The sequence below is a fragment of the Dama dama genome, chromosome 26 (genome assembly GCF_033118175.1).
Source record: "Dama dama isolate Ldn47 chromosome 26, ASM3311817v1, whole genome shotgun sequence".
NCBI classification, from domain to species: domain Eukaryota; kingdom Metazoa; phylum Chordata; class Mammalia; order Artiodactyla; family Cervidae; genus Dama; species Dama dama.
Window position 1 is genome coordinate 34,662,213 of NC_083706.1, and position 243,793 is coordinate 34,906,005.

At 40.7% G+C, this 243,793-nt stretch overlaps 1 protein-coding gene across 9 annotated transcripts; it reads right to left on the reverse strand.

Moving 5' to 3' along the window:
- Window positions 1–33,674: 33,674 nt before the first annotated feature.
- Window positions 33,675–241,145, reverse strand: HIVEP2 (HIVEP zinc finger 2). 9 transcript variants are annotated; one of them, XM_061130374.1, is made up of 12 exons: window positions 241,009–241,145; window positions 192,459–192,533; window positions 167,741–167,908; window positions 125,006–125,118; window positions 70,592–70,686; window positions 61,681–61,725; window positions 55,476–61,031; window positions 53,386–53,540; window positions 49,489–49,664; window positions 44,521–44,622; window positions 42,857–43,752; window positions 33,675–36,177 (listed from the first exon to the last, which is right to left on the reverse strand). In XM_061130374.1, exons 7-12 carry the CDS (start codon window positions 60,642–60,644, stop codon window positions 35,353–35,355), a joined length of 7,323 nt encoding a protein of 2,440 aa, XP_060986357.1. In that variant the 5' UTR covers window positions 60,645–61,031; window positions 61,681–61,725; window positions 70,592–70,686; window positions 125,006–125,118; window positions 167,741–167,908; window positions 192,459–192,533; window positions 241,009–241,145; the 3' UTR covers window positions 33,675–35,352. The 9 variants fall into 9 exon arrangements, with proteins under 9 accessions (XP_060986357.1, XP_060986358.1, XP_060986353.1 ...); XM_061130375.1 differs by lacking the exon at window positions 241,009–241,145 and adding an exon at window positions 239,581–239,862; XM_061130370.1 differs by lacking the exon at window positions 167,741–167,908.
- Between the last annotated feature and the right edge of the window lie 2,648 nt (window positions 241,146–243,793).

Sequence of the window (243,793 nt, forward strand, 5' to 3'; positions counted from 1 at the left end):
CACTCTGTAGAGTTTGGACTAATACAGACCATGAGAGACATGTGGGCACAGGAAAAATGCTTAATATATAGCTTGATGAAATGTAGGAGACAAGGAGAGAGTGATAATGAGAAAGAAACAATACTTGAAAGTGTACTGGCTTAGTGGGCTTCCCCGGTGGCTCAGTGGTAAAGAATCCACCGGTGATGCAGAAGACGTGGGTTCTATCCCTGCGTCAGGAAGATCCCCTGGAGAAGGAAATGTCAACCCAATCCAGTATTCTTGCCTAGGAATTCCCATGGACAGAGGAGCCTGGATGGCTACAGTCCATGTGGTCACGAAAGAGTCAGACATGACTTAGCAAGTAAACAACAACAACAACAAGTGGTGTCTTCAAAACTTGATGAAAAGAATTGAGAACAGATTCAAGAAACATTATAAGTACCAAAGAGAATTGAAACTTCCCTGTTGGTCCAGTGGCTAAGACTACACGCTACCAATGCAGAGGGCCAGGGTTCAATCCCTGTTCAGGGATCTAGATCCCACACGTTGTAACTAAGAGGTTGCCTGTTGCAGCTAAAGATCCCACATGCTGCAACCAAGATCAAAGATGCCACATACTGCAATGAATACCTGGTGTAGCCAAATAAGTAAATAATTTTTTTTAATACCAAAGAGAATAAATACATACAAAGTCATACCAAGACACATTATAGCAACATTGTAAAAAACAAAAGTATTACTTGGGAGTGATGTCAGCCAAAGAGTGGATTAGGTAGCTCCAAGGTCCCATATTCCTGAAAAAACCATCAAAATAAGCAGAAACGCCAGAACCAACTGTTTCAAAACTGAAAAATACTTGAAGTAATACAGCAATGCAACAAATGCTTAATTAAGAAAAAGGCAATGTTAAAAAAAAAAATACTCCTGGCAAACAAGGAAACCCCATCAAAACACTTTCTGAAGACAAGCTAAGGAACAGAAACACCAATGACCTCATAATTCAGGCCAGCAGCCCTTGTGTATTACTAGCTGAGGGTATAAAATAGTGCACCCATTTTGGAAAATAGTTGGGCAGTTTCTCAAGAAGTTAAACATAGAATACCGTATGACTTAACAATTTCCCTGTTAGGTATGTACACAAAATAATGAAAAACAGGGCCTCAAACATGTACACCGATATTTATTACAACATTATTCACAATAGCTAAAGGATGAAAACAACCCATGTTCATCAGCAGATAATTAGACCAATAAAACATGGTCTACCCATCCAACGGAATATTATTATTCAGTCATAAAAAGAAATCAAGTTCTAACACATGCTACAACATGTATAAACTTTGAAAGCATTATGCTATGTGAAAGGATAGATATTATATGACTAAAGTACTTATAAGGATAAATAATATATGACTCTACCTATATGAATTATCTAGAATGGGCAAAATCATAGAGACAGAAAGTAGCATAGAGGTTACCAGAGACTGAGGGGGAGGGTGTAATGGAAAGTTATTGTTTGATGGGTACAGAGTTTTGTTTGTGGTTATCTTGGTCAGTTCAGGCTGCTAAAATGAAAATATCATAGACTTGCTGGCTTATAGAACGCAGAATGTCACCAAAACATTGTAAATCAATTATACTCCAAAATGGGCTTTCCTGGTGGCTTTGCTGGTAAAGAATCCACCTGTCACTGCAGGAGACACAAGAGGTGAGCGGTGACACAACTGGGCATACACGCACAGGTCAGGACATATTCCAATATAAAGTAATTTTTTGAATAGAAATTTACTTCTCACAGTTCTGGAGGCAAGTACTTTAAGATTGGTGCCATGCTGAGATGAGTTGCTCAGTCGTGTCCGACTCTTTGCGACCACATGGATTGTAGCCCACCAGGCTCCTCTGCCCATGGGGTTTTCCAGGCAAGAATACTGGAGCGGGCTGCCATGCTTTCCTCCGGGGGATCTTCCCAACACAGGGATTGAACCCAGGTCTCCCACATTGCAGGAGGACCCTTTACTGTCTGAGCCATCAGCATACTCTGGTGGGAGGCCTCTTCCAGGTTGCATCCTGTCAGCTTCGCATTGTCTCCTCACGTGGGAGCGAGCCGAAGGAGGAAGCAAGCTCTCTCATGACGGTTACACAGGCATTAGCCCCACCCCTGAGAATTCTACCCCTATGACTTCATCTGATTAAAATTACCTTCTGAAGACCTCACATTCTAATCCCATCACATTGTGTGGAAGGGTTTCAGCTTACAAATTTTCAATAAATACTCAGTCTATAACAATGGTAATGGAGACGTTTCCAAACTAGATAGTGGGGATAGCTGTACAACATCATGAATGCATTAATATCACTGAACTGTATAAACTGTACACTTAAAAATGGTTAAAATGGGGAATTCTCTGGTAGTTTGGTGGTTAGGATTCTGCATTTTCACTGCTGAGGGCGTGGGTTCAATCCCTGGTCAGGGAATTAAGATCCCGCAGTGGCAAGGCCAAAAATATGGTTTAAACAGCAAATATATCTCCATGGGACTTCCCAGGCAAGAATACTGACTGAGCTGGGTTGCTATTTCTTTCTCCAGAGGATCTTCCTGACCCAAGGATACAACCCAGGTCACCTGCACTGCAGGTGGACTCTTTACCTCTGAGCCACCTGGAAAGCCTATGTCACCATGACAAAAGAAAAAGAAAAAATAGCATATCTTAAAAGTAGCTAGATAAAACATATTATTTTTAAAGGAGTATCAATGAGACTGACAGCTGACTTTTCAACAGAAGCATGAAATCAGAATATAATGTACTGATAACTTCAAAGTGCTAGTATAAAATAGTGATTTATTTTAAATTCTATAACCAGTGGAGGTACACTTCTGAAGTAAATGCAAAATAAATAAAAGTAAGTTTCTAGAAAAAAACAAAAACCAAGAAAGTTTGTCACAATAGTTCTGTATAAAGGAAATATTAAAGAATTGCTCACACAGAAGGAAAACATTGCAACTTTGATGTGAGGAAATGCAAAAAGGATAATGAGCAAAGGAAAGGACAAATATTTGGCCAAATATAAATAAATGTTAGCTGAACAAACAATAATATTGTAAAGTTTTAAATATGTGTAAAATTAAAGCGCATGAGGACACTAATCAAAAAGTGAGAGGAAATAAGGACTTCCTTAGTGGCTCAGTGGTAAAGAATCTGCCTGCAGTGTAGGAGACTCAGAGATTCAGAGATGCAGGTTTGATCCCAGGGTTGGGAAAATCCCCTGGAGGAGGAAATGGCAACCTACTCCAGTTTTCTTGCCTGGAAAATCCCAAGAACAGAGAGAAGCCTGGCAGGCTACAGACCATGGGTTCTCAAAAGAGTCAGACATGACCGAGAGACTAAACAACAGCAAGAACAACCGGAGGAAGCAACTGGAGTTTAAATGTCATAAAACTTTCTATATAGGAGAAGTGATAAATATATTAATTTTTGTTAGACATTGATATGTCAAGGATAAAATTGTAATCTCTAGTGTAAAGACTAAATGAAGAGTCAAAGACTATGCAACTAAAAAGTTTTTGTGAAGAGGAAAAATGGACTGCATAGCATAGTTGATTCATCCAAAAATTAAGAATTACAAGGGGATAAAAAGGAATCTAGGTAGATATAACAGAAAATCTGTAATAGTAAGGTAGCAGTTAATATAAACACAAATATATCAGTTATTACATTAACTTCAAAAGGATTAAATATTCCCATTAAAAGACAAAAGGATGAAATATTCCCGTTATGAGACAAATATTCCCGTTAAGTGCAATTAGATTTTTTATATTTATTTATTTTTAATTGACTGATGATTGCTTTACAATATTGGTTTGATTAAAAATTATATAGCAGGAACTGATCAACAAAGAGGCAGCTGTATTCTTGGCCAGCTGTCTCTGTTTTAGAACAGTTTCCTCTGCCTTCATCTTATAGAAGAAGCTTTTGAAGATTTTCTTAGAATACAGATTCCTGGGCAACATCCTTCGATACAGGACGGTTGGGAAGATGATTTGCATTTCTATGAGCTCCCAGCTCCCAGTTCCAAGGTCATTCTGATGCTGAGGGACTTTAAAACTCCATTTTATGCAGCTATTATCTGCATGATGATATCTGTAGATTCCCAGAGGCTGTGACAGAGAACTGACCTTTCTCTTTTTCAGGAGTTCCTGTGAAAGGTGGGGTGAAGGGAGCACGCTGGTATGTGTTTCGCCATCGGGTAAGGCATCACTGCACATTATTGTTCTCAAAAGGAATAGCACATGGATACAACATTCTTTATCTTTTCCATGCAGAAAATAAGACTTTCCTCTTTACGTTTACCCATCTACCCATCTCTCTATTAAAAGAAAATCCTCACAGTGTGAAATAAAATTATGACCCTCTATCACCAAAAATTCTGCTGGTACCACGGTCAAACCAAAATTGACACCAGGCAAGAGATGAACCACAGCAGGCTGCAAGCTTAGAGATACACCAGCTGTCTCCTGTGTGTTCTGTCTCCTCACCTAAATTAGACCCCATTTGAGGCTAGGTGTCACCTCTGCCCTTTCTTCTTATCTTCCCCCACTGAGACACACACACACACACACACACACACACACACACACACACACACACTTCAAGCACAGCCAGCTCCTTCCATGCAGTATGAAGACGGCCAGGAATTAGCAAGGAGAATTTCAAGTTTGCCCTCTGCCTTATCCAGCACTTGCCCATGTATCTTATTCATCACCCCTCAACAACTCAACCCACTTGACTCATACCAACCCACTCAGTCCTTCTACAGTGACTGATGGAAGCCTAGTGCTACAGTAGCCCAGTAGGAAGTCATTCATTAACCTCCTACCTTCACAAGGATTCAGAGAGAGCATACCAAAGTAATGGTATACTCCGTTACCCCTATGCCAGGGCAGACACTCCAAAACCCTGGCTACAGCGGGCACATCGGGCAGCATCGCTGTTGGGAGGTCAGAGCCATTCAAATCACACTGGTAACTCACCACCTAGTTGATCCCTGGCAGGCAATCGACTTTGACTCACTCACCTGGGGCCTAAATGAAGCAAATCTCCAAGACCGTCATTGGCTTGAAGCCAGCTGGTTTGTTTAGTTGTTGTTTTTATGGGTGCCAGGCACTGTGTTAGACACTCATGACTAATATCTCACTTACTTGAGTGATACCAACGATCAATGTTTCATCAGAGGAATGCCATGGTCCATCTGCAGACTACAAAGCGTGATTAATCTCAAAGTTCTGAAAGAAATAATCCTGAGGCGACTTTGGATTTTAGTTAAGAAATAGGATGAAAGTCGAATCCTCTCCTTTCCTTGACAAGAGAAGGGAGATTATGGACCTTTCCACGGAGAGGTAGGAAATCCCCGGAAATACTAATGTCTAAGAGTCAGCAAGCTTTCCTTCTTAGAGTTAAGTATGTTTGCCTTCAGAAAATAGATGTCTAACCCCAAATACTGTCTTTGTTTTTTTAGAAACCACCTCTGAATTAAGACTATGCATTCTTTAGGGCAAAGAAAATCCTATGAAATCTTGAGAAAAATATATCAGTTGAGAGCTAAGTGGCTGTCTGTCAGGTAAGCATTCAGTTATGGAGATATCCAGGAGAACCAAAGGAAATGAAGAGATGTGCTGCTTTTACAATTTCTAATTGTAAAAAACGGTATAACTTATTTGGAAATTACACATGTATCTGGGATATAGGAGACCTAGGGTAGTTTCAGTGGACACTGAATACATCTAATGACCATGGACCTCCTAAATAACCCCAGCTGTGTTCAACCTGTTTCCTCATCAATTTCTCCAAGACCTTTGTTCCTAGACTCCCACTCATGAGGTCTCCACCACAGGGATGCCACCTGCTACAACCTGATGGGACTCCAGACCAATGAGCACCTGACTGTCACCAAATTCTACAGACAGTTCACTGCCTGGCTGTCTCTAGAAGCACGCAAAGTGAACTCCCAAGACCTGGGAGTTCAAGACCAGTTCAAGACCCCCATGAATGTGTCTCATGTCCAAGTCCTAATCACTCCTAGACTGACTGTAAACCTCTATCTACTGCCTCTTATGTCTGACCCATCAAACTCTGTGTGCATGTTATATACAAGCACGTGTATGTACATGTTCATATGTATGTGCATTTTACTCAGAGAATGATACAGTAGAAAAGTCCTTAGCTAATTAGTACATATGGGCTTCCCTGGTGGCTCAGATGGTAAAGAATCCACCTGCAATGCAGGAGACCCTGGTTTGATCCCTGGGTCAGGAAGATCCTCTGGAGAAGGAAATTGCTACCCACTCCAGTATTTTTGCCTTGAGTATCCCATGGACAGAGGAGTCTGGCTGGCTACAGTCCATGGGGTCACAAAGAATCAGAAACCACTGAGTGACCACACCTTTTGGCTGTGAGTCATGTGTGATCTTAGCTCCCCAACCGGGGGTTGAACCTGCACCCCTTGCATTGAAAGGCAAAGGCTTAACCACTGGACCACTAGGGAAGTCGCAGTACATACATTTTAGACTTTCTTCTTTATGTCCCAGGGATTTTGTAAAATCCTTTCAAGGTTGGTGGAGGAGATGAGGAAATGCCTCAGGATCCCCCAAAGCCCCATAACAGTGCCGCTTCCTCAGAGCCAGATGTATATATTGACATTTGTAGTAAGCATGCTTCTGAAGAAAAGTTGCTCTCACTTTACAAAAAATATCTGCTCTGAAAACCAAATATTTAGTTCAACCCCCTTTGTTTTTACAAATGAATAAATCAAGAAGAAGGGACTGATTCATATTTGGCAGAAACCAGCATAATACTGTAAATAATACCAACATAATACTGTAAATAATAATACTGTAATACTATAAAGAAATTATCCTTCAATTAAAAATAAACAATGAAATAAAAGAAGAAAAGTTTCTCCCATAGTCACAGGGCTATTTAGCTGGAGTTGGAACTAGAACTACTGAAGTTGCTTGATTACCCAACTATGCATTTTCCATTCATCTCACCTCAAGGAGAAAGGGGAAATAAACGATACTTGTGCGCTTGACACATGTGTTAATGGTTAGGATGTGTCTTGATGATCATCTAGAGTTTAAATAGCAAACAAAAAATGTGGGAGTGGAATGGCCCATTCTATAATGTGTCCTGATTGCTTGATCAGTTCAGGCTGGGACCGCTCAGCCTTCTGGTAAACCTCTCCGGTCCTACTCCCCCAGGAAGTGCCTGACAGCCTGAAGTTCTGTCTCAGGGAGGGAGACTAGAGTTCTGAGGTAGGAGGACTAGAAATTTGTCCAACCTCCTGGATACTTCCGTTTTCATTTAGCTGGCAGGAGCTTCCTGAAAGCCTCCTTTGTACTGTGTATGTGAGAAGTGGGAGAATTAAAGCTCTTCCGAGGCAGAAGGGGCAGTGTGAGAATAATTCCAATAGTCAAGAATTAGGAAGTCTGGTCCCAACTTCATCACTAACATGCTTAGGACTAAGGGCAAAGGTCTGTTTCCACAATGATCTCTAAGGAAAGCACAATGTGAATGGAGGGCTTGGTGTTTCTGTAGTTAGAAATCTGAATAGGAAAACAATTGGTGCACAAAGGAAATTATTTGAGAGAAATTCCAGGACAACATATTCAAAATTTCAAAGTACTGTCTTCAGTGCCTTAAGATATAAATGTTATATTAAAGGAGAGGTATGTGAAACAAGAATTGAGGATATGGCATTTCATGAAGAAACACAATTATTAATATCTTGATCACTCTCTGCACATGTAAGAATTGAATGTTCCCATTTCCTGATCACACAGAGCCTTTGTTCTCCATATGCTGTATTTGTACTCCATGCACTTGTTCTCATCAGAAGTACTCAAAATGCTCGGATCTTGGAGAACTGGGATGATTTTGCATCTAACAACTTGGCTTGCAATTTGCATCCCCTGGGAAATGAAATTCTAAAGGGAAATTTAGTCCAAACGAAGCCCCCCACAGGAAAAGCTTCCAGGATGCCAGCTCCAGCTTTTCAGAGCTCCCTCAGTAATGCTGAGAACGACAGGCAAACATCAAGAAGAGAGAGAGAGCCAAGTGCGTTTCACAGATACATCCACTCTGTGACGGTGCCAGTGAGGGTCTAAAGATGTCCCTGACAGCACAAGCTGTTCCATCATGGACCCAAGGAAGCCCCATCACTTGAGAGACCCAAAACTGGCCAGAGAGTAAGCTGCCACACATCCTTAAGTGCCCTGCACTGATCTTACAGGGAAACCCACAGTGTGTCCTCATTCGGAAGGTCTCTTCCTCTGCGGGTATCTGGGGATTTGCAGGCTGGGAGCTTCCTAGGATGAACAGAAGGACGGGTCTGTGCATGTTCACACATCTCATTTCATTCATTCACACTTCAAAAGGCTCCAGATTCTGTTAAAATTTTAGCTCTTTCTTATTCTCAAATCCATTTTTGAAGCTGGCACCAGTATGCCTGAGTTCCAGGTATAATATATAGCTCCTCACTGCCTCCCACTTCCAAGCCTTGCTACCAAGTATGCCACTCACATTTTCCTCCTTTCAACACAAACATGATGCTTTTCATGCTTTCCTTGGCAAATGATGGATGGTAGCTGAGCTAAATGTGGAGACAGGGGTTACAGACACATTTTGTTCCTGTTAAATGTTCTACTTCTTATGCTATTATCTTCTCTGCTTCACTTTAACTCACTTCCTTCCTAGCCTCTAAAAGGTAGGGGCCTAGGATTGGAGCCCTGGAGGTCAAGAGCGAGACTCCATATTGCAGATCTATCTTTAGGTATAAAGAGTGCCTCTATTGATCTGTAATTTCCCATTAGGATGGAGTAAATCAGCTGTCACTTTTGTGGTCTAAGACAAACATGCTTTTTGAAATTTGAGACACCTGTTGTTTTGTGACCAGTTGATGAGATGGAAGGATGAATTGTGAAAATAGAGCTTCTGAAAAAGTGGTGTTTATTTCTTCCCCAGCTTTGAACAAGTTAAATGTTGGGGTCTTGTGAAAACCCATAAATATTGACAAGAAGTTGAGTGTCCAGGCTTTGGAGGTGAACACAATCAGTTTGGTCTCCTCTTTCTGCCTCTTAGTATATTGTGACTTTGACCGAGTTTTTTACACTTTCGTAGCCTCAGTTTTCCAATCAAGTTTCCCACATTGCCTTTGACTGTCATATTTCTTTGGTCTCTTAATATAGAACAATTCCCCTGTATTTTTAAAAAGTTGTTTATTCTTGTCTTTCTTTAAAAAAAAAAAAAAACTTTACCGTTCCTTTTGGGATATAACCAATTAACAACATCGTGATAGTTTCAAGTGGACAGCAAAGGGACTCAACCACACAGACACATGTATCCACTGTTCCCCAAATTCCCCTCACATCCAGGCTACCACGTGACACTGAGCAAATTTCCCTGTGCTATACAGTAGGACCTTGTTGGTTATCCATTTTAAATATAGCAGTGTGTACATGTCCATCCCAAACTCCCTAGTTATCCCTTACCCCATTCTCCCCTGATACAGACATTTTTTAAATCAAGACAATTATTTTGGAGAATGTCCCTCATTCTGCATTTGTCTCATGATTTCCTCATGATTAGGTTCATATTAACAATTTTTGGCAAGAGTACTACAAAGTTGGTACATACTTCTCATTGCAAAGCATCAAGTGGATTCGATACTAAATTTGATTACTTGTTTAAGGTAGTTTCTGCCAGAATCCTCTATTCAAAAGGAACTTCTTTTCTTTGTAATTAATGGATAATAATATTCGGATCTGTATAACTTTAAAAATTATTACTTCATACTGATACCATGAATTCAAATCCAACAGCATTCTCTGCACTGATCATTCTCATGTATATATCTGTCTTTTATCACAGTGAGACTCCCAGTTCATAAAACATTAAACATAAAACATTACTCAGTAGCTCGGCACACACAAAGAAAACTTTATAATTATTCCATCAAAACCATTGCCACAATAAAACTAATTAATAAAGCTTGAGATTCTTTTCCAATTATTTTTTTCTTTAAATCATTAGCAGTAAGATGTACAGCCAGAGCATGGTGTTCAGAATTATTTGGATTAATCTTTCCTATGTGATTTCATTACAAATTTGATATATAGGTAAGATTTTAAAATGTAATATTAAATGTTTACTCTTATTTCACTATGCTTAATTCAGTTTTATTTTGATAATATATAATATTTATATGGTGCAAAAATCAAAATTATCAGAGAAATTTCACTCCTATCCCAGGCCCTTCTACTTCATTGTCATGAACTTCTAGAGTTAACCATTTAAATTGCTGATTTATTTTTTCCTTTGTTTATTTTTTAAAAAATGAGCAAGTATGCATCTATAAAAGAACATATATATTCTTATTTCGTTTCCTCTTATTTCATATACAAAAGAAAAGACACTGTGTATGCTCTTTTGGGGGGTGTTTTTTTGCATATAACAATGAGCTTGCTTCCCTTGTGGGGAATACAGGGCTTGCTTTGTGGCTCAGTTGGTAAAGAAGCAGCCTGCGATGCAGGAGACCTGGGTTCAATCCCTGGGTTGGGAAGATCCCCTGGAAAAGGGAAGGGCTACCCACTCCAGTATCCTGGCCTAGAGAATTCCATGGATTGTATAGTCCATGGGGTCACAAAGAGTCAGATACATCTGAGTGACTTTCACTTTCACATGCTACATATAAGATGTCTCTCAGGCATTCACTTGTAGGTATCTAGTAGGTAAATTGGACATATAATCGTAAGGTTCAGAGGAGAGACTAGAGGCTAAAGATGTCTTCCTGATAAGTTTCTCTACCAAGTATAAAGTAATACCTTGCCAATTATCAAGTAATACTTCACTTGGTTTTGTTAAAGTCAACACCACTTAAAATTTCATCTACACAACTTTATAACAATAACCTATGCTATCTAATGCGCAGTTTTAAAGACAGATTTCTCTTTATCCTGACTAATTGGAGTTACATTATCCTATTATCATTGACCCCAGTTTCCAAATCTTGATTCTAAGTTTGACCTTTGAGAACTTTCCAAGTTAACCACAGCTTGCTTAATTTGAGGACGTTCATGAATGAAATTGTCCACAATTCAGATTCAGCTTCCTTGTTTCTTTCTAAACATCTCTTTCAAGTTCAGGGACCTTTTGAATTCTATATTTACTTTACAAGCAGATTTCCATAGGAGCCAATGTGAAATGACGGGCAAGAAAGTGTTTCTGTCACTTGATCTGTTAAAGTTATCTTAGTGCAAAACAAACAAAAAAACTGTTTGCTGAGAACCAGCATTGAAAAAATGTTCTGGGCATTATACAATAAGAGTAACTGATGTTAATAAATTTCATAGACTGTCTTAAAGCTCTTTAGTGCCATCCTCTTTTCATTCTTTCAAGAGTGAAGTACTACCAAAAGGAAGGTCTAGGCTAGGGGGTGAGCACTACACACCTGAATAAATCAGAACTTTGCCCTGAAAGAGCTTGCCAACAGTTAAGTAGACAACGAAGTTGTGCTTTAAATTATTAGGAGAAGAGCCTTAAGTAAAGGACAATGAGAGTTAGTAACAGAGACATTGATTCTGATGGTGGAATTTGATAGACCTCTAAGAGGAAATAAGATTGAAGGCTGAGCAGGATTTTGAGAGCCATGAGTGACAATTGGTTTTGATCTGAGCTAAAAAGACCTATTGGAGACTGTTGGAAGACAGCTTTAATTAAGGCAAATTCAGTGGGAATGGGAAAGACAAAAAGATTCAAAGGTCAAATGTCCTAAAGCAGAAAGATTTAGCAAAATGTCATTGATGGTCCCACATGGCACATTATTGAAAAGAGCTGAAAATGAAGATTTAATACTTGAAGATGCTGAGAAAACAAAGTGAGTTTTCTGATGGATTTGTTTTACTTTCTTCACAGAATTGTCATGAATATCAAAGAAGGTGAATGTGAAAAATATTTTGCTTGTTGCATGATGTTCTTGTTATTCCTATTAACAAAAAGAGCGACAATAATATGGCTATTTAAAGGTAGTTTTTTGTTTTTTTTTTTTTTTTTGTTTTCTCTTCGTGAAAGCCTAGAAGTGAAGAGAAACCAAAGGCTGGAGTGAGTTTTGCTGCAGAGTATAATCCTACAACAGATTTCAAAATAAACTGTTTGTAGCTGCAGGGACTGAACATATTGGGTTCTATAATGGTAGAAAAAGGACCTCCAAACTCATTTTTAGCAGGAAAACTAGTTTTTTTTCTTCCCCCAGAGGAGAAGGAATCTGTTGGAAATATGAACAGTTTGGCTTCCCAGGAGTGCCAGATGAGTTGGGGTAATTCGAGGCTCTCAGAAATCTTTATCAGGCTCTTCCATAAGAGGAACAGATGATGACTTTGCCATGGCAGGAAGAAACTTATTCTATGACCACCTCTGACCTTTTCTGCACTGCATAGGGCCCGTGGCCCCAGAAGGACAAATTCAGGCCATAAATTCCCCAAATAAGTATATTCATCACCATTAGCATCACTATAGAATGAATGCTTGTGTCCCCGCCACCTTCCCAAGTTCATATACTGAAACTGAAACCGTTGCCTTGGGCTGGGACTTGGACTCAGACAAAACCCACCGTTCCTGGTTTCAGGACATGATGGAGCTCAGGTTCTTGATGTCTCATCACAGAAAGAATTCAGAGACAAAGTGATAAGCAAGAGGTGGATTTATTCTGATTCTGAGAGAGGCACACTCCACAGACAGTGTGGTCCATTGCAGAGGGCAAGTCTGGTGACCTTGAAAATGTGGCATGGTTAGCTTTTATGGGCTCTGTGATTGGTGATGGACAGGGAAGCGACAGTCCATAGGGTCACAAAGAGTCAGACATGACTGAGCAACTGAACTGAACTGAAATTTCATAGGCTGATGGGTGGGAGGACTATTCCAATTATTTGGGAGAAGGGGTGGAGATTTCCAGGAGCTGGGCCACTGCTCACTTTCTGGTCTTTTGATGGTGCCTTGGAACTGTCATGGTGCCTCTGAGTGTTTCATTTAGTTTGCTGATTGAGGATCAGGGTCTAGTCGAAGTCAACTTGTCTGCCATCTTGGACCCATTTGATCCTAATCAGTTTATGTTGGGTCTTTGGGCTATGTCGTTCTCTCAAAAGTTGTGCCCTGCCCCTTTCCCTCCTGTTTCTAAACCAGCACTAATGTGTTGGAATTTGGAGGAGAGAGATTCAGAGGTGAATCTCTCTCTGGTGGTCTACTGGTTAGGATTCAGTACTCTCACTGCTATGGCCCAGGTTCGTTACTGGTCAGGAAAGCCTTTCTTCTTTCTCTGCCCCTGCCATCTACTGATCTTCCCAGCATAACCATACCACCCTTTTGCTTCCCTGGGGTGCAACCATACAATCCTCTAACTTCCCTGGTGGCTCAGACATTAAAGAATCTACCTGCAATTCAGGAGACTTGAGTTCAATCCCTGGGTTGGGAAGATCCCCTGGAGAAGGAGATGGCAACCCACTCTAGTATTCTTGGCTGGAGAAGTCCATGGACAGGAGCCTGAAGGGCTATAGTCTATGGGGTCACAAAGAGTTGGACATGACTGAGTGACTAACATTTTTGCTTTCACTTAAATCAGGAAGGCAGAAATTTCATGAATGGATTTTTTTTTCTGCTGTTCTTAATCTCCACTTATAGTCTGGGTAATGACCATGAAATTAGTCGGAGCTTAAAGGGGCATCCTCTGAGGAGCAAGGAGGCCGGAGGGAAAGGCACCATTACAGCCAGAAGACTGAGTTCATCCCCAAAGGGTGAGGCAAATGGAGACTATAGGAATCTGATGAGATGGTTGGATGGTATCAATGAACATGAGTTTGAGCAAACTGTAGGAGATGATGAAGGACAGGGAAGCCTGACCTGCTGCAGTCCATGGGGTTGCAAAGAGTTGGACACAACTGAGCAACTGAACAACAACTCATGTCAGTGGACTGGTCCATTGAACAGAAGAGAGAGCCAGAAGCCCCAGATGACTAGGACAAGGATCCTGTTCTGGCCCTCCACTTCTGAAACATGGGCAGACACAACTCTAAAAGTTGCCTCATGGGCCAAGCTTCCCCAGGGCATTAAATCACAAGAACAGCTTCCACAGTAGAAGCCTTACTTTGTCACTGGGCCTTGGAATATCCTGGATGTCGGGGAAACTCCCAACACCTTCTTAGCCAGGAGCAACAAAATATTCCACTGCTCTTGAACTTCTTGAAACCCTAAGTGCGTAGGGTGGTTACCTTCCCAGATGACAGGTCCTCTTTGGTCAAGTTATTTTATCCAGCTTTCAACCAGGCTCCTTCCAGGATTTATTTTCTTCTACTCATACAATGTTATGGACTGAATGTTTGTGTTTTCCTCAAAGTTCATGTGGCAAAACACGAGCCCCAATGTGATGATATGTGCAGATGGATCCTTTAGAAGATATTTAGGTTTAGATAAAGTCATGAGGGTAGGGCTCTCACTATGGGATTTGCGACTTCTGTAAGAAGAGGAGGAGATGTCAGAGCTCTTGGTCTACTGGATACTGTAAACACACAATGAGAAGACAGCCTCTGCAAGCCTGGAAGAGGGTTTTTACCAGGAACAGAATCAGTTGGAACCTTGATCTTGGATGTCCTAGCCTCCAGAAGTATGAGAAATAAGTATCTGTGGTTTGAGCCACTCAGTCTATGATACACAATTATAGCACCCCAAGCAGACTAATGGCTTCCCCGGTGGCCCAGCAGTAAAACTTCCACCTGCAGTGCAGGAGCAGCAGGACACGCAGGTTCGATCCCTGGGTCGGAAAGATCGCCTGGAGCAGGAGATGGAAACCCACTCCAGTATTCTTGCCTGGAGAATCCCAGGGACAGAGAAGCCTGGCGGGCTGCAGTCCATGGGGCCGCAAAGAGCTGGACACCACCAAAGCGACTGAGCACACAGCACAAATGGACTAATGTATGCAGTTACAGAAGCAGGTCAGCTAAGGCTTGACAGTATGTTGGTATCTGTTACATTCCTTTTATTTTCACAGATCCATTGAAAATTCTTTTGAGACTAGAAAGAGATATGTGAGGAGCTCTCGAAAGATTCCTTCAGCTCTTGGAAATCAATGCTCTCAGCACTGTGAGGGCTGGTTTGGGTGAGCTCATGCTCACTAACTTTTCTGGTTCAGAGAGTGTATAAGAGGATCTTTGAGAACTAAGCAGAAAAGAATTGTACCAAACTGGATTAACTGGGGCTCCTCAAGTGAGGGCAAGCCCAGAACAGCTGCCAACAGTTAAAGATTGTGACCTACAGTCATTGTAACAAATTGCATAAGACTGATTTGGCAGAATTCCAGGTAACACCTCGCTGAGAACTGCTACCAGGAAATTGCTAACAAAATGCCGAGAAAAAGTGGCTGTGAGTTGCAAGTTGCAGTCTTTCCTCCAGTGTGAAAAATTTATTCTTTATTCCCATGCATGTGTGATATCTTGAATTTAGAGGTTCAATTTTTGATCTGTTTGGTAGAATTCTTTCAGAATAAATATTAAAATCCTTTGCCTCGTGAAGTATATATAAACATATCACCTCCTGAGGAAGGGCATTGAGGGGAGCATGCAAGGAACAGGCTATAATGGGAAAACAAGTATGAACTCCCATTCCCACAGACTTTGCAGTTTTAAAACAATTGGCTTTAAGTTTTGTGTTGTTGCCTTTGCCTCAACTTCCTCCTCCCATCAGTAAACCCCGATCAGGGTTCTCAAGTGATGGAAGGTCAATATGTCAGCATCTATTTTACACCCAAAGAATCTCTCTTGATGTTTTCTTGCTGAGTCCATCCTGGACCTTAATGCTTCCGGAAGCAGAGGAGATCGACAGCCACGTAGAACATCAGGGGGCATAGTGATGCACAGGCTGTGCATGAAACATCTTTAATAAATCATCTGAACTGAGTTTCCTATTCCTGTAGCGCAGGAAGTACCGGTTCCACAGGCCCCAGCGCGCTCAGAGATAAGAAGGTTCTGCACTGTTCAGGGTTTTAGAAAGACCAGTGGAATTTTGCACGAGAGGAGGAGTAGGCGGTCCTAAACCTACCAGACAAGAAGCCGTTCTTCAGATGTCATCACCCACTGGAACTCCCTATCAGGACCTGGGAAACACGGATAGCTGGGATTCTTCCCTGGGCTTGTGGTGTGTTTGTAGAGATAACGGACATCGACGTGCCTATCTGGCCATTGCTGTGGAATTTCATTCATGGGAGCAGTGCCCACAGCAAATGAAGCAGATCAAACTGTGTTTGGTTTCTTCTGCAGATAAGAAAGCAGGCTTAGATTTGACAGCTCAGCGTCTGGTTAGAGGATCAAATGAATCAGTAGATAAATTATTAATCATTTTTCTTTCTGTGACTTGAAACACATTCCCACCCTGAAGTGAGGATGGGTATAAGCAATAAGGAGAGCATGATGATAAGAGCTGGAATGATTGCATTCTGGGAACCTTTTCTTTTGGAGAGTTATTGTTGGGGCAGGGCTGGGAGGATGGGTGGGGACAGGAGTGAGTATCTACATTATGAAAAGATGACACAAAATGTCTCAAACGGGATATTCAGAAAATTAAAGTGCCTCTATAACAGTGTTCAATAAATATAAAAGCAGAAAATGAGGGTTAAACATATGATAAAGCATGCAATGATGACTTCACTGTAGAACCTGTGTGTTTGTCAATGTGGCTTGAAGGGAAACACAAGAAATGAAAATAGCTGTGTTCTTGGAGGATATGTTCTTGGGTCCCCCAGGACTGTCATACTCAGGAGATACAACTGTTGAAACAGTGGACAATGCAACATCTGCTTTCTTTGCAATCTCTTTGGATTGTACACTGAGTGTGTTCTGATGTTATGGAATTATTTAGCAATCTGCTGTATAACATTGTACCAAGACACAATACTGTATTGTTGTTCACTAGAATTTGTGAAGATGGTAAATCTCATGTTAAGTGCTTAAGTGCTTTAGTATGTGTGTGCTATGTCGCTTTCCTCTTGTGTAATTCTTTACAACGCTATGGACTGTAGCCTGCCAGGCTCCTCTGTCCATGGGGTTCTCCAAGCAAAAATATTGGAGTGGGTTGCCATGCCCTCCTTCAGGGGATCTTCCCGGTGCTGGAATTGAACCCTCGTCTCTTACATCTCCTGCATTGGCAGGTGGGTTCTTTACCACTACCACAATAAAATAAATTAAAAAAAAAATAAAATAAACTGAAGGAATATCTGGGCAGCAGGCTGGTTTTCTTGCTTTGCTTCTGGAACTTCTTCATATTGGGAATATCAGCATATTTCCCTGTCACACAGTGCCCCGCTCCAGGATTCCTGTATCCCAAACATTTTCCTGAAGTGGGTAAAGGAGATATTTGAATGTTAGCTTTTTAAAATATCTTCCCACTGATGATAGACTCAAGGTTTGAGGGGACTTCTTTGGCCATAGAGATGTGTTCTCACTTCCGCATCCTGTATGGATCTACTAATGAAGGCCATTTTTCTACTCTTTAAGTGTCAGATCAATGCTGCTGAGCCTATTAAATCATATCCACAGCTGAGATTAAATCTCTCAGAGTAATGCATGGTTCCTTTCCATTTCTCTGCTGGCACAGTGCGTCCTTACAGCGCAACCTCCACCTTTAGAAGAACTCTGGGGCTTCTCTGGTGGCTCAGCGGTAAAGAATCCTCCTGCCAATGCAGGAGACACAGGTTTGATCCTTGATCCGGGAGGATCCCACATGCCATGGAACAACTAAGCCCATGTGTCCCAACTACTGATCCTGTGATCTGAAGCCCGGGAGCCACAACTACTGAAGTCTGTGTGCCCATGCTCTGCAACAAGAGAAACCACCGCATTGAGAAGCCTGTGTACTGCAACAAAAGCCTGTGTACCGCTTGCCACAACTAGAGAAAACCTGCACAGCAATGAAGACCCAGCACAGCCAAACGTAAATAAATAATTAAAAAATATTTATATATAGAAGTCTGACTATTCCTCCCTAAACCTAGTCCAAGTCACCATCATTTGTTCCCTGATCTGCTGCGATGGCTCCTAATCGATCTCCCTGCTTCCACGCTTGCCCTGGAGGACACTGTCTCTGGAGTTGTCTGCAGAAACATAGAAAGATATTTTGACCTCTTATTATTACCCTGATAAAGGCAGGAGAGATCTTGAGAAACTGGATATCTGGAGATTTTGATGCAGACTTGTGGTTTCTAAAACGTGTTCGTGTTTGAATATATGTATGTATTATATGCATGCATGGATTTGGACAAATACACACATTTCCTGGTTCTATCTGCTAAAAGAACCTTGGGAGCAATGACACTCCCAGTAGCAAAATGATCACATTTCCCAGCTAGAACTTGACTTCTGACACCACCCCCAGGCAAAGGAATCAGGGATCTCAGAGAAATGATTGTTTACTGGACTGGGTAAGGGAAATAGATACAAATTTTCTCTTTACATGAAAGATTAAGGAAATGTTGCCTCAAAATGACAAAGACTTGTCACAAGAGCAAAGTGAAAAATTGGAAGAAACTCCCCCGGGACAATTTGAGAAATAATAAAATAATTCAGTGCAGTAATTAACCATAAACCACTAAACAATAGGAATCCACAAGTCCATACTGATGATAAACCATGAATCAAGGAATAAAGGAGAAGGGGAGGCTTTTACTAACAGTAGAATGCTATAAATGTAAGATGAGTTCTGGATATGGAAAACCGTCATTTTGAAAACATTGCAGTAAAAAGAGATTCAGGCGAGGATCATCAAGAAAGGATAAATCTAGGGAACAAATTTTGATAAGGATACACCCATGGGTGATTCATGTCAATGTATGGCAAAAACCACTAATTGTAATTAGCCTCCAGTTAAAATAAATTAATTAATTTTTAAAAAGAGGATCAGTATATCTGCATGATTGCTTGTTAATAGCAAGCAGAAAACATAACTATACAAGGGAAAACTGGATAACACCTTGACTGAGTGATTAAAATTAATATCATGAACAAGGCAGATGGACATTGAGTGTCTTTAGATAGGATATTCTGAGAAAAGCCAGCGTCAGTTCTGTGACATTTCTGCTAAGAATGTTTAACCTGAATCTAATAATGAGGAAATGTTAGACAAACCTCAAAATGGGGATTGATCTATTAAAAAAGGGGTGGTTGGGGTAGGGATGAGGACAGAGGTTGGGAGAATGCCTGCTTCAAACTTGTCAGTAGTTATAAAAGTAGAACAAAGGCTGAAGAAGTGTTACAAATCAAAGGAATTAAGATGCAAAAACTGAGTACATATGTGATCCTAGATTGGATCCTGTATTGGAAGAGAAAATATGCAATAATATGTTATCACTGACTTTACTAATGCAGTTGGAATACAGATGGTAGTTAGGATAAATGTACTATATTAATGCTAAACTTTACTTAAGTTGATAACTATTTTGTTGTTCAGTTCAGTTCAGTCACTCAGTCATGTCCGATTCTTTGCAACCCCATGGACTGCAGCACGCCAGGCCTCCCTGTCCATCACCAACTCCTGGAGTTTACTCAGACTCATATCCATTGAGTCAGTGATGCCATCCAACCATCTCATTCTCTGTCGTCCCCTTCTCCTCCTGCCCTCAATCTTTCCCAGCATCAGAGTCTTTTCTATATGGAGAATTAGTCAAGATTCTTCAGAGAAAAAAAACTAATAGGAGATACATAGCTGATAAATAAATAAATAGATAGGGAATTTATTCGCACAATTATGAAAGCTGGCAATTCCCAAGATCTGTAGAGCAAGTCAGCAAGCTGAAAACCCAGAAGAGCTGATGAGGTTCCAATCCAAAGGCTTAAGACCCAGGAAGAACCAATGGTTCAGTGTGAGTCTGAAAGCAGGAGAATGTTCCAATTTAAAGTCCATCAGGCAGGAAAACTTCTCTCTTACTCTGGGGAGAGTCAGTCATTTTCTTTTCTACAGAGGCCTTAACTGATTGGATGAGGACCACCAACACTAGACAGGGCCATTTGCTTTATGCCATCTGTTTACTTAAATATTAATCTCATGCAAAACACTTTCCCAGAAACACCCAGAATCATGTTTGATCAAATATCTGAGCACCCCATGACTGAGTCACGTTGACACCTAAAATTAGTCCTCACAACAGGGAATAGCCGTTTTGTTGGGAAATACACATTGCTGCATTTTAGAGCCATGATGTATGAAATTTTCTCTCAAATACTTCAAATAAAAAATGCTTTTGAGAAGGAGAGAGATAATCAATAATAAAGGAAGGAAATTGAGCAAAATGCCGATAATAAATGAGTGAAATGCATATTCCTTGAACTTCTTAACCTGAATTTCCTGTAAAATTGAAATTGTGTCCAAAATAGTTTCCCATGCACTCAGGATGAATCTGACTTTCCTCACTTGGCCTTCTGGGCAGGAAGCAGCTCCTAGAAGCTTCTAGAGGAGTCCAAGTCAGAAAGAGAAAAATATTGTCTATTAACTCATATATATGGAATCCAGAAAATGGCACAGATGAACCTCTTTGCAGGGCAAGAATAGAGATGCAGACATAGAGAACTGGCTTGCGGACACAGCAGGGGAAAGAGAAGGTGGGGCGAATTGAGAGAGTAGCGCTGAAGCATATATACATTACCACGTGTAAAACCAACAGCTAGTAGGAAGCTGCTGCAGGGAGCTCAGCTCGGTACTGTGATGAACTAGAGGGGTGGGACGGGGTGGGGGGTGGAAGGAGGTTCAGGTGGGAGGGGATATATGGAGACATACAGCTGATTCACATTGTTGTCCAGCAGAAGCTATTGTAAACACAACACAAAGCAATCATCCTCCAATTTAAAAAAATTTTTAATTAAAAATTTTAATTAAAAAAAAAGAGTTCCAGTGCATGCTCTCCATAGAACTTCACACTTGCATACTCTTCTCCTGAAAGCTCCTCCCCGCTCTTCACATGACCACACCCTCTCATGGCTCAGGGGTTTTTATCAGATGTCACTTCCTCAGCCTACCTCTTCCTGAGGGAGCCCATCTTCAGTCATGTCGCTCTGCTTCACTTTTCTCTCTGAACCGAACCATGGTTACTCACTCCTTTACTTGTTTATTGCACCTCACTGGGACATACATTTGAGAAGGGCAGTCACCTCGTCCATCCTGTTTACTCCTCTAACTCTGATATCTAAAACACGGCCTATTATGGGAAATTATATGTAAGTTATATGCCTTGCATATGGTAACTGTTCCTAAAAAAAAATAGTTTTGAGTAAATGGATAAATGTTTAAGTCCCTATAGCACCCAAAGCTTTAAAAGTAAAATTCTTAACTTATTAGTGATTTGTTTTTCATTCATATTACATAGGCTTTTCTAGTTTGTGACAAGAATTTCAATGATAAATATTACAATGTTACAGATGAGTATCAAATATGTATTGTTATAAGAGGAGTTAAGAGAAATTCTAGTGGATAAAGATTTTTAAAGTTATTCTTTCCATCCAAAAATTAAATTAGGCTGACCTAGTTAATGTAAAAAATCCAGTAGATGCAGTAGTAAGAAAATCTCTTGGTAACAGGTCCTTTAATTCCAAATATCTAGTATAATACCTGGAAACTAGTAAAGAGCCCATAAATTTTTAACAAATGCAAGAAATAACCTGTCAATAGTTCATAAGCAGATCACTCAAGGGAAACTGGAGAGAGGGGGCTGATGTTGCACCTTCAAACATTAAAAAGATCTTTTATTTTTAACCAGAAAAAGAGCTCATGATTGTCAGAGGTAAGGTCTCCTCGATGGAGTAGAAACAACCTTAGAAATAACAATGACAGCATTTGCTTCAGGATAGGTACCAACTTTTAACATTTTGATTTAGTTTGGGAGGGTTTTGGTTTTTTTTCCCCATACCTATGGTTCAACTGATGATTCATACTTCTCAAGAAGCCATGTGTTTCTGTAGAAGGCATTCACTCCATACATTCCCTAGGGCTAAGGGCCAAACTATTATAACAAAACCCTCTTCTACCCACCAAAAATAAAACCAAAATTCCAATTTCAGCATGCTTTAATTAGCAGGCTGTAAATCGTTTCAGTATTGAAAGCATGCACTCTGTGTGTAGTGATCACCTAGTGATGAGTCAATTTGCACCTTCTTACGAGTCTTCACATCGCAGTAGTTGTACCAATGTAAAGGGGTTCTCACCGTTTTTACAAAAAAGTCTAGACTTTTCCAGTTCCATGCAGTTAAGTAAAAGTGCAGCCTCTGGGAGGTCTTCTTTAGGTGCTATGTCCTGCGTATTTCACCCCCCTGCTACTCACTAGGCAGCATCCCATACTGTCTCCATGGCAAGGACAACACTTACCTACCTATAACTGAGCTATTTTGTATTTGTAGTCAGTTTTAAAATTTGAAATTATCATTGGATCATGATTTTGTGAGGAAACAAATATACTACTCTTGGTCTCCTCCATAATGGGATGTTTAACATTTCCTAAGCTTAAGAAAACACTGAAATGTCAAGCCAGTCCTTCTTTTTTAAAAAAATTATGATATAATTTGTATGGAGTAAAATTTGCCTTTTTAATGTATAAAACCACGAATTTTAACAAATGCATGTCTTAATAGTTGTATAACCATTACCATAAACAATGGGCTTCCCGGGTGGCACAGTGGTAAAGAATCTACCTGCCCGTGCAGGAGGTTCAAGAGACAAAGTTTCGATCCCTGGGTCCAGAAGATTCTCTGCAATCGGAAATGGCAATCATTTCCAAGATTCTTGCTGGGAAAATTCCGTAGTCAGAGGAGCCTGGCAGGCTACAGTTCATAGGGTCCCAAAAGAGTCGGACACAAATGAGAAACAGCACCAGCAGCAGGGCAATAAAGGTATAGAACCACTCAGTGTCCTCCAAAAACGCCTTCGTGACCCTTTGAAGTTAGGCCTTCCCTTCACTCCTAGCTCTGGGCAACCGTTGATCAAATCTAATCTTTGTACTGATATATGAATACATTCAGGCTTCCCTGGTGGCTGTAAAGAATCCGCCTGCAATCCAGGGGCCGCATGAGACATGGGTTTGATCCCTGGGTCAGAAAGATTCCCTGGAGGAGGGCATGGCAACCCACTCCAGTATTCTTGCCTACAGAATCCCATGGACAGACCCCCGGCTCCAGTCCATGGGGTCGCAAAGAGTTGGACATGACTGAAGCGACTTAGCACAAACTCAAGCATGAACACATACATCACACCTCACTCTTTCACCCTAACAGAAGTAAGACTTTATTAGAAGGAATTCAAGGGTCAAAATGAAATTTCATCTGCAGAAAGTGAGAAAAGGCAAGTTAATAATGATGCCCTTATATTTGTTCTCATCATATGTTATGTTTATTTTCTCTGTATTCTCAATATGCAAAACTCAGTTAATAAAAAAAAGAAGGATAATTTATATGTCATGATAGATAAGCAAAAAAAAAAAAAAAACCATTTTGGTGCCCATGGTGAGCAAATGCCATTTCCATAACAGTATCTAAATTATTAATTAGCTTATATTAACCTTCTGAAGTGATTGATACTAATTAACAAACCATTCTCTTAATCAGGGATATGAAAATGGTCTCAATTTGAGTCCTGACTAATTGGTAGTGGCTGCCAAGAACTGTAGGTTACAAAGAATTCTGAGGCTTAATAGGAAATTTTAATATGAAACGTCTAAGTCTTAGAGATGATTAAACATTATAGATGTATTATCTTAATCCTACCAAGAAGCCCAGGAGATTGTTCCTATTGTTATCACTATGCCATGAGAGGGGAAACTGAGTTTAGAGCAATTAAATAACGTATTTAAGGTCCAACAGGGGAGAGGTGATGAAGGTGGGATTTGAATACATTTAGTCAAATTCCAAAGGTTAATATTTATCAACTTTGCCACTTTGCACCCAAGAAATTAATCACACAATGTATGTATATGTCTGGAAGATCATGCATTTTTCTAAGGAAGTGAATCTGGAATGAAATTTGAAGTACGTATTGAATAGAGACAGAGGGGAAGCCACAGAGCAAGGAATAGCTTTAGGGGCAGAAAGTAGAGCAGGTGCAAAGGCCCAGTAGGTGGAGGAACAGGAACACCGGGGAAACGGATGTGCCGGTCTGCCCGAGCAGAGCCCAGGGGAAGAGACCAGAAGAGGGTTCTGCACACTAGGGCACTACGGCAGTGACAATGACCTTGACCTTCCTTCCAAGGGCATTGGGAAACTCCTGCATCATTTTAAGCTGTCCGGTGGTACAATGTAGGCTTTCAGAAGGTCACTCAGCCTGCGGGAGAGAGGCTTATTCACACGGGTAAGAGAGATGGAAGAGCATTGCAAGCCATCCAGTTTGAGACAGAGGCTGGGTTAACCAGGTCTTTTCACTTTCTATATTCTGATACTTGGGCATCTGGTGCTGGTTGATCCTGGGGGGGCTGCTCTTCCCAGGACTAGCTAATTCCTAGAGATTGTCAACAACTGGCCTTCAAGCATAGCTTTATATGAAAACCAAACTGTTCAGAGCCAATGTCCCCAATTGTCTTTTTTTTTTTTTGAAATCAAGCTCTTACAGTCTGGGCCAGTATCCACCTACCCTAGTCACCCCAAGGCCAGGTACCATACAACCAGATAGCCCCAGGGCCCACTGAGATTCTGCAACTAGCTAATCCTAAACCTGCTTACGCTGCCTTGCCCATTCCTTCCAGTGGAAACCACAATAAAGGCTTCCACCATGTTCAATCCTCTCTCCTCTGCCTCCTGACAAACCCTGGAGCTTCCCTGTGTGGCCTCCACATGCAGTGGGATGCCCCTCTTCTGTGAGTATAGCAAGCTAATCTTTTCAATGGCAATTGTCTCCCGATCCTCTGGCCTTGCTGAACCTTAATAACAGTAAACTACATTTTAAAACAGTGGCATATGAGAGAAGAGGACACATCTGAGAGTATTATGGATCAATAGGACGTTGATGTGATTGATTGTATATTCCAGACAGTAGATGTCTAGAAGGAAATCAAGATTTCTCACCTGCAGGCAGAGAGAAATAATAGCAAACGCTTACACAGCATTTGTGTTATTCCAGGGCCTGTTCATTCAATTCTCTTTAAAATTTTATTATTCCCATTTCACACAAGCTGAATCAGAGACATAGAGAAGTTAAGTAATATGCTGTGGCAGAGACTAGCCAACTAATATCCATCTCCTCTCTTTTGCTTCCTGGTTAGGCAGCTGGGTTACATTTTTCAGCCTCTTTTGAGGCTAGGTGTGGCCAAGTGTCTGAGTTCTGGCTGCGAGAACATGGCTGGGGAATGGCGCACAGCACTTCTCGGCCTGGCTCATTAAATTCTCCCAAGTACCATCCATCCTTCTTGTGTAATGAATGGGCTCTGGAAGCTTCCTGTTGAAGATGGTGAAGCCATGAGTTAGATGGAGCTTTGGGCCCTAAATCGAGGAATAACAGACTTTTTCTGTAAAATACCAAAAAGTGAATACCTTTGAGGACCAAGAAGCACAGAACTGCAGATATTATGTAGCTATTTACATTTATAAACACTTAAAATGTGGTAATTTAAAAACATGACTGACTCATGCTGATATATGGCAGAGGCCAAAACAATATTGTGAAGCAATTTTCCTTCAGTCTAAAATAAATAAGATTGGAAAAAAATAAAAGAAAATGTAAGAACTGTTCTTAGCTAATTGGTTGTACAAAAGATGTGCAGCAGGCCAAATTCAGTCACAGACCTTAGTTTACCAAGCTTACCCTAAATCGTTGCTTAAAGGAAAGCCACTTGCTAATCTGGAAAACTTTCTGTGAGTTTAAAATAGACTACTTGTGCATGCAGCCCCTGAAACTTGGGGGCTCTTTGTTCCAGCAGTTAGCCTCCCGTAACTTATCCAAGGCCACAGAACTAGGAAGTAGCAAAGCACAGATTTGAACTTGCTGACATTGCAAGAGGCTGCCTCTTGAGAAAAAGGACAAGCCTGACTGCTGACATCCATCAAGATCTGGAAAGGAGCTGAGGAGACTCACGTGCTTCATACTGTCAACCCTGTTCTACATCTTGAGTCAGACAGAAATGCACAGAGGCAAGCAGTATGAGTTCTACGTTACACAACTGTGCCTTGAAACCCCACCACAGGCTTCCCTGGTGCCTTAGATGGTAAAGGATCTGCCTGCAATGCAAGAGACCCGAGTTGGATCCCTGGGTCAGGAAGATGCCCTGGAGAAGGCGATGGCAACCCACTCCAATATTCTTGCCTAGAGAATTCCATGGACAGAGGAGCCTGGTGGGCTATAGTCCATGGGATCACAGAGTCAGACACGATTGAGTAACTAACGCTTTCACTTTTCACCCAATTTAACAGAGATCTTGCTTGATGGTGGCAAGGATGACAGCTTGTTTCTATTCCTTCTAAGAGTAGGACTAACATTTTGAATCTTACAAATACCCCACAAGTGCCGTTTCTTCAAACTCTGACTCTCTCCTTTCCACCTTCTCAGGAGGGTCCCGCAGTGCAGAGTCCACCAAATCTGGAAGCAATGCTGTACTTTTCTTGGGAGGAGGGGAAATGGCGAGACATTTAGGGTTGGCTCTGGGGCCTTCCATACTTTCCAAGGTTTACATTCCTTAGAGAGTTTTGACACCTTATTTAATATGACTAAAAAAAAAAAAAAAGAAAGAAATTTTTTTCCTGGAACTTTACAGAAAATAAAAATGAAAAGGGATCATTCTGGTATAACTTATCCTAAACATGTCCATGTCCAAAATGTTGAATGGTACATAGTGTACCTAAACAATTGGCAAGTCTTCCTGGTATAAGTTTGGAAAGAAAGAAACAGGCATTCCAAAATACCACTCCTGCTCATTCTTGCCATCTTTCCCCACCAAGCAGGATTTGTTTACACTGGAGTTTATAGTTACCGGTTGGCCTCAAAATAGATATTTTAATTCTGAGATCTCACTCATGGATAAAGAATGCAAAAAGGAGGTTTCTGTGGTGATGTTTGCATTTTAAAATTAAGGGTGCAGTTAATTTATCTCTCCTGTCCATCTTGGGGAAAAGAGAATGATTAATATGAAAACAGAGGTTGTTAGAAAACAGTTAATAAGTGTTTATTATGGAATCTCCCTTAGACTCTGCTTTTTCCTTAGACACTGCTTTTTTTTCCTTACACTTTTACTTTCAAAGATGAAAGATGTTATTTTTTTTTTATCCTGGACCCCCCGTGTTATAAAGAGAAACAAATGATGATCTATATCTATATAATTTGCTCTATTTGTGAAAACTCCATTATTGGTTCTTGTGATTTGGTCCTCTTACACCAAACTCTAGAAATGCAATACACAGTAAGTTGTCTTATATAATGCAACCAGAACTAGTAGTTGATTGGTTAATTTTAAAAAGTCAAAGCATTATAAAAGTTAATAATTTTACCTTTAAATATTTCCTTTTAACTTAGTTAAAAATGCTCATACATTTATCTTTTAGCATATGAAAATGTACCATCTTTCTTTTGAGTATGAGTCTGTTGTTGGAAATCTAATCAGGCAGTTTAAGTACAACCCAACCATAATAAACTAAAATTCCAACTTCATTTAAAGGGGAATGAGAATTCAAAGACATTCAAGAATCAGTTGGAGGGCAGAATCATTTTTTAGTTTTTATTTTCTTTTTTGACTCTTTTATAGTTGTATCGACCACACATAATTTAATGACAAATTTTAGTGACTCATCTTTATTAAGTCTTTCTAAAGCATTTAACTTTGTCATCATTGATGTAAGTACTCTCCCTTTTTGTACTCATACTTCATAGTTTTATGGGACATTTAAATTATGCAACTTCAATAATCCACAAAACTTGCATAAACTGGTTTGGGATTAAATTCAACTGCATGTAATTCAACTGGTAACAGCAGAAATGCTCAGATGTATTGGGAACAGCTTTGAGCATTCAGCTTGGTTTGTGAAGAGAGTAAAGAAATGTTGTTACTTTTATGAGTTTATAGGTAGAGGTCAATTTGAAGACCTTAGGATATGTATGTACAGTAATGTTTGCATGTTGGTAAATTTTACAAATCTATGTTATCACACTGAATAAGCATAGAAACAGGGAGACTGCATGGATGTCAATAATGTGTCTAACTTGGATTTGAACTTCATCATTTTAGTAACAGCAAACACAAAGTAGTAAAAAAGTAGTTATTGGCAACTTTTTTTCTTTTTTCAGGACTATAATTTTTTTTTTTTTTGTCTTCACCAGGTAGCTTGTGGAATCTTAGTTCCTTGACTAGGGCTCTAACCCGGGCCCTTGGCCGTGAAACCGCAGAGTCCAACCCACTGAATCACCAGGGAAATTCTTGGCATCATACTTAAATAGTAGTAATCTTCTTAACACACTATGGGTGAATTTACGTGTCTGCAACTATAATCGGAATAGACTTCTAGAAACTGTCAAATGCTTTGAAAAATCATTTCAGATATAAAACTCAAAATGTTTGATTCTGTGAAATTGAGGATGAGAATTTTAGAATAAATAAGTACATTTCTGATGAATTTCTATTTATTTCCCCCAGCCTCAAACAGACCAAAGGTTCTTAATTGGGGCAGTATCACACACATAAACACCCAGTGCCTTTCAGAAATATATGAAGACTTGTCCATTGCTGCTACAATTGCAGGGTATCTTGACTGCAGTGTAACACTGACATTTAGTAGACCAGCTTCTGGGATGCTGGGGTCCCAGCAGCGTGTAGGACAACTTGCTAATGTCCCTCCAGAGGAGATACTCATTTTTTTCTTTTTCCCAGAGGAGTCATTCATGAAAGTGAAAGATCTATTTAGATTTATGATTTATATGAATCTAGAATCTGTTTTATTTTAAAGACAAATTGGGGATGGAATAGATCTTTAATAAGTCGTTTCTGCTATAAGATGTGTTTCTAAAAATCATCATGCTATGCAAAATCATGCAATAAAAAAAAAAACACAGGGCTCATGAGGAAAATGCAGTTAGGGACACTATATTCAACACATAAATAAAAAGATGGGATCCCGGTAAAAGTAGTAGCATAGTTTTATACATGGTAAATGGTTAAGAAATATACAAGAACTACAATAAGTACCGGGGGGGAAAAAAAAACCCTAAAGTTCACTAGTGGAAGCGAGCAACAGAGGAGTCGACATTTGTGAGTAACTGTGAAGTGGTGGAGGGTTATCTGAAGCTGGATAGAAAGTCGCAGCCCCATTCACTACGTGTCCAGGTGTGGTGAAATGAAGTAACTGGTCTGTGTCTGGTGTGTTAATTTGTATGTGTGTGTGTACTCCTGAGCACGAATCATTCAGAAGAAGTGCACTTCTTTGGGTCTGCCAAGTGTTTCTCGCTGAAAATGTCCTGCATAATCAGCAAATGTACTATGTTGAGATTGTTCCTTAATATGTCAATTGCTTTGGAACAAAGTTTAAAGCAAATGTTAGAGGAGAACTATGACTTGTTCTAGGAAGGCAGCTACCATCAAGAAAAATGTGGGTTTTGTTTGGTTTGGAATTTTCCAAGATTTGTTCACCATTTCAGAACATCATATCCTTTGGGCAGTTAAGACTTGTGGTCCATGAACTCCCCAACGTGATGCACTGGTCTGAGCCTGCATTGGCCGCTGTCATCTTCCTGGTGATCTGTGTAGAGGTGCAGGTACCAAACAATGTCACTAGATCTTCTACTGTAACCTTTAACCAGAATAGTTAAACAGCATTTATCTAATGAATAAATAAAATTACCTTAGAGATTATATTCCTGTCATTTCTCCCTTCACATACAGCTAGAATATTATATTGAAAAATTTGAAATGTTATATAAAGGCCAATTATGTTATATAAAAGGGGCATGATAAAACATGTATCAGGAAAGGAGAGGGGCACTGGGTTTAATAGGACTGTGAACCCCTGATATAGAGAAACTTCAAAAAAAAAAAGAAAGGGAAGGTGGCATATTTAGCATATCCTTGAATAAACGTGAGGATTAAAGGAGATATTCCTGAACATATGATAGGTTTAAATAAATGATTGGTGGTATTATTACTATTTTTGATACCGTATTAGAAGACCCACATATCCAGTCACTCCTTGAATCTTTCCTTATGGATGCCCCACAGAGACCCCAAACTCAGACCAGGGTCACCAAACTCAGTAACTGCCCATTACTCCCCCAAACTTGCTCCTATCTGGATTTAACCTTGTAGTGAAAAGGCTTCATGTTTAACCCAGTAGCAGCCAGCTAGCCATGGAGCATTATATGTGACTCTTCTCTTTTCTGAGAGACCTATATCCAATAAAGCCCCCTTCCTGTAAATTCTAGTCCCTCTGCATATTTCAAATCTATCTGCTTTTCTCTATCCTGACTACTACCATAGTATCTCAAGCTACCATCATCTCCTATGGAAATAGCCTCCAAGCTAAGCTCAGTCTCCTCTCTTTATCTCCTCAGATCTCTCCTCTCTTCACCATCATCCAACAGAAACACAATAAGACTTATATGCAATTTTCAATTTTCTGGACCAACATTTAGAAAAGGAAATGTGGGCCATCAATTTTAATAGCAATTTATTTAACTTACTATATCCAAATGCTAATCATGTCAACATGCTATTCATATGAAAAACTGTAAAAGACATTTGGCCTCCTCCTTCTGCCATGTCTTCAAAGTCTGGCATGTACTTTATATTCACAGCACTTATCCCTTTGGACCAGCCACATCTCAAGTACAATTTGAGAAGATGTTATGCTGTGCTATGAGACTCAGTATACACTCTCTGGTAACCAGGCCTGACAGTGTGACTGGGCTTGAGTTGAATTGGGAAATACACTACAGTCCATCCCTTTACACCTTGGAGAAGGAAATGGGAACACACTCCAGTGTTCTTGCCTGGAAAATCCCATGGACAGAGGAGCCTGGTGGGGTACAGTTCATGGGGTCACAAAGAGTCAGACATGACTGAGCAACTGATCACATCTCTTTACAAATAAGGTCCCACAAGAAGAGTAAGCCCTGATGCCCGAATTTAACTTCTCTCCTATGAGAGTCCTCAAACTTCCTCTTTCTAGCTCTCCAAACACATAAACCTTGAGGGATTTCATCCAGTTCAGGGCTCAGCTACCATTAAGTGACAAGAAGGGACAAATCAGCCTCCAGTGTGGGCCTTTCTTGAGACCACATTCCTTATGAACTGTAGTGGGAAGCTCAATTCCTTACCTGCATCTCCAAATATCTTATAAATCCAGGCTTTTTCCTGGTTAACAAGACCACCTCTTTCCACTGCCCTGGTTAGAATTCTGGTCATCTTTTTGTCCTCCATCTCTCTCTCCCCCTGACATCAAATCAGTCACTAGTTATGATCAATTCCTCTTCATTAAGCAAAACTGTCCCTTCTACTTCCATTGTCTGTTTGGATTGTTGCTGCCCAATTTCCATGGAAACAACATGACTTCATAATTGTCCCAATTGGTCTCCCTGCCCCCACTCCCTCTCAACTTGATTATTTTCCTTGCTGCCACATTGATATTTTTCTAAATAATAACAAAGACACTAACAATGGCAATGCCACTTTCTTGTTTCAATCTTCCCTTGGCTCCACTCCTCATTGCTTACAGGGCTAGATCTGAGCTCCTTGGGCTAGATTAGGATCTTGGGTTTTGACCTACTTTTCCAGCTTAACTACATCCACCCTGTCATAGACCCAGACAGCCAGCTACACCTGGCTTTTTCTCCATTCAGTCTTACACAGCATGATCACGATTATCTAACATGCTACTTTCCACTTTATTTTTATGTCCCACCTCTACTGCAATGTAAACTCCATGAAGGCAAGGACCTGCTGTGTTTTGCGTAGTACCGTGCACCTAGCACACAGAACAGTGTCCCAGTGTCCATGATGAAGTTTATCTATTGAATAAGTCAATAAATTTTTCTGAGATAGGATGAGACCTGGGACCTGGGACGGTTCGCTCCAGTGCTTGCACTTGAACAAACACCTCAAGCAACGAAATACAAAGACGTTATAAAGGACTAAAAATAACTGCACGGACAGTTGGGACAAATTATGGAGAACAAGGTGCAAAAAGACCAAGAAGCCCAACGGCCACTTCTGAAGAGCTGGGACAAAAGCAGGGAGTTGGGAGCCAAAGCAGAGTACTGGGCACACCCTCTGCACATGACCACGGAAGGGGTGGGCAAACCAACTTAGCCACCACTCCAGCCCGACCCCTGGACCCACACCTACCCTCACATCGTACGAGGAACCCGCTTGCTCCCCCTCAGCAAGTGGGCAAGCAAAGGCACCTGTTGGTTCACCTCACTTCCCTGTGCTGCAGCAGGCGCCCCCAACGAAGCCTTGCCAGGATTTCTTGTCTGAACTCAGCAATTTCTATCCATTAAGAAGGCCAAGAGCCCTGGGAGGTGGGAGGGGGGATTGGGATGGGGAATACATGTAAATCCATGGCTAATTCAAGTCAATGTATGACAAAAACCACTACAATATTGTAAAGTAATTAGCCTCCAACTAATAAAAATAAATGAAAAAAAAAAAAAAAGAAGGCCAAGAGCCCTGGTTGGTAATGCTCCAGAACCACCTCTGCAAAGAACCTGCTCCACCCCACCTTCCATTCTCAGCAGGGTTTTTGATCCTTTGCCATTGCAAAATACATCAAATGTACCATTATTTTAGCACTAATAGCATACTGCACACATTTACTCCCATATCATCTCTTTTCTTTATTTGGTCTCCTTGATGGCAGGAATACTCTTATCCACCCTAAATGTGCATTATAGCACCCAGTTCATGGTAGGCATTCAAAAACTGTTTTATGAGCAAGTGAATACATGCAATGAATCAGAGGAAGAAGCAGAGCATTTGATTTGACCTGGGATCACACACACACCAGTGAGGAGTAAAACACACAGATCACCCTATGCAAGTAAATATTTCAAGGATTCTTCTCTGTGAGAGATGGATACTAGGCTGGTCGTGGTGGCCATTAAATCACCTTTGTAAAACACAGTTTTAAAGAGACAGCCTGGCCATAAAACATCATAGGTAAGTTGTAAATCTGCCAATTTGAGATTTCTGGAACGGAAATACCGATAGATTTTGACCTTTAATGAGCTACTTCCATTATTTAAAAGATTGTACTCTTTTGTAATAAAGGAACTGCGATTTGTGGATATTTTATGTCATTTCAGCAAAAATCAGGAGGTTTCCCGGATAGTGGAATTTCAGACATGCATGCATGCTGAGAGGGAAGCAGAGGGGAAATAATGATTTGATTTCTTCATGACTCTTTTCAGACACCCATTCCCATGTCCAGGTTCTAAGGACTCCATTTCTAGAACACGCACTGTGCTGACCACTCTCTGTTCTAATCAGGTGACACGCTGAAGCCGATGACTGCCTTCTCACTTGTTCAAGGCATTCATACTCTGCGCAGCCTGGAACGGGCAGAGCCTAGGAATGAAAAGCACAGATGGCAAGTTGGTAGCATCAACATTTCTCCAGCAACGAAATTGGGAAATCAAAATGTCAAACAAGACATAAAAACTAGACACCTCAAGCATGTAATCGTATATTTATTTCTCTTTTTAAAGAACACTCCTTAATGTAATTCAATATACAAACTTGGTTTCACAGAATTATAATCCACTATAGAGCACAAAGATAACCCAGATTGTGTGTGTGTGTGTGTGTGTGTGTGTGTGTCTGTGCGTGCACACACGTGTGTGTGTGTGCCCATGTGTTGTACCCCTTCCCTTCCTTCCACTCTTCGGAACCTACAAACAAAGGCTCTGCCCATCGTCAACGCTAACCAAAGCCCATTCTGAATGTTATATACAAAAGACAGCATCCTCCCACAAGTTCTCTTCCCTGGTAAGCCTCTTTTCCGTTCCCCCTGAGATAGCCAGGGGTCTGACACTCTTCCCTTCTGCAGTAGGGTCAAGTGGCTTCCCCCAGAGCTGATGTCAACCCTGTTACCGTGCAGACTGGCTGACAGAAAAGGCTGGGGAGCAGGTCTCCCTGCCCTTCCCCGCTTCCACACCCACCTCAGTCCAAGCGCGACCCCTCTGGAGTAGCCTCAGTTCCAGTCACCATCTCGTGCAGCAAAGAACCAAGGAGATTGCTAAGCCCAGGTCTTCTCCACGGGCAGCGCACAGCACCGCCTGCCAAGCCACCGGGCCGGCCGATAACCAAGCTCAACACAGTCCTGTGTGCTTTGTCACTTTAATGTTTAAAGACACCCTAGCATAGGCCTGTGGCAACCTAGTGTCCAACTGAGTTACATAAAATTGTACCAGTGATGCACTTGTACATATTTACATGGGGCGGAATGTTTTCCCATATTTTTAGTTGAGTATATAGATCAACATGTTCACATAAGACCAAATACTTTTAATATTATTTATAACTGATTTATAAAGCTTTGAAAAAACTCACAATAGCACATTGTTTACTTTAATGCTGTACGGTACTATCAGTTTAAAATCACAATCAGCACTTAAGTTATAGTCAATCCAGCAAACAAGAGACAAAAAAATTTACAAGAGTTAAGAACTGACTGATACATCCTTTATCTTTTTTTTTTTTAACTAATGCATAAGTGCAGAATAAGATACTCTAGTTTAAATATCTTGTTTACAATATACATTTTTTTTGTTCTAGTTACGCAACAGTAAACCCCATGCTTCACATAGAAAAGCAATCCACAACATTAAGAAAAAATGTACAATTTATGAAACAAAGTAAATAAATATTAGTATTACAGAATCAGAGCTGTACATAAAAGCTGTTCAGTTTTAATCATATAAAAATATGTTTTAGTGCAACCTCACATATATATTGATGCTGTTTTGCTTTACATCATTTAGATCCAAGTGTCCAAAAAAGGAAAGAAATTACATTTATTACAAAGCAGATACACAAATTCTAAAATATGTACAAATTACTGCTAAAAAATGCTTATAAGAATATAAGCAAAGTAAAGAAAAGGCACAAACATCTGTACAATTTTAAAAGTACCAGACCCAATAGGTTAATTTCAAATTTTGTTTTGGTCAGGCTCGTGATGACTTGTTAATTTACCTAATTCTTCTGATATAACAAAAGTATATATAATAGCAAACTACCAGTAACTTAGGACAGGCATGCTATAAACTTGATTACCTCTATTTCTAGAAAAACGAAAACAAAAACAAATGGGAAAATGTGGAAATGAAAGTCTCCATGCATCTTAGATCAATGTAGTTGACTCTTTTCTGAAGCCGCTTCCTTGTCTTCCTCTGTGCTTGAAGGTAATTCCTTGCTGTCTTGAAAGCCCGACTGTTGGTCATCCAGACAACTCTTGCTGTAAAACGTGGAGTGAGCGAACGCAGTCTGGGATGTACCAAAATTGTCCTTTTCACCATCATGCAAGTCAAGGTGGGTGGCTGAGGTACAGGGCTGGCCTGGCTCAGGCCCACTAAAGTGTCTAATGCTAGCCTGTGCACTTTCCAAGGGTTTCTGATGAGGCGCCTGCCCCCGAGCTGACTGATCTGCCCCCAGCAGAGCGGCCTCTTCTGTGGCAATCCGGAGGGAGGCAATGGCTTTTGTGCAAGTCTGGATGTTTTCCTCCTGTTCCCGCTCGGTGGCATTCAGGCTGTCTTCTGAAGTGCTCTGTTTCATCAGCAGCCGCGGAGAGGAGGGCGTGCTAGGTGGACCAGATGACTGGGGAGCGTGAGGCGACCGCTTCCCCAGCGGCTTCGAACCTGCGTGGGGATCCTTGGCGAAGGAGTCCCCCGAGGCGCCCCGCTTCTCCTCGGAGCCCTCCATTGGCAGAGGCAATGTGGGTGGGGGGTGGACACCGGCAAGGGCCGGCGGGATGGAGTGAACCATTTGGATCCCACCGACTGGCACCATGGGGATAGGAGCTCGCACTTGCTGCTGAGAGTGGAGGGGAAGGTGGCTGAAGACATAGTCAGTGGGACCCTCAGGGAAAAGGCTGGGGCCTGGATGTTCATAAGCACCTTCTTGGTCTCCATAGAGACTGAAGTAAGGAACCTGAGGTAATCCTCTTCTTAAATTCTGCATCGGGGACACAGAGAGACAACACTTAGGACCCACCGTGCTTCATGTTTAGGTCAAGCTGATTCATTCATTCATTCATTCACTCACTCATTCCTTCAAAACACGTGAAGACTCCCTAATCTCTCTATCACTCTTTCATTTCTCAAGACAAAAGAGGTTTGCTCTGCAGTCTTTTAGGATTCTTGAATGAAGCAGGTAGGTCTGTGAAAAGTTGCTTTTGTTGTTAAACAGGAATGTGATAAAACCTGCAGTGTGTTTTCCACTAGGTACAGAGACTGTCCAGCTCTTTTTTTTTGTAAGACAGAATGGAAAGAAAATAATGGATAATTACCAGAAAAACTATACTGAGCCAAAAAACACTAATAACAAGTTTTTAAATCCAAAAGAAAGTTAAACCATTACCATCTGTTTATATACTGGGCAGATTTTTAATATTTTTCTTAAGTGTTGATGAATATAAATGGAGTGACAAGCTTGAAAATTAGCTCTCTTTTTTTTTTTTCTTTTTTAGTCTTCTACAGAACAGATGACAAAATGGTGGTGATACACAAACTGGTCCCTCCAATGTGTAAGACATTGCTCTAAAAAAATAGATTTCTGCTCAGGAGGCATCGAGGCAGAAGATTAGCACCAGCATTTCCATCAAACTGTAATTCAAGGTCAGATTTTGTATGGAAACTGTGCATCAAAGTAGTTAATGCTAAGTATTTAAAATAGTTATAATTCGTATTCGACTTTGTGGCTGGGAACCAGAAATGACTATATTTTAATTTTTCTGTCTATGTTATTATTTCCACTTAAATAGCTTCCTGGCAATTAATAAATTAGGACATTTAAAGTTTGGGGCCAGAATTCCAGATTTCATGGTCCCAGTCCTGAAAACGGAGAACCCATTTTGTATAATTGTTTCTATAGCAAAACCTAACCTAGGTGTGAGATTATCGGGTTTAAATGAGATAGCGAAGCTTCAATTAACCGAGATTCATCCTTTTAATGCATGCATGGTCAGTCACTCAGTCATGTCTGACTCTTTGCGACCCCATGGACTGTAGCCCGCTAGGCTCCTCTGTCCATGGGATTCTCCAGGCAAGAACACTAGAGTGGGTTGCCATTTCCTTCTCCAGAGGATCTTCCCAACCCAGGGATTGAACCTGTGTCTCCTGCATTGCAGGCAGATTCTTTACCACTGTGCCATCGTTTCAAGAATGTTTCAGGTCTAAAATGCAAGTTATGCTCTATACCATAAGTGATTCATCCAGTTCTAATTAGATTGTGAGACCAGGTTAGGAATGATAAATTATCCACTGTTTCTGCTACTCTGTACCATTCTTGCCCTTACCCTGTTCTAGGCTTCACCTTATTCAAGCCAAAAACAAATGACTTGTGCTAAAAGTGCAGGAGAAATCATGAAAACATCAATCTTCATAAGCTAAGGACCTCATAAGCTACGTAAGGGGAGAATTCTATGGTATGAGAAAGAAATCATTAAATGCGACCCAAAAATCCCACTTGTATTTATTTGCTCTGGTATAAAAAAGGCATGTTTACTTCATCCAACACTAGGTAAGGTGGAAGATCATAATGCCTACAATAACCACCTGTGAATGTAACCTAATGAATCTTCTTTGGATCACAATGATCACAGATGTAAAGTCTGAAATAAAACATAGCTTGGCTCTTTTTCCATCTTGCCTTTGGTTGCTATTCTGTGATGTCCACGGTATATACCTAATCAGAATGGGGGTTTGTGAGGCAGCCAAAGACAGAGCTGTCCTATTTCATAAGATCTCTGACTCAAGTCCAACAAAGCGAGTGATGAAGTGTCCTCTAAAAATAGGATGTATTCAATCTGTTCAAAAGCCAATAGCATTTTGTGTTAAGAATACAAGTGTTATATTCAGACTTTTACTGACCAGACATTAAATGATTACAACCACAGAAGCGAGTGTACAATTCCTATCACGTAACCACTTCCATAGCTTCAAATACTGCCAAGCCTTTCACATATTCTTTGTCCTCAGACTCACCCCTTCTTCACCCTCCAAATAACTCTCCAAAAGATTTTTCTACTCTAATTTTTACTCCATTTGCAACCTTAACTTGTTTTACAATTTGAGCCTTACCATTTTAATATGAATAAACTCCCACCTTACTTAAAAATCTTGACACAGAAATATGAATAATGAATGCCTGTGCGGGTTGTGTGAAGTGTATGCATATGTGTGTGTATATCTATCTGTATCCTATGTACCAGATATTTACCCCAACTCATCTTTTCAACAGTGTCAGTAGGTCCTCTGGAAGCAAAGGATGAGAAGGAGGTAGAGATACAGGAGTTCTGGCTGGGGTTGGTGACGGGGGAGCGGGATGTAAGGTATGTGACGGTGACAGGGAGAGGAAGCAGGGGGTCAGCTGGAACTGATCCAGGCTCAGCCACCGATAGAGGGCACAGGGGAGAATGTGGCCTTGGCTTGAAAACAGAGGTCTATCCTGAAGGTTCGAACATCAGGAGGCTGTTAGCTCACTGCATTCCTTACAGCTGAATGGTAAGTTCTTTCAAGGACAGAAGTCTACTTGGCCCACCTCCCTGGCTGCCACAAACAGATGAAAAAACTGACCAAGAGGTTAAGTGACTTGCTCAAGACCACACAGAGAGCAAGGGATGGAACCGAGTCATGACCCTTGTGCTAGACAGTGTTCACGGACGCTCTGCACTGCGGACCAGGACGCACTTTCTTTGTCTCCTTGCTATTTATCTACCAAAACCTTAAAAACGGAAAAGGAACAATTCTTGTTTTAAAAGGATGAGGCCAGAAACCATACAATTTTTCCATCATCATCATTGAGCCACATATGATTAAACCCTCAAAAAAAATTTACTGAATGAGTGAATAAAAGACTCTTTTCTCTCTTCCTCTTCCTTCCTTCTGTCCTTCCTCCCTCCCTCCTTTCTTCCCTCTCTTTATTTCCTTCCTTCTTTCCTTTTCTCTTTATCTATCCATCCATCTACCTACCTACCTACCTACCTATCATCTATCTTAAAATTAAAACTAACCAGAGGACATTAGAGCAGAAATAGCAGGGTTCTAGAATCTCAGTGACTGCATATCATCTCCTCCAAACTTGCTCCCTGGAACCTACCACTACAGGCTGAACCAGATAATGAGTGTGCCATGCTTGGCTATGAGGTCCTTTCAATGCCAGCTACTACCCTGTGAGCGCTTGGTCAATGTGAAACCACAGGTATTGCTAACAGAATTTCCACCAAAAATAATTAATCTTTAGGGTTATTCCAATTTAATATGTTCATACATGAGATGGCCGAATAGCATCATCTGCTCAATGAACATGCGAGTTTGAGCAAGCTCTGGGAGATGGTGAAGGACAGGGAAACCTGGCATGCTGCAATCCATGGGGTCGCAGAGAGCTGGACACAACTTAGTGATTGAAGAACAACAGTATAGATTCTTCAGAGAGGGAAGCACTCATCTCCTACAACAGTCAGCAGAAGTTCTCCTTAAAGGATCATTGATTCTTTTTCACAATGAGAATCTTGTCCATACATCATGGAAAGATGAAAATTCTCTGCTGCCCCTCAAAAACAGAGTGCTAAAGCATCAAGTGGGAAGTGTCTGAGACCAAGCGTCCGGGCTTTAGGAAGGATTCCAAGGGCTATTCTTTCCTATCACATCAGCAAAGTAGCATGTTAAGAACTGTCTACAGAGAATTAAACTGGGTAATAGAGCAAAAGCTCAACACTTGGGCTTCATAAATGGTAAAGTTCAACAATTTCATTAAATATCCAGGTGAACTGGTATGAAAAAAAAATACAAATTTAATCACTAATAAAATCAATCTCTTTTCCCCAACAACTTTCTGGGCAGAGATCCAAAAATTAGATGAAGTCTTTAAGTCCACTTCTTTGCTTCCTTTGCCCAAAGTGACTGTGAGTTGCTATTATTTTTAAATAACAGTACTGTGTTGGCACCAAAGCATTATTTTTTATGCCTAGAGATGACTGGGTATACTCCAATATCTCCCATATATCACAGTCTTGACCCACTAGGCAAATTAGAATGGGGGAGCCTCAGCTCACACACTCCACAGCACCATTGGGTCTAACCAGAGATCAAATTGCCAACATCCGTTGGATCATAGAAAAAACAAGGGAATTCCAGAAAAACATCTACTTCTGCTTCACTGACTATGCTAAAGCCTTGACTGTGTGGATGACAACAAACTGTGGAAAATTCTTCAAGAGATGGGAGTACCAGACCACTTTACCTGCCTTCTGAGAAATCTGTATGCAGATTAAGAAGCAACAGTTAAAACCGGACATGGAACAATGGACTTGTTTAAACTGGGAAAGGAGTATGTCAAGGCTACAATTATCACCCTGCTTATTTAATATACAGAGTAAATCATGTGAAATGCCAGGCTAGATGAATCACAGGCTGGAATCAAGACTGCCAGGAGAAATAACACCAGCCTCAGATATGCACATGACACCAACTTAATGACAAAAAGTGAAGAGGAACTAAAGAGCCTCTTAATGAAGGTGAAAGAGGAGAGTGAAAAAGCTGGCTTAATACTCAACATTCATAAAAGTAAGGTCATGGCATCCAGTCCCATCACCTCATGGCAAATAGATGGGGAAAAAATGGAAACAGTGACAGACTTTATTTTCATGGGCTCCAAAATCACTGCAGACGGTGACTGCAGTCATGAAATTAGAAGACGCTTGCTCCTTGGAAGAAAAGCTATGATAAACCTAGACAGGTTATTAAAAAGCAGAGACATCACTTTGCCAACAAAGGTTCATCTAGTCAAATCTATGGTTCCTCAAATAGTCATGTACAGATGTGAGAGGTGAACTATAAAGAAGGCTGAGCACCAAAAGAACAGATGCTTTTGAACTGTGATGCCTGAGAAGACTCTTGGGAGTCCCTTGGACTGCAAGGAGATAAAGCAGTCAATGAAATCAACCCTGAATATTCACTGGAAGAACTGATGCTGAAGCCGAAGCTCCAATCCTTTGGCTACCTGATGCAAAGAGCTGACTCATTGCAAAAGACCCTGATGCTGGGAATGGCTGAGGGCAGGAGGAGAAGGGGATGACAGAAGATGAGATGGCATCATCAACTCAATAGACGTGAGTCTGAGCAAACTCTGGAGATCGTGAAGGACAGGGAAGCCTGGGGTGCTGCAATCCATGGGATCACAAAGAGTCAGACACAACTTAGTGACTGAACAACAAATACCAGAAAAGGCATTTTCCACCCCAGATGTGGTATGAAAGGGATTTCTCACTCTATTTATCTTGCAATAGCATGAACTTAAGAAGAGCCCTCCTTGCTACTTGGTACCACTAAGACACAAAAACCTGTGGAAATGCCCTTCTTTTTCTTAGCTGGCTAATTTATTAGCTCAACAGCTAAGTTATGTCTTGATTGCTATACATGTTTCTACAGTCATTGCACCCTGAAGACTATGCTGGTGGCAGGCTTGTAAACAGAGGGTCCTAGGGGCTGGAGAGTAGAATGCAGCAGGGAGTTTTCCTAAAGCTCAAAAATGTGAATCTAAGCATCTAATTCAGGATGGTGAAAAGATGATGAGAGAGGGGAAGATGACCACTAGGGCCGTGAGAAGACGGCAGAGCTGATAGCTGGTAGTGCTTCCTTGGCTGTGAAGGACAGTGACGGAAATCCAGAGCAAAGAGAGAATGGCCACGAATGGAGCCCAGGAAACAAAAAACACATGGAAAGCAGTCAAACTCCAGAGGTATCCTTCCTCTGTGTGTTAGGTATGCTAGGTGCCTGCTTCTTTCTCTTTTTTTTTTTTTTAATTTTACACAAGTTGAAAAATATATCAAGATCTATTATGTTGGTGAAGAGAGGCAGGGCCGATCCTCTTCTATGGATGTGCATTAAGCCCCACTGCCCGTATTTCATCCGTGATTGCTACTGTTGTTATCTTAATCTATAATGAGGGCATCCACAGAAATCTCCTCTGATGCTTTCTCCCTTACCCCTTCCAACTGCCCACTCTGTGAGCTCATGATATCACTGAACAAGGGCTCTCAGTAATAGGAGGTGGTGGGACCAGCAAGAAAAGCATACGTGTTCATGCCTTTCATTTATACCACGGGGTTCATTCTCCCCTCTCCTGGTCCCTGACTGGTTTCACACATCCACTCACTATCAGCAAAGTAATTAGTTTATTTAAAAAACTTTTTTTTGGATTGAGAGTCAATGCTAATGCCTGAATCAGAATTTTCACCTGGTAGAGAGTTAGATAAATGACACCTAAATATCCCTAAGAGTGTCTGTCTAGGGAGTCATGTCATTCCAAAGACTTTTTACCTTTTCCACTCATGCCAAGGTTTCAACTCCTGCCTATAACGAGTTAAACTTAGAAAGCATTCAGAGAGGTCTCACCTGCCATGACCAGATTGAAATGCTCTTCTCTGATGCAATACTACACTTGGGGTAACGCCACAGCCGTGAGATTGACAATAGCATGTGATAAAAATGCCTTCCCGCTATTTTCAGTAACCAAGTTCACTCCTCCCCACGAGAGATGCCCATGTCATCATAAATTTCACACCAGTATGTCATCAAGAGGCTCCAATGAGCTTGGGCTTATATATTAGAAAGAGAAAACTAAGGATACTTACAGGAGGCCCCAATACAATTGGCTCTGCTTGCAAATACTGCCCCATGGACAACGGCGGGTTGTGGTATAAAGCCCTTCTGGGAGATGCTGCCCTTATGGTGGTCATGTATCTTCTCTCTCTTCTGGGAGAGAGGTCCCTCCTGGCCATGATTTCTTTCCCAGGTGACACTGGCCTCCTTGGGGACAGATGCCTTCTTGGCGAAACATCTCTCTGCGACATCTCTCTTCTCAAGGCAGCTTCCTTTCTTGGTGAAAGATGTCGCATGGGTGACAGATCTCTTCTAGGTGACAAATGTCTTCTGGGTGACAAATCCCCTTTGGGTATCAGACACCTCTTTGGTGAATTATCTCGACAGGGTGAAGAATCATATCCTGGTGAGGAATGGCGGCTGGAGGGTGAGAAGTCCCGTGGGGAGGAGCCCGGCTCTGAAGACAGCATGCACTCTTCATCCATACAACTGGGGATGTCTAACCTGTCTTTGTCTGGTTCTGAGTCTGTACTTTTGCTCTGGAATAACCTCTGGTATTCTGTCATCTGAGTATCTTCACATGAGTCACTTGGTGTCATCAGCTGAGTAACCTGAATACTTGGCAACGTAACCAAATAGCTGATCAATGAAGAATGCCCCAGGGAGCTATCGGAAGGAACCCCGTGGGGCACAGCGCCAACATTCACAGGCAAGGAGGAGAATCTTGGAGGCTGGGGACTGGTGCTTCTTGATCTTGTTTTTGGTGTCAAATCTCCTTGGTCATCAAAGTCATCATCGTCTTCATCATCATCGTCATTATCATCTCCATCTTCACCGTCCGATTCTTCGGCATCTGAGAACTGATGATCAGTTGAAATGCTGGACATGCTATGCTTTTCACTTGCTTTGTGCAAATCTTCCATCGTTTCTGAAGCAATTGAACAAAGAGAGTGAACATCAAGATTCAGACAAGAAGGTTAGAAGCTAATTCAGATGCCATCTCTTTCCAAAAGCTTTCCTCGATCCTCCAGCCCCTAAAGATGGTCATCTCTTAATGCCTATAACATAAGCACTTACCTCTGTGACACTGATTGGTTCTTATCTTTTTATGTAGCTATCTGGTTTCATTCCCACCTACAATATGGCCTCCAGAGTAGGAACTTATAGCTCAGGCATCATACCACTCATCGAAAACCCTCAATAAGTGGGTACATAATGTTAATGATGATATTAGAGGAAAAAGAAAAGCAAGAACCTGTCTCTACAAGTCAGGAGAAAATCTGATCCCCAGATTTTCTACTGAGGTTATTGATGGACTTTTTTTCCTACTAGATTTTATCTTGGTCAAGAAAATAAGACATTAAAATGCTTTTCAAATTTCCCAAAAAGTATCATAAAATTTAAATCACCATTACAACTTAAGTGTAATTAGATTTCCTTTATGGTTCTATTCTAATAATAGAATTATTTTCACATTAAGGCATTTCTACCTCTTCAGCCAGAACTGAAATGGATTTCTTCTTGCTAGGTCTCAAGCAATTCAATGCATCAGACTTCTCTTCTATGTTTAGTATTTAGTAAAATGAAATGTGATCAGTTTTTTTTTTTTTTTTTTATACCTATATTTATTTTACCACCTTGGCTGCAGAGCTCCAGCATGCAGAGTAAAGAGGTCAGTCAACCAAAGTGTGAATACCTGCTTCCTCGGTTTCGGTGTCATCGACTGATGTCATTGAGACTCCCAACTCCAGGCATTTCTTCATGTGTGCTTTAGATTTCATATGCTTAGTTAAGTTTCCTAGAAAATACAGCCAAAAAAAAAAAAAGAGCAATTAATTGGTTACCAAAATGTGATGACTGCTCCAAAATTCAGTGTGAAACGAACCAACTTGAGATAACACAAGTTTGTTTCTACCCCCTGCTCCTTGCCTCAAACTTAAGAGGAACAATATGGCTTCTGAAGATATGAACCCCCAACAGCTTCAGCCCAGTCTCAGGCTGTCTTTGTTCTAGACCTGGGGAAGTCTAGGCTCATATTATTTCAGGTGTAGACTCAAGTATGACTGAGAATCCCAGACTTTTCTGGCTGAGAGAGGATCTAAGATCTTTGGCCCCGTTGGGTCTGCCTTCTTGGGATCCACATAAACAGGGTGACACAAGCTGGGTCACACATCTCTGAGCGATTTTAGAATAAACTATTGTAATCAACATAGTCCCTGGACCCCAGACCTCCTGTCATCAATCAGATATAGATTAAACTGGCAGGATGCTCACTTGTCAGAAGAAAAAAACAAACACAAAACGATGTTGGGGCCAATCCTGTAAATGAATTCAAAGATCCAAACAAATACTTGGCTAACTACTTATTGGGAACATTAATCTTAGTATTTAGCTTCTATCCATCTGATATATATCAGCAGAGTTTATGACAGCAACTTCTACAGTTCCAGAGCAGCAAAATTCCTTATTTATCTTGAAACTTCCACTGTTCTAAGAACAAAGAATGTACTATGATGGTGATATAGGCTTCCCAGGTTGCTAGTGATAAAAAACATGCCTGCCAATGCAGGGGCCATAACAGACTGGGGTTTGATCCCTGAGTTGGGAAGATCCCCTGGAGTAGGAAATGGCAACCCACACCAATATTTTTGCCTGGAAGATCCCATGAACAGAGGCGCCTGGTGGGCTACAGTCCATAGGGTCACAAAGAGTCAAACACAACTGAAGTGACATAGCATAAGCCCAAACTCTTGCATCTTCCATACATAAATAGTTATAGACAACTGTCCCTTATGTGTAGTATAAATGCTATAGTATGATGCCCTCTGTATCTGTAGGTTCAGAGTTCATGGATAAAGAGGGATGATTGTATAACTACACATGTACCTAATTACATATATATGTGTGTTTCTACGTGTGCATGCTCAGTCGCTAAGTTGTGTTCGACTCTTTGTGACCTCATGGATTGCAGTCCTCCAAGCTCCTCTGTCCATGGCATTTCCCAGGCAAAAATACTGGAGTGGGTTTCCATTTCCTTTTCTGGGGGATCTTCCTGACCTAGGGCTCAAACCTGCATCTCCTTCCTGCATTGGCAGGTGGGTTCTTTACCATTACGTCACCTGGGAAGACCATGTGCTTCTACAGATTTATATAATTTCTAAACAGAATGTGAGAAATTATGAAAACACTGATCAATCACCTCTGACTTAGGATCTATGAAATTATATATATATATATATAAAATTCCATATCATGTGGAATTCCACAGCTGTGCTGTGTTTAGTCGCTCAGACGTGTTCAACTCTTTGTGACCCTATGGCCTGTAGCTCACCAGGCTCTTCTCTCCGTGGGGATTCTCCAGGCAAAAATCCTGGAGTGGGTTGCCATGCTCTCCTCCAGGGGATCTTCCCAAACCAGGGATTGAACCCAGGTCTCCCACATTGCAGGTGAATTCTTTACAATCTGAGCCACCAGGGAAGCCCCAATATATTGGAGTGTGTAGCCTATCCCCTCTCCAGGGGAACTTCCTGACCCAGGAATCAAACTGGGGTCTCCTGCATTACAGGCAGATTCTTACCAGCTGAGCTACCCAGGAAGCCCATTCCACATCATACGTATAACTAATAAAAGAAATTCAGGAACTAATTCAGCTATAAGGGCCAGATTATCTTTGTTCTTTGACAATGCTTTGGTCACATAGCAGCAAATGCTTTAAGAGTAGGCTCACTGAATGAATCCAGGCGGAAACTCCAGCTTGCTGAAATAGTTTGTTGCTCTTGCAAGAGTTTTTGGCTTACTATTAATGTAATATATGAGCCACAACTCTAAACTGGGGCACTGTTGTTTATTATTTTATTTATATTACTTTATTTTTTAATTAGGGAAAATGAAGTCGCTCAGTTGTGTCTGACTCTTTGCGACCCTGTGGACTGTAGCCCCCCAGGTTCCTCCGTCCATGGGGTTTTCTAGGCAAGGATACTGGAGTGGGTTGCCATTTCCTTCTCCAGGGAATTTTCCTGACCCCAGGGATTGAACTCGGGTCTCCCACATTTCAGGCAAACTCCTTACCATCTGAGCCACCAGGGAATCCTTAACATTTGGCTTATTGCTTATATTCCTACAAATTTAATGTGCTATTTTTGTAACTCCAAACATGGAAATATTTCCTGGCCCATATTGCTCTTATGTACCAAAAAATCATACCTCTAATTTTTCTAAAGGTCTCAAAAATTCTTATAGACAAATTATCATGAGCTTCCCTGGTAGTTCAGCTGGTAAAGAATCCACTTGCAATGGAGGAGAACCTGGTTCGATTCCTGGGTTGGGAAGATCCCCTGGAGAAGGGATAGGTCACCCACTCCAGTATTGTTGGGCTTCACTGGTGGCTCAGATGGTAAAGAATCAGCCTGTAATGCAGAAGACCTGGGTTGGGAAGATCCCCCGGAGGAGGGCATGGCACCCCACTCCAGTATTCTTGTCTGGAGAATCCCCATGGACAAAGGAGCCTGGCGGGCTACAGTCCATGGGGTCACAAAGAGTCAGACGAAGCACAGCGCATGATTATCAAGAATTTCAAAACCTGTAAATTAATGGAAATCATCTGCTTCTGTAAGGGTGCAAATAATCTGTGTACGTGGATAGATGTGGAAGTTAGTTAAGTCAAGATAGATCTTCATATGTGCTTCTTCTATTTTTCTTTCTTCCTGTTTCAAGTACGCACTCAGGCTTTGGGCTCTCATCCTCAGGGTAGGTTTATAGTTAGAAATCTGGCTCAGAAATGACCCTGCCCTGACTTTGGCTTACTGAAGTCTTGAATGTCCGAAGAATTATAGCAAAGAGAAAGCAGCAGGATGGCAGGAAAGGGTGCCTGGAGAAGTGATACAGGCAAAGAGGAGGTACCATTCCTACAAGAGCACTTTGATTCTGTACTCAGATGGTGTGACGACAAGCAGCTGGCTGGAAGTGAACACTGGTGAGGGGTTTCCCAGGATGATTTGCTCTTTTCAAGATCCTAAGACATTTGTACTTTTCCAAAGGGTTACAAGGAAACTCTGATAATGATCAAGCATAAGTTATTTTCTGCTAAAACTCCAAGACAATGGTTCAGAGCCAAATTTAACATGATAAAAAAGAACTATCTAGCCATGTGACATTTCTTCAGGTACAGTTTCAGGAGGCTATGCCTACAGTCAACTCACACGCCCAGGAAATATCAGTTGTAATGACCAGTGGATCCGCTTTATTTCCTAAAACCAAAGTTTATATATTTTTTATGTCCTAGGGAGTCTCTTACTGAAGTTCTACATAAAAGGCTTGATTGTGGAAAAGTGGATGGTATTTAAAGGACCTCATGTTTATCTCCTTTGAAATGCAAATGAACATTCCCTCCCCCTTTTTGTGACTTCAAAGAGGCATAATTGTAATATAAATATCTTTTTAATAAAGAAAAAACAGATATGCTCAGAGGCAACACATTTACATTTCTGACAAACCAATAAAGACAATTTTGGGTTTGGGGTATAAAAGAAAGTAGGTACATATTTCCCTACCAAAGATAGTTTTATTTGATATTTGTTTTTCTTGATGGGTAGTGGAGCAGATGAATTAGTATGCAAATTAAAGTTAAAACATCGGAAAATGTTTGTGTAAGGTTAGTGGTGGGGTGTCTATAGGGTTTCATTAGTATTTCTACGTGTGCACATGCGTCTATGTATGCTCAGTCACGTCTGACTCTGCGACCCCATGGACTGTAGCCCACCAGGCTTCTCTGTCCATGGGATTTTCCTGGCAAGAATACTGAAGTGGGCTACCATTTCCTCCTCCAGGGGATCTTCCTGATCTAGGGATTGAACCCACGTCTCCTGCATATTTTAACAGTATGTAGTAAAATAAACTTCTATAGAAGTCAAATCACCTCTATTCCACAACTACTTGTATTCTGAAAACACTGGGTTTATGAACATTTTCATAATTCTACAATCTGATAGAAAAAAGACTGAAGCAACATTTTTGTATAAAATATTTTCAGGTAAGACTACCTGTTAAAAACAGACTTATTTTTTAAAAGACAGAATATCATTTCAAGGCAAGTCTTAGTTTTATGAGATTAATAGCTGTGGCCTGAGAGTAAGAAATTGTCTCTGAGCTCATAAATACACAGAACACAAGCGATCAAATTTCTATACATAATTAATGCAAGTGTGGATGGAGGGGCCCACCCGGGACTCTGTGGGTCTCTGCATTATTAATAATCTTGAAACTGACCATGGGCACATGTTTTCTTCCCAGCTGCTGCCTTGCTTTTCTAATGCCCCAGAATGGGTTGTCTCCCTGCAGAATTTCAATACCGGTGCAAAGATTCTCTAGACCACATAACATTTCCAACAAGAAGTAATAGCTATGCAGGCAATTCTTAGCCACTTCCTTTGAGACTACTAGCCTGGACCTAAGTCTATAGCTCTTACTTCAGTCATAAAAGGAGCCTCACTGTCTCATACATCCTCAGACCACTTACAGAAAGAAAACACATTTCATGAGTGTCACATTTTCAAAAAGAAACCATCGAATTGTCAATGACAGTTACAAAATGGTATTCAGAATCTGGAATAGCCATTAAGAAAAAAAAGAGTTTTCCCTCTTAAAAAAAAAAAAATCAGACCTGTACCTTTTGTTTTGAAGGCAAAGTTACATAACTTGCATACATAAGGCCGGACATCAGTATGCGTGCGGATATGCTTCTTGAGCATGCTTGGTTTCTTACACCGAATCCCACATTCTTCACAAATGTACTTTCCACGTCCACGTCCTCTGACATATACATAGTCTTCATTTGATTTATATCTGTTAAAAAGTGGAAAATTCAGTGTGTTTCCAAATACTTCACATGATTCCAAATACTAACATGTTTCCACATACATGTTATATATAAAACCAAAAGCTAATCACTTGCGAGACAAAATTTTAGATGGGTCTTTTACAATTATTCAACTTTATTTCTACAGAGCCACTGAAATCTATGCAGTACCTGAAAGAACTTGGAAACAGATTTGGCATTGTAAATAAAAGAAATTTTTTTTCTATGTGGAGTTCAAAATGGAGTTGGCTCTTCTATGAAATGTGACTATATGGACTCTGTATAGAAGTTCAAATGGGCTTATATAAGCTGCAAAGATTGCAACACTGTGGGCCTTACTACTTCCAGATTTGGATACCAAGAAACATCCAAAAAGTTATACTAGCATACTTAAATCATCACATATCACTTGTTAACATTACATCATCTAAGATGTGCATGCACAACACATATACCCCTCTAAATTGCTAGAATAAATATAACTGATTATAGAATTCTTCACTGCAAGTTTCTACTCTATTTTTACAATCCTGGCACGAGAGTCAGAAATTTCTAGCTTACACAGGCTGAGCTGAGCTCACCAACTGTTGCCTACAGATTTGATCTGTTCTTCCCAAGGACCGTAATTCTGTACTGAAGTGAAGTCTAAATTTCAAGTGGCTTCTGGAAGGTACCGTTACATAATGAAAACTAGAGATTCTATTTTTCAATCAAATTTGCCTTTGTTTCTGGGAGGATTTATAGAGAAGTTTGAAAGGATGTCTGAGGTCATCCAGTTTAATTAAATCAGTAAGATGAACAAAGTCTTAGGTATTCACTGTAATAATCCATGGAAAAAACATATCCAGTGATCACCATCAGTCACATTTTGTTCAGAATTTAAAGCAACATGCCCCATCACAGCGTATAGCGGCATTCTACTGAATAACTCAGTGAATATCATTATCTCTTAAATCTCAGGCTAGAATTATGGGTCTACTACCGAAGATATTTCTTGTGAGGGTTCTTTTTATAACTTCCAAAGGTAAAGTGACCTACAAATGCCCTAACTCAGTGTGGGCTGACTTAAAGGCCTTAGATTTAGTCTTTTTTTTTTTCTTTTGTTTATTTTCAAATATTCTAAGAGCATTGCAAACTTCTCTATTTTGTTCCAGCTAATCCATCATCAGGAATAAAAGCAAATTCAGTTTCATTCGTCCAAACCACTGCAGGATATTTAAGATAGAAAATCCATCCTATCAACTCTGCTATGGATACTATTTGATCTTAACATTATCTATTTTTCAGTCAGTACCAATCCAGGTGAGAATCAAGTAGTATCAAAAATATCAATAGTCAATTTTACATACTTTTTAGTCCTTTAAATCTTTCCCCCTTTACAAGGAACTTCCAAAGTCAACTTTTTCTTCAAAGCTATTTTGAACTTCATCTTTCATCTCATCGTCTTTTGTAATAAAGCAGAAAGGAACCTAAAGTTGCACAATATGTCACCTTTTAATACCACTATTCTCTGCCCCAAACTGGATGAAACTACCTAAGGACTACAGAATAAAACAAATAATTTAATAGACAGCAATTCCTCTTCAGGGAAGGGTACTTCAAGCTTCCTGTGGTGCATCATTATACTTGATGGAAAATCCATTTTATTTTCAAATAATACTATTTTTAATTCCTTAGCTGATTAACTTGCTTCCAGAATGAAAATTAAGTTCTGTATAAAATATAAATGCATTAGAAAAATCTGTACAAATAAAACATTTACCCTTCAAAAGTTTTGCAGACCCATGAATCTACTTGATATAAGAATTAATGGATTTTTGAAAAAAATATGTCAACCCACTCTAGTATCCTTGCCTAAGAAATCCCATGGACAGAGGAGCCTGGTGGGCTACAGTCCATGGGGTCACTAAGAGCCAGACATGACTTAGCAACTAAACAACAACAACAATGAAATTACTAGGTCTATGAATTAGACAATATAGGAAACATACACACTTAAAAATTTGGTCAGTGATTTTTTTTTTTTTTGGAAGTTATCACTTTGCAATGGCAAAATAAAGAGGTTTTAACACATTTCTTGGAATAAACAACTGGTCACCACCAGGCAGAAGTTGGATCACAGATTAAGGAATGAATGAGATATAGCCCATAAAGAGACAATGAAAGGAAGAGGAAATGAAATATCGGCACAATCCTTTTGGATCATCAAAACACAGTCATAAAATGTTCACATATGCTTTTCATTTGCATCTTTTGTTAGTGGAGATGAGCTCCCCAAAGCACGCAGACCTGTGAAGGTCTCGCTTGTCTAGCACAAGTGCACTGCTCTGAAGAAGACTGCTGGACACAAGGGTCGACTCAGTCACAGGAACTTCTTGGTCTCTGAGGAAAGATATTATCTCTGTTTCTCTCGTTTGTGTGTCAAAAAATACTGAGACAAGCTTCATGACGACAAACAACTGTGGTTTCAGTGGTGACAATACTCAGGCATCCACCCAAAGGGGGCCAACCCTATGAGGGAGCCAGCTTCCAAATTCTATCTCCAAATGGTAAGTCTATGTGAGGAACTGGTATCTTGTATTACCAACCATTTAACAATTTAGAGTCAAAGAGAAAACATTACTTTGTCCTCCAAATATAATTAGAATAAATTCATGCTCATGGAAAGTTGTAAGTTATAGATCTGCTGTAGAGATAAGGTAATTACATGACAATCCCCAAATGTGGTTAATGTCCTTTAAATTTTTTACATTTTAAAGCAAATATCTTGGCTTTTTCTCCAATGTGACTGGATTGAAGATACTTTTCTATCAAAATCTAAAACTCGACATTACACACACATGTAATTTTTCTTAACTAGATAGATAACAAAGTCGCTGAACCTTTTCATTTGAGTTTCTGCAACTCAGAATTCTTAAAAAGAAATTTCTAAAGACAGAGAAACTATCACAGATCAGAGGAGGCTGGGGAAACATGACAACTAAATGCAAGATGGTGCTCTGGCTTGGGTCCTGGAACAAAAAGAGGGTAGGGCAGGAACTGGTGAAATCCCACACATCTGGAGTTCAGGTAATAATAAAAGCAATAAAACCAACTAGTTTCCAGGTACATACATGAGTGTGCAAGATTGCATTTTTGTAAGCACAAAATAAAAACATGTCCATTAGTAACACAAGTGGTTGTAAAAATAATACGAAAGAATGAACAAACTTAGATGACGTCAAAAGTCCAGCAATTTAAATTAGAGGTATGAAAATTTAAGGCAGAAGTTCAAAGCATATACATTAAGACATTTTTATTAAAAGCAAGTCATGAAAGCATGGGCATGAACTCATTATCTATTACCAAGCAGACTTCAGAAATGTGTATAGAAAAAGAATTTGCTTTAGGCTTCGGACCAGAGGAGATATGACATTTTTCCACACAGATAAGTGAGTAAGTGAAGTCGCTCAGTCATGTCCGACTCTCTGCGACTCCATGGACTGTAACCTGCCATGCTTCTCAGTCCATGGGATTTTCCAGGCAAGAGTACTGGAGTGGGTTGCCATTTCCTTCTCCAGAGGATCTTCCTGACCCAGGGATCGAACCCGGGTCTCCCGCATTGTAGGCATAGACGCTTTAGCGTCTGAGCCACCAGGGAAAGACACTCAGGACCATTTATTCTGATGTCTAACAGAATAGTTGACATTTGCACTTATGTTTCCTTACCCTCCTTCAAAGATTTTAATTCGAATAGGCTCAGTTTGCTTGGATCCAATATCCTTATCTCCATGAATATCTCCTTTCCCTCTTTCCTTTAAGATACTTCCCACTAGTTTCCTTTCTAGTTTGCTGCCAAATAAAAAGGACGCATCAGGTTTCATCTGCAGGAAAAAAGAGAGGATCATTTTGTATGCATTCCCTAAAACACAGAGGAAGCCCACATATTCCACTCTTTCATGGTCTCTGAAAATTAGCCTAAATTCCACACTAAAAGGCCATAGGGTGGCTACATAAAAGAAGGGACAACGGGGATAAAATCAGAAAAGAATGAGAGTTTCTACAGAATAAATTCAACATTCTTTTAAAAACAAGACCCCACTAGCACATATACCATGCAACACTAATAAAAACATTAAAAACAAGTGCTCTTTTGGAAATAGCAATTCAAGCAATCTCTATGCATTTCCAAAATATTCTCAAAAGTCATTAAAGAGAAATGGTAACTGAAATATACTGTAAATTTTATATATTTTATATTCATAAATTCTCCATTTACTTTTTTATTAGCATGAATTCCAAAATGGCCCTTATTAATAGTTTTATAATTTTACATGTAAGGCAATAATTGTTCATGCAGAAGCAAACCCACTAATCCTTGGAAAAATGAGTTAGAGAAATAATATGTATTATAAATATAAAATAAATTTTAGTAAAAAGTATAGTCAATGGGAAAAACCCCTCCCCCAGAAGTTTGCAGAGTTCAGTTCTGACATCCTGCAGTCTCCTTCGTCGACTGAAAAAAGATGCATAATGTGAGAGTTGTGAGTTGAGTTTTATTTGGGGCAAAATGAGGACTGCAACCCAGGAGATAGCACTTTAGATAGCCCTGAGAAACTGCTCCAAAGAGTTAGTGTATGTGTGTGTGAGTTGCTCAGTCGTGTCCGTCTCTTTGCGACCCCATGGACTATGACTATAGCCTGCCAGGCTCCTTTGTCCATGGGATTCTCCAGGCAAGAACACAGGAGTGGGTTGCCATTCCCTTCTCCAGGGGATCTTCCTAGCCCAGGGATCAAACCCAGGTCTCCTGCATTGCAGGAGGATTCTTTACCCTCTGAGACACCAGGGAAGCCCAAATGGTAGTGGGGGAAGGTCAATATATAAGATTTTGGTGAAGGGGGAGTTCAATGCCATCAAGCACTCTTCTTACAAAAGGTTTTCTGCCAGTCACGAGGAGCTGACATCACCATGAAGGGATTTAGTACTTTTCTAGATAAGAGGAGATGCAAGGATTGGAAACTACTCTTTGGGAAAGACCTGATGCCAGGAAAGATTGAGGGTCGGAGGAGAACGGGGTGACAGAGGATAAGACGTTGGATAGCATCATTGACTCAATGAACAAGAGTTTGAGCAAACTCCAGGGGGTAGTGAAGGTCAGGGAAGCCTGGTGTGCTGCAGTCCACGGGGTTGCAGAGAGTTGGACACGACTGAGTGACTGAACAACAACAAGGATTGGAATCATGGAATCAGTTCCTGAAAATATCTATCTAAAGACCTGTTCCACCAGTTTCCCTAGAGTACAGAGTGCCTCACTCTCTACCCTGAATACCCTTCAGGGCATGTCAAAGGTCAACAGCTACAGAAGCACAGGATTCAGATGCAATCTCTGCAGAGGCAGATGATAAATGCCCTTGGCAAGAACCAATTTGTAATTGATACCTTCCCGATCTTTCCTCTCTAGTGCTCACTCCATGTTCTATGTCCTCATTTCACAATTTCCTGAATTCCTCACATCAACAAAAAGTCGATTTCCTAGGTCACTAATCCAGGTCATTCGGAAAGTGGGAGGAACTCTAAGGAATTAGTCCTTGTGGTGCGATTTCTCAGCACCTGGCCAGGGAGATAGTTTGTGCTTGGGACAGTCCTAAGACCCTCATAACCAAGTTCACGGTCAGTGGCTAAGGCCTGTCTACAGAGGATTCCGCCCACCTTGGCCTTCACTTTACTTGTGTCTTTTCGTTCCTACATTCTTTACTACCTTATTCTGCTCAGCAATCAAATCCACAACACAGAAGGCTTTCAGAAACAAAGTTTGTTACCTGAGCAAACTGCTTCCAAGCACTTGACGATGTCAGTTTGCCGGTTCCAGGCCGGTGCATAGCAGCCAGAGTATAAATTTCTGCAGTGATTTTTTGCTTGGACCTCAGAAGAGCCAGCGTGGTCTTGGTGTTCAATCCGGATGGGTTCGGGTTACAGGAACTAATGCACCATGAAGCATAAACGGAGGATTTGAAGGTGGCCTGCTGCACATAACTGGGTTTTGTATAATTTAGGAAGCACCAACTCACAGTCGTTGTTGTCCGCAGACTGGGGAACTGAAGAATCTGCTGGAAATCTACCACGTCCGTGAAAAGAAGAGTTGAATTCGCCACTTTTGCACTGGGGCCCGAGGCCCTGGGGCCCAACACACCAGCAGGCAGCTTCTGGCTCTTGCCTTGCTCTTCGAGCTGACTGTCCCCAGGTGGCAAGGAGGAGGCCTGAGGGCTCATGCTAATATCAGAGGCTGTCTCGTCAATGTCCAACTCATCTGAGGACTCTTTACTTTCCGAGGGCCCACTGGACGACTTCTGCCCCAGGGGGGATGCTCGGGAGCCAGGCTCCCTTGAGGGCACGCTGGAAGAGGGAAGGTCTTGAGATGAGGAGGGGGACAGTGAGGAGAAGGAAGAAGACCCTGACGCCAAGCCATCCTTTGGCTCAGAAGCACAGCCCTGTCGAACCAGCTGGGGTTTCTGGGGGCGGGAGAGATCCTTCTTGATGTCTGAGTTGGTCAGCTCCACGGCACTGAGCTCCTCCACGATCTGTCCATACATCTTTTCTTCCTTGACCCTTTTCTGCTGCTTCGTTTCCATGAAGAGTTCTAAGCTGCTGGCCGGAGAAAGCATACGTTTGCTGCCTCCCAGGGTGGCCACGCTGTCAGAGGTGGAAGGTAAACATAAGGGGATTGAGGACTCCAAGCCAAGGGGTAAGGTCTGAGGTACTTTCCAGATGGGGTATTTTTCCAAGCCTGCATGCTGCCCCAACATCTGGGCAATGTTAAATCCTATTCCTTGCATGGCCGCGTTGGTTACCAGGGTTCTTTGGGTCACATTCTCGTCGACTTTGCATATGACAATGGCAGGACTGTTCTGCCCAAGCATCTGAGAAATGCTTGTGTACATGACACTCCCATAGGATGGGACGTGCGTCTGGATCCTAACAGGAACCACTGTTCCCGGTAAGGACTGCAAGGGCCCAGCGCTCGCTGAGGCGAAATCTTCCTGAAGAACCTGCTCAGAGGGAGTATCCGTTGACTTGGTGCTCTCCCCGGAAGGAAACTTTGGAAGGAGGTTCTTTGAGGGTAGCCCTGATGTTCCTGAATAGCCCGGGTAGGTTTGATCTTTCGTGTGCGTGTAATCAGCGGATTTCTTTCCAGTGTGTTCGGCCAAGGGCTCCAAGGGGTAGCTGGGGTGAACTTCTGCCTGGAAAGAAGGCTTGCCATAGCTCTTCGGAGCGTGCTGAGCAAGGGGATGGGGGAAGTGCGCCTGCCACCAGGGGGGCTGCTGGGCTGGTAAGTGAACCATACAGACGGTAGGATACTGGAACTGAAACAAAGCGCTCTGGATTGGAGAAAACGGGAGAGCCTCCTGATGGGGAAACAAATGTGGCTGTTCGGACAAGTGCTTGCTTGCAATATAGGATGTCGGTTGTATCAAGGGATTTCTCAGAGATTCCTGACTGTCCAGGTGCAGGATCTGCTGCTGGGCCAGGTGGAGGGGGCCTGAGCTCAGCTGGGGGCAGGGACCCACCACCTGCTTCCCTGGGTCCTCGGCAGGGAGGGGAGGGAGCACGGAGCACGCGGCGTGGGGCCACGTGGACCTGAGGCTGGCGTGCAGATGCTCCAGCTGCTCCTGCTTGACACCCAGATCCGCGCCGGCCTCCCCCTGGGCGATCTCGGGAGAGCCGCTGAAGGACGCCTGGCGCACCAGAAAGCACTTCTTCCTCTCCCGGGATGGGGACAGCGCAGAGGCGGCTGACGCCCCGGCTGCGGGCGCGTGGGACAGGTTCCCATAATCAAATGACTTGCTCCGAATTTCTGGGACCTCCGTGGGGTGAGGACAAGGCATCTGCTCAGATGAGCAGCGTCGCATCTCCTTTTGGTGGTGGTGGTGGCCGGGGACAGACAGTGAGTAGGAACCGGCGGGGACGGTCAAGAACTCCGAATGCTTCCCGAACTCATCCGGCTTGGGAGGCGCCGCAAGCTTCATGGTCTCCTCTCGGTCGAAAGACATGGAGAAGCTGGAGCTGTGGGACAGGTTACTCTCTTGACTGGGGCTGCGGGAGAGGCCGGTGCCCGTGGACTCGAAGCTGGATTCCCCGGAGGAGTGCTCCATGTCCGCGAGTCGCAGACGCTTCTTTTTGGGCGGCAGCTTCTCGGCCGGGAGCTGGGAGAGGGTCTCGCTTCTCTGGGGCCACTGGAACTCCTCCACTGGCTTTTCCGGCTCTTTGCTCTGCGTTTCCTTCTCCTTCTCCGGCTTGTCCGGCTCCTCGGTCACGCGGATCTCCGGCACCTGGATGTTGTGCTGGCGCACGAGCCGGGGAGGCGCGTGGTAGGGCGGTGGCGGCGGCGGCGGGACTTGCGGCGCTGGGGACGGCTTCCCCCCGCCGTCTGCGCCCTCCCCGGGCGGGGCCCACTCCGGGCTCACCGGGGCTTCGGAGATCTCACTGTCACACGTCTCGGAGGGTGACGAGGCTTTCTCCTGGGCGCTGGCCGCGAGTTCAGCGGACTCGGACCGCTCGAAGGAATTGGGGCGGCTCAGCGAGTTGGTGTGCTGAATCACAGAGATCACATTTCCGGGAGGCTTCCTGCCCGCTCCGTCCGATTGCTTGTCCTGATCAGCCGCCAAGGGTGACTCCTCCGACCCGAGAGAGGGACTCCCAGATTGCAGCGGGGGTCGACACAGGTCAAAGCGCTCAGAGTGCCCATGAGAAGGGTTTTCCTGTCCAGCCAGGCCGAACCCACTCCTCGCGCCTTCCTGCATCTGCAGCTTGGACTCGTAATCTGCAGTCGCGATGCCCAAGGGCGTGCTGCTGCAGATCATGGGGGTGTCCTCCTCGTCCCCCACGCTCTTTTCTTTCCGGCGTTTTCGAGTTTCACACGTGGTTCCAAACATGGTTGGCACGCCCTGGGATGGCGCCGAGGGATCCATGAAATACTCCCCGCCATGTTTCAAGGGGCTGATGCAGGAAACATCCCTGTAGCTTGGCTTCGTCATCTCAGAGTCCTCCCACTTCTTATAGGGTTTGCGGCAGACGTCATAGTCATAGCCGACCCTGTCCCCAGGAATCAATTTCTTTTCCTTCAAGGATGGACCTGTGATGCTTTTGGACACCCTGCCATGGTGGTCTCCCTCCAGGTGCCCCTCCTGGACTGAAGGCAGCTCAAAAGCCGCTTGTCTCCTTAACATGCGCTGAGGTGGTATGCCTACCGTTCCTGGGTAGAACACATCATCGGAGCCAGTCATCCGCTCGTCAAATGAGTGACTTCCTCTCAAAGAAGGAGGAAGACTTAAGTTAGTTGCTGAAGAAGTTGGCATTGAGTTGCTTCGAATAAGGGGTGAAGAGTCAACTGGCGCTTCGAGGAGAACTGGGCTGCCGCCTTGGAAACTGGCTGGATAAAGTTTTCCTTCATTCCTGATAGATGATGGAATCATTTGGGATTGTCTTGACTCACTGTTGAATTTGGTGGATTTTAGCATGCCTGTCTGGCTGGGATCAATTTCCGCCTTGCTTGGGATCAGCTGGGAAACAGGATCTTCAAACATCTTGACATCTAACCTGGTGTTGACGTGAGGTAATGAGTCCATGGTGCCCTTCCTACCCATCGTGGCGCGCTCCTGACTTGTGGTTGTAACACTGAGTGTATTTCTTGGACTAAGCCGACAGTATTTTCCAAAGATGATTTCTTCGTAAGACTTCGCGTTTGTGTTTGGAGGGCTGATCTGCTGCTCTGCACTTTCTGAGCGGGAAAAGTAACCAGAGTCGGTGCTTCCTTTACTGTGCGGGCTCAGAAGGTTCAGAGATGGCTCAGAATCTTGTCCTTTTTTCTCTGACAGTCTTAGTGCAAGTTTCTGTTTAACTGTGTGAGAGTCATCAGCCTTAGTACTTAAAGACGGATTTGGTAACATATCAGAGCCAATATACTGAGAGCTTTCATTAGTTAAAGGAATTCCGCTTTTGGGGATAATCAAAATCGGCACCTTCATTGGGCCTCCCAGCGATTCTTCCAATGACCCGTGATAGCCACCTCTGCTGGCCATTTCCAGTGGAATGGGTGGGCCAGGACTCATTTTATCAGAAGCCTCAACAAACAAAGAACTCTCCTCATCTGTGTCTGTACTCTGTTCACCGTCCGAATGTATTTCTGCTTCTACATCAATAAAACCGGCCTCTAGATCCAATTTTGATACCGCTGACTCTGTGAAAGGGACCAATCCTGCCTTAATTGCATGGGCATGTGACTTCCTGTGCTTGTACAAATTGCTCTTCGTCTTGAAAGAGAAACCACAAGGTATACATGGATATGGCCGCTCACCGGTATGGGACCTGATGTGTTTTTTCAGTACGCTGGGTTTGGCACACGCCCTGCTGCAGTAAGGGCAAATGTACTTGCCGGGCTTTTTGGGTTTGTGCTCTTTTTTGTGAGCATCTTCGGACTGTTCGATACTTTTCTGGGAGTATTGGCTATAAGCAGGGTTCAGACTTGAAATCTTTTTTCTAGGATAACCACCACTGTGGCCGTGTATAGGAAAGGAAAATAGGTCCTCAGAGGCAACAGATGGCAAAGGGCCAGGAAAAAGCCACGGAGGGCCTTCAAGGCTCTGGTGTGGCTTGTTGCTGTGCATGACCCCCTGTGGCAACGAGTGCTGAGGGAAAGAGAGTGAATGTTGGCATGAATAAGGACTTGGACGGTGTGGTGGGTATTGCTTCTCTGTGACTTGCTGGACCACTTCGCTAGGTGAGGCCAGTTTCCCAGAACCAAACAGTTGTGCTGATGCTGTGTTTCCGATATGCTCAGGATCAATTTGTGGTTGCCGCTGTCCTTCTTGACTGCCAAAAGTGCTCATCTTAATAACAGCTGATTGTTCCTGTCTCCATCTACCTGATGCTTTATCAGTTTCTCCAGACCTTGAGGTAGCTTTTTGTCCTAGAGCTGTGTCCCCAGTGTCCATTTTGTCACACAAGGTCTCAAGTGCTAGTTTGCTTGAAAGCCGTGCAGACTCATGGAGTGCCTTCAAAGCTGTGCCTTTCAAAGCTTGCTTGCTTCCATGTTCCAGGGTGTCTGCAAACTTGCTGAGTTTTCCTTCTCTTTGGAACCTTCCACACCTACCCCGTAGTCTGTGGGCATTTGATGGTAATGTCCTTGGACCGGGGCTATAACACAGTTCTCTCCATTGTAGAAATGTCCATCCAAAAGCTAAGTGCAAATCTATAAAGATTTCTTATGGCATTTGAATATTTTCAACTAGGATGAAATTGGGATGATGAATAGTCTAGGAGAAATTTTGCCCATCAACTAGAGCAAAGTTCAACTGTCAGTTTCACTAAGACAAAATGATCTGAAATAAAACAGAACAAAACACAAAGAGATTGTCAATAACAGTTATCAAGTAAGAAACTAAAACCAACCCTAAATATACAGCCTGAAATTGGATAAAGTGAAAATATGTTTATTCCAAGAAATCCTTTTTATATCTGTTACACTAATTCCACAATTAAAGGTTATTAATTGCAAATTTCATATTGTCATAAGCATAAATCTCTTAACTTTTGGTCACCCTTTTAAACCCCCCTTAATCTTGATAAAATAAGAGCATTTAAGGGAAAACTTTTGATATATATTATTTATAAAATCATAAAATTTTTAAAAGTCTTCATGAAAATAAATTTAGAGCTATTTCTAACCAAGTTTTATGACTTACATGCTAAGTGTACTACATATTTCTCTATTTAGATATGTTAAATTATAATATGATATAATTTACAAGTATATAATACAATGATGACATAAAATGTTATATGTATTATATATAATGTTAACATAAAATATAAGTATATTTTATAGCTTAAAAACATTGATTAGACTAAGGCTGGCTGCAGGAGCTTTGGAAAAGGCAGAAAAGTGCATCTAAATAAAATAGTTATAAAATCTTCATAATATGGATGACAAAACATATTTTGGGGAAAGTTAAAAAATATAATGTTTACCTGAATGGTTTAGAGTTCTCATGGGCATGATTGTCTTGACGCTTCCTGGGTAGAAAATAAATACAGTTAGGAAATGTTGTTCCATTAAACTACAACATTGCTGATTACAAATGTCAGTTTAAAATTCATTATATGTAGATCTCACAATGTTATGAGGTGTAATATAAGGAGATGGCAAGAGTGAACACTGACATTTTAGGAATCAGTGAACTAAAATGGACAGGAATGGGCGAATTTAATTCAGATGACCATTATATCTACTACTGTGGGCAAGAATTCCATAGAAGAGATGGAGTAGCCCTCATAGTCAACAAGAGAGTCCAAAATGCAGTTTAGTCGCTCAGTCGTGTATGACTCTCCGTGACCCCATGGACTGCAGCATGCCAGGCCTCCCTGTCCATCACCAGCTCCTGGAGTTGACTCAAACTCATGTCCATTGAGTCGGTGATGCCATCCAGCCATCTTTCCCAGCATCAGGATCTTTTCAAATGAGTCAGCTCTTCGCATCAGGTGGCCAAAGTATTAGAGTTTCAGCTTCAGCATCAGTCTTTCCAATGAATATTCAGGACTGATTTCCTTTAGGATGGACTGGTTGGATCTCCTTGCAGTCCAAGGGACTCCCAAGAGTTTTCTCCAACACCACAGTTCAAGAGTATCAATTCTTCAGTGCTCAGCTTTCTTTAGAGTCCAACTCGCATATCCATACTACTACTGGAAAAACCATAGCTTTGACTAGATGGACCTTTGTTGGCAAACTAATGTCTCTGCAATCTCAAAATGAAAGAATGATCTTGGTTCATTCCCAAGGCAAACCATTTGATATAGTAATCAAAGTCTGTGCCCAACCACTAATGCCAAAGAAGCTGAAGTTGAACTGTTCTATGAAGACCACTCAACCTTCTTGAATGTTCTATAAGAACTTCTAGAACTAACACCAAAAAAAAAAAAAAAAAAAGTCTTTTTCATCATAGTGGACTGGAATGCAAAAGTAGGAAGTCAAGAGATACCTGGAGGAAGGCAAGTTTGGCTTTGGAGTACAAAATGAAGCAGGGCAAAGGCTAACAGGGTTTTGCCAAGAGAACACATTGGTCATAGCAAACATCTTCTTGCAACAACACAGGAGACAACTCTACACATGGACATCACCAGATGGTCAATACCGATATCAGACTGATTATAATCTTTACAGTTGAAGATGAAGAAGCTCTATATAGTCAGCAAAAACAAGACTGGGAGCTTACTGTGGCTCAGATCATGAACTCCTTATTGCAAAGTGCAGACTTAATTGAAGTAAGTAGGGAAAACCACTAAGCCATTCAAGTGTGACCTAAATCAAATCCTTTATGATTATACAGTGAAAGTGCCAAATAGATTCAAGGGATTAGATCTGATCGACAGAATGCCTGAAGAACTATGGACGGAGGTTCAAAACATTGTACAGGAGGTGGTGATCAAAACCATCCCCAGGAAAAAGAAATGTTAAAAAGGCAAAATGTTTGTCTGAGGAGACCTTACAAATAGCTGAAAAAGGAAGAGAAGCGAAAGGCAAAGGAGAAAAGGAAAGATATACCCATCTGAATACAGAATTCCAAAGAATAGTAAGGAGAGATAAGAAAGCCTTCCTAAGTGATCAATGCAAAGAAATAGAGGAAAACAATAAAATGGGAAAGACTAGAGATCTCTTCAAGAAAATCAGAGATACCAAGGGAATATTTCATGTGAAGATGGACACAATTGCGGACAGAAATGGTATGGACCTAACAGAAGCAGAAGATATTAAGAAGTAGTGGTAAGAACACACAGAAGAACTATACAAAAAATATCTTAATGACCCAAATAACCATGATGGTGTGATCACTCACCTAGAGCCAGACATCCTGGAGTGCAAAGTCAAGTGGGCCTTAAGAAGCATCACTATGAACAAAGCTAGTGATGGATTTCCAGCTGAGCTATTTCAAGTCCTAAATGATGATGCTGTGAAAATGCTGCACTCAATATGCCAGCAAATTTGGAAAACTCAGCAGTGGCCACAGGACTGGAAAAGCTGTTTTCATTCCAATCCCAAAGAAACGCAATGCCAAAAAATGTTCAAACTACCACACAGTTGCACTCCTTTCACATGCTAGCGAGGTCATGCTCAAAATCCTCCAAGCTAGGCCTCAACAGTATGTGAACTGAGAGTTTCCAGATGTACAAGTTGGATTTAGAAAGGCAGAGGAACCAGAGATTAAATTGCCAACATCTGTTGGGTCATAAAAAAAAGCAAGAGAGTTCCAGAAAAACATCTACTTCTGCTCCGTTGACTACGCTTAATCCTTTGACTGTGTGGATCACAACAAACTGTGGAAAATTCTTAAAGAGATGGGAATACCAGACCACCTTACCCGCCTCCTGAGAAACCTGTATGCAGCTCAAGAAGCAACAGTAGGAACCTGACATGGAACAACAGACTGGTTCCAAATTGGGAACGGAGTATATCAAGACTGTATATTGTCACCCTGTTTATTTAACTCATATGCAGAGTACATCATATGAAATGCCAGGCTGTCTGAAGCACAAGCTGGAATCAAGATTGTGGGGAGAAGTATCAATGACCTCAGATATGCAGATGACACCGCCCTTATGGCAGAAAGTGAAGAGGAACTAAAGAGCCTCTTGATGAAAGTGAAAGAGGAGAGTGAAAAAGTTGGCTTAAAACTCAACATTCAAAAAACTAAGATCATGGCATCTGGTCTTATCACTTCATGGCAGATAGATGGGGAAACAATGGAAACACTGACAGACTATTTTCTTGGGCTCCAGAATCAATGTGGATGGTGACTGCAGCCATGAAATTAAAAGATGCTTGCTCCTTGGAAGAAAGGCTATGACAAACCTAGTCAGCATATTAAAAAGCAGAGACAGTACTTTGCTGACAAAGGTCTGTATAGTCAAAGCTATGGTTTTCCCAGTAGTCATGTACTGATATGAGAGTTGGACCATAAAGAAGGCTGAGCGTGGAAGAATTGATGCCTTTGAACTGTGGTGTTGGGGAAGACTCTTGAGAACGCCTTGGACAGGAAGGAGATCAAACCAGTCCATCCTAAAGGAAATCAACTCTGAATTAAAAATCACTGGAAGGACTGATGCTGAAGCTCCAAGACTCTTGCCACCTGATGTGATGGGCCAACTCATTGGAAAAGACCCTGATGCTGGGAAAGACTTAAGGCAGGAGGAAAAGGGGATGACAGAGGATGAGATGGTTGAATGGCATCACCAACTCAATGGACACGAGTGTGAGCAAACTCTGGGCGGTGGTGAAGGACAGAGAAACCTGGTGTGGTGCAGTCCATGGGGTCACAAAGAGTTGGACACAACTGAGCGACTGAACAGCAAACAACACCGTATTATGTGCTCTAAAAAATACAGCAAGTAACTGCTTTAGAAAACACTATACTCAAGTAGTAAACATAATATTGATTGTCACTATGCCTAAAAATAACTCAAGGAGAAAAAAATTTTTTAAACTTCAGAGTCATATTTTCTAAAATATAAGATTAACATATTAAAACATCTTAGACTTTTATCAGAAAGGCTTGGTTTTAATTCCTTAGATATTAAAAAGTTGAGAAGAGTGGGTTTTTAAAATGTAACCTGTAGATTTTAAAAATTTTTTAATAAATATCCTTTTTAGGAAATTTGAATGACAGCAGAGTGAAAGAGTCTTCCACATGACTATGAATGGCTCAGGAAAACTTGACAACTTAGAAACTATTAGATATTAAGTGAATACTCAGTTTCCATAAGGGAATGGCCAATATAGTACACATAGAATTCTGAGAACTTCAATGTTCAATTGTATCAATTATGATGATATCTGACGTGTTTCCTTAATAGGCAATATAGCAGTGTTCATCCTAGTAAGAATGCTCATGTTCTTTGGTCCAGAAATTCCATTTCTTGAAATGTGTCTTTACAGATGTACACAAGAGCACAAAGATGTATGTACAAGGATTACATAGGTCAATTAAGGCTCAGTCATAGGACTTAGCCACTTAAAGAAAATTAAGTGTATCTATAAGTACTAATATAAAAGCTCATCCAGAAGGTAGTAACATTGGATGTAAAATAGTTTATTGCGACCTAGAATGTATTTTATAATCCCATTTGTGTAAAAGAGAAACAGGCAATAAACAGAAAATTTCTGTAAGGATGCCAAACAGCTTTTACATGAGTTAAATCACAGAAATGGAGCCAGGCGGTCAAAAGAAAGGACAAAGGAAGGGATTTCTACCTTTAACCTTATGACTTCTGGTAATCTTTCTTTCTTTTCTTTTCTTTTTTTTTTTTTTTTACCATGAGTATGTCCAATGCAGGAGACATAAGAGACTCGGGTTCGATTCCTGATTTGGGAAGATGCCCTGGAGGAGGGCTTGGCTTGGCAACCCACTCTGGTGTTCTTGCCCAGAAAATGTCCATGGACAGAGGGGCCTGGCGGCTACAGTCCATGGGGTCACAGAGTCGGACACGACTGAAGTGACTTAGCAGCAGCAGCAGCAAGCATAAGGGAGTCTCACCTCCCCAACCGGCATCCCCTACTCCCAGCTCAACTGTTCAGTTTTATCACAATGCAAAATAAAACATGGGCTTCCCTGGTGGCTCAGAGCTAAGGAATCTGTCTGCCAATGCAGGAGATGTGGGTTTGACCCCTGGGAGAGGAAGATCCCCTGGAGAAGGAAATGGTAACCCACTCCAGTATTCTTGCCTGGGAAATCCCATGGACAGAGAAGCCACCAGGCTCAGTCCATGGGGTCAAAAAAAGAGTCGGACACAACTTAGCAACTGAACATAACAGAAAAAATACATCTGCAATAATGCTTTCTCCTAAGTATTTTCACTTGACTCCAATACTTCCAATGCTTGAATTTTTCACAGTCCTAAGAGAATATATGAGTTCTGTATGGATTTCAAACAAACCCACAATTTAAACAATGTTAAAATCTGTATATTGACGTATTAATGAAGACAGCCCCTTGTGAGACCATGATTGGGTCTCATGACATACAACTGTTTTACTTTGTTCCTTGAAAAGCATTACTTTTAAGAAAGTATTAATAAGAACCTCACAAGTGAAAATTAGGCATATGGTCACTTGCCATTTCTCAGTTTTCATAGAATATATAATTTTGCTTAACACATGGACTTCAAGTTAAACACATACATAAAATTTTATGAAAAACGGGACTGGGATACTATATTCAATAATTAAATACAGTATAGTGTTTTCGTGTAGCAATGAGGCAATAATCTTTAAAATCAGATTTAATTTTTATGGTTTACAGTAAAGAATTACATTTATTAAACCCTAAACCAGACATATACAATTCTTATCCACTAAGGATATATAAAAATAAAGGCACCAAATAAAATTCAAGGAAAGTTAATAATATTTTGCTATTAAAGAACAGACCAGAAGATGAAGAAAAGTGATTTACACAAAATTCAAAAGTAGATTCAGAAATAATACATTAATGGTCAGAAAAAAATTATCTGGAATAGTTATTTAATTGTTGATGGGTTTAAATTTTAAAGGGCAAATCAGGAAAAGTCACACCTACTTTTTATTTTTAAAAAACAATCTTGCTGATACCAATAGAAGAACATCCTATATTCCAATAGCATTTATTATCCAGAAAATGTTTTAAAAATCACAACTTGGATCCTGGTAAAAAAACACATTGACTCAATTATGCAAATAGCTTCAGTCAGGAAAGTGTTGTTAGTTGCTCCTTCATGTCTGACTCTTTGTGACCCATGGGCTATAGCCCAGAAGGCTCCTCTGTCCACAGAATTCTCCAGGCACAAATACTGGAGTGGGTTGCCACGTCCTACTCCAGGGGATCTTACCCCAGGGATCGAAGCTGGGTCTCCGGCACCACAGGCAGATTCTTTACCACTGAGCCACCAGACTTCCCTGAATCAGTCAGGAAAACTTCCTCCTTTTAAATTTCTAAGATAAACCCACCTAAGATGTCTTACCATTTTATCATAAATTAGATAAACTGAGTATCATTCTCCCTACTTCTGTCCAAGAAGCGGTTCTGTCCTTCTGCCTGAACTGAAGATCCCAGTAGGACTTGGGACCTCTTCTGGTCTACATTCCTTTGAACTATAATGTCTAACTTTTTACTTCAGTGACAGGCTTCTTAGGGACTATTACACAATTTTGTGTAATTAGACTATTATTAGGGAATTGGAAATCACTCCTATTTCACATGAACTGTTTACATGAGATTTTAAACATATCTGAGGATATAACTGTCTAACCCATCCTTGGACAGCCTTCAACTAACTGCTATCCATAAGACCACTTTCCTTCTTGGAGTTTCTGAGGCACATATAAAGGTAGATGGGAGAATACAGGAGTGATGGATCCTTTGGGAATTTACTGATCCTATTCATGAACCATTTGGACTCTTTTCGTTAATCTCTCTCTTGTCTTTGGGTGCTTTATCTTGGAGACTGAAAAAAATTCTGCAATGCAAATGGTTTGCACCATAGATCTATTCCTGGTCAGCATGAAATGTCTTTCTGGTGTTCAGTCTCTTTGCTGCTCTCCTTAACTTACACTTAGGAAAATAAATTCACTTGAAAATCCATAAGGCTTTCAAAGTTTAATAATGACATTTGTCTTTTTTTGGTGATACTTTTTAAGGATACTTTTACTTAGCCATCTAAATCTACCAATAATGGTAGAAATTCTTGAGCTTGTGTTGTATTAATTAAATGTATGAAAATTCTTATAAGATAGAGAAATATCTTCTTTGTATCTCAGAATATTATAAACCGTAAAATGTATCACTGTATATATCTGCAATTTTAGTATAATTTTCTCAATAGAGATCTACTTGGAGCCATGAAGATCAGTAGTAATATAGTTAATTATAGTGACATTACTTCTCAATGATTGTATAGATTGATTTCATTTTTCAAATTCTCTAATTATGTGTTAAAAATATATCTCCAATTTCCCCAATCAATTGGTGTGTTAAAAATGCAGTATTAGAGCAATCCTCACATGGAAGGAAAATAGCCGGTTATCATTTCGTTCTCTGAGGTTTCTTTTTATGGTAACCAAACCCACGCAAATTCACTTTTGGCACCCATTGCCAACAAAGGAACAGTATTCCAAACACAGCTTCACATTCACATTGAAATTTTTCCCTCATGCCTTTGAGTGCTCCGAAAGGAGCAGGATAATTTGCAGGAGGATATGACTTTGGGGTTTCCTGTGGATGGTGCTCTAGCCCCTAGGAGTCCTTCGGTTGGTAAAGAAAGACAGGCATTGTCTTGCAGGCTCCGTGCATTTTTCTGAGTGGGGTAATATTGAAAAAGACACTACCTTCTGCATGCTGTTTCAGTGGTAACAGAACTAAAGGAACTGAGCAAAAGAAAAGAAAATGATATTACTTGGAAGAGTTGCCATTTTTCTAAAAGTGTGCCCACTCCTTTGGCCATGCTTCAGTCCCACTCAAATAAATCTGGCACCCAGTTAAATAATTTCCTTAGACAGGCCCTGAAAGGAAAGGCACAGAAACAGCCTCCCGTATAGACCTCCACAGAGGTCTCTTCAGGATAACAGCTGGGTGGGATTGGCAGCCGGGCAGCCCAGCTCTGTAGACGAATAAAGGCCTACAGTACCCAGGGTTGTCAATCTGGGATCTTTTGCTTAGAAAAACACTATCTTAGAAAAAAAACTTTACCTCAGGAAATTAATCATTACTTGAGTGGTGGCAAAAGTCAAGTGAGCATTAAATAATAACATCCTAAATAATAATGGTATAAAATGACAGGTAATAAACACTACTTCTCTACTTCCAATGATTTAATAATAGACCATTTTTTAAAAACTAAAATGGTGATTTGGTCTTTTTTGAGACATTGGTGGAATTACACTTGTAAATAAAACAGATGTCTTCTGATAATAATTACTGGACAAAAATTTAGAGGCCATTTCCATGTATTTGCTTTCAAAATGTCACAGATCAACTGCAAAATATTTCAAGAAATACACGACCATCTCAGAGCACTGATGCTTTAACACAGACGGACCCACAGGTCACTACCACCTATGAGTACCGGATGAAGGAAAAAAGTATCTACCGAAAAACCATGAGCAGCGCCAGAGTCCAGCTGAATACAGACTTATTTCCACAGGATGATTAAAAAAAGGCACCTTTCTGAGAGCCAAATTCATTATAAATGCTTCTTTTATTAGTCAAAATTCCCATCTTAGTTCTCCCTAAAAGGAGCAAGCAGCCAATATGAGGAGGGTACTTTATACTATATAAAACCTTGCCAAGCAATTAAGAGAACTTCTGGAGAAGAAAGTAAAGAGACTGTGATGATCACCGTCTAGTTTGACATACATTAAAATTTAACTTGACATTTCAAACCTAATGGAAAACTCAACTATACTTTTTGCATGTTGGTTACAATGACCGCAGATAGTTGTACAGTTTGCCTATCTGGCCCAAAGTATTTATGACTTATGACTACAGCTTACTAATTTTAATATTTTGTCATAAGCTTTTTGCAAACTTTTTACAATTGTGATTTTGCTCTCCTGGTGGAATGTTTTCACATTCTATAACAACAGTTATTAGGTTTTACTACACAGAATTTTGTATGAAAATAAACTCTGCCAGAAAGAAATTCTCTTAAATGAAGCTGCTTCAATTAAGCAAATTATAATTAAAACTGGGCTATTATGAAAAACAAAACAAAACCTTCACTCACTAAATAGCATATACATTGTTTCTTCCCAGACTGAATGACAGTCAATTCACATATGGGTGCACAGTAAATTAAAACTTCTCTTCAAGTTAAATGTAAAAATAATAGAATAAAATAATAAATTTCAGCTATTAACCTGTTATCCTCATATCAAAAAAGTGCATCACAGCCGTCTTTGCTTTCCACGATGCCAACTCCCTCCACAGGAACACATGCACAACTTCTGGGAATCTAAAAAATAAACAAGATTTTTTTAAAATGATGAACTTTGTAGTGAATTTAACCAACATACTACTCATAGAAATGCTCTCCTCGAAAAAAGAAAATTTGGAACTGGATCCTTCAAGACCTTTTTTCTTTCAAGAAAAAATTTCCTGTCTCTTTACATACTTTACATCTTTTGAATAAGTTCTTACATTAAAAGAGAATTATCTGTTACAGGAAATGCGGAAGCAAGCAACGTGGAAAATAATGCTAGAGTTAAAACAATGTATTGGAACTAGAAATTATGCCACTGCAATCCATGATACAAATCTGACTTAAAGCTGATTCCCACAAAACTTCTTTTGGTGCATCAGCGACTAAACTCCCCAGGACGAAGACTCAGATAACCTCATAGAAAATTCTTTTCTATAGTTTATTTCAGCAATGTTATGTTCCATGCTAAAATTAATTTCTGAAGTAGGAAGCCAAAACCAACCAAAGTTAAATCCTGAGACATAACAAACTCTGGAAAGTAACGAAGAAAGGAACTTTCTCATACTTAGAATTAATTTATTCAAGCCTGATCCAAAAAAAATGCATAGAAGATCAGTCAAAGCACATAATCCAACTAGATTAATCAGTCACCATCTTTAGATGGTTTATCTCCCAGTAAAAAAGGCCCATATAAAATAGCACTACATATCTATAGATAACCATTGTATATTTGTTTATTTTTAAAAACATTGCTCTTTCTTCCAGACAAGTTATGTCTCATAGAAAGGACCAAAGCATCAAGACATGAGAGTTAAAATGTGCCTTAATCCAGTACAATTTCATGTGAGTGTTCAAAATGCTTAAAGGAAGCAGTTAGCTTTAATTTTCTCCTCCTCTTTGCATATCACTTCAGGACACCCTGTGCACTTTGCAACATGAATCATTATAAGCACGTAGGCCCACTCGGTTCCTCAAAAGACACAAAAGGTGCAAAAATAGCTTCTGCAATTGAAGCAAGAACCACGTCAGCAGCCAGATGAATGTGGGTGGTCAGATAAGATTCTGTTGCTGCAAAGGGCAAATTATTAAGCAAATGCTAGATTTATTTTCTTTCTAAACTTTGTTCTTGCCTGAAATCAACCATTTTCTGGCACTTAAATGACTCTTGACAAGCTCTACCATTCTCAAAATTGAAAGCTTCATCAAAGTCAAAGAGCATGACTGATTAAACACTGAGGGAATAGTGATGGGGTCCTTAAAGATATATATATATACACACATACATATATGTATGTATGTATGTATATGCATATATACATATAAAATAAGGCTTCCCTACTGGTTTAGAAGGTAAAGAATCTGCTTGCAATATGGGAGATCTGGTTAAACCCTGGGTTGGGAAGATCCCTTGAAGAAGGGGATGGCTACCGACTCCAGTATTCTTGCTTGGAGAATTCCATGGACAGAGGAGCCTGGTGGGCTACAGTCCATGGGATCACAAGGAGTCAGACACTGTTGAAGGACTAACACTTTCATTTCTTCATATTAAATTATAGTATATATATTATGTATCATATATATATAAGGTATAATTTTATATGTATATATATCCTTAAGTATATATATTGATGCTTCTGAACTGTGGTGTTGAAGAAGGCTCTTGAGAGTCCCTTGGACAGCAAGGAGATCAAACCAGTCAATCCTAAAGGAAATCAACCTTGAATATTCATTGAAGGACTGATGCTGAAGCTGAAGCTCCAGTACTTTGACCAGCTGATGCGAAGAGCCAACTCACTGGAAAAGACCCTGAAGCTGGAAAATATTGAAGACAGGAGGAGAAGGGGACAACAGAGAATGAGATGGTTGGTTGGCATCATCGACTCAATGGACAAGAGTTTGAGCAAACTCCAGGAGATAGTGAAGGACAGGGCAGCCTGCCATGCTGCAGTTCATCAAGTTGCAAAAATTTGGACACAACTTAGCAACTGAACAACAACAACAACATTATAATAGCTCCTATAGTTATACATATATATTTATATATATAAACCATATCCATATTAACAAACCAAAGAGCACCTCTTTTGAAAAGAAAATCAAGTCCAAGTGCTAAAAAAACCAAAACTGTACACTGGCAATATGACCTAAGCTAACGCACGGCATCTCTCAGATAAAAAAGAATAAATCACTGAGCTGTTCACACTCTGAGACGAACTCATCCAAGATAGAAATAGGCCAGGATTCTATAGATACAGCTATTTACAGGGAACAGCAACTTGTGGTATCCAGGGACCACCTGTGATTGGCGACGCCATGGCCACTGAACTAAGAGTTAAAAGACAAAAGGAGAACTTCAGCCTCAGAACGCTGGCCCTGACACCCACTCCTTCCAGCTCTCTGGCAGCTGCGCACAAGCACCCAGCCATCCCCTGACCCAGAAAGCGTCATTCCCACCAAGAGCTTCCACCAGCAAAAGGGAGCATGTGAGTCCTCCAGACAAGATGTGTCAGGGGCAGTGTTCCCAGTTCTGACCCTACTTTTCCAGTCTGACTCTCCAGGACCATGGCCACGGGAAATAGGAAACAGTCGTCTCATGATATGCACATATAACTGGAATGTTAGATGATAGAAGATTGCTCTTTTCACTCATTAAGAGGATTTGAAAATTGTTTCTATCATATTGAACTGCTACGCATGACCTCTTCAATGATTGGTTTGCCCTTGAAGAACAAAAAAGCAGTGATCATAATATTGTACTGCTATTTTACCTCACAGAAACTTCCAAGTAATTAGTGTGATTTTAAAGCAAAGATCTAAATGATAATAACATGAAAGATAGGACACCAAGTTTGGAGATTTTGCACAAATCATTTTGTTGCAATTGGAATCAGTAGTGGCCTCTACAAGGGAGGCAATTGTTGTTACTATTAAAATAGAAACAACCATCTCAAAAATTTGTTTTTGCCTTAATTTTAATTGAGTTTTTGTGCCTCAGTATCTTCTTTGAAATGAAAGAAAAATACTTCCTCAAACAGTTCCTGAGAATGTAGTATTACAACTTATGCTTGTATTTCCTAGAAATTAGCAGTTCAAACAGTATATTTTTTAAACAATGGAATACAGTAAAGAGAGATTTTTCATTTTTTAAGCTTTACTTCTAGGTTATTGGATTCATATGAAACCACTCTGCAATGAAACATTAATATCCAATAAAACTAACAAGTTTTCAGAAAATTGTGTTCACAGATCTTGTTAAATATCCCCAAGTTATTTAAAATTCCTTCCTAAATATGAGGCAAAATTATCTTTCACTTTACTAACAAAGTAAAGACTGATTTTTCGTCATTTACAGGCTTACAGAAGAGTTTCTTAAAAATATTTTCCAAACTTCCGTCGCCTACTTGTAACAAACACTTGGAAAATTTGAACATTATTGTTTCTAATCCAGTGGTTTCTCAGCCTATTTTTAGAAAAAATCATCCTTGACATATTTATTCTTGGAAGCTTACAGGTTATTATTACTAAGCTAAGTGAGGGTCATGTTGAGCTATGATTAGATAGGTAGGTAGGTATTAATGGATAGATAGACAGACATGGAGACATATCTAAAATGTCCATTGCTGGTAAGATTCCTTAGTATTTCATTTCTCTATTCTTCCAAATTATTTTAAGACAAGTTATGGTTTAATAGTTTACTATGGTTAGCACTTCATTGGCAAACTTCTCATGCAAACACAAATGCTATCAACCTTTTTTCTGAGGTTAAACACATACACACTAGGTGATAATTTTAGTAGAAGAGCCAATAAGATATACCAGTTACACTTTAGATGAGAGCTGTTACAATTAAAAACAATTATTATGTGCTTCAACTCTATGGAAGAAGTGGCAAATAGGACCTGGAAACAAGATATGATCCTTATATTGCTTGGTTAAAAGAAATGTTTAAAAGAAGGAATACCACTCTTCATATATTCAGTAGTAGAAAAGAGATACACACCTCTTTTATTTTATAGAAGGGAGTAGAAGAGATTCAAAAGTAGTAGGTAAAGACGAGAGGAGAGTACTGAAAGATAAATGTATGCTTAAATACTTTATCAGAGTGTACCAAAAGTGTACCAGAAGAAGCAGCTTCTCCTTGCTACAAAAAAGAACTTTGAATGGAGCCACTGTTCCACTTGGAGTGTCTAGAGGGGCAAAATAAGAGGCACCTGGGAGGTGGTAGAGACGATAGATATAGGCTGGGAAGACAGATACACACACAAACTGATGATAAGCTCATATTTTTAGAAACAGTTATGATATGAAGCTAAAGGTTGGAACTGAGTTCAGAATGCAAAGACGAAAAAGGGATAAAGAGTATAAACGGGAAAGAGTGCTAATTTGGGAGCAAGGGACAATTCACTGCTGGGACAACTACATAGGAGGCTCTGCAAAGTGAAAAGTGTGTCTGGAAAAGAAGTTTTCACAAAAGGAGGATGGGACAGTTAAAATTCGATTACTCTGCCACTGTGTTTAGGGGGCTGGTTCTGGAAACTGCTGGCAAAAATGATCTGAGAGCACCACTTCTTGGCAGGTTGTCAGTGCTGGAGCACAGGAAAGATACAAAATAAAAGGGTTGTGTGAAGTGGAACTACTAAAAACACCTACAAAAGAGTAGGTACCTGTGAATTAATGATTATAACTTAAGCCTCCTTAATTAGGGTTTCTGAACTATTTCTTGACACTTTTAGACATTTATAGAGTGTCATGTTCATCAGAAAATGAGCTAAGTTTACAAAATACATAAATGAAGAAGCAAACTCTACAGAGCCTAGAAGGGAAACTTTTGTGAACAAATAAGTGATGCAAAGTGTTCTAGGTGCTTTGACAAAAATATAAGCACAGTACTGGGCACAGCACAAAAGAGGAAATGGCCAATCCTATCAAGACAAGCAGAAAAGGCTTGAGAGGCACAATGATACAGTCTTTAAAGAAAACTATACATTCTAATAGGCTTTGCTGGTGGCTCAGTCATTAAGAATCTGCCTGCAATGCAGGAGACCCAGGTTCAATCCCTGGGTCAGGAAGATCCCCCAGAGAAAGGAATGGCAACCCACTCCAGTATTCTTGCCTGGGAAATCCCATGGACAGAGGAGCCTGGCAGGCTACAGTTCATGGGGTGGCAAAGTCCGACATGACTAAGCAACTAAACACACACACATAGAGTAATATGGGGCTTCCCAGAGGTCTCTGGGGAAGAATCTGCCTGCCAACGCAGGAGACTCAACAGATGTGGATTCAGTCCCTGGGTCGGGAAGATCCCCTGGAGAAGCAAATGACAACCCAGTCCAGTATTCTTGCCTGGAGAATCCCATGGACAGAGGAGCGTGGTAGGCTACAGTCCCTGGGGTCACAAAGAGTTGGACACAACTGAGCATGCATGTATGCTAACATACAAAAACTTGCAGTTTCCAGTGTTAGATTTAGAGATAAATAATCAGATGAAATAAAAACATAGGCTCTACCATTCCTGTTTCTCTCTAGTTTCATCTATTTTATTTTACTGTGGTGAAAGTCTGGTTCATGGGGAAGCTTAGGGGATAAGGTAAATGTTCTAGTTAATACAATCTTATGGTTAGGTAAAGACCACAGAGAAATAATTTTTGTTTTAACATCTGCTAGTGGTTATTTTCCAAAGTACATTAGCCTTCTCCTTGAGTTAATTACAGTCTCCTGAACATAATTTAATCTTTCTTTCATGATTCAGGATAGTATAGTGTTCTCTGGTCCTTACTCTGCATCTGGGCTATGATTGTCTGGTGTTGGCAATGCAAACTTCTCCCCAACATGTATTCTTAAACACATGTCAAGTTTTCCAAAATCAGGGTTGTAACTGAGATTTTTCTTTTTTCTTGACCACATATTTGACATCAGACTAACTTATTTTAGGAGCAAATACATAACCATTCACTTCTATCACCATTATTTGTTGAGCTTATTCTAAATCATATAGCGAGTATTAAGTAATGTGAAAGATTTTGGAAATCATCGAATCCCTCAGCCAAATAACAGGGGAAAAAAAGCTGAGAACCAGAGAAGTTAAAATACTTGCTTAAGGACTCAGAGGTCATTATGATGATCTATACTATATATAGCTTAGGTCTTCAACCTTTCTAGTCAACTATTTTTCACTATCCATATTACTATCTTATTACAAGTTTATTAACCTGATCCCACTGCAGAAACTGATTAAATGAAAAAAGGAATAAAAATGAGGAATAAGTAATATTAAACTTAGAATGAGCAATGACATTTACTACCCATACCTTAAAGTTAATAAGTTAAATGAACAGAAAATTACAGTAGCTAAAAACCAATGCTCCGTTAAACTGTTTATCAATTTTTATCCCAAAGCAAGAACAGCTCTTTAATTGACAGTTAATGGAGGTAAGCCCTTTGGTTCATAAAACCGAAATTTCACTAACAGAGCCTATAGAAATATGGGACCCCACCTTCACACGTACTACTTTGCTGGCAGAATGCTCTTTGCTGCTTTGTTTTTGAAAAGGGGCATGGCCAATTAGATGTTCTGTATTAATTAATTTTTTTTTTGTTTTCTCATATGTGATACATTTTTATATTTATATTCTCACTTTAAATTTTCTTTTTCTTCTTTTCCATTCCCTCTATTCTATCCCTTAATAATATTATGTCAGGGAAATAACTGCTGCTTAACAAGTTATCTTAAATATTTATTCTTTAACTAAATACCTGAAAGATAAAGCCAAAGAAGGACTATTTGACTAGTGTAGTCTAATGAGAAGTATGACATAACGAAGTCACACCTCAAGGTATTGTTTTCTCCAGTTTCATCTTTTACAGAACTTACATTTACTGTTTGGTTACAATTTTGGTATATCTAAATAAGGTCATAACTCTTTCTCTAAATCTCCTTTTACTCCCGGATGTGCCAAGATTAGCATAAAGAAATGCCAACGTTAACTTTTGGATTCTGTAAACAAAGAGAACAGAGAAATAGAGTGGTAAAATATGCATTATATTCATAAGTATGTATAAACAAGCTGACCTTGCCTGAAGGAAAATCTCTCTCTTAGGGAAGAGCCTCCCACATCAATGGAAATAATACCCAAAGTAATGAAAGCACAGCTGAAAACCTGAAAGGCGTTCCAAAATTCACGCTACAACTGATTCTCAGATGCAATGAAAAACATTGTTTTCAGCCTCCATATCCTAGGTCCACACACAATAAAGGTCCTTCCAGAAGAAATCAAGGCAAAGCCTACGGCATATCTTACAACCTAATCAGATGAGCCCTGTGCAGTTAGTTACTGAGTTGCTGAAATAATTCTGTTTCTCTTGAAAATGTTTACAGTCAATGGGGACATGAGGACTCATGCGCCAGCGTGAAGGTACACGACCTCACATCTTGATTCCACACTGTCCAAGGACTGATGAGGCAGACGGAACAAAATAAACAACAGGGTACCACCCTCAAGAGTTTGGAATTAGACATAAAGTCAGGAAATGACAAGTAATCTGAATATCAGCTATTATCAGAGCTTAACAAAGTATATGATCAAGAAGAGTTTGAACAACACAGGTAGGACAACAGTGGTAAGTGGCTCAAACGAAAGTCACGCTTTATCCAAGTGAAGCGTGCACAGTTGCTCAGTCGTGTCTGACTCTTTGCAATCCTATGGACTGTAGCCAGCCAGGCTCCTCTGTCCATGGAATTTTCCAGGCAAGAATACTGGAGTGGGGTTGCCATTTCTTTCTCCAGGCGATATTCTGGACCCAAGGATCGAACTCGGGCCTCCAGCATTGCGGGCAGACTCTTTACCATCTGAGCCACCAGGGAATCCTTTATCCAAGTTAGGTAACCAGAAAAGCTTTATAATCCTTTGCTATGAGTTATTCAGGTACTACCCTGGCAGTTTGATAATCTCTGGGTGGCATTCATATTTTCAGCCTCATCCTGGAATAGGTCATCACCTGCAAAGGTTAAGGCTAGAAAAATGTTCAAGTTTCAAGCAGGTGCCTATAATATCCTAATAGACAAACTCCGTCAGACAATTCCAGAATTTCATCTATTGGCTCATTCACTCAATCATATGACACACTTTCCAAAGCATATATATCCCAATGTGATGACATAAAATAATATTGGAAATCAAACTTCATATGAAGTTTGAATCTAGATATTATTGTCTCATTTATCTATTAACTTTTATCAATTTCAATGACATCGAGTATGAATTCAAAATAATGTACATATGTGGAATTCAAAGATAAACAAGACAAGAATCCTTCTTTCAAAGAGCTTGCTGTCTAGTGTGTGAGAAAACCATATAAACAAGTTGTAAAAGCTACAGAGGCATAAAATGGCCTTATGGGAGTACAGAAACAAGACACTGGTCATGCAGCAATTAGGAAACACTCTCTTAGGTCTTAAAAGAATGCTAGGATTTGGTTAAGTACAGATGCAGAGAAAAGGAATTTAATGTGTACACATCATTATGCATTAGAGAAGACCAGGGGATGTTGAAGAAATAGCCGGTCTGACTAGAACATTTGGCACACCAAGGTAATGGAAGAGAGGGCTGGGAAGGAAAGGACGTGAGGGATGGTAAGGGGACTCTAGTAGACAGGGACTGACATCAGAAGTTCCAAGCAGACTACCCCAATCACAGAGACACTGCAGAACATTCACACATATTTCATCTCTTTCCATCTCTTCCTGGACAAACTATAAATGTGTAACCTGAAAAAGAATCAATTTTGAGAAGTTTGTAAGATAAAGAAGACTTGAAACTAAAGGGAAAAAGAAGTGATAAGAGAATTAGGGAATAAACTCTTGGAAAAGTGGGAAAGAAAAGGGAACTCAAAGGCATCAATTAAAAGATCAGTTTTATTTATTTATTCTATATTTATTTGATCGCACCAAGCAGCATGCAGGATCTTTCCCAATCAGAGATGGAACCCATGTCCCCTACATTGGGAACACGGAACCTTAACCACCTCCAGGGAAGTCCAACTTTTCTGAATTAGACTGGAGGAAAAAGAAGAAATAATGAAGCAAAATAACATTTTAGATAGAAAAGAAACTGAGAATTTTCCTTAAGATGTTCTTAACTCGCTCAGAAAAGTAGAACGCTGGTCATCTGATGGGCATGAAGGAGCTAGAAATTGTTGAGGGGCTTAACAACTTTAAACAGCTATTTTCCCTGAGTAATTAATCATTTGACAGTCTTAAAAACACTGTTTCTTATTAGGCTATTTAAAAAGAGTACTTTGCACCAAAATATACACAAAACTTATCTAAGTTGATCAGTTCAGATCAGTCACTCAGTTGTGTCCAACTCTTTGAGACTCTATGGACTGCAGCACGCCAGGCCTCCCTGTCATCACCAACTCCCAGAGCTTGCTCAAACTCAAGTCCATTGAGTTTGTGATGCCATCCAACCATCTCATCCTCTGCCGTCCCCTTCTCCTCCCACCTTCAATCTTTCCCAGCATCAGGATATTTTCCAATGAGTCAGTTCTTCACATGAGGTGGCCAAAGTATTGGATAAATATATCTAAATACTATAGTTGTATCAAATAAAATATAAAAATTTCTTTTATTTTTCAGTAAAACTCTAAAGATGATGAATTATTTAAGCCATTATCTATAAATAGTAGATGTAAAACAATTTTTTAAAATTTATATATTTCTTATCTTTTCTTTAAAAGAATAGCTGTGGAGATCTTTTACTATAAACATGAAAACTCATCTATTTTGATTTTAGAAATGCTGAGTTTAAAAGACTGAACTATTAGTTAATATCTAGGATATAGATTCCTTACTTTATTGAATTAACTATATATATTCAACCACAATGAAATATATTGAAAGTTAAAAAGTCATTTGAATGTCCCACAGGACATAGGACAGACAGTAGCTGGCAGAGTAGGAAGTCAACAGATATTTGTCAGTTGAGTGAATGGAGGAATAAATAAATGTGAATAAGTGAATGAAATAAGGAATGACTGTGAATATGCCACATGTGTGTGCTCAGCACCTGAGAAAACACTCTTCTTGCTTACTGAATGAAAAAGAGCTTCATGAACTCTCAGACATGGAGCACAGATGGGAAATTGGTTAGTCTACCACCCTATCCAATAATTGAGGACACAGAAACCCCTCAGGACTAAGTGACAGATCTAAGTGGACTTCGGGAAAGGTGAGCATCCCCAAACCTCAAAAAGGGTTAGCTTCTGAATTTCTGGCACTTTTTCATCTACTAACCACAAAGAGAAATGTTTTGCAAATGTTGCAAGGTGCAGAGAAGTTAGATGTTATTTAAAAGTTTAGATAGAAAAAAGTTAACAGAAATGTGTATTTTTTTAACCAAATAATAATTTTAAACATCCGATCACCTTATCTTTTGTTAAGAATCTCATCTCAATACAGTAACTAAAGTAAGAGTTAGGCTTAAATCTCTTTAACTGAAATGTAAACAATAAAATATTAATTTAACATGGTCTCTCCAATTTCTCACTCTCTTTCCTGCCTCAGGACTGACTGGAGTGGTCATTTTAATTGCTAAAGACCTGTGAAGTCTGATGCTGATTCTATCATGCATGCATGCTCAGTCTCGTCAGACTCTTTGTGAGTCAATGGACTGTAGCCTGCTAGACTCCTCAGTCCAAGTAATTTTTCAGGCAAGAATACTGGAGTGGGTTGCCATTTCCTTCTCCAGGGGATCTTCCTGACCCAGGGATCAAATCCTGCATTGGCAGGAGGATTCTTTACCACTGGGACACCTGGGAAGCTCTAATTCAATGTACACTTATGCCAAACATGTAGATGTGAGAAGCACTGAAAGCCAGGGGAAAAGAAAGATCATGCCTGGATTAGAACCTGAACCATGTTAGGATGAGAGAGAAAATGTGCAAATGAAAAGAACACCGCATTTTAATTCAGGAAATTCACACCTCTGCCTTAGTTCTAGGGCTTCCCAGGTGCTGCAGTGGCAAAGAATCTGTCTGCCAAGCTGGAGAGGCAAGAGATGGAGGTCAGGGATCTAAATCCTGTAACTGCACAATATCGGACAAGTTATTCAACCTTTTTGATACTTCTTTCTTCTCTCAGAAAATGAAAACAATAATTCCTCCCAATCAAGGTTGTTGTATCCAGGTGTCTGTCACAGTCGGTACTCAATAAATTGATTTTTGAAAGATAATAAGATTAAGGGGGGATCCTGTGAGGAAGAGGATATAATAGCTAATGATATCAAATCTCGTAATTCTGTAAATCACTACCTAAAGCAGAATATTGCAATAGTCATGATGTGCTTCAGCCCATTAACACTAAGGATATATTTATTGATGGCCTGAATATTCATTTCTTATGATATTGTTAGTGATTGAGATGATTTTTCCCAGTGTTTTAATCAATTTATCAAAGAAAAGTGATGATGATCCTTTGCCACGTTTTGGTTTCCAATTCAGTGGTAACAAAAATATGTATTGCGTGCTACTGTGGACAAAGCAAGGTGTCTATTTCAGTTAATTTAGCAATTAAAAGGGAGCTGTGCAGTCTACAATATTTAATTGTCTTTTTAAAGGGAGGATCCATCAGAGATATGTATGTGGTATCAATATCAAGGAGAATTTTATTTTTCCTAAAAGCTGACTTTATAGATTACATTGTAATTTAGTGTCCCTTTTTAGGTTGACTGCTAGAAAGCTAACATCTAAATTTGGGGCCTTTCTCTAGGAAGTATCTAGGCTTTGTTTACATGTATTTTGATCATTAACGTCATTTCTAGCTTCAAGTACTAGTCCTACCTTTGTTTCCTATTGGCTCATGCTCACACTCACTCACACACCTCAATAATGAGGACTGTTACAAAAGACATAATAAATGTAGCTGGGAACTGTTTCCAAAATTGAATCTATTTGTATATTTCAATAGTGTTTGGGCAGTACAACTCTGAAAGCTAACTGGTTCCAGGAACATAAAAAGTAATGTGGAAACTCCCCAAATATTTTTCTTTCCTCCAGCCTCCAACTGTATTGATTCCAAGAAAAGAAAGGATTTCATAAATACAACTGAAAAGGTACATATAACACAACTCAAGAAAAACATTAATTGTTTTTCCTTCTCTAAGAAATTGCATATGAATAATATGGAAATAATATGGTCAAATTATATTATCTTTGAGACATGGTCAAATTTCCAGCTACTGTCAAGGCTCAGCAGCAGACGTGGTAAATGCATCTGACATATTCTTGGACACAGATAACTTACACTGGCAGATCCTACACGCAGATCCTGTGCAGAGTATTAAAGGGTTGGATGAATGTTTTTTATTTGCTGAACATCCATAGGGTACAAAATCAGATTTGAACACATGTACTTTAACAAGTTTAGAATCCATTTGATCAGAAAGCATTTCAAGTCTCAAATCAACTTCTACTTTAAAGGTAAAAGCATCATCTATCATAAATGTTACTAAAATTTTAAACAATGAGTTAGAATCCCAAAGCCATTTTCAGTGAGGATTTGATTAGCCCATCATATGTGATTTAATTTTCTCCTTGTTTTCAGATAAATCCAAATGCTGGAGAGAATGTGTATTTGTATCCATAATTTTGGGTTTCAGTCAACATTGACCAGTATCCAATATGGGCATATTAGCTTGATTTCTATATTGTTCACACCTATATAAATAATTTGAGGAACACAATTGAAACAATGCAGCCAGCATTTTTTAAATATTTTTTAAAATATGCTTTGGTTTCAGCCTTAAAGTAGTTTGCCAAAATCTGCAGACCCACGAATGGTCTTCATCACATACTATTCATTGACTCCACATATACTAAAGTTATTTGGAATCTCACTTTCCTTCTCTCTGATATTTCACTGAAGGGAAAATAATTTGTTTAGAAATCTTATTAAGAATTCTTCCCTAGCACAGATTCTCACTAAAACAAACGAAAGTAGAGAAAAATAAGCAAAAACAATTAAGCAAATAGATATACAAAGATTATAAAATTAAATATTTTATCATATTGTCTCATTTATCAGGCTTTCTCTGATTTCATTAAGGGCCTTTAGACTAGGTGCCAGAACTGATTTTATTGCAGCATCTGTTCTTTGGTTTTAACATGGGTATACAAGTAGATTATAATATTTCTTTTAATTGATAACTAGCAATATAGAGAAGAAATGTTTTAATAATGCCTTGAGTACGTTTATTATTTTCTTTTTCACAGCTTATCATTTCATCTTCATAATATCCTTATAATGTGAGAAAAGCATGTGGAAATAGAGGCTCAGAAAGGTTAAGTAGTTGTCAAAGTAATCTCTCCAAAATTACACAATCAAATCAGTGAGGAGTGACCTTACTTCCTTTCTCCTAGAATAAGGCTATTTCTGTGGACCACAGAGGATGCTATAAGCCAGCTTAAAGAAAGGTTTTCAGAAAGCATGTATGGGATTCATGGGCAGGAGACACAGGGATCCCCTCTGCCATGGACTGACATTGGGTGTGGTTCCCTTACCTTCTCTGAGCTTGAATTTCCTCGTATATAAAATGGGAATATAAGTCAACTTGTACTGCAAAAAAATAATAAGATAAAATGGGAATCATAAAGGTGCTGGCCCTATTTATATACCACTCAGTTGGGGACCCAAAAAGTGAGATGACGTGACATGTCAATTGACATGCCAATTTTAAGTCACCAAATAGTGTGTGTGTGTGTGTGTGTGTGTGGTTAGTCGCTCAGTCGTGTCCGACTCTCTACGACTCCATGGGAAATGGCCGCCATGGGATTTCCCTCCTCCAGGGGATCTTCCCAACCCAGGGATTGATCCCAGGTCTCCCACATTGGAGGCAGATTCCTTACCATTGGAGCAACCAGATACTCACAGAGCAAACCAGATTTGTTGGTAAAGAAACAAAAAGAGAAGGAATTAAAAGGCTTGAGCCTTAACTAATACTTCCTATTTCCCTGAGGGCCCCGAGCAAATTCTGTCAACCCACAGTAACGCATCAGAAATACAATATTTCTCCACAATAATATGACTACTCTGTGGTTAAGAAAGACCAGCCAAAGCCTTCTGTACACATCCACCAGCAACAAATTTACACTCATTGTATGCATTGATGGGAAGTCACTTCAGCATCCACCCAATGTGAGACTCCATGACAAGGACTTGCAAAGGCCAGGAAGGCTTCAGACCTGTGAGCCCTGCTGGGCTGCAGTGGGAAGATGTGTCCTGGAGGGAGGGCTACTGTTTGTCTCCTGCAGGCCCTGCAGCATCTTCACCCCAGAAGCTAAAATTGGCATCATTTCATCTGTGCCTGGCACAGTATACAGTAAGCATCAACCTTTAGTTTAGTAAATGGGAAGGGACACGTGAAAAAATAAGATATCAGCATCATAGTGTTCTTAATTGTAGGGACCACTGATACCCTTAAAAGCCCTTCAGTAGGTACATCTGCTTAGTGATGCTCGTCCATAAAAATGACAGGGCTCTGCCCTTGAAGACACATGGCCTATTCACCCTTGATGCTTTTCTATATTTGGACCATGACCCTTTTGACTATTACGGTCCTTTCTCTTCAAATTTTTTAATAATAAAATCCATTTCTCAGAACCTAGAAATGAGTGAACAGGAGGGCAAGAACAGTGTAATAAATAAGCCTGTGGAAAACCTTATTTTATTACCTGCTCCCATGACCCATTTCATAAAATAGATCTTCCTTTCTTTTCTCCTCATGGAGAAAGGGGCACAGAGAATGGAACTCTTTACTCATAAGAAAAAAAGTAAGAGAAAAGAAACAATATAGGCATAGTACTCAGAACCAAAAAATAGAAGTACATCACATGGAAAATATTTATAAATAGTGCTTCCTCACCAAGGGTTTGCTATAAATCGAGGGTTTCTGTATTCTTGTCAGCTTATTTTCTCTGACAAAAACATCTCAAAGAAAAGTTCAAATGACTGTATTGCAATGTGGTCTAATTTCCATGAGATATAAAATAAGGTTAGGGTGTAAAATAGCCATACTTAACAGTTTTGGATGGGAACTATGTATTTTTATTTTTATTAGGCATTAGTTAAACTTGACCTACGCAAGTGAACCCAAATCAAAATAAAATATTTAGTTCTAAATTGTTTCACAGCCCTTTCCTTCATGGGACAAAGAAAATAGTTGTAACTCATCAAAAGTGATAAATTTGAAATACTTTCTTCAAGGAGACAGCAATTGGGAAATTTAAGCGAAAATTGGCACATATCATTTAGACAGTAAATGGAGGCAATGTCATCCAAAATTGCAAACAAAGAGCTATTCTTCCGGAATAACAGTTTTCCTGCTGTGTACATATGTGGTTGGTATGCAAATGTCATGTACACACATCTCTAAAATCCTTCCTTTTGTTTCTAATGTGGTGATATTATGTCAAGAAAAGTATTATAAGTAATTATGAATTGAGCTTCTAGGTAATAGCAGGTAGTGCCTGTCAAACATAAAAGAAGATTTTCATCCTTAAAAGCCACAAGAAATTATCTCCTCCTTTGATTTGTGTGGTGAGGAGAGGAAGTCAGGAATCTCTTCTGTCATTGACACTACCATGAAGGGAGTGAGCCCAGTGACAAATCTGATATACAGAAGAGGCGCATTCCAAAAACCCCAACAGAAGAAACCATATCCTGGAGGCGTCACAAGTCTCTGGATCAAGCCTAGCCTGAAAGCACATGGCCCCTGAACGACTGGGGATTGTGAGTCAGTAATGTTTCCATTTTTGCTGTAGAGAATTTGAGTCAGGTTGCCCCTTGCTATCAAAGGAATCACCACACAAATAGTAAGGTTAAAACACATAGGCTCCTGTTTCTTACTTCCTAGATCTACCTGCCTGCCCGTGAAGAAGGCATGATGCCAAGGAAGGCTGTAGTCTTTCACCTGGGTTGCAATTTTCTGCCCAATTCATTCTCTCAAAGTAAGAAGTACTGAGCTGACTGAGCTGCTTGTCTGTTTTGGAAATTAATTCTTTGTCAGTTGTTTTGCTATTATTTGCTGTCATTCTGAGGGTTGTCTTTTCACCTTGTTTATAGTTCCCTTTGCTGTGTAAAAGCTTTTAAGTTTAATTAGGTCTCACTTGGTTATTTTTGCTTTAATTTCCATTACTCTTGGAGGTGGGTCATAGAGGATTGAGCTGTGATTTATATCATAGCGAGTTCAGCCTGTGTTTTCCTCTAAGAATTTTACAGTTTCTGGTCTTACATTTAGGTCTTGAATCCATTTTGAGTTTATCAAAATGGGTCAGAATGGACACCATCAAAAAAATCTACCAACAATAAATGCTGGAGAGGATGTGCAGAAAAGGGAACCATCTTGCACCATTAGTGGGAATGTAAATTGATACAGCCACTATGGAAGATGGTATGGAGATTCCTTAAAAAACTAGGAATAAAACTACCATATGACCCAACAATCCCAATACTGGGCATATACCCTGAGAAAACCATAACTGAAGACACATATGCCCTAATGTACACTGCACAACTATTTAGAATAACTAGGACATGGAAGCAAACTAGATATCCATCAGCAGATGAATAGATAAAGAAGTTGTGGTGTATATATATATACACACATATATATACACACACATATATATACACACATGCAATATTACTCAGCCATAAAAAAGAATGCATCTGAGTCAGTGCTAATGAAGTGGATGAACTTAGAGCCTATTATACACAGTGAAGTTAAGTCAGAAAGAGAAAAACAAATATCGTATGTTAACACATACATATGGAATCTAGAAAGATGGTACTGATGAAGCTATGTGCAGGGCAGCCATGGAGATGCAGACATAGAGACCAGACTTATGGACATGGGGAGCGGGGGAAGGAGAGGGTGGGATGAATGGAGAGAGTAGCATGGAAACATAAATATTGCCATATGTAAAATAGATAGCCAGTGGGAATTTGCTGTCTGACTCAGGGAATTTAAACCGGGCCTCTGTGACAACCTAGAAGGGTGAGATGGAGTAGGAGGTGGGAAGGAAGTTCAGAACAAAAAAAAAAAATTAAGTAATTCTGCTCCTGAGGCTCAATGTCAGAGGTGACTCCATGAAGACAGCACTGGAATGATGAAGTCCAAGGATTCTGGAGAACTGGGTCTCAATTGTAACACACCCACCAGCTACAAGACCTTGATTCAATTACTAATGCTCCTAACATCTGTTTCTTCACGTAAAATGGGGCCAACAGTAGTCCTTACACGAGAAGATTGTTGTGAGTATTAAATGAGATACCATATATAAAACTCCCAGACAATATCTGAAACTTATGAACATTCATAAAGCACTGGCATTCTTATTGATATACTGGCAGAGTTAAATTTCCTGCAGCTATAAATATAGGCTGACATTCTATTTATAAAAGTAGATACTTGATTTTTTATTATTTGAGCTATATGAATAACAAGTGTATCAAATTTGTTGAAAATAGTTATTTAATTTTGCCTGTACCCAGCCTCTTGAGAATATATTGTCTCAGTGCAAGTAAATATTCAAAAGGCAAACTTTTAAAAATTGTATTTCATAAAGTAAAGCTTGTTAAGTAGAAAACCAATGCTGTAATAATTTCTATTTCTCTCTCTCTCTCTCTCTCTCTCTCTCTCTCTCTCTCTCTCTCTCTCACACACACACACACACACGGAAGAAGGGCTAGCCATCAAATGTTCATTTCTTGGCTTGTCACAGGAAAGCCATTCAGGCCCTCAATGCTGCCCACGAGGGACAGCTAAGTATTCCTGAAAAACAAATGTGGATATGCATCTTGTCAATTTCAAAGAGAGCCATTCCTTCACAAGAAGCTAAAACAGTAAGGAAAAGGGGACAGAGAGAATCATCTTTTCATAGAAAAACTGGATGTTCATATTGCTATTCACTGTTCCCTCTAGCCCTATAGAATTGATACGCTATGCAGCTAACTTCTATGCATGCAACCTGAAACTGTAATGAAAGTTCCAGGTGGTGGAGGAACAAACAAGTTATGTCAGAAAGCAGAGAGGGGCTTCCCGAGTGGCGCAGTGGTAGAGAATCCACCTGCCGATGCAGTGGACGTGGATTAGATCCCTGATCCGAGAGGATCCCGCATGCCACGGAGCAACTAAGCCTGTGCCCCACAGCTACCAAGCCTGTGCTCCAGAACCTGGGAACTGCGACTACCGAGCTCCCCGTCACAACGAGGGAAGCCCGCGCGCCCCAGGGCCCGCGCTCTGCAACAAGAGCAACCACGGCAATGGGAAGCCCAGGCACCATGACGAAAGCAGACCCCGCTCGCTGCAACTCGAGCAAAGCCCACACGGCAACGAAGACCCAGAACAGCCAAAAATAAAATAAACAAATGAAATTAGTTTGAAAGAAAAAGAGCAGGGAGACCTTTGTGAACTGAGATCCAGTTAGGGGGAGCAAAGAGTCCCTGCGCAGGCCGGCCCCTGACAGTGACCCAGCACCACTCAGTAGCTTGGAATCCGCCCAATTCAGCTTGTACCTCCAAATCCACGTATCACTGAACACCAGTGAATAATGAATTCACTTCAAATGCAGGTCAAACGGCTAAAGTCTCTTCCACCCACCCCACCCCCACCCCTGTATGTTTCAAACCTTACTGTTGCCCAAGAACCTCCATCAGAAATTAGATTCAGCAGCACAGATTTTCCCTTAACTTCAGACTCAGGGCTTGGGTTGCAGCACAGCTGGGTGGCAGCAAAAACCCCCGAAAACGTCTGCCTTTGACTGGTGAGAAAAAACCGTCTTAAAGCTCACAAACAGCTGAGGCATGAAGCTGAGGCATCACTACGCTCAGCTGCTGAAGTGTGGCTCTATTCCTGCAATTTTGAGATACTTATCAACATTCAATTAACATCCATGATATGATATTAGTCACTGTTAACACTTATTAAGCACCTCTGTGCAAAGTGCAGAATTCAAGTTTAATAAGGTAGGACTCCGACTGCCAGATGGCATCTTCATTTGATTTATGCTTCTCGGTGAGAATCTGCTTCTATTCCAAGTGAATCGCCTCAAGTTTCAAAGTATTTGCCCTTCACTTTTATATATGACCAATATGCTGAGGAACATGAAATGCAAGGCTGATTAGCATGAGTAAATGTATATATGAAAATTTACAAAAGAACACATTTTCCACTTAGGATATCTAGTTGATGAGAAAGATTTCAATTTATTGAAGGAGATTAACATTTGAAACTGGAAGATAAAGCTCTTAGGAATGGCGTCCTTTTACTATCTTGAGGGATGATAAGCAGAAGAAAAGGTGGGGGTGGGAACTGGGAAGATCTAGGAGGAAGAATCCCTGAAAACATATGGAACATATTAACGTCTATGGAAATAAAGAACTGGTTCTCTTTGCTGAAACTGGAAATATCCCTGTTTAGAATCGAGTGTTTCTCCCTGCGAATGACAGGCCATGTAAATAGTACCAGAAAGCAGCGCTAGAGGCATCTTCACTCTATTCTTTGCTGCTTCTTGGTGTTAATGGGTGAACGCTGGCTTTGCTTGACAAAGACTGGTTAGATAATGGTGATCATGTAGCAACCCCTACATTTTGAACAGATCAAGGAAGGCAGGAGCCTCCTCCATGCACAGCATGGAGAACACTGTGAATTTAAGAGTCTGCATGGGGAAGGGGGGCCAGGATGGCTCACCCAGCTACTCAGCCTGTCCCACCACACATTGCAGATCTGAATGGAGAGCGTCTTCCCTGAGGCCTCCCTGCATATGGATGAGGTCAAGTAGTGGCCAGTATCAAAAACAACAGGAACAAGGGGTACAGAGAGGCACAGGCTAGAGGTCTCACGATAACATGAAAACAATGCTGGGTTAAAGCAAGCACCTGTACACTTTATAATATCCAAATTCACTGAATTTTCGTGATAACACTGAAACACATTTTTACAGTTGAGAATGTTAGGTAAGACCAAAGATCACACAGATGGTAAAGACCAGGCACAGGATCTTAAGCTAATTCTCTTTTTCTCTAGAACCCTAAACATTTCCACTCATTCATGGCACCTCTCAGCCCATGAATTCAGCTCTCCTGTTTACGTGTCCTCAGATAAATCACTTAAAATCAGTGGGCCTTGGTTTTCCCACCTATAAAATGGACACCATAATTCCCACCCTGCTGCGTTCCTTAGCTATTTTAAAAACCACATGAATCTATACATTTGAAAGCAATAATAAAAATTGTCAAAAGACATGAGAGTTAAATTCATGGCACTTCTCAGTCATAGTTTGGCAGATGACCCTATCACAGGCCTTCTGTGTCATGACTCAAGTCATGATCTTTCATGGATCTAGGGACACATCTGGCTTATTCCTATTCATCTTTAAATCTAAGGATGTCCTGTGTTTCTGAAAGTATCCCCAACCCTCCTTTGTGGTCCCCACAGGACAGACATCTACTAATGGATCATCACACCGTGCCATGGTTTTGACATGTGTATCTCTCAGACTACAGTAGGAGGCCCTTGGAGGCAGGAATTCTATCTGTATTTGTTAATGTACTAAAGGATGCTGTAACAAACAAAATCCTAAACGCATCCTGGCTCACTCACAGCAGCCATCTAAAATAGGTATCCTAAGAGATGGTGTGTGAGTCAGCCGCACGGTCATGTCCAACTCTTAGTGACCTCATGGACTGTAGCCCGCCAGGCTCTTCTGTCCGTGGAATTCTCCAGGCAAGAATATTGGTATAGGTTGCCATTCCCTTCTCCAGGGGATCTTCCCAACCCAGGGATTGAACCCACGTCTCCTGCACTGCAGGCAGATTCTTTACCGTCTGGGCCACTAGGGAAGCCCCTCACAGATGCTGGCTCCCTTCAACTCAAGAACCTAAGCTCCTTCAACCTTACAATTCGCCATCTGAAGCATCTGAAGACTCTAGGATCACCATGATTATCTGCCTCAAGCTGGCAAAAGAAGGAAAACAGAGGGTCACCTATGGGAGGGTTTATGAGTCAGACGTGGATGTAGCACCCAGCACGTCCTCCCACATTCCACTCACCAGAACTCAGCCACGTGGCTCCTATAACTACACGAGAGGCTGGGAAATGAAGCCTAACTGTGCGCCCTGGAAGAACAGGACCCAGGTTTGGAGAAGGGCCAGTGACTCTCTGCTACACTCATACTAGAAACTTCAGAGATGCCTCCTCATGCATGAACGACACACTCAAGCAAAGCCCAAAGTTCCCCAAAACAGAACCACCTCACAAGAAGGAGATATTACAAAGAGGAGAGACTCATAAACAGAGACAAAATTCACTAGCGATACATTAAGAAAAGATAGAACGTGACAAAGTTTACTTGCTGCAGAATTTTACATTTTTATAATACTTTGAGGTAAGGGCCCATCATGTTTCCATAGCTAAGCTAGACTTTACATCATAAAACTCTCACGTATTGCTTTTAAGTGGTCTTAAAATCAACTGAGTTTAAAAGTTGACCAAAAGCATAGATGAAAAAGACACTGAAAAATTTTTTTTGTTTTCATTTAAGTAAAGTTACTAAGAACAGCAAGAATGAATGTGTGGTCTTTTAAAGGCATCATAGAAAACTCTGTAGTATTTAAAGTACTTTTTAAAAGTCTATATTTGACCAAGTCAGAATCGCTAGTGCATTTAACTTTCGCTAAAAGAAATCTATCAAGTATAAGTTTAAGCTCCAATAGGAAACTAGGTGTATATTCCAGCACTGCATCACCCCTGGGAACTTTCAGGTGATGAAAGGCTATGGGCGATGCCAGTCCAGAGGATCCTTTTACTTTAGTGGAATCTGCCTGACCATACAAGCTCACAAAATAGGTTTATTTCTGCTATTTTTATGACTATATTTTAACAGAAAAATAACATAGGTTTTGTAGATGGTGTAGAAATAATTACAATTGCATAGGCAAGGCATATAATTAGTTGAAGAAGAGGGTAAAAAAAGACTTCACCTACACTACATGGGCACAAAGAGGGAGGATTAGCTGGGGAACAACTGCTGTCTGTACCTTGCACAACTGTAAGCAATCCTGAGGCAAAAACAACAACTACACACACACATATATACACACACACACGGTAACAAACTAACTCAGAACACGAAGAGAAGATAGCCTTCTGCACTGAAAGTAAACTCAGTAGTCACCTTTAACCCATGGGTGTGAAGCAAATATCAGGACATGGAGCAGAAGGAGGAGGGAAAACTATGGAGTAATTCTTCCTTTTCCATAATCAAGGCCAAGTACACTTGCCTAATTCACAGAGTAGAAACCTCTCTCCTGGGTGCCCTGGGTGTGGGAATGTTGCCTCTTCATGCACCCACAGTCCTCAGGGAAGAGAGGCTAGAAGAACTGGGAAAGGGGCCAAATTCTCTCATTTCCATATAAACCTTTGTTGAACTCCAAAGCATTTCAACTTCTAAGCTGAAGGAGCTCTTAAGCATGAACATCAAAAGCTATTTTTACCTGTTTTAACAATCTCCTTTAATTATTTTATGAAGCTTGCAAGCATGTACAATGATACAATACAGCAAACTCCAGTTCAATCATTATAGAAGCACGATACCAGTTTACTTTTACCCAGATGTATAAATTCTACTGGGAAGAATTTGCTCACAGCTTCAATAACCACATCTTATTGGGAAAGAACTCAAACAAATTGGGAATAATTACAAATGAATACTACACATGGCTAGCCTCATTCACTATTAGAAAAAATTGCATCAGTATTGAACCAGATCTACTGTCCCACAAAGATTGGGGTTTGGGGGCACTTCTCTGGAGGTCTAGTGGTTAATATTCCACAGGTCCACTTCAGGGGGTTTGACCCCTGGTCTGGCTGTGGAACTAAGATCCCTCATGCTAAACGTGTCTTGACCAAAAGAGTAAAAAAGAAAAAAAGAAAAAGATTGGGGTTTTGGAGGGTATGTACAACATGTTCTCACTCTCCTGTTCTAGCCTGACATCCCAGGATACATTTTAGAATATCAGGGTTCACAATTCTAGTCTCTTTAGGGCCAGGCAGATACTGAAAATGAGCAGGGTGTCCTGGTGAAGACCAGAGGAAGTGTAGTGTTCAATAATCAGCTGAAGAATGAAGGTGAATTTCAGGTGAATTTCACTTGCGTGGACTGAGCATGTGTCTCCCCCACACCCCTAGAATCCATATGTTGAAATCCTAACTGCCAGTGGGATAGCATTAGGAGGTGGAGGCTTTGAAAGGTACTAGGTCATGAGGATGTAGTTCTCCTGCTGGGATTAATGCCCTTAGAAGATGAGACACAAGGATGCTTGCATCCCCTCTCTCCCCATCATGTGAGGATACTGAGGAGATGGCCATCTGTAAGCCAGGAAGATGGTCTTCACTGAGAATTTGACAATGCTGGCACCCTAATCCTGAACTTTCCATCACCTCCATAACTATGAGAAATGAACGTCTGGTGTGTATACCAGCCTATAGTATTTCTGTTATAGCAGTCCAAGATGATTAAGACAGATGGCCAATGGAAGAAGAGCAAAGTTGATGTTCTTTTAAGAAAACAGGGCAATCTAATAAGGATGTGTCTGTGGATAAGGCCATTTCACCTCAGCTTGGAAAAAGGTTGAAAGAATCAGTACAGGAAAAGTGTTAGATTAATATGTTAAACAGATTTAAAAAAAGATGAATGGGAGGATATCAGTCCTTTACATTTGACTCCATAGGGTACGACCACTAAAATTTCAGCCCATGTCCAAAAAGCAAAAACACATACTCAACAAATTGCTTAACACTGAACTAACAGAATGTTGTTTTGTGTAATGCTATGTTGTGAAGTAACTTACCCTTTGAATATGTGACCAGGTAACTGTAAGCAGAAGGGCAATTATATGGATTCCCATGGGATAGCAGGCATCTCCAGGGAAACAAAGAACCAGAGGAGTGAGACGAACATGGCCCGTGACCCTGGGCCACTTCTCCTGGCTGCCTGAGCACAGAGGACACAACCCTGTGCTCCCCAAGAGGGAAAGGGAAGCAACTACTGCCAACATTCCTTTGAAAGGAGCCCTCCACCTCCCCCACATTCTCTGAGATTCCAGCAAGCCTCAGAGAGAATAATGGGAAAAAGTCAGATCTCTCTACACCTAATCAAGAACCTTGTGTACCACGGAACTCACTCTTCTGCAGTGTTGGAAGAGAGGAGCAGAGAGGCAGAGGGACCTGCTCTCTTATCAAGTAGGCAGACTCTTACAAAAATAAACCTTCCACTTTTCTTCTAGAAAAGGAGCTTATTCAGAAAACAAACAAACTCTACATGGAAACAGTTTCCAGAGAAGGTCTGAGAAGGCGAGCTGTCTCCTGACCTAAGTTTACCCTCTCATAAACTTTCTGAGCTCATATGTAGGCATACCAGAGCACTTCAGACTCTATATATACTATATTCTGCCATCTGCAAGGGACCCGAAAGGAATCTGGTAGAGACTCATGAAACTCTAACATGTGGGGTGCCAAGATCCTCACCATTCATTCATTTATTCAACAAATATTTATTGAGAACATAACCATGTTTTGGGTGCTGGGCCTGGTGCTAAGTCTATAGTCAGGAAACAAATAGACATGATCTCAGCCCTGGAGAAATTCTGTTTAGTGAACAGCCCTCCCACCACGGATTAGAACGACTATTCTCCACTTATATATAGCCTAATACATCTACACGTTAGCTTACATCTTCATTTAAAAAGCAGCATTTAGATCACAGTCAATACCTATATGACCACAGCATGAACTGGATCACAGTAGATTCGCCCTGGTTCCACTGCACTGTCAGAACTCCCAAAGCACTCAGCATATTTGGAGAAATAAGATATGAAATGGTGTGCATCCTCAATCTCCTTTAAGAGACACAACTACGTGAAAAATAACACAGTTGGAAAAGTACCATGGACAATTCAAAAATGCAAATATTCCATAAATAGGGTGTCCATAAAATTTATAATCCAAACCATCACCACAAAAGGGGATACTTTCAATACTTGAGACCAGATTTTCTTTGGCAAACCAGAACCTAAGGTCACTTTTTCACAAATCCCTTCTTGGCCAGTGAATTCTGCAATTTAAAAATCACATTTAGTTCCTTATCAAAAATATATTTATGGAATATTTGCTGTATTCAAAACACTATGACATTCTGTTGTAAAGGCAGGCTTTGGAGAAGAATTCACAAAGATAAATAAGACACAAGACGACCTCAGAACTTACTCTGAGAGGAGAGATGCAAAAACTGCTAACACATTCTGAAAAACATACCACATGACAGATAACCCTATGCTAAGCTTTGCACATATATTATCACATTTAATCATCAAAACAATTCTCAGAGGTAGGTGGTGTTAATCCCATTTTATAGATGATGTTTATACTGGTTAAGTAACTTGTCTAGCGTCACACAGGTTGTAAATAAGGAGCTGGCACTGGAAATAGGTACATCCCAGTGCAATGTCCCAGCTCTTAGACTATGCCAAGTGCATGCTAAGTCACTTGTGTTGTGTCTGACTCTGTGTGATGCCATGGACTGTAGCCCACCAGGCTCCTTTGTCCATGGGATTCTCCAGTCAAGAATACTGGAGTGGGTCCTCCAGGGGATCTCCCCGATCCAGGTATCAAACTCACCTCTCTCATGTCTCCCACATTGGCAGGTGGGTTCTCTACCAACAGCGCCACCTGGGAAGCCCTATGAACAAGCAGTACGTGAAAAATCCACGGGAAGTAAAAATATACTCATGGCTGGAATAACTATGAATGGCTAAATGAAGGAGGGTGATACTAGACATGGAACTTGAAGAGTTAGAAGGATTTTTAAAGGCAGAGATTAGAGAGGAGGGTAGCCCAGGGACGTGAGACGATGAACCAACAGCCTAGAGGTGGGCAAAGTATTTGGCTAGTACTTCGTAGTTTTGTGTAGAGGAACTGAGAGTGGGAAGGCTAGAAAGGTCAACTGAGGCTGATGTTGCCTTCATGTTTAATTTAAGCAAATATGAAACTCAGTTTGCATGCCCTGAGTACACTCCATATTTAATTTGCATCGAGGGCAACCTGTGTGTCCAGATATAGATATCTTGTAGGCAGAGTGCCTCATGAGGCTGAACTGAGGGGACAGCTAGAAGGAAAACAAGCAAGACACACATTTCATCCAAAGACAAGTATGGGGCTAACTCTGGGCTGAATGCAGTCCTGGGAAGTCCTTGTAAGTTGAAATGATATAAATCAAATCTCATTTTTTTCCATAAAAACAATGTTATAACAAGAGTGGCATTTCCCCTCAATGTTAAAACAGAAAGCATCCCAATTCTAATATATTCTCCCCTCACAAATTGAATTGTTTCCCCAGCAACAATTTGAAGTTTCAAAAATTATTAATTTAAAATCAACATTAATATGGTTCTACTTATTACATTGGGGCTTCCCTGGTGGCTCAGAGGGTAAAGCGTCTGCCTACAATGCGGGAGACCTGGGTTTGATCCCTGGGTCGGGAAGATCCCCTGGAGAAAGAAATGGCAACCCACTCCAGTATTCTTGCCTGGAAAGTCCCATGGACTGAGGTTCCTGGTAGGCTACAGTCCATGGGGTCGCAAAGAGTCGGACACGACTGAGCGACTTCACTCACTTATTACATTAATTTTTTTCTTCTGGACAGCTATCATTATCTTAAATTTAAGATTTGATAAAAACTTAAGAATTCTGAAAACATATTATGCCTAGTAAATAAAACTTACTGATTCCAAAAAGAAAAAAAAAAGAAATCAGAAAAAGCATCCTAAATACTCCAAGTAATACTACAGAAGATAGAGGTTAGATCTATAGTTGGAAATTAATTTCCATTAGAGGTAATCAAGGTCGTGGCCTTCTACTTCTCCTTCAGGACACCACTCTGGCACCATGGCTTCCGTGAAGCCTTTCTGAAAACACTCTCTCCACCGCCCTCCCCACCTGTGCTCCCTGCCTCTCTGTGCTCCCCAGGCACACGCACACACACCATCAGAAGCAAGACTGCACCCCACTGTGTAACGGCGGCTCCCTGTGTCTCTCTGCTGGCCAGAGGCAGAGGCTTTGCTCATCTCCATAACCCATTGTCCCCAGAGCAGGATCTGACACACACACTGGGCACTCAATAAAAGTTTCTGAATAATATTTTATTTTAAATATTTAGTTAACATTCTGATTTTTTATCTACCAAGTATACTCACTACCTGACCTGCCTCTTGAGAAATCTATATGCAGGTCAGGAAGCAACAGTTAGAACTGGACATGGAACAACAGACTGGTTTCAAATAGGAAACACCAAGGCTGTATATTGTCACCGTGCTTATTTAACTTATATGCAGAGTACATCATGAGAAACACTGGGCTGGAGGAAGCACAAGCTGGAATTAAGATTGCTGGGAGAAATATCAACAACCTCAGATATGCAGATGACACCACCCTTATGGCAGAAAGGGAAGAAGAATTAAAGAGCCTCTTGATGAAAGTGAAAGAGGAGAGTGAAAAAGTTGGCTTAAAGCTCAACATTCAGAAAACTAAGATCATGGCATCCGGTCCCATCACTTCATGGGAAATAGATGGGGAAACAGTGGAAATAGTGGCTGACTTTATTTTTCTGGGCTCTAAAATCACTGCAGATAGTGATTGCAGCCATGAAATTAAAACACACTTACTCCTTGAAAGGAAAGTTATGACTAACCTAGATAGCATATTAAAAAGCAGAGACATTACTTTGCCAACAAAGGTCCATCTAGTCAAGGCTATGGTTTTTTCAGTAGTCATGAATGGATGTGAGAGTTGGACTATAAATAAAGGTGAGCACAGAAGAAGTGATGCTTTTGAATTGCGGTGTTGGAGAAGACTCTTGAGAGTCCCTTGGACTGCAAGGAGATCCAAGGAGTCCATCCTAAAGGAGATCAGTCCTGGGTGTTCATTGGAAGGACTGATGCTGAAGCTGAAACTCCAATACTTTGGCCACCTGATGAGAAGAGATGACTCATTGGAAAAGACCCTGATGCTGGGAAAGACTGAGGGCAGGAGAAGAAGGGGACAACAGAGGATGAGATGGTTAGATGGCATCATTGACTCAAAGGACATGGGTTTGGGTGGACTCCGGGAGCTGGTGATGGACAGGGAGGCCTGGAGTGCTGTGCTTCATGGGGTTGCAAAGTCGGACACAACTGAGCGACTGAACTGAACTGAACTGAGCTGATACTCACTACTGTTAACAAGCCTGGGATGTTGCTTAATCTCTTAAGAGTACTAAAACTTAGCCTAACATCAGCTCTGCTTCTTACCAGGGAGGTGGTCTTGCACAAATCAGTTACACTTCTGAGTTGATGCCTGCATGTCTCCCAAGGGGATAATAGTACCCACTTGGGAGGCTGTAGTGAGGACTAGACTTTATGTATATAAGTCACCTAACAGAGTTCCCAGCAATTGGATAGTATTCAAGAATGACAGCAATTTTAAGTACTACATCAAAAGGACAGGTGAAAATAAATGTTGATATAAATTTTTTCAATGAATATATAAAAATTGCTTTCTATAAATCCCATGCAGACACAGTCCATATCTTCAGGGCTATGAATTATTTGCCATGTTTCTAATAAGAATCTTGATTCAACTGACAAAGGAAATAGAATCTATAGAGGCCACATGGAGTTGACAGGGAAACATGAAAGACATGTCATAAGAAGTAAGGTTTTAAGGCCTGTCTCTAATCTGATTGCTGTCACAGTTTGCCAAGGAGAATTAAAAAAAAAAATCAGTGGGGAGGAAAGAGGATGTTTTCTCAACATTAAATATTTAAAGTAGATCAATAAAGGCACTTCATATCAGGAATTCTTCATCAGTCTTCCAAACATTAAATATGTAAGTAGTTCACATGTAGGCCATATTGAGAAAAAACAATGTGGAAATGTGTTTCTGAAACAGTTTCCAAAGAAAAGAATCCAGTGTCTAGCTTCCTGTGTAAACAAATGTCATCACATTCAAAGAACAGTACATCAGGAAGTTCTCTGGAAGATGTCTCTATTTTCGTGTGTGTGAGTGTGTGTGTGTATGAGAGAGAGAGAGAGATCTGACAATCTGACAGCATTCCACCGCAAAATGACCTCAGAAGCACTATAAGACGAATCATGAAAAATGCAACACATCTGAACTCTCTTCCACTGTAGATGTGGAGAGTTTACTGAAAGCAAAATGATCACTTAAGATCAATTTAAGAAACCTGGCTTCTTACAAATAGGAGTAAGTAGGTGGATTGGTCCAAACCACGCTATTTACATCTTCTAAACCCTATCATTTTGTGCAGTGGCTAAAATTTCATTCCTGTCACAAGTCTTTCCCCTCCTCCCCCGTCACACAATGTGGCTACTTTTAAAGACGTCAGGTTGGGAATAAGGAGAAGAAAGAGACATTATTTTGAAATCTCACAAATTCACAACTGGATTTAAATCACACAACTTTTAGTTTATTTTAAAATGGATCAAAGGTTTCAAAAGGAATAGCCAACAGTACTTTTGCATCGTGCTGTGAAAACACCTCCTAACACATTTTCCAACACAGATTTCACAGTCTTAACTCCCTATGTTAGGTGCGGACATTGGGTTAAATATTGAGCAATTATCTAACAGCACCTTGAATTCTTCAGGCTAATGAATATTATATAAATAAGTAAATAATAACTAAAATAGGCCTTGACTCAACCTCAGATCAACATGAAGTAGCAGGAACTGGATTTATTTATTCTCCTGCTTGTAAAGCACTATAAAGATAAATAATAAATATATGATGATAGGGTTTTCCAGGGGGTGGTAGTGGTAAAGAACCCACCTGCCAATGCAGGTAGATGTAAGAGACATGGGTTCGACCCCTGGGTTGGGAGGATCCCCTAGAGGAGGGCATGGCAACCCACTCCAGTGTTCTTGCCTGGAGAATCCCATGGAGAGAGGAGCCTGGTGGGCTACAGTCCATAGGGTCACAAAGAGTCAGACACGACTGAGCAACTTACCATGCACACACATATGCTGATAGCTTCTAAGAAACTGAACAACTGGCTACAAAGGACAGTGATCCTTGAGAGAAAGCGGACAAGTGAGATGAGCCCTAACCTTACCCCAGATGACCCCTTGGAGAACATTTTCACCATGTTGGGAAGGAAAACTCAGAAAGAGACCAGTGGTCTCCCTGAAGTGCAAGGAACCTAAGTGTTCAGGGATCACAGGGCATGATAAGGACAGCACTGGACAGATAGAACTTGGAAGATCTGTAGATAAAGTGCTCAGGTGAATACTGAATAGCATAGGCATATGAGGAATCTACCCACAGTCAGGAGAAAAACCACTGAAAATACTAGAGACAACAGTGCCCGGTAGTCACAAAGGGCCAAGAAGAGTGACCGTTTCCAACAGCCAGAGTGGGCAGCCTCATAATTTACAAGGCATCAGTTAGAGTATTAAGAAGGGTCTTGCTTTGATAGGAGGGAAAAAATTAAACCTAAGGTACACTCTGCCTTGGTTACCTTACAAAGCTTAAAAGCAAGACCTGAAAAAATAAAACTATTGTCAGGTATCTTAACTACATCTAATAATAATTTAAAAAAAAAAACTCAAGGATATTTTTAGGAATACAAAAGTCTTTGGTACCCAACAAGGTAAAATTTTAGCATCCAATCAAAAATTACCAAGTCTGCAAAGAAACAGAAAAATCTGACCCATAAAAAGGCAAAAAATTAATGAATCAAAACTGACTCAGAAATGACACAGATGGCAGAATTAGTAGAAAGGCCATTAGAAGTTATTTTAACTATATTCCCTATGTTTAAGAAACTAGAGTAAAGAATGAATATGTGAAGTGGAAGCAATATGGAAGATATATTTTAAAAGGCCCAATTTGAACCTCTAGAGAGGACCATCTCAATACCGGAGAGAGAAAATACACTGGGTAGCAGATTAGACATTCCAGAAGAAGGGAGAGTGAACTTGAAGACATGGTAATAGAAACTATCCAAAATGAAACAGAGAGACAAAATACTCAGCCCTACTCAAAGTCCACAATTCCAAAAGTGTGTCTGAGAGTTAAATGAGGACAGTTGTCTTGAGGCTGAGACAAAGTTCACTATATAGTTGAAGATCTATTTAACACTGTGAAAAGAAAGGTGTTTTGCCTATTAATAAAAGTATTTGACATTATGACTTGTCTCACTTTATAAGCTTTCTGTTGATGGTTATACCCACTGTTAATAAGACTTGTCACTGTTACCAAACCTGAAATGAGGACTATCAAAATTTATAAATAACTTCATAGTTTTAAATAACTAGTTTTGAGTTTACCAGCTACACATATATTAGCATATATGGTGATAATAAAAATTCATGGGAAGGCCACTATTTTTTCAAATTGTAGACAATTATATTAATGCAATCAAAATTGTTAGAAGAGTTTATTTCACTTGAAAGATTAATGTTGTTTTTCTGGTCTAGTTTCTAACGGACCATCTTTTGGTTCATCTACCTCTCCTAGTTTTTGTTGTTGACTCTTCTGGATTCCGAAAATATTCACATTCACAGTTTCATTATGCTCTACACATGGGTAATATACATATTTAATTAATTTTTCTTAAATTTGTCCCTCTAGTGTAATAATAAATATTATATTGTTAAACCATTTAAATGCAATAAAATTTATAAACTACAAGACATTTAAATCTGGATGCCTCATCATCAGTTCAGATATTCTGTAACAGAAAACTTTTTCAGCTTCTCTTCACAACCTTTCCTTTTTTACTTTATAGACTGCCTAGCAGGCCATGGTGGTTACTAGAAATATAACGATAAATAAGACACAACCTTTGGAGAGTTTATGGTCTAGGGTCAGGCAGGTGAAAAATAATCTTATACCATATGTGTCAAGGATGGAGAAAGCACAGTGGAAGCTGAAGTGAGAAGGCCACTAACTGTGCTGGGGGTGACAAAAGAGGGAAAGGGGGAGTGAGAAAGAACTCTACAGCCCAGGCAACCTTTATATCTCGAAGTATCTATGGAAATGGAGAGGAAATAACAACTGTAAATGCACAGAAGCAAGAAGAAATGAGGTATATTCTGGAAATGAATACATTTGGGTATTACTGAAGTATTATCAGTTTCATGAGGTTTTATAGTGAGATGAGAGAAACGATATAGGAATTACAGAGTTGGCTGAGATAATCAAGCACCTTTATGATATGGTAAGATTTTGAACTTTATCTTAAAGCAGAAGGGAGATTTCTCTTTTACAAACATAGCATTGGAAGCAGGGCAGAGGGTGTAAGGGAGGTGGGTGGGGCTTAAGGCCAGGACCCTAGTCAAGAGGCTACTGTCAGAGCTCAAGGACATACCATGCGGAATTGAATGGAGGCACTGATCAAAGAGATGTTTAGGAAGAAGAATCAACAGAATCTGCGCATTGGTTATGTGTACAAAAGCTCAGTATCTCTTAAAATTCTTAAAAGTATATTGACTTCTTGCTAGAGGCATGACTTCATATTAGATCACCGAAGAGATTTTTTTTACACGATCAAATTTTATACAAGTTTAGAAGCTCACTCAAGAGACAGGACATGGAGGTGAAAAGTTAAATTCAAGCTTTAAATGTCAATGAAGTGCCACTGCATTTACAGTGGGCTTCCCCAGATGGTTCCAGTGGTAAAGAATCCAACTGCTGATGCAGGAAACCCAGGAGACGTGGGTTCAGTCCCTGGGTTGGGAAGAGCCCCCGGAGGAGGAAATGGCAACCTACTCCAGTATTCTTGCCTAAAAAAATCCCATGGACAGAGGAGCCTGGCAGGCTACAGTCTATGGGATTTATAATAGTTCTATATAAGCTTAGCAGAAGAGCGACTGCTATGAGCCAGTGTTGTGAAAGAAATATTTATGCAGCTGGTAGAAGTTAAGTAAGGGCTTGAAAATTCTGACAGGCAGAGACAAGGCTTTCCAGGAGGTGAAAATGCTTCAGTGAAGGAATGGTGTGCATCTCACAAGTGCCAAGAATTCATGGCCAATGATTTATTAGCAAAGTCTTCAACTGCATTTGCTCCCAATTCAGTCCATATCCAACAAACATTCTGTCCTCCCCTATAGTCTAAATTGAACTCTTTGTCTATATCTCATGGGCTTCCCTGGTGGCTCAGATGGTAAGGAACCTGCCTGCAATGTGGGGGACCTGGGTTTGATCCCTGGGTTGGGAAGATCCCCTGGAGGAGGGTATAGCAACCCACTCCAGTATTTTTGCCTGGAGAATCCCCATGCACAGAGGAGCCTGGTGGGCTACAGTCCATGGGCTGCAGAGTCGGACATGACTGAGCGACTTAGCAGAGCACATCTATATCTCACAGGCACAAGCCTCTGTTCATATTGTGTGTCAACTACAACAACCTTTCATTCCTCAGCTCAGCACCGCCGGCACCTCAATGGATCCTCAGTTCCATTTCTGAAGCTCCTTCCATTGGGTCTGATTCATCCACTGCCCCAGCCAGTGTTCTACCCACAGTTTTTTAGTACTCTAAAGGTTAGGACTAAGGGTTCTTTCTTTGTATCAAAACCCTTCCCCAGACCACCAGATACCACCCCCTACTTCCCGCATCTTTCCTTCTCCCCTCTCCACTCTCTTCTCCTTCTCCATCCTAAGTCATTGCTGTCTTTCCACACTGGTTTGCTCCAAAACTTCCAGCAGCCAACTAGGCATTGCTCTCTTCCAAGCCTCCCAGGGCTCATGAAGTCATTCTTTATGCCCAAGGCTCTAAATCACAGTTTACTGCTTGGAAACCATTCATCATATATAGAAAGAATGAAGCTGACTGCTACTGAGTTATTCAAGTATTAAGACAATGTGGTCTGATATAAATTTTTTTATTTTAAGTTGTCTTTAATATATTTGTAACAGTTGCAGGACATACGTGTGTGTGTGTGTGTGTGTGTGTACACAGAGAGAGAGAAATGGGAGCGATGGGAGTTGACAAATGACAGCTTCTCAAAGAGCAGGACGTTTTTGTTCAATTTGAATTGAAAAGCATTAGCAAGGGCATGTGAGGACTTAATCCAAAGAAAGTCAGATCGGGATGTCCTTCAAGCTATTGTTCAACCCCAAATCCTAAATAATAAAGTTTGAATAAACAAACAAAATTCTAAAACTAAGGCTTTGGGAGCCCACATTTTCTTCTGAGAGTCAGATGATGTATAAGAAAAACATTTGAGTAATGGCATAACGTCTCTTTTTTCCCAATCACCTGGTGACTGACTTGATTGAAAACTCTGGCTCCGGTTTAGAATACACTCTGGAGGTAGCCAAAACTGGAAAAGACATACTTCCCATTCAAGGCTCTGTTCTCTCCCTAAATTTCACTTAAGCTGTACATGGATCATTTGACCTCTCTTCTGTGATGACTAGCAGTCACATAAACATGATATAATTATAAGCCCAAGTCCAAATTATTTTATTTCTAATAAGCATTATACTATTACTACTGATGTAATAAACAGGGAATGCTTTTACGTCTTAAGCACTATGCTGGACACAGCATGCACAGACATAAAACAACACTAATAAGACAGAAGAGTCTCAAAACACACATCTTTAGCTGTAACCAGTGAATGATGACACAATTTTAAGAGTAACGAGATTTACAAAGCACTAGAGAAACACTGAGGGGAAGGTGAAAATCTGCCTTCAGAAATTGCATTTAAGCTACCTCTCAAAGGAAGAAGGAAAGAAGAGGAGGGGAGGGATACATATTGCAAACGGACTATTTGTCATCCCTGTTTCCACCCTTTTAGAGATGATGCAACTGAGGCAGGATACCTCAGGTCACTTGCTAATATGTCACCCAGGTGTGCTAAGTCGCTTCAGTCATGTCTGACTCTTTGCAACCCCACGGACCACCAGGCTCCTCCGTCCATGGGATTCTTCAGGCAAGAATACTGGAGTGGGTTGCCATGCCCTCCTCCAGGGCATCTTCCTGACCCAGGGATTGAGCCGGCATCTCTTATGTCTCCCACATTGGCAGGCAGGCTCTTTACCACTAGCGCCACCTGGGAATATGTCACCCCGCAGGCTTCAAAGCCAGCTTTGTATGTTCTGTCCGATGTACGCACTCCTTTCCAAGGGCAAGGAAACACTTTTCAGGTGGAAACAGAAAAGAATTATTACTGCTACAGTTAAACTTTCTTAAAAAGTGCCTCTTATAGAATCTTTACTTGAAATGAATAAACATTTTCACTATATTTTTCTATCTGTCCATAAAAAGCTTTATAAAACTAGAACTAAAAAAAAAAAAAAATCCTGGCATCCAAGCTCACTTAAGATAGCTGTGAAACTTTAAAAATTGTACGTAAAATGTTGTGAATATATGCATTTTTCTGGGAGAAAGGGTCAGGAGGTTTTCTTCAGAGTCCAAAAGAGATCTGTGACCCTCACCCCACAAAAACTTAAGAACCTCAGATTCATAGAGCATTTTGCAAGGCTTTTTAATGTTTTCCAAAGAGGAAAATATATAGGTAAAATCTAGTTTCATATACTAAGAAATACATTTCACTTGTAGTAGAATATTAATATAGTTTATTAATAATGTAACAACTTGATAATGAGACATGAAGCCACCCTTTCCCATGTTTCTAATAGCTACTCAGGATGTTAACAGTGAAAGGATCATTTAGAAAGCTAATTTCCTTTTCATCATGCTTGTTAAGTGTTTACTCTAATTCACATCCTGTGTGACCCTATGGGAAAATTTTTAACTAATACTGGGGAAAATCCCATAGGGTTACACAGGATGTGAACTGGGCTTGTGCTGAACTACCTTTGGCTTGAAAAATAAAATTAGATAGGTGAGTTTCACTTTCTGTTTGTCATAAGTTCCACTTTCTGGTTCCCAAAGTTTAGATGCAGAGCCTATGTGGGTTTTTAAAATGGCAGCTCAAGAAAATGCCCTAATCCCGATTCTCAGTTTTCAGGAATGATGTCTCAGGGTGGCAGAACCAAAGCGCTTCTGCAGAAAATGCGAATGGATCGGTCATGCCCACGAAGGAGCGCCTGGTGGAGCAGCCGCAGAGAGCTCCTCCATACCTGTGCTCAGAGTTCAGCTGCCGTTTTCCATTTCCTGTGGAGAACACACATCATACCACTTCCCCTATAGAAAAAAGAAAGCAGCCCAGCTTAATTGCTGATGGAAACACTGTCATACTTTCCACTGGCCAAGCTTGAAACCATTACTGATCTAACCTTCATTAATTTTTCCACAACAATTTGCAGAAATGTCAGGAAGCAGCTGCATGAAAACTGATTAATTGTCCTTATCACTGCTATTTCAACAGGCTATATATACCCTTTTTTTTTTTCCACTTTAAAAATAAGATTTGGGATTTTTCTGTTTGGATTGGTACTGATGGTGGTATATCTTAGTCTGAAGAACCCAGATCTATTTTTGACACTTCCAATGGCCCAACATTTTCAAATCTGGAGGAGACCCCATAAAATCTGACAGCATCCAAGAAGGAAAACATTGCTTCCTGCCGATTACTCAGTTATATCTGTTTAAACAGACGTTAATGAATTCAAGTCTTTTAGAGCAACACTGCATTTATTAGTCAATCATAGAAACTAAAATTCACTTCCGAAATGTGAGTTAGAAAATCAAGTGCCCTTTTCCTATTTTTTTTCATTTTCTTCCCTCCCTCATCATTTTAGCTTAAGCTATACCATCTGTCTCAACCTATCAAATAATGTGCTGTGCATGGCTGGCAAAAACAAGTGGAACAGTACACCTCATAACCCCAAGTATGCAACCAGTGAGCATCTATAAAAGTGGTACACAACGGAATCTGGCCATCTGGGGATAACTGGTTACAGCAAGCTCAGCTTCTCAGCCAGCACTCAGATTTGCAGACGTTTAACTAGCTGGCAAAACATCAACTAGTGTTCAAGAAAAGAAATACTAACAAACTTTTTTTTTTTTTTTTTTTCAAAATAAAAGAATTCAGATACAAATTTTCAAAGGTGTGTTTGCCAATGTTGCTGATGAGAGGGCTTCAAAAGCAAAGATCAAAGCACATCCTTAAAAAGGAGACAGAGTCAACCCAAGTTAAGCATTTTGTAGCACTGCTAAACTTTCTGAGTATGAACGTGTTTCTCCTTCTCCATATTGCCCGAATACGCAGAAGCAAGGCATTAAAGCCGGATGGACTTGGGACCAAATGACAGTACCTTTCAGAGACAGCTCCGAGAAACTGCAAAGAGTCCCTCCTAGAACTGCATCAAAATAACCCCAAACCAAAGGACACAGAGATTGGGCAATGCTGGGGTGAGACACTGGGATAGTAACGGGACACGTGGCACCGTGGCCCAGACCAGCGACTCTGGACCCAGAAAACCTCTTACGAATTCCCTCTCCACTTAGGAGACAGAAAAATAACTTCTGGCCAATTACCTAACCTTCCCGTGCCTTCGTTTTCCCATCTGTCAAACAGGAACAATCATAGTAACATTAGAATAGGTAAGAGACTAATACAGTGCTTAGAAATGGCACTAGGAAGTGAAACATAAATATTAGTAGTTAAATCTCTATTTCTCTGTTGACATTTCAGCCTTATGTTAGTCTAAAAGAGGAAGAAGCTATGTGACAAGACCTTAATTAATTTAACAAAGCCCACTGGATTGGATGAAAGATTTCCCTTGCTGGGGGGCGGATATCAACATCGCCTGAAATGCCGCCACTAAAATGGGGTCAAGAAATCAGGATTGAATTTTCTCTTTCTGTTGACTTCCTCAGGTGTCTCGGGACAACATGCTTTGTGGTGATGTGGGCCACGGGGCCAAGCAGGGCCAAGCTAGGCTGGAGATGACCATACCTCCCCACCATCACCTGAAGGCATGGAAGTCAGAGGTGAGGGGAAGGCCACCACACAACAGGGAAGTACAGAGAAAGAAGGAAGCCAACTTGGCCCCCATCATAATAAAAGGGCTTGCTGAATAAGACTAAGGCATTCATTCCTCGGGCACCAAGATGGGGATGGAGCTGCCAGGGGGCCACACACAACAGGAAGGACACTACTTTTAATTCCTGTTCCGGGTAACCTTAAGTAACCCACTACCCTCTCCAAGGCAGTAAAACAGGAGATTTTATCTAGATCAGAACGTCTCAACCCCCTCATCACCATGAACCCCCTGGACAACCTGAGGAAGCCTGGGGATCCCTCCGTAACACGGTGTTTCCAACTACGTCAAATAAAATACACAGAGTTATAAAGGAAACCAACTGAAATGAAATTCAACTACCTCAAAAAACTTTAAACACATCTGTTGAGAGTAATATATGTGACTATTAAAAATCAGAAACAGGATACAGTGCAGGGTAATATTCACCCTCATTTTGAGTAGTCACAACTATAAAGATACTGTGAGATATTATCTATAAAGTGACATGAAAATATCTGTGACTTCTACTGGTGACAAACTCACAGAAACTGCTAAAATTACTGTCTGTTGCCCACATTAATAATGGAGGGACTGCCAACATTCCATTAGATGTTTGTGAAAATAAAGTTTTAATTCTTTTCTCAACCAAATTTCTCAGATCCTCTGAATTCTATCCATTTGTGGTTAAGGTTCCCAATCTAGGTAGATAATAAATCCCTTCATCATTCCAATGACCTAGGATCAATGAGTTAATTGCTTCCCTAGCTCCCTTCGGGAGCTTGGGGGTCACAAAAAGTCCAACACAACTGAGCAGGTACAACAGGAGCTAGCTCCCTCCACAGCGCATATTCACAAAATAAAAATGGAACTATCCTATCCAAATGTGTGGAGAAAAACGAATTTATGGGACAGAAGTGTCTCTCCCCATCCCTATGGAAGTGAAGGGAGCACTTAACTGACTTGGAAATGAGCTGCCCAAACACTTCCAGACCCTCTCAGCCTACAGGCATATACAGATGAAGTGGCATCAACACCAATTAGCCACAGCTCTTTTTCCAGCCCCACCTGCTCAGAGAGGACCTCCAGTCCCCTAGAAAAGTCCCAACCAAGTATTTCTAAGTTGCCAGCAAGGACTTAGAAAAGCCCACGGGTTGCTTGACAGCAAGTCACAGCGCCATCTGCTACGCCTTCCTGCGCTAGCTCCCCCTAGTGTCCTCAGGAGGGAAGTGCTCTGCTGTCTCCGCAGACGGTGCCCCTCAGGAGGATGCTCAAGCCCAGAAACAAAAGCAGAGGCCACATCTCAAGGCAGGAGGCGCTCCTGCCTTGGGTCCCACGCCTCAGAAAGCCCCCACACCACAAATACACAAAAGAAATGTGCCAACAACTACATGGGCGCCTCTGTCACTGGCATCCAGTTGTCTTGTAGTCTTAAACGTCCCAGCTCCGGACTACAGCTGTTTTAGGCCCAGGAGACGCTTTTCCTTATCTCGTGCCCAATCTCTGTGCTCCAATCTACAATCAAAGGAGTTCAAATGCCCCCAAGGTTTGTGGGCTGTGACACTGCAAAGTGTGGGGTTAGACAAAGTCAATCTGCTTAACTTTATAAAGCCCGAAACAATGAAAGTAAGCAACCTTTGACTAAGCATCACCCATATAAAATTCACTAACAGGACATTACAAATTCATTATTTGATGAGGATGTAATTAACTACTCAAAACAGCAAGAAGGAGCCAGAAAATTATTCTCACCAAATCCACAACTTAAACTGGTCAGATAAAATCCCGGCAAATTCACATTCTTTACAAATAAAGAACCACTGACTCAGTCAAGAAGAAAGCCCGTGGGCCTCCATTTGAACTCCGGCCCTGGAGGCCTCACAAATATTGGTGGCAATAGCCGAATCCCAGGTTGTGTGCACTTATGTCCAAACCAAGCTTGGCTTCTAATCAACCCTCCCTCAAGACTGTCATGAAAGCAAGCCACCGGGTTTTTGCCTTCCAACTCTTCTTTAGAATCTCACAGATTATTATTTTAAACAGAGGAAGACTTTTAGAGGTTTTGCAGATGTATATGAATATGCAATTATATTATATATATAAAAATTAAGAGGGTGGGTAGTGGAATAAGGGAAGGTTGAATTACTTGCACAAGATCCATAGTCTATGAGACCCAGGGCAAGAACCTGGACAGTTTCCTGACATTGCAACCGACGAATTTTCCAACCAATCACTGTTCCCTACCTACCGCAGTGAGGTGTATATGTGTGCTGAGTCACTCAGTCATGTCTGACTAGATGCGACCCCATGGACCATAGCTTGCCAAGTTCCTCTGTCCATGGGACTTTCCTGGTAAGAGTACTGGAATGGATTGCCATGTGCTCCTCCAAGGGATACTACCAACCTAGGGACTGAACCTGCATCTCCAGTGTCTCTTGCATTGGCAGGCGGATTCTTTACCACTAGGGCCACCTGGGAAGCCCCTACAACAGTTAACTATCCACATATTGTTTATGTGTTGCCATGTAACGTTAGTACTATTAAATTCAGAAATCACTCATTAAGGTTTCAATAATGTTACAAAATAAGACTTAGCTATCACAGAGTTACCAAGAGTCATCCTTCTCATCAGTTATGTATATTATTACTAAATATACAAACTCAAAGATACCTATTTATAATAGACATTACAGAATTTATACAGAACATTTCCAAACATAATTCTCTAAGATTTCTAAAAGAGGGTTTAAGTGATAATGATATTATGAGTAAAAAGATTTTAAAATGTGTGCTTCAGAAAAATGTTAACTAATTACATCTGTTCTGAAGAATAATTCACAGTGCCAACCTTAAAATGGAATTAATTTATTTCAATTTAAATTTTTATCAGATTTCCAAACTGCGTCAAACATATGTATGTAAAATGGGGCACATTAAAAATGTGATTATAATCCTAGCAATGTTTAAAATAAAGTAATATGTATATCTTCAATTAAAGATTAAGTTTTCTTTGTCCACTGGCTCACCTCTAAATTCTAAGTAAAATCACAAGTGAACAAATATTATTTCTCATATACTGTATAAGACAATCTTATTTGTGTCAAAAAATACAAATATAAAATGTCTGATATAGAAAATTTTTAATATCTGTAGCTAACTGTAAAACAAAATGTCTTATCATAAAATTCTTAAGGATAAATTTCCATTAGGTATATGTTTAAACAGCTTAAGAATAAAAGCTTAGATGAGGGCTCTGAACTCTTCTACTGTAACTAGCAGAAAATTTCTTTTTTTTCCATATAACATATATTTATTGAGTATTGACTCTGGACCAGGTACATATTTATCTTTCTAATTCTTTTAATATTCTTTTTTTTTTAATATAGCAGAAAATTTCTTGATAACTAAGTATTTCAAGTCTTGTTCCTGCCACTGGCAAAAGTTCACAGCACATAAATTTAAAAGCACGCATACAGTTCTAGATATTTTGAAAAGAATACATCCCTTTTACCTGTAGATGATCAAAGAGAATTTCATACTTAATTAATCAATAATTTATTAAAATGATGCTGTTATGTATTTCCTGACCAGATGGCAGTTTTCCATCCACTTACAACAACCTAGAGTGTGACATGTAATTCCTCACTCTCCATTAATGCTATATTTTCCAGTTAAAAACATTTACTTTACTTGCATTTATTGAAATGGAAAATATTAGTCACTGATCAACATCCATCCATCCCTATCCTGGATGAATGAATAAATGAGTGAATGAATGAGTGATCTAGGTACACACATCAGACCAGTTCCTGTCCTCTCCATGGCCATGGATTTAGAAAACAGTATAGGCAGGCATAAATGCATACTATTTAGAAAATAATACCAAAGTGAAATTGCTTTCTCTCTCTGTAGAATAAAAAAAATCCACATAAACATTTTATTTTTGTCAATAAATACTTCCAAATTTGGGTTAGTGCATTCTTAAAGTATGTATAATAAAACTTTCAAGTTAACATAGTTTAATTACAATATTTTAGTATCTCTGTAAAAATCTATGTTACTATGTTCATCAACTGCAAAAACTCAAAATTTTCTTTTGACATAATAAAAAATTGCTGCCGCTTATAATGAAAATTATTGCCATTTAAGGAAATATGACACACATATATTTTTTATTTTACTTGGAAACAAAAGAACCCAAGATTAAGAGTTCTGGAACAAAAGTGCCACAGGTTTCTTAGTTCACCTTAAATTTTTGACCATTTAAAATAGACTTAACACATGACACCATCCTATATCTGACCTCAAAACATGAATATATGCTGAAAATGAAGGTCTTGTTTTCTTACGCATCACCAAGCTGATATTAAAACAACTCCTGCCAGACACAAACCTATTAGCTACAGTTGCCAGTTGGAAAAAGAGCAGAAAATTATTAAAATGAGGCAAGAAGGGGTAATAAAAAAGAGTAAAAAGAGAAAGAATTAGCTGGCAAGGAACATATCAATAACATTCTCAAGTTTACTGAGCCCGAGGAGACCAGTCTAAGTCAGACTCAGTGACTGCTGGTTGCAAAGATCTTGTCTGAGTCTCAGAAGGCAAATAGTGACCCTACGTTTGGAGGAATTCCCTGAGGACATTTCTATGGCGACACAAAAAAGCTTATTGACCCTATCTAGCCCAAGGCTTCTGATAAGACAGAGGAAAAGCAGCCTGATTAATCATCCTGCTGATTGAATTCTTAAGGAAAAGAAATTCCCATTTTCCTGTAGTAGGTAAAGTCTGATGAGAACACGTAACAGTTTCTCTAGAAGTTCTGACAAGTCCCATAACCACTCATCTAGTAAAGCTGGATTACTGTATTGTAGCAAGTTGAACCCATTTTAGGATTTGCAATGGCAGAAAGTCGGCGTTGAGCAGTAAAATCAGGAGTATATAATACTCACCTCATAAATGTGCTTCTATCAAGCGGTGGGATTCCCTAGAGGTTCAGACGGTAAAGCATCCGCCTGCAGTGCAGGAGACCCAGGTTTGATCCCTGGGTTGGGAAGATCCCCTGAAGAAGGAAATGACAACCTGCTCCAGTATTCTTGCCTGGAGAATCCCATGGACAGAGGTGCCTGGTGGACTACAGTCCATGGGGTCGGTCACAAAGAGTTAGACACGACTGAGTGACTAATACACACTAATATTAATAAAACAGGGAAAACTTCTATTGCCTAGTTTCCCATAAGAAGGATGTACTGTATTTAAAATGTTACATTTTGCCCCCTCTACTCAGTTATATTTCCTAGCACTCAGCTCAAGACATGATAGGAAGTTGGCAAACGTTTATTGATTGAGTGATCAAGTGTGGGTGAATGGATAAATGAATGAATGGGTGATAATTAACACACACCATCTGAGGGGTAAAGAAGCAATTGCGTCTTGCTCTACTCTACTCTCCTTTTAAATTCTCTCCTTTCGTTCCTTTCAAATTACAGGGTGGCCTGATGCAATTTAAAATTCCCCTCTGTAGTAATATGAGCACCTCTGCGAAAATTCTTTTATTGTGTTCAATTTACTGTATTAATTGATGTTTTAAAAGTCCACTAAACATAACCTTGACACAATGCCATCCCTTCACATTTTATAGTAATGTGTTACTCCTTTAATTTTTTTCTCTAAGTTCTATCACTGTTCCTAAATGCTGTCCCCATTACCTCCTACTAGATGACTGCATCCCCGCCCTGTTTTCTCAGGGTGAATGTGAGACAACATGCCTGTAAGTGACGGTCTGTTTCGTCTGTTTACTGGCACATGAATATCTTGAAGGACAGGAAAAGAACTGGTGTGTGTGCATATGTGTCTATGTGTGCGTGCACTTCCCTGGATTGTTCTCTGTCGAAATCTCCTTCCACTTGGGAAAAGTGCCAAGGAAAGCCCGAGGACTTCCCTGACCTTGAGCCAAGGGTGTGGCAAATATGCGCACCCTAACCAGCTGGGTGCTTAAAGGGAAGGGGTGGGAAGGAGGAAGTGAGAAAGAGGGAGGCTGGGAGTCAGTGTTGAAATCTCCAACCTGTGAGAAAATCATCTAGGAATTCAAGACGCTTGCAATGTACAATGAGCAAAGACTTCTCAGGAGTAGGTGGCTCAGATGGTAAGGAATCTGCCTGCAGCGTGGGAGACCCAGGTTCCATCCCGGGGTCGGGAAGATCCCCTGGAGAAGGGGATGGCAACCCACTCCAGTATTCTTGCCTGGAGAATCCCATGGACAGAGGAGCCTGGCCAGCTATAGTCCGTGGGGTTGCAAAGGGTCGAAACGACTGAGCAACTAAACTGCTCAGAACAAACACATTCTCGAGGGGGTACCTCGAAGACCACCTGGCGCAATCAGATCTACTGTTCCTGTAAACTTGACGCATCAAGGATAAATCACTGAGGAAAGCTCAGTCTAGAGTTTACTTCTATCTTCAAGATTGCTGTTGATGTTCAGTCGCTCAGTCATGTCCAACTCTCTGAGACCCTATGGACAGCAGCACGCCAGGCTTTCCTGTCCTTTGCTTTCTCCTGGAGTTTGCTCAAACTCATGTCCATTGAGTCTGTGATACTATCTAACCATCTCTTCCTCTGCTGTTCCCATCTCCTCTCGCCCTCAATCTTTCCCAGCTTCAGGGTCTTTTCCAATGAGTCAGCTCTTCCCATCAGGTGGCCAAAGTACTGGGGCTTCAAAACTAGGAATAACCTTTAGAGTATTTCCTTCCCTACTCAACCGAGTTAGTCACTCAGTCATGTCCGACTCTTTAAGAGACCATGGACTGTATGTAGCGCATCAGACTCCTCTGTCCATGGGATTCTCCAGGCAAGAATACTGGAGTGGGGAGCCATTTCCTTCTCCAGGGCATCTTCCCAACCCACGGATTGAACCCAGGTCTCCTGCATTGCAAGCGGATTCTGTACCATCTGAGCCACCAGGCTAATCTCTATCCAACTGAAACCTCTTCAAAAAACCACTCCTAATCCTTAAATTGCTGAATGCAGGGGCCCTTCCTTAGATAACATTGTTACCGCTCCGCATCACTGAGCATTGTGGGATGCTCCTTCCTTAAACACAGAGCTCCCAGCTCAGAATCTGACATCCCAGGGGCAATAAGTAAGAGATCCTCTACCTGTAAGGATCTCCCCCCTCAGCTTCTTTGATACTTGGCTCTCTTAGTTTTTCCCACTATGTTTCTGAGACCGAAAATATCTTGGATTCCTCTTTCGGATCTTCCAGGCCCAAGTGTCCTCTCCCCTAGATGTTTCTCCACTTTTCCAGCATCAAAATTAACACAAGTACCACTCTCTCATATCTCCTGTGATCACACTAATCATGATCTGCTTTGGATTTTGGTTGAGCACATTTATGTCCCCAACCAAATTTTCAGCCATTCAGAGACAGGAGCTTTCTCATTTTCCTTACTACACAACTCTAGCACAGAGTACAATGTCTTGCATATGACTTTGGTTTTCCACAAATGTTGACTGGATTCAAAAACTGCCTAAAGTTGTTGAATGGAATTTTAAACTCCTTCCTCTTTTCTACCCGTCATGTAGGCAATCATGTGCCAAACCTGTAGACAAATAATTGTATCATCGCTCTCATCTGTGCCCTCCTTTGTATTCCTATTACCACCAACTTAGTTCAGAAATGTATTACCTCTCATGGAGACAATTTCAATGGCTCTTTAATTTGTTGACCTCCAGGTTTTCTACCTCTTACTTACGAGGTGAGGTATATTTCAAAAATATAATCCAATCACATCACTCCTTAGCTCAAAAGTGGTTCTTTAATGTCTACCAAACTGATGTGCTAATTACTCACTGAAAGCCTTCTATACTCTCTAAATCTCTAGGTACCTCTCTTTCCTCTTCTTTCATGTCTCCTCTTCACTTACCAATGCTATGTTCCAAACATACCAAGTTACTTTTCATTCCAGTGACATCCACATTATACATCCCAACTCTTTGCCTATGTGGTTATAATTCTCTCCATCTGTCAAAACCTTGCCCATCTTAAAAGCCTTCCTCAGGGAACACTTCCTGATCTCCAAACCCTTCCCTCCCCGTTCCCATGAGAAAATGCATGTGATTTCTTTCTCCCCTGAATTTGCAACAAATTTTATTTATACATTTCTGAGGTTGCTATTTAAGCCTTCTTATATCCAAGTCATGTATGTACCAATCTTGTCCCTCTTTTAGGTGTATAAGCAACTTAAAGACTAAAATGCAGACTTACTCATCATTGTAGTCCTCCAACCACCAGAACACTGAATTGCATATGGCAGAAATGCCATAAATATTCATTGAATTTAACCAAATTAAAGCTCTTATAAATAGCCAAAAAAGTTCAGGTTCCATGTAAGAAGGATGGAGGCTCAAGCCAACTTAGTGTTGGCGTCTGTGATGATTGGTGTTCTCAAAATTTCCACTTAAGGCTGATGACAGGCTCAAGCTCTGCTACAGTCAATGAATAATTTATTTGTGCAAAAAACATTCTGTTAATGGAAATCTTTTTATGGCTCAAGATCTAAAATATATTTACTGCCCTTTGGTTATTAAATGTTTGCTTTAATCATTAGTACACAAGGTAATGACAAATTATAATTACAGGATCATTATATGCTTTTAAACTGATTGAATCAAGAATATCTCTGCTGAAATTCAGAAACTCCTCAGTGGATGGGGATGGGAGTGGATTACACTGGGACCAGCTGGCTCTCTGCTACCGCCAAATTTAAGAGCCTAAGGATGTTATTGTTAGAAATACCACCAATTTAGAGAACGACTTTTGATTTGAAAGGCTAATACATACTGATTCGAATGGCTAATACAATTCTTTGAGTTTAGTGCTCAAGTAAAAATGCCCCTGCTTCCCTGAACTAGACTGTCTCCGTTGAATGCCTCATAGCAAAGGAAAGAGGAAGTGCCCGTGTTTTTGCATTCCCTTGATTTTCCAGCCTGCACAAAAGTGTTCCTTTGCTGAGCTATTTCAGCAAGTCGTAAGGTGACAATGTTCATGCTTGTCAAAAGGAGAGGACAGCTATATTTTTCCCAAATGTTTTTATTTTAGGAGGCTGAAAGACACACTTCTGGCTGCTGTGAGTACTCTGATAAGTACACATGTTCTTGGAGAGGTGAATTTGTGGGGGATTTTGGCAGGGGTAAGGTTGAGAAAACCTAAAACCATCCTGAGCTCTTGGGAAACATTTAAGGAGCTGGAAGAACAGCAAAAAGAGGAAGAAGACTCAAGGCTTCCAATGATTTCCTGTTTCCAGCTATAAATCCTCGTGGGAAAAAAGAAGTCAAGTAGTAGAAAATACATGCTTTTTATCTACTTTTATCTCAAACTCAACTGGTACACAAATTCATCATCCTACAGCCCAAGCCAGCTTCTGGATTCACTTCCCTTTTTCTATTAAAAATCCTATTCAAACTCTCAAAGCCCGGTGTCATCACTGACAGCTTCCTCCTGCTCCCCGCCCCCAGAAGCACATGTGCACACACATACACACACACCTCCTACATCCAATCAGGCAGCCCTATATGGGCCTCCTGCACATGCTCTCTTATCTTGTCTGTGTCCTGTCAACCCGGATTGCTGTCACTGCAATTCAGGCCCTCAACACCTATCTGACCCTCCACTGCACAAAGTCAGATCGAAGGTGCTTTGGGTAAAACTGTCAAATTTTCATAGGACAGGTCTAGGCACTGTGCCCTCAGGCATTGGGTGTATGGAATCCAGGGACAATTCTCAGAAGTAGTCACTTGTGGAGGCATCAGCAGAGTCTTAAGGGAAATACTTTGAGCTGAAAGTAGCCACAAAGGCATGAGGATGCAGAATCAAGAAGTGAGAAGCTAAGGAAAAGACTGGAGGAAGTTAAGTCAGAATTCCAGCGCAGGATAGTATAGCCATGATAGATGGAGTGTAAACTATAAAAATAAAAACAATGAATCACTATGGTGTACACCTAAAACGAAGGCAATATTGTAAATCAACTATACTTTGATACAATAAAAAAGAAAGAATTCCTTGAACTTGGGATTTAAGTGTTCACTAAGGTTTTCTTAACAGTGCTTTCATCTGTGATGTACGTGTGGGAGGCGAGGGAAAGGGCATAACAGGAGGTGACAGCTTCTTGTGTGAATTAATGTTAAGTGCCTCCTAAGAGGCTTTCAGGGACTCTTGCACCCACTCACCCCACCCTCACCTCTACCCCCACGCCATCCAACACAACCCAGCCCGATTCAGTTTCCTAAAGTGCAGCTCTGATGACATCACTCTTTGGCTCAAAAATTTTCAGGGGCTTCCCAGCAACACAGGCCAAGTTGAATGGGCATCCTTAGTGCTAAGCCTGTGACAGCCATGCTCCACACTCACAGCACAGCTACAGCCGTACCTTCTAGGAAGCCTCCAAACAGAGCCCACTGCTATTTTATCTCATTAAGTCTTCACAGAGATCAATTATTTTTGTTCTCATGGCCAAGACAGGGACAATAAAGCACCTTTGTAGAAGAATGTATGGAGTTTTGTTTTGTTTGCAGGGGGGTGGTGGGGGGTGTTGTTATTTTACTTCAAGACAAATTTTTTGCATTTGAAAAGATCACCTACAAAGCATATAAATCTGTTTATGGCTCTGTTGTTATTTTACTTCAAGACAAATTTTTTGCATTTGAAAAGATCACTTACAAAGCATATAAATCTGTTTATGGCTTTCCTGGTGGCTCATATGGTAAAGAATCTGCCTGAAATGAGGGAGACTCAGGTTCGATCCCTGGCTGGGGAAGATGCCCTGGAGAAGGGCATGGCAACCCACTCCAGTATTCTTGCCTAGAGAATCCTATGACAGAGGAGTCTGGCAAGCTACAGCCATGGTGTCGCAAAGAGTCAGACATGACTGAGCAACTCACACACACAAAGACTTGCTAATTCATCTCCCTACTATGATTAAAATTAAATCTGTGCCCAGGTACCAATTTGAAGCTCCCAAAATGAATCCGAGATGAAAGCTCATAATCAAACGTTTTCATTAAATTCAACACTTATTTATGGAATATCTACTAGTTTTTTTCCAACCACTATCTTCAAGGCTGAAGAGGACACCAATGAAATAAAGGTGCAGTCTTTCCCTTCAAGCAGCTTACAGAGTGGCAGGTGGGGTAAAAATTCCTACAGGAATCACTTTACGAAAAAGCGCGAACACAAAAATATACACAAAAACACGACAGGAGAAGAATACAAAGGATTAATGGGACTCCAGGGTTTCTCAGCTAGTTCAGCAGTAAAGAATCTGCCTGAAATGCAGGAGAATTAGGAGACGCAGTTTCAGTCCCTGGGTTGGGAAGATCCCCTGGAGAAGGGCATGGCAACCCACTCCAATATTCTTGCCTGGGAAACCCCATGGACAGAGGAGCCTGATGGGCTAGAGACCATGGAGTAGCAAAAGGGTAGGACACCACTGAATGACCAAACAAGAACAAGGAGTTTCAGAGAGAAGAGATAAAGCATGAAGATCTCTCTAGTGGGTGATGCTCTCCAATACCCAATCTAGTCATTCACAGTGAAAACTGTAACTGCCAAGAGAACCGAAATTCCAAAAGCCATTCTTGATCTGCAGGGATGCTGCCTGGAATCTGTGAGATTCTCAGAGCAAGGGAGTGATTGGTGAATTTCACCGTATCATCAAGGAAGCAAAGGTGCACTGCCTTCAAGATTCCTTAAAACTGTGAGATCTGGTTCTTCCCCCAAACTCCAATACGGCATCTACTCACATGTCTCATGCTAAACAGAATATACAGATGATATCAATGAATCTCTTGTATTTGAACACGCCCAGCACACAGCACAGCACAGCCAACCAGACCGGTGGCCTGGCGTCGAATGACATGCTGTCTGAAGTTGGGAGAACCAGGGCTGAGTCCTGCTCCTATGACTCTCTAATGCTGTGACTTGGAGCAAATCATTCCACTGCAACCCCCAGAGCCTCCGTTTCCTCACACACAAAATTAAATGTAAGGAGTAGCCACACAACAGTTCTTGATTTAAGTGAGAGCATCCAACGTGGAAGCCATTGGCAGACTGTAAAGCATTACGCAAATAATTATTCAGGTTACCCTAGATACAAGGCATATGATTAGTCAGTTCCATCGTGCAGGTTCTCCATGGCCAATAAAAGAGAAGGGGTCCTGCCACACACAGCCATCCTACACTGTAAGCTAAAGGAAGCGGCAGGAAGGAGAGGCAGGAGGGAGTACCATGAAATGATAGAAAATCAACCCTCAGTCAGTTCCCCAAATGGCTACAGAAGGTTCAAGGAACAAAATGTACTCTGCTCAGACTACTGGTTTAATTAATCTTGCTGATGATGAAAAAATGAAGGGTAAGGGAATGTATGAATGAATCTAGGCATAGTCCAGTGACGTGCTTGAAAAACAAAGCAGGAAGAGTGAAATTTTATACAAAAGGTTAAAAGATAATTTTGAAAAAGTGAAATCCTGTAGCCCGAGAAGCTAACAGTAATGGGCTCCATTCACACAGACTGTAATGACCAAACAAATCACAATCTGTGGAAGAGCTTATAAATCCATAGGTCTCATATTGGTTTAGTAAAACTCTCTTCAGCTGACTTAAAACATAAAGGATCCAACAGAAGAATTGTAGGCATATGAAAAACCTATAAAAATGGCCCTATTTAAAGTAAATATTTTGAAGGTCACAACACAAGGAAGTTTGCTCTGAATTATATGTAACAGCAGGAAAAGCTGTATCAAATCATAGAGAACAGAGAGCAAAACTTATTTGAAACTTCATCAAATCTTTATGCATATGCATGCATGCTCAGTCATGTACGACTCTCTGCGACCTCACTGACTGTAGCCAACCAGACTCCTCTGTCCATGCAATTTTCCAGGCAAGAATACTGGCGTGGGTAGCCATTTCCTACTCCAAAGGATCAATCCAATCCAGGGATCAAACCCAGGTCTCCTGCATTGCAAGCAGATTCTTTACCATCTGAGCCACCAGGAAAAATGTGTCTAAATAAAATGGATTAAAAATCTTCCGTTTTATTTTCCATATTGGTATAAGTAATGACAAAAATAACCATAAAAACATATAAAGGAGCAGATGGATGGATGAAAACCGAGTCTGGGGAAATCAGAAAATACAGCAATTTCTACAGGAAATAGAATTACATAGTTTGGATTTTCTAATTCAAAGTAAGATTTTGATAAACTTCTGACTCTTAAAATTACTATCATAACTATGGAATTCTCAACAAATTAATTACTTCTCTGAAATCCGATTTTCTCAAATGAATATAGAATCCTTTATTCTTACTTTTCAGAGATGTAGCAGCTATAGCAAAAACCTGACTCTGCGTAACACCTGGTGAATGCTAACAATTTGCACCCTCCGTCTTATCTTTCCTCAGCTTAAAGAAGACACACTACTTACATAATTCTGAAAAAACTGCATTCAATGCAATGAGAGCATATAACTCTGTGCACTTGATTTAAAGGTCTATATAGTTCAGCTACTAGTACCTGAAAATGAATAAGGTCAAGATCAGTCAAAAGCACTGGCTACTTGCAGGACAATGGCAGGACATGAAAAGTCATATTATTATAAAGTAATTTGTATTTCTTATCTTTTTACAAAAAATACCATAAAAGGATCCTAATGATGACAGTTTTTTTATCATGTAAAATTTTATCATGCAAACTTTCCCTTTTTATTTGCCCTGTTTTCTATTACTAGCAATTTGGAGTGGGGGAAAATGGACACATTTTAAAAATTTATTATTTGAAAAAAAAATCCTTGCTTGAGTCAATGGACAAGACCAGGCTCACAGATAAAGTGATTGACAACTTGCTGATGATGTCATATACGGCATGGAAAAAGCTGGCCAGTTTCATATGATGTGTTTCTTACCAAAACAAGTATTTGTTTTTATGGAGTATTTCAACAAGTATTTGGTTTAATGGAGAAGAAGTACTCATCTCTATGAGCTATGTCCACAATGACAGGCTAAAGAATCAGTCATGTGATTAACAAAATACAATTACTGTTACGTTTAAACCATGATTGTGACTTAACCACGGTGAATCACCATTGTTATTATTACTACAAGTTACTGAGTCTCTACCACCTGCCAAGAGTTTAATCCTCATGTAACCTTATGAATTGAGTTGTGTCCTTATGTAACTCAAAAGAAAAATTATTTTAAAACACAGTGACTGACTTAACCAAAGGTGCTCAGAATTCATAGTGAGATAAGCAGGAAGGCCAACGTCCATTCTCACGAGGCACTTACAGAACAGTTTCCTAAACATAATTTAAATTAGGTCCCACCAACCAAATTTAACCGTTGTACTCTGGGGTACTTGGGGAATAATTGTATAAGTCAATCCCTGTGAGCAGATGGAAAATGAAATGTGGCAGACAAAGACATTTAAGTGAGTAGTTCAGAGTATCAATTTTCATCTTCCATCATGGCTACTGAAGAAATTAAGGTTTTGCTTTTGAAACTTCTTTACCATTTCTCTTCCTGAGGGGTTTTTCATCTGCTTTGTTGTTGGTGTTCGGTCACTAAGTTGTGTCTGACTCTGTGACCCCATGAAAGGCTCCCCTGTCCTCCACCATCTCCCAGAGTTTGCTCAAATTCATGTCCACTGAGTTACCCTAAAAAATTTCCCAAAGTACCACGTGCCCATAACAGTAAATATTACTGGTCACAGATGAATCTTGGGTCCATGAACCCATTCAGGCCACATCAAAAGGTTCCCTGGGTTTCCATACTTAATATCTCTGCACTCACTGGATGCTCAAAAGCTATACAAACAAATAAAGTTCCAGGGACATTGCCAAAGGAAGATTATTCTAGACAAAGCTACAGCAATTGTTAGCAATGCCTATACCATACTCGACAGTATCTCTGAAAAACCATCTGACCCATCACATCTGAAGATGCCCACAGGTAAAGCAGACACTGTTAGTTTGGTTTTTAAGTCTGTTCCCTGAATGGTTAGACACTTTGTTCTCATTTACCATCATTCATCAGATTTTTAAATACCTTCAGTTTATCCAGAGGAAAATTAGTAACAAGCTGCACAATTTAGAATCATGAATAAAACATAGAATTTCAGAAACTCAAATCTTGTGACCTGGACTAGGAATACAAAAATTTTTCCACGTTTTCTGTTACTGTATAAGGAAGTAAGCATTTGCCTGGTTAAAACAAAAATTACCAAACCCTAAAACCAGTATTGTTTAGATTTCTGACTTTAAAAATCTGTTTGACAGAGCAGGCTTTACTATACTGACATCTTAACAGTAACCAAAGTCCTATTCCCACTAAATTTTGGCTTGGCAGCCCCAAAATTTGCTAAAAGCCTAAACTCTTCCTGGTTAAGAATTCTGTACCTTAAGAGCATTCGGAAGTAACACAGTGCAACAAAGAAGCTGTATTAAGCAAGCCCTTCAAATTGCTATTCTTATCACAGAAACCAAGCCTTCTGCAAAATGAGAATGAGGAGAGTTACTAATTTACTCAGGGGCTTCCCAGGTGGTGCAGTAGTAAAGAATCTGCCTGCCAATGCAGAAGACACAGTTTCAACCCCTGGGTCGGGAAAATGTTCCTGGTAGCAGGGGACCCCAACCACCCTCCCCCCATCCCCGGGCCACATGGCAGGAGGTGTGTGGAGGGCAGGCAAGTGAGCGAAGCTTCGTCTGTATTTATAGCTGCTCGCCATCACTAGCATTACCGCCTAAGCCCTGCATCCTGTCAGATGAGTACCAGCACTGAATTCTCACAGGAGCTCAAACCCTACTGCTCTTGAATCATCCTGAAACCACCATCCCCTGCCCTCAGTCTGTAAACACTGTCTTCCACCAAACCAGTCCCTGGAGCCCAAAGGGTTGGAGACTGCTGCCTGATACCTTAGATCTGAATCTGATACTATACAGTACATAATATCTCACTAAAAGTAAAATCTGATGTTCTCACATTACCGCAGACTACAACAAGCACACAATCATTAGAACAGTAAACGAAAGGATCTGGTTTCAAACTATAAATGACAATATTTTCTAATCTTCTCAACTTTCTCATCAGGATAGTTCTGCTGATGTGGTGAAGTTCAGTTAGATAGCATTCCAGACCTCTTTCACAGGTTTTGGGGGCCTCAAATTATGAGCATCAAAATTTCACATAAAGCTTAATATTTGTCTTGAGAGATCATTCCAATAATTTTGAAATCAAACCACATAGAAAATACTTGACTCAACTTACCCAGTGGCTAAATGTTAAAGAATCGGTCAAAGAGTGTTCCAAACAAATCAATTCACTTAATTTTTCAAGTAGATCCGATTACTGTTGTCTTTTAAAAACTTCAAAGACTCCACCTATTGAGGAAAGAGAAAAAAAAACACAACAAAGGATAGCATTTAAACCAGAGGAGCATTATATGATCTATATATTAGTAACATGGAAATCAAAGCAAGATGATTATTATTATATATTCTAAGTTACTGTGCTACTTGAAACTGTAAGGCAACAAAAGCATCTGGCAACTAGATTAAATTTTCCAGTTTCAAAATAAAAAGAACGTTCAGGCACAGAAAAAGCAATAAAATAACAATGTGTGAGAGCAAAAGAGTTTATTTTCAGTACTGATTGGCACACGGAAGTGATGACTATATAATGTCAGTTAGGGTATGTAAAATTAGAGATGAGGAAAAGATGTAACTGACTACTTCGGAATTTTATTCATTGATTCTTATTAATTTACTGATGCAATGAAAATGCGGAGGTTGCAGTTCTTTAGAGCAGGTAAGTCCTACTTATAGGCAATCTCTCTTGAGGAATATAAATGAATACCCAGATAGATCATTTGGGAGAATCCACTAGCATAAATTTAAAAATCATTCTTAGACTGTTATACCTTGTCTTCCACAGAAAGTGTTTACTAAAGACCCATAAATAGTTTAATTATGGTTCATAAGTAATACCAGTTAATTCTATTCATCTTATCCATAGATGTGTATTTTCTGAAGCTCAATATTAACTTGCTATTTTAGCGTCAAGAGAAATTTTGAGAGAAGGCAAAGCTATATCTCAACTGACGAGAACCTAAGATAAATGGGAATCTGGAGGTTGAGCAGAGCAGTGAGAAAATTGGACAGCTTCTAGCTACTTCTGAATCAGGTCCCCCCAGGGTAGATTAAGTAACTTTAAAGCTCTAGGACATAAGACACAACTATATTCTAGTGAAAGTTAAAACCTACTGCAAGGTCATAAATATATAATTATAATGCAATTTGGAATTAACCACGTACTGTCCCTCTCCGAGTCCCACTGCACATATTGTTAACAGAAAAATTGAGTTAACTCAGTTGTTAAAAAAAAAAAAAAGGTTTAAAAAGATTTGTTACCCACTATTTGAAGGTAGATGCTCCAACAAAACAAAACAAAATTGTTCCTGCTAATGGAGAAGACAAATAGTAATAATAATACTAAGTAGAAATTCCCAGTAGCCATGGGAAATATGTTTTCACTTCCAAGACAACCAATGTCTAGATGCTAGTCTTGCTGCTATTCAAGAAATAGTCATCTAGCAAACTCATTTGGATATGGTCCTCATCAATGGTGATAAATAGCCTTAATTATTATTCTAGGGTTCTTGCCATAACCATGACAAGATAAATGTCAAATAGTTTGGTTATTTTAATTACACTGGACCAACAAATAGAGTACCTAAACAATGAAATGCAAAATGGTACAATGCACATAATTTTCACATTGAGTATCTAAGAGCTGTGAAATATTTTGGTACTTTTCCAGGCCCTTTATGAAACAGTTAGTTACAAAGGTGCTTTTAAACAATGTTCAGCAGCTAGCTTCCTATCATCTCTGAGTCCTTACACAATGGTTTTGTGCTATCATACGGACTAAACAGTGTGATTTAGGTTAGTCACTTTCTAGGAAAAACCTAGGGCACTGCCCATCATGATACAGAATGACTTGAAGATCCTAAAAATCCTTTCCTCATTGGTGCTTCAATGCATAATGTGAAACTGACCTGTACAACTGTCTAGATTTACCATCGCTCTGTTCATTATTTAGATGAAATATTGTTTTCTTAAATTATGTATAGTTTTTGCTTCACTTCTTGCATCATTTCGTGGTTGGCCACCAAGCCAGTATCTTACTTAGGTTTTTTGCTCACAATATAGCAAGTATGCTCTAGTTTCAAACTAACTAGGACTATCTGAGTGGTCAGTGATTTCGAATGATTTAGGAATTTTTCAGCATGAATGCTCCCTATCAAGCTTCAAGAGCAGTAAGTACAAAATATATTAATTATATGTATGGATGATTTAGTTAAATGATTGCTGTAATTTACACAGAAGGTACAGATATGTTGCCTGTGTAACAAGTGAGCCCCATGTTTGCAAACCACGATACAATATTCCTTAGAAATGTTCATTTCCTTAGAAATGACTAACAAATGAGAGATGATGGTTGATTCCCTATAATCCTTATAGCACGCAATAGTACCTACCTAAAATAATTTTGTAACCTGATGGAAGCAGTTGAATCTACACCTCCTTACATTCATTTTGTTTTTATAGCCTGCCTTACCACACTAAGAAAAAAGGAAAACAAGACCAAAAATAAAAAAACAACCCCACCTCAGTCAGAGGTATTTGGGCTCCATCAGAAAATCTAAATACATTTGAACTTTGTATTTCTGTCAAGTATGTGGTCTAAACAATAGAGTAATTTATCATTAGCTAATATTTGATTGTGCCTGTCACCAACTGGCCTAGTTTAGTCATTTTTGTGTAATAAATCCATATACCTACAATGCTGGATTAGAGCGACTTTCTCTGGCTGAATGGTTCCCCATGTAATAGGCAGGAACCATGCTCCCTGAATTGACAAGGCTACTCCAAGGACAGTTCAGCTGTCCAAGCTGTTGCCACAGTGAACACAGTAAACTACTCTCTCAGGAGCACGGAAAACTACCCTTGAGGAGAATGAAGGGCACCTTGGAGTAAGTTTGTGAACTGTAATGTCTTCATAGCCCTGCACTATGGATTGGTGGTCCTGGAGCATCCTCCTTGCATTGAGGATGAGGCTGAGGCCCAGAAGGCTGCAGACACTTGCCCTGGGCCACAGCCGGTAGGGAGGTCTCCTGACTACTCTTCCACCATTTTCCCCTTTCCTTCACAGAGCTTCTTTGCCTTCCATAAGCAAAAGTTCAATAATCTTGACCAGGAGCTTACTGAGCACCAATGACATTAAAGACGCTTCTCAATTTAGGAAGGGAAGACAGTGGGTGCAAAGTGAGTGAGAATAGGCCCACAGGTGTCACACCACCCTCTTGAGCACAGTTATAGTCAAACTACTTCTTTGAAAACTTAATAAAAAACTGGCCAAGAAGAATAGAGACACTGGGAATACCTTGAGACTCCTGCATACCCAAGATATTTGGGCATATTCCGGCAGAGCTCCAAAATAACATTTAGAAAGCAGCGTCCTAACAGCCAGAGTTATTAACACAGCTGCCTTACTGGGTCGTAAATATTATTTTTCCTTATAAATACATAACAACATTGAAGATGTTTTTAACCAGAGAAATACCCTTAATCCTACCACACAAACACAACCATATTCATTAAAAAAAAAAAAATCTAATCTAGTATTTATTTGCCCCCAAGCAACCCGCTTCAGTATTCTCGCCTGGGAAATCCCATTGACAGAGGAGCCTGGCGGGCTACCGTCCATCGGGTCCCAAAAGAATTGAACAGGACTTAGCACCTAAACAATAACGACAAAGCATATTTTCACAAAGATGCTCTCATAACACTCTTGTGCACCTCATGCATAATTACGCATTCTATTTTTCATTTAACATTTCATAAACACATTCTATATTTCCACGTAAGTCACAAAGTTCACATTTTCATCAGCCATATAATATTCCATCAGTTCAGTTCAGTTCAGTCGCTCATTCATGACTGACTCTTTGTGACCCCATGGACTGCAGCACGCCAGGCTTTCCTGTCTCATCACCAACTCCCGGATCTTGCTCAAACTCATGTCTATCGAGTCGGACATGACATCATATTCCATAGGGTTTGCATACTTACTTAGCCATTTCCTTAATCATTCCTATATGTGGGAGTATTTCAAGTATTCTCATTTGCTTTTTTAAAAAATTTTTATTTATTTCTTAACCCCAAAAACATTTTGTATTGAGGTATAGCCAATTAATGATGCTGTGATAGTTTCAGGTGACAGAAGGGATTCGGCCATACATATATCTCATTTACTTTTAACACTAGAAACACAACGTTTTCCTTAAAATATTAGCAAAATATGATTATTAAATCAAAGGGTATGAATGGCACCCCACTCCAGTACTCTTGCCTGGAAAATCCCATGGACAGAGGAGCCTGGTCGGCTGCAGTCCATGGGGTCGCTAAGAGTCAGACACGACTGAGCGACTTCACTTTCACTTTTCACTTTCATGCATTGAAGAAGGAAATGGCAACCCACTCCAGTGTTCTTGCCTGGAGAATCCCAGGGACGGGGGAGCCTGGTGGGCTGCTGTCTATGGGGTCACATAGAGTCGGACATGACTGAAGTGACTTAGCATGAATATTTTATGGTCTTCAAAAAAAAGCCACATGGATGTGAAGAGATTGAAATGACCTATAAAGTCACGAGCAACATATGAGCATTCTACTTTCACCAAACTTCCTCACCATGGCATGTGATTAAATTTTTTTGATTTATTTAATATAAAATGGCATTTCAGAGTTACCTTTCTATTTTAATGGCAATCATAATTAATCTCATATTTTAAGATAATTTTATTGCTTCAACTTTAATATAAAATTTAATATAATTCTATTCATATAATTTGACTATTTTTAAGTTCTAATTTTTGCATGAATTTAAATGGTCTTCAGTATAATAAATACATTAATTTTCTACAAATCATCCTATAAGTTTATTTTTGGATATTCACCAGTTAATATGTCTGGCGTGTATTTGGATTCTCAGTGTGAGGTATATATTCAAAGATTTTTGACAAATCCTGGGCTCCCACAATCCTGCTTACTAAGGTTGGTATGTTATATTTTATGTATAGATTGTATTATTATGGCTTCATTTCTGGCTTCCTCTATCTGTTACCTTGATCTACATATTTAAAAGGGAATGTTTGTTCAGACCTAGCAAGTGTTATGTGATTGGCATTGAGTAATATAGTTTTCATGTGCATTATTACATGAACTTGTGTGTGTGTGTGTATTAGGTAATTTTAATTATTGTTACTGTTTCATAGTATGTTTGAATATACAGTAGGCCTAGATTCTATTCCCTAGTCTCCTTTTTTCAAATATGACTTGATATTTCCTTGTGTGAACACATATAGTTAAGAAATCCTCACCTATTTTCCCAGATTATATTCTTTGATTAAGTGCATTTTCCACCCTCCATATTCAGCCATACCCAAACAATTTTCATTAACAGTCTGAAAAGAACTGTGTTGAATCACAAATATAAACATCTGTTCAATATTTTGTTTTCTCATGTGAAAAAAACATAGTATATTATATGCACCTCTCTACCTACTACCTTTCAACCTTTATATTCAATAAGCATTTACATGTCTTTTCCTGTTGTGTCTTTCCTCATTTCCACTTCACTTGCTTGGAAATATTTCATTCTCAAGTCCAGCTACTAAGCGGCATTAATTCCTCACAAAGTCCCCTGAATAATACCCTGTACGTGCAGGTGAACACTGATGAAATACAAGACAAGTATTTTAAGTCCTATCTCAAATAAAACATCTTAACTGTCTCAACAAAAATGAAAATAGCCTGTCTGTAAACGAGACAAGCACCACAAAATAATAGCTCCAGCCACCACTTTATTTTCTTAGTATATTTACAGGACAAAGCCCTGAGTTCATTTAAAATGAAGCTGAATGACTGAGGTTACCAAATACCCTCCTCTTGTCCCTCCACCTTGACCAATATCTCTGATTTCTGTTCTCTGTGAAATAGGTTTGGTTTAAAACAGAGAGGGGGGAAAAAAAAAAAACAAAGGGAAATGTAAATGACTTAAATTAAATAAAATATTTTAAATGTAAACTTGACTGAGAATAGTCCACATATTGTTACATTAATACATCATAATTAAATCCACACACTATCTTCCTTGATTTAACAAACCTAGATCTTCTTGAAAAGTCTTATGTTTTATGAAATTTAGAACTGTAGATACTATGGTGAAAAAGGAGGAGAAGGACGGACAGAAGGAATGGGAGGGGAGAAGGCAGAAACATCTGTCTTGGGAAGGTAGGCAAATAAGGACAGAAGCCATTTTCCATCCACACTTAGAAAGTCACACTTTGTGTCAAATTGAGTGAAAGCATGAATGATGTGCTTCTCCACTTTCCTGAAGAAAAAACACGTAGAAAATGTGGCAAATATTTAATCTGAGCCTTGTTTCCTGAAAGACTGCAAGATGCCCACAAATTTTCTTTCCCAGAGTTCAAAATAGCAAGCTGAGTGGGTGTAAGCACTTCAAGTGCAAAGTAAAAAAAAAAAAAAAGGTAACTAAGGAAAAGGAAGTCATACTTCTTGCTCCTCAGTTTGAGAATTTTAAAAGAGGTCCTTTAAAGGAATTTTAATGATTTGGATCTAGCATCTGCCTGGAATCAGAACACAAATACTGTCCTGAACACGTAAACGGAGCCCTTCGGCCACTTTTAAATGCTACAGTTTCCATGTAAAGACCATATTTACAATCTCATTATTACAGTAAGAGTGTGCAGTTTCTATTCAGTTACAACCAGATACCTAAATACAACAGTGACAGAAAGGGAAAGTTAGTTAAAGGACCATGGAGGTCTCTGCCACACCCCGAAAGGGGGACCTTCTTCAACAGGGCTATGAACACTTGACGGTGCATATGAATCACCAGGGGAGCTTGTTAAAATGCAGACCCTGATTCTACAGGTCTCCAACTTTCTTAAAGTTCCCAGGAGATGCTGATACACTTGCCTGAGGTCCATACTTTAAGAAGTAAGACTCAATCACAATGGCTTACTGACTGCCAGACAACAGAAATAATAATCAACAACTACAAATGTTTGCAGGGCACCTAACAATGGGTTACGTGTTAGAGGAGATAACCAACTGCATACGATGAGCCCTGAGCTAACCCATAAGAAAGAAAGTGAAGTTGCTCAGTCGTGTCCGACTCTTTGCGACCCCATGGACTCCTCTGTCCATGGGATTTTCCAGGCAAGAGTACTGGAGTGGGTTGCCATTTCCTTCTCCAGGGGATCTTCCCAACCCAAGGATCAATCCCAGGTTTCCCACATTGTAGGCAGACGCTTTACTGTCTGAACCACCAGGGAAGTTCTATACGAAACCCGTAAGAAACGATTTTTTAAAAAATTAAGTGATAAATGCTAAAGAGTGTGGTAATGATTCTAGAATAACAGGAACTGAAAATAGGAAGAGATCAGACAGGGCTGGAATAGTGGCAAGGGGTTTCAAAGAGCCAGGTAGACTTGGTCAAGCCTGCGGTTGGGAGGATGTGGATAGAGAAAAAGCCGGGGACCAGAAAAGGAAATTCTAGAAGGGAGCTATGTGCCTGGAGTTCCAATAAGAGAAAACTACATCACTTGCTTTCCAGCTGTAAATATCATCATTAGAAATTTTAACCAGAATTCATTTTCAACCAAGTTTAGGGAACTTCTAACTTTGTTTAAAATGTGTACACTTGGGGCTTACAATGCTATTTTGGGACAGTAAAGCAACAGGAAATCTTGTTGTAGTCTTAAATTTTCTTCATTGGCAATATCATGCGTCATTAATGACATTTGATAGGTGTAAGCCTGGTAGCACAAAGGTACCATTTTGCATATATATTTGGGCTTCCCTGGTAGCTCACATGGTAAGAATCTGACCATAACGCAGAAGACCCAGGTGTGATCACTGGGTTGGAAGGATCCCCGGGAGAAGGGAATGGCAACTCACTCCAGTGTTCTTGCCTGGAGAATTCCATGGACAGAGGCACCTGGTGGGCTACAGTCCATGGGGTCACAAAGAGTCAGACACAACTGAGTGACTAAACACATATTTATGTAATGCATGCCTTTCATTAATCTATGTCTTTAATAATGAAAGATTTTAACAGCATTAGGATAGAAGTTTTCACTGTAATAGAATTAATAATTTTCTGTTATTCAGAGTGTTTCCTGTTATTCAGAGTCTACTTTTATTATAAAAATAAACACTTTTTTCTCCTAGAAGATACTTTTGGATGGCACATACCCACACAACACCCCCACTTCCAGCAATATTCTTCCTTTTTCTCCCACACTGGCTGACAATGGGAAGAAAACATACCCAGAAACAGAATGAAATTATTAATGAATTATATCTGAGGGCTTTGGGTTTTTCCAAAAAAAAATCTCCTTAAAGAGATTTTCTCACCAACCCCCAGTAGGTCGAATATATTGATCCAACAGAAAAGGAACAGAGGATTACAAAGGTCAGTATAAACATGGAAATTCGAACTCTACACTTTTTTTACTGAAGAAAATTATAGGGAGACAAGGGTACCTGTAAGCTGCAGGAGGGAAGAAAGCATTTGAAAGAGAAGCAGTGTGTTTTAGTCCCAAGGCAGGCCAACACTCTCATCAAGTTCCAGTTCTGTCTTTGACACTATCAACCTTATTGTGCGTACATGCTAAGTCGATTCAGTTGAGTCCGACTCTTTGCAACGCTATATAGACTGTAACCTGCCAGGCTCTTCTGTCCATGGGGATTCTCCAGGCAAGAATACTGGAGTGAGTTGCCATGCACTCCTCCAGGGGATATTCCCAACCCAAGGATCGAACCTGCATCTCTTACATCTCTTGCATTGGCAGGCAGGTTGTTTACCACTAGCGGGATGGGAAGCCCTTCAACCTTATCACCTTATCATAAAGAGTAAGAAAAGATATGTGCGCTACTTGCAAATACTACACTTCATGTGAACATTAAAAGCTGTGACTGTGGTTTAATTACAACTACTGTGCCTATATGTTTCTGTCCTATAAGACTTCCCTGTGCTTGCTGGAAGATGAAATTTAGGTAATGGATTATGGCAAAACTCTCCAAGTTCAAAGTCTGTAAACTTGAACATGATAAGATACATTTATCACTACTGCTGTGCTAAATAAGGCCCTGGATTTGATGCCTGAATCAGGAAGATGCCCTGGAGGAGGGCCTGGCAACTGAATCCAGTATTCTTGCTGGAGAATCCCATGGACCTGGTGGGCTACAGTTCACAGGGTCGCAAAGAGTCAGACATGACTGAGCATCTGAGCGTGCATACACACACACACACACACATTCAAGATGCACCAGTGGTTACCTACTCCCCCACCCTAACCCACATATGCATACACTCATAAGGACAAAAAAACAGAGATTACTATGAGACTGTTAACCATGAATGGCTGCAAAACATTAAGTACAAGGCAAACGGACATGCCCTAATAAGATCACGAGGTTTATCTTCTACAAATCTCTTCCTCTTTCTATTCTGAACCCTTTCAGGTGTCCTCCCCTAACTAGGTCAGGGATCGTGAAAGCAGCACTCCCCATCTACTGCAAAAAAAAAAAAAAAGAGCTAATAATCTTTTTCATACTTGGCTGCTGAAAATGTAATACATTCTCATTAGAAAAAGAATTTACTTTATGAAAACAAACAAAAGTACTTGGAACAGGACAAAACTTATTACAAACAAATAAATAATGGCTGGCGATGAGGTTTATTTCGGGAATGCATTTTACTAGAATAAAAGTAAGAAACCCCCCCGTTCTTTGGGAGATGCTGTTACTAATACCGTGAAGACCCTGTACGAGGTACCATGTCCTCTAAACCACCACAAGACATGGTCTGCTTTGTTTTGTTCAATTCTCTTTGAATCAAACTGGCCCTTCTGAAGACAGTTCCTCAGTGAGACATCTCCTCTCCCTCTCCTTTGCTCTCTTCCCTACCCCCCGCTTTCTGGTGTGGATCTGGCCTTTTGCTTAGTCATAAGACAGCCCCACGTTTTCTTCTCTCATATCTCTCCCTATAATGCTCTGTGTTGATGCGTCCACCCACTTTTAGAAACACCCACCCATATTTATCAGCGGTTTTAAGAGTTCACTTTACAGCAGCACAGACTTCTAACTGCAAGCCTGCGACCACTGTGGAAAAGATTCGGGGAACAAGAGATTTCCCAAGCCGGAACTGATGTCGTCCCTAAGCAGACTGCCAGGCCTAGATCAAATGAAGGTCGACGCACAGTCCCCAGAGGAGGCTGTTCAACTCGTCGGGTCGGTTCCCCTGAGCCTTGCCAAGGAGGCCCTGCAGACTGACAGCCGATCTGGCAGAGCTGGTGTCTTCCCCTGGGCGGGCAGAGAAGCCCCCCCCAAGGACGGGCAGAGGCAGAGCCCAGCTGAGCACTTGGGGGCAGCCACTTGGGGCAACACCAAGGCAGTCCCCTCTGCCTCCGGAGGCTTAGAAACCCCTGGTGATGACTTGGGCTGTCAACATGTGTGCTGTGAGACAGGTCGTCCCTCCTGGCACTGTGGGTGCATGAAGCCCAAGCCGGGGCAGCAACAACAGCCTGGCCTGAGGACAGCCTGCTCCTTACATCAAAGCTGGACGCCCTGGGAGGCTGGCGAGCAGCCAAAGACGCAAAGAGCAGCAGGGGAGTGTGTTGCCTTAGGATAATAGCAAACTGGGACAGGGTAGAGTCTGTGAATTCTAAGCACCAGGGAGGTCTGCTCAGAGATTTTACCCTCTACTGTCAGGGATGTGATTTAATTTCCTTTGAAGAGAAAAAAAAGGAAAGGGAGAAAAGAAAAGAATATACATTCCCAAACCTTCTGTCTGCAAAAGCAGACACCACAATGCAAGTTAATGCACTCTGGTCCTTTTCAGCTTGCAGCCACTGTCTAAAACAATAGGGCTAAGTGAGATGTGACATTCTCCCGTCCATCATAACAGGGCATTAAGTCTAAGGGGTAATTAAGATCATTGAAATGCAAACATCACTGTTCCATTGCTAATATCCTCCCAGATATTTCCCATCAATTCTGTTTAATTAGAGGAGCACCGCATGTTAATTATAACCTGACGGTTTTATTTATTTGACAGGACACAGCATAGAGTCTCATTTTGAGTAAGTAGAAGGAGAACTTACAGTGAGGCTTCAAACTCTGTCACAAAGATGACTCAGCTCTCAGTCCTAGAATGTTCTACCCAGAAAAGCTGACCCAGCTTGCTCCATGGTGGCTCAATGGTAAAGAATCTGCCTGCTAATGCAGGAGACATAAGAGACATGGGTTCAATTCCTGGGTCGGGAAGATTCCCCTGGTGGAGGGCCTGGCAACCCACTCCAGAATTATTGCCTGGAGAATCCCATGGACAGAGGAGCCTGGCAGGCTACAGTCCATGGGATCACAAAGAGTTGGACACGACTGAAATGACTTAGCACCCATGCACGCACACTCAACAAAAATGGGAGTTCATTCAGGAATTAATTATCTTCTCTCCTCCTCACTTTATTGCATAGATTTTTGCATAAAAACTACAGAAAACAAAGTAAGAAAGAAAACTCTGGAAGGGAGTAAAGAAAAATCAATCCATTACTCTCCCTTTTGTAATCTTAAAATGTGATTCCTCAGAACCAGGATAGATGCTGTGAATGAACCGAAGCCCTTTCAAGGAAACATGGCACCTGTGGGCCAAAGAGTGACTGGGTGTCTCCGTGAGAACCCGCACTGCATAAATGCTCCTTAGAACACACAGGGCCTTGTGAGTGTTCCTCCAGAGGAAATGAATACGAGTTGAGGTCACTCAACCCTAATCCACCCTGTACATCAGGGTGATCCTTCCAGCCACACACGCTCCACTAAGGCGGTAGTTCGTCAGGGCCTAGCGAGTCACCCCTAGTGGCATGCTGGGGGTGGAATAATTTCCAACTCCTTGCTCATCCGGTGTGGGGAAGGCCAAGGTACAGAGTTTTACTTGATTGCATAAAATGCAGAGCTATTTTCAGCTTCTGAATCATCGCTCTGGCTCTTTTACCAGTCCTAAAGCCATAGTACAACCCTATTCAATTTTAACTTATTTGAACATAAGCAAACCCTTCAACTTAATCCTGAGGAATTTCAAAAAAAGATGAAACTGTGAAATGGAAGGGGGAAAAAAACAACCAAAAAGAGTTTTACAAATATTTGCAATTTAAAATGGTAACCATTGGGATGCAGTGGTTCCTGTCTATTATCTTGGAACTCAATATACAAACTCTGGACAATTAACACTTAGCAGGACTTGGGTGCCTGAGGACACAAAGCAATTTTGTTTTAGTTACACTTCTAAGATTTCGAAGAGAAACATTAAATAATGGAGATTTTTTAAAAACTGCTAACTGATATAGGAAGAACCTTAGCTATTTCTGTAATAATTCCACTGGGATTTGTGCTGGATATTATAAAAACAGGATGTTTTGTTTGTTGTTCCTCATAAAAGACTACCAAACCAGTTATAAAGCTACAAAAGACAACAAAAAGACAAATCTATGTGAAGTATTTATGAAGCCAGATGGAATTTTTATTCGTGTATTTTCAATTTTTGCTGAATGTGGGATGACCTCTGGAGACATATTTCTTGTTTTTATGAATGCCAAAAGGGAAATAGTTACATAACATAATTCTGCAGTGGTCCAGTATCAGAGTGCAGAGAACTTAATCTTAAATACAGGACAGTTAGAGATGAGTCTTCAATGCTAGGACCTCTTGGTTTTAAAATGAACATGGATTAACCCATTAATACCTGTCCCATTTAGATAGAAGTTGATCCCAGTAATATAAAGATTCCAATAGCAAACTTTGTTTTTCTAATACTCCTTCAAGGCAATGTGATAAAGCTACTGGTATCAAAGGATAATATTAGTGTATTTAGAGATGATTTTAAATGGGTATGACTAGCACACCCAGATACACAATCTTATCTGTGTGTATGAGGGGAAAGAAGGAGGATGGAGCAGGGGTAGCTGTTGTTGTTCAGTCGCTAAGTCGCGTCCAACTCTTTTGCAACCACATGGATGTAGCTGCCAGGCTCCTCTGTCCATGGGATTCCCCAGGCAAGAACACTGGAGGGGGTTGCCATTTATTTCTCCAAGGGATCTTCCCAACCCAGGGGTGGAACGGGAGTTTCCTGCATTGCAGGCAGATTCTTTACCGCTGAGCCACCAGGGAAGCCGGAGCAGGGGTCATCACTCTAAACTAAATCATGATTCTTCACTACTTCTGCCTAAGTAAACAGAAGCCTACATATCATCCCCTCATCCTGACCCACATAGCTCCACTTAGGAATGAAGAGTGAGTGGAGAGGAAGTGCATCTAGGAAACAGTTACACCTAAATGTTCTCCAGGCAGACAGCTGAGCTCTGCACTGTTCATTCAGAAGCCTTTTGAAATAGCTGGAAAACCCACTCAAAAAACTATGCCTGCTTCCAGGACTCTATGGATGAGTCTCCATTCAAGCCAAGTCCAAATACCTGGTTGACCATGAGTCTAGGAAGGAAATAAAGGCTTCTGTTCTCCTCTTTTAGTTCTAGGAGCTACAGCTGATCAACAAGGTTTTATTTTCCATAAAACTATAAGGAAATATCTTTTTAATATCCAACCACTTACAAACCATTCTGCCTGGTGAAGTAAAAACTGTTTCCTATTTCAGTATCTAGAATTTGCAGTTTGTCACCTGCTAACATACTCAGCAACCATTTTCTCCGTCGCTGTCACACACCAGGGACTGTGCTGCATCCAAAAGTCCACACACGTGTTTTCTGACCTCAACAAATACCTGATGTGCAGGTAGGAGGGAAAGTGCCATAGTCCAGGTTACAGCAGCACCCACGGGAGAGTGAGGCACCGGAGTCAAAGAAGGGCTTAGATAGAAGACACTTGAAATGGCCTGCAGTAATAGCAGAAGCTTGTCAGGCGGACAAATAGAAAACCAAGTTTGGGAGGAAACAGTATATTTGGTTTTAGAACAAACTAGGTTTGAGGTTTTGAGGTGCCTTAGGAATAATCAGATAGGGACTTTCTTGGTAGCCCAGTGGTTAAAATCCCACGCTTCCAATGCAAGGGGCGCAGGTGTGATCTCTGATCAGGGAACTAAGATCCCACATGCCACACGGAGTGGCCAGAAAGAAGAAAAAGAATTTTCAGATAGACATGTCCAAGCAGACAGCAGGACATATAGATATAAAACCCACAAGAATACAGGAGCTGAAACCCAGCTTGGAAGACCATTAGCATCATCGGTATCTAGGGTAACATGAAGCCATGGGCCTTGTCAAAGATTTGGGAAGCTATAGAGACAAGAGGCCTTGGGGCTGTACTTTGGGGAGAGCCACAAAGACTGGGGAGTAGGGAAGGGGATGAGGACAGAGGTGGGCATCAGGTCAGCAGCATCACAGAGCCAAGTGGAGAAACAATTAAATGACAAACAGTGCCAAATACAAATCAAAAATAGAACAAATAAGTGAAAGAGTTCACAGAATTTCAAAATTAAGAGGTTATTGAGATTCCTTTCTAAAGTAGGTAGTCAAAACTGTGATGCAGGTGAGAGACAGGTAACTTGGGAGGTAGAAAATCCTTTAGGATTATTGGTTTCAGTTTGCTTGTTTGTTTACTTCCAAAATGTAACATATTTGAACATGCTTAATTTTTCAAGTTGGGAGATCTATTTAAAAGCCATAGCCCTGAAAAGAAAAAGTGTTCTAACAAGATTTTACTGAATTACACTTCAGCCACAGTGGAGAGACAGTTAAAACTTGACAGTGGGAAAGTAAAATTTCAAATTCTCAACAATTAACTAATGACTTATAATATTCTGGGGAACCAAAAGGAATCAGTAAGAAATTACACAAAACTGGAGACATTTTAAAAGTAAAACCACTAAAAGACAAAGGTAAACTTTGGTCATAGGATTTTTAAAGCTGAACAAAACTTTACAGATAGGCTATCCACTTAAATCCCTTATTTTAAAACAGATTTTAACTCCATGCAATAATACCAACTTCCACTGGGAAATATCAAAACCATATTTAAAGTACGCAAGATGAAAGAAATTGGTCATGACAAAAAGGAGGCAATTCCTAAACCTGGCAGTTTTAGGATTTAAAGTTGCCAGTGAGTGTACCAGAAGGATTTCTGAAAGGATCCTCTCAAGGGTCCACTGACATCCCATACTCCTAGCACCTAATGACTAACTCATCCTGCTCAGACTGAGGTCATGCCCCTCAGGGGTCAGTCCTCACCCTGAAAGTTACTACATGACCAAGAAATCCTGAAAAGAGTAAACAAGAACTTATACCAAGGTAAAAAACAGGAGTGTCCATGTGATGATTTGTATTGTGGCATGACCGTAACTGAAAACCCAGTTTCATTCATGTGATGAAAAAAGTCAGGAAAAAAAATTTCTTTAGAACTTTGGAAATGACTTATAAAGTCAATTTCTGGGAAACATAAAAAAAATAATAGAAGTGCTTTTGTACTTCTTGTATAAGTTTATATAGCTTTCCAACTCCCTTGGTTTAAAATGTTTTAAATAAGAGATGAGAAAAAAAAAAATCACCCAGAGGATGCATCTTTATCAGGCCTGAAATAAATAAGGCCTGATAATAGGATTTAGGCTCCCAGCAAAGACTGGGATCCACCTGCCTTCAGTTTGGCAAGATTTAGGATTGTGGTTCTTTCACATGGAAGCACACACATACACTGAGCATTATCTTATTTTTTTTCTTTTTTTTTTACCTTTTTTCTTTATAAGATGTAGCAGACAGTTTTGGCAGCCTAGACTCTGTTTAGACTCAGACTTTCATAAAAAGAAACTTAAGAATTTGGGCTCACTACTGAAAACATTAAGAAAATAAAAGATCTAGAAATAGTAATGGAGTTTGAAACAATCATCACATAGAATAATATAAACATTTTATATCAACATTTACTGAGTCCTTGCATCCCATCAATGTACTAAGTGATTCATGTGTATTTTCTCATTAAATTTTTTATGAGGCAGGTACCATTATTACCTCCCTCACAGAGGGCTTAAGGATTCAAGAGTTTAAGAAATTTGTCCGTGGCCTCAGAGTAAATGCTGAAAATGACTTTTTAATCTAGGGAATCTTGACTCGAAACCAAGGCTCTTGAAAAGATATATATAGTAGCAATATAAAACGTTTCTCAAGTTGAAGAAACCCAAGTACCTTGTAATTGTGTGTGTGCTCAGCTGCATCTGACTCTTTGCAACCCCATGGATTATATCCCACCAGGCTCCTCTGTCCACGGGGATTCTCTAGGCAAGAATACTGGAGTGGGTTGCCATTCCCGTCTCCAGGGGATCTTCCCTAACCGGGGATCGAACCCAGGTCTCCTACGCTGCAGGTGGATTCTTAACCATCTGAGCCACCAGGCAAGCCCACCTTGTAGTTACTTGCACTTCATTCTCAGCTCCACTTATGATTTTGATCTGGCAAGTGGATCATAAGTTCTAAATCAAAGAAAGTTTAATATACTGAACCATTCCTGATTATTCACTATCTATGTTGGGACTACTGAATTACATGGTCACAACAGTTTCAGGTGGGTCAACCAGGTCTACATATGACAATGATGGAAATGCTTTCAGGTACAGAATGAAGGTCATTACTCTAAATTTGGAAACAAAATCCAAATCTTTCTTACACAGCTCAAGAGTATTTTTTTACCCAGATCATTGTCCTAATTTACTTTGGCACTAAAAAGTGTTTATTACTATAAAGTATGACTAAAATTGATGGGTCTAGAGGACTTTATATGCCCATGTTCCAGTAGATTAATTTTGGAGGGCATGCCATGCTCTCCTTCTCTAGAAAATACAATATTTCTTTGTTCTTAAAGAAAAGCCAAAATTTCCAAAAAGGAAACAAAATGTCACAGCATGACATTCTTTTCAATTTTGTTTTAACTTCATTATTGGAAAATGTCTATATTTTATTTTTCTATCAGAAAAAGCACTATGCTTTTCTTATAAAATGTTCATGATGAATTTTTCCCCCTCATTTATTCAATTACTCATTCAACAAAAAACTGTGTCCTCCCAAAGCCATGATTCTTATCCTCAAGGAACTCAGGGGCTAGTGATGGAAAGACACCAAAAACAGACTGTTGCTGGTAAATCCCTAACAAAAGGCATGCTATGTAATCAAGACACTATGTAATAGTATTGGAGTAAGGCAGTGAGTGAGTAAGAGTCGCTCAGTCGTGTCCAACTCTTTGCAACCCCATGGACTATACCCTGCCAGGCTCCTCTGTCATGGAATTCTACAGGCAAGAATACTGGAGTGGGTTGCCATTTCCTTCTCCAGGAGTAAGGCGACTCTTTCCTAAATATACAGTATTTAAAATTTGGGATCTAAGCATCCCTCCTGTCACCATCTGAAGCCTCAAATTTAGGGGTGATTAAAACTGACACATGTCAAATCCACCACAACTATATCTATATCTATCTATCTATATCAATATCTATATATATCTATATATATATATTTTAAACTTCCATATGTTCCCGGATACCCTGAATCCAACTTGAAAATCACCAGTATAGATGTTTAGAAACTTCCCCAGATACTTCATTGGCCACCATTCTCATACTCTAGTTGCATAGATTTATCACTCAGTATAACATATTAATATGTGCAACTTGGCAAATTTAGAGGGAAAGTGAAAAAAGCCCATATGATTATCAGAATTGGAAAACCCTTTCAAGTCTTGGAATTGCCATCTTTTCCACTGGATGTTTCTTGTCCAAAATGAATAGCATTCCTATCTTTAACAAATTTAGTGTAAACACTTATGTTTACCCATACATACCCACTTATGTATACCCTTTGATATAGAAACAAAGAGTAAGGTCATTATTGTACTTATATTGTAATTATCCAAATTCTTCTTAGTGTAATTGCATTCCTGTACAACATATATCTTTTTTAATTAAACTGTTTATTTTGCATTGCCATTTCCTTCTCCAGGAGTAAGGTGACTCTTTCCTACATGTACAGTACTGTGACAAAATTGACAATATCGTGATAGTTTCAGGTGAACACTAAAGGGATTCAGTCGCACATATACATGTATCCATTCTCCCCCAAACTGCCGTCCCATCCAGGCGGCCACATAACATTGAACAGAATTCCATGTGCTATACAGGAGGTCCTTGTTGATTATCCATTTCAAACATAGCACTGTGTACACGTCCATCCTAAACTCCCTAACTGTCCTTTCCTCTCATCCTCCCCGCCAGGAACCATAAGTACGTTCTCTGAGTTTCTTTCTGTTTTGTAAGTAAGTTCATTTGTACCATTTTTCTTTAGATGCCACTCATAAGGGATGTTATCCAATATTTCTCCTTCTCTGTCTGACTTACATCACTTGGTACAACATATATCTTTCTTTTCCATTTCTAGGCTTGCTAAGATTCTAGTTGCTTTCTTATTGATTTCCTTCAGTTAGCATCTCAACCCATAGATGAAGGTGCTCTTCTTTTCCTCTTTTGGCAAACTTTGGCAGCCTAAGTACACTTGGCAGAGGTTAGACACAAGAGCACGTCCAAATGGAATCCAAGGAGATTGCCAGATGCCTATTTTTTCCACATCAGAGAAGCAAACCCTAGCTGGCGCAGTTCGTCTGCCTGCCAAGTCTGGGACTTAGGGTGGGAAGGTTCCGTCCCGCTGGAAGGGAGAGTCTGAGCCACCTCCCCAAGGGTCTCTTTGTGGTTTAGGGGGAAGAACGTATTCAAAACAGGTGCAAGTTGGATGACTGCATCTCATCTTCCGGCCTGTCAAAGCAGTTCCACTTAAAGTAAACTGTGTTCTGAACATTTGCTTTGAAACCTACTATTTGAAATTTGGAACGCGTCCCTTTGTAACCAGTGTCACAAACAGTGGTTGGCATTCCAGGCTAGCCTTCAAAAGTTTATATAACCTGATTGAGAAGTAGCCTAAGGCAATGTAATAAGTGGACTCTAGGGCCTGCTCACCATATACGGCATAGCTTCTATCAGAAAAAAATAGTCACACTGGGGACTGGCGTCCTTAGATACAAAACTGCTCCTCACTGTTCCCTACACAGGCTGTGAAAATCTAAGTAGAATGCAAAGAGGTAAATAATGAAGACAGAATAGCCAGATGTGTTCCCTGGGATCAGAGGGATGGCTCAAGGTCATTGGAAGATCTCAGTGGCTCTAGGCTTTTATAAAGGCTCCAGGGGCGGACCAGTTGCTGATGGCAACAGACGTGGCAGAAAATTGGAAGAGAAAGGAGGACGCAAAAAATAATCGGAAGCAAGGGCAGTCCTGAAAAGGGAGCTCCCTACAATTGAGGGTGAGAGGAAGAGAAAGGGAATTCCTGCCACAGCCAGCAGGGGAAATCCCCGGTTTAGGTTGCTAGTCACTGTGTCACTGACATGGAATGTTCATTATTTAGCAATTTAACCCTCCCAGCCCTTACTTTCTTACACTGTCTTCTTAGAGTCAAGCTGTATGTTGTTCATGACAATGTGCTTCAGGCTGGTAGATAAGCCGTCCTCCTCAGACTGACTGTTAGCCTAGAGAGGTTCTCAACCCTCGTACACAGAGGGGCCTTGTCTTGGGTTCTTTCTGGTTATCATGACCAGGGAGCAGTGGCTATTATCATCTAGTGGATAGAAGCCAGGATGCTGGAAATAGCCTACAACGCACAGGAGAGTCTGCTCACAGCAAGTATTATCCACACTCTGATGTCAACAGCGCCAAAGTTGAAAAACCCTCTAAACTTTGTGCTGCGGTAACTTCTGTTACCTGTGAATTGCATCCCTGATGTGTTTAAGCAAGTGATGATGACACAAATCCAGCCGACTATGCTATCACTCAGACTGCAGTGTGAAGACTAAGTTTCCACTAAGAGAAATTCTGCAAACACTCAACAGCGCTATTCAGCATTATGAAGCATGACATTTGTTTTTTCACTGAAGCAATTAGAGAGAAAAGAGTAAGAGAGCCAAATGTAGAGAGGATGGCAGAAAGAGTCTGGCACAAACTTGGGATAGATATCACCTGATCACACTGCAATTTTCTAGAGGAGTGTATGGTACAAGCTCCTATGTCAATGTAAACCCTGCCACCAATGCCACATCCGGCTTCTTAGGCATTTCCAGGAACAGCAGCCGTATTCCTCCCCAGCATGCGATGACGGCCCAGGAGCATCAGCTACTTCCTGAAACGCTCACAGCTCCCCAGTATTAAAGCACTCATCTCCCCCAGGAAAAGCCTCACTGGGCTGTCTATGTGAAACATGATGAAAACAGAGCCAAAAATCAGGGCACAAAGAGTTCCATGACCCGGGCAAGCAACGTAGCCTCTTTCTGGCTCTCTCTTCAACTAAGCGAGTTTGACTTAGTCATCTCCAACCTTCCTTTCGATTCTCACCACTATGATTGTTTTCTCTCCAGATGGTAATGAGAAGAGGGGGCTGCTCCAAAGAAAGTAGGTAAAGCCACTTTGTGAAACCCTCCACTGTGAGGGCTCCAGAGGCGGGGTGCCTGTGAACAAGAAGCACACGAACCACCCAAGCAGTAAGCAGTCCCCACAAGAGAAATCTTTTGGCCCCAAGCTTGACAGAGAGAGTCTCTGTTTATTTCAGAGCTATATTAGGAAGGGGCCTTCCCAGGTGGTGCTGGTGGTAAAGAATCTACCTCCCAATGCAGGAGACACAAGATCGATCCCTGGGTCGGGAAGATCCCCTGGAGGTAGGCATGGCAACCTACTCCAGTATTCTTGGCTGGAGAATCCTATGGGCAGGCGAGCCTGGCAGGCTATAGTCCGCAGGGTGGTAAAGAGTCGGACACGACTGAAGTGACTTAGTGTGCACGCGTGTTAGGGATGATGTTGCTAAGACATCAAGGGACAGCCTCCACGTGTGGACAGTGAAAAAGAACTAATCATTACCCACTGAGCTCGTCAGCCTCTGCCCCCCGCACAGATAACGCGTCACCTCCGAGCACCACTTTCTCATTAGGAAGAAGAGTACAGTGCGTTTTTAACCATGTCTTTGTCAGAACCACCGCCAATGAAAACAAAATGGGAGGGACACGGCAATAGGAGTTTGAGGGCCCTTTAGTAGTTAGCAAACACATGCTTTACTTCTTAATAACCTTTTGGTAGGCGCCCAAGTTAGTTCCAGGGAACTGCTCAGCGTTGCTGCCTGATCTACTGAACTTGTTTTCATTCACTGTTCTACTGCAAGAATGAATATGGTTTCCCCTAGTCTCTCCCCTGAGATTTCTAGTCTGTGTTTTTTTCTGTTCATATGCTTAGTGAGGCTATTTAAAGTAATAACGTCAAGGAGAGATTGAGGCTCCACCAAGTATGAAAAGCAAAAGATTATATTTCTAGTTCTCAAGATTTTCTTAAAAAATCTGAATATGAATACATAATTAAAAGTGCACCATGCTAGAGAGAGAGATGAGAAGACGAAAGAAATAAAAAGCCATTTTCCTCCCGTTTCAACATGATCACAACTTCCCAGGGCTTTGTTTTCCCAACTTAAAACAAGTATTTTAATATATGTTTGAAATAGGAGGCCTTTCTGATAAAGCGTGTTTGTTTGCTGGGCTCGTTTGTCATCTTGTTTTTCTCAGTAAGAGCTGGTACTTTTAAAAAAAACATCTGTCGTGTGCATTTGAGAGTACTTGACAACGGTTGTCTCACTACTTTTGGCCACATGCTGGCGAGAGGGGAGATGGCAGGGACTCCCCTCCGTTACATTAGGAAACAGCTAGCAAGGGGTTAAAAATAGGGTGACTTTCACTCTCCCCCATAGTCTACCTACTGCTCCCAGGCACCCCCCACCCCGGAGAAAGGCGTGACAAGAATCCCCCTGGAGTCCTGTTACTGCGACCGCCACCAAGACTGAAGCCTTGGTAGACAGTACCTTTGTGGTGAAGCAAAAAGGCAGATGCAAGGAGCTGACTTCCCTTTCGGTGCAAATAACTCTGACAGGACCAGCATGCTACAAAAATCAATAGCAGTAACGATCGCCTTTTCCGGAGCAGCCTGGGCAGTCAGCTGGACAGGGGGCATTGCTAAGCCCAGGCACACCGCCTGGATCAAGCTCTGCAAACAAGCTTCACCGGAGAGAAGCGTGAGTAATTTACTTATTAAAGAGATAACTGTAAAGTCTGATACAAACAGACAAGCGTAAATCCTTCAACGCACAGACCAAATGCTTGACTTGGCGACCATAAAATGCAATGAGTGATCGAATCTAGGTTCCATTACTCCGCTTCCAGAAGTTTAACACCCTCCCTTTCTCCTTAAAAAGATGACATCTCCACGTGCACAAAGAAATGGCCTGCAAGGGGGTGCTCTGGTTTAGAGGGGCTCCCCGATTACACTGAACCCACACAGGAAGTGAAGGGAAACCTCAGTGACTAGTCTGTACTAACCCAGTCTTCCGTGTACAGTACAGGTCAAGGGAACTGCTCTCTTTCAATCTGCTTCTAAAATAATAAGTATGTCACCTTATTCCAAAGAACACAAATCTAATCAATAAGTGCTCAAACAATCCCTTCTGTAATCATTTTCCCTGTTTCACAAATGCAGCAGTAAGCATACATTTGTGACATTCTGAGAACAAGAGACATCTCTATGACCTCAATGATTTTACTTTTTAAATTATATCTAACTGCCACCAACCAGTAAATACAAGCAAAAAATAAAGAGGTCTAAAACACTGTTAGAAAATGGGAGCTTGAGTTAACAAGCACATTAGAAAAAAATATTATGTCCCTTGCCATCCAATGTCATCTGTCAAGGTTTTAAAAAATCCAAGTATAGACAGAATTCAAACAGTCTTTCTACAATAAGCTATTGTATGGTTCACAGGTCTGGGTCATTCACAACTCCCGGAAATAACTGCATGGTGGCCAAGTGCTCTTAGTTTCTATGTTCTCACAGGCTTTCAGGACCTGTGCAAATTGTTTCCCAAGCACCATCCGGCCATAATGACCAGGTTACTACTGATAATTATGCTTGCCTGTCTATAGGTTTGTCAGCTAAAGAAATCCACAGACGGCTGTCATAATGAGCAGAAATCAACTTCTGGCACAGCTGCGCTGACCACAATGCATTAGAAAAACAACCCTCTCTGCAATAACCAGTTCTGGGCATCACTGGTTAGAAAAGACTAGTTTCCTGTTTTTCTCAAAAACTTCAGAGTGTGGGTATTGCTATTTTTTAACCCCACCCACACCTTTTCTCTTTAATTGTTGAAGATTCCGCGCTGTAAACACCTAATCATGGCACTTATATATATTATAGCTCCAGGTTTAATTTTAGGTCACATTCATGGTTTCCAAGCCAGGGCCTCCCCTGTACCAAGGCCCAGGGGTGGGAGGAGGCGCTGAGACAAAGGGTCAGGACCTAGAGAGGAAGGGAGGCAGCCCTCTGGAAAGGGGATCACAGCCTAGGCTTGGGCAACACCCCACGTTTACAGCCTTGCCCAGCACCTGGCACCTCCAGGTTGGCTGAAGACTACAGATGGAAGCTGCTGGCCTGCACACGGCATAAAGCATCACGTGTCCTGCCTGACACATTATCTCATTTATCCCAAGCTGCCCTTCTTCCTCATTTTGAAATGTTCACCCCTCTCTTTCAAGGACAGGTCCAAGTGTATGTATGCAGCCCACACTATCACAAGAGCAGCTGATCCTTCTGCCTTATGTGTCAGATTCCTGCTCAATGTCACCTCCTCCCAGACCTTCTCCTCTCCCCGCCTAAGTCCATCACTCACCTCTCTCTCTCACACACACACATCATATATGCTAGGAAGCTTGGTATATCACTCCATCTGTCCCCACAGTAGGACAGAAGCTTCTCAAGAGAGGTAATATTGTTTTGTCTCCCTGTAGCCCGGACACCTTGAATAGTGCTCAGAAAACAGCAAGCGATAGATTAACATTGGCTCAGCATGAATGCCCCTTTCCCTCTTTGTGACCTCCCCCTTCTGTGCTGGCCTCTGTGGAAACCCTCACTTATTACACTGCAGTTCATTTACATCTGCCTTTCTTCTAAACCCAGAGCTTCTGGAGGTGGAAACTCTGCTGAACACTCAGCACGTATCAGGTGCTCAGAAAAACATCGGCTGAGAGTTGTTAAATGAATCACTTGTGACCGCCTACTTTGGGGCCAGGGACCACGTAGACCCTGTAGAAATACTCAAAGGAGTAAAAGACAGGTTTCTGTCTATAATTTTTTCTTTTACTGATTCTGTAATTTTTGGTCATGACCAGAAAAGTCTGCGGCATTTTCACAGCCAACAGCATCCTCTCAACTGCAAGGCAGTGAGACTTAATCCACACAAATTTGTCAAAACAAAGAGCAGAGAAAGAATTTTTTTTTTTTTAAGGAAATTGAAAATAAAATGTTTATTGCTGTCCTGCTAGGCAAGAGGTTGAGGTAATATCCTTTGAAAGTCACTGAAAAGGAAGGATCCTAACCAAAATAAAAATCTTCATTTGGGTTAAACTTCACAATAGGGAAAGTGTAAACATACCCCCACTCCCAACCACCCTGCTCCTCCAAACTCTCCTTTTAAAAAGAAAGGCAGACATTCAACAAAGAGAATAAAGATCCTCTCAGACCTTCTAATTGTTCTGAACTGTAAAAGGGATAAGACAAATTCTGAGCCACAATTATGCTTAAATATACCTATTTTACATTTGGGATTCATTCACATGAATCCCACTAAGAAGAACCAAGAGGATAAAAACTTAAATGAGCTCCTGATGTGAGGGAAACAAACATACAGCACTTATCACTCGTTTCAAGATTTTAAAAAACCACATATGTGTTCACTCCTATTATATAATGTTCCGCAAGCTATCCGTTACTGTCACTACTGGCCCTGGTGGAAGGCCTTATTCCTAAGAAAATTTGCAACTTGTCTAAGTAATAAATAGACTTTTTAAAATGAAGTAAATCCTCTTTAATTCCTAGAAGCTTTGTTAAACTGTGGAAAAAATAAAAGAGAAATAGAAGTCAATTAACATTTCATAGAAAACTGGATCGATTTTCAAAGAAGTTAAAAATCTACTTAGAGAGTGCTCGCATCAGATAACTGGAAAACACCCCAACAGAGTCAATAGCAACAAGAGGCAAACGAAGGCAGCGTAAGCAGCATGTGCAAATGCTAAAGTGCATTCATTAAGGCAAATGTTGGCCAGAATAACAAAGCCTCTCTGCTTCTGTATGTTTGGAGAGAAATACCATCACTGTTGTATTATATTATGAAGCAGCAAAATCCTTCCCTATTCACTGACAGACCATGTACAATGGCCTTCCCCAGTGGTAACACTCACAGGATTGATCTATAAGAAGCTATTCGCTAATAATGGTGAGCTCTAACAAATGTACTTTAGGCTTGAGATGAGTAAACTGTAGTTTCTACATAGGAAAAAAAAAAAAAAAAAGAAAGGCCATGTCCCATGTAAACTAAATATCTAATACAGTAACAGTGATGAACTGTGAGCAACAGTCAGCCCAACAAAATTGTTGTTTCTTGGATAAAGTAGAATAGCACCACACAAATAGCAGGAATTTATAAAAAAGATACAGTGACACACAAGACATACACATTTTGCAGTCAGGCTGATGTCAAAATTTTAATATTACAAAAAACATAAGATCTGTTTTGGCTTTCTTTACAAGTTGTCCATAAATACGCTCGAAAATAGTCTTTTTTTTCCGAACAATTTCATGTCTTCTTAGGTTCTAAGTTGTCAGGCCCACCCTTTCAAAGTATAAATAGATAAAATTCAGTGTGTGGAGCTTCTACTTAGAAAAGGATTCCACTTCAAAGTGGACTCCTAAGAAAGAAATGGTAAGTAAGCAAGACAGATAGTGTGAGAAGCCTTCTTGGAGACTAGAATTTAGTCCACCTTCAAGAGCAGATGGCTATTATGGACAGCTGCAGGAAGACGGGGAGAATAGTTTGAGAGCTATTGATTTCTGTAATGATTAAAACCACCACCACCGACAATGAAACAGTATTTAAATTTTTATAGTGTTACTTAAAATTTTTTTCAGAAAATTTTAGGATTATAAAGTTAAGGAAGCATATCAGTCCAGCAACCACTGTTAAGACTCCGTTATCAATATTTTATATCTGAACCTTTTTCTAGCCCTAGGTTCTCTTTTCCCACTAAATAAATCTTCATAACAATGAAACACTAATAATTGAAATGTGTCTGTCTAACATAATTACAAGAAAAGTGTGAAACAAATTTATGGTACTAGATTTTACATGTGAAGGACAAATGTCACTTCTTCCTCAAATAATTTCTAATCCTTTCAACAGTTAACTATATTGAACAAAGGATTTGCTACTGTAGTAAATGAAATATATAAACATGACAAAAACAGATTTGGTTATATTTTTCTTATAAATTCTCTGTCCACAGCTCCATATATAAAATAGTTCCACAAAATTTAACATGAAACCTCAGAGAGCAGAATTATAAAAGGATAAATAAACTCTGAATTCTACTATAGATTGTTTACAGGAGAATTGTTTTTTTTCCTCAGCCTTGTCACTGTTCCTGATATTAACACAGACATTATTTTTATTTTAAAACCTAAGGTCTTTTTGGAAATTATGAATTAACTTCTTTACACTATTAATGTCTATTAATGGTTATTATGTATAAAATTCTTCCTAAAATACGGCTTTCTGAAGAATCAAAAAGCATATAAGGGGCTTCCCTGGTGGCTCAGTGGTAAACAATTTGTTTGCTGGTGCAGGAAACACAGGTTCGATCCCTGGTCCGGGATGATTCCATGTGCTGCAGAGCAACTGGCCCTGGAAGTCACACCTATGCGTCTGTGCTCTAGAGCCTGGAAACCACAACGGAGCCCATGCGCCCGAGAGCCCATGCTCACCAGAAGAGAAGCCTCTACGACGGGAAGCCCGCTCAACGCAACTTGAGAAAGGCCCACGCGGCACCGAAAACCCAGCAGAGCCAAAAAAATAAGTAAATTAAAAGCATATAAGATATATTATAAAATACTTCTAAAGATAGCACATGGCAAATATCAAGTTATGAATCCTTCTAAAGATTTAATTGAGTTCTTAGAAGGAAAGAGGAAATAAGTTTAGAAAGTCTCTCCCCAAAGAGGTCAAGTTCAACAGTAAATGTCATACCGGATTTAACGCAAATGAAAAATATCAAATCAAAGTTTTCACAATAACTCACATTTACCTTCATCTAACCGTGCTTTTACATGTCACACATTTTGAGGGCCTGCAATTTATCAAACTCTGGGACAAGAGCTAGGATCTTATCGGATGCCTATCTTTCTATGCAAAAGCTCACATTCCACTGAGCATTGGTTCAAGGAATATTTATAGTCCACAGATCCCTAAAACACATGTTTACACAAAATCTTTATTTAAATCTCATTCTTATTATTTTATGCAGTTTTTGTTCCAGTATGGAGAGATGTTTATATCGCTATAAACAAAGACTGTTTTAAAAGGATATATATGTGTTAGCAATTTTCAAATTTAAAGTACATGATTCACCTTTGGCTCTTGCCCTGGAAAGACCACCCAGGAAGCAGCTAAACCAGCAAAAGGACTGCAAGGGGGGTTCCTTTCCCCTCCGCTACACACACTGGGGATATCACTCTTGCCTTCCTCTCCCCCTAATTATCTGCTGCCTGAAACCAAAACCGAACTTTACTGGTTCTCTCCCCCATTTTCCAGTCTACAAGAGTGTCAGCAAAGGAGCCTCCTCAATCTCTTCAACCAAGAACGCTAGGAGAGACACTGTTCCCACAAGAGCAGATCGACAATATGTGATCCCCAATATCACTCAGAATGCATTTTTGCAGAGAAACCAATACCCAGTTTGTAACTTCTTGTTACTAATACTTCAAGTACATTACCGGTCAACTCAGCTTTTGTGACTCAGCAAAGGAATATAAATGTTATCCAAGAAAACTGTTTAGAAGTTGAGGATCTCTTATATGCACATAGAGGGGCAAAGAAACTGTAATCTTTACATGTGAATCTTTACACGTGAATCTTTACACATGACTAATTTCTGTTTAGCCGAGAGTTGTTGGAAAACCAAGTAACTTCTAGGCAGATATATTTGCTAACACGTAGCTCAATTAAATGCCTTTACTGTGCTCTTGATCACCTTTTCTTAAGGATTGGCTCTTTTGGAATTATAGCCTTCAGTTCAATCTCAGCCCCCCAAAATTTAAAATGAAAAGGGCAAAATTCACCACATTTACAATGTCACTCACATGAATGACACCTGATCATGTCTTTCAGTGTTCTTTTCCTGAACACCCAAATCCCAAAAGAACAGATTCAGCCAATTCCATTACAAACTGCAATTAACTTCCCAAGGGCCTGAGATACCTACGCTAGTTATCAATTCTCACCTCACGGAATAAATATACATACATATATATAAGCTAGAGCTTAGAATTGAAAAATAGACTCTTCAAAAATAGTTCCCTCCAGCAAGAGTTTAATTATACCCTATTTGGTTTTGTTTTTGTTGCTGTGGTTTTTTTTTTTTTTTTTTATTCCTTAGTAAGAAAATAAGCATCTTAATAGTCACTATTGCTCTGGTAAAACCAAATCTCCTCTAAATGATCCCAGGTATCTAAAATGCTACCAATTTTTATACTCCAAAACAGAACTCTGACCACTATATATAACCCATGAATTTAAGTTTTGTTTTCTATTATATTTCTAATTGCTTCTTCAGTTAGGATGTGGGGTGGCATGTATGAATGCTGCATGGAGAATTATAAGAGAAGGCTGAGAGAAAGACATAAAAATCCTAATTCATTAATAATTACCTCCCCAAAGGCATTAGGGTTATGCTAACTAGTGAAGAAAGCTGAGCGCCAAAGAACTGGTGCTTTTGAACTGTGGTGTTGGAGAAGACTCTTGAGAGTCCCTTGGACTGCAAGGAGATCCAACCAGTCCATCCTAGAGGAGATTAGTCCTGGGTGTTCATTGGAAGGAGTGATGCTGAAGCTGAAACGCCAATGCTTTGGCCGCCTCACGCGAACAGTTGACTCATTGGAAAAGACCCTAATGCTGGGAAGGATTAGGGGCAGGAGGAGAAGGGGACGACAGAGGATGAGATGGCTGGATGGCATCACCGACCCGATGGACATGAGTCTGAGTAAACTCCAGGAGTTGGTGATGGACAGGGAGGCCTGGCGTGCTGCGATTCATGGGGTCGCAAAGAGTCGGACATGACTGAGCGACTGAACTGAACTGAACTAACTAGTGAGAATCTCAAATTATTGAACTGAGAAGAGCAGAAATAGGAAAACTTTTAAAGACTGGTATTATCATTCGTTTTCTCTTTCACTTGGTTCTAAATCCTTGAATAATTAATACAGCAATACTTAATACATGCATATGAGGCTACCACCTCTCTTCTCTTGCAGTTTAATTAGATGATTGACTTCAGGCATACTATAAATTACAATGACAATTTAATTACTTCTGTAATGTTCACACGTAAAAGATTTATAAACAGCAACAGAACAGCCCAGCATACTGAAAAGAGGCACCCCAAACAAAACGAAGCACACCCCAGGCAGATGACAGAGGCAGTCCATTTCTGGAAGAGCTGGGCCAGAGGGGTGTCTCCTGCTTCAGCGCACATCTACTCTATGGCCATACGAGGAGTTACCAATAACCTACACAGGCTTCTCTATAACCTCACCTGTCTTTACCGGAAGGAGTAAGGCCTCCCGTATTTGTGTGTGTGTGTGTGGCAGGGCACCCCACTCCAGTCCTCTTGCCTGGAAAATCCCATGGACGGAGGACCCTGGTAGGCTGCAGTCCATCGGGTCGCTAAGAGTCGGACACGACTGAGAGACTTCACTTTCATTTTTCACTTTCATGCATTGGAGGAGGAAATGGCAACCCACTCCAGCATTCTTGCCTGGAGAATCCCAGGGACGGGGGAGACTGGTGGGCTGCCATCTATGGGGTGGCACAGAGTCAGACATGACTGAAGTGATTTAGCAGCAGCAGCAGGGTGTCAGCTAGGCCACTGAGCCTTCCCAAGAAGGCCTCCTCTTGCAGTGAAAAGGCACAGACCTTTGAGAGCGTCAGTTCTTGTTCTTGTTCAGTCGCTAAGTTGTGTCCGACTCTTTGCAACCCCGTGGACTGCAGCACACCTTCACTACCTCCCAGAGCTTGCTCAAACTCATGTCCACTGAGTCGGTGATGCCATCCAACCATCTCATCCTCTGTCGCCCCCTTCTCCTCCTGCCCTCAATGCTGCCCAGCAATCCTTTTGTCATTAGCCACCAGCAACTTTGACAAAGGTAACCTCTCTGGGCTTCAATTTCTTCAATGTGGAAAGTAAGGAAAATCTCTCATTTGCAGGGCTATGGTGGAAATTAAACTACATGGACAGTTGGGTGCATTGGTTAAGAGGCATGTTCTACCTCTTATTACCGCTAGAACCTTAAGCACATTATCTAGTCCCCTTGTACCTCAGTTTCCTCATCTAGAAAGTGGAGATAAGACTAACTGTTTCAAAATCTTGTTGGAGAACTAAATAAGTTAGTACAGTTAGCCATTCATATCTGTAGGTTCTACACCCAGGCAGTCAACCAATGGAGGATTAAAAATCAGAAAAAAAAAAAAAAAAAAACCTCCAGAAAGTTGCCAAAAGTAAAACATAAATTTGATATGCAATGGCAACAATGTACATGGCATTTACATTGTATTTACGATTTACCTAGCATTTATAATGTACTAGGTATTATATGTAATCTAGAGCTGATTGAAAGTAGAAAGGAGACTCTGTGTAGGTTATGTGCAAATTCTACATCATTTTATATAAGGGACGTGAGCATCCACAAATGTTGGTATCTGCAGGGGTCCTGGAACCAAATCCCCAGGGATACCCGAGGGGTGAGTGAACACATAAAGCACGCCCTCCTGGCACAGAGTAAGTACTCAGTAACTGTTAGCTATTAATAATCACTGAGCATAACCCTCGGCACTCACTTCCTTTTCCCCAACCCCCAGCCACACAGAGATTTCCAGCAATAAAGAGTTCCTGAAATTCCATCTCCACTGTGAAGCTTTCTTTCAGAATTAGGTAAGAGCTAAGTCCTTTATTATCTTTGTGCAACATACAAGTATCCATATCTTGAATATGTATGTGATTACATACACATGTGTATTCAAATCTTTGATATGAAGTATTAATATTATATAATATTAAGTATTATTAATAAAGTATTATATAATTACATATTAAATATATTAGATATTATATAATATCTAGGAGGCTGTCTTCATAAGGCACCCGTAGCCTTAGGAATTTGTCTATGCTATCAAGTACTTAGAAAACATGGAGACAATCTCAAAAGCAATGTGTGTTCTGATGTTAATGAGAGTGAGAGCTATATGTTAAGCTGTACCAAGGGCTTTCTTTCCATCTTTAAGGTAAATCTCTCCCTTAATTGATTTGATCATATTAGGATTTCATTTTAGCCCAACAGGGTTAAATAACAAGGAGAGACAGCCTCATATGGCTATCCCTTCCTAACAGCTAAAAAGGTCGTTTCTCTTTCCCTTGAACTGTCCTTATAAAAAAGTGGAAAAAAAAATAAAAATCTGACTACAATGTTTTGATGAGGATTTACAGTTCTCTTCTCTGACCTCATACTAAACTGGAAAATGGGAATGATGGAAGATGGGGACAGGTGAGATCCAGCGGGTTAAGAGAAATCTTGGACAGGGCTATACTAAGTCCAGTATCCTAACCAGCTCTAGTAAAGTGTGGTATCAACATTCTTCTAATTAGCAATTGGTGTAAATATTTACTTGAATCAAAATACATTTAATTAGAAAGCATCATTGCCCACTTATAGCAAAAAACAAACATTTTACTTATTTGCTATTATAGATTTTCATTTGTCCTCTTTTTAGATTTTGCACGTTATTAAATATCAAGCTTTATGTTAATAATCTTACAGAAAGGCTGCAGCCAGAACTAATGAATACTTCACATTCATGAGTATTTCCTATTGTACAAGTCAGAAAATCGTATATACCCAGTTTTTTTTTTTTTTCTTAAGCCATCAGTGGTATTTATCGCTATGGCATCCAAGTTACTGTACATTTGGTCAAAGATAAAACAAATATCTGGCTTTATCTGCCTTCTACAAGCCAGCTGTTATCATCACAGATTGACTGCAACAGATATGCTTTTGAAAGACAGAACCTGAACACCGCATCTCTGATTCTTCCCCCACCCACTTCTGTGACAGCTTTGGTCAGCAACAGCTGCAGCTGATACATTACTCGACTTGTTTAAGAATGTGGCATAAATATAGAGATGAGATGACATAAAGCTGTGAATACTGGATATAGCTCTTATAAAGTTTTCCTGAGCTAGTAAGAAAAAAAAAAAAGGTATGCGATGAAAGGATTTGTATGTGCCATCAATTACTTTATGCCTTCAGTAACCAACACATAAATAGTGGACCCTAAGGGATTTAAGGATCCCATGTGAAATTCTTGAAATCTTGTGCTAGGCCCTTTCTGTCTGTTTATGTTCTTTAGTTTTGTTTTTCTTTTTTTTTTTTAAAGAAACTCAATAGCCTCAGGGTCATCCATGTGAGTAACCCTACTTGAAGTCTCATATATTATCATCTTATACCTCTAACTGGCACAATTAGCAAGAGAAAGGAAACATGTGTCTATAATCTTAAAACTAGAAAGACAGCTCCTTGCAAGACTGCTGTGTCAGTAATTTCCGTTTTCAAGAGTTACGCAATGCTGAAACAATAGTTATCCTCCCGAGCCACAGTTCACTAACCTCACGGTGCGGCCGGTGACTGATGAAGGGTCAAGAGGGTAGCAGACTTTGGGTGCACAACACTTCAATCCTTTATCAAAGATGGCGAGAGGCCATGGAGTACAATAATGGGACAAATACTTCCTTTACCCTGCAGTCCGCTCCTTCCTCTGACTGGCTAAAGCTTCAGTCCATGGTTCACAAGAACAAAACTATGCTCTGTCCTTAACAAAACACATTTTAAAAAGCAGTCATGTAATTCACAGGCCAAGCAAAATGTCTGTATCCCTACGGTAGTTAATACAGTAGTTATAGGTGTATCTGCCTCCTTATGCTAAAATAGCTACTAAAAAGTCCATAAAGGGATTCCTGAAACTTGACTTCAGCACCATTTGCACAAGTGCTTCATTAAGACACATGCCCATCTCTAAAGGTAATTAAGCCTTTCAGTATGTACATGAGGAACATACAGAATGTTCTTATCAGAGAAAGTATTTAATATATAGCAAACTACACTATTATTTCCATTTATGTGAAGCTAAATCATCAAGTCACTGTTACAAATTAATTCAGAATATAAGAGATACATCTATTTTGAAAGAAAACAAAGAGACAGAATATTAATCCAAACGTCTGGAATTCTGGTAAACTGTATGTGTTGTGGTAACTGAGAGTTAATAAAAAACATTTCAATGCATATTGAAGAAAAATCTTATTATAGAAGTCTGTTGCTTCTATAAATATATTATTTTCTCCTTTTTTGGTGTGATTGTGAACATCTACTCAAAATGACAGAATGATGTAGATATAGGTAAGATAGAAGATTTGAGCATATACTGAAAACCCCCGATAGGTGGTCCTTAGTTGGGGTGAGGCTGCTCTTTTAGGAACCTTTGGCAATGGCTGGAGACATTTTTGATTGTCAAGACTGTAAACAGTGGACAGGATACACTCAGTGCTACACCCCCTATAACACACAGAACAGCCTGCCCACAAAAAAGCACAGTCCAGACTCAAGTGTCAACAGTGCCAAGGATGAGAAAACCTTGGTTTAGTTGTTTAGAAAAGCCAAGTTTAGTGGTTTAGAAAAGCCAAGGTCTAGTTGTTGCTAGACAAAAAAAAACAGAAAAAAAAAATGCACTGTTACCTACTTCTCTAAAAAGTAAAGTGCATATAGACAAAAGACAATTGTATTATGGTTAATTAAAATGTTAATGCATTAAAAATTATTTCTTTGACAAACATATTATACTAACTATATGCAAATTTCTTATTCAGAGTAGAAAATGACTTCATAGAAATAATGCATTCAAACATAATCCTAAAATCAATTCAATCTCTACTCATTCCATGCATAAATAATTCTTCCAATTTTAATTTGTTCTCAATGCTTTTAAAATTTCAAAGCACTATACTGAATTTTCTCTGATCACTTGATTTTTAATATGACAAATAGGACAACCAAGATAAGGAGAAAATCAAACTCTTAAAGCTGTGTTTAATCTCAGAATATCCCCCTCCCTCAAAGCAAAATATATATTATGTAACAAGCAACATTTTAAAATGTACAGTTGAATCAACTCATAATGAGAAGACTTACATAAATCAGACTAAGATTTGGATTATATATGTTAGACGTTTTACTTACTAACTTCAAGTTTATCAACACAGTGACCCCAAAAAGGCCTGGCTTAAACAGTATTCATACTACTAAACTCGCATCGCATGTGTCTGACCACTGCGTAGGAGGACTGTAGGTGTAATTTCTTCCCAGCAAAAGAGACAGACTGACAAATTCTCCCACAGAACACTGATCCAAAATGGCCCTTCAGAGGAACGAGACACAGTCTTCACTCGAGGCCAGGAAGAGCCTGGGGTTGCTTCCCGCCCTCCAGCAGCAGGGGCCAGGCCAGCCCTGAAGAGCAGCAGGTTAGTGCCCTGAGGGTCACGGGAGGAGCACCCCCACAGCCCCGCCGGATCTCCACCAACACCCTTCCCTTCCAATCGGCATGTGACCCACAGCTCCTCTGGGCTTCAGTACCAAGGTTACCATCAACATAAACCCTTGTGTACAGCAGAGAAGGACCATGTCCTGGAAGGAAGGACATCACCACCCAAGGCCAGGAGTTCTGCTGTGCCCCTCTCTTGACTTCTTGTCTGGGAGCCAGTCAAGGAGTATCTCCGAGGCATGGTTCCCATTTCTGTAAAACGGGTTGTCGTGAGGATTGAAGGAAAGCAAGGTGTATAAGAGGACTCTGCAAGGTGCCAAGCACCGTGAAGCCTGTGGGCCTGTGTCCAGAAAGGGCTACCCCAGCCCCACACCTTCCTTCCTGTTCCTCCACGTGCATACTCGGCTCTAACCACCCCTCCCTGGCCCTTTCTCTTCCTCTCAAGAGACAGAGCATCAGACTCAACCCAAACTCCATCAAATAGAGCCTGAAAGAGCATAAGAGACAGTACATATCATCACTTCAACATAGAATGTTTATTTCTTTAATCTATGATTGAGTGCAAACTTTAACCCAGGCCTTTTTGGGGTCGCTGTGTTGATAAACTAGCAGTTAGTAAGTAAAATTACTAACATACATAATCTAATCCAGGTGCATTATTCCAGTTAAGCTTCCCAACAGCCCTACCACGTAATGAAATTAGCCCTATTTTACAGTTTAGAAAACCCAGGCACAAAGAGATTTAAAAGCCTGCCCAGTTTTCACCCAGCTGGAAATGAAGGAACCAGTACAAGAAGCATGACAATTTAACTCCAGAGTCCGCACTCTTGACCACTACCAAGAACAGTCTCTCATTTTAAGAATAAACTGATTTATAAAATCAATGAGAGTTTTTGTAAAGTAAACCTCACAGGGTGCAGATAGCCAAATAATGCACAATCGACATAAATAGACTGAATCTTTTCTTTTCATCAACCTCCCCATCACCTCTTTTCCCTGACAATCTCACACTCTCAGTCAGGACACCAAGAGAACAAAGGTCCCACCAGCAAACCAAATTTTAAGCTCAAGCAGCAAGTAGCTTCTCCATTGAGAATAGACACAATCATCTCTGATACAGCAGAAGTAAATTGCTGGTGTGTTTGGGGGACAATGCAGTGAATACATGAAAACAGTAACAAGGATAACAACAACAATAATAATAATACATGCTTACTCACAATACCTCCCAGCTTACAGAATGCTTCCGTATGTATTATCTCAACAGATCTAGATCATCCAGACATGAGGGTAGAAGATTTGCAAGAATAGAAAAGAAAAAGGCAATTCAAAGGTCAACATAACTAACAAGAGGGAACTACTATCTTATTTTTCCAAGGCCCCTGGTAATTCCAAGGTCAAAAGTACAATTCTGGAGCTTCTGAAGGGCTGGAAAAGAATACATATCTTTTGATTTCAAGATAATTTTGAAAATTCTTATTTTTCATTTAAGGAAGACAAAACAACGGTTTTATGGTAGTAATTTCCATGCAACTTTACATTGCAAAATTAAATTCTAAAAATACAAACTTTACCTTATGGAACACAATTTATGATAGATTCACAAACTAAAATCACAGAAACATGTATTTATAAAAGTAAAATTGAATATGCTCACATTCACACCCTTTGTAGCCTCTTCATTTTGATCTATCTCCGTAATTACTGTGAGGGCTTCCCAGGTGGCACAGTGGGAACCAATCCACGTACCAATGCAGGAGATGCAAGAAGGGTGGGTTTGATCCCTGGGACAGGAAGATTCCCTGAAGAAGGAAATGGCAACCCACTCCAGTATTCTTGCCTGAGAAACCCCATGGACAGAGGAGCCTGGCAGGCTACAGTCCACGGGGTTGCGAAGAGTTGGACAAAACTGAGCTCATACACACAGCCCCCTCCCCACTGCCAATTATCACATCCTCTTGAATGCGTACAAATGACTACCTTGCCAGAAATGACTTACATTTGCCTGTCTCCCCAAAGCCTCCAATAGGACTTGGTATATGCTGCTGCTGCTGCTGCTGCTAAGTCACTTCAGTCGTGTCCGACTCTGTGCGACCCCATAGACGGCAGCCCACCAGGTTCCTCCATCCCTGGGATTCTCCAGGCAAGAACACTGGAGTGGGTGACTTGGTACATAATGGAACTCAACTAAGGCACAAACTGGTTAACTGATAGAAATTAGGCATTCACTCACTACTATAAAATAAGTAGTCTTTAAAAATAAATGTATGTATGGAGACAGTAATATGGAAACTTACACTGCCATATATAAAATAGATAGCCAATGAGAATTTGCTCTGTGATTCAGGGAACTCAAACAGAGGCTCTGTAACAATCAAGAGAGGGGGGATGGGGAGGGAGACGGGACGAAGGTTCACAAGGGAGAGGACATAGGTATATCTATGGTGGATTCATGTTGTTGTTTGGCAGAAACCAACAAAATTCTATAAAGCAATAATCCTTCAATTAAAAAAATAAATTTTTAAAAAAGAAAAATATCTTGTTGAAGGCACACAGAGAAGTAACCCTAAACTCAGCTGAAATGCAACTTTGAGCAAAAGCAAGAAAGTGTCAGTCATTCAGTCGTGTCCAACTCTTTGCAACCCCATGGACTGTACCCCCCAGGTTCCTTCATCCATGGAGTTCTCCAGACAAAGGGCAGATTTAATGCGGGTGCAACAAAAATGCTCCTTTTGGATTTGACAGCTCCTAGTCATTCAGCCCAGTGTTACACACAGGGAGCAGTCCTCTAAAACTACTGTGGTATCTTCTGAATCACTGCCATTACCCGAGAAAACCCCAGGAAGTGGTTTGATTGAGTAGCTGGACCAGTGTGAGGGATCAGCTGATGGGTCTCACACATACACATAAGCCAGTAACAATGGGGACATTGTGAAACCAGGAATAGCCTTCTCTTATCTTTAGTAGTTTGGGAAATCATTTCTAACCCAGTGAGTATATAACCAGGGAACAAGTCAGATGGTCAATTATTCACTGAGAGTTTAGTAATTAACCTGCTTTAGACCAAGCATGGTGGAACCTGAAAAACATAAAGATGTCCGAGGTCTGGAACTATGAGTCTTTGAAATCATGTTCAAAAAGCAGCAAACTTCTCTCAACAGTTATGACCCAACCAAGAACAAAGCCCAAGTTGCAGGCAGTTGCTGGTAAAAATTAATCAAAATGGATTATGATTTCATAAAGTCTTTCCAACTATATTTTACAATACAAAACGATGCCTTCTTATTTTGTGCAAGCAAACGGGTGGTGAAAATCACACTACTACTTGGTGAAACACCAGCTGCTGAAGAATCAGGATGACAAGCCAGTGACCTCCCCAGGGTCACCACAGAACATCACAGGATATCAATTAAAGAGAATTTACATCTCTACCTGAAAACACATGGAAAAAGTCCAAGTCATCTGACCAAAACATAACTAAAGAGATGTTAACAAATAAAGTGAAAGTCGCCCACCTGTGTCCAACTCTTTGCAACCCAGAATACTGTTCTCCAGTATTTTCCTGGAGAACAACATTCTCCAGGCCAGAATACTGGAGTGGGTAGCCTTTCCCTTCTCCAGGGGATCTTCCCAACTCAGGGAACAAACCCAGGTCTCCCACATCACAGGCGGATTCTTTACCAGCTGAGGCACCAGGGAAGCCCAAAAATACTGGAATGGGTAGCCTATCCCTTCTCCAGCGGATCTTCCTGACCCATGAACTGAACCAGGGTCTCCTGCATTGCAGGTGGATTGTTTACCAACTGAGCTATCAGGGAAGCCCTACCTAAACACATAGGTCTGAATTAAATATTTACCCTATCCCTAAAATTGAAGTCAGCCCCTTTATGGTCAATTTTGAAGGGTTGCAGTAATATTTCATACAGTATTGTGTTTCTTTGCGCATGCTCAGTCGCTTAGTCGTGTCTGACTCTTTGTGACCTCATGGACTGTGACCCATCAGGCTCCTCTGTCCACGCGATTTTCATACTGATGCATAAATTTCCCATGCTACATTTTCAGTGCATTACCCTGACGGTTCCTACCCTTTTTGACTGAGGTACCCTGAATCTACTGTTTCTCTATAATTCTCAGTCTCCCCAGTCCCAGCTTCTGTAGGTATTAATTCCTGAGGGATCTAACTGGGTCACACCAGCAGCCACAGGACACAACCTTGCCAATATTCACATCAGCAAGGCTCCCCTAAAAGGAACAATCTGCAATGCCAATCCTAAAGCCTTACATAGCAAACCTTTTTCCAGACACCACACAGCTTGGACCCCGCATGAGGCTGCTGTCTAAGAACAACAGAATAAGATTCACCTGCCTTCAACACTCAGCCGTACATCCAACAAGTATTCTCTCAGTTCTCCCATGCAAAGCTACAGCAACCTTTTGGGAAATCCTTTGCATTATTCACTAGGAAAAAAAAAAAAAAAAAAGCTATTTATCCCAAACAAGATATTTATAGAAGCAGACTTTTTTTTCTCATCTCTACTTTTCCAAAAGAAATGGATGCCTTGAAAACAAGCCGTTTATGCAAAACAGCAAATTCTGGGATAGACTGAGAATTAATCCAATCACAGGCATTATCTAGAATAATGCTCTTCACCATTAGTTGATGTACACACTGATTACCATGGGCTACCAAGTGCTATTTATATCATTAAAAATAAATTTAAAATACTGTCGGTGTATTTGACTGAATTGTTTGAAAACAGTTAATCCCTGAATGGAATAGATGATTACTCTTAAATTTGAGCATACATTTTCCAGCCACTCTGGGTTAACAGCTATTTATCATTTGTGTATACACACCAATGTATAGCATTAGGTTCACACATGAAATGAAGAAAGGAGCCTGTGATTCTCCCCAGCACTAGCTCTTCCTGTCCTGGCCTGTGGAAATTTGAAGAACAGCCTCTAAAAAAAACATAACAAATCAACATGTTTATAAAAAGAATAGATGAGGTGTTTCCTAGCTTCAGAATTTAAAAAAAAAAAAAATCTGACCAGTAATTCTTCTTCTTGCATAACAATGGATAATATCCTTCTACAATACTGAGTTTTCAAGGATCTGGACAACAGCAAAAAGCAAACACATTTGCACCAAACCCCTGAGCAGTCAGCATGACTTCTTCTTGGGATGGGAGCACACACTGTACTTAAATTTACCCACTACAAATGGCTCCCCTCCACTCAGCCGTCTGCTATTAAAAGAACCAAGCTGTTCCGAAGATAAGCAGGAAATGGATATTCAAAATGTGTAGGCGGGATATTTTCATAGAGCGCCTCTAAATTCCTAATACCTGAACAAACCAAACCAAATTAAAAACCCAGCTCAAGCTTTAACCTCAGTTAATAATTAAAAAAAAAAAAAATACCCATTTATTTTTCTTTTCAAATATCTACGATTATATATTTTTTCAAAACTTTTTTAGTAAGATTGCTTACAAATGTTTGCAAAATTCCACCTCATCATAAGCCTAAATTTCCCATTTTCAGATTTTTTTCCTCCAGTTCAGACTTAAGAAAGATACACCTATTTGGTTGCTTTTTTAAAATCTCTTTTGTTTCAGGTAAATTAGTAGAACAGTTCAAACATTCTTATTGTTATGAAATCAACGTTTTGGGACACCATGCCCTCATTACTGAGTTATAAGGCATGTACTGAGTATGCACTATAGGCTAGCACTGTAATGGCTGCCATGGGGTCCAAAAGTTAAGGTTATAAAGTAGCAAAAGGCAAGCTATGCAGACACGAAACGATTACATTCCTCTCTGAAGGGTACAGACAAAAGGAGAAGAAGCGAAATCCTTAAGGAATTTGGCAGGCCCAGAAGAGGGGAAGGACCCGGAGGAGAGAAGCGAGGGAGCAATGGCCTGAAGACCTGAATAAACACAGCCCATTCACAGGACGTTAAGGAGGTAAGCGGACTCCATCAGAGAACTAGAGACACGATGAGAATTAAAACTCTCTGGGTAGGACAGGTTTGGCGGTCACCTGTCCTGACGCCTTCATTTAATAAATAAGAAACTGGACTTAAGGTGGTGAATGAGCCCACAAAAACTTTTAAGCAGCCACTAGGAGCTATTGACTGGGCTCTGAGATGCAAAGTGGCTTTGGGGAAATGTCACTGACTTCATGGAGTCCAGAGTGGGGAGAGTCAGACCAAAAAAAAAACACACGAAAACAATTAAATTGATCATTTCAGGTTCTGATAAGTTCTATCACAATGGTGTGCTATAAGATGCATTGGAGATGGAGAGAAGAAACTGCTCAAACTTGGGTCACAGATGGCCTGTCCAAAGAAGGAATGCTGGAATTGAGATTTGAGCAGGGAAAAGGAGCCATAATTCAGAGGATGTGGGTTAACAGCATTCCAAGCAGGAGAAAACAGCTAAGTGCAAGAGGAGAACAGCTTAGCAAGTTCAAGGAACAGAATGAAGGCTGAAAGGTTGAGCCTGATAGGGAATGGGCAGTGTAGAGAGAGATGTGCTCAGGACTGCAGTTTTGCTGAACACAATGAGAAGCTTGCATTTTAATCTAAGGGTGTTGAAAATATACTGGAGAATCTGTGGCAAGGGAATGTGTTATATGATTTATACATAAGAGGCTACTCTAGGGAGTGTGGGGTCAGGGAAGTGAGCTAAGAGCTTTTGCAGCAGACTAGGCCAGATGCTGGGGTCTTGAACTGAGACTATGGCAGAGGAAATAGCAAGATTTCTCCCTCAGCATTACTTTGGAGAGAGAGAGAACCAAGGGACTTGCTGCAATGAATGGGAGGCCAGAGGAAGGAGATGAATTCTGGAATCTGGATCTGAGCAATGGTGGGCACGGCAGCTCTACTTAATGAAATCGCCCAAGTACGTGGGGGAGCAGAGCTTTGCAGGCAGACATCAACAGCTCCTTTCTGACTTTTCTAACTAGGATGTGTCCGTCAGACAGCCTAGGGCACATACTAAGGAAATATTTAAGTTGGGAACTTAGGAGAAGACCCATTCACAGATATAAAACTTTGAAAATTACCAATGTACAGATGATATCTGAAACCATGCAACTATTGATATCTGCTAGAGACCTTAGATAAAAAAGATAAATGGATTGAAGGTAGAGCTACAGGGAACCACAACACATAGGTGAGGGCTAGCAAAGTTGACCAGATCATGTACGAGATCAGTTTGAGGTGGAAGATGCCCTGGTCTCCAGCAGCTGTGTGATGAGAGCCTGCGCTGCGGGGCAAGAACAGAGGTGAAAGGACCACAGCTCTAAAGAATAAACAGCACCAGGGCAGGTGAGAATGACTTTCAGCTGAGTGCCACTAATCAAAAGTCATTTAACGAGGGAGGAGAAAAATACTGTGTGAAATACAGAAAGGCTAAGTAGGCACTTTTGAAAAATCCTACTACAGGATATGACACATGACATCTCTACTTGAAAAGACAGGCATAAAGACATCTACAAAATATCAATTTTCCATATTGTGTTCTTCTTATTAAATATTATAATCAGCCTTCTTTCAGTTTTGCAAATACTTAGAAGCCTTCCTAACCATCTTTTACCTTATTGTACATTCCAATAGGTATGCTAACAATCTCTAACAGTACATACATGTCTAATTATTTTAAACCAAGAATGTCCTCTTTAAGCATTCAATTTTTATTACCTGGCCAGTTAACTATAATGAAGAACCAATGACTTAAGATTATAAGGTCACAATGTAAATCAATATTTCCAATGAGTACCTTAATAAATAAAACTTTAAAAAATTACCCAGATGGTAATAACACAACATTGAGTTCAGAATTCAAATTCCATTTCAGAAATATTTCCATTTGACACCACTTAGAATTTACATATCTTGTTGGTCTCCCTAAAACGTTTTACTACCCAAGTCCAAATTGTACTTCAATCCAATATCTGCATATCATAATACCTTTGGTAAAATTAAAGAAGGTAAAGGAAAAAAATACAGTTTGGCAGTTGAATCCTTCATACTCCTACCCTGTACCTTTGAAAAGTGTTAGTCACTCAGTTGCGTCCGACTCTTTGCGGCCTCATGGATTGTATCCCACCAGGCTCCTCTGTCCATGGAATTCTCCAGGCAAGAATACTGCGGTGGGTAGCCATTCTCTTCTCCAGGGGGATCTCCTTGACCCAAGGATTGAAACCGGGCCTCCTGCATGGCAGGCAGATTCTTTACCATCTGAGTCACCAGGGAAACCACCCCATACATTTACTGGCCCCTTAACGCCAACATATGGAAAGCACTAGAAAAAGTTGAATACATATCTCAGCCTTCTGAGAAGTATACTATCATCTCAGGAGGCATGTACTATTATAAAGGGGTCAAAAACAATGAAGATTATAAAAATACTTTATTTAACAAAAGAGTATTGCAACTATTCTTCCAAAGCTTTTGTCATTGGAAAGATGCACCCTTCATCACGGAAACCCAAGTTAAAGGATTCAGGGTCACAATTTTCAAACAGATGCCAGATTTGTGTGTGTGTGTGTGTGTGTGTGTGTGTGTGTGTGTGTGTGTGTATATGTGTGTGTGTGTGTGTGGCCTAAAGTGAAGCCCCAAGGCAATGCAACACTCTTGTAATACATTATTTAAGTAATCCTTGTGCACCTATTTCCTACATCAATTTTTATAGGAGTGGAGGCAATTCTTGATATTCTAGACAATTGTCAGGCCTATTTTTTTATGTCATTTAAACTTCTGCTACAGTAAACTGCCTCCCCAAACTTTGAAAAGCCAAATCACACTGGCTTCAGTACAATGAGAAAATGATGGAAACTGAGTGTACTCTAAAATCACGGTAACACAGGCTCATTCATCATTGCATTGCTCACAAACGGTCTTGATTTTAACAAATAGTTAAAAGCACAGCTTTACCTCCTTCTGTATACAGCATTTCCCGGGAACTATTTATGTCTAAATGGTAACAAATCTACACACATTCATTAATATAACAAATAAGGAGACATTTTTAAACAAGTTTTTAGACCATTAGTTCCTCTGGGTGAAAAAGGAAAGTGTGTTTCAGCCACACCTTCTTGGAGAGAGTGTGGGTCCTGCCAGTGGTCTAAAGCCCTCCAGAAACCATTGCAAAACAAGCCTCTCCAAGTCCCAAGAGACGAGCAGGCACAGAGAGTGACATCAGGGGAGTACAGAGTGTTTTCTGGGCCTCCCCAGATGTCCTGGCAGGAGACAGACTTGTCCCAATCTAGGGGAAAATCAGGCATGAAACATGTCTCCGTCGACAGCTCTAGATCACAACTTCTCAGCAGTTCTCAGCAGATAGAAGAGTGACTGCAAGAAGGCCGAGAGGCCTTGGTAAAAGCACACCAATCACGTCACCACCCGAAGTACAGAAATCACAGGATTAGGAGGGAGATGGGGCTCCACAGACCAGGTAAGGCCATAGTATACTACAGAACACCTTGCACTTGAACTCAGAAGCCCCTGGTTTCTATTCCTGGCTCTGCCATTCATGAACTGTGTGACTCTGGGCATGTCTTTAACCTGTCTGACCCTCTGTTATGTCATTTATAAATTTAGAAAGAGAGCAATATCTATCCTGTCCACCATATGGGTTTTGTAAAAACTCAGTAAGGTTATGTATATGAAGTCAATTATGTATATGGGTCAATTATGAAGTCTTGTGAAAATGGACATTTCTCATTTTATGGAGGGGTGCATCCTTTAAACTGCAGGCAATGGGCAGCTAGTGAAGGTTCTAGATCTTCACAGTAACCCATTAAAAATGGTATTTTAAGGAGATGAGCCTTGCAGTGGACCATGGAATGAACCACAGATAGAATCATTTGAGTCGGAGTTCCACCTACAACTGGAGAAGGAAATGGCAACCCACCCCAGTATTCTGGCCTGGAAAATCCCATGGACAGAAGAGTCTGGAAGACTCCATGGGGTCACAAAGAGTTGGACACAACTGATCACACAGGCACGCACTGCCTGAAAGGCCATATAGTAGACTAGGTGTGATGTGGCAAGGCCATTCTAGAGTAGTGGTAGCTGAAATATACAGTAGGAGATTTTTTTTTTTTGGAAGAACATGAAGGTTGAACATCAAGAATAATAATATAGATGGGTAGTCCGTGAGTTGCCATTAAAATCAACTCAGTCACTCAACCTTTTCAGCCCTCCACTAACATCTCAGATTTAACACTTTCAGACCTTCTTCTTTCTCCTTTATCTCAAACTCAGATCTCCACTTGCTCATGCACTTGCTCATGCCAGACTCGTTTCTCTAAATGTCTTGCACTTCCTTCCAAATGCTGAGGAGCCTCTTTGCCCTCATGTTGACTTTTGGCCTCTTAATCTCACCCTTGCCAGGCCATTGGACTTCAGCTATTTGGGCAATCATGGACTACAGAGGCAGACATTTCAGTAACACTCTTCTTCCCCTCACATCCCTCCGTCTCCCCTCTCCTACCCTTCTCCCAACCTGACTCACCCCAGAGGCTGCTTTCTCTGTCTCCCCCTGGGTTATACTGAAACACCAGCAAAAGTCATTCAACAGTGCCACTCAGGCAGAGGTCTCTGGCTTCTGATGACTTCTTTGAAGATAAGGACGATGTCTGGTTCACTTCTATAGCCACAGGGCCTGGCACATAGAACACCCTCCAGGATTCTTGCCTGAAGAATCCCATGGACAGAGGAGTCCATGGGGTTGCAAAGAGTCAGACACAACTGAAGAAACTTAGCCCACAGCTCAGCCACAATATACCATGAGGAAGTTTTGACAGTATTTGGAAACACTATACTCCATCTTTCCTATTACTTTTTTTCTTGGCTTCCACCTACCCCCTTCATTGCTCCTCTTTACTAGATTCTGTCTTTCTCCCTGTCCTCCATTTAAGGCTATGTCCCTGGGAACTGAAGTCAGATCTCTCATAGTCCCACTTTGTTCTCTATCCAACGGAGATCCATTTCCACCAACATAGGAGAACATCAAGATATTTCAGACAATTATCCTCATTAGAACCCAAATTCAACATTCTTGCCAAGATTCCCATAACTTCAACACTGCTCCAGGAGGTAAAGCCTTACCAAAAAAAGAAAAAAAAAAAAAAAAAAATGATCAGTGAGAAGGAAGAAAGGTCAGAGAGGAATCAAACCCTCCCAGTGGGGACAGCTGAGCCTCAAGCGGGACTGGACAGGCAAGCCTCTGCCACCAGACAGTCACCAATGTGTCCTACATTAATGACAAAGAAGCCTCTCTTCTCAGGGATCATTATTGCCTTTCAAAGTCCAGGCTCTCTGAGGCCCGAGGATTCTACACCTTCAGAGGCACCTGGTGCCCCCCCTTGAAGACAGTCTTCCACATAAAAGAGAAAGGTTTGCTTTGGTTCTTCATGACACATGGGGAACATGGACCCACTCCGCTTCCCCATTTGGCCAAACCTGTAAGGACAACATAGCTTTGACTCTGACGACATCTCCAGGCAAAGTTCAGCCTACAACTGGGTCCCATGTTAGTTTCTCTTTCCCATCAATGCCAGGGTACAACTCAAAGTCACAGTCAAAATGGCAGGTTCCTCACCCATTTACTGGATAGAGAAGTTCTATAAAGTCAAATATGTCTTCACCTCAATGTGTCTGCCTTCTGTTGTTAGAACCCCTCCTCTTCCTCTACCCCCTGGAACTCAAACCTCAGTCACCTTTGATGAGTCCAGCACTCTGTCTGGATCAAGTATGGGACATATCCCACTTTCTTCCCATATTAGACTCAAGTTTCCGAAGACAGAGGTTTTTTATCTTCTGAGTTACGGTTAAAAGGCCTTTCTCGTGGTTTGTACCATAGACTCCTGGTCTTTCTTAAACTTATTCCCTCAGGAGGAAAATAAGTTATTTATTGGATTATGCTATGTGACCTTACGAATACCTCTCTACTCACATAAAACTAACCTAAATAACAGAAAGAAACTATTTTCAATATGACCTTACCTAATTCACACAGGAGTTAGGCTGCAATTTTATAGAAAATGAGGCACTTATGGGCAATTAGTTATTTAAATACCTGTAAGTCTCCATGTCAAGAATTTTTAAACCTCCAATAAAAAGTCTAAATACCTGGAAAGGGAGATATTTTTAGACAAAATTCTGCAGCAAGTGAATGCTGAGAAGGTGAATGTAGGTAATGATAGCAACTTGTTTAACAGGCAGCAAGAATTCCCCTACATGGGCTCTTAGAAGACATTCCTAGCCATCCCTTAGTTGGGAGGCAATCAGACAGTGTCACCTAACTTTGGTGAGTTAGAAGAATGCCTTTGATGAAAATCCTTAGACCTGAGTTCCATCATTTGTATCTAAAAATATAGCTTCTGGGTTCTTCCTTTTATAGCAAATAGATCTTCTTCCACACAGAGTGAAAAGAGTAGAATAAAATATTTCCACAAGAAAATACATTTATCTCCATCCACTGTCGTCCACAGTGATCTCTGCATCTACCACTGAGCTCCTTGCTTCTGCTCTATAAGCTGCCATTCAACAGGAACCTCCACCTGCTGACCTGGGTCATGGTGCCTTGCTGTAGACGCCTGAGGACCTCAGACAGGATCCACTCAGTGGTCATTGACGTACACTGGCAACTTCAGTTCCAGGAAAATCAAGGCAAGACATTCAAAGCTGCAAACATTGCCCTACCTAATTAACACAGTTCTGTTACCCTTGTCGGGGCTACAGGAGGACTGGGCCCAGGGTCACCAAGTTCTCTCCTGACACCACGCCTAGGAGACCTGAGCCTTCCAGCTCCTAAGCCCCAGCAGGAAAGCTTCCAATCAGGAGAGCCTGTCGCTTAGCGGCTGTCAATACAATGTGTAACTTGGGGTATAAAGCTCATCAGTTCACTAGACCTCAGGGTCCTCATCTGTAAAAATGATGACAGTAAAATCCAAAGCCTTTTAAACCTGGCAAATCATTAAGAAGAATTCATAAAACTAAGCAGTTCCTTCAATGTGATTAACATACTGAATTATATAGGTAAGAAGTCAAAGAATCATTTACCGAATGAAATCTTTCTACATCCTCCCAGAATGAGCTATGTATGTGGGTCATTCAATTGTTCTCACACTTCCATTTAGGTATTATTCTAATTTTACACACTTTTGAGGGTTTCACAACGTCTTTTCCTTGTGTAACACTGGAGTAAGACACCTATAAGAAGGTAAAATTAAGTATCATATCACCTCAGTGTTTTAGGTGGGGTTTTCATTATTTGCATCATCCCCTTGCAACATAACAGGAAACTCAGTGAAAGGATCACATATTAACCAGAAAACCCCATCAACCGCATGGACCCAAGCCAACACACCAATCACTCCTACTGTATTCAAGTTGTTCTGATCATCCATAAGTAATAAAAGGGTTTCCATAGAAACCAAGTATACAGCAGAATCTGCTCACAGTCAAGGATCTGCTTATCAAAAAGACTTCAAGGCAAGATATTGCTCTAACTTAGGTTTACACATCATCATACACTGGCATAATTAGATAGTACCCCTTTGGAATTTCACAGTCTTGTACAAAAAGCTCTATACATGGAGAGGAGAGGAAAAGATCTGGAAGAAAAGATGTACATACATAGTTATAAAAATACCAAAGTAGGTTCCATGCTAAGCTTTGCCAAAAAGAGAATAATTACTGTGGCCCATTAGCATGCAGCCTTGGAATTATATTCTCGTCTTCAAGCAGAAGCCATCATCAGATTATCAAAATGAGGTTATCCTTTCTAAACTCAAATAGTTCTCACACGGAATAAGCACAATGCAATCAACAGACAAGCCGCTATTTCCCTCCCACACAAACTATAATCTTTTGTGAAATATATTTTTAATGAAGAATGCATAACCCTCCTACATGTTGGTTCTTCTTTCACACTCCTCCACATAAAAGCATACATGCATTTTCAAGAGACGGAGAAGAATTTTACAGCTTTTAATAACATCCCCTGCAATGGAGGGCCAAAAACAAAAATCTCAGCATCTGAACGAACAACTATCTTTTTCATATAATGCTGCTTTTATAAAAGTAAAGCTAGTCACCAACAGATCCTGGGGACAGTATAGTGATATAAACAATGAATCTCATTAATATTTTAATGATTTCTTTCTAATGAGATACATTATGAAGCCTTAACTCATTCAACTACTAATGACTCAAAATTCCTAGAGTTCTGAATTTTAATCTTTCACAAATTTCAAATTATAAATTGCTTGTCATGAATCACACTGCTTATCCAAGAAGCAGTTTTTTGAAAGAAAAGTGGGTTTTTTTGGTAGATGAGGTTTACAGTGGTTTTCTTTTGTCTTTCTCCTTCAGTCACCTGAATTTTCAATGTTTAAAATTGAAACAATATGACTTGACAGTTGAATAATTTTTTACCAGTAGGACAGCTATTTGGAAATTGAGACTATCAAAGTAATTATGCATGTCCATACTCACTCAGAAGCATTGGATGAGATACGAAAGACAAGAATAAACATCTCTTTTTTCCATTAGGATTTTTTTTTTTACCCCACACAGCACCTGTTTCAGTGTCTAGGATCTAGCTCAGAATGTGATTCCTAGGAGGCCAGCCGTCAAGAAACTAGTGACATGAATGGTCACCTTGGTAATCTGTTACATTAAGGAGATGTGGCTTCAGTTTTGGGGAAGAAAGGGGGAATAAAACTCAGAAAGTCAAATCAATAAATGTTATATTTCCATAATGAATATAGTCTTAAAAGATCAGAAAACCAATTTTGCATAAATGCTTTAATGATGCAATTGCATTACACTAAAAAAGTGTAATTTTGTTTAACTGTCACTTAAAAAAAAAAAAAAAAAGGCACTGAAAAGGACAGCCTGCAAACACGGGCAGACCAGCATGGGTTTGAATCCACATGTGCACCTCACTCATCTGTGCAGAACCTGGTTTTCTTTAACTCAGCAAAAGGTCCGGAACTGCTTTTACAAACAAAATAACATCACAGAGAGAAAGAGAGGGTGAGGAAAAAAACAGGATGAGGAAGAGGAGGAGATGGGAAGACAGGAGGAAAAAAGTTTAGGAGATGGACACGGTTATCCGAAAGCAAACGGAGCTGCAAAAATGCTGGTAATTCTCATTCTAGGTTCAGAAACCTCATTCACCATGTGTAAAAGAGGTGGGGGAAAGGAACGAAAGGAGAAAACATTTTTGTGGATTCAGTTATAATTCATTTCCACACACATACACTGATGCACGGCTCTACTCCCCCAAAACTTGTCGATGCAAGCTGCAGGTTAACTTTTTCAAATCACCTCCAAACATTACTAGGTGAAAGACAGCACTGGATTCCTCTGCATCACCCCAAACACTGGCACGCCTTCGATCCAAAGCCCCTACTTCTATCCAGGACCAGAGCAGTCCAGTGGCTCATGGATCAATCCAACCGATGGGAAAAACAAAATCTTAACTCATGAAAGAGGACTCATTGCTTCCCCAGCCAACCCCAAGGAGTCACTGGGTGCCTCCATCAAGGGTCTGACTGTCCGCTTCCTCCGGTTCAGGAAATGCACCTTTCCCCACAGGGCACAGCCTCTGAAGGCGAGGATGAAGCAGCCGGCTAAGCCAGAACTGCCTCCGTTCACAAAAGGAATTCCCCTTCCCTTCCCCTCCTTCTCCCTCCCCTTGTTGCTCCTGTCCCTCCTCCCATCCTCCGCTGGTGAATAATATCACTGCTACCTGCCTGGATCAACACCGTGAGCCCCTGTCTTCAAGCATTCAGAGAATGTCACAGCCTGGAAATTCCTGTTGTCCGTTCGCTGAGGTCACAGATAAGCTGAACAACAGCGTGGTTCCCATCAATCATAAGCCACTCACTGATAGAATGTATGGTAGGAGCCCTGATGTAAGCGAGTCACCAGAGAAAATACCCACTGATGACGCATATCCAGGCATAAAAATAGTTACAGGGCCCTCAAAGGGATTATTCAACAGCCTACATTTAGACTTTCTTACAAGAGACCTGAAGTCACTGTGCTGCAGTTAAATGGCTGGAGAGAGTTTAAGTTTAAGCTTTCCTCACCAGACATAACCACAAAGCGCTGGTTTAAATAAGCTCCTGCAATAACAGGCTGTTTAGTCAATTTTAACAAAACTTTATAAGCATTAAACAGCACCACCAACTATCTTATAAAATGCCACATAACCTCTCCTCTTAGTCACGTTCTCCTTCCTATAACCATTCTTCTTTTTTTCAAAGCGTGCTCCCCAAACATTAACACTTAATCGATCCAGAGAAAAAGAACATTAGCTGCTTTCCAAATAAATGGTAGGAAAATGACACAGACTGCATTTCTGCAGTTATCTGCTTTTAAAACGTGCTTTTAAGTAGAATTAAGCTTAACTATCAGTTTCACCCAAGAAATGGACATTCTGCACACTATATTGCAATTATATCTCCCCTAAATTGTCTGATCATTTACAGAAGTAAATCTCCCATGTATAAGATACATCTACTGCAGTATCTTACACATAGTAGGCATATTACTGTTTGCCAAAATAGTGAATGAATCGATTGATCGATCAATGAAATGCAATATGCAAATATTTTAATTAAGTGACAAGATGCTAACTCAGACTGAAATCCTGGTTTTTTTTATGAGGAGGAAAATAACTTTCTACATGTGTAACAATTTTAATAGTTTTCAAATCATCTGTTCTTTTTCCTCCCACTCAAACATATGCACAGTTACCCTGCAAAGGAAGGTCTTTTCACATAGTTTTCCTATCAGAAAATGCCAGATTTTTGCACATTTTAATATCTGGATATCTAAAAAATGTTCCCTCTCCATTTTCATTTAAGCAACTGTGCTGACACAAAGAACCATAATGGCAACTGGATTTAACAGAACCCAAAATTCTGCCTCAGAACCTGAAGACTTCCTACTTGCATGCACTATTTGGAAGTCTTAATTACCAATCTTTCCTACTAGTGGACAGGTTTTTACTGTTACCCAGTTGATTATTAGCCACAGAACACTTCTCTGTGATAGACCATATCTCAATACTTAATGGTATTAACTACCCAGCCCATGCAATTGGCAAAGACCTGTGAGCAGCATTGCTGTAACTCTGGACAAACTTAAGGGCTTAATTCTAGAGGGCAGCTCTCCAGGAATGCTAACAAGATGACATTTTTCTTCCTATACTGGTAAGTTCCACATCACTTTCGTCAAGTATGATAACACTGCTATAAATACAGGTGGAAATTATTTTTAGTACTGAGATTTCGCAAAGCATTCACGTTTCTCTCCTGTGCATATGTGTCAACAGTATGTGGCCTAGTTTACAGAACTCAGATGGAAATGTTCGCTGGTGCCCTCTAGTTGATCACCACTAAGCAGCTCTGAAGAAACACACACATCACTCTCTTCATAGAAGGACGGCAAAGTTCCTAATTCATGACAGTTGAGCAGTTAACTCCTAACATAAGATGTGGGATAATGAAACATTAAATCTAGAGCCTGTTTTATTTCACAAGGTTTTATGATTCATTTTGAAAATGAAGAGAGGAAAAAAACATTAAGAAACTGGGGGAAAAAAATTTGAAACACAAGATATGAGGCACATCTGCATGTGTCCGAGAAGAAAGAAATACTTAAAGTTAACTAACTGGAAACCAAAGATGTTTCACAAATTTTACAGACGCTCCTGCTTTTTTTTTCTTTTTTAATAAGCTCCTGCTTTTAAGTAGCTTGAAACAAAACCAGGCACCCAGAAGTCATCAGGTTTCAGCCGGCATCGTACATTTGAGAGCCTTCTGTCATGGTGGTCTATGCTGGTCAGGTCTGAATCGAGGAGCCTCAGATCATTATAAAACAACGCTAATCTCCAAAGCAGACACTGTTTCAAGTTGCACAGACATGACTATCAATCCAGAGACTACAGGTTGAGTTTCAGAAGAAATTATTTCCATCAGCACTCCTGGTTTTGGTAATTCCACATCTGTTAAATGTACTATCAGCAGAACAATTGATTTTTTTTTTTTAAACAAAATGGAACTTCCTTACTCTAGATTGGAATCTATGCTATCATTATAATTATTTAAACCTATGAGGTTATTTTCTGCTACAACACAATTAAACACACCACTCCTCACAATTAAGGACTGCTAAAAACCATGTTAAAGAACACTTGCTAACCTTTATCTTTCAGAAATGTCAAATCACATAATTACCTGGTCACTAAATTAAAAACAGGTTATTTAATTATACAAAAAGAAGGGAGGCATACACCAAAGAAAATGTGGCAAAAACCTGCCTTTTCAACAGGAGAATCCCTAGAAGCCATACTTAAATCCACTGTCTATGTTACTATTGGAATCTCATGATGATAAATACTTTTACATGTTGTGACTATTTAGAAAAACGGGAAAATACATCCCTCGTTCACTATTCTGTGCCCGCCTAGGACAGATGTATCATATTTAGGCCAGAAGGTTAAGTTTTCCCTTTTAGTTTCAGTATTATGGCAGGATTCTGTTTGATTTTTCATTTTTTAAATTACATTCCTAAAAGATGTCATTGCTTTACAGCAGCCTAGAGAAGGGAATGGCAACCCATTCCAGTATTCTTACCTAGACAATTCCACGGACAGAGGAGCCTGGTGGGATACAGTCCATGGGGTCACAAAGAGTCGGACACAACTGAGTGACTAACACTTTTCCACTTGGCAAATAATACTGCTTTCTGGATATTTTATGGGCTTGTGGTCTATTAAGTCATTATCTTCACCCGTTCCCACCCTGCAGTTCATCTACTTAAGGATGCATGCTCATACACACACACACTCATGCACAACTTTTTCCACACAGCAAATCTCCTTTACTTTAAAGAGGCCAAACATTCACCAAGCACCCAAACATGAGAATCGTCTTTAACTGCTCCTTACCCTCAGCTTTAATCACTGAAACCTGACAATTTTACCAAGTTGCTTCCCTCTCATCAATCTTCTAATGCCACCGCTATGACCTTAGTTCTCTAGCCGTCCACATTCCTTCACTTAGGTAAATCTTACAATATTACAAATAAATAACACAAGAACTATCATAGGTTCGCCCTTTCCTCTCAAACAAGGCTCTACATGATTACAGTGGAGTTTACGAAATATAAATCTGACTATGGCACTCACTGGACAGAACCCTTCAATGGCCCCTGGATGCATCACGCGGTCTTGGGCCACAGATCACCCTTCACTACCATAATTATTCTTTATGACCTGAACTCTCTGTGTGCCTTGAACTCCCTACGGTCAGAGACAGGGCTGCACTCCTGCTCCCAACGGAGTGACTGCCTGGCATGCTTGCTGAACTGAAGTGGACTGAATGATAAGACAGTGCATTGAGAATGTTAACTCCTGATGTAATCCAACTAGGCTACGTAGAAAGATAGCATACGAGAGCAAAAGAGCGTTCTCTTTGAAATCAAAGAAAACTGATCTTAGGCAATTACATAACCTCTCGAGCCTTAGATTCCCAGTATAAAAAATGGTGTGAGGAAAAAATAAAGTAACATAGATTATGTGCCTACTGCTTATTGAGAAGGTGCTCAGTACATGGTAGCTATTATTATGTCTCAGGTAGAAATGTATACCAGAACAATTTCATTTCCAGTGTGAAATTATACACACACATATCAGACACCAAAATTATCTGTATCAGTGACAAACACATATCTATATATCTGTACAGTCCAACACAGTGGCCATCAGTCTTAGGTGGCTATCGGTACTTGGAATGTGGTTAGTGTGACTGAGGAACTGATTTTTAAATTTTAATTAATGATTAAAATTAACTGATTTAAAATGTTTAATTAATTAATTAACTTTAATTGAATGTAAATAGCCCTGTGAGACTGGTGGTGCTGGTGGTTTAGTTGCTAAGTCGTGTCTGACTTTTGCAACCCCATGGGCTTTAGCCCGCCAGGCTCCTCTGTCCATGGAATTCCCCAGGCAAGAATACTAGAATGGGTTGCCATTTCCTTCTCTAGTGGATCTTACTGACTCAGAGACCGAACTGGGGTCTCCTGCACTGCAGGAGGACGCTTTACCAACTGAGCCCCTATGACACTAGAGGACGACTTTACTGGACAGCAAAGATTTATTTTGACTCTGACATCAGTGTTTCCCCATTTAAGGGCCTGTCTCCTCCCTTCCCTACTCAAATCAGTATTTATGCAAGGTTCAGGCATCCGTGTCACTACTTCTCCTTCAGTTAAAGGAATCAGACATATAACAAACTGTTTTCTCCAAAGAAATTTAGTCCTGGAGGAGGAGATAATATGACAGAGTGCCACACAGAGTATTCATGCTGAATGAATGTATCAATGAAAGAAAGCAATGAAATATACAGTCTACAAAATAGAACCCCCAACACAATACAAGGAGACAGGTTACAAGTACACAGAATTTGGGACCAGAAGACATTGCTTCAAATCCCAGCTCTTCCATTCACATTCCATGAGGTCTTGGGGAAATCTTTTGGCCTCTCATTCATCAGATAATGATAATATTAATTATAACTCAGAAATATTCTTTAATAATCAAATGAGATAAATCAGACATAAATATTAGAGCAAACCATGTAACTGAGAAAGTTGTATAAATAACATTTAAATCTCTACCTTCTATATTATTACAGTAGCTAATATTCTATAAATATGAGACACTATGGATGTCTTGACAAACTGGGTAAATATCTATGGGAAAAGAGTAATAATTAACGGATGACTACACTTCCATTTGGAAGCTACAACAAATACTTATTAATTCATCTCAATCATTATGTATAAAGTTTTTATCTGACACCAAGTTCAGATAATGTTGAAATCTGCTTTTGAATATATGACTTATCTCCTTAAACATACCTCATGTGCTCTCTGGACAGGCTTTGTGGCCCTCAGCAATATTTGGCAATAATCATTCGTTTCTGTGCTTTACAGTTCAAGAAGTACTTTCACATATATTCATAAAGTTATCTTTAGGACAACTTAAGATAGCCAGAAAGCAAAGAAGAACTAAAGGGCCTCTTGACAAAAGTGAAAGGGGTGAGTGAAAAAGTTGGCTTAAAACTCAACATTCAGAAAATGAAGATTATGGCATCTGGTCCCAACACTTCATGGCAAATAGATGGGGAAACAAGGGAAGCAGTGGGAGACTTTGTTTTCTTGGGCTCCAAAATCACTGCAGATGGTGATTGTAGCTATGAAATCAAAAGATGCTTGCTCCTTGGAAGAAAACTTATGACCAACCTAGACAGCATAATAAAAAGCAGAGACATTACTATGCCAACGAAGGTCCATCTAGTCAAAGCTATGGTTTTTCCAGTAGTCATGTATGCATGTGAGAGTTGGACTATAAAGAAAGCTGAACACCGAAGAATGGATGCTTTTGAACTGTGGTGTTGGAGAAGACTCTTGAGAGTCCCTTGGACAGCAAGGAGATCCAACCAGTCTAACCTAAAGGAAATGAGTCCTGAATATTCATTGGAAGGACTGATGCTGAAGCTGAAGCTCCAATACTTTGGCCACCTGGTGAGAACAGCTGACTCACTTGAAAAGACCCTGATGCTGGGAAAGACTGATGGCAGGAGGAGAAGGGGCTGACAGAGGATGCAATGGTTGGATGGCATCACCGACTCAATGGACATGAGTTTGAGTAAACTCCGGGAGCTGGTGATGGACAGGGAGGCCCGGCGTGCTGCAGTCCATGGGGTCACAAAGAGTAGGACATTACTGAGCGACTGGACTGAACTGAATTGAAGATAGCCAGAGAATTTTATTATTCCCATTTCTCAGAAAGGTAAAGTAATGGTAATGTTAGTAGGTAAAACTGTCAGGTTAATAACTCAAAGTATAGAACTTTTATCATATGTCTGGAAATTCATGGTGCTTCAAATTTCCAAAGAGGAATCCAGATTTTTGTTAATATCTCCCACAAGAAGAATTTTAACAAAATATTAGGTATCACATCATAAATATATCTCACCATCATATATGTGTGTGCATATAAATATTTGATTTACTATTTTTAAAATATTTTTTGATGTGGGCCATTTTTAAAGTCTATCGAATTTGTTAACAATATTGCTTCTGTTATTTTTTTACGTTCTGGCTTTTTGACCGTGAGTCATGTGGGATCTTAGCTCCCAACCAGAAATAGAATCTGTACCCCCTGCATTGGAAGGTGAAGTCTTAACCGCTGGACCACCAGGGAAGTCCCTATAATTTACTTTTTTTTTTATAATTTACTTTTAATTGATATCAGTATAAACATACCACTGAATAGTTTTTAACAGTGTTTCTATCCACAATCATTTAGCAGAGCCTTACAAAGAAGGCATGCCAGGTAGGAGAATTCCCTTTTCCAGGTAAGGAAATGGGGACGTGGAGAGAACTTGACTCTTCACAATGTCTGTGTAGCACGATGAAGAGCAATGATATAAGTACTTGGGCTGCGGGTCGAGATCTACTACCAAGCAGCTGAGTGACGTTAGGTAAGTCACCCAAATGCTCTGAGCCACACTTTCCTTCTAGGAAAAGTAAAGACTGTGAGTCACTCACAGATGCCACTTAACTGACAAAATTCTATTATTCTGCAACTCAGCGAATTCAGTAGCGTGGCTGAGACAAGCCCCAGATGGTCTAAGTCCTGGCTGGTTCTTTGCCCCATCCCATACCGTACCACCTCCGAGGAGCTCTCCCTTTTCACAATTGAGGAGTTCATGCCATTTGTACCTTTATCTTTACAGAGCCTTAGGCCCTGTATAGTCTTTGTTCCCTGGGCTTGTGGACAGCCAGGAAAAACATTCCTTTCAAGAAAGGCTGGTGAGACAGACACGTGCAGGCCCAGGGCGTCTGGAGAAAAGGGCGTGTCCTCCCATGACCTCCCTTCACTGGATTTGGGGACGGGAGATGCATCCCCATCTGATGGTTTTTTATGTCATTTTCATTTTTCAAAGAAACAATATAAAATCCACAGTTGATAGGAAAGACAGGCTCCTACGTCCAGGTCCAAGGACAGGGTCACTTAATTGAATGCCATTTAAATGGCCCAATCAAAACCTTGCTACCATGAAGACAGGGTCACATCCAGAAGTCGGAGGTGAGGACTCCAGTGCCCAGATCCACCCAGAACTTCTCTGCTGGAATAAATCAACTTCTTCCTACATCCCTGCTGAGGCAGGTGCCAGAGAAAAAAGCAACCTGACCCCCTGAAGAGTCTCTGGAGCCCAGCAGTAACCTGAGCTGCTCTAGGTTATTTTGTGCTGAGGGCTAGTGGTTCTTAAAGGGACTGCGCTCCGCATGCACGTATCCAGACACAGGATGCAAATCAATGAAAAGACCAATGCGATTTACATTCTGATCAAGGCAGTTGATCAGAAGTATGTTCAACGAGAAGGTATGTGAGCAAATATTTTATTGCTCTTTCAAGGGGATCAGTAGTTAATGTCCTGTGACATAACATCATTGGATTTCAACGTGGGAGTGCTGAATAACAGAGAACTCCATTGGTTTAATGTAGAAAAAGATAGCAGGCATTCCCCAAGGCTCTGTCCTCAGTGCCAGACTGCTACTTAAGAAGGGAGTGGGGCCCAGAGATTAGAGCTGCAGATGTCTGCCAGGACTGGGCTCTCCAGTTATCATCCCCCTAAATGCTCACGACAATCCTGACAAGTATAAAAGGTACAAAGAAGGAAAGCGGCGCTCTACAAAGCTTCAGAACACACTCACAACTTACGTGATTTACGTGATAGGTGAGTGCTGGTCTCTCCCAATAGTGTTTATACCTGAATGAAGACTGCGAAAGCAAATACTCACCCAACTCAAAACAATTCTCGTGAAACAACTAGTCCTTTCATTCTCTGTCCCACATCCCTAAACTGGCCAGTGAGGAACAGGAATAATCCAGTAACGAGGAAAGTGGGATCCAGAGTCACAAATGCACAGGTTTGGAAACCTGCTCCCCCACCAACTCACTGGGTGACCTTGGGCATGTTAGCTACACGTCTGGAGCCTCAGTGGCAATAACAGTAATACTCACATCATCAGGCTGGTTGAAGATTAAATAAGATACTCATAGGCGTAGTGTACTTGGACTTGTGCCTGGCACATGGAACCCTTCAGTTAAACAGTTGCTATTATTAGTTGCATTAGTATTCCTATTCAGCAAGGGTGTAATTCAAGTTGCCCTGAAATCTGGCCACGTATAATCATGAGAAAAATAACGTATCAGCTAGCTGTCGGGCAGGTAGCTTGCAGACGTAATCTCTGTTGCCCACAACTCTGCCAGGCAAGTGATGCTAACCCCTGTGCCGATGACGGACGTGAGGCTCAGAGGTTTCGTAACCAGCCTGAGTCATAACTAGTAAGTGACACAGCAGGGATTTTAACTCAGGTCTGACTTCAAAGCCTGTACTCCTTCCATCCAATTGAGAAATAGTTGGGGAGCGGTGTGGAAAGAGGAGGGGAGGATTCTCCCGGTCAGTTCTTATTCCACAGCTTGTGAACTATTCCCTTAGGTCAGCCACATAACCTCTCTGTCCCATTTCATCTTTCAGCTGTGATTTTTTTGGGAGGGAGCAGGATCTGATCTCTGCAGCAAGTCACCCATCTATTATTGATCTACAGGTAATTCTACAGAGAATAATAAAGTTCTCTGTAATCCTATTAAAACTACATTATCCTAAGTGGTCGTTTCTGAGCCATTGATCTTTAGAAACCCACAAGCTCTATATAATATAAATCATGCAAAAATACAAATGCCCAACATCTCATAGTTCACAAGCACTGGTTCAATGAATCAAGATACTCAGCAAGGTGGTTACGTGCCGGTTTCTTAGGTGAAGAAAGGGAGACACAGGTTAAGTCAACTGCTCACAGTCACATAGTCAGGAAATAGCATACTTAGCACTTGAATATCCAGTTTTTCTGATGACCTATCTCTGTTCTGTCCATTTTACTATATCTATCTCTGGAAGAATACCAGGATGATCTGCTATGCTGAAAAATACACTAAGGTATGATCTATTATTAGTATTCCCTTCTGTCCTTCATGCACTACCTTTTACTTATGCTATAAAACATAGTTACATAGCACAGAGAAAACCAGTCAACAGGGTAACTTCCCAAGGCTGAGTGGCTGGGGTACAGGGTCATGTTTTACTTGTCACAATAGAACTTGAAGTGTCTTAGGGATAGGTGTTCAATAATTTCATCGACTAAAGCTCAAGATAATATTACTTTATAAAATCATATGTATATCCCTATTTTGAATAATCATTTTAAAAAATGTAGGTGCTCTGAACAAGAGAATGACAACAGATGTTATGTTTCAGAATAACATTTGTTGACTATCTACCATGTGGTTTGCACTGTCCTAAATGCTTTCCATTTACTAACTTATGTATTCCTGGCAACATTTCTAGAGGTAGGCACTATCATTATCCTATGTTACAGTCAAAGAAACTAAGCCACATTAACTTGCCCAAAGGCATAGAGTTAGGTAGTTGCAGAGCAATAACTTGAACCCAGCAATTCTGGCAATCAGAGTTCAGATCTCGTGTAATCTTCACAACAACCCCAGGCAGCAGTGCTCATCATCTTGGAGACTGACGGTTGTCCTTGGTAATTCACTGATAATCAGGAGAAAAATGGGCTTCCCTTGTGGCTCAGCTGGTAAAGAATCCGCCTGCAATGTGGGAGACCTGGGTTCAATCCCTGAATTGGGAAGATCACCTGGAGAAGGGAAAGGCTACCCACTCCAGTGTTCTGCCCTGGAGAATTCCATGGACTGTACAGTCCATGGGGTTGCAAAGAGCAACACGACTGAGCGACTTTCACTTCACAGGAGAAAAATAAAAGAATCCAATTTAATTGTTTATAATAGCAATCCTGTTCTATGACCAAAATTTACCCCAAGTAATACACCCACCATATTACTATTCAAAAGGTTGTTGGAACACTAAAATTTATTGCTACATTTTCATTTAATACTTGGAAGTTGGAATTTGTAACCAGTTTGGCTCTCCATGAACAATATCTTTTGACATTTTTTTCCCCACATAATCTTGCATTCTTCACATTGCTTTCCACTTATAATCTTAAAATCATTGTGATTCTATCACCCTTTGAAACCTATCTTTTGAAACACAGAAATTTGTAGAGGGATTTCTTCTTCAGGATTTAAATTCTTATCTCTCTTCTTGCCCTCATCAATCTTATCTTCTCCTTATCTTTTTCTGTTCTACTTTCCCTTTCTTGTTGTATATTCTCCTTGTCACATGACCTAGGGTGTTGCCCAGTACTGTAGCCATCTTCCAAAACTAGAAACTCTCCCATAGGATTCTCAAAGTTGACTGTGCAGACAACTGACATCATTACCTTCTTAGGTGGGTCCCCAAGTCTACATTTTCAGCAAGCTGCCCTGGTAAATCATACACATACTGGAATACATTATAGGATTTGCACTCTGCCATTTCCTAGATAAAGTCCTTCTATGAAGCCTTTTTCATTTAGCAAAATCTCTTTGATAGTTTCAGGAAAATGTAAACATCACTGAAACTTCAGCTAAGAGCATCATACAATAAGCAGGTCAAGAAGCAACAGTTAAAATTGGACATGGAACAACAGATTGGTTCCAAATCGGGAAAGGAGAACATCAAGGCTGTACATTGTCACCCTGCTTATTTAATTTATATGCAGAGTACATCATGAGAAATGCTAGACTGGATGAAGCACAAGCTGGAATCAACATTGCTGGGAGAAATATCAATAACCTGAGATGCAGATGACACCACCTTTATGGCAGAAAGTGAAGGAGAACTAAAGAGCCTCTTGATGAAAGTGAAAGGGGAGAGTGAAAAAGTTGGCTTAAAACTCAACATTCATTAAACGAAAATCATGGCATCTGGTCCCAACACTTCCTGGCAGATAGATGGGGAAACAATGGAAACAGTGACAGACACTATTTTGGGGGGGGGCTCCAAAATCACTGCAGATGGTGACCACAGCCATGAAATTAAAAGATCCTTGCTCCTTGAAAGAAAAGTTATGACCAACCTAGACAGTATATTAAAAAGCAGAGACATTACTTTGCCAACAAAGGTCCATCTAGTCAAAGCTATGGTTTTTCCAGTAGTCATGTATGCATGTGACAGTGGGACTATAAAGAAAGCTGAGCGCCAAAAAATTGATGCTTTTGAACTGTGGTGTTGGAGAAGACTCTTGAGAGTCCCTTGGACTGCAAGGAGATCCAAATCAGCCCAACCTAAAGGAAATCAGTTCTGAATATTCACTGGAAGGACTGATGCTGAAGCTGAAGCTCCAATACTTTGGCAACCTGATGCGAAGAACTGACTCATGTGAAGAGTCTGATGCTGGGAAAGACTGAAGGTGGGAGGAGAAAGGGACGACAGAGGATTCGATGGTTGGATGGCATCACTGACTCAATGAACATGAGCTTGAGTAAACTCCAGGAGTTGATGATGGACATGGAAGCCTGGCGTGCTCCATGGGGTCACAAAGAGTCAGACACGACTGAACAACTGAACTGAATTGATAAATCAGAGATGTTAGCACACTCTATGATTTACTTCAATGTGTAGCTATGAGGGAACAATACAAGTGAGTGCTGAATCAAATGAGGACTCCAAATGAATCAAATGAAGACTCCCAATGTAAGTGCTTAAGATGACATGCCCACCCTGTATTGGTGGAGATTGTTGACACAATAGATCTTTATTTTCAGCATTTTACTTCAGTGTAAAACCTGACACTTGAGTCCCTATATTTACCCTCACTATCTAAAATCATTTTTATTAAACCAATTAAGAACCAATGACTGGTATGGGGGGAAAATACTCAAGCGAAACTTAATGAAGTTCCTTAATGAAAAATATTTATTGACTAATGGTGCCAGTGGTAAAGAATCTGCCTGCCAATGCAGGAGATGCAAGAGGGTTCAATCCCTGGGCTGGGAAATTCCCTTGATGAAGGAAATGGCAACCCGCTCCAGTATTCTTGCCTGAGAAATCCCACAGACTAAGGAGCCTGGTGGGCTATATAGGCCATGGAGTTGCAAAGAGTCAGACACGACCGAGCACACACATGCACGCATGCGACTAGGAGCGCCCCACCCCCACCTTAAAGGGGGAATCCTTGCTCAATGCGCATCTCACACACAACAATGCACTTTGCTTAATTAAGTGATCATTTTCCACAACACCTTACAAGGCGGTCAATAGGACAGGTATTCTAGTCAATCGCATCACATCACCTAACCTGTCACATTCCCACACTATTGTTTTCCAGCCTCACAGAGACCCCCAGTTCCTCAGCCCCTCCCTTCCAGGAGTTCAGGACCTCTTCCTCCCCATCCTCTCTCCTCCTAGCTCCTGCCTCTCCTCCTCCAGGCTCCTTTCTCTATCCTGTCTGGATCCCACTGGGAACCACTGTGCCCCTGCCCTTGCCAGCATCCTCTGTCACCCCGCCCTTGGGCGTGCTCAACCCCAAACCCTCTTTTGGAATATGGTCCCTTTGGGTCCTGCAGCCCCTCCTTGGAGTGGCTGAGAAACATCAGTTGCTGAGACACAGCTACTTCTGCTGAGCTTTCTGCAGGTCAGGTGAACATTATCACCTCCAATGCACAGGTCAGCTCACGCTTCCTCTAGAGGCAGCTCTAAATGTTCCCAGTTTTCTTCACTATCATCCATTTTTTACCGACAAACAACTTTGCCTTCTCCTTCACAAAAACCACAAAGAAAATGGAAGGTACAAACTATTCGTTGTAAGTTGGGCTACAAGGGTGGACTGTCCAACATGGGGAATATAGCAAATATTTGGTAATAACTGTAAATGGAGTACAACATTTAAAATTGTATAGAAATAAAAATAATACATTTTAAGGAAAATAATGAGTTTTTCAAGGAGAAATTTCATCCACGTATAGTTTTTCCCATAAACTTAGTAGCAGACCTTCCTATCCCCGCTCCTTCTGCCCCAATCAATCCTTTCTAGAGCTGGGAGCACTCTGGCTGCTCGGGATTCTACTCAGTCATTGGTCATCTTTCGTTTACATCATCAACCTTTCTCTCTCCAGTGGCTCTTTCTTGTCAGCATAGATAAACAAGTTCACATCTATATAAAAATGATCTTTGGGTCTCCACCTCTATCTGTCATCCCACTCCTCCTGTGTACAGCCTACAGAACAAAGTAGAGATAATAAAATCTGCCCTTTATTTAAGAATGGGCTTGAGTCAGGAGCTTTACATAGATTATCTCTTTTGTCCCTCACCAAAGGGCTTCAAGTCAATAACTACTGTCTCCATTTAAGAGACCAGGAAACTAAGGATCCCAGAGGGCTATGTAACTTGTCTATAACTACACAGGTGGTAAAGCAGAGAAGTAAAATTGAAATTCAGATTCTCTCTGATGCCCAAACCATTTATCCTTCCAGACACCACACATGACCATAGTCACTGCTTTTCTCAAAGGCCTGTTCATCTTCCTGTCTTCCTCTTCCTGGGCAATGCCATCACTATTCACCTGGTAATCCAGCTAGAGTCCTGAGAACTGCCTTCCCTTTCCCTCATCCTTCACGCTGGCTTGGTGACTAGCACTGTTTTCCAAGCTTGAGGGTCCAGCATGTGCTCACTGTTCTGAACATCCCAGCATGAGTTTAAGCCTTCAGTTTCTTTCTTTTGAAGATTACACGTGAGTGTTCAGTCACTTTACTGTGTCCGATTCTTTGCGACCCTGGGGACTGTGGCCCGCTAGGCTCCTCTGTCCATAGGATTCTCCAGGCAAGAATACGAGAGTGGGTAGCCTATCCTTCCTTCAGGGAGTCTTCCCGACCCAGGGAGCAATCAAACCGGGGTTCCTGCATTGCAGGCGGATTCTTTACCATCTGAGCTAGCAGGGAAGCCTGAAGATTATTATAACTGTCTGCAAACTATGTCTTCCAACCCAAGCTTGGGTCCTTCTAATTCATTCTCGTGATGCTGTCTGATGGTTCCTGGTAAAATGCAAATCTGAATGTGTCTCTCCTCCTTGCCCACAGGATAAAGCTCCAACATGGCAACATGGCATACCTTCCTTGAGCTGGTCCCTGCCAAAATTTCCAGATCCTTCCCTCGTGACATCCACTCCTCCTGTCACTATACCCTGTAGTCCAGCCATACGAAGATTTACTTGTCGGTTTTATGTCTTTGGGTCTCCGCATGCCAGGGCTCTGTCTTCCTGGAATGCCTTTCCTTGTGCTGTCTTCCAGGCAAACTGCCATTCAGCTTACAAGATGCAGCCCTGGCATTTCCTCCCCTGTCAAGCCCCCTGCAGAGCTGACTGATTCCTTTTTATGTCACAGCTAGGTTTTGTGTGCTTTCTCTTACAGCCCATTTCACCACCTATTGGAATATTTTACAGTCTGCACTTTCCTTCTAGAACATTAGCTCCTCAGGGGCAGATACATGCCTGTTCTGTTTTGCATGCTTAAGCCAGCACACAAAAGTAAGTCAAAAGCAGTTGCATATGTTAATTAATAAATTAAACTGATGCTATGTGAGTATATGTCTTTGGAGCTGGAGATCATTTATTTTTAAGAGTAAAGCCACAAAGAATGTTCTAGGCAGAAATAATTGGGGAGATAGATTATTTCTTTGTATGAAGAAGTGATAAGTGTGGCCCAAAGTCTAAGCTCAAAACATTTTGCTGCCAAGTCCTCAGGCACATAAAATCCTCAGACCTCATTCCTCCTACCGCCACAGGAGGAGAAGCGGATGACAGAGGACGAGATGGTTGGATGGCATCACCGACTCAATGGACATGAGTTTGAGCAAACTCCAGGAGTCAGTGAAGCACAGGGAAGCCTGGCGTGCTGCAGTCCACGGGGTCGCAAAGAGTCGGACACAACTGGGTGGCTGAAAAACAACAGCAACCCCCATGGGGCCATCCATGATGCTGGGCTCATGATGATGCTCAGGAACGAAAGGAAAAGGGTAAAGATCGGTATTGAAGAGGGTGTCACCTGGATTCCCTAATTTCTGAATCTAGTGCGGATAACCATCCAAATTCGGCCTCAAATTTCAAGTGGCACAAAAGTGGTCTAAGGCTTATTAGAGAATATTCTCAGACCTAACCAAGAGAGAGCAGAGCATGTGACTTATCCCACAGATCAGCTAAATTGAATCAAAGCAAAAATAAACATTTTCCAGACTGTTCTATCATTTCCAAAACACAGGGCAGGGTCATGGACATATGAGAAATAGCTCAGTTGTGAAGTTACCTCTTCAAGTCTCCCCAAGAGACTGGGGAGGTTGCAGTGGGGGGTGGGGGGGTAGGGAACTGATGGAGATGAGCGTGTCTGTGAGGCATGAGTGAGAGAAGGGACTTGAAGTTTCAGAGTTGAGGCAGACGCCAGTAACTGTGGGCGGGGAGACTTCCTTCACCAATCACTCCACGCTGCCCCTGGGTCCTTATGCAGACGACAGGACACCAGCTGCTCCAGAAAGCACCCCTCCCCACAAGGGGGGAAGCCGATTACAGCTTTCTCGAGCCCCCATGTGAAGACTGCGATTCAAAGGTTTTCCCTAGAAAAGGACGGTGGACAGAAGCAGCCAAGGATCCCTAGAGACACACAGAAAAGCAATAACTCTGTAGACATCCGAAAAAGAGAAAGGGAGAGGGGCATTTCCCTTCCAGCAGCATTCTTTCATTGCCCTTTCTTGCTTCTTTTCTGAGGAGAGAAGGGAGGTGGGTGAAGGCAGCGAGACCATGTAAAAGACCAGAGGGCGGCGGACATGAACTTCTCTCTGACTTCCCTGCACAAAGGCCTGATTATAAAACACACATAAAAATGCGTGGGCAAGACTTGGAGGCTTGGGCCCCACAGCCCTCCTCCCCCAAACTCACTCCCAAGCCCATGCTTTGAATGCATTTGTGTACACACACCCTCCAACACAACAGGTTCTGCATGTTGCCATGGAGCTGAGACATCACACTGCTTTTACACTTCCAGCAGCAGAGGTAAGAATCACTACATGATGTTAACTCTGGTTGTATTCCTGATTTTCAGTTGCTTCTCTTCCTGTTCTCATGAACTTGATTTTTTTTTTTTTAACTTACTCTTTGTAAGATTGCTGCAATGGAAGCTGCTGAAAAACTGATGCTTGCTTTTATCAGCTCAGCATGCAGAAAGTAGAGCACATATGTGACAGGGAGCGTCCTCCTCCCTTCCAGCAGAGTTTATGACCTTATTGCATCTTAGGGGAGTTGATCAGAAATGCAAACTAGAAATCAACACTTATTTAGTAAATATTCTATGAAACATATAAAACCTCCTGTAACCAGTAGCTGTTTTTTCTGACAAGATAAATCGGATTCTTTCTACTCCAATGGGTACTTCTCAATAGGCCTCAACAATCAAAATCATATGAATAAAAATTTTGTAAATATAGATAGCCTTCTGCAAGGTCCCCTTGGATTTCATTTCAAAGCTCAGCTATTACCTTACTGTGTAAAAATCAAATAAAAAAATCTAAAAGAGGAACACAACATGATTTGCTAATGCAACCTCAACATTCACGCCACCCCTCCTTTTGGAGTTTTGCATCTCACAAGAAATGGTGATTTGACTTCTATAAAATCAAGAGCCAAGGAGTTCAAGAAAATCATTTTGATTTCCTACCTGGAAATCTGCTTTCGGTCCTAGTCACACATCCTCACAATCTTGAGTCTCAGTTTCTCAGGTAAGTTCGCCAATCTGCTGACAAGAAGTTTCGTGTTATGACTTCTCCTTCCACAGTGCACCCGTTAAGACTTGACTATGAAAATGACCTTAAGTACTAACCAGAGCAGCAAAACCAAATCTATTGGTTTGAAGAAAGAATGTAAACACGTGGAGGTGGGAGAGGCCAAAATGTCAGGTGATGAATGTGGCACCAAGCTACGTACGCAGGATATCAGATGGCTGAGCAAAACATGATTTTAAAAGTTTAAAATCAGCTTGCCAGCAACAAAATAAACAGTGATTGGCATTGGATGATAACCCAAAAAATAAAATAAATACCCATGCCTCCATATGAAAAATAAATAAATCACATAGGTACTCCCTCCCTCCAAGCTTAATTATTCTCCCTTTAAAGTGGGCTGACTTCCAATGAACAGAATATGGAAAGAGAAAAGTCCTAACTTTACAGTGGAGACCCTAGCAGACTATCCCTTAACTAAGTGATCAAGGTTAGCATCACTGGTGACCAGTTATGTTGACAGGACACACCCGATAATACAATGCAATAAGGAGGACACCTTCTGCAGTCTTCCTTCCCAAACCCATAACTCCAGCCTACAAAATTTCTGGCCCAATACTCTTTGGAAATGTCCATCCCTTCAGAAACAAGTGGAGTATGCCATGGTATGCTATGCTGTTATTATATATCATATTGCATTTGTATTCTGTAGATTATATTAAATCTTTTAAACGTGGGCACCCAATTAATACCAAATGAAGTTTTCAGGAAACCCAGACAAGTCTTTAAAACCATTAGCCAAGCACTCAAACGGACTAGCCTTTTTAGGTAGTCATTTTGTTTAAACAGTCATTTTCCCTTTTCTTTAATTCTAATGTTTCCACAGCACGTCAGAATGACATCTCCAAATGCTGTAGACCTCAGGTTTTTCCTCGCCACAGAGAGTATGTATATTTTCACTATGACTAGCAACAACGTGCCTGTTATTGGTGATCCTGGTAATTATATAAATAGGCTGACTCTACATTGATCTCAAAGGCACAACACTGCCGACAGTTCAATGTTAGCCAGTCACAGGGCCTAGTAAGCACCCTAGCCAGATGCCCCAGGCTGCTTGTGGACAGGCATTCCCCAGCCTCTTGGCTGGGTGACAGGAACCACAACAGCCCACAAGGCGGGTGGAGAACCGAAGAATAAAATGATAAACATTTGTGATGAAACAGGATGTTGGGGAGGGGGAGAGGGGATGGAATATCTCAACTACTGAACTACTGGAGCTACTTTGGAAATTTAACAGTATTCCCTTGTTGTAAAACTGGGAGCAGCACACAGATAGATCTTTTCTCTTGTGTTTTCCTCTTTATTGTAAATAATTTACAGAATTACTAATGTACAATACAACATCCACCCAGGCACAAGAGTTAAGACTTTGGGCCACTGAACTATAAGTGCTGTACACTGAATGAATGCTTCAAATTGTCCTTTGAAGATGATTCAAACAATGATGTGAAAATATAATTTTTTTCAGGCCAGAAAACACTTTTGATAGATCGTCCCTTACTATTGATTGAAAATATAATTTAAATGATTATTTAATAAGCTCAATCTCTCATTTATGCCACTTAGTACCAACAATACTAATAATTTACAGGCTCAGGGGCATTCTTGTCAAGAGTAAATACAAGAAATTCTGAAATAAAATAGTGCTTCATTTATAGAGTTCTAAGACTGAGATACTTCACTCATACGGAGTCTCCATACTCAGGCAGGTGACTCAAGTGATTCCCATTTACTCACATACTGATTCTGATATCCAACACCAATAAAGAGACCAAAACAAAAGAGATCTCAACTATGGGGGCACACCTTGGGGGTCCTTGTTCAAGATATTGTTGCTGCTGCTGCTAAGTCACTTCAGTCGTGTCTGACTCTGTGCGACCCCATAGACGGCAGCCTGCCAGGCTCCCCCATCCCTGGGATTCTCCAGGCAAGAACATTGAAAGACAGTGTTATCAACCAACAATACCTTCTTAGAGTTCACAGCATTCTCTCTTTCATCCATTTCACTCCTCTCTCGCTTTCTTGCTGATTATTCCACCAAAAAAGTTAAAAAATTGCCAAAACTAAAGCACATCTCTGTGACAATTTGCTACTTTAAATGAGTCTCTGAGCATCTCTTTCACTGATCGGTCATTTTGTTATACAATAAGGAGACAGGATGACGGCCGGCTGCTGGGGAATGAGGAGAGAAGCAAGAACGGAGCAAGATGTACAAGCTCTGAAGACTATATAAATATAAGCACTTATATCAATATAAAATGTGAGCTTCTCGCAGTTTTTAGACTTACAATATCAATTCGCCCTGCCAGGATTTCAACTGGTATATTCGACAAGTACCTCAAAATGCTGAAGTAGGAAATTAGAGAGATGAGTTTGAAGACACATGTTCTACTTTTGTTTTCCATCTGTTATACTAATCATTCCCAAATATGATTTATCAATCCCTTTTATGCCAGAATATCCCTTTGATTCTCCTTAAAAATAATGTCATGTAAAACTTAGTAATTAACATCTGAAAATAATACTGGAGTCAAAAGTCAGTGTCACATATACTTTCCTTCAATAATAGATATATTTCTGTAAACCTATTGTTTAGCATGGGCAATGGGACAGCAAACTTAAAATGAAAAAGTAAAACCTATGAGAAAATACAGTAGGTGCAGGATCAGATGTGAATGTCATATTTCATTCCAAACACTACCAGAACTGACAAAGTTCCCTTTAGTGTACTTAGATCTACATAGTAACTCACTATTGATATTAGTTCCTATCCTCTTTGTGAATGAAAATAAGACAACCCAAAGAAACTGATCATGTGATTAAAGAGGATAAATTGCCCTTTCTTATCCCGCAAAAGAAAAAGAAAGTTCCACAATAGGAACATCTTTACCAATACTGAAGATATTAAAAACCAAGCCTACAATATTCTGTAAGCATAATTTACTATTCATTTGTTCTCATCTGTCAATCCTAACTTGCCTCAAACTTCATTTTTAGTCTTCCTAATTGAATTGGTTCGATTTCACATCCTGCCCCATTATTTATCAATTAAGTAACCATGGGCAAACTGTGGTTTTCATATCTACTGACCCAGGATAAGAGTAGGCTGATACGTCATAAACACACAAGTGGTGTGATTCCTCCTCCATGATACATTAAAACTGACTGAATTACTATTTTGATGATTTTGTTTGCCCATTATTATATAATACTTTGTTGTTGTTGTTGTTCCTATTGCCATTTTCATAACTGTTTGGGGTTTGATTTTGCAGATCTTTTTCTTCTCTTGCATTTCTTGACTATATAAGTCCCTTTAACATTTGTTGTAAAGCTGGTTTGGTGATACTGAATTCTCTTAACTTTTGCTTGTCTGAAAAGCTGTTGATTTCTCCATCAATCTTGAATGAGATCGTGCTGGGTAGAGTAATCTTGGTTGTAGATTTTTCCCTTTCAGTATATATATCCTGCCATTCCCTTCTGGCCTGCAGAGTTTCTGCAGAAAGATCAGCTGTTAAACATATGGGGTTTCCCTTGTATGTGACTTGTTGCTTCTCCCTTGCTGCTGTTAATATTCTTTCTTTGTGTTTAATCTTTGATTAGTATGTGTCTTGGCATGTTTCTCCTTGGGTTTATCCTGTATGGGACTCTTTGCACCTCTTGGACTTGACTGACTATTTCCTTTTCCATTCTGGGGAAATTTTCAACTATAGTCTCTTCAAAAATTTTTTCATACTCTCTTTTTCTCTCCTTCTTCTGGGACCCCTACCCTATAATTTGAATGTTGGTGTGTTTGATATTGCCCCAGCGGTCCCTGAGACTATCCTCAGTTCTTTTCATTCTTTTTATTTTATTCTGCTCTTCAAGAGTTATTTCCACCATTTTATCTTCCAGTTCACTGATTCGTTCTTCTGCTTCAGATATTATGTTATTGATTCCTTCTAGAGATTTTTCATTTCAGTAACTGTGTTGTTCGTCTCTGTATGTATGTATTTATTATTTAATTCTTCTAGGTCTTTGTTAATTGATTCCTGCATTTTCTCCATTCTGTTTTCAAGGCTTTGATCATCTTTTCTGTCATTATTCTGAATTCTTTTCCAGGTGGTTTGCCTGTTTCCTCTTCATTTATTTGGACTTCTGTGATTCTCGTTTGTTCCTTCATTTCTGCAGTATTTCTCTGCCTTTTCATTATTTTTTTTTAAACTTATTGTATTTGAGGTCTCCTTTTCCCAGGCTTCAAGGCTGAATTCTTTCTTCCTTTTGGTTTCTGCCCCCCTAAGGTTGGTGCAGTGGTTTGTGTGCGTTTCATATAGGGTGAGATTTCTGCTAAGTTTTTTTTGTTTGTTTTTATTATATAATACTTTTGATACAAAAATTTATCTTCTAAATTACTTAAAGGAAACAACCTTTCATTAGCTTTTTAAAATCTTCCTCCTTGTATGAAATAATGGGAGATATATTGAACTTCTATTTCTAAATCAGTTGAGAAACATACTGTTCAACTACTATCCATAAACTAAACATTTACCAGATGACTAAGATTATTTTTAAATGAATACAAAATCAATTAAACCAATGAAAAGGAAATGATGAAATGCTTTATAAATCCTAAAGTATACCCCAGTTACATAATAGGATCTGAGCCTCAAAAGAAGAATACTAACAAGGCACAGTTTGGATAATTAACCAGAGGCCACTAGGGGACTCCCTGGTGGTCCAGAAGTTGGCTCTCACTGCTGAGGGTCCAGGCTCAGTCACTGATGGGAACTAATACCCTGCATGTAGAGCAGTGCAGCCGAAAATTAATTAATTAATAATCAAAAAATAAGAATGGAGAAAAAGTTTTTAGAGACTGATAAAGTGATTCTCGCCAAGGACCAATGATCTGAAGAAACATTTCTGAAATTGTATTTAAATTTTAAAATTAAGACATTGGAAAAATGTGTCATAAGCGCTCAAAAACATGGAAAAACTGATTTCCAAACAGAGTATTTTTAAAGTGTTTTATAAATATGATACAATTTTTTGCTATGAAAATCTGAAGTTAAGTATATTTCTTAATGTACCACCCTGCTTCATTATATTCAGGTCTTAAATGTAATTTTCATCTACCTTCTAAACACTCGTCTGTAAATCTACATTTATCTGTAGATATAAGAAATATGATTTGTTAGATCCTCTAAGTATTAAAAATAAAAACTGATAAATGCCCTCTTACTGATCATCATATGATTCTAGAATATACATGTCTATAAGAATCCAATTGCCTTGACAGTAGACCAAGAAACAAGATGAATAATAAGCAGAGAACTGCACTATTTAAAAATTATCTTTATGAGTATAATTTTCAAATAACTTTTGAAACCTTCATCAAATACTAATCAGTAGATAAACCAGATAAAACTAAACTAAAATTGTTAAACTTACAAAATAACAAAACAAAATTAAATCTCAAAAATATTAGAACCAAGTATAAAATGACAAGTATTAGTACTTGTAATGTATAAAGAGTTCATAAAAATTTATTTTTTTAAAAAAACTAGGAAATAAATTAGAAAATAGGACAAATCAGTTCAGAAAAAGAAATATAACTAATAAAGAAGCTTCATTATTTATTAAAGAAATACAAACCAAAACAACAATGCAGGCAAGATTTTCACTTTTGCACAGCTGTGATAAAAATGGGAAATGACCTGAAAGTAGGGATCATGTATAATAAAAATATTCAAGTACTTCAACAAATAAAATTGTGAATATTCAGAAATAGGAGAATTTTAAGAAAACAGTGACTATTAAAATAAATCAAAATTATATGACCATTAAAAGAGTATAGAAATTAGCAAAATGCAAAGTGTATGGTTTTGAAAATAAGGGCTACATCAATATCATGATTATAACCATTTCAAATGTGTGAATTTGAGCAAAGATTAGGAGCATACAAGGAAAAAATAAAAACCAGATCAACAGATTATAAAAGGTGATCAGCTAGTTATGTCTTTTATTTATTTGTGTCATAACAGTACATGTGGGATAAAATTTAAAGCTTGACAAGAACAAATGAACACATTAATCTAATGAGTCCCTAAATAAAATCTCCCAAATGCATCAGTCAGTACCTACCACCAGACAATGACTACTCTCCGAGACAAGTTCACCAACGGCCAGATCTCTGTACCCAAAGTAAGACTCAAAATTTTACACAAAATGAGACTGTGAAGGATCCACAGCATATCCATGCCCTCTGAGCCATTAATCCACACCTAGATATTTAAATATTTACTGTATAGCTTGTGATGTTAGGAATGGTTCATTGTTATCCTTTTAACTGTACCACATCCATTATTTCTACAGGAGTTCATGACATGCTACCAAATCACGTTGTTTGAATACAGGCAGTTCTCAACTTACAAACACCTGACTGAGGAAAACCAAAAATAAAACCAGCTGCTGCTGTCCCCAGGCTGTCGCCTTCTAACACTACCAGAGGTCTTGCTGATACTCCCAGAGAGATTCAGCTGTTGTGAAAAAAATCTTAAACTTCTTAGAGCATTGGAAGGGAAGAAGGGTCAAAGGAATGAAAGCAGGACTAACCAGGGAAGCCACACAAAGCTGGTGCTTACCCACCACATGACTCGATAAACATCTGATGAATGAATGAATGAATGTCTACACCCTGCAGTTTGAGCCTGATGACTCGGCTATTCCAATAGCCTGATGATAACAGCCCTCTTTCTTGGGCTCCTGATTCACGGAGCTGGAGCTAAAGAAGGGAATCGACACCCAGTAACAAACAGCTGTGATCAACAGGTTGCCCACTAAGGCAGTTCACTGGACCCAGTCCAAGCCCAGGACCAACCCAGAAAAGTCTGCGTCCAAAAGCACAGGCAAAGAGTACGTGATTCACAGAGAGACAAGATGAGACATAAACGGTGAGAGAAAAACAGAAGTTGAAAGTCCAGCAAAGGTTATTAATAAAGATGCCACATATGATCAAAGAAACGAAGTCTAGATGTGATAGGGAAGAAGTAAAGATGGTGTCAAAGTGAGGGTGGGCTCCACAGAGCCCCAGTTTAATGTATGATTCACTTCACTCAGATGACCTTACAGAAGTAGGACTGGTTTATGCACATCTCAAGTCTAGTAACTTATCAGTTCATTTCACCCTTTGCATATAGTCATCTTCTCAAATTTCAAGCTACTCCATTGCTCAAAAATCTTCCTCAGCTCCTCTTACCAATTGAATTAGAGAAATCACAGTATCTCGGAGCTTGAGATACTATGAGTTATAAGGCCCAAGATACTGGGAGTTTTAAGGTCTTTAAAACTCACAGTGAAAGAGGTAAAACAACTTCACTCTTTAATGGAAGATCTATCACAAGACAGCCCATAAGGAATCATATTCCTTGTGATTCTCTGATCTTATCCTTGCACATTTCTTGACTCCTGGCTTTCACTCCCGGGCACCATAATGAACATATCCAACTCTTTGTGACCCCATGGACCATAGCTTGCCAGGCTCCTCTGTCCATGGAATTCACCAGGCAAGAATACTGGAGTGGATTGTCATTCCCTTCTCCAGGGGATCTTCCCAACCCAGGGACTGAACCCGTGTCTCCCGCATGGCAGGCATATCCTTTACCGTCTGAGCCACCAGGGAAGCCTGAACAATTATAGAGGGCACCATTTATACCACAGTCTATGTGAGCAGTGCCCTCAAAAGTTTAAAAATATTCAACACGTAGGCAGCCATTTGGGGTGCTCCTCCTTTCATCTGTAACACTCTCTCTGCATGGAATGCCATCTCCCAATCCCAACTTTGCTTCTAAAGATGGTAGTAGTTTTTCGAAGTCCATGTCTTCCATGAAACCTTTCCTGGTTCCCACCATTGGTTGTAATCTTTTTCTTTGCACTTTCAGTTGGTTTATGTCTCTTATTTGTGTATATCCTGTCTTCTAGTATAATGAGTTAATCATGTACGTCTCATAACCAATCTTAGATTGTATGTATAATGTCCGAAAATGTAAATAGCACAGAATTCCCCTTTCTTTCTATACAGTTCCAAGCATATTGCCCAAATCAGGACAGGTACTTAACTACTGGCTGGGACATTTGTATGGGGTGGAGACAGATGATTCAGAAACTAGCTATGTTAGAGGGCATAGTTTAGACTGGAAAGGAACATAGCCACAGAAAACGTGGGACTAAACTGTGATAACCTGATGCCTTCGGGCTCACTGGTCTGGAGAGGGTGCTAAGTGGCAGGATGTCATTATCAAAGTCACACTTTTCCTTATTTCAAAATTTTGTCTAAGACCAGCCATGTATTACAGAAAAAGAGAACCTCCTCCTCACCTCTTTCTCCCACCAATAAGACAAAACCTTCCAAGAAAATGAATTCTCAGTTATACACAACCAATCAAAAACACAGTTTTGAAACAAAATACAAAGTAACCCAGCACAATGTAAGCAGAATTTAACCTGTTTCACATAGTATCAAAAAATAATTCTCCTTCTTCAGTTAACAAAAATCTACTAAAGAGCAAGTTTAAATGCAAATTTGAAACACCTGGAGAGCAGGTGTACCATTTCAGAGGGATCCAAATATGATTTTCTCTACTATATGGAGCCCACATTTCTGCCTAGCACATAACATGCATTTTCTTAATTAATATGCATGCTACCATATCTATTTTAACAGATGTGTCATGCTCCAAGGAAACCATTATGATATATCAAAGGATGATTAGCCATATAAAATATGATGTGGCATTAACTATATAAAGAGACATCTTCAAAATGGCATATACAGATTTCTATCTATATACAGAAATCTATCTGAATATTTCTGAAGACTTTAAAATATGTTGTGCTCATGTGGCATTGGTATAGTGTACACTGGTTGATGATTCAAAATATTTTAGTATATATCTACAAATATGAGCATTTATAATCCGAGAAATAAACCCTATGCATTTCAAGACAATTTAAATATGAACTGGGCAGAGGAAAGAGCAACAATATGAAGACTGAGCTAGGGAACGAATTACATACCAAGCATGTAGAATAAGACTTCACATACCAAAAGCTTTTGAGTTTTTGGGTTTTTTTTTTTACTATATATCTAAAAGGTTAAAAGTACTTTCAGCCAAAAAACTTTCAGGATCATTGGCACGAACACAGATCACCCAGAAAAACTATGCTTTATTTATATAGATTTACTAGAGTTATTATCCTAAGTATAGATTACTATAGCAAATGTCTCATTATACTTATAGCTACACACACACACACACACACACACACACACACACACACACACACACACACACACGGAGCCTCTCCTGTAAGACCAGGGATACATTATCTGGAAATGCTGTACCAGATGGAACGAGCATGATCTCAACCCTGGTAGAACTCTGATTCTAAGAAGAAAGATCAACAAATAGTTACTATAAACTGGGGTAACTCAGTAACGCCTTCTTAAGCTACCGAGATGCATGCATTTGCTTACTCCTTCACTCTCTGGCTTCCCCACTGGCCTACATTCTGTTTGCCTTTTTAGATCTTCTTTCTGATTTCTATAGCTTGTCTATTTCCTTCTTCACATTCAGGCTGTCAGCTATCACTTCTGCAATCAACATGCCATCTTCTACCAGTGACACTCTTCTCCTTTCATCTAATGCACAGCTCTTAATCATTTCTAGAAGACTGGATCATCGAGCCGGTAAAAACTGAGATAAAATAAGGACAAACAAGCTCCGAGTGATGGCTTAATAAGTGTTTCATATCATTGTGGTTTGATGAAATTATGGTGTTCTTTCTGATGTGATATTTCTATTATCTCACTGACCCAGGCAGACATTTGAGAGGACAGTTAAAACAAATGTTCTATCCACAAAATTTCCCACCTTTTCTCTCATGCCCTTCTAAAAAAACTACAAAAACATTTAAAGCCGTCAAGAGAGAGGGGACATATGTATACCTATGTATTCATGTTAATGTATGACAGAGACATATACAATACAATATTGAAACCAATACAATATTGTAAAGCAATTATCCTCCAGTTAAAAATAAAGTTTTTAAAAAAATTAAAACCCCATATTTTTGCTTAAAAGAAATATACCTGCTGTCAGAAAAAGGTTTCTTTAAGCAGAGTACTTGGAAACGGTATAACACACAGACTATGTTTCCCAAAGAGTGGTCCTCAGACCACCTGCATCAAAGTTACCTGATTTGCTTCTTAAAATGTAGGTTTCCTATACTCCTCCTCAGATGTACTGAATCATATTTTTAGAGCCTAAGACCTTGAACTTTTTAAAAGCACCTTAGGAGCCTGTTGAGCGTGATAAAGCTTGAAAGCACCGATCTAAATAATCAAAGAGTGCTTATTGAAGATGTCAGGCTGAGCCCTAGAGACTCAAGTCTTATTTCACTATCAGCTTATAACATTTACTGAGTGCCACCCTCGGCCAAGCACTGGATAAAATTAAGTTCAAAAAGTTTGAAACATATAGTTTAAAAGCTGTCGCTGCCCCGGAAGCTTCCATTCTAACCAGGAAGACAAAACAGATGAATGAAAAAGCTTTAAAATAGGCACACGAAGCATTCAGAGGGGGAGGGTGGGCTGCAGCCCTCTGTGCGGTGGGCAAAAAGACACTGAAAGAGGCCGAGCCCAGGACTGAGCAAGTATCCCTAGAACTCACAACGGAGGACTCCCAAGGCAAGCGGGCGGGAGAAAAGAAAAGGAGAGCTTTGCAAACATGAGTCTCTGAAGAGGTGTGGAGGCTGCCAGAGGGCATTTAAGATCAAGAAGAAAATACCTATTATCATATCTCCTGTTGCCATAGACAGAAAGAGAAATGCCTGGATGCAGGGTTATTAAAAAACCTCAGACATTGTTTGGTGAAACCTTGAAGATGAGCTTTTTACAAATATATATTATCTTTTGAGGCAGACGGAGGAGGCACTCTTATGCCCCATTTACAGATGAGGAAACTAAGAATCAGCCAAGGCTCTTTCCAGAGCCAGTCCTTTTCTTCCATCAGCAATTCTCTGCCTGGCCTGACACTGCCCCAAGGAGGAGAGTCATTAATTCATCACATCCTTCAAAACAGCAAGCCAGTCAACCCATTATATCTCTCCTTCCCTCCATTTCAAAAAGCCACCAAAAAAATGTGTGTGTGCCTGTGTGCGTATGGCCATATATGAGCATACATGTATGCACAAGTATGTATGTGACTAATTTAAATAACCATTCATTTTTCTTAATAGTCACTATATTTTGGCATCCTCAAAGATACTCCAGCAGCACTAGCATTTATGACAAATTATATTGAAAATAAAGTCTCTTGGATTTGTGATCAAAATAACCACTCCAAATCACCATACTGGGTCAGTGATACACATCTTTCCACTGGCTATACTGTCCAATATGACAACCACAGGTGACTGTTTAACATTAAAATTAACATTAACTACAATTAAACACTCAGTCTCTTGGGTACTCCAAAGCCACATGGGGTTAGTAGTCACCCTATGGTTAGTGCAGATACAGGGTTTTTTCATCATTGCAAACTTCAACTGAACACAACTGTCCTAGAGTACCAAGCCTCCCAAAATACAGCTATAGACCTCAGTATAAACAATTGTCATTTACCTCTATTTCTAAACATATGATGACACCAGTGATCAAACTGTGTTCCCTTCCACTAAGCATGTCCAAGTCTCTTGAGTAGAAACGCATGGCTTCCTCCTCAGGCATCTCAGCTCCTTCTGCTCATCACACTTCTCTTTTCATGGCTCTTTTCATCACAGGCTGATAGTTATACGCACACCGTCCTCCCTACAGCAAGCTCCTCCAGACCAACGGGAGTCATGTGAGCACTCTCACTACCTAATTCAGTAGGAGTTCCATAAATACAAGGTATATTCTTAGTTAAAAGATTACTAGGTAGAATATTGGCTCCCCGGGTAGTTCAGTGGTAAATAACCCGCCTGCCAATGCAGAAGCCCTGAGTTCTATCCCTGGGTCGAGAAGACCCCCCTGGATAAGGAAATGGCACCCCACTCCAGTATTCCTGCCTGGGAAATCCTATGAACAGAGGAACCTGGCAGGCTATAGTCTATGGAGTCACAAAGAGCCAGACGCAACTCAGCAACTAAGTAACAAGGTAGAACATGATACTAATGGAAACATCCAGAGAATAATGATATAGATATGAAAGGAAGAAAGAAAGAAGTCCAAAGCACGGTACGGTTTTGTAATCATTGAACCAAGAGGTAACTGCTTAGATGGAAACGCTGCTTGTGCCACATATTTAGAGGAGAAGAATGAGATTCTTTTAGGAGTAGGTCCAAAATGTCCTTAGCTGACATATGTCAGAGGAGTGCTGGGCTATCTGACACCTACGCTATCACAGCATCATCAGTCAGCAGACAGAGACTGGTCCCGACCCCTGTGCGGGGGCACAAGGCCAGTGCTCCTGGTGATCAATGGGAATCAGACGGTGAGCTTAGGAGAAGCTTCTTCAGTAAAGTTTGTGTCAATCTGATTCTCATTCATGCAATGACAATGTCCTCAAACACTCAAGCCTTGGGATTCACATGAGGACCCCTTCTCAACTTTCTCTGGACCACTGAATTAAAAAAGGTACATTTCCTTCCTGGTATCATTTGGATAGTTTCAAATTATACAACATATGAACAATATCAGAAGACGAGATGGTTGGATGGCATCACAACGGGCGTGAGTTTGAGCAAGCTCCAGGAGATGGTGAAGGGCAGGGAAGAATGGCGTGCTGCAGTCCAGGGGTCGCAAAGAGCCGGACACGACTGAGCAACTGAAAACAACAACAAACGAAAAACGGTCTCTGATATTTTTGAAAACTCTGTTGGCGAAGGGGAAACCCATGTATCAGGGCACACTGGATACGTCTATGAAGACAGAAAAATTACAAAGGAAGAGAAAAGTCACCCCATTTGTACTTCACCACTCACGGCTTTATTTGGCCAACTTTAATGCCGCTTCTCTTTCTTCAGTCAGCTCAGGGACAGTTTCCCACAAGCCATGGAAGCTAGAGGTACCCTCGAGGCCACCTTAGGCCAGGGGAAAGGTAACGTCACAGGAAATGAACGTAGGCAGAAGAGTGAGAGCTTGAGTGATGACAGTCAAAGAGATTCGAGATAAGCGCTGAGAGGGGGCGCTGAGGCGACCTGTGGAGGAAATGAAACTTCAAACCCCGCGGAGACGCATCATTTTCCACAAGAAAGTCACCCACTCTGGCCCCAACCTCACCTTCAACCCTGGCCCCACTGCGCACCATGATGCCCTTTCTTCATTGTTCGCGTTTTAGGTGGATGAAAAGGGGCCAACCAAAAGAAAACTCGGCGCCTCATGCCTGACTAATCAAATCACCAGCAGCAAGTTGCTCCTCTGCACACACCTTTCCCGTCACAGCAGCGGCCAAACTTGGTCAGACGGGGGCCCTGAAACATGACCGGGCTCTCAGCTTAGAAACTAAGACGCTGGAGAGGTGCTTGGACTCTGGGATCACAGCACGGGCGACGGAGCAAGACGGCGAAGCCCCCTGCATTAGAATCCGGGGTCACTGCATGTCCGTGTACAACCCTGGGCAAGCGATTTACCTTCTCGCACCGAGGTGAGCTCCATGTCCTCAGCTGTCGACTAACAATGATCACCACGTGCCAACCAATTTGATATCCACCACATTCTCCGTCATTTCAACATATTTGAAACATTGCATGATTTCAACATTTCTGAAACCAGACTGTAGTCTTACTACCATCAAGAGCATCTTTCAATTAATTGGAGGCTCTACTGTTCTTTCTTAGAGGTACATTAAATGTCATCTTACACATAATGGCACCTTAATGTCTATGAAGCACTGTAGAACCTACTTCATAGGGTTTTGGTAAAGTTTCAATTCTTTAATGTAGTTTGAGTATTCAGAATAGTGCTTGGCCTTGAGTAAGCTGTGCAATTATTATTAGTTATGATTATTAAATGTATGACTCCAGAAATGAATGCAGTCATAAGATAAAATCCTCCTATTATTAACCAAAACTGTGTGTTAGAATGATGATCAGTGCAGAGGTGTTGGAAGGCATAGTGAAATACCTTATTAAAATCTAATTTATCCCCAACCCTTGGCTTCCCAGGTGGCTCAGTGGTAAAGAATTCACCTGTCAATGCAGGAGATGCAGGAGGTACAAGTTCAATCCCTGGGTCAGGCAGATCCCCTGGAGGAAGAAATGGCAACCCACTCTAGTATTCTTGCCAGGAAAATCCCATGGACAGAGGAACCTGGTGGGCTACAGTCCATGAGGTTGCAAAGAGCCGGACACAACTAATACTAAATACACAAGCACTCGGCACTGTGCCTGGCACATAGTAAGTTCTCTCCGTAAGTTTTAATAACTGTGGACGAAAGCAACTGAAAGTACAGCCCAGCCTTACTCATGCCACAGGACTCCCCGCAACAAACAAAACATCCAACACCCTTTATAGAAAGGGAACCAGCTACGTGCATGGCTCTTCAATGCTATGTTATTATAACAGATCCCTACTTTTTAAAGGCTGGGGACATTTTTCTAGATCAAGATTTTGTGCAGGTTTTGTCCCCAATAATTCTCCCCCAGATTTTCTCAATTGTCCACAAATATAAATCCTAAACCCCATCTGCCAAGGCTCACCTTAAATTCCATTTTTCTAAGATGTTTTCCCCATCTTATCCCCCTTTCTTTCTATTCCCAGCCTCACATTCACCTCAGCTACCATATTCACTTTACTTGGAGCTCACTGGACAGAATAATACCTGTACCAAAATATTACATAAGAAAGGGAACTCTGTCTTGATGGCCACTTGTTTCCCTGTAATTTCTTACATGGGGTCCCTATGTTTGTATTTGAATTGCTACCCCCACCCAAAAAAAAGATGTTGAAGCTCGAACCCCAGGATCTCAGAATGCAACCATATTTGGAAATAGAGTTGTTACAGATATAATTAGTTAAGATGAGTTGATAACGGAGTAGAGTGGGACCCTAATCCAATATGACTTATGAGAAGATGCCATTTGAAGACACAGAGGCATTGAGAGAACATCATGTGAAGATGGAGACTGATACTGCAGGGATGTATCTACCAGCCAAGGACCCACAAGGATAGGAGGCATGGACCAGAAGCTGGGGGTGGGGGGCATGGACCAGATTCTTCCTCTTGGCCCTCAGAAGGAACCAATCCTGTTCACACCTTGACTTCAGACTTCTAATGCGCAGAGCTGTGAGAAAATAAATCCCTGCTATTTTCAGGCACCTAGTTTGTGCTACTTCATCACTAACATTGAGGAAACTAACATCTGTCCTCACTTAAGAGGCTGTGACACTGGGGTCTCTTCACTGCTATCCTTCTATTTTAACCAGCCTTTTCTAATCTTCTCTGTGGGTTCACCCTCTGCTTTCAGGTCTTTAAAAATTAGGGTTTCTCAGGGGGTGGCCCCAGGACTTGTTTTCTTACTAAATGTCCTCCTTTACATCCTCTCATCTACCCCAGTTCAATTACAGTCTACCTACTGATGGCTCCCAAATTTCTGTCCCTTGTCTATCCTCTCCTTTATATCCAGATGTTCAACTGGCTACTTACAACTCCACACTTGGATAACTCAAAGCCATTTTAAACTCAACAAATCCCAAAACTAAACCCACGGCTCCCTCAAACCAGGCTCTTCGCATGCCAATGGATGGCAACTCTGCTCCTTCAGGCGCACGGGCCTCACACAGGATTCATTCTTGTCTATTTCCCCTCCTTCATTCTCCATATCCAAGCTGCCATCAGATCTCTTTCTCCCCAGGGAAATTTCTCAAATCTCCCTACTTGTCCCCATTCTCCATCTTCATCACTCCACTGTAGTACATTAATCCAGTGTAACAATACACTCCCTAGATTACTGCAACAGCCTGTTAACTAGTTCCAGGTCCATTCAAGGTGTCCTCTCACCTGCAGCAGACTGAGTAATATTCATAAAGCAAATCTGACCCTTTCATCTTCGTGCTCAAACAACCTCTAAGGCTTTCCATTCTTTATCTTAGGATAAAGACCAATATCTTAAACTAAGGCTCTGCATACAATGGCCCCACCAACTCTCCCTGCCCTGCTCTTGAAGGTGCTCCAGCCAAGGCAGTGCTCCATGGATTTTGAGGGGACCCTTGATCCCACCCATCACAGGGCCAATGTGCAAGCTGCTCTCTCTACCTGCTGGTGGTGGTTTAGTCGCTAAGTCATGCCCGACTCTTCCAACCCCATGGACTGTAGCCCACCAAGGCTCCTCTCTCCATAGGATTTTCCAGGCAAGAATACTGGAGAGGGTTGCCATTTCCTTCTCCAGGGGAACTTCTGGACTCAGAAATCAAACCTGAGTCTCTTGCATTGCAGGCAGACTCCTGCAGGGGCGGATTCTTCACTGAATGAGCTCTAACCCGCGAATTTCCTTCATTTAGTTAGTGTCTCCTCATCAGTCACTCCGGGCTCAACACACCCCACCTTCAGAAGATCTTTCCTTGACTGACAAAAAGACAAAGCTGCCCCATTCTCCTCTCTCCTCACACCTTACTCATCTCCAGCATAGCACTTAAGCACAGTATATAATTACAGATCCATATGAATACTGGATTCATATGGATGGGTGTCCCCCACAAGGGCTGAAACCAAGCCGTTCTTGTTCCTGCTGTACTTCCAGCTCTTAGAACAGTGTCTGGCACATAACAGACACTCAATAAATATTGGCTAAATAACTTAACAAACAGTAAACAAACATGATATGTGTGTTGAAAGAAGCTACTGTATTTTAATTGTCTATCATATACTAATGCAAATTCTTTCTTCATATACAGTGTTTTTTAATTTCCTAAAAGCTTCTCTTCTAACATAGTGGACATACAAAAATATGGGCAATAGTTTAGGTAAACTAGATTTCAAACATATTTCTTCTAATATGATATTGTTAACACTTAGGCTGCCATAAACAACGATTAATATATGTCACTAAAAATTTCACATCTAATTAGCTGATAACTTCTTTCATATGCTTATTCTAATTGTCCACATATGAGTAAGTGAAAGTGACGGTTTTGTCTGTTGAAGCACTCTCAGTTTTGCCATCAAATTCTTCCTTCTCCAGGATTATCAATTTATTTTATATGAAAAATAAGATATGCTTAGTAATAGAAAAATAAAGTACTGGTGTTGCATTACCAAAATGAGTGACTTATCACTCCAGTCCTATTAAAACATTTTCCTTAAAATTTCCTGAGTGCATGTCTTGATGTGGTGCTGAGAAGGGACAGCTAATGCCAGCTGAAATGGCTTCCATGTAACAGTCCCCCACAGCAGATGGCAACAAGTATGAACGCATGTGAACTCCAAACTGACACATTTCATTCTTGTTAACAGTGATGATGAAAGAGAATGCAGCACATCTTTTCTAAATGATGGGGAAATGTTAGTAATTCAGATTTTACTTCATTTAGTGAGAGTCTTATATACAATTTCTAGTGACATGTATACCCAACAGCAGCCTCAAACCTTGCCCATGACTGTACAAAGGACAACGCTAAGCAAATCCCCCAAATAATCATATCTGCACATAAATGCACATCAAATAAATTCTGTTTCTCAAACAGCTTCATGCACATTCTGAAAACCATACTATTCTATAATTTTAGCAAGAACACTGTTAGTGCTGAAATGAAACTATCACAATAGTCTCGCTCCTCCCCTTTTCAATACCTTCTTCTTTCAACCCCCTCTGCCCTCCTCTTCACCTTCCTATTTATTTCTTCTCTTAAGCAAACTCAGAATTAAAACTGCAACAGTACTGGGAGTTTTCAGGGATACAAACCCTGCTTCCTACTAGCTACATCTTCCTGGGTCTTACCCTACCTGATCCTCTTATCTTTGGATTCAGTTTTGAATTTAGATGCTACTTAAAAAACAAACTACTAAAGCATTAACAGACTCGATGCCTCCCGACTATAGCACTGGGACATTCTGCATTGCCTTTCAACTCTGCAGGCCTGTGGCTGTTTCAGAATTGTCTCCTCAAGATTCATGCCCATGAGGTCATGCCCAGCTGACCTCTTTGGAACGTGATACCATGAAGCACAGCTGCAAAAATAGAGCACTCTATAAGAAGTCCTTATTCACCAATAAACACAATGTTCTTTCAATTTTAGAGAACTAACACCTTCTTACACTGTAAGTATGGGGGAAATAAATGAATGAAAGAGCCTGAAGTTACAAAAATGTTTTTTCCCATGACCAAGCGATGTAAAAACAAACTGACACATACAGGTTTCAGTAATTTCGAAAACGATGATGGCATAAAAGCAGTTTAACTGAGACAGCCTGAAGTCTCAGATTAAATCATTCCTACCATGATTTCAAAATACATACATATATATATATCTGTAGTTAACACATTCATGTGTTTCTTCAGGGTATACAATTCCTTAGAAATTATTTTACTTTTAAGTCATACAATTTAGATTGCTTTATCTTTAAATCATGTTCTTCTGCTTTGATTGAAAGGTCTTTGTTAACTCCAAGTCCCTGATCTATCCCAAATTCTACCTAGTTTAATGGCATTTTCATTCACTTACACTGGATTTCTTAATTCTAGTGTATTTGCCATATTTTAAAAAAAAAATTTAAGTTATAAAAACACAAGCAAAAAGAACACTCAAAAATTATAAAGTAACTCAGCTCAACTCTTTTTTTTCATGAGGAAAGATCTAAATAAAGTAAATAAAAGGAAAACTAGAAAATAATAGTATTAAATGCACTTTGTGTGAAATATATAAATATCCTCTATCCTCTTCCTGATGACAGCGCTTTGATTCACCTATTTCAGAGCTTTATGTTTTAACAGTTGATTCATAATTGTGCTTTAAAAAATCAAAAAATGAATCTTTCTAGAGTCTCACTGGTGAGGTCAGGGATGCACTTTATTAGTGGCAGCTCAAATCAGGAACTATCTACAAATATCTCCTAAGTAAATCTAGGTCCACAGTAATCTCACAATCTCACATACAGGTCTTTTTTTCAAGTCACACTGCTCTTAATAAAACACATGTCATAATGCAGTTTATAGGATGGATAAGTTTATTACTATTCTATTCAAAGACCCAAATTTATACATTTCCTCTTATTTGCCTTCTATGAATAAACTCCATGTTCAAACCTATTAAGTTTTAGAAAACAAAACACAATATCCATCATCTATACAAGGATAGTAAAGCTACATTTTTAAATATGGATAATTATATTTAGTTTAAAAAACAATACCTTGTCATGGCTCTCACTCTGTTCCTTTCATATTTTACAGTGACTATTCTTACGATTAATAACTTATCGATAAATGTATGGCAGCTCCACACTGGTCAGTAACGTTAAAGAGCAAAGAATCTTGGTCCTCAGTGGAGGCAGAAATGTCTGAAGGAATTATCTATTCACAGAGGAAATCACAGGAGTTAAAAAAACCCGTGCATACTAGGTCTCTTCAGTCGTGTCCAGCTCTTTGTGACCCCATGGACTCTAGCCCGCCAAAGCCCCTCTGCCCGTGGGATTCACCAGGCAAGAATACTGGAGTGGGCTGCCATGCCCTCCTGCAGAAAAAAACCCTCTACATGTTCTTTATTCTGGATAAAAATCAGAGACCTTTCAAACACATTTTTGTATCTTTAAACATAAACTTTTTAAAAGTATTCCTATAGTAGGAAATTAAGTTTCATCCTATGAAACTATTCTGTTCACTGTAAAGACACAGGAGTCAGATTTTCTGTTAAGTCCTGCAAACGTTTTCCTTTCACACTCATTTCATCTTCAAAGATAAGAATGATAGACCATTTTGCATAACTGCTACATAAGGTCAGAGAGCTACAGCTAAAAAGAAAGTCACAAACATAAGAATAATGTCCCTTCTGTCACATTCTGCTACTTATTTGTCATTTAGTTATCTTGGTATCTCCAGAGTCCTGACTTCCAAAGCTCAGGGCACTCGGAGCTGGCCTCGGGCCAGGGGCTCACTGTACTAGCACTTCCCGGGGAGTTCCAGTCTTGCACGGCCCAGATAGCACGATCACATTTTGGATCACCACCGCTAACAAACTGAGACACACCCCCCCACTTCAAGACTCAGCACCAGGAGAAGAACTCATTTGGCTATTCCCCAACTACCAAGAAACAAATTCCCAAGTACATCTTAAACTTCCAAGACTCTCCCAGACAGATTATTGTTTGAAATAATGAAAGAATAAACTTCCCTTAGAAAAAGAAAAGAAACTTACCACTAACAGGAAGAAAGACTTTTTAGTCAGATGGACTAACCTGAAAAAAAGTAATTATCAATCTATCCTTTTCAGTAATTCATTCATTCATTCACCCATGCATCAAGCAAACTGTGTAATGAGCTACAGTAAGGAAGAGGAGGGGTAGTCAGGATAAAGGGGTGTCTGAGGTTTGAATTCAGACTGTCTGCTAAACAGAAGCTCCAAAGCACACCAGCTTTGTGACCTTGGACAAGATACTTAATCTCTCTGTCCTTCAGTTTTATCACCTATAAAATGATGAGACTAAAAGCCCTGCCTTGTAAGAGACAAAGATATAGAGAAATAGATTAAATTAATACATATAAAGTGCCTAGAAAAGTGCCTGGCACTCGGCATTTTTTTTGTTGTTATTTTTTAGTTACTACTACAAACTAAAAACTTGATCAGATTCTAAAGTTAGGATGATAAACAGGCTCTATTGCCCTCTCCCAATTGAAGATAATGGAGTGGGGCCATGAACTAACTATGAGCTTGTGGTTTATCCTAATTTGAAAACATTAGAGAAAAAAAGATTGTAAAACTTCTTTTGGTAATTCAAGGATTTAATCCTCTTTAAGTCAGACACGTCTGTGTCTAATTTAAATGTCTCCCCTACACTCACCAATAGCAGGGGCTTAAATAGTCATTCACGCTAAAGAGCAAATGATAGACAAAAATAAACACCAGCCATCTCCTAGTTATTAAATCACTTTTGAGTTTTTATCTTCCTTTGACTGTCCATAGCCTTTGGTACTGACACTCTCTCTCTCTTTGGGGAAAGCCTGCCTCCTACAGTGAGATTTTTCTGGTTGCCCTCCTGAGTCGGTCCACATTTTCATGGCCTGGCTCAGCTTACATGTCTACCATGTTTTTCATGGTCTCCCAATTGTCCTTGAAGCTCCAGCCACACTAAACTATTTGGGATTCCCCACCCTCCCCCATGCATTCTCAAACCCTCCCCATACTGTTCTAGTGACCTACTGACCCCTGGAAGAGCAGCTGAGAGAACAGGCCCTGCACCCCTGCCCCAAGGATGGCTTAGGGATCCTTCTAGACTTTATCACCCTCTACTTCCTTCTATTTTTACACTCATTCCACAATATCCTCACCCTTAGATTATGTCAGTTCCCTCAGAGATCAGGATGTCTTTGAGGGTATCAGTGTAAGCTTTCAGTTATTATTTGATAATACTGTAAGTAACATTAAATAAACAAGGAAATAAGTAAACTTTTTAAAATTTCCTCCTGTAGACCAAGTACTTTACATATATTAATTCATTTAATCTTAGAACAACATCTGAGATCCATTTTAGGAATTATCCTTGTTGTACAGGTGAGAAAAACTGAGGCTAAGAAACATGAGGCAACTTTCCCAAAGTCATTCAACTAGAAAGTCACTGAGGCAACATTCAAAGCCAGGCAGCCCAGCTCTGAAATCCCCACTCCCGGTCATGCTCTATGCTGCCTCTTTTCCAGCCATAAATCTGATTAAGCAACGGAACTGGCTCTCAACAAAAATGATGAAATTTACATCCCTGGAGAGCCTTAAATATAGATTTTTTTTTTTAAGACCAACTGACTTCTGGAGGCAAAGGAAGGACCAGATGACCACAGCATGCTCCTCCCACTAAGATGTACCTTCTTCCATTATTTTATATACTCATTCATACTCTCCAGAGAACAAAGAAACATGTTTTAATATAAATTCTGCCCAATATCTAACATACTGAGTATTATCAATAAATCAATACTCATGAATAATTGCATCATTGATAACAGGGACAAATAATTAAAAGTTAATAGTTGGGACATCTCTGGCAGTCCAGGGATAGAGACTCTGCACTTCCAATGCAGCAGGCACAGGTTCCAGGCCTGGTCAGGGAACTAAGATCCCACATGTCATGTGGTGCAGCCAAAAAATAATAATAACAATAATAAATAAAAAATAAATAAAACCACAAAAAGAGTTACTTTCAAAACAATAAAAAAGAAGCTGAGTTAAAAAACACAAATCAAAATATAGCTGAGAATATAAAGAAAAGAATAAAATACGGAGATGATACTACTTATTACATTTCCCATTATGTGAGCTTCAATCTTCCACATTCTATCAGAACTTTTACTTAGCTCAGCCCCACCAAGAGGTTATCCTGAACACTTTGGAGAAGATATTTTTTTAATATTCTAGTTGAGATAGTTTATTGGATGGAATCCAATCTGTTTTTCATTCTCTGCACTTCAGACAGACAGGGAAACTAAAATTCACCATCAAGCCAATGCTTTCAGGATTAAAATATCTAAGTTTCCAAATCCTGTAGTCAAATCACTCATTTTGTGATAAATAGTTATTGAGCACCGAGATCAGCTACATAATTTGCAAAGCCCAGTGCAAAACAAAAATACAAGGTTCCTTGTTCAAAAAGTGAGAATTTTAAGACAACAGAGCATTAAACCAAGCCGGGGGCCTGGGGACTACACAGATCACTCGCCCGCCTACAAAGTTAGTTCTCTGGAGCCCGTAGATGCTTCGCTGGGCACCATCCTGCGCACTTAAAGTAAAGCAATGGACTTCTGATCCACAATTCCCATTTCCAGAAAGGTTCAAACCCAACATCAGAGATCCTACTATGCAACGAATGGTCAAAGAGAAATTATGTTTAAGAGCTCAGAGAATCTTTGGATCTCAAACTGGTATGTAGTGCCTTAGCGTTAAGTGCTAATGGTGAGTGATAGTCACTCAGTTGTGTCTGACTCTTTGCGGACCCCATGAGCTGTAGCCGGGCTCCTCGGTCCACGGAATTCTCCAGGCAAGAGTACTGGAGTGGGCTGCCATGTCCTTTTCCATAAGTGCTAATAAAGATGGTTCAAATTTAAGTGGACTGATCTTTTGCTTCACTAAATGTCTTCTTTTGTAAATCAATAGGTCAATAAGCATTTTTAAAAAACTGATTCTCCTTAGATGAAAAAGGAGAGCTGCAAATGATTAGAATAGTAAACAAAGCACCCAGGAAGACAATATTGCTTAAACATCATGCTTCTTTCAACGTTTTTCAACTTCCTAAATGCCTATTGTGCATCCACTCTGTGTTTTTAATTCATTGAAAAAAAGTCAAATACTGTCTCATATTCGCTGAATTCAAACCACTGAACAAAAAGAGGACTCTGAAATTAGGACCCAGGGACAGCAGACAGTGTCTAAAACATGAGAGGTAGGATAGCGTCATAATATCTTCACTGGACACCCGTGCCCTGGGCATCTGCCCTGAGTGGGGCACTGCTCTAGGCCTTGAGGAAATCAGTGGGGACAAGACAAACTCTGCCCTGGCTGGTGAAACTCACTGGGAAAGGCATACAGTAGAAAACCAATTATTTTAAAAATACTTTTCAAGCTATTTCAAATCATGATTCTGAGATATAATGGATTGCATTTAGTCTAGGATACTCCTCCAAGAAGCACAACCTTCTCAGCTGAGAAACAATTTATTCTTCTACCCACCCTATCAGAATTATAGTTTTCATCACTATACAGGCACAAAATTCTTCTGCCACAAAAAAAGTAGAATGTATCCCCCAAAGTAGATCTATTTATAACTCCTGTATGAATCAAGTTGTACGTTTGTATCAGAATTACAGATGACATGTTGATTTGGGTTAATATTATAAAAATTCAGATTCTATGTACAGTCCATATGAGTTCTTCACACAGTGGTTTTTAGAAAACAGCAGGATTTAATTAATGTGTCTAAGGTTCCAACTTAGCACCTCCAATGAGATGCTGCATAAAAACTGAGGATTATTTTTAATACAGATCTGGAGTAATTGATCCTTGTATTAATACTGCTAAAGAAACACATTCATAATACCAGTGCTGTAAATGGCCAAGCTGGGTTTTAAAGCTGTTAAATCTTATTATAAAGTAAATAAGCATGGTGTAGGGGACCCAACTATATTGTGGCCACAAAAGTTTGAGACTAATTTCCAGTTTAACAGTTGTCCTTGTTATATCAAATATTTCTTCTGTGTAATTTTATTACTGGGGAGAGAAGTGAAAAAGAATCATATAAAAAACCCAAGTTTGCATTAATGTATTGCTTTTCAGTTTTACATGACACTTTCTCTCACACCATCTCGTTTGCCCCTTGAATCCATTTAGTTATTGAGAGTAAATTTTAATGGAGTCCACTCTCTTTGGCATAAAACTGAACAGTCACAACTTCTCCTCTGTTCTTAGCTTCTAACTTTATTTCCTTTAGAGAGTCATTGAGAATTTCTGCACAAATATTTTTGCACATCTCACCACCAAAGAAGACTGCTATGAAAACAACTTGAATGAGGTTCACATGGCAAAAAGAGGATATTTATGTTATATTCTGTCAAAGCAACGAGCTATCTAAAAAAGATATGACGTTGAAATCTACCACTCTTCTTCCAAGGGTACTCAAATACTCTGCAGTTTCCTTATTGCATAAATCAGCTGAAAGCATCTCAAGGGAAATGACATTGTACTATATACACATCTAATGACCCCGTGGGGACTCCTTTTACAGGAAAATATTCTGGCAACAATTATAAAAGCATAGGTCAGTCATTAGCCTTGTAAGTCAGTTTAACTTAAACATGTTAACAGTGTATGTCCCAATTTAGAGTGATTTTCTACATTTACTATGAACTACTAAATCATATTTTCATCTGTTAAATCCTTTCTCTGTCAAGTCTTTGATATAAGAAACCTAAGCAGACCTCCCAGTGAACTCTGGCATTTTGGCTATGGAGCCAAAAGAACAATCTTCCATTACAAAGCCTATTCATGAGTCAAGCAGAGAAGTAATCACAATGATGACTGCCCGGCTGATATTACCCTTCTTTATCATGCTCATTAGTATATAAAACACATTAAGATTCATGTTACTAAATAACAGATTATTAATACTAAACATCGATTCTAAAATGCAACTTGAAAGATCATTAATGCAAAGTAAAACACCTGCTATTTAGAAAGCTGGATTTGCTTGGATTCAACTTTTTAAACTGAAGAAAAGCAGTGGGGGGTAAAAAACCAACAAGAAGCATCTGTAATTTGAGCATTGTAAACCTAGGACCACAGTACTGTTCCCCAATTCACAAGATCATAAGCATTTTTTCAAACCAGATTTCACTACCTACAAAACAACGATTAAAATCTTGCATACTGAGTTGTCTTGTAAGGACAGGATGCTCGTGCTTTGCACTAAACATTACATCTTTGCTTCCACAACAAAGTAAACAGGTGACAGTTAGAAGCAGGGTGAAACGAGAGGTTTCCTGTAGGGCTTTGTGAAAAGAGAGATGGTACAGTCTGTGAGGGCGATGAACAAGTCGGCTCAGGCCCTCTGCAGCCAGCATTATTCAGCACTCTCCGCCCCAGGGCTTCGGGTCCCTGGGTCCACAGGGCTTTCTCTGTGATGCAAGCGCCGTGCTCTCCCCAAGGCCAGTGATGCCCGACCTCCCCGCCCTTCCAGCACAACGGAGTCCCCCGGCAGGCTCCTCAGAGGGAGCCTTGGCAAAAGCCAGTGCCTTCTCAGGGTGCCCCAGAAACTAGGTCTGGGCCGGCGCGGCGGGACCACGAGCCCCACTTTCTCTGGGCAGGAAAGGGGGAGGCCGAGAGCATTTCCTGTTGTGCAGCTGAAGCCGGCGGAGACGTCACGGCATTCACCCTCCCTCGCTTGGCAGCGACCCGGGGCCCCGAGTTCAGCCCCTCCCCGGGCGAGTGGCCCGGGGCTCCCCGGCGCTGGAAGGACCCCCGGCTCCGGGGGGGTCGCCCCGAGGATCCGCTCTTCCGCCTGCCTGCCCGGGCCAGCCTGGCCGGGCCCGGCCGCTCCTCCTCCGGCTTCTTCCCCGGGGTGAGGGGAAAGGCGTGGATTTCCAGGTGTCAGAGGAAGCACTTTCCTAGGGCAAGTTTCTCTGCTTAATTTTTAACGAAATTTCCCCCAAGATGACTCTTTTTCTCCCCTAGGATTATTTTTAAACAATCAAAAGTGAAAAGCATTTCAGTCTTGTTCAGATTATGCTTTCTCCTCGTTTGCCATCTCCTGTCCGTGGACTCCTTAACTGTCAGATCTAAGAGGAAAAAGGACATTCTCTCCAGCATAGCTCCAATGAGGTCAAAGGGGGCAAGAAGACACCCCTTAGACGTTTCTAAAAGCCTATTCTATACATTTTCATTATTAAAACACCCGCTACACAAAATAAAAGTCATTTTACTTATTTGGTCCTAATTTATCATATCTCAAATGTCTAATATTTTAAAAACTCAGAGTCTCTTAAGAATCAGTCTTGTTCCTATCCAGTTTAATGGCACTGGATTTTGGCCAGAATGTTTTAAAATTGAAATTACCCATTCATATAAAAATAACGGTGATTTTTTTAAAAGTTTCCTTTATCCTAAATTTCCAGCCTTCCATTTAGTTAAGAAACCATAAACCAGACTATAACCATGTGTAATTCTAGAGAAGCCGTGGCTTAAGGTTAATAAGGGTTAAAAATGAGACCATAAAGTACTGTATAATCACTTTTTTTTTAATAAAAACTAAATGAGCTTAAGAAATTATAGATTCTGTTCTTCTGGTGAATCAAAGTTCCAGATGTCACACTGTGCCGCTGTCTCTAACATCTGAACTAAGCAGTGGCTCGAGAAAAGACATGAAATTTAAATATTTAGGGCTTTACATGGACTTTGGGTGTCAGTGACATGTCAATGTAGGTTTGTTGATTGTAACAGATGTAACACTCTATGCAAGATTTTAACAGTGGAGGAGGCTTACTGGGGGTGGGGATGGGAGGTGGGGAGGGGGAAGAGGTAGATGGAAGCCAAGGGAATATGTGGACATCTCTCTTCCAATCAATTTTGATGTGAACATAAAAGTGCTCTTAAAAATAAAGTCTGCTATTAACTCTAGATTGCTAAAAGAAGCATGATATTTAAAATGTGCAGTGCATTGTAACCTATGGATTCACAAGTAAATGCATCTGAAGAATTATAAAGAAATCATCATCTTGAAGCTTTCAAGAAGTTCATCATTCAGGTCTACCTCTCCTTGATAAAGAAGTTACTTTGGGGAGTGGGGATGGTAGCACTGTGTAGCTTGCTCCAGGATCTTAGATCTCAGATCACAAACTGAACCTGAGCCCAAGGCACTGAGAGCACAGTCCTAATCATTGCATGCCAGGGAAACTCCCAGAAGTTACATTTTTTTAAATTTACTAATTTAAAATTTTTTTTCTTTTTTTTACATTTTAATCATATATAAAAGACTTCACAATCTGGTAAATATTGCTTGTCCTCTCCCAGCATTTACTACCTAAGGGCAGTATTTAAGGTAACCCTGGCTTCCACTCCAAGTGATCCAAAGCCCCTGAGAACCTCTGTTCTTTTATTTTCTAAATCTCTAAATAACACAATGGGATATTTTATCATGTAATAACATGAAACTAGCATAGCTTGTTAAGGTTAACATTTGTGCTCAGTCCTATCTCTTTGTGACCCCAAGGACCATAGCCTGCCAGGCTCCTCTGTCCATGGGATTTTCCAGGCAAGAATACTAAAGTGGCTACTACTTCCTGCTGCAGGAGAAATTCCTGACCCAGGCATCGAACCCATGTCTCCCAAGTCTCCTGCGTTGATAGGTGGATTCTTTATCACTGAAGCACCTGGGAAGTCAGGCATTATTAACATTTACTTCACATATATCCCTGTCCCCATTTTATCAAGAAATCGGCTCAGAAAACACAGGACTAGCATACATGTGTGAACCTCAGATGGACTCCTTCCAATCTGTTTGAAAAGAAATAGCACCCTTCCCATTCCATACTCCGGACTCCAGACTAAAACAACCCCTTCTGTACTACATAGGATGCTCTGGGCTAGCTTAGTAGCAACACCTCTTCCGTACAAGTGCTGGGAAGGGCCTGGAAAATAATCCCACCCTACTGCTTGTATTCACTTAGTCTGAACACAGCAACTTTTAAACAACTTCCCTGGGCTTCCCAAGCTCTGTCAAAGGATTTTTTATCGTAAAAGTGATTCCGAATGTGTTCAATTCTAGGAAATGCTGCTGTGATTGTCTGTCTCCTGGGTGATTCTTGTGTTTTTGATTAGAACATACTTTTACTTATTCTTTCAAATCATCTGTCAGTGGTATATAATTAACACTCCACAAGCTGCAAATGACTGCCCAAATACTGTCTAAGCTTACTGAAGATTTTATTCAAAGTTCATGCTCTCTGGTTTATATTTAATTGCTGATGATGGCACTTGGAGAGAACAAAAGAAGGACGACTAAAAACTATTCTGTTTTATAATCCTAATTACAGAATAGAGGAAATCAGTACTATTGTAAATTTAGTATAGACTGATAATATGAAGACCAGTATGAGAACAGAAACATAAATCAACTTGTGAATAAACATAATTGAAAATATAAACCATCATAATAAACTATGAATTCTTCAGGTTCCTGGTGCTATATTCAAATGCATCTCTTTTACATTATGAAAAAGAACAAGTAAACTGTGAGGATGAAAGGATGTTTTGCAGGATAGCCTATTTTAGACTTTCTCTTTAACAAGTGCTGGAAAAAAATTTAAATGCTCCAATTTTGTGCTTTTAAGTATGTTATGACTGTGCATGATTCCAACTTAATAAAACGTATTATCACTTCATTCAAGGGAAAGAATCGAGACTTGAATTTCCCCAAGTTATTCTTTTAAAGACTCATTATTTCATTCAGGATTGGTTTCCCTTAGATGCTCAGTGACAATATGAGAGTCGTAGTGAGTTATGGCAGTAATTATCTGGGTCTCCATGTTTCTGAGATCCCAATTCACTACCACAAGAGGCTCTGCATTCTCTTAGACTCTGACTAGTCTTTGATGTAATTTGACTATGAGAGACTGACTTGCCTCACAAGCTGGCATCTCTAAAAGTACTCAAGCCTCCTAAGTTTGTATTCTTCTCTCATAATATCCAATATTGAGTCTTTCTTCTCAAATGAGCATCTGCCAGTCATTTGCTGTGTTTCCAGAAAACCGGCTCCTAAGAAATGCCGTGAGCAGATCATCAGGACAGTCTTCCTTCCCTGGTCATGTCCTATTTCATGACACAGTGTTGGGCTGCATGCTTCCTCCAGAGCCAGAACTTCCCTGGGTCAGAGTCCAGCTCAGAATAACACATCTATAGTCCAACAGGGATGACAGACGGCTCACCGAGTGAACGGGAAACTACAGGAATATGTGGAGAACTGCATTTTACACACACACACATACACACCTGCAAATATGAATAAACCTTTCATGAAAAACCTACCTACTTCCATGCTTCACAATCTGGTTGCAGTCAAACCGTTTTTCTACTTCCGCTTTTCCAAGTCCCATGATTTATTTTTCTTTCAAACCACCTCCCAAATTATAACCTTCTCTTGATCAAATGGTCCTCAGCACAAATGCTGAGTGCCTTGATCTCTTGGAGGCTGGATCACCATACAAAGTGCAACTGCAGCTGTCACTGAGGCAGGCCCTGACCTCCAGCTGTTTCAGTCTCTCTAGACCAGCGGTCCCTAAAACTCTGGCCCCGGGGTGGATGGTTTTAGGATGACTCAAGTGCATTACATTTATTGTGCACTTATTTCTATTATTATCCCCGGGGGCCTCCCTGGTGACACAGATAGTACAAAATCTGCCTGCAATGCAGGAGACAGGGGTTTGATCCCTGGGTCAGGAAGATCCCCTGGAGAAGGAAATGGCAACCCACTCCAGTATTCTTGCCTAAAGAAGTCCACGGGCAGAAGAGCCTTGCAGGCTACAGTCCACGGGGTCGCAAAGAGTCAGACACTACTTAGCAACTAACACACACATTTCTATTATTATTACGTCAGTTCCCACTCAGATCATCAGGCATTAGATCCCAAAGACTAGGGACCCCTGCTCTAGACGACAGCAAGAGGAGGTATGTCACCTCATACCCTTCAGGCTCTGGGTAAAAGTCAGTGTCTTCTTCCAATAGAAACATATTTATGTATAGCACTTAAGCGCTTAAGAACACCCCCTCCTTTTCCACCCTCTGTCTATATTTAATATTTCAGAATTGGCCTTCAATAAAGTCTAAATAATAGCAAGTGCCCCCATGGCCTACCATCAAGCGTGTTATTGAGACATCAGCGTTCCCACATGCACTAAAGTGAGATTAAAAATTAATGAACTGCACAAATTATTTTATTATGATACCATATTTTTTATTCTCTCCTAGTGCCTCACAAAGTCCTGTGTACTTCTCCAGAGACTAAAAGTACGACTAGAGTCAAATCTAAAATAGCCTACTTTCCACAGTGGTTATAACCAGGGCTGCGCGGTCGAAGTGCCCACCGAGGAAATGATAGCCTTTGTTTTGGTAACTTATTAACTTTCAGTTATTGTCTTATACATCGCTTCTGCATAAAGAGCCTCTTGTGCTATGAAATATGCCCACCATCTAGGTACCTATCTTCTCTCCTATTTATTAGATGGATTAATAAGCAATCATGCAGGCAAATTAAAAGAAGAGAGTTTTCTCACGGACAGTAAAGACCATCCAGACCTAAAGTAAGACTATTTTTCAAAATTGTGATTAAGATGCAACAGAACTCATTCAGTTGCTATCTAAATAACATTCTTACAAGTAAGACACCTGCATGGAAGTACCTCCCAACATTTTATATCCCCACTTTTAACTAACAATAAATAAATTCAAGAAAATGTTTTTTTGTGTTAAAGTGATCTCCATTTGTGCTAAACAGTGTATGGTATGTCATTTCTATGGCCAAAAAGTGGGAAGTAGAAAAGTTTTGAATAACTGGCACAGGTGTGAATAACAGTGCGTCCACCAGCAATATATTTGCTTTACTTTTATGATTAAAGTCATTATCCTCGAGATTTCTGGGTTCCTGGGACAAAGACAGCAATAATAATATGCTAATTCAAAGTCAATATATCTCCTATGCAAAACACACATACTTCACACTAATTATAAATGCAACAGGATTTTCTGCATAGGAGTTTTCACAGACACGCCTTTCAACTGTTTCATTTCATCTAACTCTGTTTGCATGGAAATGCCCAGACCAGGGACCAAACTCTCCACGTATTACAGACGTGTGCCCCCTACTATCTACCGTTTTAGGTCCAATATCTTTACGCTAAAATACAAATCCTCACAAGATGTATCCCAACCTTTCTAACTTTTTTCACTAATATTCAATTCATATGCATTTTGTGCTCTCCTCAAATCAGATGCTTCTCTGAAAGCACCCTTGACACTTTTCAGGTTGTGTGCTAAGTCGCTTCAGTCATGTCCGACTCTTTGTGAGCCTATGGACTGCAGCCTGCCACTCTCCTCTGTCCATGGGATTCTCCAGGCAAGAATATTGGAGTGGGTTGCCATGCCCTCCTTCAAGGTATCTTCCCAACTCAGGGATCGAACGCACGTCTCTTATGTCTCCTGCATTGGCAGGCGGGTTTTCTACCACTAGCGCCACCTGGGAAGCCCCCTTTTCAAGCTGGTGCCTATCAAAAGCAAGGCCCACCTACAGCACTTATTCTCGTAGGAAACTCTCTCGATAACCCCACCCATGGGTGATGTTGCACCTTAATATTTCATATATTCCTGACTTTTGATACTCAACCTGATTTTTTTTATTTTTTGTGATAAATATTTTATTTTTTAATGTTATTTTATTTTTGATTGGACTATAGTGGCTCCACAATGTTGTATTAGCTTCTGCTGTACAGGAAAGTGAATCAGCTATACATAAACACCCTCTTTTTTGGATTTCCTTCCCACTTAGGTCACCAGAGAGCACTGAGTCGAGTTCCCTGTGCTTGCAGCAGGTTCTTATTAGTTATCTCTTTTATACACAGTATTGTATATATGTCAATCCCACTCTTCCAGTCCATTCCACCTCCCCTTCCCACCTTGCTATCCATATATTTGTCCTCCTGTCTGTGTCTCTATTTCTGCTTTGCAAATAAGTTCATCTATACCATTTTTCTAAATTCCGTATATATGCACAACCTGCTTCTTTTAATTATAGCTTCCTTTGCACAGTTCTTTTCCTCAATATAGTAAACTAGCCAAGTTTTGATGATGCCTCACAAAGGCAGGAGAAAACTTTTGGCAGTAAGGACTATGTTCACTATCTTGCTTGTAGTGACAGTCCCACAGGTGTGAACAGTTTGAAATCACGCCACATAGAGTTAACAGAACTGGTGACAGAAGAAATTCTTGAGCTTGTCTTAAAGAACAGCGGGTAAGGGATCTGCTTGTTAAAAACTCCTCTACTTCTAACCTGCCTTCACTGACCAAGCTCACCTTAATTATTATTTTTTAATTTATTTCACTTAAAAAAAGTTTTGATGATGAGAATAGTCCATCTTCTTTATATTTTATATTCTATTTATACTTTATTTCATATTCCCATATATCTTACACATGCCAGGATCTCCATAATCATCCATGTTAATATAGATTTGTATTATATTATTGGACATTCCCGCTCTCTTCCAGTTGTAAGCCTCAAAAAGCATGTCTAGACCTTTTCTGTAAAATGTTTCTAAACCAGCTGGCAAGAGGATACATTCTGAAGACTAACTGGAGACAAGTAATTTTTTTGAGGATTCATAAAAAAAATAATAGCCTGAAGTAAATTTCAGACACGAACAGCCTGATCCCTAAAGAAATTAATAAAATAAAAATGAAAACTACATAATAAGAGGTCTAATTGAAGGAACCAGGGATATTTAGCCTGGAGAAAAGGCTTAGGGTGAACATGATCGCTATCTTTAAATAATGATATGATTGTCATGCAAGTCGATGAGCAAACTTGCTCTGGACAGCGGCAGAAGGCTCAGTTGATGAACTGAAGTGTCCAAGAGTGGACAGGCCTCCCTGAGAAAGGAAGAGCTGTGTGTACAAAGTGCACTGCAGGCAGTCCTTGGTGATTTGTCCTGAGTGACTGCTCCTCATTCGGTTGGGGATTAAATGATGCCTCCGATGGTTTTCTCTAAGCCTGAAATTCAATGAAAAACTTCACACTGCAAAGTGTTCTGTCATCCCTGGACAAATCAATACATCAGACCCTACCCTTAAGGATAATCAGCATAATTCAAATTAAGACACTTTAAAGGATGCCCTAAAAAAGTCATCACTGCAGTATTACACATGGTATCAGAGTGACAGGAAGAGGCAAAATTACCCACAAAATGCTAAACTAGTACTGAAGATGCAGCTTGTTCACACCTAAGATCTGACCTGTCTAGAAACCAGCGCTAGGAGAGGTTCCTTTGAAAAAAGCAGGCCATCTGCATATTCCAAAAGAGTCTCAGAAATCCAATTCCCCACACCTAACCCTCTCACTGCCTCACTTTTCAGAAACACTTACATGTCAGACATAAGAACAGTAGTTTGATTTACACAATGGTGTGGCATATTGTAAAAATCTTTTATGAAACATAAACCAAAACCAGTTGGCTTAAAGGAGATGTCAACCATTAAATATATTGTTAGACACTGTTTGCTTTTGTAAGAAGGGTTAAAATAATCATAGCAAGCTTCAAAGCCAGGAAAACTTATTTAATTTCAAAATGTCTTCTCTTTGCTTCTCATTGCTCCCATTCTACATAACGAAACGGAAGAATATAGGAAAAGAAAGACAAATTATCAGGATAATGTCCTCACAATATAAGCTCCTGGGATTACTAGCTAGAATGTACAATTTTTCCAAATCAGTTACTAATATTAAGCATAACTATTTTCAGACGACATCAGGTTTGACATTAGTAAATTCTCACCAAACATGGACAAAAATCAACTGATGACAGAATGAATTTGAGTTTATCCATTAAAAATCTAATCTCCACATAGCATCCAGTTATTTGCTATATTCTATACTGCCAGGTGATTTATTTTCAAAGGTCATTTTGAGTACTCTCAGCCACTTGGCCCATTTGAAAAGCTACACTTGATTAAATTTGGGCAACAAGTTCATTGCGAATATCACTGAGGTCATCTGAACAAGTAAACAGACTATAAATTCAAAACCAAATGTCTTTGGATTCCTTTTCTTTTGCTTGACATGGGTATAACTATCTCAAAATTTTGGTACACATGTTCATCTGTGACCCGTCCCAAATTTAGATGCATTAGGGATATTCCACTGAGCTGCGGAGCTGCTGACCATTATCTTTCTGAAAACAATTACATATGCCTGTAATAAATTGCATCAATAGCAGTCAATTATCTCAAGAACACTCTACCAACCCTTGTCACAAATGTATTGCTGTGCATCAGATACTTTTCCCAACAATTGAATTATTCTCGAAACTTAGTATTGCTTCACATCCCAAAAATAGCCACTCCAGTTCTCTTGTGTTACCCTGCTCTGATCCCAGGAGGTAGGGCAGTTATAAACAATGCTTCATTTTTTACAGATGAAGAAACAATGAAATATAACGGAGGTACAGCCACTTGGCCTGAATCATTTTGAAAATCAATAATGAGGCAAGCAATGAACTAGTGGGGTCAGGGTTTACTGTCAGCACTCCTGGTGTCCTCTGCAACCCTGGTGTGAGCTCTAATGAGCACATCCTCACAACATGGGCACAAAAGAAATCTGAAATCCTCATTTTTACCCCCCAGATCTCTCTCTCTCCCAACACAGCCTTGACACATGGCAAATACATTGAATGACAAGAAAATTAATTGAATGTTTCCAACCCTGGATTCTTTTTTCCCTCGCTTAGAGAAATGGGGATTGTTCGAAATGGAAGCATCAGGAGAAAATAATAATAATAATAAAGTCTGCTAACTGTTTCATGGATAAAAGAGAAGCTGAACTTCCCATGACCTGTCCATCAAGTGCCGGGGCCAGCCATTAGGACTGTCCCATGGGGCACCGCTGAGCTGCAAAGACAGATTTCCTCACTAGCTCCAAGTGAAAAGAAAAGCCTTACCCCCAGCGTCTTCATTTTCCTCTGCCTCCACAGGGCAAGGGTCTTCAGTGGAGAAAAGGCATATCCTCCCTCTTTTCTGCCTAATTCATCCAAGCAGACCCACCAAGAAACGAGTCTTTCTCAAACCCCACCGCCCTGAGCCATGACCACCTCCATACAACTTTCCTCCTCAGAGCACCCTAACAAAATATGGCCGAAGAAAACTGTTCTGCAGAGAGGAATCCCGATCCGACAGTAAACTTCTCTATCCGACCACAGGAAAAAAAACCACCTCAAGATGACTCTATCGGTTCCCTTGCTATAAAAACAAACGGGAAGTGCAGAACCCGAGGAGAGGCTGAGTATGGCTGCAAGAAGCGTTTGTGACTGCTGCAAGGAGAGGTGAGGGAGCTGTTTCCTGGAGGACTTCTTTCAAAAAAAGCTGAAGAAACAGTTAGGGGTCAGCAGACTGACGTGCCTGTGGGAGCAAGATTTCATCCCTCATGTGGTTCTGATGACCCCTTTGCTTACAGTGGGCCAAAGGTCTGTTCTCACCATGAGGACAGCAAGCTTCTTGAGAATGAGGACTTTAAGCATTCACCAGATATCTACTCTGCACCTACTACACACCTTGTCTTGTATCTACCACACTTCTGTGAAAGCAGAAACCATCCTCACCCATTAGAAATTTTATAAGAAAAATCACGTTAAAGGTGAAAAATTCATTTACACAAGATTTAAAATACATTTTAAAAATTCATTTAAACAAAATAAAAACAAGATTAAAAATCCAAATATTATTTGTAGTAATCACTTTAACAAACTGATCAAAGTGTTTTACAATAGTTACATGTCATTTGTAAACCATTTTTTTTCCCCTTCCCATTAAAAAAAAAAAAAACAAACAGCCAGGACATGATTCTACAAGTATGAAGTGTTGTAATGCTAAAGAGGACTTTTTTAAAAAGCTGCTGCTGCAGCTGCTAAGTCACTTCAGTCGTGTCCAACTCTGTGCGACCCCACAGATGGCAGCCCACCAGGCTCCCCCGTCCCTGGGATTCTCCAGGCAAGAACACTGGAGTGGGTTGCCATTTCCTTCTCCATTTAAAAATCTAGTGCTATAATATTTAGTTATATACAAACAGTACCTCTTCAAAAACTACCTTACTATGAAAAATATTTCTAGCAGCTACCTTACTAGAAATACAAATATGTGTGTGTGTAAAAAGTGAAAGTGAAAGTTCCTCAGTCATGTCCGAATCTTTGTGACCCCATGAACTATATAGTCCATGGAATTCTCCAGGCCAGAATACTGGACTGGGTAGCCTTTCCCTTCTCTGGGGGATCGTCCCAACCCAGGGATTGAACCCAGGTCTCCCGCATTGCATGTTTACCAGCTGAACCACAAGGAAAGCCCAAGAATATTGGAGTGGGTAGCCTATCCCTTCTCCAGCAGATCTTCCTGACCCAGGAATTGAACCAGGGTCTTCTGCATTGCAGGTGGATTCTTTACCAACTGAGCTATCAGGGAAGCCATATATATATATATATATATATGTATACATATATATATATATATAATGGAATGTTTTCATTACTGATTTAGTAAGATTTTACAAAGCTTCTTTAACTGTTATTTGGGTGGAGTGACTCAATATAAAAGCAAAGATTCCTAAAAACACTAGAAAGTAGTACAATTGCTGAATACACCATAAAAAGTTTCTAAATTAGTCCATTAGAATATAAGCGCCATGAGGACAGGAATTTTTTTTTTTTTTTTTTTTACTATTTTGTTCACTGATGAATCCCCACTTTTTCCAGAGTAGGTGCCTAATAAATTTTTGCTGAATTAATAAATGTTTGTTTAAAAGTCAGCAGTCTCATAAACACTTTAGCTGGTCTCCTAAGAAAGCCCAAGGCCCCAGGAGTAAACACTGTTTCTCTGGCTCTTGCAATTTACGTAGAAGTTCAAGTTGGGCAATTCTGGCCCCAAAGGCTATTTTTAGATCAAAAACTCAAGAAGGATGATACACAGAGAACCACAGAATTTAGTCCACTCCACTAGTGTAGCACTAGCTGAGTTAAAGGAGAAATATCCCAAATGTTAATTGCTATTTCCATTTGTTAACTATGGAGAAACAAGTGTCTTCTGGCATCACTTCTTAAACCATTTCAATCAAAAGTCTAAGTATTTTATTGTCTTTTCTTTGATCTAACCCCTTCTTTGGAGAAGGAAATGGCAACCCACTCCAGTATTCTTGCCTGGAAAATCCCATGGATGGAGGAGTCTAGGAGGCTACAGTTCATGGGGTCGCAACGAGTCAGATGAACAACTAACACATGACCCCTTCTTAACAATAATCTTATCTGTTGTGTGTGTGCTCAGTCACTAATATGTGTCTGACTCTTTGCGACCCCGTGGACTGTAGCCCCCCTAGGCTCCTCTGTTTATGGGATTATTCAGGTAAGAATACTGGAATGGGTTGCCACTTCCTCCTCTAGGGTATCTTCCCAACCCAGGGATCAAACGTGTGTCTCCTGTATTGGCAGGAGGGTGCTTTACCACTGAGCCACCTGGGAAGCCCCAATCATAGCTACGAGGTATCAAGTGTTTCCTGAGTGTTGTGGAAAAGGGAATGGCAATCAGCTCCAATATTCTTGCCTGGAGAATTCCATAGAGAGAGGAGCCTGGTGGGTCCATGGGGTCACAAAGAGTTGGACACAACTGAGCAACTAACACTTTCACTTTCATTGACATCAGTGTCCACATTCTCATAAAAATTTCACAATGACCCTTAAACAGAGATTATCATTCTCATTTTGCAATCACAAAGAGGTTAGCTGGCCTTCCTAAATTCCCCAAGCTGGTCGTAGAACTGGAATTCACCCAGTTCTGAAGTGAAGTGAAATGAAAGTCGCTCAGTCATGTCCGACTCTTTGAGACCCCATGGACTATATAGTCCATGGAATTCTCCAGGCCAGAATACTGCAGTGGGTAGCTTTTCCCTTCTCCAGGGGATGGTCCCAGCCAGGGATTGAACCCAGGTCTCCCACACTGCAAGTGGATTCTTTACCAGCTGAGCCACAAGGATAGCTGCCCTCAAACCAGGCTCTTAACCCCTAGGCTACCTGGGTATCCCACTGGCAGATGTGCATAAACTACTGGGGAGAACAATGTGATAAGAGACAAAATGGTTGATGATTTCTTTAAATTTTTGAAATAATTTTGATGTGCAAACACTAGCTTATGCAGTGTAGAATAGTGAAAAGACCAAAGGTTTTTGGAGCCAAACGGCCCTGAGTTCAGATCCAGCTTCACCACCAACTATCAGAGCATCCTTGCAAAACCACTTACCCTTTCTGACTCTCGGTTTTGTTAAGTGTAACCATGAGGAGAAAGACACCAAATCTTCTCAGGGTTGTTACTGGAGCGTGCCTGCGCTGAAGCCTGCACAGAGTAAGTGCTCTTAAAACCTAAATTCCCTTCCTTCTAACAGATTTGCTAAATTGGCACCGGGCTGATTTTTTTAAGTGTTTGGTTCATCCTTGTAATACCATAATTACAGAATATAATGACGCTGCATTCTCTATAACTACAAAGTACAATTTATAAACTGATAAAATATGAGTTGGAAGAGCCTTTAGAAGCCATCTGTTCCCATCTTTCCCATTTCCAAATCAAGTCCAGAGTTTAAAATGACCCATTTCCAAGTTTTCACAGGAAGTTAATTGCAAAGACACAACTAGACCTTAAGTCCTCTGCCCTGGCTCCCACTAAACCCCCAGTTTTTGCCTCACATTACACAGGCATGGCAATGCATGTAATTTTCAGACAATTAAGCAGTATAAAATAACCTCAGTTTAATTGCATCCAATTAACAAACCAAATTAGTGTTTCATATGTACACTATTAAACTAGTTGTCTGGCTTCCAAAAGAAATAAAACACTGTTTCAAATGAATCTAGCATTTTAGTGAACAAAGCTACTTACAATTTAAATTACCTTTCCTATAATCTTCTTTATATGGAATTAGACCTAATCTCCATTTTAAAAGAAAGACTCTCTGCAACTATCAGGATGAGAATTACTACACTGCATTCTAAGTATCAAATCTTCCTTCTCACTGTACACATATGATTTTCTAAGATTAGCGTGTTTGTGCGCTTACATGCCCATACACATATGCATGCCTACAGATCCCCAAGCAAATATAAATGAGGGTGTGTCTACATTTACTTATTGCCTAGTTTCAAAAGTCCCATCTTTCTATTGAGTTTCTGAAATGTAGTGAATCTGCATAGTGCAAATAATGAGTTTCAGAGAGCTCCTGCTTTCTTTTTCAGAGAAAATAAAACCACCAAATAAATCTGTCAAAGAAGGAAAAAAAAAAAAAAAACCAACACTGCTTTTCAAGCGCACTGCACTAGGCTGTCTGTCCAGTATTGCTGTGAATTAGGTGTAACAGTTATCAATGAAAAAGCAGTATTTTAGGGTTTCCCCCGTGGTGACTCAGTGGCAAGGAGTCCTCCTGCCAATGCAGGAGACACGGGTTTGATCCCTGGTCCAGGAAGATCCCACATGCTACAGAGCACCTGAGCCCACGTCCTACGTGCCACAATTACTGAGCTTGTGCTCTAGAGCCCAGGGGCCGCAACTACTGGGGCCCCTGTGCCGCAACTACTGAGCCCTCGCACCCAAGAGCAATGAGAAAAGCCAGCTCAATGAGAAGCCCATGCACCATAACTAGAAAGCAGCCCCTACTTAGCACAACTAGTGAAAGATCTGTGCAGCAAAGAAGACCCAGTACAGCCAAAAAATAAATAAAATTTAAAAAGCAGTATTCTAATCAACCATGAAATGAATCATCTATTCATTTCTTAAATACTTAAACCTAAAAACATAAATACCTTGTAATTCTGAGTATAACCATTTTCATAAGTTGGTCAACTTTAACTAAGTATTTATGAGTATTTTCTGGAGCAAAAAGTTCTACAGTAGGTTAAAATAATAATGCAGTACTGTATTTAAAATGTAGTTCAAACTGACAATCTGTCATACCTACTGGGCCATTTTTATCAAAATATTTTAATCACTCTCGTTACTACTTTACAAGGTGCTTTTAAGATGTCCATTAACAGGATGAAAGAATCATATTGTTAGGCAGTAGTGTCAATCTTTGTTACTTCTCTTTGGAGCATTACAACAATTTTACTGCCTCTCAGCTACCAAGATATCCATCCTATATACCCTTATCATCTTTCTAAAACATATACATCATAGCATCATTTCTCTGCCCAAAAACCTAAGTGAAGTCCGGCTTCAGGAGGGCTATAGAGCCCCACAGATCTGAAACCAATGTATCTTTCCAGGCTCACCTTATTTTTTCTCTCCCATTACTTTAACTCTGCCCCAGGACTCCAGATCAAATTATGCTGGGCCCTTCCCTTCCCCTTTTGTTTACTGAAATCCTACCCAATTTTCCAAGGCCCCAATTAAAAATCACATCCTCCCAAAAAAATTTTCAAATCTTCCCTGCTGGGGAAAAAAAAAAGTGCCTCCATTCATACACTGCTTTCACTTGTAAGCTTAATAAAATGTACTTAGAAACCATCTGTCTTCTCTAGACTGTAAAATTCTTGCAGTCAGGGATCTTTGTCTTTCTATTTCTCAGTTATTCATTCTGATCTCCAGTATGACTCCACAGACCAAGCTTGGAATACCTACAAATACTGACTCTTTCTACCACCTAAACAAAATTTTTTACATTATATAAATTTTAAAACAGGAAGTAAATTATTAAATGATACAGCTGAAAAAAATGGAATATGAGTCCAAGACTACCTAAAAGAATGTTGTATTTCAAGAACCTCTTTGTCTTCATATTCTCTTGTAACTACTACACTGACCACTCATCACACAGAAAGCAAAAAAAAAAAAAAATCAGATCCAAATTTCTCCAAACTTTCTGAAGTTTGCAAACATGTAGACAAATTATCTGGCAAAATGAATGTTTTAGTAGCTATTTAGAATCATATAGATCCAGCTCATGCAGAGCTCTAAAGATTAATCGGTTACTTCACACAGTGACCTTGTAAAGACTTTTGAATTTGCAGTTATTCATTAACTGAATCAATGATGCCAGTCAATTTAGTTAACTGGAGCCCCAGACAAGTATATTTTAAGACAAACTATTTATTCCTAAAAAAAAAAAATTATCTGTTAGTTTTCATGCAACTAACCCCCTCAAACTGAAGTCAGCACATAAAATCACAACAAATTTCCGGGGGAGTCATTTATATGAGGTATTATGAAAAGACACAGGTTATACACAAGCCTTCTCCAGGTTCTAGAAACCCTGCCTCTCAAATTCCCCCTCCGATGAAAGTCTCTAACACGGCCAATGGTAGGGTCATCATATGCCTGGATTTGCCAAGGACAGTCTCCATTTATGCCAAGAAAGATAATCATTCATGTAGTCAACCTGCCCACATATTCTGAACTCATCTTGCATTACCCCTCCTGTTACCTGCCCGCCAGCCCCACTGGCCTGCTTCTAACTCTTCAAAACACCTCGGCTCATTTGCATTGTTCCTTCGTTGAAGGATATTCCCCTCTCCCTATATATCTTTTTCTCCTCTTATTTGTTCTGCAGTCTCAGCTGAAATATCACCTCCTCAGAGAGATCGCCTCCTCGCTCCCAGACAGGGGTGACAGACCTCTTGTTACACTTTCTTTTATGTTTCTTCCATAGCACTTGTAACAGACCTAATGATTAGGACCAGTCAGCCCCAACAGATTACAAATTTCTTTTCTGATCTGGTTCATCATTATACCTTTGGTATCGAGCACAAGGTCTGACTCCTAGTAAATACTTGTTGAATGAATGGATGAATAAGTTGCAACTGATCAAGACAACCAGGGCACCTGTCATAATACTCTAAAGAAAAGGCTGGGATTTTAAGTGAGTGATAAGGCAAGACACTGGAGGGCCCTGAATACTTCCTGACTTTACATCCAACCATCTTGTGGCCAAAGGAGCAGGTCAAACCCCACCTGCTTTCTGCCCAGAACTGTCTTCAGGCACACAAACATCACTTCCATTGCTTCTTTCCAAAGCTATAAATTTGGAGCCTAACCCTTCATTCATTGCTTCTCTCCAAAGCAAGCACTTTCCTCAAATACATCAAATGGTTAGATTCCAAATTTGCAGCTGTTAGGAAATCTAGTTATGGACACTTGTAAGATCACATGTCACAGTTAATACACGTCACATGTCAAGTGATGGGCAATGAAAGTATATGTTAAGATTAGTGGCTTATTATTTGACCCAGAACAATAATGACACAAATTATCAAGCAGTTCTGATTCTATTCTAAATGCAGTTGTTAAAACAGTATAGTCCTAGGTCTCTATTAATGCTAGTAACCATGATCCACCTCAGAAACCAAGGTTTTCAGAGATCAAGTAAGCTGTGTCCTCCCCTTGTACATAAAGACCTGGTGTTGCTTCACAGCAATAGATGAAATGCTGAAATATTTTTCCAAATTACTTAGAGCCATCTCATAGCTACAAATACTGACCTATAACCTCCCTTTTTATTAACTTTGTCATAAACAGCATATAGAAAAAGCAATGCTTTTGATTGTGATCAATAACCAGGAACAAGTAGAAAATTACATGACTTACACAATTTCCTTCAAATAAGCACAATATTATTTTCATAAAGTTTTCCCATTTTCCCTCCATCCTCTGTGTTCATCCACAGCTTCAAACATTGAGAAGACTGACTCACTGACTTAAGAAGATTCACTGCAGTTTTACTCAAGATTAATGAATGCTCTGCCTCTGTGGTTACAGCAAAGCCATACACATAGTCTTATGAAATCTGAAGTCCACTGAGTTGACTTAGCCAACTACCTCTGCTCCTTTCCCTAATATCAGTTAAAAAGGCACAATACTTACATACCAAATTTTAGCCAAAACATGGATTCACAATGAATTAATACATAAATACATTAACCGGAAGCATATCACTGGAAGCTTCAGGTGGAAATTTAAACTGTGAACCATTTCTCCACCTACAGGATCAGTGCATAGACCTACAGAGGGTACTGCTGAGGCTGACTATGGACCAAAATGTGAAAATCATGTTTAACAGACATAGGTGATTAGTTTGATCCACAACCATCCATCCAGTTGATCTTAGCCACTTTCCCCTTATTATAATATTTACCACATCAGATATCAATATTCCCCATCTTAATGGATTACACTTTCCTCACCAAATAACATTCCTCACCAAATAACATCTTCTATAGGTCTTTAAAACTACTTTTCCTATACTGAAGCTTTCTGATTAATTTCAGCTAAGTACTAGTAACTCAAAAATCTAAAACCAGCACAGAAAGAATACATGTTATTTGTAGCTGCTACTGCTGAAATAAACCCTGCTTTAAAAAAAAAAATTGGCAAATTCTTAAAGATTCTTCATTTTAGATTGAATCAGCATAAAAGATTCAGCCTGATTTTCTGAATAGTGACAAAGGCCCAAAACCTCAAGCAGACACATGTACCATTATTCCACAAGGAACACCTGCAAACATGTTGTTTCTATTTTGTTTTCATAGTAACAAGAACATTTATCAACACATCTCATGTAAAAGGAGCCTGATCAATTTTGCTGGCTAATCTTTCAATGTAGTCAAATAACATGATCTCATTACATGATAATACACACAGTAAATTCACTTTTATGTTCCATGTTTAAGAGACATATAAACATGTTTTATCTACTCTAATGGTATCTTTCCAGAGACTGCTGCAAGGATCTAACCAGTTGAAAATCAGTTACATCTTAATTTGTAGCATCATTAATTATCATGCTCCAAATTGCACCCAAATTAATTTCACATCGGTTTAATCATAAATGCCCTTATAGAAATAAAAGCAGTCTCTAATAAAGTCAACCACATAAAATACAATCACCATCACAGAAATATAGATGCCAACAAGCAGATTTTGTTTTATACCTGACCGATGTTCAAAGCAAGAAACTCAGACAATTTTCTAACAGCTTCACCACTGTAATACAACATTTTCCTATATATAAGAAATATACTGCATTTCAAACCTAGTGGTCAAAAGGGGTTATGACACTTAAAGCACACTGTCATTAAGGAGATACAGGTAAACCCCTTTCACCTCACAATAAAAATGCACAGTTTTCATCTGGTACATTACTTCTTAGGGTTCCACAGGAATTTTGTCTGAATAATGAAAATGATATCCTTTCTACTCAAGTGGAGGGCATTTCTGTCTTGATAAATTATTTGGCCTGTATCCTAAAAATCAAGACCGGTCTATTTATTATACAATATTCTTGGTAAATTTTTGCTTTGGCACTGTTATACGGAGAAAAAGCACAAGACATTTGCAAATTCTAATGTATATGTGCTATATATATGATATATGTAATAAATATTTAAGTACATATAACACATATGTGCAAATATTTTAAATAACTTGATTTCCTCAAAGACAAACAGCACCAAACATTACTATATCACTAGAGAAAACGTTTCTAATAAAATTAAACTGCTTTTTTCTAGGAGGACATATCATAGCAAACTTAATTAAAATGGATCTTATTAATATTTCAAGTAATTTCTGGGCTTGATTATGCGCTACAGAAGAAACAACTGTACTGAAGAGAAAAATCAATAGCCCTTGACCAGGGCTCTGGGGTATACTAGAAAAACACCGTTCTCTTGTGCCTTACCCAGGTCTAGCCTTTGCGGGTGGGGGAGAGTACCAATAACAATTTGGAAGTCAACTGAATTATTTTTAACACGGCAAAAAAAGGAAGGAGGAAAATCAGTTCAAATTTTCCATTATAATGAAAGTACCGGAAACAAGCCTTTTTATGTTCATTTTAGGCCCAAGTAACCGTGCAGAGAATAGGGCTTTTGCAATGTCAGTTGCACACTCTGCTTCCTGTGCGAATTCTCAACCATTACAGGTGTCCTAAACCCTCCAGTGAAACCGATCTACTATCAAGGGATTCCTGCGGTCCCCTCGAAGCCATCCCTACTGCCCCCTACCCCGCACAGACAACTGCCCATTTCCTGCGAGCGTCTCTATTAAGGACCCTCTCTCTTCTCTGCACTCCTTCGGTTAAAGTACCCACTTCTCCTCGGCGTGGCATGTAAAAGCTTTCCCATTAGAGAGGACTAGTTCCTGCAGTCCTTTCGACTTAGATGCTTTCAAGTCAGAGAGGAGCCACTTGAAGAAAACCCTCCGCCCCCTCTCCTGTCCCCCCACCGGAGCCACGTCCCTGAAGGACAACACCAAGGGCCACTTCCTGACCTTCTACCCCTTCGCCCGATTGGGGCTGGGAGGGTTGGGGTCGCATTTTCTCGTGTCCTCTGCTGCACTGGATGTGTTATGTAAGAGGGACAGGACGCGGGAGGCACATGCGTATAAAGCGCACGGATCTGTGATAACAGCTGGGGTGGCAAAGCAGATCTGGAGTCTCCCCCACCAAATACGACAGACACCACACACACACACACACACACACACATCACCCCCCACCCCCCACCCCCAGCAGTGTTTTCCTGTCTCACCCCTAGCAGTACCAGACGCACAGAAAGGAAAGGCGGGGGGAGGGGTGCAGGGAGGTGAGAGCAAGAGGAGAGCCGCACGTCTGCTTTGATAGCAGCCGGCAGAGCCGCCGCGGCAGAGAGCCCCTCGTTAACCCCCTTCCTGTGGCTGCACCACGTCATGGAACATTCCCGGAACGGGCCAACGTTCCACCCACTTCAGGGAACAGACATAAAGGCGCAGACCCAGCTCCCCACCGCGCACAGCCCAAACACACATGTCCCTCTCCCGGTCCCCGGGCAGACGCACAGACGAACACGCATGCAAGACGCCCCCACCGGTCTCCGCGCGCCCCCGGCCAGCCCGCCGCGCCGGGAGCCGCTCTGCGGCCGGTGCACCCGCGAGGCGAGGGCGCCTCCGCCTGAACCTTCCATCGAGACAGTCCCCTCCTTCCTCGCTTCCTTCCTTCTCTCCTTCCTTCCTTCCTTCCCCGCTGGGGAGGAGAAAGGAGTCGCCGAAATGCCAACAGCCGGCTCCTCCGCTGCGCTCGCTCGGCCGCAGGCCGGCGGCCCGGCCCTCGCGCCGCCCGCCCCCGGCCCCGACCCACGCCGCGCGGCCCCCTCCCCCGTTACCTGACGACGGGCGGCCGGCGGCCGCGGCAGCCGCAGCGGTGGCCGGGCGGTGCGCGCCGGTGCACGTCCCTCATTAGTAACCAGGCACATTCCTGCCTCCAGCGCTCCCGCGCCGCCCCCTCCCCCCAGGACATTACGCAAAGCAGCCTCCCCTCATCTGCATAGATCCTCGGCCAGGGTATTCCCCGCATTTCCCAACGCGCCGGACCCCCCCTCCCGAGGTCTCCCCCATCCCCGCCCCCTCCGACCCTCACCCTCCGGACGCCGGTCCCGAGCCGGGGGCGCGCGCCGGGAGGGGCCAGAGGGGTCCGGCGGCGGCGATTACGGTGTAAAGTGAAACGAGCTCCCAATGCTAAAGGAGGCAGGAAAAAACACCGCGCCGAGGCCACTTACCGAGCCGAGGGACCTAGATTCGCGCCGCTCTGCTCGCCCGAACGGTCGGTCCGCCCTCCACGCACCCCGAGGCTGCACCCAGAACCCCCAAAAGTCGAGACGTGTAGGAATATGGTTAAGGAGCCAGGAGACCCTCCAAGTTGCTCCGGGCTCCCGGGAGCCTCAACGTCCAAAACACAACTTGGCCAAGACTTGTGCCACAGTCACCGGAGATGTTTCTGCGGAGACCCTCCTCCGGCGGGCAGAGACAGCGCTCGGCGGCGCCCCGCTCGCCTCCTCTCCACCCCCTCACCTCCAGCCCGCCTCCGGCCGGCCGCCCGCCCCCGGGCCGCTAGCCCCTCGGGCGGCTGTCAGCTCCCGGCCGCCGCCGGGTGACAGGGGCGGGAGGAGGGCGCGACGCGGCGGCCCGAGCCCGAGCGGTCGAGGGGGATCCTCGCAGCAGCAGCAGCAGCGGCGGCCGCTCACCTGGAAAGTCACCGCTGAGAAGAAGGAGGAGGAGGAGGAGGACGGAGAGAAGGAGGAGGAAGAGGAGGGAGAGGAGGAGGGGGAGGAAACCCCCCTGGTGCCCTTGTTCTCGCTGCCGCGGCGGCCGCTCCTCGCCAAGGCTGAGCGTGTCTGGTGGGGGGTGTCTGGTAGCATTTCCTTAAGGACAGAGGGAGGGCGGGTGCGGAGGGAGGGAAGCGATCCCGACCGCCTGCCCAGGCTCCTCTTTCCTTTTATTTATTTTTCTGACACTGTACGGAGATGGGCCCGGGGCAGGGGCCACCGGGCTCGAGAGGGAGCCGCGAGGCCCGGGCCGCAGCCGTCTGCGTGCGGGAGCCGCAGCGGCCGCCTCCCCTCCCGGTCTGTGGACGCACCGGGTTATTCCTGGCAGCGCCTCCCTGAACAGAAGTTACTAGGAGGAGTGCGCGGCCAGGGCGGGCGGGGGGGAGAGGCGGAGAGAGGGAGGGAGGAAGAGGGAGAGACTCAGCCAGCGACGTCATCGGATCCCCCAGCGCGTCCCAGGGAGGGAGGCTGAACCAGAAAAACCAGTCTGGAGCCGGCGAGCGGAGAGGGTTGAGCGGCTCGCGGGGCGACGGGGCCGGGAAGCGACCGCGAGGGCAGGGCCGGGCCCCCGCGCGGCCGCTCCGGGCGGGAAGACCGCGGCCGCGCTCTAGCTCGCTCGGATCGGGGATCTCCCCCGGAGGGCTGGTCTCTACTTGTCATGCAGAAAAAAAAAAAAAAAAACTTGGGCGTCTCTGGGAGCCTGAGAATTTCCTTTAGGGATGTGGAAACCTCCTCTTCCCCACCCCCATCTTCCCCATTTCCCAGATGCTGTTTCCCGGTCTTGAACACGCACGGGATTACAGAATAATGAGTATTGTCTTGGGCGATTCTGGCCGGTTCCATCCTCTGATCCCTTTCCCTCATCCCGCCTCTGCTACTCACATTTCTGTTATCGGTCAAGAAAAACAAAATCAGACTGTAGCTGCTGGCTGCGTTTCTGGAACTTTGCAAAGTGTTTTAGAAGCACTTGCCCCCCCGCGGAAGCACGAACTTTTCAGGCGTCCGAAATGCCCCAGCTGCCTTCCCTGAGGTCACTCGCCAGGGCGCCCTGGGCGCACCCAGTTCGGGGAACGCGGCCCGCCCCGCCGGGGTATTCAAATCGGCTGGGGCAGCGGCGCGGGGAGCAGCTGCCGGCTTCCTGGTGGGCCGAGCTGGGACCTGGGGCGAGCGGCCGCCCCCAGCCTGCCCGAGTCCCTTCTTCGGAAGGGACGCGACTGAAATCACACGCAACTCGGGGAGAGCCGGACCAGGGGGCGGGGAAATCCCAGGCGAGCAGGCGCCGGGGCGCTGGGCTTCCTCCCCGGCCCGGCGACACCCCGGGGGACACCGGGGCTCCCTCGAGCCGCTAGCCTGCCCGTGTGGACTCGTGTACACCCTCGAGGGGGAGGTTCCCGGGAGGCCGCGGCGGCCGGAGAGCCGCGAGAGGCCGTCGGGCCGGGCGGATGCCCCGAGCGCCTCCTCCGGGTGGTCTCCGGACCCAGCGGGGACCGCGCGCCGCCCCTCCTGGGCGCCCGAGCGGCCGAGCGGAGCCGGGTGCCCGGGCGCCGCGGGCCCCAGCCGCCCTCCCCACCCCGCGGCCGCGCCGCCGCCCTGCCCCGGGCGGAGTAAACAAGAGACGCGCAAGATTTGACCTGGCGCGACCCGGATTTCTGGCCGGGGTTCCCCCTGAGCAGGTGACTCCGTGGGAGGGGTGGAAATTAGTCTCTGGAATTCCGGGCCAAATACATTCACTGTGGTTCTGCTTTTAAGGCAGGTATTTCACCGACAACTGCGGACTGTTTTGCGTCTCAAGTTTCAGATTTCGCGGAAAGGGACCAAATGTCAAGGCATATCAAATATTCCCTTCCCTTTTCATTAAAAGCGAGTGCATTAATAGGACAGCCCCTTTAATGACTGCGAGAATAGCACTGCCGGTTTCGGTTTTGTTTTGTTTTCCATTTCGACGTATAATCAGTGTATTTCTGAGGTTCCGGTGCAAGGGCAACATGGCCCTGAAGGCCGCTTCTGGACCGTAAAGCAGTGATACATTTTTTATCCATATATTTTTTTTTTAAGGAGAAAAAAACGATTTGAAAAAAGTTTCACTGTATCCTTTGAGAGTGAGCTTATTTAAATTCAGGGCCTACTTCCACTGAAGCGGCTTCTCCTTTCATTGTATAAGTTCTTTAACGTTCTGCCTTTCTTGACTTAACTTGAAGAACTTAATAAAAACTCCTGATCATCATTTTCTCTTAAATGTATGCCATTGCATTTTTAGACATCCGTTTAATACGCAAAACGTGATTTTGAAAATATTTTTCACTGCCAAACCCACCTGCTACATACTCCCAGAACCCATTTTATTTAATTGCTTAATAGAGAAGATTAAGCAGTTTCTTTAAGAATCCAATTTTCCTTCACACACAACAGCAGCTGCCCAAGCTCCCAGAAGCTAAGCAAAAGGAAAGTAGCAAGCAGTGTTTTGCTTCACAAGAATAAATGTTAGTTGAAATCTTAAAAGTCTATTTTAAAGGACTAGATTAAGTGGTATAATGTGAATATTAGGATATTTATATAATTAGTTTATTTACTTTTTTTTAAAGCAAGTAGACATCAGTTTTGATGACCTAAGTGGACCCCTAGTCAAACTTTTGTCCCCAAATCATCAGACACTAAAGATGATAGCCTGAATTGAGTTGAAGCACAAGTACAAATACTTAGGAATATACTAGGTGACATCCCCTCTGGTAAGAAGAATCACTGTCTTTAAGTAAAAGCATCCCTGTCTCCAGCCGCTACTGCTAAAATATGTCTGTCTAGTTGCTTCTATTTAAGGGCAATATGGTAACAGAAAAATTCCCCTGCCCAGAAAACTTCAAAGTCAAAACCAAAACTGGCCTGGGTAAACTGTGCGCTCAGCCCCGAGAAGTGCTATAGTAAGTGAGGTTGGCTAGGCCAGAGCTTCACCCTGCCTGGGCACTCACATGGAGCATCACAACAAGGTAGAAACTTTCTTTTCATTCCTTGTCTTACTTCTTACTTCTCAGGTTCAAAGGAGAGGAAAATCTGGTAATCTGGATTATGAGATATTAAGAAAGTAAAATAATGTCACGTGGCAGTAGGGTATTTTTTTCAGAGTCAGAAATCACTTCAAACTGAAAGCGCTTTTTTTTTTTTTTTTTTTTTAACTTTCACTGCACTGGTTCTTAGTTGCAGCACGTGGGATCTAGTTCCCTAACCAGGGATCAAACCCGGACCCCCTGCATTGGGAGCGAGGGGTCTTAGCTGGACCACCAGAGAAGTCCCTGAAAGCACTTTCATACATGCTGAAGACGCTTAGGATCAGTGAACACAGGAAAGATCTCTGCTGTCCTGGAACTTGTATTCTAGTGAAGGGGGAAGGAGATGGGAGAGGAACAGAATATAAAACAGCCCTAATACATAAATGGTAGAGAACTTTGGAAGATAAAAAGAATTACAAGGAAAAACAAAAATAGGGTAAAGGGTGGGGTGAGAAGTGTCACGTTTCAGTATTAAATAGGAAGATCAGTATGGACTCACTGGGAAGTGACATTTCTGCTGAGGATTGAAAGAAATGATTTAGCAGTGGACATATCTGGAGTAAAGAACTTTTCAGGTAGAGAAACCAGCTAAGATTAAGTTCTAAGAGCAGGAGCAGGCCTGGCGT

What these genes read in the sequence shown, in the direction of transcription:
- HIVEP2 (XM_061130370.1), bottom strand. Translation starts at nt 60,644, where the DNA reads ATGGACACTGGGGACACAGCTCTAGGACAAAAAGCTACCTCAAGGTCT. An exon ending in ATTAAAATCTTTGAAGGAGG is followed by an intron (nt 49,665 to 53,385) that starts GTAAGGAAACAT and finishes ACTTTTTAACAG; the next exon opens with ATATAAATCAAATGAAGACT. An exon ending in CAATTGTATTGGGGCCTCCT is followed by an intron (nt 36,178 to 42,856) that starts GTAAGTATCCTT and finishes TCCCCGATGCAG; the next exon opens with AATTTAAGAAGAGGATTACC.